At 46.2% G+C, this 288,358-nt stretch overlaps 2 protein-coding genes and 1 long non-coding RNA gene across 11 annotated transcripts in view; 2 read left to right on the top strand and 1 right to left on the bottom strand.

The window, feature by feature from the left end:
* The window catches only part of KIAA0930 (KIAA0930 ortholog), a 66,314-nt gene extending 42,496 nt beyond the window's left edge, over positions 1-23,818 (top strand). For 2 of the 4 annotated variants that reach the window (XM_068273076.1, XM_068273074.1), the window contains exons 3-10: positions 3,470-3,574; positions 6,733-6,810; positions 8,044-8,145; positions 9,892-10,032; positions 11,844-12,038; positions 13,142-13,307; positions 15,945-16,100; positions 22,846-23,818. In XM_068273076.1, the coding sequence (XP_068129177.1) occupies positions 3,470-3,574; positions 6,733-6,810; positions 8,044-8,145; positions 9,892-10,032; positions 11,844-12,038; positions 13,142-13,307; positions 15,945-16,100; positions 22,846-22,886 (984 nt within the window). In that variant the 3' untranslated portion in view covers positions 22,887-23,818. Of the gene's footprint in view, positions 1-3,466; positions 3,575-6,732; positions 6,811-8,043; positions 8,146-9,891; positions 10,033-11,843; positions 12,039-13,141; positions 13,308-15,944; positions 16,101-22,845 lie in introns of all 4 variants that reach the window. The other 2 variants (XM_068273075.1, XM_068273073.1) reach the window with 1 other exon arrangement.
* Positions 23,819-47,663: 23,845 nt separating this feature from the next.
* Positions 47,664-112,688, bottom strand: NUP50 (nucleoporin 50). Of its 6 annotated transcripts, XM_068278196.1 has the most exons (9): positions 112,548-112,688; positions 85,800-85,867; positions 73,662-73,740; positions 71,222-71,305; positions 69,536-69,701; positions 62,414-63,052; positions 55,822-55,900; positions 51,625-51,743; positions 47,664-50,882 (listed from the first exon to the last, which is right to left on the bottom strand). In XM_068278196.1, exons 3-9 carry the CDS (start codon positions 73,728-73,730, stop codon positions 50,680-50,682), a joined length of 1,359 nt encoding a protein of 452 aa, XP_068134297.1. In that variant the 5' UTR covers positions 73,731-73,740; positions 85,800-85,867; positions 112,548-112,688; the 3' UTR covers positions 47,664-50,679. The 6 variants fall into 6 exon arrangements, with proteins under 6 accessions (XP_068134297.1, XP_068134303.1, XP_068134299.1 ...); XM_068278202.1 differs by lacking the exon at positions 85,800-85,867 and having other exon boundaries at positions 112,548-112,567; XM_068278198.1 differs by lacking the exons at positions 85,800-85,867; positions 112,548-112,688 and adding an exon at positions 79,656-79,761.
* On the top strand, positions 81,088-241,322 carry LOC137564390 (uncharacterized). The gene is made up of 3 exons (XR_011030589.1): positions 81,088-81,582; positions 84,522-84,629; positions 241,247-241,322. It is a non-coding gene; the product is annotated as an uncharacterized lncRNA (long non-coding RNA).
* Positions 241,323-288,358: the final 47,036 nt, after the last annotated feature.

Here is a 288,358-nt window from a genome sequence, read left to right as displayed (position 1 = left end):
AGTCACGTCTCACGAATAGGTTACGGCCAGAACCCGATGTCTGAACTTTTCAGGTTGTGGCCGGGCAAAACTAGGAGTGGCCGCCTTACTACGGCCAATGTAAGAAATGAAAAAAAGATTTCAGTAATCCCCGGCGGACGCCTTATACTCGCTATGACAAATGAAGCCGCCTTCCTGGCTCTGGCTCCTCCCCCCATCCTCCTATTTAGCTCTGGCAGCCGTGGACACGCGCTTCCCACCCAGAGTCATACGTCGTGGCAGGGAAGCAGAGCGTGAATGCTGCAGACATTGCTTCTGCCGGCACCCGCTCTGCAGGAGGGGGACAGGGGGAGGAGCCAGAGCCGAGAAGCCGGCTTTATTTGTCACATTGAAACAGTAATTGGGCAGCTGCCGGGAATCTCTGAAATCTTAATTTCCTACATTGGTCACAGTGAGAAGGCCACTTCTAGTTTTGCCTGGCCAGCACTTGAAGTGGCCAGCCTTCGGGTTCTGGCTGTAATTCTAATAGGGTTGGGTCTGCGGAAGGAGCGAGTCTGCAAAAAGGGTCTGTTTATGTCTTAATGGTGACTCTACCTTTTTAAAGAACACCTGAAATGAGACACCTGAAGAGAGAGGGCTATATAGTCTGTCTAATTTCCCCTCATCTGTAACTAATCACCATTGTAATTTGATATCTCAGCTATTCCAGATCAGGAATCTCCTCTGCCATGGCAAAGCAGCTAATTTGTAAACACAGGATGTTAACCCTATGTCTGCTTCCATGAAAGCAGGAAGTAGACACACTGCAGATTTATTGCAGGATTTCTATCAGTTTGTAACAAAAATGTTTTTCTTTAAAGGTTATTATGCTGTTGCGGATCTTTTAGAGCAGAAAGGAAGTAAAGAATAAACATGGCAGCTTCCATATCCCTCTCACTGGTGGGATATTTCACAGAGAGACCAGAATGCCCACTCTGATTGGCTGACATCAGCCTTATTATTAGCCTGCGTTGTCTCGCCTGGTCTCTGAGCTCCTCTCCTGTGTAATGTGCACAGAGCTGGCTTAGGAAGGATGGGATTGTTAAACTGATCTGACAGATTTAGGTGACGGGATTTTCCGTGCTGTGGCTATTGTGGAGTTTAGTGGAGTGTTTTCTACCCCTGAAAAAGCTGAAAACCTCACATCGCCTGTCTCGTCTGACTGGATCTGTTAGAATGAGATGTATGTGTGCCAATAGCAAACTCAGAATTCTGCTGCATGACTTCACCTATCTCTGTGCTGCTAGTTTACTATCAGTACAGGCACAGAGTAACAGCTTATACCAGCCTTTCTCAACCTTTCTACCCTGGAGGAACCCTGCAAATAACTTTGGGATATCAGGGAACCCCTGCAAACAATTTTTTTATCTCGATGAACCCCTACATTTATTTTGCAGGAGGCATGGTTTTTAAAAGTATGGGTAGCTGTTTATTTCACTACCCCTATTACACTGCCACTCATTATACTGTCTCCTGTGCCCCCAATTTAGTGCTTCTAGTTACAGTACCACCTATTATAGTGTGCTCTATTATACTTCCCCCACGATGGGGGAAAATGCCAAGGAACCCCTGCAGAGTATTCAAGGAACCCTGGTTGAGAAAGCCTGGCTTATACTGTACATACTGGAGGTAGCAGCGATCAGCACACACTGCAGCTAGTTTACTATCAGTACAGGCACAGAGTAACAGCTTATACTGTATATACTGGAGGCAACAGCGATCAGCACACACTGCAGCTAGCTTACTATCAGTACAGGCACAGAGTAACAGCTTATACTGTATATACTGGAGGCAACAGCGATCAGCACACACTGCAGCTAGTTTACTATCAGTACAGGCACAGAGTAACAGCTTATACTGTATATACTGGAGGCAACAGCGATAAGCACACACTGCAGCTAGTTTACGATCAGTACAGGCACAGAGTAACAGCTTATACTGTATATACTGGAGGCAACAGCGATCAGCACACACTGCAGCTAGTTTACGATCAGTACAGGCACAGAGTAACAGCTTATACTGTATATACTGGAGGCAACAGCGATAAGCACACACTGCAGCTAGTTTACGATCAGTACAGGCACAGAGTAACAGCTTATACTGTATATACTGGAGGCAACAGCGATCAGCACACACTGCAGCTAGTTTACGATCAGTACAGGCACAGAGTAACAGCTTATACTGTATATACTGGAGGCAACAGCGATCAGCACACACTGCAGCTAGTTTACTATCAGTACAGGCACAGAGTAACAGCTTATACTGTATATACTGGAGGCAACAGCGATCAGCACACACTGCAGCTAGTTTACTATCAGTACAGGCACAGAGTAACAGCTTATACTGTATATACTGGAGGCAACAGCGATCAGCACACACTGCAGCTAGTTTACTATCAGTACAGGCACAGAGTAACAGCTTATACTGTACATACTGGAGGTAGCAGAGATCAGCACACACTGCAGCTAGTTTACTATCAGTACAGGCACAGAGTAACAGCTTATAGTGTACATACTGGAGGCAACAGCGATCAGCACACACTGCAGCTAGTTTACTATCAGTACAGGCACAGAGTAACAGCTTATACTGTACATACTGGAGGTAGCAGAGATCAGCACACACTGCAGCTAGTTTACTATCAGTACAGGCACAGAGTAACAGCTTATAGTGTACATACTGGAGGCAACAGCGATCAGCACACACTGCAGCTAGTTTACTATCAGTACAGGCACAGAGTAACAGCTTATACTGTACATACTGGAGGTAGCAGAGATCATCACACACTGCAGCTAGTTTACTATCAGTACAGGCACAGAGTAACAGCTTATAGTGTACATACTGGAGGCAACAGCGATCAGCACACACTGCAGCTAGTTTACTATCAGTACAGGCACAAAGTAACAGCTTATACTGTACACACTGGAGGCAACAGCGATCAGCACACACTGCAGCTAGTTTACTATCAGTACAGGCAGAGAGTAACTGCTTATACTGCACATACTGGGGGTAGCAGAGATCAGCACACACTGCAGCTAGTTTACTATCATTACAGGCACAGAGTAACAGCTTATACTGTACATACTGGAGGCAGCAGAGATAAGCACACACTGCAGCTAGCTTACTATCAGTACAGGCATAGAGTGACAGCTTATACTGTACATACAGGAGGCAGCAGTGATCAGCACACGCTACAGCTAGTTTACCTCTATTTACAAACAGGCAATGAGCCAGGAATCAGAGGTCACGTGTGGAGAGGTGCATTGCTGCATAACAAGTTTCTCCATTTAATTTTAGTACCAAATGCAATACATATAATTTTTACAAACTTTCATAGCTGGGAATTAGCAGGGTTAGTGTTGGGTGTGTTTGTTTCCCTGAGCTGTTATTTCCAGCTTTGCTGGCCTTTTTCTTGCCCTCTCCCCTCATCTGCTATTCCGGTGGTCTCCAGCAGGTGGAGGTGGAGGTCTATCGAAAGGACTCTAAGAAGCTGCCGGGACTAGGGGACCCCGACATCGATTGGGAGGAGAGCGTCTATCTGAACCTCATTCTGCAGAAGGTCAGTGGTGTCTGTGTCTGGAAGGGGGGCCGGGAAAAAAATAAATGGAGAAAATCTGCCACCTCAGAGTTCAGATACACATCAAGCAAGCCGTGCTACTGTATGATGTAACCCAGGTAGGGGTCGCAAGCTCCTCCCATCTAATAACGATCATTACACTTCACATGGAGAAACATGCTGTAATATTACACGCCGTCTCACGTGCTAATATTACTAATATAAATGTTCCGTCATTGCCTGCTTGTCGTGAATGTGTAAGCTGAAGTAGCAATTTTATCAGTTCACATAATCATTACATATTGGTGCACTCTCTCTAACGTACATCCTGCCCAGTTACATCTGGTAAAGTCTGGTACACACTTCCAATTATGATTGGTCAATCATTGACCGATTTTACACCTTCATGTAGTATGAGGGTCCAGAGATATTGAATACTATGAGCAGCCTTTGTAGGTAAACACTTGTACTACATGGTAACTTTGGGCAGTGATTGGTCAATCATAATTGAAAGTCTGCACCAGGCTTTATCCTAGGTACACACGATACAATTTTCTTACAGATTTATTTGCCAGATCGATTTTTTTTCCTAACATTTTTGATCTGAATTTTGATCGATGTTCCGATCGATTTCCATAGAAGTGAGTGGAAAATCGATCGAAATTCAGATCGGACATGTTGGAAAAAATGGAACTGGCAGGTAAATCTGCCAGAAGATTGTATGGTGTGTGTACCTGGCATTACTCTCCCCTGCGTGAGTAATCTGCAGTCACCAGGCTGACGCACCCGATAGGCCCTGTGCTGCGATCTGTGACACGGCTGTAGTACGGTAAGAAATGGGAAATGTTTACACAGTTCCTGGTGGTGCAGAAATCAGACTGGAGTAAATGGCTTTTTATTGTTATATTCAGTTTAAAGAGAACCAGAGACAAAGCACCCTCATGTATCTCTTTATATAATTTCCCTGTTTCTCTGCGTCCGTCATGTCCCTGTGTCAGTGCTTTTTTTTTACTGTGCATGTGCAGGGAGGGACGCAGAGACACCGAGGAGAGCTGAGGGAGGACGGCGCCAGAGGTGGTGGGCGTGTGCGGGCGCGCATGGCGGTTGCGTGCGCGCGGAGGGTGCAAGCGTGCATGCACAGTTAAAGACCTTGCCTGTTTCGGGCTAAGTTCACTAGTTTTACCATCTATATCAGTGAGAACATTACAGAAAATACCTACTCTGCTCTCTTTTTTTATTATTCACTGCTCAGCTTGCTTCTTATCAGCCCTGATAAAATCCCCGACTGAGCATTCAGTCTAGCTTTGCTCAGGAATCATTATAGCAGAGCCAGAAGGGGACAGGCTTGGGCTTGAAAATACATCAGAGAAGACAGACAAAGCTATAATGATTCCTGAGCAAAGCCAGACTGAATGCTCAGTCATGGATTTTATCAGGGCTGATAACAAGCAGGCTGAGCAGTGAAGGATGTAACAGAGAGCAGGGTAGGTGTTTTCTCTAATGTTCCCACTGATATATATGGTAAAATATGGGGGTCCTTCGTCTCTGGTTCACTTTAAATTTGTAGTATGGTGTTTTTTTATCACCTGTGTCCTTCTTCTGCATTGGTGACTCTGCCCATGTGGCTGCTGTGGGGACCGTTTCTATAGGAGGAGTTTCAGTTCCCGTTTTGCTGGCAGATGTTTCTCGTATTACAGAAGTGAGACTGAAACTCGCTCTAATTATATCTTCCTTACATTGTCCAGCGCGAGAGTGAAGGAATTGACTAGCGGATCGTTTTGTCAAATTTTAAATGTCAGAACAATAACTACGACTAGATGTCAGATTCCTCTTTAGCTGCAGAAATCCCCCGTGTTTGTTCAGTTGTTCAGCTCAGGACATTTTGGGGATTTTGGTAAATAACCTTTTGCTGCCTTTTGGGTATTTGTTGCAAATGCCATGTGGGTGTGTCAGCCTGCTGCCACCACTAGGGGGTGTGGAAGTACAGGAAGGGTTGGTTCACAAAGGGGCACATTTCAGCAGCGTTTCTGTTCTTTGCCAATTGCTGGCAATCAGGAAAGAATTGGCAAAGTGTTGTAACAATGAGGCTCCACCTCCTGTCAGATTCCTTGGTCAACATGTAAAGGTGTCCACATAAGATACAATAAAATGATCCAATTTTACAGCAATTAGATGAAAACGATAGTTTCTATGTAAAACTCGTAGCTTTTTTTTGTTGTTCGAAAATAATTCTGATTGGATTTCCCATTTTTTTTTTTTTCTTGATTGGGAGTGGCGGACATTTTTGATCAATTTTTTGCAAGATTGTTAGGTGTGTGGTAGATTGATAATTTCGTAATGTAACGACACAAGCAAGATTTAAAGTGGATCCGAGATAAACTTTACTCATTGCATAATTGTGTTCCTTTCATATAGTTAATAGGGCATGCCTCAAGCCAAATACTTTTTTTTGTTTTGTTTTAATACTTTAATACTCTATAAACTAAACAAGACTCGCCCACAGCTTTTCACAGTGCCTTTGGCATTTTCAGGCAGTAGCAAGGGCTTATGGGAGCTCAGTCTGGGCAGGAGGAGGAAGGGGAGGTATTACTAGCCATTGATTTCAGAGGCAGAGGGGAGGAGGGAGAAGGAGAGGGGACTGAATTTTACACACAGGCAAGCTGATAGCATCTCCAGCCCTTCAGCCTGTGACAATGTGACAAACAGAATATGGCTGCCCTCATTGTATCACAGGAATAAATAATCATAAACTGCTGAAGCTGTTTGCAGACAGATATGGAATGTTATTTCAGAATGTTATTATTGTATAAAAATGTTATTATTTTATATGCTGTGTAAACTAAACTTTAGATAACATATATAGACAAGTTACTTGTTGTAGTTAGTTTTTCATCTCTAGTCCGCTTTAAGAGTTTGCAATCCATTTTTTTTTTCATAATTGGGGAAAAATTGAACATACCTGTTACATTGGTCAGATTTCTCAAATGTTACAATCCATCAGAAAAATTGATCCTAAATCTTGAATTGAAGAGATGCAAAAAAATGTATAGTGTTTGCTCACTTTCAGATAGAATTTGATTGGATGTAAAGATGGCTCAGCTTTTTTTTAAGCTGATTATTGTGTATAATGTGAATTTAATGGTATTGCTGTGTGGTTGTAGCTGGACTACATGGTGACGTGCGCGGTGTGCACACGATCGGACGCGGGGGACATCCACATTCATAAGAAGAAATCCCAGGTGAGTCATCCTCGCTTCCGTTAATTTTTGTATATCCTTCCTCCTGAATTTGTGCTCCTATAACCTGTAACCTATAACCCTATAACCTGCGCCGTGCAGCCTTCACAGGAGCGAGCCGTGATTTTATTTATGTTGTTGGGTTTAGAAATTTGTTATTTTGTTTTTCCTCCTGAGATTAAAGTGGATCCGAGATAAACTTTTACTCATTGCATAATTGTGTTCCTTTCATATAGTTTATAGGGCATTCCTCAAGCCAAATACTTTTTTTTGTTTTAATACTTTAATTCCCTATAAACTAAACAAGCCTCACCCACAGCTTCTACAGAGTGCCTTGGCACTGTAGCAGGGGCTTATGGGAGCTCAGTCTGGGCAGGAGGAGGTGTTAATAGCCAGAGGTTTCAGAGGCAGAGCGGGAGGAGAGGGGAGTGGAAGATTTCACAGGCTGAGGGCTGGAGATACAAGGCAGCTTGCCTGTGTGTAATGTGACAAATAGAACATGGCCACTCTCATTGTATCAAAGGAATAAATAATCATAAACTGTTGAAGCTGTCTGTAGCTAGATTTGCTGTGTAAACTAAATCTAAACTTTAGATAAGATATATAGACAAGTTACTTGTTATAGTTAGTTTTTCATCTCGGATCCGCTTTAACCTGTTAACAGTCACAAACGAGTTTCCTCATTTTAAGATAATACACTGCTTTTTTTTTTTTTTCAGCCAGCTGTAAATTATTTGCTTGCTTTGATCTCTCTCTCCAAGCAGAAAACATAGAAACTGATAGCAGAAGTCTGTTATTGTCTCACACTGCCCCCTAGTGACAAGTGGCCATGAATACACATTCAAGCAGTACTAAGTAGAAGCTAGGAAATCTAACAGAGAAGAAATTTTAAAAAAAGTGCTAAAATAAATTGGCCTGGAGCACTTGCAAGCCTCTAAATAAATTGACTGCGGGTTAAGTTATATTTATATATATATATATATTTATATATATATTTATATATATATATATATATATATATATATATATATATATATATATATATATATATATATATATATATATATATATATATATATATATATATATATATATATATATATATATATATATATATATATATATATATATATATATATATAATATAAAACGCTGATGTGAACCGGGCCGAAAAGAATGAGAATGTCTGTTGCACGTCTGGAATGAGTCTGATCTGATCTCTTTATTGCTTTCCAGCAAGTCTTCGCCTCTCCGAGTAAACATCCGATGGACAGTAAAGGGGAGGAGTCGAAGATCAGCTACCCCAATATCTTCTTCATGATTGACAACTTCGAAGAGGTAATCTCTGCATTCCTTGCTTCATGGCGTCCGCGAATCAGCGGAGGGCCGCCTCCTGATCGAAGTGCATTCTCCTCAATGGCTCAGAGGGGGTCACCTGTGATTGTTACTATATGGATATTATTTGTGCATCTACCCCTACAAATGATAAATAGTGTATATTCACCAAAATTAACCCAACGTACAAGTCATGAGACCAATAGTCACGCGTTTCTGAATCAGTTATACAAGCAGAGTGCAGCGTCCCCATCCTCCTTCAGACATCTGTTGTGTGGTTTAATTCCCTCCCCCGTGACTATAGTTAGGGAGTCTTCACCCTATTGGGTGTATTTACTGAACTGCAGTAAGTAGTATAATATGCATGACGTCTTACCGCACAAAGAGAAGAGCTTAATGCATTGCATCTGTTGTATTGCGTTTCCCTCATGTTCTGCTTAAAGTGGATCCGAGGTGAACTTTTACTCATTGCATAATTGTGTTCCTTTCCTATTATTTATAGAGCATTCCTCAAGCCAAATACTGTTTGTTTTAATACTCTAATTCCCTATAAACTATAAACCACGCCCACAGGTTTTCAGAGAGCCTTTGCAGTAGCAAGGGCTCATGGGAGCTCAGTCTGGGCAGGAGGAGGAGGTATTACTAGCCATTGATTTCAGATGCAGAGGGGAGGAGGGAGGAGGGGCGATTAGGTTTTTTTTCACAGGTTGAGTGCTGAAGATGCATATAAGCCTGTCTCTGTGTAATGTTTACAAACAACATGGCTGCTGTCGTAAGAAATAATCATTTTCTTTTAAAGCTGTTTGCAGCTAGATTTGATGTGTAAACTATCTAAACTGTAGATAAGATATGTAGACAAATTTCTTGTTATAGTTAGTTTTTCATCTCGGATCCGCTTTAAAGCAGTTTAGTGTATTTACCCCTATGTGTGTTATGTTATAACATAACTAATGAACTCATGGCATTGCATTGTCTATGGGCCACTCTCACACTACATTGAATAAAAGGAAACTGAAGTGAGAGGAACACAGAGGCTGCCATCTTCATTCCCTTATAAACTATGCCAGTTCCCTGGCTGTCATGACAGAAATGTGCCTTCTTAAAGCAGAAGGTATTTGTGATTATTCAGGTTGGAGTGAGTATATGAGATGTCTCCCACAATGCACCACTGCTGAAATGCAAATCGTGCCTTTGATGTCCCTGTAAGCTAGCCACACCTCCAGATCCGCTGGAATGGCAATGATGTGTCAGCTTGTTAACTGTACAGAGCCACGCTAAGCCAACATGCATACAGACTGTTTCAGACTGGTTGGTCCTCATCAGTACATGGCATGTGGATCAGTGCGGCGATTCGTCGGTAAGCGTCGTTTTGGGGTCCTTAAGGGGCCAGAGACTGCTGGTACGAAAGTAGTTAAAACAAAACGTATTTGCGAGTATTCAGGTTGGAGTGAGCATTTCAGGTGTACCACAGTGCTTAACTGCTGAATATGCAAATTATCAGCAGTGATGCATCGTATGCTCACTCCAACCTGAATTATCGCAACTACCTTCTGTTTCAGGAAGACAAACTTCTTTTGCATAATGTTTTAGCTTTTTAGTCCTTTGTAGCCCCCTTACACACTCATTCTTCTGGTTCACCATGAGCTTGCTGGGTAGTCTGTAACTCTGGGTGTCAGTCTATGCCTCTGGGCGTGCCCCGCTGACATGTGTCTGAGGATGAGCCCATCAATGTGTGACTCTGTCCCGCAGGTGTTCAGCGATATGTCGGTCGGAGAAGGCGAGATGGTTTGTGTCGAATTAGTGGCCAGCGATAAAACCAACACATTTCAAGGCGTGATATTCCAGGGATCCATCCGCTACGAGGCGCTGAAGAAGGTCTACGATAACCGGGTAGGTGTGGCTTCCTCTTAAAGGGGAAACTCTGCAAAGTGTCATCGGATTGGGCAATTAGCAGAATAATATTTGTAATTGATGCAAATTGAAAATGTTGTGCTATCCACCAATAGCTGAACACGCTCCTGATCTCTGGCTTTTTCCAGCTGGCCTATAGAAATGATTTAGGAGATGAGCAGATAAAAAGGTTATTTGCGTTGCATCTTCAAGGACAATAGTGGTGTCTTTAAATACAGTAAACTGTTTTGTTGTGTGTGTGTGTTTTTTTTTTTTTTTTTTTAATGCGATTGTTTCTTTTGATTGAATCTTCTTGAGATTGAAATGTCTGTGGCCAGCTTGGAGGCATCAGCGCTGTTGATTATTTAAAGTGTACCTGAGATGTTATTAATGTGTATGTTTATACTTACCTGGGGCTTCCTCCAGTGAAGCGGGTGGTTTTGGCGCACGGCACTCAGCACCGAGTGTTGGGAACTGGGTGCCCCATAGCAGTCATGTTATGCTGTGCGAGGTGCATAAGGATAATTTGGGGCTCTGCCGTTCGCCGGACCCTCATTCGCTCTGAGTTGAGATGACTTGGAGGGGGAATAGTAGCACAGCAGCACACATCTATGTGCGCTCCTCCATCCCCATGAGGTGCATGGGTTCCCTCAATGCCTCTCCGACCGGCCCATTCTTGTGCTATGGCCCTCCTCCCCGGTAATCTGGCCAGTCACGTGCTCTGCGCGTGCAAGTGGTGCACCCCAGTGCCCGGGAGCATGCTACGCCTGGGCAGTACTACTGCACGAGCGCAGAATGCTCCCAGCTACGCGAGAGCAACGGGGAGGGCCCGAGCCACGCATGTGCAAAAGAGAGCGACCAAGCAAAAGGTGAGGGAGCCCACGTACCTCAAAGGAACGGGAAGCCGAAGGTAAGTATAAATACACACATAATAATAAAGTCTCAGGTTTCCTAAATTGCCCAATGCGTCCAACGTGCAAATCTGATCGCACCCCTCAGAGCTGCAGGCAAATTAGGTATCGTATATTGTGTGCAGTGCTTTATCAATCAATAACCATACAGGCAGTCTGCTACTTACAAACCGGTTCCATCCCAGGAGATTGTAAATTGAGTCCTCTGTTATACAGGGTGAAACATGGATAAATGATTTACATTTGGACACACAATATAGACTATATATTTTTTGGGGGTTGTTTCCAATGTTCTAGTAAAGGGTTTTAAACTACTTAAAACAGTTTATACAATATTGTAGCATGTAGTAACCAGGGCTGGTGTAAGCCACTAGTTGGCTCCTGCTCCACTAGACCTCCCAGGTGGTCTCCCACTGACTGCTCCCGTGGCCTCTGTAGCTGAGCCCGGGCTGCCTTTTAACAACTCACCTGTCCCGGCAGCTGCTCCGTCCCGATCTCCATCTTCAGCTACGCTGCCTGTGTTACGTGCAAATAACATGCGCCGGGCATATAGAAGAGGCAGGCAGTGTGGCTTAAGATGGGAAAGGAGCTTGGAAAGGAGCTGCCGCTGGGACAGGTGAGTTGTTACAGGGGCCACGGGAGCTGTCTGGGGAGACCACCTGGGAGTACAGTGGCGGGGGCCCCTGGTGTGGTCAGGGCCCTGTGCCAATTTCCCCCTTCGCCTTAATGGAAGCACCGTCCTTGGTAATAACTAAAATATGTAATAAAAAAAAAAAGTATTGTATATTTTGTGTCAACTTTTTTGGATCGCTGTAACAATGTAACTCAAGTCGTTTGTAAGTAGGACACTGTGTAATAAAAAAAAATCCTGCTGACTGATATCCTTTCCTCGTCTCACAGGTCAGTGTGGCGGCCAAGATGGCGCAGAAGATGTCCTTCGGATTCTACAAGTATAACAATATGGAGTTTGTGCGGATGAAGGGACCGCAGGGGAAAGGCCACGCGGAGATGGCCGTGAGCCGGGTGTCCACGGGAGACACATCGCCATACGGGACGGAGGAGGACTCCAACCCCAACTCACCTCTGCATGAAAGAGTGAGTGTACCGGGCGGGGGAGGGGAATGAGGGGCGTGTCCACAAGAGACACACCGCCATTAAGGGACAGAGGAGGACCCCAACTCACCTCTGCATGAAAGAGTGAGTGTATCGGGCGGGGGAGGGGAATGAGGGGCGTGTCCACTGGAGACACACAGCCTGGCTATCCTGCTGATCTATTTGGCTGCAGTCGTGTCTGAATCACACCAGAAACCAGCATGCAGCTAATCCAGTCACACTTCAGTCACAGCACCTGATCTGCATGCTTGTTCAGGGTCTATGGCTAAAAGCATTAGAGGCAGAGGATCAGCAGGACAGCCAGGCAATGTGCATTGTTTAACTTTCATTGTTCTTCTGCTCTGATTATCCATTTATCCATTCTAGTGTGTGTGTGTGTGTGTGTGTGTGTGTGTGTGTGTGTGTGTGTGTGTGTGTGTGTGTGTGTGTGTGTGTGTGTGTGTGTGTGTGTGTGTGTGTGTGTGTGTGTGTGTGTGTGTGTGTGTGTGTGTGTTACAATTCTGATAGAACGGGTATATTAGGGGCTGCTGAAAGGAACACCGAGATGAAACAAGTACCAGGATATATACTTGCCCGGGGCTTCCTCAAGGTCCTTGCAGGCCACAAGCTTCTTTGCTGTCCTCCCACGGCCTACAGGGGGCAGAAGGAAGCCCCAGGTAAATATAAATGCTGGTACATGTTTCATCTTGGGTACATTTGAAGCGTTGGAGCGAGTGGCCTCTGCTGCCACCTGCTGTCTGATCTGCTAACTGCACTTGCATTGTAAAGCATAGAGATGGTCCGTGAGATGCTAATGATGTCACCTTGCATGCAAATTAAATCCAAATGTATATACAGCTTGGGATTACAAATACACCTCCTGTCATGTCCTCCAATGACCCACCTGCTGTCTGAATCCAGTGAGGAGAGGACACTGTACTGCAGTGGAGGCATATTTTACCCATGAAGCAGATATTCTGTCTAGTACTTCTATGCACCGTTCATGTTCTCTTATTAATCTGTCGCTATTAACCTTTACCTTTTAATCTAAAAATGAAGGCAGTTTTCCATCACGTGACCTCTGACCTCCCTCTCCCTCCTATCAGGTGACGTCGTTCAGCACTCCGCCCACACCTGAGCGCAACAATCGTCCGTCCTTCTTCTCTCCGTCCCTGAAGAGGAAAGTGCCCAGGAACAGGATAGCGGAGATGAAGAAGTCGCACTCCGCCAACGACAGCGAGGAGTTCTTCCGGGACAGCGACGATGGGGAAGGTGGGACTTCTGTGTTCATAACCCGTATTTAAAGGACAACGGAAGTGAGAGGGATATGGAAGCTGCCATATATATTTCCTTTTTAAAGAGGAACTCCAGTGAAAATAGTTCATTTTTACAATAATTATGTATAAATTGATTTAGTCAGTGTTTGCCCATTGTAAAATCTTTCCTCTCCCTGATTTACATTCTGACATTTACCACATGGTGATATTTTTACTGTTGGCAGGTGATGTCAGTGGAAGGAGATGCTGCTTGCTTTTTTGGCAGTTGGAAACTGCTGTAAACAGCTATTTCCCACAATGCAACAAAGCTCCCACAGTGTAATGTCAGAACCATGGTCCTGACATCACACTGTGGGAGGGATTTCACCACAATATCAGCCATACAGACCCCCCTGATGATCAGTTTGTGAAAAGGAAAAGACTTCTCATGGCAAAGGGGAAATCAGCTACTGAGCGGGATCAGCCAGGCAGCGGCAAGGGGTGGATCGGGACTCCCTTAGACGTCACGACGTCCATGACGTCGGTGACGTCATCCCGCCCCGTCGCCATGGCGATGGGGGAAGCCTTCCCTGATCGCCTATCGCCGGAGGCTAGGCTCGCTACATGATTTAAAAAAAATAAATAAAAAAAACGGCTGCGCTGCCCCCTGGCGGTTTTTAATATACCGCCAGGAGGGTTAAGCAATACCAGTTTCCTGGCTGTCCTGCTGTTCCTCTACCTCTAAAACCTTTAGCCATAGCTCCTGAACAAGCATGCAGCAGATCAGGTGCTCTGACTGAAGTGTGACTGGATTAGCTGCATGCTTGTTTCTGGTGTGATTCAGACACTGCTGCAGCCAACAGGCAACTGGTATTAGTTTAACAGGAAATGAATATGGCAGCCTTCATATCCCTGTCATTTAAAGGGAACAACCTGGGGAGAGGAATGAGGAGGCTGCCATTTTTATTATAAGATAAAGGAAAAATGCCTGCCTTCCGTCTGAATTTCTTCTCGGGTGTTTGACAATGGGGGAGAAGTAATGATCATTAAGATGCTAATTCTGGTGTGATGCAGATTTTATCAGAATTGAATGCAAATCTATGCAGCTTGGAAACGGCCCAGCAATGCTGAATTTGATTAGTCCAATTCCAAACTGCGTAAAATAAAATTAGCATTTTTGACCATTTTTGATTCAGTTCATAATTGCGGAGCTAAATCAGTTAATAATCTAGGCTCCCCTTCCTATCTTCATTCTGCTTTCTTGTCCAGAGCTTTGTTCCCTGGCCCTCTTCTCTGATACTGTATCTAAGCCCCTCCTCCAAAACACTCCCCCACCCCTCTCCGAAATACTCCCCACTCACTCCCAAGTACTCCTTGCCACTCTTCCCAAATACTCCCCTGCCCCTCCTCCTCCAAAATGTTTTCCTGCCCCCTTCTAAATACTCCTTAGCCCCTCCTCCCAAATTCTTGTGCAGCTAAATTTATAGCCTAGGCAGGCCGCCTCCGATCTTCATTCTGCTGCAGAAGCTCTTGTCGGTTCAGAGCTTTGTTCCCAGGCCCTCTTCTCTTCTGACAATGCTGTATCTCAGCCTCTCCTCCCAAGTATAATACCCAGCCCCTCCTCCCAGATACTCCCTGCACCTTCCCATATACCCCTCATACTCCCCGCCCCACCTCCCAAATACTTCCCTGCCCCTCCTCCTAAATACTCCCTGCACAATCCCATATACCCCTCATACTCTCCGCCCCACCTCCCAAATACTTCCCAGCCCCTCCACCCAAATACTCCCTGCACCTTCCCATATACCCCTCATACTCCCCGCCCCACCTCCCAAATACTTCCTTGCCCCTCCTCCCAAATACTCCCTGCATCTTCCCATATACCCCTCATACTCCCCGCCCCACCTCCCAAATACTTCCCAGCCCCTCCTCCCAAATACTCCCTGCATCTTCCCATATACCCCTCATACTCCCTGCCTCATCTCCCAAATACTTCCCAGCTCCTCCTCCCAAATACTTCATGCACCTTCACATATACCCCTCTTACTCCCTGCCCCACCTCCCAAATACTTCCCAGCCCCTCCTCCCAAATACTCCCTGCATCTTCCCATATACCCCTCTTACTCCCTGCCCCACCTCCCAAATACTTCCCAGCCCCTCCACCCAAATACTCCCTGCATCTTCCCATATACCCCTCATACTCCCTGCCCAACCTCCCAAATACTTCACAGCCTCTCCTCCCAAATACTCCCTGCATCTTCCCATTTACCCCTCATACTCCCTGCCCAACCTCCCAAATACTTCCCAGCCTCTCCTCCCAAATACTCCCTGCATCTTCCCATATACCCCTCATACTCCCTGCCTCATCTCCCAAATACTTCCCAGCTCCTCCTCCCAAATACTTCATGCACCTTCACATATACCCCTCTTACTCCCTGCCCCACCTCCCAAATACTTCCCAGCTCCTCCTCCCAAATACTCCCTGCATCTTCCCATATACCCCTCATACTCCCTGCCCAACCTCCCAAATACTTCCCAGCCCCTCCTCCTAAATACGCCCCCACCCCCTCCTCCCGAATCCTATTCACTTTGCAGTGTGCCACACAGGCTCTTCTCTGACAGTATAACCCCCAACGTGTTGTTCTCTCTGCAGACATTCACGGTGTGACGAACCTGAGGTCACGCTCCCTCTCAGGAACCGGAAGATCTCTGGTGGGATCCTGGCTAAAGCTGAACAGAACTGACGAGAATTTTCTACTCTATGCACACCTTACCTACGTCACTCTTCCACTGCAGCGCATCTTGTCAGGTGACCCTTCAGTGGCCATTGCCTTGTCTGTGCTGATAGTGGACCTATACATGAAAACCAGGAAAGGGGGAAGGACAACAAATATCGCCAACCTTTCCTTTTCCACGTTAGGAGTTTGGTCCTTGGCCTACACATAATCTTTATAGACGAATCAACTCATGCGACGCTGGCCACTGATGTACTAAAGGTTTATTAATTTACTCACTGAGAAATCACCAGCAAGACATAAAATTGTGTGACTAGGCACAGCCGATCCAACAACATCTTAAAGAGGAACTCCAGTTAAAATAATGTAATAAAAAAGTGCTTCATTCTTACAATAATTATGTATAAATGATTTAGTCAGTGTTTGCCCATTGTAAAATCTTTCCTCTCCCTGATTTACATTCTGACATTTATCACATGGTGGCATTTTTATTGCTGGCAGGTGATGTCAGTGGAAGGAGATGCTGCTTGCTTTTTTGGCAGTTGGAAACCGCTGTAAACAGCTGTGATTTCCCACAATGCAACAAAGCTCCCACAGTGTAATGTCAGAACCATGGTCCTGACATCACACTGTGGGAGGGGTTTCACCACTATATCAGCCATACAGACCCCCCTGATGATCAGTTTGTGAAAAGGAAAAGACTTCTCATGGCAAAGGGGGTATCAGCTACTGATTGGGATGAAGTTCAATTTTTGGTTACGGTTTCTCTTTAAAGGATACCCGAACTGACATGTGACATGATGAGATAGACATGGGTATGTACAGTGCCAAGCACACTAATAACTATGCTGTGTTCCTTTTTTTTCTTTCTCTGCCTGAAAGAGTTAAATATCAGGTATGTAAGTGGCTGACTCACAGGAAGTGACTACAGTGTGACCCTCACTGATAAGAAATTCCAAATATAAAACACTTTTCTAGCAGAAATTGGCTTCTGAGAGCAAGAAAGCGATAAAAGGGTCAATACTTCATAGATTTTAGCTGTGGCATACTTCAAGGAATGTGTCATCGAGCCAAAACAATAAAACAGTTAAAACTTAAAAAGTAGATAAACCTAAAACTGTGGAATATCTTAAAAAGTCATTTTTAGGAGAAGGAAGATCGATACAATCGTTTATTTCATTAGTTTATTTTCACTTCGGGTGTCCTTTAAGTACCCTTTGACCAATAGAGTTTTGCCAGGGGTACTTCACAATTGTTTGTTTATGCTTGGGATACACGGTACGTTTCAGTACCGTGTATCGGCCAGCTGATCCGGCCAGCTGATAATATTCAGCTGGCCTGATCAAGCCGCTCGACCCGCGCCCGCTCAATTCCCGCTGGCGGACAATGGCAGGGAATAGAGCGGCTGATAAGGACCGCCGGCGGGGACGAGCGAGAATCGATCCGCGCGGTTGAGCGGGGATCGATCCGGCGGCCGATTAACCCATGTATGCCCAGCATTATACTTTAAAGTGGATTCAAGGGGAACACCGTGTAAAAGAAAAAAAAAAACACATTTACCTAAGAAGAAGAAGAAGAAGAAGAAGCTTCTAGAACCTCCAAAACCATCCCCATCTCCCTCTAGTCCCCCAGCGCTGCCCGGTACCCTCCTGCACATCGGGGGCCAAGCTCCTCCCTTTCTGACAGGAGCACCGCCACACCTGCCTGTGGCAATTAATAAACTTTCAGCTATATGCTCTGCTATAAACTTTACTAAGTTTATCGCAGAATTTAATACCTAAACGTTTTTTTTTTATAAAGTTTATAGCGGACTTACCATATATAGCTGGACGTTTTAGAACATTTATCTGTGCAGAGCAAGCAATCATATTAGTGGCCTTATTTTTAATACACTAGTTTCACCTCCACTAGTACTATAGCTAAAGTTTACTATATCAGTAATTGTCATACTCGAGCACATAAAGCATACTATAGTACTGGATCTTATTTAAGTCAATAATTTGGAGTCATTTTTTTTCTTTTCAATGGTTCAGCAAGCGAGCACAGACAGTGTGTAAGCTAGATCAAAATGCACAGAGCTCAGTATGCAGGGATTTGCATGCAATAATCACACAACAGCTTGCACAGGAAGCATAGGTCTCACCAGTTAATGCAGGTACAGTACTGATAGTGTGCTTCCCTATCCACGTTTCTGTGCATCCTGGATGATGCTGTTGCATTGCAGCCATGCACAAGCAAGTCACAGATGACAGGTAATTCCCTCAATCAGGCAGCAGCTTGCACAGGAAGCATAGGTCTCACCAGTTAATGCAGGTACAGTACCGATAGTGTGCTCCTCTGTCCACATTTCTGTGCAGGCTGGATGATACTGTAGTGTTGCAGCCATGCACAAGCAAGTCCCAGATGACTTGCAATTCCCCCCCCCCCCCCTCCTTCCCAATGCTCTACCACGATGCACCCTGGGGCCTCTGCACATGTAGCTTCACAATAATATCTCACCCATCCAGGCGCTGCTCCATCTACACTCCGTCTCCTACCCCACTGTCTGTCTTTCTCCGTTCGGCGCCTGTTGTGTGTAAATATCCTGTGCCGGGTCATGGAGAAGAGGCAGGCAGCGGGGGTGAAGAGACAGCACATACAGAGCAGCGCCGGACTGGTGAGTGATTAAGATAAAGCTGCTTGTGCCGGTGCCCCAGGAAGCAGTGCATGGAGACCACTTGGAGCAAGTTGGCAGGGTCCGGCGGCGAGGGGCCCCTGAAGCGGTCGGAGGCCCTGGGGCAATTGCCCCCTTTGCCTGAATGGCAGCACCGGCCGTCATTATGGTAACAAGAATAATCGAGACTTAAGGTGGCCATACATCTAGCGATTTGGCTGTGCGATCAACCATTCGATTCAATCAATTTATAGAATAGAGAGAGAATCTAGTGTATTCCAGAATTCCCAATTGACGAAAAGTGGCTGATTTCATGTCAAATCGACCAGCATAGTCGATCGAGCAGGAATCTGCTACTGTTCACGTCATTTGATCAACTCTGAATCAATTTTTGCATTCAGCGCATTTAGGCACAACATTGGTCAGATTGTTTTGTGAAGGTGAATCACATAGGATATCGCCTGAAATGTGTGGGTCACTAGTCAATCGACTTTTGATCAACCATACTGAAGTTGATTCCTTAATAAAGTTCATCACTTTGTTGATTGAATCAGAATTGGTAGATGTATGGCTACCTTAAAGAGGAACTTCCTAAATAAACATACTGTCATTAAGTAACAATAGTTATGTTAATGAAAATGCTAGGTAATATAATCTCTTACCCACCCTGTTTTAAAAGAACAGGCAAATGTTTGTGATTTCATGGGGGCAGCCATCTTTTTCATGGGGGCAGCCATCTTTTTGGTTGAAAGGAGGTGACAGGGAGCATGAGACACAGTTCCAACTGTCCTGTGTCCTGATCACCCCTCCCAGCTGCTAGGCTCAGAAATCCCATCATGCTTTGCACAACATCAGGGGAAAAATGCCCGGGCAGATTTCTTTGATTGGGTGGAGCTTAGCTTCTGTGCAGCCAAAAATGAGGCTTGGGTATGAAAAACAAAGTTGTGATGCTGTGAAACTGTTAAAGGAACACCAAGCCTTTTCAGTGCTGTGGAGTAGATTTTTCATCTGGAGGTTCACTTTAAGGTTACCCAACTTTATTACAGCATTTATTACAGTATGTATGTCTGTATTAATGAGTAACCACGTGTCAGCTAGGGAGGGACACATCATCAGAGTACCCCAACTCTTATATATTCATAAAAGGGGTGCGCAATCATTGTCTCTATTCATGGTTCTCAGATGTTCCTGGGTGCCTTTAACCAGAAATGCTTATTTAGGGTTGTTTATATATGATTTATCATGGATTTTGAATCTCAAAATTTACTTTCATGTATTTGTCATAAGTTCAAATACCCCCTCAGCCCTTCTGAAATCCCCTGAAGTGAATCAAGTAAAAACAGAGCCGGAGATTTTGGCGCAGCCATAGGCCGTAATAGGAATTACTGCTATATACGGCTCTCGGACAGTAATTTGGGCGCCATCAGAAGACAGAACTCAAATTAATTTAACCACTTCGCCATATCTGGACGCATATATCCGTCCAGATAGGCAGTGGTGCTGCAGCCGTGTGGTGCGCGCGATCGGGCGCGCGCCCGCTGCCTCCCGCTGCCCCCCCGATCAGTGAATGGGAATATAATTCCCATTCACCGATCCAAGTCCCCGGCAGAAATACCGACGCTTTCTCATCAGAGAGCGTGGTATTTCTGCCCCCAGGAAACAACTTCTCTTCATTTTAGTTCCTAGATGCGACATCGTTCGCATCTAGGAATTTTTTGAATGTGGCCATCTTGTGGCCAAATAGTAAACTGCACCCACATACCTGTATTGAATAAAAAAATACATTATATTACATCTAAAATTGGCTATTTACCTCCCAAACTAAAATTACCCAAATACATTTTTGTATTAAAAAAATAATAAAAAAAATTACAATTAAAAAAAAAAAAAACTACATAAATAGTTACCTAAGGGTCTGAACTTTTTAAATATACATGTCAAGAGAGTATCTTATTACATTTTTTAAAATTATAAGCTTGTAAATAGTGATGGACGCAAATTGAAAAAATGCACCTTTATTTCTAAATAAAATATCGTCGCCATAAATTGTGATAGGGACGTAATTTAAATGGTGTAATAAGCGGGACAAATGGGCACATAAAATGCATGGGTTTTAATTACTGTAGCATGTATTAATTTTAAACTATAATGGCCAAAAACTGAGAAATAATGATTTTTTTCCATTTCTATCTTAATCTTCCTGTTAAAATGTATTTACAGTAAAGTGGCTCTTAGCAAAATGTACTACCTAAAGAAAGCCTAATTAGTGGCGGAAAAAACGAGATATAGATCAATTAATTTTGATAAGTAGCGATAAAGTTATTAGCGAATGAATGGGAGGTGAACATTGCTTGGATGCATAAGATTTTCGAAGCTGTAGGCTGAAGTGGTTAAATACAGCCTAATTTGGCCGCTAGCAATAGCTGGAAGCCGTGTTACGTCTTGCCCCACAGTCCATGGCGACCTGGAGGGGGAATTAACGCCTCCGGGACTTGTGCAGGAGCAGGGTAAGACGTATATTGGCTTTATCCTGCGTCAAAGTCTCCCAGCGGCTTAAAGGACACCTGAGGCGAAAATATACGAATTAACAATTGTATCTATTCTCCTTCTCCTAAAATTGACTTTTTAAGATATTCCAGTTTTATTTTATATTTAAATCTACTTTTTATGTTTTTACTGTCTTATTGTTTTTGCTCAATGACACATTCATTGAAGTATACCAGAGCTAAAATCCATTGATCCTTTTTATCTCTTTCCTGTTCTCAGAAGACCTTTTCTGCTAGGAAAGTGTTTTATACTTGTAATTTCTTATCAGTGAGGGTCATGTTGTAGTCTGACCCACTCCTGACTCAGACAGGAACTGCCACTTACATACCTGATGTTTAACTTTCAGGCAGAGAAGGAAAAAAAGGAACACAGCATAGTTATTTGTGTGCTTGGCACTGTATATACCCATGTCTATCTCATCATGTCACATGTCACCTCGGCTATCCTTTAATCATATGTATGCACCATGAGGTGCCCGTACCATGTGTTCACAAAGTTTATAATGTTTATAGTAGAATTATGTTGTAGAAAGCTTATAACATTGATAGCAGAATATAACTCTGATAGTTAATAGCATAAATGTCTAAACCTTCAGCTATTAAATTCTACTGTAAACTTACTGCTGTATAATTTGGCTATAAAACTTTTCAGCTATATAATTCTACTATAAACCACCTGCTGTATAATTCTGCAATAAACTTTATAAACTTTCCAGCTATATAATTCTACTATAAACCACCTGCTGTATAATTCTGCAATAAACTTTACAAAGTTCATAGCAGAATATACTGTATATACTCGCATATAAGCCGAGGTACACACCTTTCCCTCAGAATCCAGGAAATCCTGGATTCTGATCATTGCACTGATCCCGATCATTGCACCGCTGACACATTTCTTGCACACTCCGCTCCACAAGCCAGGGGACGCAGGTAGTCTTGAGCAGCACACTCTGCATGCCGTGTTGCAGGGGATGGAGGGCACAGACACAGCAGGGAGCCAGCTGGTAAGAGCAGCATCACTAGTGCATGATCCTTACACTCCTCTCCCAGTAACATAACCTGCTCCACCATCCGTTCTGCTCCACTGACTCGCATATAAGCCGAGGGAGTAACTTTAGCACATTTTTTTGTGCTGAATAATTAGGCTTATACATGAGTATATAAGGTATACCGTACTTTTTACCTTATAAGACGCACCAAAAAAACGCCCCTTTTTCTATGCATTTTTGCATTGCGATCGTGTAAACTCATACGCGGTTGTGAACGCGAAAACAAGTACGCGTATGCAAATGTTTTTGCAATCTATCCAAAAAACACTTTTGGGGGCAAAAAAGTGCGTCTTATAAGGCGAAAAATACGGTAGCTGAGAGTTTATAAAGTTTATAGCAGAATTATATGCCGGAAAAGTTTTTTTCTTTTATAGCAGAATTGTAAAGCAGAAAGTTTATAACGTTAATAGCAGAATTATATAGCTAAAAGTTTCTACCAGAATTGTATAACAAAGGTTATAGCAGAAATATATAGAAGAAAGTTTATAAAGTTAATAGAATTATGTAGCTGAACGTTTATAGTTCCTCTAATGATGAAGTCATTTCCTGTTTCTTATTGTCTTTTCAGATATCCTGGAGGTGAGACAGAAGCCAATTCTAATGTCATAGCAGGAATGGTCAGCACTGCCTTGGACAAACTGTAAACTTCACTGCCAAAGTGCCTCCCTGACCTGCAGTGATTTATTCCCGACAACACTACCACCTAGTGTCCACGAGCAGAACTGCACTGGACAGACTACAGAAGCAGACCCGTTTACTGCTGTGGCTGGCCAGCCAACCCTGATCCCTGCAGTAACCAGAGGGTTAAAAAAATATAAAATAACGATAGTACCAGCCATCTAAAGTGCCTCTAACCCTCCCTACGCTTACATCATACAGTGTTCTGGCAAAGAATTTCTTAAAGGGGCTGTGTTTAGACTTACATGCTTTACGAACAATTTGTGATATGGCCATTGACCGCAAGCGCAAAACGAACAAAAAAAAGAAATGAAGGACTTTGTAGGCGCTGAGATATCGTTGGCGCTTTATCAATCGATTATCGGTGAATGTCATGATGTGGTTACACAAGTGTGCTACAAAAAAACGACTTTGTATTCCAGTGTTTTGTTCACCTTTCTGAAAGTACGAAAGAAATACTTTATTTGTAAGTGAGAAATTTTATAGCTCGCCATCGGAAAATGGAGCGTAAAAGTCTACTTTTTTTTTTTTTGCCTTTTTTTAAGTGTATATGGTTAAGTGTTCACTACATGTATTTCTCCTTTTTTTTGTTTGTTTTAATTTTTTAACAGAGAGAAATTGTGCAATCCAAGGTCTGTTTGTCGTCTTTATTATAAATCACATTAGATAATCTGTGCGGTGGTTTGATGGAACGGCGTAGGCCTCGCCTCTTCTGTTCCGTTTGCTTCTTTTTGATAAAAGTTATTAAAGAAAACCTTTTTGGGGTATATAAGCAGGTCAAACGAACAGAGTGGGTAACAAATGCTTCTTTATAAAGTGGAACTTTAAATCTGTGATAAAATTAAAATGTATTTTGAATAATATATGCTCATTTTGCATTTCATTTTTATTTGAATTTGGGAAGTCAGGGGATCACTTGCTGTTTTTGTTATTTTTGAATGTGAAATGCCCTTCCTGCCTGATATAGGATTTCAGCTGTTGTGCGACTCAGAGTCTTCCTGGTCTTATTTTCCTTTGTATGAGGCATAAATGTTCTCAGTGGGTCACAGGTCTAGGCTGCAGGCTAGTTTAGTGCCTGGATGCTTTTATTACGGAACTGTACTGTTGTAATATGTGCAGTACTCGTTTTTTGTTGTTTGTTTTTTTTTTTTTAAATAAGCAAAGCCTTCTCTAAAAATGATGGTGCTTGGATGGCTGAATATGTTGGTCTAAAACTCATAAATATAATTTAACATTAATGGTACTTTTCCAGATGCGCAGCTACCCATTACATGTACAACATTGCACCCTTATAACATTGCAGTTTGGAGTATGCACTGATAACAATCTTGAGGGTCCTTCCTCTCTTTAGCTTGAAGATGTGGTGTTGATTTCCTCTCCAAAAAGAATTTCTAATTTTGATCTGCTTGATCACAGAACTGGTGGTTTTACTTCATTTAGGCTACTTACACACTAAGACGTTACGGTCGCATAACGTGCACCTAATGCAACGTATGGTGGTGCGGGAGAGGACGTTAGAGTGAGCTGCGTTAGGCGGCTCTATCCGCATAAGGTCTCCCAGAGTGGTGCTGATTGGCCGACGGGACCACGTGATGCGGAGCGAGACACTCCGCATCACGTGGTCCCGCCGGCCAATCAGCGGCCGCCAGTGCAGTGCATATTAAGTAGCCATGTGCGCGGCTACTGTAGCGGCATCTCCCCGCCTCCTGCCCGCCCACTGAGCATGTGCAAACAGTCTAACGCGGCTAAAGCCGCTAGAACGCACAGCATGCTGCACCTTCACTACAACGTGCAGCGTTACATGTAACACAACGTGGGCAGTGTGAACAGCCCGCTTGTGTTACATTGCTGTGCGTTGGGGGAGCGTTACAGGCTGCACTAACGTGCGCCTGTAACGTCCCACCGTGAAAGCAGCCTCAAGGCCCAGAGAAGGCAGTGGTGTTTGTGGTTCATATTTGGTTTCTTCTCTGGTAGAGTCGTAGCATGGGTTTTAGGAATGTAGCAATAAATTGCATTCTCAGAATTGTTCCGTAGCCCAGGCAGTGATTTCCACTACAGAGGAGTTTTTTTTTTTTTTTTTTTTTTTTTTTTTTTAAGTAAAGGTCCATTGGAGAACCCAAAGAACACGGCCATCCAATATTGGCTTCTAGCCATGTCCCTTGAGTACAGAGATTTCTCGGAATCTTTCAATCATTAAATACTGCGAATGATGGAAGTTCCCCTAATTCATTCCACACGCTTTTTTTTGGGACAAATTTAAAACCTGTTGGCATGAAATTCAAAATGAGCATACATTTTTCTTAAAATAGTCACATTTCCCAGTTACAACATCAAATAGGTTGTCTTTGTCTTTATTTTCTATTAAATGTAGGATTTCAATGAGTAACAAATCACATCATTCTGATTTTACAGTTTTTGCAGCAGGGTTGTATTACAAGTGGTTGTTTTATTCACATCCCGCAGTTCTTGTCTGAAAAGGCCTGTAGACGACTCCTCTGCTGTGTTCTCAGACACCAATCTAAGCTTGCAGATCTGCTAAAAGAACGGGTCAAACAACCACTCCCACTGGTCACTGGATTTCCCTGACACATCTTTGCTTTTCTTTATGTACGTTTCTTGAGAGGAAGGACCCTGAGTTTGGATGTACCTCCCCTCGCCTACCTTGCAGAGGTGAAATAGGTTGTAATATGCCACGTACTGGAGCCAGCCACAAGGCTGGGCGGAGTCGAGGAGAACACTTTGTTCTATTGTTCTTTTTACTAAGAAATCTCAGGGATGCCACAAATTAGGCTAAAACTAAGTAGATTTTTCTACATCCTCTGCTGTGCTAACAATGATTATGTCTTCATGGCAGAAGTCTAAAGTTCTCTGACCTTTATAGATGTGATCTTTGGAGCTGTTAGTCAAGCAGCCAGCTTTCTAGTTGTCTTAGTTTGACTCATTCAGGGAGCACGAATTGGAGCAGCTGTCAATGGAGAGGAAGTTTTGCAGATGTTGACTATAGAAGGACAAATCTTAAAAAAAAAATAGATGGTAGAAGTAGAAAAGTAGATGATAGGACAAATCTTAAAAAAATGTAATACATAAATATATTTATTAAAAATCTAAAGAATACCCCGATATGTCATGGTGACATACAAGAACCCCAAGGAGCTAAAAGGGACCGTCAATCCATTCAGCTGCCTGTCTGTGAACCTTGTTGCATTGTGGGAAGTAACCGCTGTTTCCAACTGCCAAGCAACTAGTATCTCCCTCTGTGCATATTATGAAAAAAATCCTTTTAGCCTATCACAATCTTAGGGGGTGTGATTGTAAATAATGGCAGTTGGTGCTGTCTAGTTTTTTCATGTCTGCCAGCAGTAAAGATGATGACCTGCAGGCTGATTGTGGATCAAACAATATGAACAAATTACATAGGGAATATCTATTATTTCTCGATCTCTCTATTTTTTTAACTTCTCACTTTGCAATGTATTGATTTATTTACCCTTCTCGGCAGCGAGGGGCGGATCAGGCCAAAGGGAGCTGAAGGAAGCCCCAGGTAGGTATGTAAAAAATTCTTCTGTTCCCCCATCTCAGGGTCCCTTTAAAGGATGAGAAGGATATGGATGGAGGCTGCCATATTTCCTTGTAAACCGTTCCAGTTGCATGGCAGCCCGGTTGATATTCTGTCTTAAAGTGGATCCGAGATGAACTTTTACTCATTGCATAATTGTGTTCCTTTCCTATTGTTTATAGGGCATTCCTCAAGCCAAATGCTTTTTTGTTTTTGTTTTAATACTCTAATTCCCTATAAACTAAACAAGCCTCGCCCACAGTTTTTCAGAGAGCCTTGGCATTTTCAGACAGTAGCAAGGGCTCATGGGAGCTCAGTCTGGGCAGGAGGAGGGGGAGGTATGACTAGCCAGAGATTTCAGAGGAGGAGGGGGGAATTAGGTTTTTTCACAGGCTGAGTGCTGAAGATGCAGATAGGCTAACCTGTGTGTAATGTTTACAAACAACATGGCTGCTGTCACTGTATCACAGGAAGAAATAATCATATTCTATTGGAGCTGTTTGCAGCTAGATTTTCTGTGTAAACTATCTAAACTTTAGACAAGATACATAGACAAGTTACTTGTTATAGTTAGTTTTTCATCTAGGATCCGCTTTAAGTAGTGTCTGAGTCAAAACTCTGGAACAAGCATATGGAAAATCCAGTAAAACCTGAGTCAGCTGAGCGAGAGTACCTGATCTGCTGCATGCTTGTTCAGGGTCCATGGCTAAATGTTTTTAGAGGTAGAGGATCATGACGAGGGGTGTTGTTTAAAATGAAATAAATATGGCAGCCTCCATATCCCTCTCACCTCGGGTTCCCTTTAAACCACAAATCCTTATCTTGAGGCTCCTCCGAGTTCCCCTTTAAGTCACCCACACAGACTTCCAGGATTAGCGGCAACGTTTTTCTGTACAGCGTGGCGCCCTGTAATTAAACGCGCCTCTTCTTTGTAATTTTTAATTACACGATTGCTGGAGACGCTGCTGTCGGCTATTTTTTCCAATTTCATATCTTTGTTTTGAAATGAATTTGCAGCATCAATAGGTTTGCATATAAAAGGAATTTATTACAGGCGGGCGTTTGTAATTAATCACGTTACATCAGTTCATTTAGTGTCGCCGCTGCAGCCTGCCCCGCCCACTTGTTTACAATCACATTTTAAATTACTTTTTCATCTTTAGTGAGCAACACTGAAAGGCAGGCAAGTGCGGCCAGCGGATGAAAGACGCTCACATTTTACAAAAGATTCATGTATGGGGTCTCGTGTACATTACCTCCGGATCTGCCCATATACCTGTCAGTCTGGCACCAGCTCGACCATCAGATCCCTTCTCTGATCGAATCTCGTCAGAGAGGGAACTATTACACTCTCTGCCTGAAAGAGTTAACTATCAGGTATGTAAGTGGCTGACTCCGTCCTGACTCAGACAGGAAGTGACTACAGTGTGACCCTCACTGATAAGAAATGACCCTTTTTTTTATCGCTTTCTTGCTATCAGGAGCCATTTTCTGCTAGGAAAGTGTTTTATAGTTGGAATTTGGCTTCTCAGAGGCAGAAAGAGATACAAAGGGGAAATTCTTATCAGTGAGGGTCACACTGTAGACACTTCCTGTCTGAGACAGGAAGTGACTACAGTCAGCCACTTACATACCTGATATTTAACTCTTTCAGGCAGAGAAAGGAAAAAAAGGAACACAGCACAGTTATTTGTGTGCTAGGCACTGTACATACACATGTCTATCTCATCATGTCACATGTCACTTTGGATAGCCTTTAAAGGGAACGTCCGGCAAAAAAAAAAGTGAGTTTCACTTACCTGGGGGCTTCTACCAGCCCCATGCAGCAATCCTGTGCCCTCAGTCACTCACTGCTGCTGCGGTCCCCCTCCGCCAGCTAGTTTTTGTTTTTGCCAACCTCGGGGGTCAGCGGGCCGCGTTGCGTACATTTTTACGCATTCCCGCTGGTGCAGGAACATTAACACATCTGTTTTTACGCGTTACTGGTTCAACACGTACATTTTTATGCGTTGAACCGCTAACGTGTAAAAAACGTATGTGTTAATGTTCCTGCACCACCGGGAATGTGTAAAATGTATGCAATGAGGCCCGCCGACCCCCAAGGTCGGCAAAAACAAAACTAGCTGGTGGAGGGGGACTGGAGCAGCAGTGAGTGACTACGAGGGCACAGGATGGCTGCATGGGGCTGGTAGAAGTAAGTGAAACCCACTTTTTTTTTTCCGGATGTTCCCTTTTAGGTTTGCAATAGCTATTGTGGTTCGGCTGACTTGAGTAATAACAGATGGTGTAGGAGGAAGCTTAGGTGGAAAGTGATGAAACAATATTGGCTCTCGGGTGCAGTCGCACTTCTTCTGCACTATGCAGACAATGTATATGCAACAATACAGTAACTGAAAAAGCTACTGTATGTACATACATTCAGTGGTGGATATAGGCCGCATCACAGTTAGGGAATGATTATTCTGTAAGCAGAGGCGTATATAGGAAAAACAGCGCCTATGGCAAAACGCTTAAATCCGCCCCCCAGGAAGGGGGTGCACCCTCCAAATATTTTGTCTGGGTTGAATTGGTTATGTCTGAGGAGAGGTAAAATATGGACTGTAAAAATGGAGTGTAGCAATAGGTAAGCCTACCCCCCAAATAACAAGCAGCTATTCCCCCCCAAAAGATGTAACCAGGCAGCAGACAATCGCCCAGATAAAAACTCAAATCTGTACGGAGCAAACCAGGGATGCTACAAAGAAGCACCCCCCCCCTAGTAAGTGGCGCCCATGGCACATGTCATACCTGCACCCCTGCAGATACGCCTCTGTCTGTAAGCTCTTCTCTGTGTATTTCTCTCTGAAACCCAGGAGGAATGTTTGCTTGTGTCCCAGTCATACACAAGTATGAATGTGTGCTACAATAACACAGTGCCGCCTACAGAATGTAACCTAGAGTCATGGGCTTTTGTGTTAATATTATTTGGAACCAAAAATAATCTGATATGATTATGGTCACTTAGCTAGGCCCCTTCATTTATTCTGAATCGGGGCCCACTGTTGGCTTTGTCCGCCACGGCGTCCATTACATTGACATCAGGCACAAATTACTGATCTCTCGCTTTTCCTCTTTCTGCTGTGGTGTGCGTTCTTTAGACTTCCTCTCCGGAAACCATCACTTTAAAACCTGCATTGCTGATAAATACTGAGGTCAGGCCTGAGAATTCCAGCAACTGTCCCTCTTTTGGAGGGACAGTCCCTCTTTGGGAACCCAATCCCCCTGTCCTTCTTTCCTCCTCATCTTTGCCGCTTTCTGGACTTATGCATAGTTCTATGTCAATGTATGTATTTTTCTACCGAAAATTGCTTAACTGACTCAAACATATGAATTGGGAAGTATGAAAATAATAAAGTTTATTTTCAAATCTTAATGTGAGGGAAAATGAACCAGGACAGAGGTCCAGTGTGGTTTGAATGACAAAACAATATATTTTTCTTATGAACTCTTTATGGTATGCGTGACTAGGTGTGTCAGGGGTGTGATTAGAGATGTGGCTTAAGGCCTGGAACCCACTACAAATCGCTAATTGCAATCGCTAGCGTTTTGTAAGCAATTTCATGAGCGATTTTGGTAGCGTTTTTAAAAAGTGTCAGCTTTTTGCCAACGATTGTGTAGCGATTAGCGCTTTAAATTCTGATGAGTCCTTTCAATTCATTTTAATTTTGTCAGTGTGCCATCATTTCAGAACGTTAGCAAAATCGCTCTGTGCATGTTTTGATGAGCGATTATGCCAGCGTTTATATACGTTACATTGCAGAAATGCTAACGATAATTGCTAAAAATGCTGCATGTCCTGCGTTTTGGTAATCGCAATCGCTCCAGTGGAATTTGGCCCATTCATTAAAGAGAACCAGAGATGAAGCACCCTCTTGTATTTTACCTTATAAATCAGTGGGAACATGACAGTAAACACCTAATCTGCCCTTTGTTTCATTGTTCTCTGTGTAATCTGACTGTTATCACGTCTGATAAGAATCCCCGACTGAGAAGTCAGTCTGCTCCGTCTAGCTTTGCTACAGAAAGATTATAGCTAAGTCTGTCTTCTGTGGTGTTATTTCAAGCCCAAGCCTGCCCCCTTGTGGCTTTGCTATAATGACTCAGCAATAATCATTCCCAGCAAAGCCAGATTTAATTGCTCAGTCTGGGATTCTTGTGACTGCTGACAACAGACACTTTTAGCAGTGAGGACGAAACAGACAGCATGGTAAGTGTTTTCTCTAATGTTCTTACTGATATACATGGTAAAATACACAAGGGTGCTTCGTCTCTGGTTCCCTTTAACATTAGCTGATCGTTTAGGGAAATCGCTGGCATTTTGAATCGCTCCCTAAACACTCACAAAATCGCTCTAGTGAGTTCCAGTGCTCAGTGTGTTTCCACCTACTTACAACAGTCTATACAATACTGTAACATAACCAGCACTGCACATTGCGTACAGTACATGTAGACAACTTTGTATATATGGAACTTTGAAATTCCAGTTAACTAAAGGTGGGAGACCAGCATATTTCTCCCTCTAGTGGTTACATCCTCTGACACACTTGGATGTACGGTAAATAATGTAAAGCAGTAACCTATTCATGACATGCAGAATTGCCACATTTTTCTCTTTATATAAAGAATCGACTGTCTAGGGTTCAGGGGCGTAACTAGAGGGGAGCAGACCCTGCGGGCGCAGGGAGGCCCAGAGGTTCTTGGGGGCCACAACTACTTCTTCACTCCGATATTCCACCAGATCAGGGGGTTTTGTGGCTACACTTGTTAGAGGTCTGAAGATCATGATGTCCACACTTGTTTTATGACCCTTGTGAGATGCCCCCAGGCGGGGAAGGGAGGCAAGGGAAGGGGTGTGATCACTGTGGGACCCATCACAATGTTGCTGCGAGGGAGGCATGATTTGCAGTTACATAAATCTAATCAAGAAAGGTAGCGCTGGAATTCTTCAGTAGTTTTAAAGCACTTTTTAATTGGTGTTTGTGAAATAAACATATAAAATATACATAAACTGTAAATTGTAAAATACATTTCTATTAAGCCTATTTATATACAGTATACTTGGTTTCAATACATTTTTAGTCAATATTCACATATGTGGTGCATTCATACGCTCATCCACACGTGGCCACCCGATGTGTCCTTAACTACTTAAAGACCGCCTAATGCCAATTGGCGTCAAGTCCTGGGGCTGCATTTTGCAGGAGATCGCATGCAGGCTGCGTGCGCATCTCCTGCAAATGCCTATGACAGCCGATCGCAGGATTGGCTGGCTGGGGGGGGGAGGGAGGGGTTTAAAAAAACAAAACACCAACATAAATATTTATAAAAAATAAATAAACACGGAGGGGGGAGGGCAATCAGACCCCACCAACAGATATCTCTGTTGGTGGGGGGGGGAGGGGAATCACTTGTGTGCTGTGTTGTGCGGCCCTGCAGCTTGACCTTAAAGGGGAACTGAAGAGAGAGGTATATGGAGGCTGCCATGTTTATTTCCTTTTAAGCAATACCAGTTGCCTGGCAGCCCTGCTGATCCTCTGCCTCTAATACTATTAGCCATAGCCCCTGAACAAGCATGCAGCAGATCAGGCGTTTCAGACTTTAAAGTTAGATCTGACAAGACTAGCTGCATGCTTGTTTCTGGTGTTATTCAGATACTACTGCAGTCTTGTCAGATCTAACTTTAAAGTCTGAAACGCCTGATCTGCTGCATGCTTGTTCAGGGGCTATGGCTAATAGTATTAGAGGCAGAGGATCAGCAGGGCTGCCAGGCAACTGGTATTGCTTAAAAGGAAATAAACATGGCTGCCTCCATATACCTCTCTCTTCAGTTCCCCTTTAAACAAGGAAAAATTAAAAAAGGGATAAAAATATAAGTAAAAATAAAAAACAAGGTTGAAAAAATGTGTATATAAAAAAATACTGCGAAGTAAATGTCCAAGGATTTGGTACAAAAAATGTGGGAGTAGACACTCCCAAACTTTGTATGTGGGTCTTCACCAGAATCTCTCCAGTAGTTTTATTATCTTATAGTTAGAGGCTATTCGTCTCAGTGCGATTCCACCTTTTAATGGTGTTAGTTATATGAAGTGTTAATATTTTCCACTCAAATTGTTACTCACACTTCTGATGTTCCTCAGTTGATGATTCTGGGGTAGGTATGCGGGTAGAGCTGCATCGTTATACTCCCCGGTGTACTCAGTCCAACCTTTACTTCCTGCTGATGTTAAGTCGGAGCTCCGGCCCTCCTGCTGCCTTCTTCTTTGTGACAACCGCATCTGCGGTCCCCTTCGGTGCTTGCGGCGGTTACTACCTGGTTACATTTCTGGTGGTGACATCACGTTCCCGCAGCGCTCTCTGGAATCTCGTGAGTTACTAGACTTCAACTCCGATTTGCACAGAAGACTTTAGGGTATCACTGGGCTGATATGTTTCGGCAGGCTTGGCTGCCTTTCTCAAAGCCAAATGATTTGCAGTTACGTCACTGCTAGGACACAGACGCTAGGTGGGCGTTTACCGCGGGCGTCCAGGACAACACTCCCATATTGTGCGTTTACGCGAACGTGGCGTTATGATCCCGATTTTCACCGTCGTTTCAGGTGACTCTGGACGCCTCATGCCTCCGAAGGGTGTCCCTTTTTCTTTTTTCACAAAAAGTTGGGAGGTATGATTCCAGTGAAATATGGAAATATGGAAACTGAATTAATTATAAAAGCTATTTACAAACTGTAGCTGGGGCTGTGCTGAAAAATGCTGACACCTAGTGGTGAAAAATAAATGGACAGTTTATCAGAAAATTATAGGAAGTGCATGAGCACTGAAAGATCAAAAAATAAAATCGATTGTTAGTGGATGTGATTGACAAGCAGCATAACACCTCCCCCCCCCCTCCCCCCCCCCTTATTACCTGTGCCCAGTGAGTATAGATTTGCTTACACACAAATGGACTGAAACAGGGCAAGGGCAGACCTTGAAAAATGTAAACACAGAGACACCGGGAGCCCGGATATTATTTGTTTTGGGGAGATACACAACAGATTGAAATTGAGGCTACATTCAGTGGGACGTTGCGGAGCTGCGTAATAAACTCTTTTATCTCTCCCTTCCCTCAGAAGTTGTATTCTGCCAGGAAAACCTTTATGGCTATATTTTGCTGATCAGTGATGCTTACTATATTCCCGACAAGCTACTGACAAGACAGAAGCTGTCACTTCCATGCCTAGAAATTAACTCTTTCAGGCAGCGAAATAATACAAGTAAAACAGCCTGGTTATTAATGTGTTTTGTACTGTACATTGTACACGTTTATCTCATCACTTCTCATGTTGCCTCAGGTACACTAAACAATACACATTACATGTCTGTTCTGGTGTAATCGCCTCAAAAATGCTGTAGGATCCACATTTGCATTTAGGAAAAAAATTACATCGCTCCGGTGTGATCCATCTTATACAAATACATTAGTTGGGTGCTTTTCAAAGCACTCAGGATAGCTCTTGGTGTGCACCAGCCCTTACACTGCCATGCACTGAGGAGTAGTGATGTGCAGGCATGCGCTCACAAGTTGATACAAGTGCCTAAAAAGCACTACTGTAATCTCTTACCCACCCTGTTTTAAAAGAACGGGCAAATGTTTGTGATTTCATGGGGACAGCCATCTTTTTGGTTGAAAGGAGGTGACAGGGAGCGTGAGACACAGTTCCAACTGTCCTGAGCACCTCTCCCAGCTACGCGCGCTAGGCTACAATTCTCATATTCAAAATTTAAAGAAAACCTGTAACTAAAAAAAAGTTCCCCTGGGGCATACGCCCCTCAGGTGGGGGAAGCCTCCGGATCCTATCAAGGCTTCCCCCGTCCTCCTGTGTCCCACAAAGGTCTCGCTGTACCCCTCCAAACATCGGTTATATAAATATTTACCTTCCCGGCTCCAGCGCCGGCGCAGTATCGGCTCTCCGCTCAGAGATAGGCAGAAATAGCAGATTGCTGTCAATCTGCTCTACTGCGCAGGCGTAAGTCTCCTGCACCTGCGTAGTAGAGCGGTCCCGATGGAAATTGGCTATATCCGCTTATCTCCGTGCTGAGAGCCGCAGCAGCGCCACCTGCTGAAGCCAGGGAAGGTAAATATATCAAGCCTTGTCAGGCTTTTCGAGCCAGGATTGTGGGACGCTTCGGGGGAGCCAGCGCTGGATTGCCTGCAGCTACAGGGGAGGGGGAAGCCTCATTGGGACCCTAAGGCTTCCACCTCCCAAGGTGAGTACCCCCAGGGAAACTTTTGTTACAGAGTCTCTTTAAAAAAAAATTGCACCAAAACAGAAGAACAACATCAGAAATCCCATCATGCCTTGCATAGCACTAGGGGAAAAATGCCTGGGCAGTTTTCTTCTGTGCAGCTAAAAATGAGGCTTGGGTAAGAAAAATAAAGTTCTGATGCTGTGAAACTGTTAAAGAAACACCAAGCCTTTTTAGTGCTGCTGAGTAGATTTTTAGTCTGGAGGTTCACTTTAACCACTTCCACACCATGTTATTTTATGCTGATCTGTGCAGCGTGGGCTCTCCAGCCCACAGCACAGATCAGCTAGCAGCCAGGGCGATCAGACTTCCCCCCTTTTTTCCCCACTAGGGGGATGTCCTGCTGGGGGGGTCTGATCGCCGCCAGCTGCTTGCGCTTGCGGGGGGGGGGGGGGCTCTTCAAAGCCCCCCTCCGCAGCGCTTCCTGGCCTCCTTCCCCTTCCCTCCCTCTCCCTCCCCCTGTGAGCGGCGCAGGACGGATTTCCGTCCTGCGCCTGATGGGATAGGCTTTAGCCTATCGGATGCCGGTGATCCCCGGCCAATCAGAGGCCGGGGATCGCCGATCTCCTCTACGGCGCTGCTGCGCAGCAGCGCCGTATACATGTAAACAGCGGGGAAGATCTTCCCCGTGTGTTTACATTTACCCTGCGAGCCGCCGATCAGCTCGCAGGGTGTTCACGGAGACACCCTCCGGGAACTGACATGGAACGGCCGCTCGTACGAGCGGCCGTTTCCATGGTATACACTTCTGGATTCAGGGGCGTGTATATACGCTCCGAGAATCCGGAAGTGGTTAATTACCTCAGGTACGCTGCTGGATCTGAATAGGTTATTTACCCATAGGTCCATAGTATACCGCGTGCTCCAAACAGCGTGCATTCGCCCTTTTGGACGCGTTGCAAGCCTCACTACACGTAGAGATGGCTCAAACCTCTGATTTTGGGTTTGTGAACCTCGAACGCAAACTTCTGCAAAAGTTTGCGTGAACCAGGTGAACCGCAATAGACTTCAATGGGCAGACGAACTTTAAAAACTACAAACACTGTTTCTGGCCACAAAAGTGATGGAAAATATGTTTCAAGGGGTCCAACACCTGGAGGGGGGTATGGCGGAGTGGGATACACGCCAAAATTCCCTGGGAAAATTACGGATTTGACGTACAGCAGGGTTATAATCCCTAAAGGGCAGAAATCACATTGCAATCCTAAATTGGAGGCATAAAGTGCTTGAAAACATCTTGCGTGTGTAGACATGGATCAGCAGGTAGTGTAAGTAATGTACTGTTTCACACTGACAGACCAAACACTGTGAAATGCACCGCAAACAGCTGTTTGTGTAGTGATGGCTGTGCTGGACTGGTGTGCACGATGGCGAGAGTGCAGGTGATGGCGGTATGCACTGGCTGCTGCTATAATACAATGAGCAGTCACACAGATGCAGTGAAAGCTATGCACTGACTGCTGTATAATGATGAAACGAATAAACTTGAAATCCTATAACGAGAATTTGTTATGGAGGGCAAGTCTGCCATCCATTCAAGTGAAAGGTATGCACTGACTGGTATAATACAATGTGCAGTCACACAGGTGCAGTGAAAGGTATACACTGAATGTGCTGGGCCTGGCACAGTATAGCAATTAGCAAGGGCCAGCTGCGACAGACTGGGCTGTATATGCAGTGTCAGTGGCACACACACAAAAAAACACATCACAAGAACATTGGCTCTCAACAGAGCTTTTTTGTGGTGCTTTTCAGCAACAAATATCAGCAAGGAACAAGCTAACAAGACCTAACTAACGCTTTCCCTATCTCTCCAGCAACCTCTCCCTTCTCTCACTATAGCAGGCAGCAGACAGAGTGAGAAAATGGCCAACACTGCTGCCTTGTATAAGGGGGACGGGGGCCAGGAGGGAGTGCAGCCTGATTGGCTGCCATGTGTCTGCTGACTGTGATGTAGAGGGTCAAAGTTTAGCCCAATGATGTAGTATAGGGGGCGGGTCAAACTCGCTATATGTTCGTGTTTGGACGCGAACAAGTTCACCTGTGAACCGTTCTGGCCATCTCTAACTAAACGCACATCCTCCTTCAAGCCGGAAGGAGCGCACACTATACGACAGACTTATGGGTAAATAACCCATCCAGATCCTGCAGCGCACCTGAGGCAATTAAGCCTCATTTAAATCACAAATTTGAGTGCTTAGGCACTCGTTACAACTTGTGAGCCCATGCCTGATGAGGAGGACCAACAGTGCGAAAAAGTTGGGTTGATGTGGCTCTGTAAAATTTAAAGCAATAGGCGTGCAGCACACTAGTGGTTCTGGATGTATGCCTGGCTTCAGAGGCATAAAGAGATAATTTGCATATTCAGTAGAGATCCATTGTGGGTAACCACAGCTACAGACTTATCTTAAATAGCTTCTCTTTAAAACCAGAGACGAAGCACCCTCATGTATTTTACCATATATATCAATGAAAATAGAGAAAACGCCTACCCTGCTCTCTGTTTCACCCTTCACTGCTCAGCCTGCTTGTTTTCAGCCCTGATAAAATCCCCGACTGAGCATTCAGTCTGGCTTTGCTCAGGAATCATTATAGCAGAGCCACAAGGGGGCAGGCTTGGGCTTGAACAGACATCAGAGAAGCCAGACTCAGCTATGATTCCTGAGCAAAGCCAGACTTAATGCTCAGTCAGGGATTTTATTAGGGCTGGTAACAAGCAGGCTGAGCAGTGAAGGATGAAACAGAGAGCAGGGTAGTGTTTTCTCTAATGTTCCCACTGATATATATGGTAAAATACATGAGGATGCTTTGTCTCTAGTTCACTTTAACCTCCTTGCCGGTTATCCCGAGCTCAGCTCGGGGTAACCTGCGCAGAAGGATTTCTCAGGCCCCGCTGGGCCGATTTGCATAATTTTTTTTTACCTACACGCAGCTAGCACTTTGCTAGCTGCGTGTAGTACGCGATCTCCGCCGCTCCCCGCCGAGCCCACCCCCCCCCCAGACCCCTGCGCAGCCTGGCCAATCAGTGCCAGGCAGCGTTGAGGGGCGGATCGGGATTCCCTGTGACGTCCCGACGTCCATGACGTCCCGACGTCATCCCGCCCCGTCGCCATGGCGACCAGGGAAGCCCTGCAGGAAATCCCGTTCTGAACGGGATTTCCTGCTTACTCTGATCGCCGAAGGCGATCGGAGTGGGTGGGGGGATGCCGCCGCTCAGCGGCTATCATGTAGCTACATGATTTAAAAAAAAAAAAGTGCTGCGCTGCTTCCTTGCCGGATTAATTAGACCGGCAAGGAGGTTAAGAAGGCAAACCACACTAAACAATAAAAAAAAGTAATTGTTAAAAAAAAAATAATAATAAATTATTAGATTGAAAGATCGATCGGTGCCCTTATTTCAGCGACTTCTGGAGCTGCTCCGCTGATAATGGTTATTTCTGCCTGGAGACAGACTTGGTGAATGTGCCCAGAAACGCGCTACATAAAAGTAGACAGAAACTGTGTCCCTGAGAGGAAAGCGCTCTCTCATTGATGTTACATCCTGTTTTCAGCTCAATTACGCCCGGAACCTGCCGATGTCATTATCTACATTACAGCGATTGCAAATTATCACTACAGGGACATCATTCCTGCAGCATTGTTCACAAAACGACTGTCAAGTGCACATGTGGTGATATAAAACCATTCCGGAAAGAACAACATAATTCAGGACAGAGAGATACCTAAGGAGGGGGGGCTTATGCTGAAGAAGGGGTGACTTGACTATATACTGAAATCTGCTAACCCAAATTCATCAGCCAATAAATGGTGTCCTACTAATGCCTGGTACACACCTTCAATTTTTATTGGCCAATCACTGACCAATGTTATCTCTTCTGTGTAGTATGAGAGCTCACCTACACAATCTGCTCATAGTATTCAAATTTGTTGAAGGTGATCCTAGATGTAGCGCTGTGTGGGCAGATTCGACCAAGAGACCAGGGATGAGCAGAAACTACGCCAGTGCAAATTTACACATCGTAGTTTGCATCTACGCATCGTAGTTCGTAGGTGAAGTTGCAGAACTATGCTTACGAATTTACGCGTAGCGAAGTACTGCTACGCGTAGCTACGCGTAGCTTATGCTTACTATGCGTAGTTAACATGTGTATTGCGTAGTGAACTACGAATGCGTTACTCACGTCTGTTTTTCCGCGTATGATTGTATGCTTGCAAATTTACGCATTGGAAAGGGGAATGTACGCATAGAATAGTTCCCGGTATCAGCATCTAAAGAGGAATTAATGCGTAAAATGCGTAAAATTATTTGCATACAGGCATAAGCATCCGCATACACTACACTTCGCACTACGCGTAATTGCATTTTTTTTAACGCGTATTCTACGAAATGCATACGAAGCGAATATTTGATTTCGAAGACGTAGTTTGGCGAAGCGTAATTGCGTAAAACTACGTGTAGTTCCAGCGTAGCGAAGTTGGCTGACTACGACCATCCCTGCAAGAGACAAATCTCTCTCTGATCGAATCTGAAAAGAGAGAGATCTGTCAGCTGTCCATACACCACAGGCCAATTCCCGATCAATTTCAGAATGAACTCTCACTGGAATCGGCCTTGTGCGCCGCATCCGCCGCTGTCCCCTAATGTCAATGTCCCCCAGTGCCCGTGTAAAGTGTATAAATTACCTGTCCGCGGCCTCCGCTTGTCCCCGCTGGCTCCCTCCTCTCCATACGTGCACGCTCCACGCGGTTTCCTAGTAAGGGCGCCTGTGTGTGACGTCACACTGCACATGCATGTATGGAGAGGAGGAAGCCAGTGGGGGACAAGCGGAGGCCGCAGACAGGTAATGTATACACTTTACACGGGCACTGGGGGACATTCACATTAGGGGAGACAGTCTAGAGTTTCATTGCGTTCGTCGATAAATTACACGCCGTTACTGCTGCACCTGATTGAGCAACAGCTTGCAGCATGCGTGATCGAGAATACGACCAATTTTCATTCCAAAATTGCCAGTTGTGCGTGCACTTGGCAGCACTGATTTTCATCCAATTCGATTATAATAATCAAATTGGATGGTTGATCAGCTGTCAAGTTGCTTGATGTATGGCCACCTTAACCTTCATACTACATGGAGGTGGTAAAATTGGTCTGTGATTGGCCAAGCATAATTGAAAGTGTGTACCAGGCTTAAAGGACAACTGTAGCGAGAGGGATATGGAGGCTGCCATATTTATTTCCCTTGAAAGAGAACCCGAGGTGGATTGTAAGAATGCTATCAGCACACAGAGGCTGGGTCTGCATATAATGCCCAGCCTCTGTTGCTATACTGCTCCGCCAGCGCTCTGCTGTACCCTCATAAATCAAACGCCCTGCTAGCGACACACAGCATGACACAGCCGGCTGTTTACCTTTGACAGTGTCAGTCTCGCCGCTCCCCCGCCTCCTCCATAGCGTCGCTCCCCGCCTGCGTCCCTTCCCTCCAATGAGCAGGGAGGGAAGGGACGCAGGCCGGGAGCGGCAACAGAGGAGGCGGGGGAGCGGCGAGACTGACACTGCCAAAGGTTATGAGGGTACAGCAGAGCGCTGGGGGGGGAGCAGTATAGCAACAGAGGCTGGGCATTATATGCAGACCCAGCCTCTGTGTGCTGATAGCATTCTTACAATCCACCTCAGGTTCTCTTTAAACAATACCAGTTGCCTGGCAGTCCTACTGATCTTCTGCCTCTAATACTTTTAGCCATAGACCCTGAACAAGCATGTAGCAGATCAGGTGTTTGACATTATTGTCAGATCTGACAAGACTAGCTGCATGCTTGTTTCTGGTGTGATTCAGACACTACTGCAGCCATATAGATCAGCAGGGCTGCCAGGCAACTGGAATTGTTTACAGGAAATAAATACGGCAGCCTCCATATACCTCTCACTACAGTTGTCCTTTAACAGAGATAGTTAATGAAATGCTGTAGATTTTGTTAAATTAGGCAGCCAGAATTGGAATAATTTAATGCAGGAGATGGAGGAATGTAATGTGTCATACAATTAGCATCAGCTCAGAATTAAAGGGAACCAAAGGTTAGTGGTGTATGGATGTTGCAGTATTTATTTCCTGTTAAAGAGAACCAGAGAGTACCCTCTTATATTTTACCTTATAAATCAGTGGGAACATGACAGTAAACACCTAATCTGCTCTTTGTTTCATTGCTCTCTGTTTAATCTGACTGTTATCACCTCTGATAAGAACTCAGTCTAGCTTTGCTATGGAAAGATTATAGCCGAGTCTGTCTTCTCTGGTGTCTTTTCAAGCCAAAGCCTGCCCCCTTGTGGCTTTGCTATAATGACTCAGCTATAATCATTCCCTGCAAAGCCAGACTGAATGCTGATACTGATATATATGGTAAAATACACAAGGGTGTTTAGTCTCTGGTTCCCTTTAAAGGGGAACTGAAGAGAGAGGTATATGGAGGCTGTCATGTTTATTTCCTTTTAATCAATACCAGTTGCCTGGCAGCCCTGCTGGTCTATTTCTCTGCAGTAGTATCTGATTAAAACCAGAAACAAGCATGCAGCTAGTCTTGTCAGGTCAGACTTATAAGTCTGAACCACTGAAACACCTGATCTGCTGCATGCTTGTTCAGGGGCTATGGCTAATAGTATTAGAGGCAGAGGATCAGCAGGGCTGCCAGGCAACTGGTATTGTCTAAAAGGAAATAAACATGACAGTCTCCATATACCTCTCTCTTCAGTTCCCCTTTAAAAGTGAACCAGAGACGAAGCATCCTCATGTATTTACCATATACATCAGTGGGAACATTAGAGAAATTAAAAGAAAACACCTACCCTGCTCTCTGTTTCATCCTTCACTGCTCAGCTTGCTTCTAATCAGCCCTGATAAAATCCCGACTGAGTATTCAGGCTGGCTTTGCTCAGGAATCATTATAGCAGAATCTCTAATCTCTAATGTCGGATGTCACTTTAAAACCTGATGGAATATGCAGAACTGGAGTCACAGGTTTGTGTCTTGGTTGGGGTACTGGCTGCATGGAGTTTGTATGTTCGCCGCATGTTTGCATGAGTTTCTTCCAGGCACTCCACTTTCCTCACAAGTTCCGTAAACCATTCTGTAGGTTAATAGGCTTCCTCACACTGGCCCTGGATCACAGTACAGACATGAGATTGTGAGGGACAATTAGTCACATGACTCCATGATCTAAGAAACATGTACAAGGGATTGAAAAAAACAAGACAGTAGATTTTTTTTTTTTTTACTATTTTACTTACACAATATCAGGGGTTAAAAAGGAACCTGAAGTGAGAGACATGGTGGCTGCTATATTTATTTCCTGTTTAACAATACCGGTTGCCTGGCAGTCCTGCTGATCTATTTGGCTGCAATAGTGTCTGAGTCACACACCCGAAACAAGCACGCAGATAATACAGTCTGACTTCAGTCAGAGCACCTGATCTGCATGCTTGTTCAGGGGCTGTGGCTGAAAGGATTAGAGGATCAGCAGGACAGTCAGGCAATGTGCAGTGTTTAAAAGTATATACATATAAGAGCCTCCATATACACCTCACTTCAGGTTCCCTTTAACCACTTGAGGACCCACCCTTTACCCCCCCCTTAAGGACCAGCGCAGTATTCTGTGATCTGTGCTGGGTGGGCTCTGCAGCCCCCAGCACAGATCAGGGTGCAGGCAGAGCGACCAGATCGCCCCCCTTTTTTCCCCCCTATGGGGATGATGTGCAGGGGGGGGTCTGATCGCTCCTGCCTGCAGGCATGTTGCGGGGGGGGGGGACCTCAAAGCCCCCCTCCGCAGCGACATTTCCCCCCCCCCCTCCCTCTCCTACCTGTCCCCCCAGTGATCCGGGCTGCACAGGACGCTATCCGTCCTGTGCAGCCAGTGACGGGACGTCCCGTCACATGGCGGCGATCCCCGGCAGCTGATTGGCCGGGGATCGCCGATCTGCCTTACGGCGCTGCTGCGCAGCAGCGCCGTACAATGTAAACAAAGCGGATTATTTCCGCTTGTGTTTACATTTAGCCTGCGAGCCGCCATCGGCGGCCCGCAGGCTATTCACGGAGCCCCCCGCCGTGAATTGACAGGAAGCAGCCGCTCGCGCGAGCGGCTGCTTCCTGATTAATCAGCCTGCAGCTGGCGACGCAGTACTGCGTCGCTGGTCCTGCAGCTGCCACTTTGCCGACGCACAGTATAAGCGTGCGGTCGGCAAGTGGTTAAACAAGTAAGTCATTTTCTTCAATCTTCCTCCATTTCAATCCACTGGGTTCAGCATTGCACAAGCTTTTGAATTTAAGGTGGTTTTTGGTTGGTCGAGGACCTTGTATGTAGTGGTCTAAATTATTATTAATATGTATTGGTTTTATATAACGCCAACATATTACGCTGTACAATAAATAAGGTTACAGACAACACAAAAATACAACCATGCCAGATCATACGTACACTGGAGTTGTGGCCCTGTTAGTTCATGTTATTGTGTGAGCAGGACGCACAATCAGGGGTGATACACAAGAAAGGAGGGCCCTGCCAAAGGCTAACAATCAAAGGGAGGAAGTGGTGACAATAGGAGGAGGGCTGCATCGAGGGGTTCTCGGCAGAGAGAGTTAGGGCACTGATTGGGTGGTATAAGCCTTCTTTAAGAGGTGAGATTTGAGGGCCTGTTTGAAGGAGGAGGCAAGCCTGATGGGCAGTGGGAGAGAGTTCCACAGGATGGGGGCAGCTCTAGTAAAGTCCTCTAGTCATGCATGGGAGTGGGAGATGCATGGGGTGGTTAGGAGGAAGTCACTGGAGGAGCGAAGTGGGTGGCCAGGTGTGTATCTTCTGATCAGGTCAGAGATGTAGGTCAGAGAGGACATGTGTATAGATTAATAGGCCAGACATAGGATCTTGAAGCTGATTCTGAAGCGGATCGGGAGCCAGTGAAGGAATTTGCATAGGGGAGTCTTGAAGACAGAATGGTGGGAGATTAATCTGGCTGCTGCACTCATGAGGGATTGTAGTGCAAGGATGCGATTCAGATGAAGGCTTGATAGGAGGGTGTTGCAGTAGTCCAGGTGAGAGATAATGAGGGCATGGACGAGGAATTTGGCAGTGTTTGGAGTCAGGAGGAAATGGATCTTGAAGGTGCTGAATAAATGTATATTGCAGGCCCTAGCAATGGTTTGGATGTGGGGGTGAAGGAAAGGCACACGTCCAGGGTGATGTCCAAGTAGTGGGCTTGTGTGGTTGATTGTACCATTGACAGTGACATAGAGGTCCATGGAGGGTGGGACAATTACAAGTTCCGTTTTATCCAGGATCAACTTCAGGAATCTGGCTAACATCCAAGATGAGAGGGTTGAGGGTTAGGTCAATGATATGAACGTAGATCTGGGTCTTCTGCATATAGATGGTAGTTGAAACCCATGGAGGACATGAGTTTGCCAATGGATGGTCAATTGTGTAAAATACCGATGATGATGGAGAATGTGGTTCAGAGGAAGGCCTGGCAGGAGAATGTTGCAATAGTCCAGGTGGGAGATAAGTGAAATGGACAAGGAATTTGGCAGCGTTTGGGGTCAGATCTTTGAGATGTTGCATAAACGGAAATTGCAGGCCCTAGCAATGGTTTGAATATGGGGAAAAAGGAGAGATCCAAGTCCAGGGTGATACGCAGGCAGCAGCTCAGATACCTCTATGCCCCTGATTGACAGCTCTACTCACATGACTTGCAGATCAGATCATTGTTCTGTGCAGTCCTTCCTGCTCTGTATAACAGCTCTGATATCTTTGCATCTGCATGACAGCTTTTCTCCCATGACAGTACTCATCTGTGCTGTCCTTCCTGTTCCTGTCTATACCGTGTGACAGCTTTACACTTGTGGATCAGGTTTGACCATTAACATCTGCTGTCTTTTAAACATTTTAAAGGCTCGTACACAAGCCTCATGTGTGTAGAGACCAGTAGCACCCAAGCCATCTGCCCAATAGATCAATTTGCCCCCCCACGACAGCTGTTCCCATTAGGTAACATCATTACCCACCCGCTGCATGACATCACACACATTCTATCATCTCTCTACCTCCCCTCATAGCAAAACACCCCTGCGCAGCCCAGTCCAGCAATGTCACCCAAGGTTGGGAAGCTTTACTTGAAGTGTGCTGCAGCTGGCTGAAGATGATGAAGTGCTACAGCTCTCTGCTCCCAGCAGTAGCGTAGCTCTGCTCCCTCCACCCGCATCGCTGTCTGCTATAAAGACACATGCAAAAATCACAAACACTGGTCCGCACAACAGCCAGAGACCCCAGGTCTCTCTCACTAGCTGGGGCCCCCAAACCACCATGTGATAACCAGAGGGAAGTGTGGGCAAGCCCTGGACTTCTCACCTGCAGAAAACTCACCCCCACCACCTCTAAACTAAATGCCAACTGCAACAAACAAAATTGCTAACTCCCAGCTAGAGCAATCTCCTGCCTTTATCTGGCCAGCAGGCGCCAGTCAGCCAATCAGGTGTATTGTTATCCACCCTTTGCCTGCTGTACCAAATCTAGCAGGAATTACATAAATTAACATTCAGGTTGGATGCAATAATGGATTGCAATGTTTACAGGGACGCCCCGTGTAGGCACATCTCCCACACAGCCCCCTCCCCAACCACTCACCTGTCAACCGCATCCTGGAAGCTGCAAAAAAAAAAAAAAATTAAAATCACAAACACTGGTCCGCACGACAGCCAGGGGCCTCAAGTTTTTTGTTTCAGCTTCCAGGATGCAGTTGACAGGTGAGTGGTTAGGGAGGGGACAGTGTGGGAGATGTGCCTACACGGGGCGTCCCTGTAAACAACGCAATCCACGATTGCATCCAACCAAAGCCTCCCACCTGAATGCTAATTTATGCAGTTCCTGCTAGATTTGGTACAGCAGGCAAAGGGTGTATGACAGTACTCCTACCAATGCTGAGAAACATGCGCAGTCACACAGGGCAGAGGTGCCCCTAGGAAGTGTCTGTAGCGCACCCACTTTGAGAACCACGGATATAGTCAATAAGCAATGGGGAGACTAGTTCTTATAGCAATACCTAAACTGAAATATAAAAACCTAAACATGCTTTGAATAGTTTACATAAGGGCTCCTTAACCCCCCCCCCCCCCCCCCCCCCCCACACACACACACACACACACATCTCCAAATACAGCCCCACATTGCTAGGCGACCAGTATGACTGCAAGGAAGGTGGACAGCACGAGACTGCGCAAATTGGCATAGGAAGATTTGGACACACCATATGCCATAATGTGAATTAAGGCTAAATAGCCACCCTGACAGTAATAAAGAAAATGGAGCACAAATTACATTTAAAACAGTGTAATTCGGCCACTAGCAATGGCAGCTGAATTACATCTCACCCCCCCCCCCCCCCCCCCCCAGTCCAAGGCAGCTTGGAGGGAGAATAGTAATTACTTTCGCTGGGACTTTTGCAGGAGAGGAGTGAGATGTTTTTCATCTTCGCCCTGCCCCCAAATTTCCCAGCACCGTATTTTTATATATGCAGCCAGGGTCAGTGCTGCTCGGATACCACTTTTCAAAATCCAAATTGAATTCGGATCCGGATACCCAGATATCCAGATCCGAACTTTTTGGTATCACAGTAGAATTGGATATCCGAACCCAACATACTGGATATCCGGTCGGATTCGGATATCCGGATAAAAAAAAAAAATGGAAGTGGCCTGTAAATGGCTTAAATTGCTTCCAAAACTCTCTCTCTCGGACTGAATGCCTCCAAAAAGGGAGTTTTGCTATTGAAGGGGTTTTTAGCTTCTGCTCGGATATCCTAACTAACTATCCACCCAGATTTCGGATTTTGACATGGAAATCTGAGTATACTCGGATAGTGCTATTCGGATTTACAAAGATATCCGAATTCAGATTCAAAGTTTGGATAATGGAAAAAGTTTGGATTATCTGGGTAGTTCGGATACCCGAATATTGGATGAGCTGCACTGGCCAGGGTGCCCCAACTCTGGAGGTGGGCCAGAGATGCTAAAAAGCATGGCCACAAAATAAAATCACTGCATCACTCGGGATTCCCTTACTTTCTGTTTGTTACTTCTACTGTCTTCTCATCCTAAACAGAGGTTCCACACTATGCAAACTATGTCTCCTGCAAATGCTTTGGGGGGTTAAGCAGATTTCACAGGTGCCAGTTGTGCAATATGACGATTGTACATGTCAATGGGCCCAAGGCCAATATTACACGGTCTTCACAGTTAAAGAGACACTGAACCGAAAAAAAAAATGAAGATAATGAATTGGTTGTGTAGTACGGATAATTACTAGAACATTATAACTGAAAATAAAAAAATATGAGAATATTTTCTTTGGTTCTATAGTGTTTTTTTTAATATAACATTGTATCACTAATATTTGCAGTTTACACACTACTCAGCATTCTAAAATGATTTTACAGAGCAGGCCAGTGAACTATTTATCCCTTCTCTGCAGAAGAAAAAAACAATACAATGACTGACAGTTGAGATAATAAGCTTCAGAAGACAGAGCTCTCTGCAAATTTAATAGTCATGGAGCTCAATGGCTCTTTTGCATAGATAACTGGAGTTTCTTAACTCTTCCTGTACCGGAAACAATATGAGACTTGTGTCTCTGCTCCAACCTTATTGTACTCCAAATGTGTATTAGCTGTACTACACATACAAATAATTATATTTAAAAAAAATTATATAAAAAAAATGTTTTTGCTTCAGTCTTTAAGCAGCTTTATATAAGATATTTCACATCTAATAAAACAGACTGGAAACTGGCACAAATATTTTTAGTAATTTATTATTGAAAATTATCTGTCCAATTGAAGTTGAAGTAAGCTATGAGCCACCAATAACTTACAGTGATATTAAACTGCACTCTACGCATCCATGACAAAAGCAGTGTACAGTACATCCATCCTTTACAGAAGTAAAAACCTACACAGGCCACAAAGCCCATGCTTATCTGCAAACCCTGGACCAAGGCTGTGTACACATCTAATTTTGATTGGCCAGTTATAACTTCCATATAGTAGGAGTGTTCACCTACTACACAATCTCAGTCCATGGTATTTAAAATCTGTTGGCCAATTTTACCACTTCATGTACTATGAGGGCCAAGTGTACACACCCTAAGTGATTTCAGCAGGCTGGGATACACCAATCTGACAATTTTTGCTTTTTTTTTTTTTTAAAAAGGAACACTCTAAAGTGGCTGTGTTTTACATGTACCAAAGACCAAGGTAAGACAACTAAAATACCACATGTCAGTTCTTGCAATGTATACAAAAAAAATTATTTGAATTGAAGGGTTTTTTTTGTCAGTGGAACATTAATGGAACCTTCCATACGGTTTGTGTTTCCAGGGAAATAGGACACAGCACTGCATTTTCTCTCACTCAAAAAGCACTGCCATGCATGGGAACCATCCATACTGTTGGTGTTTCTGGCAAGACCAGTCAGAGAGCAGCACTGCATTTCCTCTCACAGAGCTCAGTCATGCACGGGAACCTTCCACACTACTTGTGTTTCCGGGGAGACCAGTCATGACTTGGCACCTAGTTTCCTCTCACTCAGACATCTGCCATGCACAGGAACTCTCCATATTACTTTTGTTTCCAGGGAGGCCAGTTAGGACTCTGCACAGGATATACTCACTCAAAGCTCTGCCATGCACAGGAATCTTCCAATACTGTTCATGTTTCCAGGGAAACCAGTCAGGACTTGGCACTGCTTGTCACTCATCTGCCATGCACCGGAACCTTCCATAATAGCGTTTCAGGGAGACCAGTCAGGGCTCAGTGCTGCATGTTCTCACTCAGAGCTCTGCCATGCACAGGAACCTTCCAATACGGTTCATGCTTCCAGGGAGACCAGCCAGGATGCAGCACCCAGTTTCCTCTCACTCATGCACAATTACAGGGAAATACTACAGAGAAATCAGAGACATCGGCAGCATTTTTAAAAAATACATTAATCAGACATAAGACTAAAAGCACATGCAAACACGATAGAGGCGATCTCCAGGTGCAGACGTCCTCTCAGCCCTGTGTAGGCACTCTGCGGCAGATTCATATTTATCAGTGCAGAAGTTCCTTGGCATGAAATAACTATTTACATCACCTTATTGGGAGTCCCTTCACCATCCACTTCCTGTACCACAGACCTCCATCACTTCCAGATTACAATCTCGCATAACTGTCTATGCCCCACCCCCCTTGCAGTCGGAGTTAAGCAGCAGCCCCTCCCACACATAATTTGTTACAGTGACCCCATCTTTAAAGGGATGCGGTGGCTGCCAAGTGTGTTTCCTGTTAAGCAATATCAGTTACTTGGCTACCCTGTGGCTCTTCCTGACTTCAGCAAGGTCTGAATCACACCTGATGCAAGCATGCGGACAGACTTTACTGAGAGCGCCTGATCTGTATTCTTGTTCTTGGCAAGAGACGGCAGAGGATCAGTAGGACAGCCAGCCAGGAGAGATGGCAGCCTCAGTATCGCTCTCAACGTAGCAGTTAGGATGCTTCACGTCAAGGTACCACCCATTTATCAGGATTTTTAGCTGCTGGTTGGGATGAGAAAAAACGAGGGTGAAAAATTTGGAAACTTCATTTATTGAAGCCTACGTGAACTCAGAACTTCCTCACCATCTAAAAAAGATAAGCAACAGCATAACCACTTTTGAAGAAAAACATTTCTGTTACAGCTGATACAAATCCTGCAATAAATATGCAGTGTCTACTTCCTGCTTTCACAGAAGCAGAAATATTAACATCCTGTGTTTACAAATTAGCTCTCTGCCATGGCAGTCAGCTGAGGGATCAGCTTAGGCATAAATGAGGGGGAATTAGACAGGCTAAACTCTGAATACATACAGGGTGCATTTCTCTTTTCCTTCTGTCCTGTGCAAGAGTTCAGGTCCCACTTTAAGCTATCAAATGGTATATGAAGTGTTGTGTCAGTAGTCCCATCGGGCTTTATAGGACCGCTGTTATAACTTTCCACTGGGAAGTGTCACTTTTGGGGTCTGTTCCTCACCTATGAGCAGAACGAAAACGAGCGGGATCTCTGTCCCTGATGGACAAGCAGCCGCCGACATCAAAATGTAACGCAGAGTATATGGAGGAATTAGCAGAAATTCACAGTAATTGTGATAGTAGTCCCATGTGCCGTTCTCCAGTATTAAAAGCAAGCGCTAAAAAACCCTGGAGCGTCCCATCGCCAAGGGTAAACTCTCACTAGCCCAGCCCTCAATGTAATGGGCAGCTTCTCTAACCAATACACACTCTTCATAGGGGAGTGGCTTACCTGCATTGAAAGGCCAGAATTAGCATACTGATCCCCATTGGATAGCTGGCTCCCTTAGACAAAGCTATAGGTATCCATTTAACATTTGTGCTCACGGTGTGACGGTTGTGCAGACATGAATGGGGAAGACTGCAGACCGTTGTGATGGGGGGGGGGGGGGGGGGGTAAACAAATTGTATAAACATTGCACTGAAAATGAAAAGAATGCACTTTAAGGCCTGGATCCTTGTACTGTAAACACTGAAGGCTCTTGTGAGGAGCGGCTAAGGCTTTGTGACGGGTATCTGTATCCGCTGTTCTTCACGCTACACGCCAGGCATTCCTTAAAGCTTTTATTATTTCCATATTACTCCTTACTTAAAATCTTATGAAAACACTCTTCAGATGTATGGGGTGGGGGTCAACAGAAATCACAAATGGTGACCTTTGAGTTCATTATTGAGCAGCAGATTGGTGGGGGGATTGGGGTGTGGCCCCTGGCTGGGCGGGCCCGTCACGCGTCCTTTTTCTCTACGATGAGTTTGTGTAGCTCGTCAGCGTCCTCTGTGGTCTTCACTCGGATCAGCATGGTGAGGGGGACGGTGGGGTTCTTCTCATCGATGGCGGGGTTGGGGACGCACACAATCATCACGTTGTTTTTGCCGGTTCTTGAACACGGCATGGATGGCTGCACCAAAATGTTCAATAAGATATTGCCTGGAAGAGTGGAGAAATGTCAGTGCAAGGCTACAATCAATCTACTTACGGCAAGACAACATTCCTACACACAATACATCTGCTGTGTCAGCTTATTTCTGCCCAAAAATATCCTCGTTTTACACAGCAAATTTAAAAAGACGACCAGAGTTTGCTCCACACAGTGGTAGTCAACCATTTCTGTAGAGCCCACAAGTGGCATTCATACGCTAGAATACGGTCTTCACACGGACAGCGAATAAGAAGGTGCGAGGAGTGAACATAAGGACCTGCCTCACAAATAAGCTATCCCTGTTTTTAGCAGGTACCCAAAATTGCTGCGACTCCGACGCCACAGCCCTGATTTTTAGAATTAAAATGTGAAATTCGCAGGTAAACTGTAGCCCCTGGGTGCCCAATAGGTCGATCGTGACCGTCCTGTCAATCTGAAGCCGTGCAGCTGTCAGATTTTGTTGCCTTGGCAGCATCAGTGAAGAGGGGAGAGGAGCAAATGAGGAGACAGCATCTCCTCCCCTCCAGGCTGCCTGCGTCCGCAATGTCTCCTCCCCTCCAGGCTGCCAGGCAAGTGATAACATTGTGGGTTCAGGTAGATCACGTGGACTCTGCAGTTTGAAAAGTAGCTCGCGAGCCTAAAAGGTGGGGGCACCCCTGCTGTAGACTCAATGCGATTACATTTGGCACAGCCAGGGGAATGCACAGACTGGCATTTTTATCGCCATAAAGGTGACTCAAAATTACTTACCAAGGTTTGTATCCGCGCGCACCAACAGCTGAGTCTTCTGATCTCCAACCGGTTTTAAATGAAGAGTTCCAACTCCTTTCTCTTTAAATTCATTGTCTTTCTTATAGAAGAGTTTGCACCTGGAAGAGAGGGAAACAACATTTCAGGAACATATCCCAGTATCAGACTGCCTGCAGCCCAATGCTACACAGACTACAAGCAATGCTGCAGATATTAACCACTTAAGCCCAACTGGACAAACATTCTCGTCCAGTTGGGCTGAGCGCGCTCCCGTCCCCGGCCGTTAGCCCAACGATCAATGAAAGGGATTATAGATCCTTTCATTGATCGAAGCCCCACGCAGAAAAGCAGACAGCTTCTCAGACGCTGCGGTTAAAAAAAAAAAAAAAAAAAGTTTCCCCTCCATCTTGTGGCCAAACAGTAAAACTATGCATCCATTTTTTTAATATACATTTTTTTACATTTATAATTAGCCGTTTACCTACCACACCAAAAATTACCCATACAATTTTTATACAAAAAAAAAAACCACCCAGTTACCTAAGGGTCTGAACTTTTTAAATATGCATGTCAAAGGAGTATACTAATATAATTTTTTAAACTATGGGATTGTAAATAGTGATGGACACAAATTGAAAAAAAAATATGCACCTTTATTTCCAAATAAAATATTGGCGCAATACATTGTGATAGGGACATAATGTAAATGGTGTAATAAGCGGGACAAATGGGCAAATAAAATACATGGGTTTTAATTACGGTAGCATGTATGCATTTTAAACTATAATGACCAAAAACGAATTCTTAGCAAAATGTATCACCCAAAGAAAGCTTAATTAGTGGCGGGAAAAAAAAAGATATAGACCAATTCATTGCGATGAGTAGTGTAAGGTTATTGGAAAATGAATGGGAGGTAAAAGTTGCTCAGATGCAAACAACCCTTCGGGCAGTTAAAGGACAACTGAAGTGAGAGGGATAGAGGCGATGCCATATTTATTTCCTTTTAAGTAATACCGGTGGGCCTGGCTGTCCTGCTGATCTATTTGGAGTCAGTGTCTGAATCACACCGGAAACGAGACTGCAATGTGACAAGTTTAGCTAATCTTGTCACATCTGACAATGTCAGAATCACCTGATCTGCATGCTTGTTCAGGGTCTATGGTTATAAGTATCAGAGGCAGAGGATCAGCAGGACAGCCATATGAATTTCATTTCAGGTGTACTAAAAAAAAAAAAAAAAAAAAAAAAAAAAAAAAAAAAAAAGTTTGTTTTCCATTTAACCACTTCACCACTGAGGGGTTTTACCCCCTGACCACCAGAGCAATTTTCACCTTTCAGCGCTCCTTCCATTCATTCATCTATAACTTTATCATTACTTATCGCAATGAAATGAACTATATCTTGTTTTTTCCGCCACCAATTAGGCTTTCTTTAGGTGGGACATTATGCCAAGAATTATTTTTTTCTAAATGTGTTTTAATGGGAAAATAGGAAAAATGTGGGGAAAAAAAAATTATTTTTCAGTTTTCGGCCATTATAGTTTTTAAATAATGCATGCTACTGTAATTAAAACCCATGAAATTTATGTGCCCTTTTGTCCCGGTTATAAAACCGTTTAAATTATGTCCCTATCACAATGTTTGGCGCCAATATTTCATTTGGAAATAAAGGTGCATTTTTTTCAGTTTTGCGTCCATCCCTAATTACAAGCCCATAGTTTATAAAGTAACAGTGTTATACCCTCTTGACTTAAATATTTAAAAAGTTCAGTCCCTAAGGTAACTAATTATGTATTTTTTTTAATTGTAAATTTTTGATTTTTTTTTTAATTACAAAAAAAAAAAAAATGGGGAGTGTGGGAGGTAATGAGTTAATTTTGTGTGTAAAAGTCATTTATTTGTATGTGAAAAATGTGTAGGGTGTAGTTTACTATTTGGCCACAAGATGGCCACAGTAACTTTTTGCTTTATTGCGACCTCCAAGCCTCCTTCCGGAAGCTTGGAGGAAGAATAAGGAGGCTGGACACGTGAGTTTCTTCTCACAATGATCGCGCTGCCCATAGGAGAGCAGCGGGTCATTGTGGGGCTTAGATCAACGAACGGGAATGGATTTTCCCGTTCATTGATCTCCGGGCGAGCGGGCGGCGGCGGTTTTACTAGCGGCGGGCGGCGTGTTTACGAGCGGGAGCGCGGACAGCGTCGGGAACGCGGAAAGTACGTGTTTCTCCGTCCCTGGTTTTTAAAGGATGGAAAAAGGGGCGGAGAAATACGTACGCGCGGGGGTAAAGTGGTTAAATCACTTGACCCTATCTGGACGGATATATCCGTCCAGATAGACTGTGCTGCTCCTGCAGCGTGGTGCGCGCTCCCGCTGCCTGCCGCTAGCCCCCCGATCAGTGAATGGGAATATAATTCCCATTCACCGATCTAAGCCCCCCGGAGAAATACCGACGCTTTCTAAGCAGAGAGTGCGGTATTTCTGCCCGGAATTTTTTTTTTACAGCCTCCTAATAGTTCCTGGCAGCGTGATCCTACGCTCCAGGAAATTTTTTGACTGAGGCCATCTTGTGGCCAAATAGTAAACTGCACCCACATACATTTTTTAAATAAAGAATTACATTACATCTAAAAATAGCTGTTTACCTCCCAAACAAAAATCACCCACATACATCAAAAAAAAAAAAAAAAAAAAAAATTGAAAAAAAAAAACAACTACATAAATAGTTACCTAAGGGTCTAAACTTTTTAAATATACATGTTAAGAGCATCTTACTCTTTTTTTAAATTATAGGCTTGGAAATAGTGAACGCAAATTGAAAAAAAATGCACCTTTATTTCTAAATAAAATATTGGTGCCATAAATTGTGATAGGGACATTATTTAAAAGGCGTAATAAGCGGGACAAATACGCAAATAAAATACACAGGTTTTAATTACGGTAGCATGTATTAATTTTAAACTACAATGGCCAAAAACTGAGAAAGGATTTATTTCTATATCTTCCTGTTAAAATGGATTTAGAAAAAAATAATTCTTAGCAAAAATGTACTACCCAAAGAAAGCCTAAGGGCTGGTTCAGACGGACGCTTGCAGAGCGTTTACAGGCAGCGTTCAGGGCTTGGTGTTAAACGCTCCCATTCAAGTGAATGGGAGCGTTTGTACCAAGCTTTCAAGCGTGTTTACACAAACGCGGCGTTTGGGTCCCGATTTTCCCTGGCGTTCAAGGAGCCCCTGGAAGCTACATGTAGCTTCCAGGGGAGGTTAACCGCGACGGCTAATGTCCCCCTAGGGGAAGAAAAACGCGACCGCATCCAAACGCACACGAACGCTGCTGAACGCGACGCCAGCAAACGCAACGCCTCCAAACGTCCGTCTGAACCAGCCCTAAATGGTGGTGGAAAAAACATATAGATCAATTAATTTTGATTAGTAGCGATAAAGTTATTGGTGAATGAATGGGAGGTGAACGTTGCTCAGATGCATGAGATTTTCCACGCTGTAGGCTGAAGTGGTTAAACCCTGGAATAGTGGTCGCATAGCCCTTTTCCAACTTCAAGTATGCACAGGAGGGGATAAGCCACCCCGGATCATCATCATCATCATCATCATCATCATCATCATCATCAGATAATAAGCAGATATTAAAATGACGACATCACAGCTAATAGCATATTTCGGGGTAACAAGGGAAACTGCACATCGCTGCTCTTGAACTGGAATGGTTAATGAGATGCTAATATTGTCAAATTACACGTTTGGAACTGTGCTAATGATCGGCAGGAAGTTTGTTAGGCTGACCCAATTCCAAGCTGTGTACAGTTTGCATTACATTTGCATGCAAACTGGATTTATGTGCAGGTCATTGACCATTGCTATTGCTGAACCGAGTAGTGTTGTGCTCTAAGAGTACGTAGCTACTCCTAATCAAGATTCAACATCGCTGCACACGACGGGGGTTAACTTACCCATGCCACCGCCTTAGCTGAGGCACTTTGCAGCACTCTTATCCTTCCTCCATCTCAGAGGAAGAGAGCATGAGAGTGACGTGGAACGAGAGTGGAGCACATCAGCCAAGGCAGCAGCCTGGGTAAGTAACCCCCTCCCCCGGGCAGCACCGTCCAATTTAAATCTCAATTACGAGTCGCTTCTCGAAGTGCACAACACAAGAACTGACTAACTGAATATGGTAAATACTCACTTTTTGGAGTAGAAAGCATTGTCTTCCTTGACTTCTTGAATAACTACTTTGGGTGGTTCCTCCTCTTCCTCTCCTCCACCTGCAAGAAAAACAATAGCTGTATATAAAAAAAACAGATAAGATGGGGGGGGGGGGGGGGGGGGGATTTGAAGGAGAGGGAAGTCTCTGGATCCTAATAATGCTGGAGTGCCCCGATGAAAGTATTTCAATTGGGGACCCCAGTGCTTCAAGGCAAGAGTACTATCAACTACGCCACTGTACAATTCCTTGTCAGTAATCTTTGGAGGGTCCGCGCTCAGCGATTGGAGGATGCCGCGGAAAGCCTTATTAGGACCCAGAGGCGTTGGGTAAGTATTTGACTTTGTACCCGAGCATTGGCAATATTACACTACAAGCCCTCTTGCACAAAAAAAAAAAAAAAAAAAAAAAAAAAAAAAAAAAAAAAAAAAAAAAAAAATCGGCGGTTCTCAATTTGGAGAAAAATGCGCCAATGTCCTTTTCAGCACAGGGCAGGCCTGCATGCCAGAAACCAGCAGACCCCGGGGGACCTGGCAGGTAGTTAAAACTATTCACAAAAAAGTAAGCGCTGTACAATTGCAGCTGACGTGGTGGTGCAAAACACTGTCAAAAATGCTACAAAAAGCGCTTGGGCTAGCAAGCGTTGCATGCAATGGCCCCCTGGCCGTAGCGACATCAGGTAGATTTCATCCAAAATTAGTGGATGAATATCTGTTTTGACCAATGCTGCAATGAGGTCGGGTAGAATGACAGGATTCTCCCCAGGCTCTTTTAGCCAGGTGCTCCACCCAGCTAGTTTTGGTGAGCACCCGGCTGTCATCGGCTCACCTCCTCCTATTCTGTAAGAAGAGTTGCGCACACACACCACACACACACACACACACACCTCTCATCTTGCCCCACCCGGCTACTATATCATGCCACCCAGCTGGAAACAATTTTTGGTGAGAACACAATCACATAGAACCTGAGGGGGGGGGGGGGGGGAAATGCAATCGACAAGCATTTCCATCATGGGCAAAAGGCACAAGTTTGATTTCAGCCTATCGGTTCATGAATCGCACAGCCAAAAATTCACACTCGATTTCAATCAAATCTAAAAAGGTTGATCGAACACAAGTGACTACCCTTACCCTGCTACCCTTACTATATTCTGACTATGCCTTGATAGAGGTCCCTAAAAGTCTTAAAGTGGATCCGAGATAAAAACTTTTGCTCATCGCATAATTGTGTTCCTTTCATATAGTTTATAGGGTTTTCCTCAAGCCAAATACTTTTTTTGTTTTTGTTTTAATACTCTAATTCCCTATAAACTAAACAAGCCTCACCCACAGCTCAAAGTGCCTTGGCGCTCCATGTAGCAAGGGCTTATGGGAGCTTAGTCTGGGCAGGAGGAGGAGGAGGTTACTAGCCAGAGATTTCAGAGGCAGAGGGGAGGAGGAGAGGGAAGTGAGCTGAGGGCTGGAGATACAGTTGCAGCTTGCCTGTGTGTAGTGTGACATACAAAACATGGCTGCTGTCGTATCACAGGAAGAAACATGAGGGCTGGAACCCACTAGAGCGATTTTTTGAGCGTTTAGGGAGCGTGAGAAAAATCGCTAGGGATTTCCCTAAACGCTCTGCCAATGTAAATGGATGGTGCAAATTCCACAGAAGAGATTGCTATTCGCAAAATCGCAACCTCAAGACATGCAGCATTTTGTTAGCGTTTGCGCTTCAATGTGAAGTAATCGCTGGCGTAATCGCTCATCAAAACCTGCACGGAGCGATTTTGCTAGCGTTTTGAAGTTAATGTACACTAACAAAATTAATAGAAAGGACCAATCAGACCTTAAACGCTAATAGCTACACAACCGCTGGCAAATTGATACACTTTTTAAAATCGCTCAAGGAATCGCTTACAAACTGCTCATACGAAATGCTAGCGATTGCGTTTTGCAGTGGGTTCCAGGCCTCAAACTGTTCAAGCTGTTTGCAGCTAGATTTGCTGTGTAAACTATCTAAACTTTAGATAAGATATATAGACAAGTTACTTGTCAGTTTTTCATCTTGGATCCACTTTAAAGCGGATCCGAGATGAAAAACTAAATATAACAAGTGACTTGGCTATATATCTTATCTAGAGTTTAGATAGTTTACACAGCAAATCTATCTTCAAACAGCTTCAACAGTATATTAATATTTTTTCCTGTGATACAATGGGAGCAGACATGTTTTCTGCTTGTCACTATTACACAATTACACACACAGGCAAGCTTATCTGTATCTAGGCATGCTAATCTGCATATTCTGTGAAAACTCCACTCTTATCTCCTCCATTACACAGGCAACTGATCTGTATCTGCACTGCAGCTCTCAGATTGTGAAAACTCTGCCTCTGAAATCTATAGCTAGTAACACCTTTTTCACCTGCCCAGACTGAAATCCCACAATCCCTTGCAAGCGCCAAGGCACTATGGAGAAGCTGTGGGTGTGGCTTGTTTAGTTTATAGGAAATTAAAACAAAACAAAAACGTATTTGGCTTGAGGAATGCCCTATAAACAATAGGAACACAATTATGCAATGAGTAAAAGTTCATCTCGGATCCACTTTAAAGAGTGTCTGAAGCGAGAATAATTCTCGCTTCAGACCGATAGCAGGGGCAAGTGTGCCCTTGCTAAAACGCTGCTATCCCGCGGCTAAACGAGGGTCCCTGACCCCCCAAATCCCCTCCGTGCAGCGGGGGAGCGCTTCCGCATTGGGGCAGGGCTAACCGCCGCAGCCCTGCCTCCCGCGCGCCTATCAGACGCGTACCTCCGCCTCTCCCCCGCCCCTCTCAGTCTTCCTTCACCGAGAGGGGCGGGGGAGAGGCGGCGATGCGCGTCTGATAGACGCGCTGAGAGGCAGGGCTGCAGCCGTTAGCCCTGCCTCCAGGAAGAGCAAAATTTACGACCAAGTTGGTCGTTGATTTTGCAGGGGTGGGTTTGGGGGTGAAGGAACCCCCGTTTAGCCGCGGGATAGCGGCGGTTTAGCAGGGGCACACATGCCCCTGCTAACTATGAGCTCTGAAGCGAGATTTATTCTCGCTTCAGAGTCTCTTTAAGAGAGGTCTGTTTATGAGCAGTGATATCAATCATTCGAATGGGAGTGCTGACATGTTTGTGACAGCGGGGCAAATTTATCAGAAGCAGTGGAAGAAGTGAAGCATATCTGGTACAGGATGACCATTCGGAATCCTCAATTTGGACAACTGCTCCCCTTCGGCACCGACCTTGCACAGGTTGTGATAAATCTGCCGCCATGGTGTGGTCAGGATCGCTCTCTCTAGTATGACGGAGGGTACTGTATTAGGGTGTTACGAACAGCCCAATGGCTAAGCAACCAGCATCTTTAAGGGCTCGTTTCCACTATCGCGAATCCGCATGCGTCCAACGCATGCGGATTCGCACATGTAATGCAAGTGGATGGGCCTGTTTCCACTGTAGCGTTGTTGAGGTGCGTTTTTTTCAGCGGTGAAAAAAACGCACAACAGAGCCGCAGAATTCGCCTGCGAGTGGAATGCATGCGAATCGCCGCTAATGTATTTAATAGGAAATTTGCATGCTGGTTTGGTATGCGAATTTTCATGCGAATTCGCATGAAATCAATGGAAAACCACACCGGCATTGCCATGGTTAAATTCGCATACATCGTCATCCATGCGAATTTTCATGCGATTTCGCACGAAAATGCGCATGCACGCGCATGCGAAATTCACATCTGCATGCGCATTTTGACGCAGCGATTTCGCAACGCAATAGTGGAAACGAGCCCTAAAAAAAGAAACCGGCAATAATGCTTTTCATAATTCTAAGAAATCTGACAAGATTAGCTGCATACTTGTTTCAGGTGTGCGATTTAGACCCTACGGACTAGAAAGGTCAGCAGGACTGTCAGGCAACTTGTATTGTTTAAAAGGAAGTAAATATGGCAGCTTCCATAGGTCTCACACCTTGGGTTCTTTTTAACAATTTCACATCTTGAATCAGAAATGCATCCCTTTATAATAGTGACTGTTTAGTAAGTAGCCCTGCATGAGGGTATCCCTATTACAAGCCCCACACCATGCAGAGCTGAAGTAACACTGAATTCTGGAGACCGTTCCCCTGACCAGCTGTACATGAAAGAGAAACAGTAGTGAAAGTGATAGAATTGATTATTTTGCATAATATTTATATAACCTATTCACTGTAATGGAGGACCTTTATAGTTTACATTTATCAGGCTCTCTTACTACACTCTGCTCTCTGCTGCTCAGGCCTTACAGGTTACACAGCCCTATTCTCAGCTCTCTGCTGCTCAGGCCTTATAGGTCACATAGCCCTATTCTCGTATCTCTGCTGCTCAGGCCTTACAGGTTACACAGCCCTATTCTCAGCTCTCTGCTGCTCAGGCCTTACAGGTTACACAGCCCTATTCTCAGCTCTCTGCTGCTCAGGCCTTACAGGTTACACAGCCCTATTCTCAGCTCTCTGCTGCTCAGGCCTTACAGGTTACACAGCCCTATTCTCAGCTCTCTGCTGCTCAGGCCTTATAGGTCACATAGCCCTATTCTCGTATCTCTGCTGCTCAGGCCTTACAGGTTACACAGCCCTATTCTCAGCTCTCTGCTGCTAAGGCCTTACAGGTTACACAGCCCTATTCTCAGCTCTCTGCTGCTCAGGCCTTACAGGTCACACAGCCCTATTCTCAGCTCTCTGCTGCTCAGGCCTTACAGGTCACACAGCCCTATTCTCAGCTCTCTGCTGCCCAGGCCTTACAGGTTACACAGCCCTATTCTCAGCTCTCTGCTGCTCAGGCCTTACAGGTTACACAGCCCTATTCTCAGCTCTCTGCTGCTCAGGCCTTACAGGTTACACAGCCCTATTCTCAGCTCTCTGCTGCTCAGGCCTTACAGGTTACACAGCCCTATTCTCAGCTCTCTGCTGCTCAGGCCTTACAGGTTACACAGCCCTATTCTCAGCTCTCTGCTGCTCAGGCCTTACAGGTTACACAGCCCTATTCTCAGCTCTCTGCTGCTCAGGCCTTACAGGTCACACAGCCCTATTCTCAGCTCTCTGCTGCTCAGGCCTTACAGGTCACACAGCCCTATTCTCAGCTCTCTGCTGCTCAGGCCTTACAGGTTACATAGCCCTATTCTCAGCTCTCTGCTGCCCAGGCCTTACAGGTTACACAGCCCTATTCTCAGCTCTCTGCTGCTCAGGCCTTACAGGTTACACAGCCCTATTCTCAGCTCTCTGCTGCTCAGGCCTTACAGGTTACACAGCCCTATTCTCAGCTCTCTGCTGCTCAGGCCTTACAGGTCACACAGCCCTATTCTCGGCTCTCTGCTGCTCGGGCCTTATAGGTCACACAGCCCTATTCTCAGCTCTCTGCTGCTCAGGCCTTACAGGTCACACAGCCCTATTCTCGGCTCTCTGCTGCTCGGGCCTTATAGGTCACACAGCCCTATTCTCAGCTCTCTGCTGCTCAGGCCTTACAGGTCACACAGCCCTATTCTCGGCTCTCTGCTGCTCGGGCCTTATAGGTCACACAGCCCTATTCTCATATCTCTGCTGCTCAGGCCTTACAGGTTACACAGCCCTATTCTGTAAGTAGGGTACCTCCTGCAGTCAGCTAAGAACTGCTTACCTGCCAAAAACTTTCCTATGGCAAGTAATCTGCAATGCAGCATAGGCTGCAGAAAGAGGCCGTCATCAGAACTATTCAGTAGGAGTGGTCAATGAGATGCGAAGAAACTGGACTTTATGCAGGTTTACGCAGCTTAAAAATGGACCAATGAATCCAATGGTGAAAACAGATTGGTCCAGTTTCAGAAGCAGTGCAGATTTGCAGCTCACTGACTATTCCTACAATTCACAAAACAATAGGAAGATACTGGCAGCATAAGGTGAGAACTGATGAGACACTGCAAAGGGACAGGTTCATAACTTCTATTCCTAAAAATAAACAAAAAGCAAAAGGATTTAAGGGCCCATTTCCACTAGACTAGAAACTGGGCCAAATTTGCAGTTTCCCAGCAGGCAAATCGCACAGGGAAACTCTGCCATAGGAAATAATGGCCGCGCCGGGCGAATCGCTTGCCTTAGCAATTCAGCAGACACGGCCATCCCTTTTTTGTGCGGGCAGCAGCGAATCCCATAGCCGTGCATGGCACAGCTTCTGGGATTCGTCTGCGTACCCCTAGACCAGGAGCTGACGCCGCACGTTTCACAGCTGGGTTCGGGGGCTAGTGGAAACGTAGCCCAATACTTCCTCCATATCCCCTCCGTTCTTCCACTGTGACATCCACAATCCAGCTGGATTGCAGGCCACTGTGCATGCACTGTCCTGGGCTGCATGCCTCCTCCACTGCGCTCGAGGCTAGGAGTGTTCTGCACAAGCGCAATTACATTCTAAAACTGCGCATGCACAGAATGCTCCCGTCCACGTGGCTAGGACCGTGCATGTGCAGCAGTCCACGACTCAGCCGAGACACCAACTTTACGAAGCTTACAGAGGCACAAACTAAAAATGCAAAAACTAAAAATGCTGTTTGTAAAGTCCCAGCCTTACCTGAATCTTCACTCTTGGTGCTCGTCTCCTTCTGGAAGGAAAAGGAAGGCGTTCCGCTGCTGCTCTGGGCGACATCTTTATTAAACAGATTTGACGGTCCAGATTTGAAAGAAAAGGTAGCAGCTGTCCCCTTGCTAAATGTGAGATTTGCAGTGTCTGACTTTTGGCCGAAGGTAAACAGGGAGGCTGGTTCGGTTTTCTTCTCCCCCGTCGGCTGTGCAGCAGACTCCGACGTCTCCGGCTTGCTGGAGAAGGAGAAGGTCAGCTTCCCCTCAGTTTTTGAAGAGCCGAAGGTGGGAATGGTTGGGGTGGATTTGAAAGTGCTGTCGCTCTCTGAGCCGCTATCTGTGCTGCTAGCTCCGTACTTCTGCTCAATGCTCGCCAAATGTTTCTCGTAGTCCCTAAAGATTGGCGTCAGGTCGCACAGAGGATTGGCATTCACATGTTTGACTATCCAGTCCCGTACGGAGCAGTTCAGGGAGGTTAACTGTCTGCTGTATTCGCCGGTGTTGCAAGGCTTGCTCGGGGCAGAGGTAGGCGACGGCGTCTCGCCGTTGGTTTTTGCAGTACTGGCAGCTCCGTCCGTTTTCAGAGAAGATGCAGAGGACTTTGCTGGTGGCCCGTTCGTGATAAGAGAGCCTGAAGAATATGAACTGAGTTAGTATCTCTTATAGACAAGGCAGATCTGTATCAGAATCAATTTGGCCATGTTAGTTTGCACTTACAAGGAATTTGACTTGGCAGCTGCCTAAAGGTGCGTACACATGTACTACTAAATGCAACGACGGGTCCGCCGGAGCCTCCCGCTGGGCGGTCTTTAGCCGAAAGTATGCACGTGTTTACGCGCTGTCGGCGGACTGATAAGGCTGTTTCTGAACGAACCGCTCAGCAGATCGTTCAGAAACACCCTTATCAGTCCGCCAACAGCGCGTACAGACGCGCATACTGTCGGCTAAAGACCGCCCAGCGGGAGGGTCCAGCGGACCAGTCGTTGCATTTAGTAGTGCGTGTGTACGCACCTATACAGACAGAAACAAAACAAAGGACAGACAGCGTATATATTTATTTATTACAAGGACAGTAAAAGTTTTGTATGGATTAAAGCGGTATAAAACCCTGACATAATATTCAATAAACATGTTTTCCTACTTTTTATATGCCATACGGTTATCATATTTGCATTTGTGCTTAAGTATTATTCATTCCGAAATTATACGTTCCCAAAATACACTTTTTTGCTCTGAAAGCTGACTCTGCATTTTATTCATAACTGGTTTAGTCATCAGTACAAATGCTTTCTGATAGTCTCACTGTCGTCAGGAGACCCGGCAGTGTCAGAGAAGGATTTGTTTACAGTCCTCACTTGATACAATTAAAGTGGAATTAAACCCAGCATTTCTTCTTTGCTCTAAAAAATTTACAACATATAAGACAAGACAAGACAAATAACATTTATATCGCGCTTTTCTCCTGGCGGACTCAAAGCGCCAATATTATATACAACCAGCTTTTTTTTTTTTTTTACTAGAACAGCATTCAAAGGGTTACACACAGGACAAAGGAAAGTTCAGTGCAGAGAAATCTAGACACATCCAAAGTGAAGATAAATGTTATCTTGTGTTTACTTAATTGTATCAAGTGTGGAATGTGACACTGACTGCACCAGCTCCTGGTCACAGAGAGACACTGACTGCACCAGCTCTTGGTCACAGAGAGACACTGACTGCACCAGCTCCTGGTCACAGAGAGACACTGACTGCACCAGCTCCTGGTCACAGAGAGACACAAAGCATTTCTGCCTTCAATACAACATGAATAAAACCAGTTATAAATAAAATGCAAAGTCAGCACGCAAAGCAAAAAAAACAAAACAAAACAAAAAACTGTACTTTGGGAACTGGTCATTTGTAAATTAACCACCCTGGTGGTATTGACGAGCTCAGCTCGTCCAGGAAAAACTTGCTGAAAGCGGTATTGACGAGCTGAGCTCGTCAATACTGCCAGGGAGATTTATTGTTTCTCTGCCCCGCCGGCTGCACTTTTCCCTCATCAGAGGGATTCCCCAGGATGGCTGGATGCCTGTCAGCACGCTGTGGGTAGCGATCTGTGCTACCCACAGCGTGCAGAACTAGCATCCAGCCACCCTGGGGAATCCCTGTGCAGCCATCGGAGCAGAGAATGTGCTCAGCAGCATGCGGGATTCCCCTTCTGTGCTGCGGGTGGCTGGTGCGGGGATCCCCTCTGTGCGGGGGGAGGGTGTCCCCTTCTGTGCTGGCTGGTAGTGGCCGGTACCGGCGGGGATCCTCTCTGAGGGGAGGGGGCATCCCCGTAATGTGCGTGCGGGTGACCCTGTAGTGTGTGTGTGTGGGGGGGCGGGTATCCCCCTATGGGGCTGGTCTTGGCCGGTCGGGGACACCCCCTTCTGTGGGGGGGGGGGGGGGGGGGGGAGGTGGGTGTCCCCTTCTATGAGAGCTGTGGGTGGCCTTTCCCTCCTCCCTCTCTGTCCCCCGTGCCCCCCTCACCCCCGATCCTGTGTCCCCCCCCATCCCGTGTCTCCCCCCATCCCGTGTCTCCCCCGTCAGTCAGAAGCCCTGCTTTACTCACCTGAGGGCTTTCTTCTGCGCTGGCCGAGATGCACACCCTCCATCTCCATCGCCGAAGTCCCGGTCTCTGTAATTACAGTACGCGGCTTGGTGACGTCACCAAGCCCCGTACAGTAATTACAGAGAACACGAGACTTCGCGATGGAGGAGGAAGTGCGCCGCTTCCGCCGCAGGAGCAAGCCCTCAGGTGAGTAGATCAGGGCTTCTGACGGGGGAGACACGGGATTGGGGGGGGGGGCACGGGGGATCGGAAGGGATGGGGGGGGGGGGGGGGGGGAAGAGGAGGGAGAGGCCACCCACAGCCCTCATAGATGGGGACACCCACCTCCCCCCCACAACAGAAGGGGGTGTCCCCGACAGACCATGACTAGCCCCCATAGAAGAGGATATCCCCCACACACACACAGAAGGGCCACCCAGCCACCTGCACGCACAGTATAGGGATCCCCCCCCCCACAGAGGGGATCCCCACCGGCCACTACCAGTCAGCACAGAAGGGGAGCCCCCCCACAGAAGGGACACCCGGCCAGAGTCAGGGGGCATCGGGGCAATGGGGGGGGGGGGGGGGCAGAGGCACCCGCAAACCTGGCTCCCTATACATATGACTCCCTACACCTGGCTGCACATCTGTCTTCTATACACCTGGCAAACATCTTGCTCCCTATATACCTGGCAAAACATCTGGCTAAACTATTCCTGGCTAATACATCTGGCTAACTACACCTGGCTGCACATCTGGCTAACTATACATCTGGCTAACTATACCTGGCTATACATCTGGCTAACTACACATCTGGCTAACTATACCTGGCTATACATCTGGCTAACTATACCTGGCTATACATCTGGCTAACTATACCTGGCTATACATCTGGGTCTTATACTCACCATTGGCATGCTGATCCCTCGTCGCGTACCTCTGATAGCTTCCCCGATGCCTTCTTCCATGTCCCTTGGCGGATTTTGCTTCTCCCTTGGAGATCACATGTCCCCCGTCGATTGGCGTTGATGGAACCAGTGTCACACAGCATCATCAAAATCTCGCAGCAAACACTTTTTTTTTAAAAGTTAATTCAATACAATAACCTGTATTGAATTCAATACAAAAAAAAAAAAAAAAAAAAAAAAAAAGATTGCAAAAAAAAAAAAAATTGGTTGAAAATTATGGGAAATTAATTGAACCACTTTTTGCACGGAAATCCTGGGGAAATAGAACGCCAGGGTGGTTAATAATACTTCTGCACAAATGCAAATATGATAATCATATGGCATATAAAAAGTAGGAATTTTTTATTTTATTTATTTCAGTGTTTTATACTGCTTTAAAACACAAGATAACATTATCTGTAGTTCAGATTTGACCAGCTTTCCCTGCAGGGGAGCTTCTAAGGCCTGTGTTTAACCCTTGGAATGCTGTTCTAGTAAAAAAAAAAAAAAAAAAAAAATGCTGGTTGTATATAATATGCTGTAAAATGTAAATAATCTATTAAAGCAAAGAAGTAATGCTGGGTTTCATTCCGCTTTTATATATGGATGTTGCCATATTTATTTCTCTTTAACCACCTGAGCGGTCTGGACGAGCTCAGCTCGTCCAACACCGCCGGAGGTCGCCGCTCAGGCCCTGCTGGGCCGATTTTTATCAAATAAAAAGCAGCACACGCAGCCGGCACTTTGCCAGCCGCGTGTGCTGCCTGATCGCCGCCGCTCTGCGGCGATTCGCCGCGAGCAGCGGCGAAAGAGGGCCCCCCTAGCCGCCTGAGCCCTGCGCAGCCGGAACAAAAAGTTCCGGCCAGCGCTAAGGGCTGGATCGGAGGCGGCTGACGTCAGGACGTCGGCTGACGTCGATGACGTCACTCCGCTCGTCGCTATGGCGACGATATAAGCAAAACAAGGAAGGCCGCTCATTGCGGCCTTCCTTGTTTATTATGGGCGCCGGAGGCGATCGGAAGATCGCCTCCGGAGCGCCCTCTAGTGGGCTTTCATGCAGCCAACTTTCAGTTGGCTGCATGAAATAGTTTTTTTTTTATTTAAAAAAAACCCTCCCGCAGCCACCCTGGCGATTTAATCAGAACGCCAGGGTGGTTAAGCAATACCAGTTGCCTGGCAGTCCAGCTGATCGGTTTGTCATACTTTAGTCAGAGCACCTGATCTGCATGCTTGTTCAGGGACAATGGCTAAAAATAAAAAGATCAGGACAGCCAGGCAAACGTGTATGGTTTAAAATGAAACCTTCACATTCCTCTCACTTTAAAGTGTCCTTTAAAATGCCAATATGGATTATAATGAAATCATAAAAACAAAACAGATATAACACAAAAGTGATGGTGATTGTTGCAATGAAGCTGAAAGCAAAAAGATTATGGCCTCAATTCACTAAGCTTATCTCCTGTCTTTAATAACTCTTCTAGAGTATTACCATGGTGATAAGGCATGTGGTATTCAGGAAACATTTTACCTCAGGCAAACCTAAAGTTAACTCTTCTGTCTTTAAGTTAACTCTTCAATCCTTAAAATAACTCCAGAGTTAAAGACAGGCTGTTTATTAACTGCATGTGAAAATAACTACAGAGGAGGTAAATTACCGTATATTCCGGCGTACAAGACGGCTGGGCATATAAGACGACTCCCCAACTTCTCCAGATAAAGTATAGAGTTTGGGATATACTCGCCATATAAGACTAGCCCTCTTCCAACGCACACCAAATTAAAAATCATATACTGCCGGGCGGATCGCTCAGAAACAGCCGTATCAGTCTGACGACAGAGCGTACACACGCCGGACTGTCGCTGGCACGCCCACCCAGCGGGAGGCAACGACGGACCCGTCGTTGCCTAAAGTCCGGCGTGTGTACGCTGCTTTATACGCAGGAATATACATTAACTACAGAGGAGGTACATTAACTACAGAGGAGGTACATTAACTACAGAGGAGGTACATTAAGGAATGAAGAGATAAGATAACTCTTATGTGAAGGTAAGTTTTCTCTTGCCTTATTATCTCCAGCATGATCTTAGTGAATTGAGGCCATTGTCTGATTTAGCAGGACCTTGTGTTTCACTCTCGGGACACATAGCGGGACTGCAAAATGTAACTGTATTGTGTAACATTTCCAACAGAAATCTCTCGCTTTGCATGTAATGTGTATTTCATATATATTAGTTTCACCTTTTAAGTTGATTGAAAATAAATGGACGTTTTCTAATTTTTTTGAGTTTTACCTGTAATATGCTTCAGTTAGCTAGACGTAACTGAATTAAAGGACAACTGAGGCGAGAGGGATATGGGGGCTTCCATATTTATTTCCTTTTAAGCAATACCAGTTGCCTGGCTGTCCTGCTGATCCTCTATCATCTAATGCTTTTAGCCATATACCCTGAACAAGCATGCAGCAGATCAGGCGAGTCTGACATTGTCTAATCTGACAATATAAGGGCTGGTTCAGACGGGCGTTTTTGTGGCGTTTAACGCAGCGTTTCAGACGCAGCGTTTTTTAGGATCTACTGCCATCCCATGCAAGTGAATGGGAGCGTTTAGAGCTGGCTTTTGCAGGCTTTCATGAAAGCCTGGCAGTAGATCCCAGCGTTGCGTCTAGTCTCAAAAGCAACATGCTGCTTTCAGAGGCAGTAAACGCGAGGAAACAATAGCAGAGACCAGAACTGCTAGCCTTGAACGCTTTTCAAAAGCCTTCAAAAGCTAGCTTTTAAACGCTGGCGTTTGAACGCAATGCCAAGCAAAAGCTCAGCAGACGCCCGTGTTAACCAGCCATTAGCTGCAAGCTTGTTTCTAGTGTGACTCAGACACTACTGCAGCCAGATAGACCAGCAGGGCTGCCAGGCATATCCTCCCTGACTCTTGTCCCCCCCTTCCTTCTCTTGCTCATTGTGTATTCATTAGCTGCGCTCCTCCCAGAGTCTTCAGACAATCCCACTGAGGTGTATACTAGGAACTGCACTGGTTTTTGTTTTTTTTTCTCCTCCAATCGCTAAGTCACCTCAGCCTTACTTGTAAAACACAATCGAGCAAAGGCTCATGTTTCAGATAGGCAGCTAGGCAGGGAAAGAAATGGAAGAGGAGGAATATATTATAGATAAAAATAACCCCCAGCATTCAACTGGCACTGACTACTAAAAAGGCCAGTGCTCCTAAAGTATGTGATAACTCCAAATCATAACAGCAGAAGAAAAAAAGTTTTGAATGCAGGATTAGCATCTTTATCACTTAATACACTCCAGTTGCTGTTTAAATTTGATTTATATGGTGACAATACCGCTTTAAAAGGAAATAAATAAGCAGCCTCCATACCCTTCTCATTTCAGTTGTCCTTCAAGTCATTCTACCCCCCCTTCTTGTACTGCCAGAGGAGTAAACATCTTCCAGGACACACAATTAGTAATGTAACTCAGCTTAGCTAATGTGGAACACCTGAATACACCCAACTGCCAGACAGGGTCAGCAGGAGTTCATTGGCTTAGGTGTTACGCAGCTTCTGTACTTTCTCCTTCTTTGCAAGAAACTCACCGAACATAAGTTTGCTCTCTGCTGCGGGCTTTGGGCTGCTCAGCAGGGAGTTGCTGCCATTTCCATTGGTCAGACTTTGCAGCGATTTTGCCGCCCCAAATCCGGTAAATGACGTTCCAGATGATACCAAACCTTGGAAGCCTTTAAAAGCTCCTCCCTTTTCACCCTAGGAGGTAAAGCACATGCAAATCAGTTCATGCAGACATGTCCTGACCCTCCCAGTCCATTATCTAGTCACATCTCCAGTGCGGGCCATACCAGGTGGCATGTCAAAAAAGACAATCAGGGTTAATTCATAAGTTAAATATCTGGCTCACGTCTGATTTTTTTTAATGCATCTATTAATTAATAAAAAAAAGACCAAGCCTGTCATACTAACCTATCAATGATATAGGATTAGGGCATCTCAGGGTTTAATACTTACCTGATCTGTCATAATTCATTCAGGCAGGTGATCGCTCCGCTGGGCCCACCTCCCCCAGCTCGGCAGCTGCAACCTAATTGGTGGCCGCTGAGCTGGAGGCAGGCCACATCAATGCAGGCATAAGATTACAAACAGCTTTGGCAACATAGCCACAACTGTGTTCTCAAGGAGGAAGGCAGAGCATCATCCATGTCCCAGTTACATCAGATCAGGTAAGTATTTAGCCAGAGACTCTACGTTCCTGCAGAATTAAGACAGCTTGGCATGACTGGCTGTGTCTTACCGGCGGCACCCTTTATAAATGCAAAACAAGTGCAAAAAGACTTAAAGCGGACCCAAACCAAACATTTTTAATTCAAAATATTTAGTGTTTAGTTAAACACTCCTTCAAGCCTATGAGAATTTCAGTGCATGCTTTTCACCCTTCTCTTTTCATAACTAGGGTTATACAGGTGGCAGCCATTACTTCTGAGCTTAGTAGGAGGTTTTAGCTCATGGGTGTGTTTGTCATCAGCTACCCTCCCTCACAGGGGCGTCATCTAAGTGAAATCTCACACAAGCTGAGATCATCATTCTCAGCACACTCCCCTGTGACATCATCATTAGCAGCCTGTGTTCTGTTTTTTTTTTTATCTCCTCCACCAGTTTGACGGATTCTGTCCCTGCAATATGAAAGAAAGGGAGGGGTTGCTCCAATAAATGTAAAATATTTTATATTTGTCATCATGCAGCTGAAAAAAAGGCTATTTATTATTATAATTTAGAATATAGATTTTATTTCTGAAATCTTGTATTTTTAATTTGGGCCCACTTTAAAGTGAAACCCCCCTACAGATTACAGGTGGCCAAGTACTCAAGTCTAATGTATGCGACTCATACAGTCCACTAACGCCTGCTTATACCACAGCTATGACCATGTGCATCATCCAGTAATGCACTGAACCATGCATGTTATTCCGTAAGAAATCGCTTCACTCCACATGCACAGAGGGAGCGCCAATGAAATATAATTGCATTGCAGTTATATTGTCCATTTCGGCACAGCAGACAGTGTCATAGGACATGAACCTCGTGACAGAGAGACAGGCCCGCCTGTAAAAACACTTTCCCAGTTACTCACACTGTAACATCTTCCTGCAGACACAGCCTCCCTGATGAAACCCCTCCCTGCCACAGATCTGCCCGATCCACACCCAATCCTGTGTCAGGGGGGACAAATCCTCTCATCGCTGGCAGACAGGGAGAGAGCGGGGAGAACTTACCTCACTTCCAAAGTTTCTTCTCTTCGCCTTCTTTATTTCTCTGTTCTTCAGAATGTCATGGCTCGCCACTGAGAACGTTCCAGCCTAGATAATCGAGTCAGGGAGAAAACCTATTAAGCAAAATGTCTACCGGTCATGAAACGCAGCAAACACAAAAGTTTTTTATGCAGCACTGCAGAAAACATGTAGAAAGACAAAGATGGTCCGCACTTGTCCACTTAATCTCGTGACTTTTTAAGGACGAATCCAGCAACACCAAGCCAACATGTTTCGGACCAAAGGGTCCTTACTCATGGCTAAAAGGTACAACACGCGTGTGTGTGTGTGTGTGTGTGTGTGTGTGTGTGTGTGTGTGTGTGTGTGTGTGTGTGTGTGTGTGTGTGTGTGTGTGTGTGTGTGTGTGTGTGTGTGTGTGTGTGTGTGTGTGTGTGTGTGTGTGTGTGTGTGTGTGTGTGTGTCTCAAAAGGATGGGTGCGGTGAGGAGGATCCCTCTGCACTCCGCCCACAGTAGACAGAAATCCTTCAGATACAATTCATGTACAGTCATCTAAAATCAAAATAGAGACAACATAGCAGTACATGTCTGAAAACAGACAATAAGTGTGTAACCACTTCGCCGCCCGGGTACAGTATATCTACGCTCCTTTGGACTTCAGTTCCCCGCCCGGAGTGTAGATCCACGCACCCCCGCCGCCGTCCACGCTCCCGCTCGCACTCCCGCGATCGTGCACGCCGCCGCCCGCTCGGAGATCAATGAACGGGAAAATCGATTCCCGTTCGTTGATCTCTGCCCCCGCAATAATCGGCATGCTTCTATCAGAAGCAGCGCGACCATTGTGAAAAACTCAGTTTCCCAGCCTCCCTTCCTGCAAGCGTCCTTCCGACGCTTGCAGGACGCCTAAAAAAAAAAAAAAAAAAAAAAAAAAAAAAAAAAAAAAAAAAGTGGCCATATTGTGGCCAAAAAGTAATACTACACCCAAAAACATTTTTCACATACACTTACATTATTATCACTATTTTAACTCATTAACTCCCACACTCCCCAATTGTTACCAATATTTTTTTGTTTTGTAATATTAAATTAAAAAAAAAAAAAAAAAAAAAAAAAAAAAAACTTAGTTACCTTAGGGACTGAAATCTTTAAATATTTATATCAAGAGGGTATAACACTGTTACTTTATAAATTATGGGCTTGTAATTAGGGATAGACGCAAAACTGAAAAAAATGCACCTTTATTTGCAAATAAAATATTGGCGCCAAACATTGTGGTAGGGACATAATTTAAACGGTGTAATAACTGGGACAAATGGGCATATAAGTTACATGGATTTTAATTATAGTAGCATGCATTATTTAAAAACTATAATGGCGGAAAACTGAAAAAATGTTTTTTCCAAAATGTTTTCCTATTTTCCCATTAAAACACATTTAGAATAAAATAATTCTTGGCATAGTATCCCACCTAAAGAAAGCCTAATTGGTGGTGAAACAAACAAGACAGTTCATTTTATTGTGATAAGGAATGATAAAGTTATAGGCGAATGAATGTAAGGAGCGCTGAAAGGAGAAAATTGCTCGGATGCTAAAGGGGTTAAACCCCTCCATTGTGAAGTGGTTAAAACCTAAAAGAAAAAGGCACACCTCATAAGGGACAATATATATACACAATTATCGCCATATTTTCCCTAGCATATAACAGAGAGAGCAGTAAATATAAAGAGGAGGAAAGAAATGAGAAATATAGACAAAGGAGGGCAGAGTAACCCTTTAATGGGTAACAAGGGCCAAATCCCATCGTGAGTTCAAACCCAGTGGGGCCCTGGTACCCAGCTTGAAAATCCAGAGGGCTTCCAAAGCTAGCAAGCACCTATACTGCAGAAAATATACTCCAGAATGATTCTATCCACTTTTCAGCAACCCCCAAACTCCAATGTATACCCAGGAGAAGGCTGACAATTATTGCTGCCAAATAGAAACATTTTTGAAAGTCTAGTGCAGTTTTCTTGGATTGCTTTTCCGATCTGAGAGAACTTCACTAAACCCACCCTCACAGCCTCTCCTACCAGACAGAAAGGCACTAATGAAGACAACAGAAAGACTGGCCTGGAGTGACTTACATCCGCTGTGGTTCCCAGGCAGTGAGAGAGCCTGGGACCCCGCGGTCCCCCCGGTTGTATAAAAAGGGGACATTGGGAAGCCTCCCCGTGGCGCTCCTGGATAGTGCTAATGTAGCATGAACTACCGTAATGCCCGCAGGGCGACCGCTTTGCGGTATTGGTTTTTTGACCCTACATAGTTTGGCATGCGAAAGCAAATGCATATTTGCATGAGCATTGCCTCATGAATAGCCAATTAGGCCAGATTTGCAAAACCAGACTTGCTAGGGTTAAACTTGGTGTTTGAGCACGCATACATTTTCTCATGGAAAGCATGACTTACATCCTCCAACTCGTCCTCCTGATCCCAGTTTCGGTCAGTCAGCTCTCGGTCAGCTACTCGCTTCGCCATATTCCTTCCACTAAATGAAAACAAAATGTGTCAAATCAGGAACTGAATAGAAATAAATTAACTTAGCAAAAGTGGGAAAAAATGACAATGGCTTGAAGCATGGAAATAGTGGGCTACAATTTTATAAGTCGTAATGCAAACGTGAAGTGATGTTAAAGGGATTCCGAGCACCTCTCATGGGCATGCCTTTAAGCCAGACAACTTCCAACAAAGTCGTGCTATGACCCCTCTGGAGGAGCCTCTTGCAATGGCCATGCGTGTCACTTCCTCTTCCTGCTTCATTCAGTGATGCACTTATCTAACAGAGAACACAGGGGTGAACCGAAGTTATAACAAAGCCAAGATGACAGCCGCGAATTGAAATCGAACGAAAACTATTTGGAGTAGAACGACGATGCAGGCATCAAATGAAAGAAGAGAGCACAAGCTACAGAAAGGTATGCATCTTTAAGTACTTTGCAGTACTGGTCGGAGTATTAAAGGCATGCCCATGAGAGGTGCTCGGAGTCCCTTTAAAAATGTTAACCTGAGACTAGCCCAAAGTAGTAGTAGTAGTAGGGTGACTGTATGATCTATTCATCAGTTCTCAGTAGTATAGTGGAGTCTCTGCCCACCTCAACTGTCAGAGCACTTACCCAGAAGTGTGTTAGTGGAGTTGAGAAATGGTAGGCAGAGACTGATTTCACATTATGGGTGGAGAGAGGTGGAGCTTGGTACTGCATCTCAGTCCTGCCCCTCTGACACTTGGGTTTTCGCAGAGCTTGGGCGAGAGGATCATTTCCAGGGCTGTATACAAAAATCATCCGATTCCGACAGTTTATGAAACCGCTGACTCCAGGTACCCAAAAATGCTCCGACTTCTAAGTCTAATTTTTACAAAGGCTATGGATTTGGTTTGAAAAATAATCCGACGTTTATGGTGCCCAAAATTGCTCCACCTCTGACTCCTCGACTCAGACTCCACAGCCCTGATTGTTTCACAATACTATAGGGCACTGGGAAAAAAACACAAAGACAACAGGAGCCCAAATTGTGCAGTATCTCACAGGTAGATGGATAAATAAAGTGTTTGAAAAGGGAATACTCACAAAAGGTGGGTTGCACACGGGGCAACCGACCACTTCAAGCAGGTGGAGTGTCTTATACCTGACTCCACTCCGGTAAGCCAGTGATCCTGGAGGCGGTCGCTCTCTTGGTAAAGAACCTCATGCACTCTAAAACCATGAGGTGGTGTGGATTCCACCTCAAGTATGGTGCATGGGTCTCCCCTCACTGGAACGTGGAGGGGAGCATGTCACAGAAGGGAGTAAAAAGGCACCCAATTGAGTATAAGAGTTAAAAACACTAAAAACTAAAAGGTTGACGTGGCTTACCTTAGAAATGTTTATTATTAAGCACAGGCAACGCGTTTTGCGGGATCCAGCCCACCTCAGGCCAAATAGTGCCACTGCAGTCTAATACCCGCATTCGGGGCACCCCGAATGCGGCTATTAGACTGCAGTGGCACTCTATTTGGCCTGAGGAGGTGGGCTGGATCCCGCAAAATGCGTTGCCTGTGCTTAATAATAAACATTTCTACACAAAGTGAGTTGTCTATTAGGTAAGCCACCTCAACCTTTTAGTTTTTAGTGTTTTTAACGCTTATACTCAATTGGGCACCTCTTTATTTCACAATACTAGTAAGGACTGACGGATCTCACACAATGAGGGAACATGCTGCACGAGGCCATCCTCAGGTTAACATTATCACCAAAAATGAAAAAGTAAAAATGCTACCTAAAATGTGATAGGAGGTAAATGCAGTACAAAAGTTTGCTAAACATACAGTCAGGACTTCTGGCAATAAAACGCTAAGGGCCCTTTTACGCTTAATCAGTTGGTATGCATTAGTGTGCGTTAGCACACGTTTTTTCCATAGCAGTGCATTGGGAAGAAGATTTCAGTTAAAGCGCGTTAAGTGTGAAAGGTGCCATAGGATAACATGGGACTTACTTTGAAAATCAGTTTTCTTTCCGATTTAACTGAGAGCAACTGATTAAGTGTAATAGGACCCTTACAAAAGGAAGGACATGAAAAATTTGAGTGCTGGTTCACACTCAGGCGATTCTAACGCGCTTTGCTGATCGCCAGCGATCAGCAAAGCGCTTCTACAATGTATCCCTATGGATACATTCACACTACAGCGTTTGCGATTAATCGCAAACACGCTGCATGCAGCGTTTTGGGGGCTATTGCTCTGTGATTCTCGTTCTATTGAACGGGAATCACAAGCGCAAATCACGGCAGAATCGCGGCACTCCAAGCGCCGAGTGTGAACTAGTCCTACCTGTTGGATATAAATATCAGAGCTGATAGTACAAGTATAAAAGACAACTCAATGTAGATCACAATTTTATGTTTCTGATCCAGTTCTGTATAATGCCTGAAGAAGAAACTTACGTTTCGAAAGTTTGCAATAAACTATGTACAGTTAGTCATGAAAAGGTATCAGCGGAATCAACGTTTGTTGGTTTGAGGTCTGCATTGTACAACTGAAACCAATCGGAGCAGTGCCTGGACACTAAGATGAGTACTGTATATTGTTGGGTGTCAAAACAGAAAATGTCAATTGAGTGAATATATCTCAAAAAAGGTATGGGGCAGATTCACAAAAAAAAAAAAAAATTTTTTTAGAATCCATCTGGGTACAGGCTCCACTTTTGCACCAGGTCTCCTTGCTATGGTCACAGATGGTCAATAAACTACGTAATATTTGAGTAGATGCAAATTTTAGCCAGCTTGGAATGTAGGCAAAATGCAGCAGTTTCTTTTGGGTGGTCCATTTCCAAATGGCAAAAAAAATGACCATATCTATTCAAAAATATTAGCACCTCATTGACTATCCTAAAGCCTGGCGCACACTTTCAATTTTGATTGGCCAATTTTCCCACCTCCATGTAGTACAATTTGTTCATAATGTTACGATAATGTAAATATATTAAATTCAGGGTTATTATTGAGGCAGCAGTTTGGGGCGGATTCGAGAGATCCGAGTTATAAGTACACAATTTAGAGTATTGCAGAGGAAAGCACAGGATCAGTTTTGAGAATAGCAGGGAAGCTTTATTGCATTTTTTTTCAGCTTCATTTTATAATCAGTTCGACAGTAACGTTTCTGGCAGCCCCCATGAACCAGCCAAAGTCCATCTGTCAAGATACTCAACTGGTATCAACTTCTGTCCCAGCAGCACATTTTCTGCACACAAGACAGAGAGAAACACCTGCAGCTCCTGTTCTATCACCAGACGCTATAAAAGTTTTATAAAAAGACAAAACATGGACAAAGTTCAGCAGGATTTTACCCTCACCCAGTTTGCTAAACCTTCTATAAGACAGTTCCTGAAGGACAGTTCTAAAGGCATATACAGATCTTTCGTGGTAAAATTGTGTTTTGAGGTCTGTACATGCACCAGACAAGCATTCACCCAGGCATTTTCACATGATCACTGTCCTAGTTACTGGGAGCAAACGAAGGGAAGTCTTGCGCTTCCGATCACTGGAAAGCAAAGGAGCGCTCCATAGTTTAAAACCAAAATGCGCATAAACAGATTGCACTTACTAGACAGTAGGCGAGTACAAGCATACCATGGCCTCTGGTGGTCCTGGTCCAGATGGATATGGACGGGGGTGGTGGACCCTTGGGGTATGAGCGTGCTGACAGCGTCACAACACGTTTCGGCGAATCCTCACCTTCATCAGGTATGATGGCCACGGTGGTCACAGAAGGAGGTTGTCCCCAGGGTTACAGGATAGAGCTTTGCCCATGTGGATATGCTTGTACTCACCTACTGTCTAGTAAGTGCAATCTGTTTATGTGCATTTTAGCAAAATACATTTTGGTTTTACACTATGGAGCACGGTCTCCTGTCAGTTTTGTCACTAGCTGCAAGTTTAAGGCAAAATGTCAGCCAAAACAATCAGAGGCCACATCTGTATGTGGCATTTATCTCCTAAAAATGTATACTAAATGAGTCCCCCCCCCCCCCCCCCCCCCCACTACATTGTTTCACCAATTTCATATGCAAGTGTTTAACAGTTTCCCATCGGTTTCTCACCACATCTTGATCTCCTAGGGGGATTTAGAACTGCAAGTGTAGCCGATGCTGTGAGCATGCAACATCTCAGAAAATTTGATCAAGTTCACCGCTGCTAAAAGCAAAGTGCCCGACAAGTACCTAAATAGACCACTAATTTGCCGCCTGAAACACATCATTAGATAAACTTTATCCACTCCACCAACTTAAAAAGAACCCGAGGTGGGTTCTAAGAAACCAATTAGCATAGAGAGGCTGGGTCTGCATAGAATACCCAGCCTCTGTTGCTATACTGTTTCCCCCCAGCCGCTGATTGGAGGGAAGGGAAGCAGGCGGGGACCAGCGCTATGGAGCGGCACAGACTGACACTTCACATGTAAACAGCCGGCCGCGACACGCTGCGTGTCGCCAGCACGACGATTCATTTATGGGAGCAGAGCGCAGCGGCGGGAAGACAGTATAGCAACAGAGGCTGGGTATTATATGCAGACCCAGCCTCTGTATGCTAATTTGATTCTTAGAACCCACCTCAGGTTCTCTCTAATAGGTTTAGTAAAAGTGCACAAGCGGAGGAGTTAGCTGAAGCAAGTGCTGTGGCCAAAGGCGAGGGTCCTGGTGTGCAATTCTAGAATTCTCCAGTAACTATCGTATTTTTCAGACTATAAGACGCTCCTGATTATAAGACGCAGGGGAGATTGTCCAAGCACCATAGGTGTGTGTGTGTGTGGTTGGCCTCCAGTAAGTGGGGTGTGGTTGGCCTCCAGTAAGTGGGGTGGGTGAGGTCAGGAGAGTTAGAAGAGGGGGGGTGAAGGGGTATAGGGGCAGGGAGATTGCCCAGGTACCAGAGGTAGGTGTGTGTGGCTGGCCTCCAGTCAGTAGTGGTAGTCAGGGGAAGGTAGGTCAGGCCAGGAGGAGGTGGGATGAAGGGCTATAGAGGCAGGGGAGAAGGTAGATTGCCCAGGCACCAGAGGGCATACATTTGAAAACGGCGCTGGTAGACTTGGGCGCAGGATACAGCTGGTATATGGCTGATCCTGCTTCTGCACAAGTCCAGGCCATGTTAATTACTATTCCCCCTCCAGGCCGCCATGTATAGTAGGGGAATTATATAATTTGGCTTCCAGCTATTGCTGGAGGCCGAATTATGGTGTTTTTTAAGCAACTTCGGCTGTCTTCTGATGGCGCCGACGTTACTCACTGAGCGCTGTGTGATGTGATTCCTATATAAGTCTATGGTCTGCGCCCAAAACTAGCAGCGCTGAAAAGCACTGCTCCAACCGTGTGTCCAGGCAGTGGGGTGAGGGGCAGGGAGGAGGTAGATTGCCCAGACACCAGAGGTGTGTCCAGTCGGTGGAGGGGGGGTCAGGCCAGGAGGAGAGAATAAGGGGGTTATAGGGGCAGGGAGAGGAGCAACTCCCCAGGCAGAGGTGTGTGTGGCTGGCCTCCAGTCAGTGAGGCGGGGATATATAGGACAGGGAGATGGGAGACTCCACGGGCTCCATAGGTGTGTGCGTGTCTGGCCTCCAGTCAGTGGGGTGGGGGTATAGAGGGGAGATTCCCCAGGCACCAGAGGTGTGTCTGGTCTCCAGTCAGTGGGGGAAGGAGGTATAGAGGCCAGGGAGATCGGAGACTCCCCAGGCACCATAGGTGTGTGTGTGTGTGTGTCTGGTCTCCAGTCAGTGTGGTGGGGGTATATAGAGGCAGGCACAGGCTGGGGGAAGTTTGGGGGTTCTATTCAGCACATTTCACAGCACTGCCTCCCCCCGCTCACCTCTGTCCTCCCCAGCAGGCCGCCACACCCGCCTACCTGTCACAGCTTCCACATTACACGCTAAGCCGGCTCCACACTCACCCAGAGCGGGAAGAGACTTCAAGCGGCCATTTTGTAAGAGCGCCGACAGGCAGCTGCAACCGCGCATGCGTGAACCCTAACGGCCGGGAAGGGGCGGTAGCTGTTGCTAGGAGAGACCATCCATTCATGGGGCGGAAGCCGCTGGTGCGCGTGTGCTTATTCTTAGAGACCAATAGCAGCGCAGCGACGTCATCCAGCCGCACTCATTGAGAAAGCCGGGCGGCCCGCGCATGCGCAGTAATACACACACGCTGCATTCCAATCCTTAAAACCGCGCTGAGCTGTGCTGTAGGACTGTATGCCGAGCACTGTGATTGGCTGAAAGCTGGTATAATGCTGGTAGGCAGTATTATATCAGCCTTTAGCCAATCACAGTGCCCGGCATACAGTCCTATTAGTGTACACTAACCTATCAGGTGGCCAGACTTGCCCAGCCCCAGCCCACTGTTACATTACTAGGAAGTCCAATGACTCTCTACAGAATGTATCAGGTAGCAACATGTGCCTCCTAGGTAGTCACATGTGTTCCCCAGCATTCCTAGCCAGAGTGGCCCCTAGTTTTTGGTAGCTATAGGGGCCCCTAGTATTAGATAACCTCCAATATAGGCAGCCAGAGAAAACTCCCATTATAGACAGCCATAAGCAGCTTGAAAATGGACCAATCGTGTATCACCAAGGTTTAAATTGATTGGTCCATTTTTAAGCCACATATATTTGCATTCAGAATTTACATAGCCCTGCATGAACTCTGAAATATTTGCATCTCATCCCTATTTGCCATAGAATAGGAGAATTGGCAGCAGGTTCACCACTGGCACCCTGTGCTTTACAGATGAGGCAGGTTCATCCTGAGCAGATGTGACAGATGTGAGATAATCTGGAGAAGCGGGCAATGGCACCTTGACTACCATTAGGTATTGGTGTGAAATTATTTTTATTTATATAGTGCCAACATCTTCCGCAACGCTTTACAGAGTATATGTAGTCTTGTCATTAATTGTCCCTTAGAGGAGCTCAAAATCTAATCCCTACCTACCATAATCATATGTGTATTGTAGTCAACCGTCAATTTAAGGGGAAGCTAATTCACTTATCTGCATGTTTTTGGGGTGTTGGAGGCAACCAGAGTGCATGAAGGAAACCCACACAGACACAGGGAGAACATACAAACTTCTTGCAGATGTTGCCCTGGCTGGGATTCGAACCGGGAACCATTCTCGGCAAGGGGAGAGTGTGATAATATATTGTGGTGATGATGATATGTACGGTAATATGCAGAACATAGCAGCCATATTTGTCATTTTGGGTCATATGTGTAGGGCTGAAGGAAGCTGCTACATTGAGCTTCTGTATTCAGTTCCTCTGGAAGTTGGAAGCTGCTAATTGGATCTCCTGTAGGCCAGAATAGTACATTTGCATCTGAAGGTGAACAGTAGAGCAGGAACTGCTAATGTGATTGCCTGTATGTCAATGACACTACATTTGCATTCAGTTCCTCTGAATACAGGCCATTAGGTAACGACCCTCTATTCTGTCCTGGATCTTGCATTGCTTTGAACCTTGTGTATATGTAAACAAGCCAAAATACAATCCGGATTAAAGGAGTCTGGACAGTTGGAAGCTAACACAGGAACGTTTGAAGTATGACAGCCTGCTGGAAGTGTGTGAAGTGTTTTGAAATCTCTGAAAGATCAAAAGTGGGACAGGAAAAACCTTGGAAGTTTGCATATCACAGGATATGACAAGCATTCTGTGCAAACCTTCGGAGGCAGGTTGGACTTGTATCCCCAGACTCCAAATGGGCCTATAAGAACCCGCACAGGTCCTTCACAACTCGTAGCTCCTCGGAGATAGCAAAGACGCTAGAGCTGCCCCGACTACTGGTTGGAAGCTGTATTCTCCTGCAAACAACGCTCTGTATACGCTGGTAACGTTTATTTCCCTTTTATTTCTGCAACCTGTCTTGTGTGTACCTTTGTAACTTTTATTTTGTAATTTTTACTTTGTTTTTGTAAATCTTTTGTATATATTATTTTCTGCATGGTTCCACTTTTTTTCTGGCATATTAAATCGTTATTTAATAAGTTTGGCTTCTGCTGTACTAAGCTACAGTGTAACTTGCATTACAAAGGCAGTGCCTTGTACTGTGTGTGTGTGCGTGGCGTTCCCGTATTCGGCCTAAAGCGCAAAGCTGACCCGAATACGAAAACACGGATTGCGTGCAGATCACTCGACAGCAGAGTGGAAGTGTCTAGCGGCAGCTAGTGGTGGCAGTGAGAAGTGTTTGAGGGGTCACAGCCTTGTGTTAGCTCGACTAAGGCTGCTTCCCCTCTCGATCTGGTCAAACCCGCAGTCGGGAACCGTATCTGCAGGCTTGCCGCGGGGCCGGTTCCTGACAGAGAGTGCTATTTACTACGCCACCATGCTGCCCACATCCTGGAACTGTAGCCAGATGCTAAGATGGTGCAGTGGTTCCTCCTGGTGCAGAACAATGCCCAGCTTCATGTGGCGAAATTATGCAGGCAGTTCCTGGAGGATGAAGGAATTGATACCACGTTCGCCTGGGAGCTAGTAAAAAAAGGCACACAGGGATAGTGGACAAAAAGGGTGCCGCCATAGACTGCAATGCAAAATATCGGCTATTCGGCGCCCGACAGGAAAAAAGGGCGCCCGAGAAATAGCGGTTACAGGGATCGTGGTAACTAAAGTTTTCGTTTACAGGCTAAGGTTTATAACTAGGGATGGGACTTCGAATCCACGAATCCATCGAATCTTAGGAAAGATTCGAGATTCTTGGATTCAAATCCCTAGGCCATTTGCGCGCATTCGAATCCGACGAATCCGCGCAACCCGCCGCAACATTTCGTCGCATGCGTATACATTACCTGCGCCACTTGTGACGTCATCGCGACCACCTCCGACCTAGCGTCCATCCGCGCGTCGCTTCCGCGTGATGACGTTGACGTTGCCCTGCCTCTAGACGTCGCTTTCGCGGAGAAGACCCGGCGTGGACGGACGGACTAGATCGGAAGGCGTGGACGGACAGAACAGCGACAGGTACAGTATGTCTGGGGGCACCCGTGAGGGACGTTGCTGGTGGGGGTCGGCTGGTGGTCGGCTGGAGGTCGGGTGCGGGCCTACGTGAGGTCGGGCGGGCGGCCTACTAGGGGACCTATGCCTGGCTATCTATACTGGGGGGACCTATGCCTGGCTACCTATACTGGGGAGGACCTATCTACCTGGCTATCTATACTGGGGGGACCTATGCCTGGCTACCTATACTGGGGGGACCTATGCCTGGCTACCTATACTGGGGGGACCTATGCCTGGCTATCTATACTGGGGGGACCTATGCCTGGCTATCTATACTGGGGGGACCTATGCCTGGCTACCTATACTGGGGGGACCTATGCCTGGCTACCTATACTGGGGGGACCTATGCCTGGCTATCTATACTGGGGGGACCTATGCCTGGCTACCTACACTGGGGGGACCTATGCCTGGCTATCTATACTCGGGGGACCTATCTACCTGGCTATCTATACTGGGGGGACCTATCTACCTGGCTATCTATACTGGGGGGACCTATGCCTGGCTATCTATACTGGGGGGACCTATGCCTGGCTATCTATACTGGGGGGACCTATGCCTGGCTATCTATACTGGGGGGGACCTATCTACCTGTCTATCTATACTGGGGGGACCTATGCCTGGCTATCTATACTGGGGGGACCTATGCCTGGCTATCTATACTGGGGGGACCTACGCCTGGCTACCTACACTGGGGGGGGACCTATCTACCTGTCTATCTATACTAGGGGGACCTATGCCTGGCTATCTATACTGGGGGGACCTATGCCTGGCTATCTATACTGGGGGGACCTATGCCTGGCTATCTATACTGGGGGGACCTATGCCTGGCTATCTATACTGGGGGGACCTATGCCTGGCTAGCTATACTGGGGGGACCTATGCCTGGCTATCTATACTGAGGGGACCTATGCCTGGCTACCTACACTAGGGGGGGGACCTATCTACCTGTCTATCTATACTGGGGGGACCTATGCCTGGCTATCTATACTGGGGGGACCTATGCCTGGCTATCTATACTTGGGGGGACCTATGCCTGGCTATCTATACTGGGGGGACCTATGCCTGGCTATCTATACTGGGGGGACCTATGCCTGGCTACCTACACTGGGGGGACCTATCTACCTGTCTATCTATACTGGGGTGACCTATGCCTGGCTGTCTATACTGGGGGGACCAATGCCTGGCTATCTATACTGGGGGGACCTATGCCTGGCTATCTATACTGGCGGGACCTATGCCTGGCTGTCTATACTGGGGGGACCTATGCCTGGCTACCTACACTGGGGGGACCTATGCCTGGCTATCTATACTGGGGGGACCTATGCCTGGCTATCTATACTGGGGGGACCTATGCCTGGCTACCTATACTGGGGGGACCTATGCCTGGCTACCTATACTGGGGGGACCTATCTACCTGGCTATCTATACTAGGGGGGACCTATCTACCTGTCTATCTATACTGGGGGGACCTATTCCTGGCTACCTACACTGGGGGGGGGCTATCTACCTGTCTATCTATACTGGGGGGACCTATGCCTGGCTACCTATACTGGGGGGACCTATGCCTGGCTACCTACACTGGGGGGGGGGACCTATCTACCTGTCTATCTATACTGGGGGGACCTATGCCTGGCTATCTATACTGGGGGCACCTTTACCAGAAGCTACCTATACTGTCATTTTGATTATCATGTGCTTGTTCTTTGAGAAAAAGGTTTAGTGGTTGAACTTAATGAGCCTTTCCTACCCTTCTCCCTTTATGAATTCCTGCAGTCCAAGTCCCACACAAGCCAGATACTCGCTGACGGCTGCTGTTGCCTGAGCCTCACACAAGCTGCCTCCAAAGTAGGAAAGAGACACCACCACAGACATCTTGCTACAGTAAGAAAAGTAGTAATATACTCGCATTCTGTTTGTCTTTTTGAGGGGCACAATGTACTGTACCTTACTATGTTTCTTCCATATATCACACAATTATTTTGTACAAGATTCGTGAGATTCGGGATTTGAAAGGTTCGAGATATTCGAGAACCTTTTCAGATTCGGATTCGAAAAAATTGTGGATTCGTCCCATCCCTATTTATAACAATTATCGTTTACAAGTTCGTTTTGACTTTGTGTTATACTTATTTTTCGTTTTTAAATTTCGCTTACATGAGTTTTACGTATTTTTTCCGTTTTAAAATTTCGCTTACAAAACTATAACAACTAAATTTTCGTTTACACTTCTTTTATCATTTAAAATTCGTTTTCATATGTATAATGCTTAAATACCGTTTCTCAGCCTGATTGTATTAGAAATACATCGCTTTTGGTATTAACTTTGTTTTTACACTTATAATGCGTTGATTATAGTTATTAGATCCAATGGTAAAAAGAGTGGCACTCTTTCAAAAAGGGGAAGTGGGTGCCCAAGCCTCAATTGATCCTCACACCTCCAGATCACAGTTGCAGCAGACACAATGGAGGCTGGCACTTCCAAAAGTATAAAGCTCTTTATTGTGACATCAATAAAAATGGCTATGCGGCGACAGCCCGCTGTTTCAGGTGTTAGCCCTTTCTCAAGCCGTTACAACCATACAAACATTAACACAAGTGACCCTTTAAATAGTACACATATAGTCCCCCGACCAATGAATTTAAAATACCTACAGCCAATCAGCTCACCAGCATCACATATCGGACCAGAGTGGAAACTGACAACCTAATATGTTAATCCGTCTTCTACGCAAGAAGACCCAAATGGCGTTGTGTTACACACCAGCATAATCACCTATCATTGGCCAAAGAGCGTCAGGTGGTCATGTAAACAGATGACGTCACCGTGGAGCGCTGTACCAGCCTATGTAAGGCAGCCCCATAATGCCTAGCGGGCCATGCCGCTACTCATGCGGCCAAACGTAAACAATGACGCATGCAGCCCCGCCCTCCAAGGCGGAGGCCAGCATACGTCATATGTAAACAAACCACCGTTATACCCTAAAGGCGAACGATCACGCTGTATAAGCGCTACCACAGTAAGCCACCTGCATAAAAACAACACACTCTTACCATACGCTCTGAAGCCAGGGCAGGATAATATACCACTCATTCTCTCCGATGCTGGAAAGCTGAAAGTTCTGTAAAAGAGCAAATAACAGTAAGAAAATGCATCTAGTGCCTATAGAAGGAACATATCTATATACAAAAACCCAGCTCATATTCCCTGTTCAAACCCCACTCTCCTAGCAAACCCAGTCTTCTTATCCACCCCTTCTGAGTAAGGGGTCCACAATAATCCGCATGGAAATATAGACTATGAATGTATTTTGTAGGTACTGATCTTTTGCAGGAACGGATCTTTTGCAGATAATGATCTTTTGAATGTGTACAGCAACTTTGTGTGCAGCATCTTGCAAATATTTCTATCTGATGGGGAGTTCAGCTCAATAGAATAGACTGTGTAGGTGTGGCTCTCATACTACATGGAAGGGGGTAAAATTGGTCTGTGATCTTTCATTTTTCCAAAGACTTTTATCTGATGTGTGTACCGACCTTTATTCTTCTTGCTTCAAGGTTGAGGCACGTACTCTATTAGATAGATAGAAGATGCGGCGTATGCTACGACGCGGGACGGCTAGTAGTCTATATTTCCATGCGGATTATTGTGGACATTTTTCCGCATAAGGGCATAAGCATCCGCATACAATGAATTTTCGATGCTGGTCGAAAACACAAATATTTCTGAAGATTTTCGTGAAAATTCGCCAAAAAACGAAAACAGGATTTTCGATGCGAAAATGACTTAGGCGAAAATTCGCAAGGAACACTGCTACATGCTACATTAGCACTATCCAGGAGCGCCACAGGGAGGATTCCCAATGCCCCCTTTTTATACAACCGGAGGGACCGCGGGAACCACAGCGGCACCCCGGAGGGGGAGGCTAGGTGCCGCAGCCGACCCCCCCCCCCCAAGCGTGGCCAGCGCCAGGGAGAGCCGTCTGCACCCACCTCCCAATATTAAAAACAGGCACTTACCGTAACGTCCATTGCGTTCTGCTACATGCGCATTAATTTTCTCATGGAAAGCATTTTTTGCAGTTTGTATCCTTTGAAAGCAGGTGGTGGATGGCTTGCTCCGGTGGTGTGAGCCCTGGAGTGAGTTGTCTGCACCTGTCCTCCCCCCCCCCCCCCCTCTGGAGTGCTGTATGGCCTAGTGCACACCAGAGCGTTTCCGCTGCGGTTTGCGATCCTCCTGCGGGTGCGGATCCGCTAGGGTAATGTATTTCAATGGGCTGGTGCACACCAGAGCGGGAGGCGTTTTGCAGAAACGCATACTCCCGGGCTGCAGCAGATTTTGGATTGCGGATGCGTTTCTGCCTCAATGTTAAGTATAGGAAAAACGCAAACCGCTCTGAAAAACGGCACTTCAGAGCGGTTTGCCAGGCGTTTTTTGTTACAGTAGCTGTTCAGTAACAGCTTTACTGTAACAATACAGGAAATCTACTACACCAAAACCGCTACACAAAACCGCAAAACGCTAGCTGAAACGCTACAGAAAAAGAAGAAAAAGCGTTTCAAAATCTGCTAGCATTTTGCGGATCTGCTAGCGGTTTTTGGTGTGCACCAGGCCTATGTGAGCCAGCCCTGAGCTCTAAAGCTCGGGGTGACCCATGCTTCACTCCTTTCTCATGTGGTGCCCCCAAGTTAATGCGCATGTAGCAGAACGCAATGGACGTTAAGGTAAGTGCCTGTTTTTAATATTGGGAGGTGGGTGTGGACGGCTCTCCCTGACGCTGGCCACGCTTGGGGGGGGTGTCCTGCGCCTCCCCCTCCGGGGTGTCGCTGTGGTTCCCAGGCAGTGAGAGAGCCTGGGACCCTGTGGTCCCCCCGGTTGTATAAAAGGGGGGCATTGGGAATCCTCCCCGTGGCGCTCCTGGATAGTGCTAATGTAGCATGTAGCAGTGTTGCTTGCGAATTTTCACCTCGAAAATCCCGTTTTCGTTTTTGGCGAATTTTCACGAAAATCTTCAGAAATATTTGCGTTTTCGACCAGCATCGAAAATTCATTGTATGCGGATGCTTATGCCCTTATGCGGAAAAATGTCCACAATAATCCGCATGGAAATTCAAGCTATGCGGACGTTTATACGGAAAATTGCCCGCAATAATGCGCAAGAAACTTCTCTGAATGCGGGCGCTAATGCCCTTATGTGGAAAATGTCCGCAATTATACGCAAGTAATGCGAAAATGACTGGCCTTAGGCGAAAATTAACGTGAAAAAATTAGATGGAAAATTTGCCTGTCAAAACGAAATTAGGCGAAAATTCGGTAAAAATTTATCGAAACAAATTTTTGCATTTTCGCTCATCACTGGCATGTAGCAGGGCGACCGCTTTGCAGTATTGGTTTTTTGACCCTGCATAGTTTGGCATGCAAAAGCAAATGCATATTTGCATGAGCATTGCCTCATGAATAGCCAATTAGGCCAGATTTGCAAAGCCAGACTTGCTAGGGTAGGCCTCTTTTCCACGGACAGTTGATAGGCAGTAACATGCCTCTCAAACTCTTACAACTGCTCACTACTGCCTGGTAACAGCTTGCTGCTGCCTGGAAACTGCTTGTTGCTGCCTGGTATCTGCTCACTGCTGCCTGGTAACTGCTTGCTGCTGCCTGGTAACTGCTTGCTGCTGCCTGGTAACTGCTTGCTGCTGCCTGGTAACTGCTTGCTGCTGCCTGGTAACTGCTCGCTGCTGCCTGGTAACTGCTCGCTGCTGCCTGGTAACTGCTCGCTGCTGCCTGGTAACTGCTCGCTGCTGCCTGGTAAGTGGTAACTGCTCGCTGCTGCCTGGTAACTGCTTGCTGAGCACACAGCTCAACAGTCCGTGGAAAAGAAGCCTAAAACTTGGTGATTGAGCACGCATACATTTTCTCATGCAAAGTACTTCTTCTTCTTGCTCGAATGTTGAGGCACTTACTCTATTATATATATATAGAAGATTTATTACATTATGTGTATTTACACAAAGGTTCTAGGTGTTAGGGATAGGGATAAGGAGAGATATCTGTGACCCTAAAGTTAGGTATAATTGCAGTAAAATACCTGTAAAATCTACCATTCTATTACTATGCTTAATACATGTGTAAATATCGTTTTTGTTATAGACGCTATTTGACGTTTCATTTCAGAATTCGTTTACTGTTATAGACGGTATTTTGCCATTTCATTTCCGTTTATTTAATCTATTTAGCACTACATTATCGTTTATAACCTCTTAAACGAAAAAATATGGTTTTGCATTCAAACTTACAATTTCGGCTACACCCCGCGCCCTTTTTTCCAGGCGCCCTTTTTTGATACACGCGTTCGCCTGACCTAGATCCAATACAACAGATCTCGGACATTATGCCTCAGGCTATCTGACGCCGTCAGGTTGCCCCCCACACTGTCCATGAGCTGAGTGTTGCCCTGGTGCATATCTGGGAAGATAGCCCTCCTGGACATCATGGTCCATATGCAATTACATTTTTCTGCTGAGTTATCTCCTTGGAGATCATTTTCATATTCTTTTTAAAATAACTTTTGAATTATTTCTTTGAGCTCTGGGGTGTTTGTTTTTTCCCAGTTTCTGGTAATGGCGATTTTTGTGGCCAGCATTAACTTTGCAATAATGTGTCTGTATGGCTTGGAAATCCTCTCAATATCTAGATTGAATAGCGCCAGACCTGGATTTGGGGTTATTCTATAGGCAGTAAATCTATATAAATAAGTAAAGCACTGATTCCACACTTTGCACTTGATGTAGGGGCATTCCCACCATATGTGAAAGATTGAACATATCTTTGCCAATATACATAGTGATACTAAAAATGTACTGAAAAATGGGAACTTTGGCTAAACTCCCACCCCCTTATAGACTAATCACACTGCAATACAATATAATATAAGTCTGAGATGACTATGTTACGCAGTGGCGTAGCTAAGGAGCTGCGGGCCCCGATGCAAGTTTTACATTGGGCCCCCCAAGCACTCTATACACAAAAATTGATATGGCGCACCAAAACCTGCCAATGGTAACTACAGTGTCAGAGGTGCAAGAAGGGGATGGGGAACAGTTTGTTAATGATCACCAATATTCAAAGTATCTATAGAAGTGATTATTATGAGCACAGGACCAATAGAGAGCTAATACCGCAGTTGAGGGAGGGCCCTTCGGGGCCCCTCTGGCACAAGGGCCCCGATGCGGTCGCAACCTCTGCACCCCCCTATTGCTACGCCCCTGATGTTACGGTTTGAAACAAATTTACAAAGTTCTCCATCTGGATGACAAATTCAGCTACAATACTACAGAGACATATTCTTCTTCAGTTTTGTTTAACTGTCTTGTTTATTAGTTTAGAATATAGTCCATTACTTGGACTAAATTATTGTTTAGTTATACAAAAACGTGGTATCAACTGCCTGCAATTTAGCATACCGTTTTATACTGTCAACGACTTGTTAAACTGTTGAAATGTTTTGACATGATTATTACCACAATAAAATATTTTGAAAACAAAATAACTCTTAAGCATTGTACAATTGAAAAAGTACCCAAAAGTTGGTGAAAATGTAGTATCAAAATTGAATTGAGTATTTTCTATTTTATTACAAGGGTCCATATGCAATTCACGTTTTCTCCTGAGTTTTCACCCAGGTTATATTTTCACAACTTGTAAATAAAATGCCTTTTACACCACCAGAAAGAAAACAAATACTCAAAATAATTTTGACAGTACTTTCTCAACTACTTTTTGGTACTTTTTCCATTGCAAAGTGCTGGAAAGTTATTTTAAATTGATGATGAAAAATTATCTCCTAGGAGAAAAGGAGAAAAGTGAGGTCCATACTAGGGGCTTGATTCACTAAACCGTGATAACTGATATCACGATCACGCTAGCTTGTTGCACGTAATGTTTTTTGCGCGCAAACACGAATTTTTGCGCGCAAACGCGGCCATTTTTGCACGAAAATTTGAGTAAAAAGGATAGCGCAGCAGTGAGATCAGTGATCGCAGTTTAGTGAATCAAGCCCCAGGTACGTTAACGTATCCGTGGCTGTTTTTCAGGCCGGATTAAAACCGGAGTCACGGATACCAGTGTTTTAGATAGCAGCTGTCTTCACCCATAAAAAAAACCCAGATCCGTCTGCGTTTGAGGGGACTTGTTTTCAAAACCTGAACGGAAGGTCCAGATCTGCTGCATTTTCATGCAATGGATCTGGATCCTGATACACGCAGTGGTAGTGGCAGGCAATAGAAAAATGGACCCCCCTCTACACAGGCAGATTTGGACACAGAAACTGATCCGTTTCTGTCTCACAGCCTGTGGGGGGAGAGGGGGTCGCCATGCTGGAGGGGTATAGCAGGCAGGACGGGGGTGTCAGCTATCAGCGGGGAGGGGTGACGTGTCTCCCCCTCCCTCACCTGGGTCCTTCGTCCCCGCTACCCCCTCCAGCTACATGCCGCAAAACTTGTTCAAATGTATAGCAGCGGGGAGTGGGGAGCTTACCTTCTCCTCCTACTTCCTCCGTTCGCCGCGTCACTGCCTGCAATGCTGCCCTCTGAAGAATAGAGGGCGGTATTGCAGGCAGTGACGCGGCGAGAGGAGGAAGTGGAGAGAAGGCAAGCTCGCCGCCACTATACAGTGTAACAAGTTTTGCGGCATGTAGCTGAAGGGGTAGCGGGGACGGGGGACCATTGCTGACCGCTGCTACCCCCGTCCTGCCTGCTATACCCCTCCAGCATGATGGCTGCCTCTCCCCCACGGCTGGGCATACTGTACGTTTCCACGGATTGGAAATGTATGCTACAAAAATGCATTTCTGGGAAAACGGGGGGAGAAAAAACAAGTTTTGAAAAAGCGGATCATCCCATTAGGAGAATCCCTAATTCTGCAGCGCTGGGTCCCTCTCGCCTTGCAGCGCTGGGTCCCTGGTTCGAATCCCAGCCAGGGAACTATCTGCAAAGAGTTTGTATGTTCTCTCCGTGTCTGCGTGGGTTTCCCCCGGGCACTACGGTTTCCTCCCACATTCCAAAAACATACGGATAAGTTAATTGGCTCCCCCTAAAATTGGCCCTAGACTACAGTACTTACACTTCATAATATAGACATATGGCAATGGTAGGGATTAGATTGTGAGCTCCTATGAGGGACAGTTAACAACAAGACTATATATATATATATATATATATATATATATATATATATATATATATATATATATATATATATATATATATATATATATATATATATATATATACACTGTACAGCGCTGCGTAATATGTCGGCGCTATATAAATGCTAAATAATAATAATAATAATAATCCCCCGATGTTGTCAGGCATGCATACAAGCATGTGGGGGCCACACAACAGATGAGTTTGGTTTTGATTTAGTACAGTGAAATTTTGACAAAATGGACCAGCCTGACACCCTAATTTTTGGATAGTCTTTGAACTCATCCCTCTGTAGGTTGATTATTTTCATTTCCATGAAAAGATGCGGCGCCCATTCTTTCCTAGCACATCACCCCATCCACATCAGTATTAAATAGATATCCAGCATGATTCTTTCACATTCAGATCTTATGTGTTCTCTAAGTGTTCCTTTAATTTTTTGAGCTGTGTATAAATATGCTAAATCGACTACTTAATGCCCCGCCCCTTAATTATAATTGGCAAAATAATCCATTATCAGTTGTATTCCCCTGCATGGTTCTGAAACCCCCCCCCCCCCCCCACACACACACCTCCAACCCTCTCACCAGAGCAGGATTATCCACCTGGCAACCTAGGCAGGTGCCTGGGGCCTAGTGGGTGTCAAGGGGCTCACCTTTCACCTTCTCTGGCCTCTATTTATTTCAGATTACCAAAAGGACCACAAGGGGGCGCCAAATCATCTACCTTGCCTAGGGCCCTATTACATCTTACTTCATCTTTGCCTATTGCTATTGTTTAGTCCAGAGATCTGCAAACTTGGCTCTCCAGCTGTTAAGGAACTACAAGTCCCACAATGCATTGCAGGAGTCTGACAGCCACAGTCATGATTCATAAAGGCAAATGCATTGTGGGACTTGTAGTTCTTTAACAGCTGGAGAGACAAGTTTGCAGATCACTGGTTTAGTCTGTGAACTGAGGTGCAACCACAGCATGATTGCGGTGAAGAGAACTGATTTTATTGATGTCAATGTCCCTGTGCGTGAGTTTTTACCCAAATAAGCGTGAAGTAAAAGATGTGCATCTTTATCATACCAGACGGTTAATGGTGGGGGGTGGTATGGTGGGAAAAGTGCGGAGTGTCTGAGGGAAATTGTATAGGCTACTGTGGGGAATTTTGGCGGAGGCGCTATACAATTGCAGGTGCTGGGGACAACCACCTTGAATCCTGCGGCTAAAATTGTGGCTTCAAGTGCTTTAAATTTCCCTCAGTAGCCGAGATTAGTAACTCCTGCGGCTCCCGATATTTTGCAATTTTTTTAATGGTTATGGGGAGGGGCAGATAAATAGGTGTCGTGAAGGGATTTGGTTAGGCATCAACGGGGAAGGGAGGGGGGGGGGTGTTGGGGTCTTGTAAGGTTAGGCATCCAAAGGGGAAGGAGTTAGGCATTGGACAAGGGTCGTTAGGGTTAGGCATTGGAGGGGTGGTGATTAGGATTAGGCATTGGAGGGGTGGTGATTAGGATTAGGCATTGGAGGGGGGTGGTAAGGGATAGACATTGGAGGAAAGGGGGGGGGGTTAGAGTTAGGCATTGGAGGGGGGTGGTTAGGGTTAGGTATTGGAGGGTGGTGATTGGGCATCGGAGGGGAAGGGGTGGTTAGGGTTTGGCATCAAGGGGGGAGGGGTGGTTATAGTTAGGCATTGGAGGGGAGGTGGTTAGGGTTAGGCATCGGTGGGGTGTGGCTAGGGTTAGGCATAGAGGGAGGTGGTTAGGATTAGTGGGGTGGGGGTGGTTAGAGTTAGGCATTGGAAGGGGGGTGGTTAGAGTTAGGCATTGGAGGGGGGTTAGTTAGAATTAGGCATTGGAGGGGGGATTGGTTAGAGTTAGGCATTGGAGAGGGGTAGTTAGAGTTAGGCATTGGAGGGGGGGTTGGTTAGAGTTAGGCATTGGAGGGGGGGTTGGTTAGAGTTAGGCATTGGAGGGGTGGTTGGTTCGAGTTAGGCACTGGAGGGGGGATTGGTTAGAGTTAGGCATTGGAAGGGGTGGTGGTTAGAGTTAGGCACTGGAGGGGGGGGAGGGGTTGGTTAGAGTTAGGCATTTGAGGGGGGGTTGATTAGAGTTAGACATTGGAGGGGGGGTTGGTTAGAGTTAGGCATTGGAGGGGTGGTTGGTTAGAGTTAGGCACTGGAGGGGGGATTGGTTAGAGTTAGGCATTGGAAGGGGGGTGGTTAGAGTTAGGCATTGGCGGGAGAGGGTTTTATGTGAGCGTAAGGTTAGATTTAGCTGCAGTACAATATCAGTATAATTTACCAGTATTTTACTCTCGGAATTAGCACTGCATTGTAGTAGAATGCTGGTCTTTTGGAATGCTTAGAAAGCCTGTTAGAAGTCACAGAGATGTGTCGGTATTGAACACAGTCAGGGCCCTTTTCCACTACAGCGTTTGCGATTGCTTAATCGCAAAACCGCAAACCGCTAGTGATTTGTCAAATCGCTACAGTTTGCTTTTAGCATAGGAATCGCGGTAGGTCATTTCCACTACCGCGATTCGTTTTTGACCGGATCGCGATCGCGCGGCGGAGCGATTATTGCCGCGATTTTGCTATGCAGTGCATAGCATAGCAAAATCGCGGCCGCGAACGTCGGGGAATCGCCGGTAATTGCGATTCAGCAATCGCTAGCGTTCAGCGTGAACGCTAGCGATTGCTAGTGGAAAAGGGCCCTCAGGGTGTCACTTATATTCACCATTATTCCTCCTCAAACTGTTTCTTCCAGGACAGCATGTCACACCAGGACAGGAGATTATATTCCTCGTAGTGCCTAATGAGAGAGAGATTCCCACACGTGCGGAGGCCTCAGAAACGGAGCATTGTCCGCAGGGTCACACATGGATGCCCGCGCATTCACCGCCTGATAGCAGCCAATGTGCGGGAAATCAACTCTGTAATGAAAATGAAAATTGAATGTGAAATAAAAGCAGCCTGTGTATAACCGGGACCATGTCTGGGGGGGGGGAGACACCTCCTCTCGCCATAAACAGGAAATCAAGCAGAAAATTATGACTGCAGGGAGGATCTCCACTGCCGGCTCAGATAACTTTATTTGTTTAGACAGACAAGACAAATAACATTTATATTGCGCTTTTCTCCTGGAGGCCTCGAAGTGCCAGAGCTGCAGCCACTAGGGGTGCGCTGTATAGGCAGTAGCAGTGCTATGCTTGGTACACACAATGCAATTTTCTGGCAGATTCAGCCAGATCGATTTTTTTCCAACATGTCCGATCTGAATTTCTATACCTTTTCCGATTAATTTAAAGTGAACCAGAGACGAAGCACCCTCACCTTCCTTTTAATTTACCATATATATCAGTGGGAACATTACAGAAAACACCTACTCTGCTCTCTGTTTCATCCTTCACTGCTCAGCTTGTCTGTTATCAGCGCTGATAAAATCCCTGACTGAGCATTCAGTCTGGCTTTGCTCAGGAATCATTATAGCTGAGTTGTTATAGCAGAGCCAGAAGGGGGCAGGCTTGGGCTTGAAAGGACTTCAGAGAAGACAGACTCCGCTATAGCGATTCCTGAGCAAAGCCAGACTGAATGCTCAGTCAGGGATTTTATCAGGGCTGATAACAAGCAGGCTGAGCAGTGAAGAATGAAACAGAGAGCAGGGTAGGTGTTTTCTCTAGTATTCCCACTGATATATATGGTAAATTCATGAGGGTGCATCATCTCTGGTTCACTTTAAAGAGACTCTGAAGTCTCCCTAAAATGAGGTTTTTATTTTAAAAACCTCATTACCATTATAGTTCGACCTAAAACACCGCAGAACCGTGGTTAAAAACCCCCTCGATCACCCCAAACTCACGGGGGTACAGGGCAGGAGAAATCCACGACTTTCTTGGTCGTGGACTTTGCTTGCGCCTCTATGCGCGTCAATCAGCGCGTATCTCCGCCTCTCCCTCGCCCCTCTCAGTGAAGGTAGACTGAGAGGGGCGGGGGAGAGGCGGCGATCGGCGCTGATTGACGCGCATAGAGGCAGAGCTGTGCTGCCTCTATGCGGAAGTTGCCTCCGTGTACCCCCGTGTGTTTGGGGTGATCGAGGGGGTTTTCAGCCGCGGTTCTGCGGTGTTTTAGGTCGGACTATAATGGTAATGAGGTTTTTAAACTAAAAACCTCATTATAGGGAGACTTCAGAGTCTCTTTAAGTAACACTTTAAAGGGAAGATCCGAGGGGAAAAAAAAGTTCTACTTACCCGGGGCTTCCTCCAGCCTCTGATATGTCCCTCGCCACAGCTCCGGTGTGCCAGGGTCCCCTCCTCGTCAGGTCGGTAACTTCTGCACCTTCTTTAGCACACAGCCGCTTGCGATCGCGCTTGTGTGGCTTGGAGCATTCTGCACATGTACAGTATTTCTGTGCCTGCGCAGAACGCTCTAGGCCACTTGATCACAGGCGGCGCGACCACACGCTCGCGCAGATGCAAAAAGATGCCGACCTGACGAGGTCAGCATCTGCAATGGAGGAGACCCCGGCACACCGGAGCTGCGGCAAAGGAACATATCAGCTGCAAGGGGCTGGAGGAAGCCCCGGGTAAGTAGAACTTTTTTTTTTCCCTCGGATTTTCCCTTTAAAGAACACCTGTGATGAAAAAAGAGCCCCTGCTCATAATGATGCTTCCTCCATCCTTTGCTGCAGCCTCAGTCCAGCGCTGGCAACCCCTGAACAGCAGTGCAGACTCCAGCATCATAACAACCCTGTGAGAGCATTGTGCAGGTGCACTTGCTGCTTTTGTTCAGGTTTAGGTAGAAATAGGCGAGCCCGATTGGACCTGCTCTACTGCGCAGGCATAGACACCTCGTACCTGCGCAGTAGAGCGGATCCGATTGGTCTCGGATTTTTGGGGGCCGCCAGGGATGGATCAGGGCTGCAGGAGAGGACGGTGGAAGCCTCATTAGGATCCAGAGGCGTCCCCCTCCCGAGGTAAGTACACACCACTGGGGATCCTTTTTTTTGTTAGAGGTTTACTTTAACATTTAAAGGAATACTGGGGGGGGTTCGGGGAAAATTAGTTGAACTTACCCGGGGCTTCTAATGGTCCCCCGCAGAGATCCTGTGCCCGTGCAGCCACTCACCGATGCTCCGGCCCCGCCTCCGGTTCACTTCTGGAATTTCAGACTTTAAAGTCTGAATACCACTGCGCCTGCTTTGCATGTCCTCGCTCCTGCTGATGTCACCAGGAGCGTACTGCGCAGGCTCAGTATGGTCTGTGTCTGCGCAGCACACTCCTGGTGACATCTAGAGATGGCCCGAACCGGGTTCGCGAACCTCCCACGAAAGTCCGGTTTACGCGAACTTTCGCGAACCGCAATAGACTTCAATGGGGAACTTTGAAAACTAGAAAAATGTATGCTGGCCACAAAAGTGATGGAAAAGATATTTCAAGGGGTCTAACACCTGGAGGGGGGCATGGCGGAGTGGGATACACGCCAAAAGTCCCCGGGAAAAATCCAGATTGGATGCAAAGCAGCTTTTTAAGAGCAGAAATCACATTGAATGCTAAATTGCAGGCCTAAAGTGCTTTAAAACATCTTGCATGTGTATACATCAATCAGGGAGTGTAATTAGAGTACTGCTTCACACTGACACACCAAACTCACTGTGTAACGCACCGCAAACAGCTGTTTGTGCAGTGACGGCCATGCTGGACTGGTGCGCACCATGGCCAGAGTGCAGGCCATGGCGGTTTTCAAGCCCATATGGTGGCTGGGCTGTGGTAGCTCAATGATAGAACAACAGTGACTGTCCAGCTGATCAAATTTGGTCTGTCCACAATGAAGCAACAACCTTATTATCTTGGGTGTGCCACCCCTGAGACACTCATATAGCCGGCGGTCATTGCTTCATTGTGATACGCAAGCCCCTTCACCACGGCAAGGTAATGATCACGAAGGGGAATTGACACATGTACATGCCTTTTGTTTTGTTGTTGCAGCTGCACTGCAGCCATAAAAATTAGGCAGGCATGTATACGCACCAGAAAATGTTTTATAGCTGCATATCAGGAATCCGCCTGGAGTTCTGGACCCTGTTGGTGGTGGCGGAGAAGGCAGTCAAGTGGCCTGCGGGCAGATATGCTGTGTGGGGAGTGACTTGGGGCAGGCAGTCACGGCGTGCAGCACTGTCCCAGGGAAGTGTGAGCGGTTTTCTGGTGACTTCTATTCTGTGCAGGCAGAGATGCTGTGTGTGGGGACTGACTTAGTCTTCGGGCAGGCCTGAGCATGCTTTGCAGACCAGGCATCCGTGATCAGATGGACCCTTGACCCAACGCTGTGTGCCAGAGATGTCACCACTTGCCTTTCAACATCACGGTACAGTTTAGGTATCGCCTTTTTTGAGAAAAAATTGCGGCCTGGTATCTTCCACTGCGGTGTGTGGCTTTGCTTTTGTGTTCTGCTTTTCATCCCATTGCAGTTTTTGCTTTGTAATCATGTGCCTTCGTAAGGTAGTTGTCCTTACACGGGTCTTGGTCTTTCCACGGCTCAATTTTCGGTGGCAGAGAGTACAGATGGCATTGCTCTCATCTGAGGCAGACACACAAAAAAAAATATCCACACCGCTGACGCTGAGCCCTGGGGTGATGGCACTTTGGCGGTGGAGGCCGACTGAGTGTTAAGTGGGGTGCCAGAATCAGAGCAGGAGGAGGAAGATATGTCACGCTTACATGGGGAAGCTGAGAAAGATGAGGTGTTCTGCGTTAAATAGTCAACTACGTCCTGACAATATTAGGGGTTGATGGCACGTGCCTTCTTCTGAACACTGTACTTTGGTCGCATGCCGCCCAACACCACGACAGCGCAACCTGGAACAGACCTGCCAGGTGGCCTGCCTCTGCCTTTTGTTTTGTTCATATTGGAGGGGGGGGGGATGAAGTGAAAGGTATGCACTGACTTGACTAATACAATGTGCAGTCACACAGGTGCAGTTAACAGGTATGCACGGAGTGGTATATCACACTGCGTGCACTCACATAGGTAGGTGGGGGCACTGAACACAACAGGTAGGTATATACAGTAATGGGTATTACAATGTGCACCTGTCATACACAGACAGGTAGCGGACAGGCACAGTGACACTGCGTGCACTCAGCTCATGTAGGTAGGTGGGTGCACTGTGAACAACAGGTAGGTAGGTATATGCAGTATTGGGTACTACAATGTGCACCTGTCGCACACAGACAGGTAGCGGACAGGCACAGTGACACTGCGTGCGCTCAGCTCATGTAGGTAGGTGGGTGCACTGTGAACAACAGGTAGGTAGGTATATGCAGTACTGGGTATTACAATGTGCACCTGTCACACACACAGGTAGTCACTGAATGTGCTGGGCCTGGCACATTCAGAGGGAATATACACAGTATGAATTATCAAGGCTGTCTATGCAACACAAGTGTCAGTGGGACACACAGAAAAAAAAATAGATCACAAGAACAAGATTAGCTCTCGAAAGAGCTGTTGTGGGGTGCTATTTTAGCAATAGGAATCGGCAAGGAGCAAGCTAACAAGCCTACAAGTGCCTAACTAATCTTTCCCTATGAGAGTCTGCAGCAGCAGCAGCAGCTGTCTCTTCTCTATTTACTGCAGGCACACGAGTGAGTAAAATGTCTGACGCTGCCTGCCTTTTATAAGGGGGGAGTGGCTCCAGGAGGGAATGTAGCCTGATTGGCTACAATGTGCCTGCTGACTGTGATGTAGAGGGTCAAAGTTGACCCTAATGGTGCATTATGGGGGCGAACCGAACTTCCGCAAAAGTTTGCGGTTCTCCGCGATCGCGAACCCCCGGAAGTTCGACGGGAACCGCTCGATTGCGCACTGTTCGGGCCATCTCTAGTGAAATCAGCGGGAGCAAGGACACGGCAATGCAGGCGCAGTGGTTTTCAGACTTTTGGAAATTGGAAATTTGGAAGTTGGAAATTCCAGAAGTGAACCAGAGGCGGGGCCGGAGCATCGGTGAGTGGCTGTGCGGGCACAGGATGTCTGCGGGGGACCATTAGAAGCCCCGGGTAAGCTTATTTTCCCCCGACGCCCTACAGTATTCGTTTAAATACCTTGCTTTTTTGATGTTTGGTAAGTTTCTTCTGTAATGTGAGGGTTTTAAAATTCAGTGTAGAAGTTACCCCCAAGGTCTTTTTTGCTTGTGTATGTGGCACGTGACTAATAACATTTTGCTATAAGTAAAAAAATGATCCCTTTTGTTGAGAAAAACAAAAGTTTGCTTTCCTAAAACAGAAAGAATTTGCGATAATTCAGGTTGGAGTGAGCTTGAGATGTCTCCCAGTGCTTCACTGCTGAATATATGCAAATTAACCACTGATACCCTTAGAAGCTAAACACACCTCCAGAACCGCTGGAATGCAATGATGTGTCATTTTGTTAATTTGTACAGAGCCATAATAATCCAACATGCATACAGACTGTTTCGGATTGTTTGATCCTCATCAGTGCATGGCATGGATTAATTTGGCTCTATGGAGTAGGGCTTGTGAATCCGAGAGGGACAGACTAACCAGCAAGCTCATGGTGACCCAGAACTCATTGGAGTGTGTAAGGGACTACAATGGTCCTAAAAGCCCCCTTACTAAGATGTTAAGAAAAACAAAAGTTTGCTTTCCTAAAACAGAAAGAATTTGCAATAATTCAGGTTGGAGTGAGCTTGAGATGTCTCCCAGAGCAACACTGCTGAATATATGCAAATTAACCATTGTACCCTTAGAAGCTAAACGCACCTCCAGAACCGCTGGAATGCAATGATGTGTCAGCTTGTTAATTTGTACAGAGCCATAATAATCCAACATGCATACAGGCTGTTTCGGATTGTTTGATTATGTTGAGTAACCGTACTTCTTTTTTTTTTCTTTGGGCTGCCGTGGCACTAGGAGGCGCTAGCTCACACGTCCGGATGACAGAAGTCCTGGTTAGATTATTATGCTGACAGCAATGTAAATGTGTCACTTGAGAAATAACAGAAATTGAAGAACGCTATCTCTCCCTCCCATTAATGAAAAACCATAAATTTAAGTAGGGACATTAGTGCGGCGGCGGCGGGAGCAGACGCCAAGCTGTCCATCACATGATGGGAATGTTAAGTTGTAATGAAGGATAGACACTGATATCGCCGCGCATCTATAATAGAATCTGCTTGAACAGAGAACGTGACCCGGGAAAATATTCAGCTGCTGCTCGCCAATGATAATAGATATTTACTGTATCGGAACGCGACACGGCGGCGACTCCTCCAGGCAGCTGCAAAATGTGAGCAGCGCTTTTAAAGGGAACCTAAACTGAGAGTGATATGGATGTTTCCTTTTAAACAATACCAGTTGCCTGGCAGTCCTGCTGATCTCTTTGGCTGCAGTAGTGGCTGAATCACACACCTGAAATTATCAATTGAGCCATGAGCGGCTCGATTGATTAGAAACAACTCACCATGTATGCCCAGCATAAAATAAACTGATTCTGATTCTGAAACAAGCATGCAGCAAATCCAGCCTGACTTCAGTCAGAGCACCTGATCTGCATGCTTGTTGAGGGGCTGTGGCTAAAAGTATTAGTGACACAGGATCAGCAGGAGAGTCCGGCAACCGGTATTATTTTAAAAGGAAAAATCCATATCCTTCTCAGTTTAGGTTCCATTTAAGGGTCTGACGGAACTCTGGATTTAGCAACTTAATGCCTATAGGTGTCCATACACTCGTTAGATTAGCAGCAGATAGATCATCAGATAGATCTCTGATCTATCTGATGTGTTTAGGAATATTTTTTACTAGGAACAGATTTCCAATAGATTTCAGTATGAAATCTATTGAAAATCGATCTGATGGCATTTTTTTGCCTTCAGATTTCCATTAGGTCCAATGCAAAATGATAAGCAATCTCAACAGATCTTCCTAAATGTTCCAACATGTCAGATCAATCGAAAGCGGCCGCAAATCGATTGATTGGTCAATCGATCGCAAATCGATTTTGATCGATCGTTAATTGAGTGTATGGGCCCCTTATTACACACCATACAATTTTCTGTAAGATTTTTCTGTTTAGGTGGCCATACATGTATTGATTTGCAGAAGATTCGACCATCAGATAGATTTCTGTCAGATGCCTGTCAAGTCGAATCTGAGAGGAATCTATCTGATGTGTGCTACACAGTAGCAACAGATTTCTATTGGAAATCGATCTGAATGCATTATTGCACCATTAGATCCAATGCAACTCTATGGGCCATCCATCTGCTGCCAGCAGCGGATTGACCTAGATCTTCCATCCTGTCAGATAGATCAAATCCATGGAAATTGATTGAAAATCGGACACAAATCGATTTGATAGATTTGAAAGAATCGCTTTCTGATTGATCGATTGATTCTATAGAATCGATCGATGGCTGATATCGACCAGTGTATGGGCCCCTTTAGATTTTCTGTAAGATTTTCTGTATTTAGATTATTTTCTGTAATGCTGGGCATACACGGCTCGTTTGTGCACCGGTATCGAGCCGCTGGCTCGATACCAGCACGTCCCTGCGGGTGCACAGATCGATTCGTGCTTGTCCCTGCGGGCGCTTCCTTATCTGACGCTCGTTTCTTCCATTGTCCGCCCGCGGGGATCAAACACGGTATCGATCCGGCGCGGTGATCAGACACGTCGGAAATGATCAATTGAGCCATGAGCGGCTCGATTGATTAGGAACAACTCACCCTGTATGCCCAGCATAAAGTACTGGTAGAGACTGGTCATTATCTCTGGTGCATTGTCTTCTGGTTACCTCCTGCTGAGTAGAACAATGCCTAATTGCACGGCAGACAGATGGTAAGATAGATAATTTCCCACATGTTGGAAATTATCTATCTGGCAGGTAAATCTAATATAAAAAAAAAAGTTCTATTAGTGGCACGAAAAGGAGGTAAAATTAATTTGGGTGATAAGTTGTATGAGCGAGCAATAACTCGTTAAAGTGCTGAATTGTAAAAAATCGCCTGGTCACCCTCGGGGGGGGGGGGGGGGGGGGGGCTGCTTTCGGCGGAGGGAGTTGTAAACCTTTGGTCCTCCAGAGGATATAGATATGGGAAGTGTTTCTGCTGAACCCAGGAAAATTATTATAAAAGTGGGTATCCTGAATCATTTATTGCATTCTATTATAAGTCACTACAGGGCCTCTTCTATAAATCATAAAAGGGTACGTTACTCACTAATGAGTGTAAGATTTGCTCTGACTCGTAGCCATACACGGGAGTAAATGGCTTCAGAATAATGTGTGTAGCACGGCAAGCAGTTATATACGTTCCTTTATTATCCCATGTGTGCCGCTTTGTCTCCGGCCGGCAACCATAACTTTATGCAGATTTCTTCATTGGAAATGGATGGTTATACGGATTTCTTATGCATTCTACAGACTTATGTGACAGTGACAATGATTCAGCTCATCTCTCTTATGGACAGAAAACCGATAGAACGAGCAACTCATTGCAAGAGAGAAGGTGAAGCGAGTGATTCAGCCGCCCTGGTGTCAAAACCCATGTAAAAAAGCATAATGACCAGGAAAAGGTCTGCCGATGTTAGAGGATCTGCCGATGTTAGAGGGTCTGCCGATGTTAGGAAGATCTGCCGATGCTAGGGATCTGCCAGTGTTAGAGGTCTGCCCAGGGCCGGATTTCTACTCTTTACCGCCCAAGCCCACTGTCACCAGCCTCCCCCCTTCAGTATAGGTAGCGAGATGACCCCTCCCCCCTTCCCTCCAGTATAAGTAGCCAGATGTCCCCTCCCCCTTTCCCTCCAGTATAGGTAGCCAGATGACTCCCTTAATTCCTCCTTTTCCTACACACCCCTTTCAGTATAGGTAGCCAGCTCGCCTTCACACCACAACAGCCATCAGTGTCACTTGTTTCTTCGCTCGTCTCCAGGGCAGAAGCTTCCTCTTCCTTTCCATCTTCAATGCTATCCAAGTCCATAGCCGCCGGCAACATACAAATGTGCACACAGAGCAAGGTGGCTGCTGCACGGGTGGCTAGCAGCAGAGTACCGCGGTCAGGCGCTCGCCTGATCTCCCTGCATTGCAGCATTTGAAAGCTTGCAAATGCTGCAACAGTTTAGCCTGCTGCTTTGGTGCCCTTTCTCCTGTGGTGCCCTAGACCATGGCCTAGGCGGCCTTTGCCTAAATCCGGCCCTGGGTCTGCCAATGTTAGAGGGTCTGCCGATGTTAGAGGATCTGCCAGTGTTAGGGATCTGCCAATGTTAGAGGGTCTGTCGATGTTAGGCGATCTGCCAGTGTTTGGGTGATCTGCCAAAGTTAGAGGGTCTGCCAAATGTTAGGGGTCTGCTAATGTTAGGGGATCTGTCAGTGTGCCAGTGTTAGGGGGTCTGCCAATGTTAGAGGGTCTGCCAAATGTTAGGGGTCTGCTAATGTTAGGGGTTCTGTCAGTGTGCCAGTGTTAGGGGGTCTGCCAATGTTAGGGGGTCTGCTGCCAGTGTTAGGGGGTTTGCCTGTGTTAGAGGGTCTGTCAATATTAAGGGGTCTTCCAGTGTGCCGATGTTAGGGGGTCTACCAATGATAGGAGTTCTGCCAGTGTGCCAGTGATAGGGGATCTGTCAATGTGCTCATGTTAGGGGGTCTGCCAATGTTAGGGGGTCTGCTGCCAGTGTACCAGTGTTAGGGGGTCTGCCAGGCCGCTGTTGGAAATTGAAGAGTGGATCAGTGTCTGTGAATTGGTGCAGTAGATATTTTCCATTTGCCATTGTTGTCCTTCTTCCCTTCTGGCAACGTCCAGGTCAACAAGAACATGCTCCATCAAGCCCGCCCCCCATTTACTGATGCGTACGTATATATACACCGAATGACGGCTCACCCTGCTGCCGCTCAAATCCCCGGCGGTGCAAAATACTATTCCCCTCTCCGAGTCATAGCAACTCAGAGGGAGATGTAATTTGGGATCCGGCAACAGCCGGATCCCTGAATGAACCTTGCGCTGGGCGCGTAGCATAGCAATAGTACTATGGCGGCACCTATTTTCAGCGCACAACGCCGAAACCACCTGCTTCACTACTGATACCCCTATCTATTAGCATGCCAAAAGTCTGTTCACAGCCCCTGTGCAGCCACATCTGCTTCAGTTCCCCATTTTGCCCGGATTTGTACTCTTTACTGCCCACCCCCTTCAGTATAGATAGCCAGATAACCCTCCCCCCTCCAGTATAGGTACCCTGAAGACCCACCCCCTTCCTTCCAGTATTCGTAATCCTGATGATGCCTCCCCCCTCCCTCTAGTATAAGAAGTCAGATGACCACCCCCTTTCCGCATAGATAGACTGATGACCGCCATCCCTCCAGTATAGGTAGCTAGGTGACCCTTCTCCCTAAAATAGCCTGCTGCCCACCCGCCCTTGATCCTGTGGTGCCCTAGGCCTTGGCCTATGTGGCCTTGGCTTGAATCCGGCCCTGGCACCGGGCATATAAAGGAAGGAGTTAAAAAGTACATGTAGGTTTAAAAAAATGCCCCCAAAAAGTACTTAATTGATTAGAGGGAAGCTTCTGGATAATTTACAGGCTTCCCCCGTCCTCCTCCAGCTCTGTTTTTCAGCGCTGCATCCCCCGAAAGACCATCGACAAACCCTTGTCAATGGCTTGTGCAGTAGCATGGACCCGCTCAGGATCTGGCGGAACCGGTACACTTTCTACCGAAGCCTGAGTGGTCCATGCTACCGTGCCCATTACAGCCACGTGCCTGCGATATTAGGGGCTCTCGGCCACGGAACGGGTTGGCAGAGGAGGAAGGGGGAACCCTCTGGAGTATTCTGGAGGCCTCCCTCTCTCGAGGTAAGTCTAAGATGTTAGGTTGCAAACCCTAGGGTTTTTATTTATATGTGTTAATTATATTTTTGTCCACTAGAAGTGTATAGAAAGCTGAATCACAGCTTTCTATACTATAATGAAAGTGAAAGTTGTGTGCTTTTTTTTTTTAAACAGCTTTTCAATGAATAATCTCTGATGTTCGTTACAACAGAGATTATTCATAAATCCGGCACTTAGACTGGTGAATGGGAACATGTGCCCATTCACCAATCTGTCCTGTAACTGCCGATTATGAGTGCGAGCACAGGTGCGCGTGCACAAGCACTCACCACCCATAGGAAAGCAGAGACGCATATCTACGTCCCTGGGGTGGGAACAGTACTCCCGCGGGGAGTAGATATACTGCCGTAATCGAGGGTAGTGGTTAAAGGATACCCGAGATGAGGTGAAGGAGGGTAAAGAAAGGAGGGTGGAGCACTGCAGAGGGTTACCGCTCCTCTGCTGCACTCCATGATGACCCCCGTTTCTTTGGGGACTCAGCCGACTTGGGCATGCGCAGGAGGTCCTTTCCCCTTGTGGCTGCTCCCCAAGCTCCTGTCCAGACCTCAGCACAAGGGGGTGGGTCAGATGTACTGTATGTACTGCTGTGTGGACTGGAATTTGGAGACCTACTGCACATGCCCCAGTCAGCTGAGTCACCAAAGTAGCTGAGTCACGGAGCCTTGTGCAGCGTAACGGTGGCACACAGAAGGTCAACGGAGGAGCGGTAAGCGTCTGCAGTGCTCTACACACCCCTCTATTGCCTCCATTGCTTCAGCTCGGGTAGCCTTTAGAGAGGAATGCCAGTGAAAATAATGTAATAAAAAAATGCTTATTTTTACAATAATTATGTATAAATGATTTAGTCAATGTTTGCCCATTGATTTACATTCTGACATTTATCACATGGTGACATTTTTACTGCAGGCAGGTGATGTCAGTGGAAGGAGATGCTGCTTGCTTTTTTAGCAGTTGGAAACAGCTGTTATTTCCCACAATGCAACAAGGCTCCCACAGTGTGATGTCAGAACCATGGTCCTGATATCACACTGTGGGAGGGGTTTCACCACAATATCAGCCATGCAGAGCCCCCTGATGATCCGTTTGACTTTGAGACAAGGAAAAGATTTCTCATGGGAAAGGGGGTATCAAATACTGATTGGGATGAAGTTCAATTCTTTGTTACGGTCAGGGGCGTAGGGGCCACGGTCACAGCAGTCGTCTGTGCTACCGGGCCCCCGCTCATCCTCCCCACCTGCTGCTGCTGAGGGAGTCAGATACTCACTTCGCCAAAATCCAAGCGCTACAGCTACAAACTTCTTCCTGTTCTTGTGTTCCATCTCACAGTAAGAGCGCCCTCTAGGGGGTGCTCTTACTTTGAGATGGAACACAAGCAGGGCCGGCCTTAGCTTTCACAGTGCCCTGAGCGTAACCAGATTTTTGTGCCCCCCCCATTCATTCTCTTCGTGCCCGCTGCGCGCTTATGTGCAAGATCCCCTTTAGTGTATATAGGCAGATCCCCTCTTTAGTGTATATAGGCAGGTATATATACATATCACGTGCACCCCTGGAAGTCGATGCCCTGAGCCTTCGCTCCGGTCGCTCAGGTCTAGGCCGGCCATGAACACAAGAACAGGAAGAAGATTGTAGCTGCAATACGTGGATCGTGGCAAGTGAGTATCTGATGACTGTTGAGCCGCTGCTGGTCCTGCTGCTGCGTCCCCCCCCCCCTCCGCCTGGCTACCCTGGCTACCTATACTGAGGTACCTATTCTTGACTATCAATACTGAGGTACCTATTCCTGACTATCTATACTCAGTCATCTAATCCTGGCTATCTATACTGAAGAATCTATCCCTGGCTGTCTATACTGAGGTACCTATTCCTGACTATCTATACTGAGGTACCTATTCCCGACTATCTATACTGAGGCATCTATCCCTGACTATCTATGCTGAGGTATCTATTCTTGACTTTACTGAGGCATCTAATCCTGGCTATCTATACTCAGGTACCTATTGCTGACTATCTATACTGGAGGCACCTACTCCTGGCTATTTAATGTGTGTGTGTGTGGGGGGGGGGGGTCGGGTCCAATTTCCGCCTCAGGGCCCCGAGGTTTGTAGCTACGCCACTGGTTACGGTTTCTCTTTAAGCTACTTCTACAAATGTTTGCTGAAATCTTTGCAATTTATGGCGCTGTCCTTGTGGGAGTTTTTATTTATTTTTCCCACAAAAGTTGAGTTACACTGTAGATGAATCTCGTTGAGCCCCCCGGTAATGTTCCTTTATTCACCTCTCTCCCCGTGTTCATTACGCTGGTATCGCACTTATAAAACTTTTCAGCGTTTTACGTTTCTTGGCAGCGAAGATTTGCTGAGAGGAGATTCACCTTCTCGCTGGGTACGAGGAGTCAATAAATATCATTTTATAGATGGCCGACATAAAATGAGAGGTGCTATCTCCTCCCGGGACCCGGGCCGCCGCCATAAACCATCACAAGGAAAGGAGATGTTCTAAATGTCAGCAGACTGATAGAGACGTTTCCTCTTTATCGCCGCCTTTCATATCGCTCACATTATGTACTGAAACTTCCCGGAGAGAGAGAGATAAGACAAACCCAGATATGCAGAAATGATGTCTGCCCAGACAACGGGGATAACATAGCAATGCAAAGTCCTCAAAGTATCTCCTATCAGATTTATCCTTCAACTCCAAACATTGCCAAAGACTGGGAAGATAGATTGAAGCAGGAGAGCAGCTTTGTTTCAAAAGAAAAAATTGCTTTGACATCCGGTATTCGGATACTGAGGAGGTGGTGGGAGGAAGAGCAGATTTACTTACCTGGGGCCATGGCCGTAACTAGAAATCACTGGGCCACCCTACCCTATGTGGATTAATACAGACAGCTTTGAAGCACTGCACACAATTTCTATATCAATTACATTTGCTTCTGTGATAAAACATGCGGATGTGATAAATCCATACATGTAAGGAAGAAGGCACACAGGGGGACATAGGGAGGCACAGGGGGGAAGAAGGAGGCATGAGGGTCAGAAGAAGTCAAAGGAGGACAGAAGGATGCACAAGGGGACAGAATGAGGCACAATGGGGTGTAGAATGAGACACAAAAGAGGAGAGAAGGAGGGACATGGGGACAGGAGGCACAAAGTGGGCCAGGAGGGGGCACAATGGGGACAGATTGATGCACAAAGGGGGACAAAAAAGAGGCACAGCAGGACTGAAGGAGGGCCCACACAGGGGACAGAAGGAGGCACACAGGAGACAGAAGAAGGCACAATGGAGGACAGAAAAAAGCACAAAGGGGGCAGGAGGCACCGGGAGACAGTAGGAGGCAAAAAGGAGGACAGAAGTATGCACAAAGGGAGACAGAAGAAGGGACAAAAGGGGGACAGAAGATGGCAGAGGGGGACAGAAAGAGCCACAGGGAGGCAGAAGAAGGCACAAAGGGGCACAGAAGGAGGCACAGGGGGACAGAAGGAGGTAGAGGGGGACAGACAGAGCCACAGGGAGACATAAGAAGACACAAAGGGGCACAGAAGGAGGCACAGGGGGACAGAAGAAGGCACAGGGGATAGAGGTGGCACATGGGAACTGAAGAGGCACATGGAGACAGAAGGAGGCACAAAGGTAGATAGAAGGAGGCACAAGAGGACAGAAGGAGGCAGAGTGGGACTGAAGGAGGAACAGGGGGGCAGAAGGAGGCACAAAGGGGAACGGAAAGAGGCAGAGGTGACACAGGGGGACAGAAGGAGGCACAAAGGGAGACAGAAGGACAAACAGGGGGTCAGACATGGCACAAGGGACTGAAAGAGGCACGAGGAGACAAAAAGAGGCACAAAAGGGACAGAAGGAGGCACAAAGGGAGGAAGAAGGATGCACAAGGCACAGAGGTGGCGGCTGCCTGCAACTTACGCTAAGTAGATGCAGCAAAAGCAGGTAATAAAACAACCATGGAGCGGGGCTTAGTCCTGGGGGTGGGAATTGGTCCTGGGGGCGAGGATTAATCCAGCAACATGGCGCCCCCTAGGACCAATGGCACTCCAGGCAATGGCCTGTGCTGCCTATGCTTAGAGGCTCCCCTGTTTGCAGAAAACACATACAGAAAACTGACAGCCTCAGCTTATTACACTCACTCTGTCCATCTCTGATGGAGAAGAACTGGCTCTGCAGACTTCTCCAGCATCACTAGAGTACAGAGCACTCGGGGAGGGGAGGGAGAGGCTGGGGGCGGGGCATTTTTACAGAAGAGCCTGCTGCATACTGAATAAGAACTGTCCACAAATCAGTCTGCAAAACTTTGTATGATTCCTTATCAGTGGCTGAGTGGATACAGTCATTAGAACAATCGTGTCCTCAGGTGTCTGTCTCTCAGGACGGGACCTCCTGTGGCTTCTGTCCCCCCCCCCCCCCCCCTTCCCAGCTGCATCCCTTGCAGAGTCTATTGTGACCCAGTCCCCAGCAGTTTCTCAGGTCCCTTGTGTGACATTTATTTGTCCTAAATAAGTAGTTAGAGCCTATAAAATATTCCCTGTCGCCACTATTAAAGGGAACCAGAGAGGAACGGGGGGTGAAAAAAGGAAAAGATTTCATACATACCTGGGGCTTCTTCCAGCCCCATAAGCCTGAATCGCTCCCACGCCGCCGTCCTCAGCTTCCTGGATCCGCCGGTACCGGGCCCGTCACTTCCAGCAGACGCGGCCAATTGTCCGCATCACAGGGGCTCCCTCCATACACGTACGCATGCGGCTGCGCAGTAGGCAGCCACATGCGTATCTGTATGGAGAGAGCACCCTGTGATGCGGAGAATTGGCCGCGTCCGCCGGCCGACTCGCCGACTCGTGGCAATGACGGGACCTGGTGGCGGCGGATCCAGGCAGCGGAGGACGGCGGCGTGGGCGCGATCCGTGCGTATGGGGCTGGAGGAAGCCCCAGGTATGTATGTGTCATTCTCTCTGGTTCCCTTTAAAAAGTGACAGCAGATAGGGAAAGGCTTGGTTTACAAAAAGATCAGGGAAGCCAGAGGTTAACAGTTCCTCTCCCTGGTCAAATGTAGCAAACCCTGGCTCTCTGGTAGCTTCTAATTACATAGCTTCTCAGGGTGGAATTTGTCACCTAGCCTTGCTGGGTAGTTATATAGCTCATCCATCAGAGGAAGGTGAGATATCAGCCTGACAAACCCAATTTAGGCATCCACTGGTAGACGGCTAGCCACCGACCCAGCAGGAGTCCGACACGTAGCTGCCTTGTGGCCTGAGTTGAAAGGAGACAGGAATGATCCTTATCACGCCATCTGGGGACACCCAAAGATTCAACAAACCTTAGAAGCTATATTTAATAAATAGGCACAGTTTTGTAATATTTCTGGTGTTCCCAAGATCGCAGTTCCCTCAAATTCACAGAGTTTATTAGATTCCACATGACACTGGTCCTGAGATATTTTCAGCCCTCTGGATCTTTCGGAACCAGTGCCAGTAAGGTGAAAGGGGGGGATGGTGCTATTAGCGATCCAGACTCCTCGTGTTTGGTATTAGCAGATTCACACACTTACGCTGATTATGAATATTCATTCGGGTTCTTGATATTACCTACGGGCATGCCGAGAGCGAGCAAAATATGAATTGGCCCAAAACCTCTCCCTGCCTAAGGGGGCATTGCCTTATTCAAATTGCACAAGGCTGGACTTGTACGTATCATAACTCTCCCCACCTACAGTGAGGAACAAAACTCACATGACCCAAAGGTCCAGGTCCTTCACCTTTCATTTGACGTCGAAGTAACATCAAATCGACCAGCCCGCAGGACACGGGCCCAAAACCGCCATCTTGGACTTTACGCCAAAGACTTGCGATTGCCGCATGGACTACCAATAACGGTATTTGAACTGTATATTAAGAATTTCTGTTTCTTTTCATCTCTACTCTCTATCAAACCAAACTGTTCTAAAGTAAGCTGTGTGTATGTAGTTTAGAAATAAACTAACGATTTTTATCGTTCAGTCTTGTGCCTGTTCTGGTCATCTGATTGCTGCTATAACGAATCTGCCCTCTGAAGAGTCAGTCATACTACCGCATTGTTTTATCATTTTCTTATAAATTGTTGCTTTGCTAGCTAGGTTGTAAATAACCATTTCTTCCTTCTAGGATTAGCTAGTATCCGATTTCCTGTGCGGAATCAATAACTTTAGTTTTCTCGATTGGAGACAATCGAGATTGCATCATATATGGACCCAGTAACCTTTCTTTAACGTCGCATTGCTCACAGTTTTTAAGCCTTCGGAAGTGACTATTCCCCGAACGGTGACTGGAGCATGTTGAACGTGATTGGGCTGGCTACCGTATCATGATAGCGTTGGGGTCTCTTCGCCCTATCAAATCGAAGAGTGGTGGCAGTGTATTTACCCGATTTCCAGCGCGAAATCAATATTTTTAGTTTACCGATTGTATATACAATCAGGATTGTACATGTATGGACACCTCCAACCAATCTTAATCGTTTACTACGAACACAGTGAATTTGCCTCCAGCAGTCTCTAGTGCATGAGACCTGCATGGCAACAGTGGCCTAGTAATACGCGATTGGTGGATGTTTGTCCCATTACATATTGTCGGCAGCTGCGCAACCAATCTTTATTGTCAGTCTGTTCACGGTACTTCCTGCGTATGCTAACAGGAGCAGATTAGACAGGATTGGCATGCTCTGTCGCCCTTTTCTTTCTTACCTCTGACGATCCAGCAACCGGTCTTCGTTGTCCGTCTGCACCCGTACTTCCTGCGTACGCTAACGGGAGCAGATCTCGACAGGATCGCGGGGCTGGATTGTCACACCTTGCTTTTAATAGGAACTCCAGTGAACATTTTACTGTTGGCAGGTGATGTAGTTGCTGCATGGTTTTTGGCAGTTGGAAACATCTGTAACAGCTATTTCCCACAATGCAACAAGGTTTACAGACAGGAAACTGCCAAAAGTTCGAACTTTTCTTGTGGGAGGGGTTTCTTGTGGGAAGAGTTTCACCACAATATCAGTCATACAGCGCCCTCTGATGGTCTGTTTGTGAAAAGGAATAGATTTCTCATGTAAAAGGGGGTATCAGCTACTGAGTAAGATAAAGTTCAATTTTTACTCAGAGTTTCTCTTTAACTCAGATCCCCTCCAGTCTGCTGTTAGCCACTCCAAAAGATCCAAGTGTCAGGCCCAGTGCACACCAACAACCTCTAGCAGATCTGCAAAACGCTAGAGGTTTTTGGAGCAGATTTCAGAGCGATTCTAGGCATGTTTTCTAAACATGCCTAGCATTTTGGAGCATTTTTGTGTAGCAGATTACAAATATTGTTACAGTAAAGCTGTTACTGAACAGCTACTGTAACAAAAACACCTGGAAAACCGCTCTGATCTAGCATTTTTCAGAGCGGTTTTCCACTTTCCTATACTTTAACATTGAGGCAGAAACAACCCGCTCTGGTGTGCACCATCCCATTCACTTTTATTAGCCAAGCGGTTTACCCCCTGCAAGCGTTTTAAAAAACGCTTCAGAACCGCTCTGGTGTGCACCAGCCCTCAGAATCGGAAGCTACTGCGCATGCACAGCCCGGTCGCACGCCTCCGCTCTTGTTCTTGTGGCCGGGAGCATTCTACTCTTCTGCAGTTCCCAAAGACTTAAAGATAACCTTAAGGGCCCTTTTCCACCAGCGCGTTTGCGCTGGCTGAATCGCAAAGTCGCAAACCACTAGCGATTTTACAATCGCTACGGTTTGCTTTTTAACATAGGAATCGCGGTAGGTCATTTCCACTACCGCGATTCGTTTTTTACCCGAACGCGAACGCGCGGCGGAGCGATATTTGCCGCGATTTTGCTATGCAGTGCATAGCATAGCAAAATCGCGCCCGCAAAACGTCGGGGAATCGCCGGTTTTGCGATTCAGCAATCGCTAGCGTTCAGCGTGAACGCTAGCGACTGCAGGTGGAAAAGGGCCCTCAGTCATAAAAAAAAAATGAGATGAACTCACCTGGGGCTTCCCTCAGCCCCCTGCAGCCGATCGGTGCCCTCGCAGCTCCGCTCCGATGCCTCTGGACCCGCCGGCGACGACTTCCGGTTTCGCCGTCACCGGCCGACAGGCATGGGAACGCGAGTGATTGTTCGCGTTCCCCGCCTGTATATCGCCCCCTATGCTGCTAAGGAGCCGCAATAGCAGCATAGGGGGCTATATACAGGCTGGGAACGCGAACAATCACTCGCGTTCCCATGCCTGTCGGCCGGTGACGGCGAAACCAGAAGTCGTCGCCGGCGGGTCCAGAGGCATTGGAGCGGAGCTGCGAGGGCACCGATCGGCTGCAGGGGGCTGAGGGAAGCCCCAGGTGAGTTCATCTCATTTTTTTTTTTATGGCTTTAGGTTCACTTTAAAGTGAACCCGAGGTGAAAATAAACCGATGAGATAAACAATTATATTTATCCCCTTACTCCTAAAAATGACTTTTTAAGTATCCCACTATTATTTTAAGTATATTTAAACATTTACAAAGTAAAGGTGGCCATACACCCGTTAGATTAGCAGCAGATAGATCATCAGTAGATTTTTTGATCTATCTAAAGTGTTTAGGAACATTTTTTACTAGGAACAGATTTCCAATAGATTTCAGTATGAAATCTATTGAAAATCGATCTGATGGCATTTTGTTGCCATCAGATTTCCATTAGGCCCAATGCAAATTAATATGTTTTGTACTGTACATTGTATACGTTTATCTCATGTCGCAGGTACACTTTAAAGTGCACTTTGGCAATCTCTTTGGCAAGTAATGCCCCCCAGTGTACTGCCTAGCAGGCCTATGCCCAAGTATGGCTCTGGAGCCAGTATAAATACAGTGGCTTGCAAAAGTATTCGGCCCCCTTGACGTTTTCCACATTTTGTCACATTACTGCCACAAACATGAATCAATTTTATTGGAATTCCACCTGAAAGACCAATACAAAGTGGTGTACACGTGAGAAGGAGAACGAAAATCATACATGATTCTAAACATTTTTAAAAAATAAATAACTGCAAAGTGGGGTGTGCGTAATTATTCAGCCCTCTTTGGTCTGAGTGCAGTCAGTTGCCCATAGACATTGCCTGATGAGTGCTAATGACTAAATAGAATGCATCTGTGTGTAATCTAATGTCAGTACAAATACAGCTGCTCTGTGACAGCCTCAGAGGTTGTCTAAGAGAATATTGGGAGCAACAACACCATGAAGTCCAAAGAACACACCAGACAGGTCAGGGATAAAGTTATTGAGAAATTTAAAGCAGGCTTAGGCTACAAACAGATTTCCAAAGCCTTGAACATCCCACAAAGCACTGTTCAAGCGATCATTCAGAAATGGAAGGAGTATGGCACAACTGTAAACCTACCAAGACAAGGCCATCCACCTAAACTCACAGGCCGAACAAGGAGAGCGCTGATCAGAAATGCAGTCAAGAGGCCCATGGTGACTTTGGACGAGCTGCAGAGATCTACAGCTCAGGTGGGAGACTCTGTCCATAGGATAACTATTAGTCGTGCACTGCACAAAGTTGGCCTTTATGGAAGAGTGGCAAGAAGAAAGCTATTGTTAACAGAAAGCATAAGAAGTCCCGTTTGCAGTTTGCTACAAGCCATGTGGGGGACACAGCAACCATGTGGAAGAAGGTGCTCTGGTCAGATGAGACCAAAATGGAACTTTTTGGCCAAAATGCAAAACGCTATGTGTGGCGGAAAACTAACACTGCACATCACTCTGAACACACCATCCCCACTGTCAAATATGGTGGTGGCAGCATTATGCTCGGGGGGTGCATCTCTTCAGCAGGGACAGGGAAGCTGGTCAGAGTTGATGGGAAGATGGATGGAGCCAAATACAGGGCAATCTTGGAAGAAAACCTCTTGGAGTCTGCAAAAGACTTGAGATTGGGGTGGAGGTTCACCTTCCAGCAGGACAACGACCCTAAACATAAAGCCAGGGCAACAATGGAATGATTCAAAACAAAACATATCCATGTGTTAGAATGGCCCAGTCAAAGTCCAGATCTAAATGCAATCGAGAATCTGTGGCAAGATCTGAAAACTGCTGTTCACAAACGCTGTCCATCTAATCTGACTGAGCTGGAAGAATGGGCAAGGATTTCAGTCTCTAGATGTGCAAAGCTGGTAGAGACATACCCTAAAAGACTGGCAGCTGTAATTGCAGCAAAAGGTGGTTCTACAAAGTATTGACTCAGGGGGCTGAATAATTATGCACACCTCACTTTGCAGTTATTTAATTTTAAAAAAGGTTTGGAATCATGTATGATTTTCGTTCCACTTCTCACATGTACACCACTTTGTATTGGTCTGTCACGTGGAATTCCAATAAAATTGATTCATGTTTGTGGCAGTAATGTGACAAAATGTGGAAAACTTCAAGGGGGCCGAATACTTTTGCAAGCCACAAAACGCATCATAATCACACAGACATTAGTTTGCATTTTTTTTAAATCGAAACGCAGCAGTGGAAAAGGCCACCCAAGATTCTTACTTTAAACAGGCTACACTTAAAGGATACCCAAACTGAAATGTGACATAATGAGATAGACATGGGTATGTACAGTGCCTAGCACACAAATAACTATGCTGTGTTCCTTTTTTTATTTCTCTGCCTGAAAGAGTTAAATGTAAGGTATGCAAGTGGCTGACTCAGTCCTGACTCAGACAGGAAGTGACTACAGTGTGACCCTCTCTGATAAGAAATTCCCCTTTTTTACCTCTTTCTTGCTCTCAGAAGCCATTTTCTTCTAGGAAAGTGTTTTATAGTTGGAATTTCTTATCAGTGAGGGTCACACTGTAGTCACTTCCTGTCTGAGTCAGGACTGAGTCAGCCACTTGCATACCTTATACTTAAGGGCTGGTTCAGACGGGCGTTTTTGTGCAGTTTAACGCAGCGTTTCAGACGCAGCGTTTTTTGGGATCTACTGCCATCCCATGCAAGTGAATGGGAGCGTTTAGAGCTGGCTTTTGCAGGCTTTCATGAAAGCCTGGCAGTAGATCCCAGCGTTGCGTCTAGTCTCAAAAGCAACATGCTGCTTTCAGAGGCAGTAAACGCGAGGAAACAATAGCAGAGACCAGAACTGCTAGCCTTGAACGCTTTTCAAAAGCTTTCAAAAGCTAGCTTTTAAACGCTGGCGTTTAAACGCTGGCGTTTGAACGCAATGCCAAGCAAAAGCTCAGCAGACGCCTGTGTGTGACTCTTTCAGGCAGAGAAATAAAAAAAGGAACACCGCCTAGTTTTTTTTGTGCTAGACACTGTACATACCCATGTCTATCTCATTATGTCACATTTCAGTTCGGGTATCCTTTAAGAATCAGCAAACGTATGCGTTTTGCGTTTTTGGCAAAAACCTACCTAGTGGAAAAGGGCCCTAGCACTACTTCAACCAAATCGACCAGCAGAGCTGCCAGGCAACTGGTATTGTTTAAAATGAAATAAATATGGCAGCCTCCTTATTCATTTCACTGGAGGTGTCCTTTAATTATGGTGCATGAGCAGAATGATGACACATTTTACTGATGCTTATCTCCACTGCCCACTCAGCAGGCTAGGGGAGGGGCTTTGCCCAAGCCCATGTGCAAAATACCATATTACTTTTGGTGAGGGCACAGAGCTGCTGATCTGAATAATGGGACTGGCTGGACAGAATGACACATTTTTGCATATTGTACTTCCCGGATGTATCCGGTCCTCTCCGTTTGGACTGGTCTTTATCTCCCGTGCCGCAGAGAATATGATTTCACTGCTGACTCGGCTGCATTGTGTACACAGCACAATCCCCGCCGCCTCATTGAGAAAACTCGCAAAGCTCTGATACAGCGCCGCACGCAACAAAAGCCATTTGTACATCCTGCTGGTAACTGGCAAGCTGACTTCCATCTGGCCGGGAACAGAAGCGCCTAACTGTGGGGTGCCGGGCTCCTGCCGCCGCGGTACACAGCAATTATTCCGAGTGCCTCTTCGGGGTGTGTGACAAATGAAACAAATTAGATGCGAGTTCCCTCCTGTAATTAACATCCAAGGCTTTAACGCTGGCGCGCTCGCCACATCGTCCCAGCGGTGGATAATCAGCCCCCCATCCTGCAGAGATAAGCCTGACCCCAGTGGTCGTGTATGACAAGGAGCTTGCGCTTGTACAGGAAACATGGACATGCTGGTCTCCCAGGAGTCGTGCTGGGGCCGCGAGAGGCGCGATCTGCCGTGGAACAAAACATCCAGACGATCTTTATCAACGAGCCAAATAATTGCGCTTCAAATTGCTAGTCACAAAAAGCTTTAAAAGTCGGTCCGATCAATAATGCATTGATCTCCCTTCTCTGAGAAGACAGGAGAGGATGGCAGAGCAAAGAAGTAACTGCAAAACATGGGGACCAATGGCTAAACTTTAGTGGGAGCCCCAACCCTAAGATCAATAGCCCCCTAAGCCCTAAGAGTGGCCTCAATTCACTAACAGTTTATCAAACATTTGTTAATTTTCCTTATGGGTAAAATATAATTTTGAATTCACTAAGGTGTTATATATTTATTGAATGTTTTATCGATAAAACATTCAATAAATCTAGGTAAATTATCAAAGATTTGATTTGAAGTGTTTGATAAAGCTTAGTGAATTGAGACCAATGGCTACAGCAACATATTACCCCTTATTCAACTACATCGGAGCTGCGGCGAGGGACATAATGGGCTCGATTCACAAAGCGGCGATAACCCAGTTAAAGACTTTAGGCGTGATAACCATTTTTATCATGCCTAAACTCAGTTTAGGCATGATAAGTTTAGGCATGATAAGTTTAGATCGCGCGCAAAGTCCCACACGCAAAGCAGCGCCATTAAACTCTATGCAAAGTGCACCAGACTTTGCTAGCGCAAAACTTTTGATCAGCTGTGCACTGCGGTGCTAACCCAGTTGGTGCTTAAACTTATCACACCTAAACTTATCACACCTAAACTTATCATGCCTAAACTTATCACACCTAAACTTATCACACCTAAACTTATCATGCCTAAACTTATCACACCTAAACTTATCATGCCTAAACTTATCACACCTAAACTTATCATGCCTAAACTTATCACACCTAAACTTATCATGCCTAAACAGAGTTTAGGCGTGATAAAGGGCTTTTCACTAGCGTGCTGACTGTTAGCACCGCTTTGTGAATCAGGCCCATTGGCTGCCAGGGGCATCGCAGCACACCTATAACGATGGATAGAAGTGTGAAACCGGCCTGAAGGTTGAGTGTTTATTTTAACTAACGTGGTAAACTTTTGACACCCCTTCTCTGTTCTCCGAGGCTGAAAATACTCGTTTTAACCACTTAAGTAACAGCGGTCTCTGCCCCCTTAATGACCAGAGACTGCTGGTACAAGAAATGGCGGAAGAACGACGAATACCAACGAATCGCCGCAAATACCTGCTGCAATCGCCGTCCATACCACACGCCTGGGACGCCTCTCTATGACAACAGAGTTCCTGTGAGCAGGTCAGGAACGCTTTTATTGGCTTCTGACCCCGCCTATCAATGTAAGCCAATGAGAGATGCTTACTTTGATAGACAGGGTCAGGAGCCAATAAAATCGGCTCCTGACCCACCCACAGGGCTCTGCCGTTATAGAGACGGCAGAGCGAATTAGCTGCGGCGGGAAGACAGCGGCGAGATTGTCAGGAGCGGCGACAGCGTCGGTGTATTGAAATGTACGCCCTGGCAGCCAATTAGCGCGGTCCTAAAGTACAGGGTGAGCCATTTATATGGATACACATTATCTATGGATACATGCCATATACCACACCATGCCATCAATTTTCTTGTTCCTACAGACTTGGAGGGATCTTTCCAATGTGGGTTAGTGTCAGACCAATAGCAGTGGTTTTGTTTGTTAACTTCACCATTCACATAAAATGGTGTATCCATATAAATGGCAATATTAGATGTATCCATATAAATGGCAGTAGGGTATTGTACCGTGTTAGCCATCAGTAAAAGCAAGAAGTTTTATCTTGTCATATCGGCAACCACACAATCTAAAACAGATGATTGTCAGGAGCTCTTTGAATAGGCCTCAACAAAACGGAAGATCACCCTGCCGACAAAAAATATGTGGGACTTGCAGACACATTTACTCCACTGACAGGTTAACGATACCAGGTTCACAACAGGAGTACAGAGTACAAGGTACATTTTCCTGTGGTTCCACCAATCTGGTATATCTGATCATGTGTGCTAAATGCCCCAATGTTATGTACGTGGGAGAAACTGGACAAACTCTGTGCAAACGTATGAATGGACACAGGCAGACTATTAACAATACCAAATCTGAACTCCCAGTTGCTACACACTTTCGGTCCAACGGACACAGCATGGATGATCTTCGTGTCACTGCCCTGAAGGGTGGCTTCAAAACGTCAAATGATCGATTAATAGCAGAAACAAAATTTATAAATTGGTTCAAAGCTGTGCAGAACGGTTTGAATAAGGACAACAACTATTATATTGGTATGAGGCTGATGATATTTGAACTTTCTCAGCCATTCTAGCTGAACTTGTGAACTAAGAATTTACAATACCTCTGGGTCAATCCTAATCCCAGGTCTGTGAGCATGGAGCAAACAAGGATCCTTATCTCAGCTAACAATCTCTAACCCCATTTAGATGTTCTGTTTGAATTAAGGCATCTTAATGACATGTATTTATGCTTGAAAAAATATCTGTTTTCCCATTTGATGTTGCATGTATATAGCTTTCTGTACCACCAGCCTGCAAGCAAACAGGATTGAAGCCCGACGAAGGCTGCAAGGCCGAAAGCTTGCTTATTTTTATTCATTTTTAGTTAGCCAATAAATAGTATCATTCTGATTTAAAACTTCTTCCATATAAATGGCCCACCCTGTATTTAAAGGGACTCCGAGCAGTGCAAAAACTATGGAAAGATGCATATCATTTTAAAGCCCTCTTTCTCCTCTTTCCAATGATATATAAACCGCCACCCTACGCCTTTTAGTTTTCGCTATTTTCGCGGTTGAAATTGCCGCGGCCGCGATTTTGATCGCGAAAATAGAGAAAACTAAAAGGCGTAGGGCGACGATTTAGGGGTCGTCAGAAAGAGGAGAAAGAGAGCTTTAAAATGATACCCATCTTTCCATAGTTACATTGTATTACACAGGGCGACTTTTTCTGCTGAATGCAGCTGCTGACTTTGAGAAAAAGTCGCCCTGTGTAATACAATGTAACTATGGAAAGATGGGTATCATTTTAAAGGTCTCTTTCTCCTCTTTCTGACGACACCTAAACCGCCACCCTACGCCTTTTAGTTTTCTCTATTTTCGCGGTCGAAATTGCGGCCGCGGCAATTTCAATCGCGAAAATAGCGAAAACTAAAAGGCGTAGGGTGGCGGTTTATATATCATTGGAAAGAGGAGAAAGAGAGCTTTAAAATGATATGCATCTTTCCATAGTTTTTGCACTGCTCGGTGTCCCTTTAAACAAAGGATTAATTGGGAAAGCCACGTGTTTCTCGCATCTCTGACCAACCGATCACCGATGAGGTAGTCCGCAGATCCTCGTGTATTTCAGGCCTTAGCGTCTTCATCTACAGAAACGTGTCTCTAAAGTGACAAAGTGCAGCTATTTACATAAGAACGGAGAGGGGAAATCCTGCTCTGAATGTCAACAACAAGAAGATGTCGGGGAACAGCTTGGTGAGCAGATGAGCAGAATGATTTATCTGTACAATGCACGATCAAACCTTCCTTCCAGCGACTTTGTTTATTTCATGAGAAACAACAAAGTAACTCTGCAGCAAGTATTATAGAGAAATATTCCTGGCTTATTCAGCAGCCAGGAGTGAAGACGGAGGTGAACCAAAACACAGACATCAGCCCAGCATGCAGGAAAATCACTGTAGTATCCATTATATTAAAAGTGGATCTGAGATGAACTTTTACTCATTGCATAATTGTGTTCCTTTCCTATTGTTTACAGGGCATTCCTCAAGCCAAATACTTCTTTGTTTTTGTTTTAACCCCCTTGCCGGTCCAATTCCCGCCGGCAAGGGGGCAGCACAGCACTTTTCTTTTGATTTTTTTTTTTTAAATCATGTAGCGAGCCTACCAGCCTACTCCCTCACATATCCCTGTTGATCCAAAGGAAGGCAAAAAACCCTTACAAGGCATGGTCCAATTAGCCCCAAAAGGGAAACATTTCTTCCCGACTCCAGATGGCAATCAGATAAAAATCCCTGGATCAACATCATTAGGCACTACCTAGTAATTGTAGCCATGGATGTCTTTCAACGCAAGGAAAGCATCTAAGCCCCCTTTAAATGCAGGTATAGAATTTGCCATAACTACTTCCTGTGGCAATGCATTCCACATCTTAATCACTCTTACTGTAAAGAACCCTTTCCTAAATAAATGGCTAAAACGTTTTTCCTCCATGCGCAGATCATGTCCTCTAGTCCTTTGTGAAATCCTAGGGCCGAAAAGCTCATCCGCCAGGCTTTTATATTGCCCTCTGATGTATTTATACATGTTAAGTAGATCCCCTCTAACTTCTCTAAGGCGTCTTTTCTCTAGACTAAATAAACCCAGTTTATCTAACCTTTCTTGGTAAGTGAGACCTTCCATCCCACGTATCAATTTTGTTGCTCGTCTCTGCACCTGCTCTAAAACTGCAATATCTTTCAGTTACCTTTTAAAGCCAGAAGTGAAAAAAAAACCAAAAATAAAACATATAGGGCTCGATTCACAAAGGTGTGCTAACCTAGTTAGCACGCCTAACAGCTTTGGACGTGCAATTTAGGGTGCTGAGTAGTTTGCACGTCTAAAGCTGTTACAGATCGCGTACAAAGTTTAGCACTGCGCGGTGTCGCACCGGTGCACGCGAAATGTTGCACCATCCGCGTGCTAAGTACGCTTAGCACGAGGGCGGTGTGACGTTTCGCGCACACGCTAAACTTTGCGCACGCAACGTTTTGGGCACGTAGTAGCGCATGCAAAGTGCCTTTGCACGTGCTAAGGGGCTTTTCACTGGCGGACGGGAAGCAGTGCTGTGGAGTTGGTACAAAAATCATCCGACTCCGAGTCCTCAGTTTAGGAAACCACCGACTCCAGGCAGGGCCGGGCCGAGGCGGGAGAGGCTCCAGACTCAGGGCGCAGTGTAGGAGGGGGTGCACAACTCACTCAGCTATCATTCCCCTATTGTGTTTGAAGCAGAGAGAAATAACAAAAGGGGATACATGGCAGTGACTGCAAGCCAGATAACTAGAGATTAAAGTGTTGGGAGGGGGGGGGGTTGGGGGCCCTGGGGCGTCTCATAGTCTAATAGCAATCAGTGTGTGATGGCTGGGGTGGGAGGGATGGAGGGGCGGGCTTTGGTGTCTCAGCCTTGGGTGCTGGAGGTGCTGGAGGACCTTGTCCTGGCTCTGACTCCAGGCACCCAAAATTGCCCCCAACTTCTCGTCTTCAACTCCACAACCCTGGTGGGAAGACGGTGGAAGATCTTCAGCCTGAAGGTCGTCTCCGGTTTCCATTGGGGCCCTTTCACACCGTGGCGGTGCGGTGTGGCAAATTGCTGCACTGCTACCGCAGCCTAATAAAAGTCTATGGGGAAGTTCATACCTCCCACGCTCCGGTACGCTGCGCCGGAAGTGCCCAATTTAACACTAGCGCATACCTACGTTACCGCGGGGCTCCTGCAGAGATCTGCTTTGGCCCAGAAGTCATGTTAGTCTATGGCGACGCAGGGTTCTTTTAACACATTGGCAGTGCGCATGCGCGGAAGCGTATTTTTACTATACGCTTCTATGCACTACTGCATATCTAAAACAGGAAGTGACCGCAAGCACGTGTCACTTCCTGTTTGGACGGATGCCAGACAGGGAACACCGTGTACTAACGCGGTGTTCCCTGAAGGCTTGTTTTTGGCGCCGCACTGCAACGCTAACGCCAATTTGTAGTGTGAAGCCAGCCTTAAGGGCATAATGCAACACACACTCTGGAAGTTAAAGTGGTCACATAATTTTTTATGCCATGAACAGTTGCTGTGTAATGTGCTTGTTATCGCACACGTAATCTAAAAGCACTCTGTGCGCACGGCCGTACAATTGTATGTGCAGCGCTGTCACATGTAGTGTGAAGCAGCACATGTAGTGTAAAAAGTCATGATTTATCTGCTATACAATGAGCCATGCAGTCTATAGTTCCATCTCTGTACATCCGCCAGGCCTCAGTGTTCTCTGTTAGAGAAGTCGCTGGACGTCAGACCTCAGAAGTGACGTATTGTCATGCAGCGACTGTCTGTGACCTCCGACCGGCAATGCACAGTATGATCTATCCAATATAGTGATTATCTGACAAATATAAAGCATCTCAGGGGGAGGGTTTGGTAGGGGTGGATCATGGCAGCAACTCTGACATCAACACCTTCACTATAAACTCATCAATTTCCTCTCCATCACCATCATTTACTGTGACTGGCCGGATGTTGAAAACACTCTGTTATCGGTTTATTTTATACAGCACCATCATCTCTCTCTCTGCATGGCACTGTACGCAACACTGTTACCCTTAAAGAGAACCCGAGGTGTGTTTAAAGAATGTTATCTGAATACAGAGGCTGGATCTGCCTATACAGCCCAGCCTCTGTTGCTATCCCAAACCCCACTAAGGTCCCCCTGCACTCTGCAATCCCTCATAAATCACAGCCGTGCTGTGAGGCTGTGTTTACATCTGTAGTGTCAGTCTCAGCTGTTCCCCCGCCTCCTGCATAGCTCCGGTCCATGCCCCAGTCCCTTCCCTCCAATCAGCAGGGAGGGAAGGGATTCAGGCGGGGACTGGAGTTCTGCAGGAGGTGGGGAGAGCAGCAGACTGACACTATAGAGATAAACACAGCCAGCTCTGACAAGCTGTTTGTCAGCAGCGTGGCTGTGATTTATGAGGGATTGCAGAGTGCAGGGGGACCTTAGTGGGGTTTGGGATAGCAACAGAGGCTGGGCTGTATAGGCAGATCCAGCCTCTGTATGCAGATAATATTCTTCAAACCCACCTCGGGTTCTCTTAATGTTTTATTTCTTAGCTGTACTACACATACAAATCATAATATCATAATTTTTTTTTTCGCTTCAGTGTCTCTGTAAGGCCTTGTTGCAGGGCTGCACAACTCAGCACACCAGTGACCCCCCCCTCCTTTTCTCCAAACAAACAGAGCTTTCTGTTGGTGGGGTCTGATCGCTTCCCCAATGTTTATTTTTTTTGCAAATATTTATTTATTTTAATAAAAATGTGTATTATTTTGTTATTTTTGTGTTCCCCGCCAGCCAATAAACGTGATCGGTTGTCATAGGCTTCAGCCTATGACAGCGGATCACTTTTTTCTTCCCAGGGGGACAGCCATGACACACAGCTGTCCCCAGTACAGCGCTGCTGTAGATCGCAGTGCTGTACACTGTAATTAGATGGCGGGTTCGCCATCTAACAGTCTCCTAGAGGCGATCGCCACTGGGAGACTGATGACGGAGCGGGGATGCATGCGCATCAGCACGTGCGATCCCCTGCAAACTCCGCCCCCAGGACTGCTCGCCGATCAGCGTGACGTGGTCGGCAACTGGTTAAAATACTTTAACTACTGTATGTATATAAACTCAATTGCTCATCTAACCACCCGGTGCAGATAGATTTTCATTACACCATTTCCCAACCCCTGGTACGCATATTTACGTCCCTGGAAACTTCACTTGCGCACCAGGGGTGTAAATATGCATACTTGTTTATTTACCTAGCTGTTCCTGAACACTGCTGCGGTTCGTTTCTGTCGCAATCCTTCCATTCTGTGATCGGTGAATGGGAACAGCTTGTTCCCAAACCCGATCACAGTGCCTGTGATGAGTGAGAGCCGGCATCAGCGAGACTCAGGCTTTCATCCACAAAAATAAAGTAAACAGTACTTCCATGTACTGTCTACACTCAGTACATGGAAATTAAGTGTAGTGCAATCTTGAGGCCAAAAAGTAAAAATGCACCCATATACACAAAGTCATACACATACATGTTTTATTAATTTGTAACCCCTTTCGCTCCTACCCTTTAGTTATCAAATAAAAACAATGACATTTAAAAAAAAAATAGTTACCTTGATCAATTTTTTTTTTCTTTTGTTTTTTTTTTTTGTAAATAAAGGCTTGTAATTATTGATATAGTATAAAAAACACTTAATGAATAAAAATACAGCTTTATTTCCAAATAAAATATTATCGCCATACATTTTACTATGGACACAATTCAAACATTGTAATAATTGGGACAAATGGGCAAATAAAACGTGTTCTTTTTTTTTTTTTCGTAGCACATTTCATTTTAAATCTATAATGGCAGAAAACTGAGAAATAATTATTTATTTTTTCATTTTTTTTAATATTATTCCCTTTATTATTCCCTGACGACACTGTATGTTGCTATGCGGGGAGGAGGGACAACAAGAGCCTGTGACGGAGCGGCAAGAGCAATGTGATCATGTGTCGGGCATCATTAGCGATGGTCGTTATTGTCTGCCACAGTCGATTTCAAACCTACCTGGGTATGGGGCTTTATATTGGGAGAGATGGGTGTGTCAGCAAATTAGGTTTGCAACGTCTAAAGCAGAATGACCTCTGCTGGCAGGAGGAGGAAGTCCCAGAGAGTGTCCAGAAGTCTGATGCCATCTGCAGGTGAGATCGTGGATTGCAAGTCAATCTTAAAGTAGTGTGGAACCCCCTGCTGGTAGATAGGTAAAAGCACATCAGTCCTGCCACCAGCAGGCAGAGCAAGTATTGTCTGAGTTCATAACAGATTGGCAGAGAGGAGCAGCAGATGAGGGCTGCTAAAGTAAACCAGAAGTGAAAATAAACTGATAAATAATTCTATCTCTAATCCGAATCAGCACTTTCCCATAAAGCCATAGTCTTGCCTTAGTTTCAGAAGTTAAAAATCTGGGATTGAAGTTTTGACTGTCCAGGGACTGACAGCAGGCTTTTTTTTTTTCTCCTTTAAATACTTATGTACGTCCCACACAGAGAAATCTCAAACTACTGAACTTTTTGTCTATTCAAAAGGCTTTCAAAAGTGTTTTTTTCGTAGGCAGACAAGAGTTTTATGAGCTCTAATTAGTTATCGGTGAGAATTGCCCTATGGTCAGACATTTCCCCGGTTGAAGAAACAGTGTAATTTGCATAGCTGGATTCTTAACCCTTACAGCGTGAAACAAGCACCACAGTCAAATTTAAAGGGAACCAGAGATGAACGTTTCACACAAAATAAACATATCAGTCGATAGCTTGTAAAGAATAAATGCTCTACCTGATAATTTCGCCGCTCTGGTGTGCCTTTTTTAGTGTTTTTTATCCATTATTGCTCCAGGAAAAATCAAATATGGCCGCCGGCTCATATCCCTTCTGTTTCCGGGTTATGAGTTGTTCTGGATGTGCTGTCTAGGCTATATGAGAAAGGCTGCTGCAGCCTTTCATCTGTGTGCTTTCATTTTGGTATGATGTGCAGCTGCCTGCAGGAAGTGTCTCTCATAGGAATGAAACTGCAGTCATCATCATCATCTATGCAGACAGAGTGCACACAGAGCACACAGATCATATTGCAGCCACACTTGTCTGTTTCAGAAATTCTCTCTCAGCAGCAGCAGCCCCTCCTATGTCATCACAGCTCTCAGTATGCAAAGCAGGAAATCTGAGCCAGGAGGTGGCAGACTTGGGCTTGAAAAGACTCCACAGAAGAGTGACTCAGCTATAATGATTCCAGGTCAAACCTAGACTGAGGGGATTCTTATCACAGCTGCTAATAGACTAATTAAGCAGATAAGAATGAGACTAAAAGCAGGGTAGGTGTTTACTGTCATGTTCCCACTGATAAATGTAATAAAATACATGAGGCTGCTTCGTCTCTGGTTCTCTTTAAAGTGATTTGCCTGCCGTACAAATATATTCACCATACCTCCTCTTCATACATCTCGACAACCCGCTCTCTCTGCTCCTTTAACACTCTACAGATGTCTCCCCCCCACATCACTTCACTCACGATGCTCCAGTACTTCTCCAGAGTAGCCCCTACTCTATGGAATTCCCTCCCCCATCAGGTTTACCTCCACCTCAGTCAAGCAGGCCTTAAAGACCTATCTGTTCTCTATTGCTTACCTGTCATCTTTATAGCTCCAATCCCCTTCCTTGGACTTACACCCCACCCCCTTTATGCGTCTCTCTCCCCCACCCCTTAGATTGTAAGCCTATTTTGCAAGGCCCTCCACTCCATGTGCTCTTCTCCCCCACCATATGGGCTTAGCGACTCGTCTGCTATATTTATTCCTACATTGCTATATCGCTATTTTGTGCATCATTTTTGAATGCTGTAACGTTTCCGTAAAACATTGTTGGATGCTGTAATGTTTCCCCTATCTATTGTACAGCGCTGCGTACGATGTTAGCACTTTATAAATTAAGTTTAATAATAATAACAGGTTAGTTCTGTGCAGGTTTGGGACTATACATACACTCACATATCTCATTATGTCACATGTTACTTCACAGTCACTCATGTTTATATCCACAAGTTTTGTTGCAGTTGCCATTGTGCGTGTGTTTTTTCTTCTTTTTTATGATTGATATTTTTCCGCTTTAGCGCTTCTTGCTCTCCATGTTTTGTCTTGCATTGTGCATCTGAGGACAGATTGTAATTTGTAGCTATTTTACATTGACTGTCAGGGATGCGTCTTTACCTATATTTCTTTGCAATTCACCCAGCAAGTGGCCGGCAGCAACACGGCAATTTCTTCCCAGTGGGGGCTAATTGTGGCGCCTGTGTTGTGAGATGTCGCTCTCAGCATGCGGCGCGGTCACCGAGGCTTGCGATCGAACGAGGGAATAGCGCAGCTCCTGCCAGACTTGCAACTGAGAGACCTGAGTTAAAGCAAAAGTTTCTGCAGAAAAAAGATGGATTTCAAGTTAACCAGGTGGTGAGAGGGATATAGAGGCTGCCATATTTATTTCCTTTTAAGCAATACCAGTTCCCTGGCTATCCTGCTGATCCTCTGCCGCTAATACAGGGGTCTCAAACTCGCGGCCCGCGGGCCATTTGTGGCCCTCGATACAATATTTTGTGGCCCTCGCTGGCAAAAGCTTCCTTATAGTTCGCTTCAGTGCTCCCAAGTAATCCGCTGCATCCCCGCCGCTAAACGAGGGCTGCAGAGCCCCCAAATACCTCGGGCTGCAATCCGCCGGGATTTCCTGGAAGGGGCAGAGCTTTCAGCTTCAGCTCTGCCCCTCCTGACGTCAATCGCCGCACGGATCGCCACCTCTCCCCGCCCCTCTCTGTGAAGGAAGAGTGAGAGGGGCGGGCAGAGGCAGCGATGCGCCGCGATTGTGAAATTCCTTATGCGGCCCAGCCTCATCCTGACTTTGTCTCCTGCGGCCCCCAGGTAAATTGAGTTTGAGACCCCTGCTCTAATACTTTTAGGCATAGACCTCGAACAAGCATGCAGCAGATCAGGTGATTCTGACATTATGGTGGTCAGATCTGACAAGATTAGCTGTATGCTTGTTCCTGGTGTTATTCAGACACTACTGCAGCCAAATAGACCAGCAGGGCTGCCAGGCAACTAGTATAGTTTAAAAAGAAATAAATATGGCAGCCTCCATATCACTCTCACCTCGGGTTCACTTTAAGTTATGTTGTATGAGAAACGACAGGCTGAGAACTATCCAAACCCTCCGTGCAGGGCCAGTTTAAGCAACAATGGGGCCCCAGGGCACAATAAACCTGCCCCCCCCCCAACATATACCCCGGAACAAAAATCGGCATTAGGGGACGTTTTTTGCAGCTGGTATAGTCAGGGTGTGAAGTCCCAATCGGTCGGAGCTCCACATTCTGGCTATCCCAGCCTGCATGGGGGACAAGGGGTTAAAAAGTTTCAGGAGGGAGGACCCCACATCATTTTTTTTTTTTAATTCCCACACTTCAACAAAAATTGAGAAAATAGGAAAAAATGCCAGGGATCTTCATACAGCCATATGGCCAAAGCGCTGCGGCTGCGTATAGACCCACTGGAAATCCCGTCAGGAAATTTATTGCGCTTTTGTTTGATGCATGTAAAATTACACTACCGTTAGGTTTGCTACTAAAAGTGACATTTACCGCATTTAAAAGTATACTTTTTTCCTTCGAAACTTTAAATCGATTTTCTCAAAAACTATAAGGTCTTTTTGAAAAATTGTTTTTTCCTCTTATTCCTAATGATCTCCTTAACATATCCTGCAAGTTTAGGGTTTCTAGCATTTAAGGTGGATTTGCTATTAACCATTAAAGTCGGCAGGTTTTTAAATGTGTATTTTTTTTCCTTTGAAACATTAAAATCGATTTTCTCAAAAACTATAGGGGCCCGTTTCCACTATCGCGAATCTGCATGCGTTTCCTGCATGCAGATTCGCACAGCCAATGCAAGTGGATGGGCCTGTTTCCACTTGTCAGTTTTGCTGTGCGTTTTTCTGTGCAGGATTTTTCTGCACGGCAGAGCCCTCAGAATTCGCCTGCGTGTGGAATGCAGGCTAATCGCACACAATGTATTTAATAGGGAAATCGCATGCGTTTTTCCCATGCGTTTTTTGCCACGAATTCGCATGTGAATTCGCATAGGTACCAATATAAATTCACACAGGCAGTGACATGGTTAAAATCGCATATACACTCACCTATGCGAATTCGCATGCGAATTCGCGACAAAAAACGCATGCGGAATCGCATCCGCATGCGATTTCGTCAGCGGTGGATTCCGCACCGCAATAGTGGAAACGAGCCCTAAGGCCGATTTGAAATTTTTTTTTCCTCTTGTAGCCACTGTTGGCCCCTACAAGCTCTGGGGCCCTGGGGCAGCTGCCTCCTTTGCCTCTATGGTAGCACCGGCCCTGCCTCCGTGTGTAGTGTAGCTTACTAAAATATTAAACAAAATGAAAAAAAAGTTAAAAAAATAAAAACCTCAAGCTGCAAGAAATCCCTGGCAGGTAAAAGTCGCTATGGTAACACCAGTGTACAGAAATTCCCTGAATTGTCATCTCTAGGAGGGATCACACCTGTGTCTGCGGGAGCCACAGATGATTCCCCGCGAGCGTTCTGCCGCACGATATCTGTGTTTTGTCTGCTCCTCCCCCGTGTACCGCGCTCAGAGAACTGCCCATAAGCAGCGCCGCTCTCCATGGCATTCTCTGGTGGTCGCCGCTGTGAAGATGGAAAACGCAGCTGACTTTTACAGAGTCAGAAAAAGGTCTACTTGCCTCTTTACAAATGTGGCGCTCAGCAGCACAAACTGACGGGAAAAATGCTATAAAAAGGCAAAGTTTAAAGGATACCCGAAGTGACATGTGACATGATGAGATAGACATGGGTATGTACAGTGCCCAGCACACAAATAACTATGCTGTGTTCCTTTTTTTTCTTTCTCTGCCTGAAAGAGTTAAATATCAGGTATGTAAGTGGCTGACTCAGTCCTGACTCAGACAGGAAGTGACTACAGTGTGACCACCACTGATAAGAAATTCCAATTATAAAACACTTTCCTAGCAGAAAATGGCTTCTGAGTGATACTGCAGTCACTTCCTGTCTGAGTCAGGACTGAGTCAGCCACTTGCATACCTGATATGTAACTCTTTCAGGCAGAGAAAGAAAAAAAGGAACACAGCCTAGTTATGTATGTGCTAGGCACTGTACATACACATGTCTATTTCATCATGTCACATGTCACCTCGGGTATCCTTTAACAATAATCGGGATAATAAGTGAAACTTCCTTTGAAGTCCCTGTAGTCACCAATCAGGGAACGGGGAGGGAGAACAATGGTAACACGTGTTACTTTACTTTGGAAATGCCCAGTACCATAGCAACGCTTGCGTTACCCAATATCCTGTGGCGTGCACTAATTGTGCAGCCCCCAGTACTCTCCTAGCCTTACTGCCGGTAATATTACCATAAATGGTGTGCACAGGACAACTTTTGTACATCGAGGACCTGATTTGTTTATCTCATGAGTTAGCTCTCCTTGGGGTTGAGGCACTAACTAGTGTTAATATTGCTATTCACAAACCACACACGGCAATATTATCGTTACTACCGGCAGCAGTGTACCGCCAATTACGCTATTACAGCGACCTGCTGTACTCGAGTACAGCAAATGTTGCTATGGTAATGAGTGCTACTATTGGTAACGCTCATTAGTAATGCGCGTTACTGTAGCAACACTGGCACTACTCGAATACTGCTAATAGTGTAACTCGCGGCACATGCTGCTTGTATAACGGTAATATTGCCATGTGCTGTCTGTGCTCTGCAATATTACCACTAGTTAGCAGGATGCTCATCACGACCTCGGAATCATGGGAAACCGTTATCACGGACCGATTTGAGCAATCACGGGCTCGAATTCGGAATCAGTCATCAGCCGTGATCACGGATTCTGATTTCGATTGCATCCATAATTTCATCCACATTCAACCCATAATGGGCCGTAATCAAGAGTCGGAAATCCATGATTACTTTAACGGTTAATAGCAAAGCCCGCTTACGTGCTAGAAACACCAAATTTGCAGGGTATGTTAACCACTCGAGCCTATCTGGATGAATATGTTTGTCCAGATAGGCTGTGCTGCTGCGGCTGCCTGAGGCGCGCCATCGTGCGTGCTCCCACGCGCGCTCCCGCCACCTGCCGTTAGCCCACAGATCAATGAATGGGAATATAATTCCCATTCATCAATCTAAGTCCCCCTCAGAAAAACCGACGGCCTCTTACCAGAGGCTGCGGTCTTTCTGCATAAAGAAAAGTTTCCCTACTTCATTCTAGTTCCTGGAAGCGAGATCGATCGCTTCCAGTACTTTTTGAGTGTGGTCATCTTGTGGCCAAACTACACCCACATCCATTTTTAATTAACCATTTCTGGACCAAGGTGATAGAGATCTACGCCCTGTTTTGATGGGCTCCTGGTTGGCAGGGCGTAGATCTCTATCACCGGCGCCGCCGCTCCCCGCCGCGATCGTGCGCACCGAACCGGCCGCACTTAGCTGTCTTATGACAGCTAAGGCTTCCGGGTATCGGCAGGAGCCGTCACTGATTGGCTCCCTGCCGTGTGATCGCTGTGAGCCAATCACAGCGATCACCCTACGAAAGGCAACGTAGTTGCCGTTCCGCCTCCCTCTCCTCCTCCCTCTCCGCCTCCCTCTCCCTGTCACTGTGGATCTTTTGTAACAGGGAGAGACGCACAGCCTGCAGCCGTGACAGGCTGTGCGATTGTAGTGTAAAAATTTTTCTTTTTATCCCGATCTCCCCCCATTCATCCCTTGATCCCCTCCCAATCACCCATATATAGTGTGTATATATATATATATATATATATATATATATATATATATATATATATATTACTGGATTGTGATTTTAACCACTTGCCCACCCGTGACATCAACCCGCCGGCCAATTAGCAGCGCCAGCGGGTTGTTAACCCCCGATCTGCCGCATGTAAAGCGTATAATACGCTTTGTAATGTATACAAAGCGTATTATACAGGCTGCCTCCTGCCCTGGTGGTCCCAGTGATCGAGGGACCACCAGGGCAGGTTGCAGACCTCCTAGTAAGCACCCAAGCACACTGATCCTGCCCCCCCTGCCCCCTGATCGCCCACAGCACCCATCAGACCCCCCCCCCTGCCCACCCCTCAGACCCCTGTTTGCACCCAATCACCCCCCCTAATCACCCATCAATCACTCCCCGTCACTATCTGTCAACGCTATTTTTTAGATGAGGTCCTAAACTGCCCCCTGGGGGCTCCTGATCACCCCCCCCCACACACACACACACCCTCAGATCCTCCCCAGACCCTCCCCCCCCCCGTGTACTGTATAAATCTATTCTCCCCTGTAATCACCCACTGATCACCTGTCAATCACCTCCTGTCACTGCCACCCATCAGATCAGACCCTAATCTGCCGATTGTGGGCACCTGATCACCCACCCACACCCTCAGATTGCCCGCAGATCCACCCTCAGATCACCTCCGAAAGTGCATTGTTTACATCTGTTCTCCCCTCCAATCACCCACTGATCACCCATCAATCACCCCGTCACCACCTGTCACTGCTACCCATCAGATCAGACCCTAATCTGCCCCTTGCGGGCACCCAATCACCCGCCCACACCCTCAGATAGCCCCCCAGACCCCCTCTGATCAACTCGCCAGTGCATTGCTTGCATTTTGAGGCATCTGGTTTCTAAACTACTCCTCACGGTTTAGGGCCCGTAAAATGCCAGGGCAGTATATGAACCCCACAAGTGACCCCATTTTAGAAAGCAGACACCCCAAGGCATTCCATTAGGTGTATGGGGAATTCATAGAACATTTTATCGTATTGTCACAAGTTAGTGGAAAATGACACTTTGTGAAAAAAACAACAAAAATCAATTTCCGCTAACTTGTGACAAAAAAATAAAATCTTCTATGAACTCCCCATACTACTAACGGAATACCTTGGGGTGTCTTCTTTCTAAAATGGGGTCACTTGTGGGGTTCCTATACTGCCCTGGCATTTTAGGGGCCCTAAACCGTGAGGAGTAGTCTAGAAACCAAATGCCTCAAAATGACCTGTGAAATCCTAAAGGTACTCATAGGATGTTGGGCCCCTTAGCGCACCTAGGCTGCAAAAAAGTGTCACACATGTGGTATCGCCGTACTCAGGAAAAGTAGTATAATGTGTTTTGGGGTGTATTTTTACACATACCCATGCTGGGTGGGAGAAATATCTCTGTAAATGGACAATTGTGTGTAAAAAAATCAAAAAAATCTCATTTACAGAGATATTTCTCCCACCCAGCATGGGTATGTGTAAAAATACACCCCAAAACACATTATACTACTACTCCTGAGTACGGCAATACCACATGTATGGCACTTTTTTGCAGCCTAGGTGCGCTAAGGGGCCCAAAGTCCTATGAGCACCTTTAGGCTTAACAGGGGTGCTTACAATTTAGCACCCCCCAGAATGCCAGGACAGTAAACACACCCCACAAATGACCCCATCTTGGAAAGTAGATACTTCAAGGTATTCAGAGAGGGGCATGGTGAGTCCGTGGCAGATTTCATTTTTTTTGTCACAAGTTAGCAGAAATGGAAACTTTTTTTAATTTATTTTTTTTTGTCACAAAGTGTCATTTTCCGCCAACTTGTGACAAAAAATAAAATCTTCTATGAACTCACCATGCCTCTTAGTGAATACTTTGGGGTGTCTTCTTTCCAAAATGGGGGCATTTGGGGGGTATTTATACTATCCTGGAATTCTAGCACCTCATGAAACCTGACAGGTGCTCAGAAATGAGAGAGATGCTTCAAAATGGGAAAATTCACTTTTTGCACCATAGATTGTAAATGCTATAACTTTTACCCCAACCAATAAATATAAACCGAATGGTTTTTTATTTATCAAAGACATGTAGCACAATAGATGTGGACAAAAATGTATACAGAAATTTTACTTTATTTGACAAATGTTATCACAGAAAGTTAAAGAAATCATTTTTTTGACAAAATTCATGTATTTTTTGATGAATATAATACAAACTAAAGATCTCAGCAGCAATCAAATAGCACCAAAAGAAAGCTGTATTAGTGACAAGAAAAGGAGGTAAAATTCATTTAGATGGTAGGTTGTATGACCGAGCAATAACCGTTAAAGCTGCAGTGGTCTGAATAGAAAAAAAGTCTCTGGTCCTTAAGGGGTGAAAAGACTGCGGTCCTTAAGTGGTTAAATAAATACATTATTTTACATTTAAAATTAGCTGTTTACCTCTCACACCAAAAATTACCGATATACATTTATCTAAAAAAAAAAAATACAATTAAAAAAACAAACAAACAAACAACATAAATAGTTACCTAAGGGTCTGAACTTTTTAAATATGCATGTCAAATGAGTATATTCATATAATTGTTTTAATTATAGGCTTGTAAATAGTGATGGATGCAAATTTAAAAAATGCACCTTTATTTCTGAATAAAATATCGGCGCCATACATTGTGATAATTTAAATAATGTAATAAGCGGGATAAATGGGTAAAAAATGTTTGGGTTTTAATTACGGTAGCATGTATTGATTTCAAACTATAATGGCCAAAAACTGAGAAATAATGATTTTTTTCCATTTCTGCGCCTGCACAGTTCCGTCCTGATGACGTCAGCGAGACCATGTGACCCGCGCGGTGGAATGCACAAGAAGCCGACCTGGAAGCCAACCTGGCCAGATCGGCTTTGCCAGCGGAGGAGAGCGGGAGCAACCGGAGCTGCAGCGAAGGCACAGGACGGCTACCAGGGGTTGGAGGAAGCCCCAGATAAGTGGATCTTTATTTTATTTTTAGCCTGGCCCTGGATGTGTCCTTTAACATACCCTGCAAATGTGGTGTTTCTAGCACGTAAGAGGGCTTTGCTATTAACCGTTAAAGTAATCACGGATTCCGACTCGTGATTACGGGTGTAATGCGAAATTCTAACTCCAAACCACGTTTGAATTCGGAATTCCGATTTTATCCGAAATCACGATCACGTCCCATCCGGAAGTGGGTGGAGCTGAAATCACTCGTTTCCAGAATTGGGGATATCCCAACAACACTAATAGTGCATCAACCGCATAGGTCAAATTACCTTTTCTCCTGAGTATTCGCTTCAGGGGATAATTTTCCACCTTATCTACAAAATACTGTAATTATGCAGCACCTAATAGTGGAAAAAGTACAAAAAAGTAGGTAAAAAGGCAAAATAAAACTTATGTAGAGTATTTTCTTGCTTGCTGTAGGCTTAACTCCCTCTACTTCTTCTAAGATGGATGGGTGGATGGAGATCCCATCATCAGAATGCTGAGAGCAGGTGAGTAAAGCAGTGCTGCACATCTAGGGAGGGGGAGACGGGCAGGGCCGGATAGGCCACATAGGCCATGGCCTAGGGCACCACAGGATCAAGCTGCCGGCTGGGCAGCAGGCTAAACTAAGTGGAAGGATCACCTGGCTACCTATACTGGAGGGAGGAGAGTTATCAGGCTTCTTTTATTAGCAGGGAGGAAAGAGGGGTCATCAGGATACCCATACTGGAGGGAAGGGGGGTCATTAGGGCTATCTACAGTGGAATAAGGGGGGTGGGGGGTGGGGTAGAGTCATCTGGCTACCTATACTGGAGGGAAGGGTCAACGGACAACCAATACTGGAGGGGGGCGAACTGGCTAGCTATACTGAAGGGGAGCGGCTGCTGACAGTGGCCTTGGGCGGTAAAGAGTAGAAATCCAGCCCTGGAGATGGGGAGTGCAAGGAGGGGGACATTTGGGGAGGGGAGCAGCCTTTTGCCACTCTCTAATCAGGCCCGGATTTACATCACAGGAGCCTATAGGCACAGATGTCCTGGCACCTTAGATTTCACCCTCAAGGAACCTACAAACACCAGCTGAATCGCATCGCAACTTCGCAAGTGGGCTGGTTGTCCCAGCAGTCACTTCTCCCTTACTTCCCTTTCCCGTCATAGGTACCTACAGGTGTCCCTTAGCATTAGGTAACCAGAAGTACCCTCAGTATTAAGTAGCTAGAGGTGCCCCCAAGTATTAGGTAGCTAGAGGAAACTCAGTATTAGGTAGCTAGAGAGGTGCCCCTCTATCTCGTCAGTGGAATGCCACGAGCCAGGTGAGTAACCTCTGATCTCACTCTACTCGGGACTCTGCATAGGGATGGAGGGAGGGAGGTACTTAGGGAGTGGAGTGAGCCGCCTTTCTATCATCAGGCGTCTGTAGGCACACGCCTATGTTGCCTTATGGTAAATTCAGCCCTGCCTCTAATTGTTGCCACCCTGAAGCATGTGATTTTTGTTGCTTCACAGAAGAACCGGCCTTGATGTAATGTATTGCATTCTGCTCTACTCATCGTGTGGTAAGACTTAACTGATTAGGGGCCTTTGGCCTCGATTCATCAAGACTTATCGAATCAATTACAGACAGCTCGGTAAAATACCGAATTCGATAAGTTGATTTCAGGATTCATCAAAGTTATCTACAGCTGTTAGCGAGCATTCGGTAGTAATTCGGTGATCATTCGTTAGTGATGCGGTAAAACGCAAGAAAGTGCAATTCATGAAATTGAAAGTGGGCGTGGTTTAGCGTTAAAGAGAACCAGAGATGAAGCACCCTCTTGTATTTTACCTTATAAATCAGTGGGAACATGACAGTAAACACCTAATCTGCTCTTTGTTTCATTGTTCTCTGTTTAATCTGACTGTTATCACCTCTGATAAGAATCCCCGACTGAGCATTCAGTCTGGCTTTGCTATGGAAAGATTATAGCTGAGTCTGTCTTCTGTGGTGTCTTTTCAAGCCCAAGCCTGCCCTGTGGCTCTGCTATAATGACTCAGCAATAATCATTCCCTGCAAAGTCAGGCTGAATGCTCAGTCCGGGATTCCTAGCTGATAACAGACACTTTTAGCAGTGAGGATGAAACAGAGAGCATGGTAAGTGTTTTCTCTAATGTTCTTACTGATATATATGGTAAAATACACAAGAGTGCTTCGTCTCTGGTTTCCTTTAAATTTAGGATTAGTTATCTCCTTCACTGCTATGTCGTTATTCCTGTCAGATCACTGCTGACAGAGAAGATGGAGCCATTTGAAGTGGTTATGTATCAGCTGAGAGTGATAAGGTGCAGAAGGGCAAGAATAAGGTCTAGAACCATATCAATCTGCAAGAGAATAGATTTATTTGCTATAACAGGACATCAGCATTTCTCTTGAATCATCTTGTAAGAGAACACAGGCAGTGCCAGGGTTAACTAAATTGCTAGCTGCACTACATTTTTTCAGAAAAGGCTCCTATCAAGCCGTAGCTGGCGAAATTGTAAGATTGTCCGAAGCCACCTCCAGAATCCTGGTCCTGGTGTCAAGCCCTATTCAGAATGTTGCTAGTAGTGTTCAAAGGACTGCCTTTTACCCACAATTCCATGGGAATCTTATGGCCTTGTGTTAAATTACCGCTGTAAAATGGAAATATCGACACGTGACGTTACCAAATGGTTACCGAATTGTTATCGATATTTTATCGAATTCATACCGAATGCGGAAAAACCTTGATGAATACAACTAGAAATCGATAAACTTCGAATTCAGTAATTTAACAAACTGGAAAAAGTTATCGCAAAGGCAATGATGAATCGAGGCCTTTGTCTGTTTATCGCATGAATGATCTGCATTTGTGCTTGTGTAGACAGTATAGGAGTGCTGAGAAATCGCATAGCAATTGTGGTACTACCAATTTGTGATTTTTCTTGTGATCCAACTATTTACATTTTTTTTACCGCACTCCCTCCCCCCCCCCCAGTTGGACTTTACAAATACAATCACGTCAAGAAATCCATCTGCACAATCAACACATCACAATGCATGCAGTCTGTATAGATAAAGTCACAATCGCATTGTAGCACATTTGCGATTTGTGGGGTGAAACAGCCCTAATACTCTAAGTTTAAAGCACACCTTTTAAACAATGCACATTACCTGGCTGTCCTGCAAGGAGGTCCATTTCCAAGTGCTTCAAGTTGTTTAAACAGGAAGTAGCGTCAGACACTTAGAGATCAGAACCTCCGGGGTGTGGATGGAAGTAACTTCCTGCCACTGATGATTGATGATTGATGCTGAGCCCGAGGGGGGGGGGGTGGGGGACTGTCCCTTCTCCCCGCCGATGTGTGGCCATTCTCATGTTGTGACCCCTCCAGCCCCCCAAAACAACCCTGAGCGCCCCCCGTGGGTGCATCCCCTATTGTTATGCCACTGGTTGTGTCAGCTGACTGCCACGGCAGAGAGGTAACTGGTAAACACAGGATGTTAACAGAATGTCTGCTTCCATGAAAGCAGGAAGTAATCACACTGCAGATTTATTGCAGGATTTGTATCAGCTGTAACAAAGAAATGTTTTTCTTTAAAGATTAATATGCCGTTGCTTATCTTATCTCAAGTTCTGAGTTCAGGTCCACTTTAAACTAAACAGAAGACCTTGCTATATGTGGATTGGACACTAGGTGGCACAATAGGGGAGGAGATTCCAGTAAATGAGCATTTATAAAGCTGAACAAGCCAGAAGGCTACTTACTGCTTCACTCGTAACATCTCCGCAATATCAATCTTATTGGTGCAGAAAGGAAAGCGACGTCGATCCCACTTTCCGCTGATGAGTTTCTTTTGATTAGTGCGGAGCGGTTTCCTCATTTGTGGAAAAAAAAAAAATATATATATATATATATTCTGCTTAATTTCCTCCATCTGAAAAAGCAGTCCACGCGGAGGTTACCATGGCAACCAGTGTCATTTCCATGTTTGTAGAGAGGCAGAGTTAATGTCCCTGCGAGGTAAATATTGGATTTTTGACGAGCAGAGTGTTCTTTAAAATGTGGGATTTCAGTAATTAGTTGTGGAAGCTGCTTTTTCCTCTCTCTTTTCAGATACTTCGGCGTTTCTCCGGCCACCGTCACGCATCGTTCATTTAAATGGGAATTCCGCTGTTGTGATAAAAATTTGCATACAGTAGATCGGCGCCGTGCAAACCTTTCAGCAGTTTAATGTTATTAATCAAGCATACAATGTACCAAAAGTCTGAAACAGGCTGTCTACATGTGGGCTTGATATGGCTGTGTAAAATTCAAAGCTATAGGCTTTCTATACACCAGCGGTTCTGGATGCTTGCTTGGCTTACTAAGGGTGAAAAGGGATAATTTGCATATTCAGCAGTAGTGCATTGTGGGTAACCACAAGTGTTCACTTATCGCTGAATTATTGCAGATTTCCTTCTGTTTTAAGAAGGCAAATACACCAAGCTTTGCTTTTTTTTAGTAGGAGGGCTTTTTGGTCCCCTTTATCCCCCTATACATTCCTAGTAGTTTGGGTCACCCTGAGCTGCTTGGTTACTCTAATGTATAAAGTACACTTACATATTCCCTTGTTACAGGGACCCAATAGATGGGCTCTAATAAAATTGCAGCCACGCCCAAACAGTTTTACTTACAATAAGCTTCCTCAGGAGCCCCCTATCATAAATGAAACCGGTTGGGTGAGGCCCATATGTAAATGTATTTTATATGCTTGGTTTTAGCAATAAATCGCTAAAGGAGGAAATTTTTATTTTGATTGGCTGCCCGGAACCATTCCACTTTGGACATGTGTACTGGAGGGGGTGACTGGCAGAGGGAGCCGCTGGTCTATTTGCCCCTATTTTATTACTACTTAGTATTTATATAGCGCTGACATCTTCCGCAGCGCTGTACAGAGTATATATTGTCTTGTCACTTAACTGTCCCTCAGAGGGGTTCACTATCTAATCCCTACCACAGTCATATGTCCATGTATAGTGTATGTCTCGTAGTCTAGGGCCAATTTAGGGGGAAGCCAATTAACTTATCTGTATGTTTTTGTGATGGGGAGGAAACCAGATTGCCTGGAGGAAACCCACACAGACACGGGGAGAACATACAAACTCAGCGAGATAGTGCCATGACTGGGATTTGAACCAAGGACCCAGCGCTGCAAGATGAGAGAGCTAACCACTATGTCACCGTGCTGCCCTGTAATCCAGATCTAACTGCCCCTGGCAAATGTTTTCATAGCTTCTGGTGTAGCGGTGGAGCACTAAGGGCCCGTTTCCACTCATAAAGTGATGCAAACGCGGCTACCTAGCCTCATCTCATCACTTCCACTGCTGGCCGCATCACTTCCGCCTCTCCCAAAGTGGAAGTGAATAGAGGAGATGGGATGCGGGTGCGGGAGGATGCGGCTGTGCAAGAATCTGCAGCATGCTGCAGATTCTCGGATCGCTCCGCACAACATGCACACAAAGGAGACTATTCCATTGCCATGTATGTGTTTCAGGACACCCACGGTGCAATGCGGCTACACAGCTCTCATGGAAGTGGGCCCTGCAGGGGCGTAACTAGAAATCAGTGGGGCCCCCTGCAAGACTTTGGATGGGGCCCCCCTACCCCCTGCCATACTGAATAGGGACTGTTTACAAATCTTTGTCTGCAAAACTTTGTATGATTCGTTATCATTAGCTGAGCAGATGCAGTCATTAGAACAAATTGTGCAGAGAGCAGAAAGCTTTTTTCTCTCCATGTTCTTAGCTTTCAGTCTCTCAGGACAGGGAAACGAAGCTACTCCCCCCACGAGGCCCCCTGCGGCTTCTGGGCGCATCCCTTGCAGGGTCCATTGCTACCGCTCTGGGGCCCTGAGTCTTTGCTGAAGTAAAAGATCATTATATTTCAGAAGTGTGCTGAAAACTGGTCTTCTAGCTGTGGCAGTGCATTATTATTGATACATTATTTAGCGCTGATACAATTTTTGATTGTTAATTAGAAAAATTACATTTTTTTGTTTTAGTTTGCAGCCAGGTAAGCCTTTAAAAAACTGGCAGTGGTAGCAAAGTCCACTGCTCTGCAACCATGGTAACACTAGAGTGACAGAATTTAGGGGTACAGACTGCCTAGAAATGATGTCCTTGTTGTACATGTAATCTGTTGTGTAATCTGCTGTATGGGACAGCAAAAATATGGGACTTATTGATCAATACAGGTGCAGGGAAAACTGAAGCAAAAGCAATCAGGCTTCACCTAAAACAAGTTCGGATTGGCTGCTTCAGGCCATGGCTGGCTCCAGTGGCGTAGCAATAGGGGGTGCAGAGGTAGCGACCACATCAGGGCCCTTGGGCCTGAGGGGCCCCACCTCAACCACAGTACTAGCCCTCTATTGGTCCTGTGCTGGTAAAATAATAAATTCTATAAGTGCTTGTATTAGTAGTAAGCATTAACAAACTGTTAACCATCCCCTCCTTGCACTTCTGACACTGTGGTTGTCCTTGGCAGGTTTCGGTGTGCCGTATCAATGGCTATGTGTAGAGTGCTTGGGGGGACCCAATGTAAACCTTGCACCTGGGCCCATAGCTCCCATAGCTCCTTAGCTACGACACTGGCTGGCTCTTGCCCCAGTTTTCAGTGTCCCTCATTATACATTGATCCTGTGAAAACCTCAAAACACAGGGGTAGACTAAAAGTGCCCATTAATGGTACAATCTCCTGAATGGTCAGTCGGATCAGGTGGTGCCGATCGACGGCGAATAATCGTTCCCCGACCATTCTGTCAATCTGAATTTTGGAATGATTCCTTTAGTCTGATCTGATTGCTTATCATTTTTTTCCTCCAATGGTGGGCCCAAGCTATCATTTCTGATCCGTCGCAAAGATAGTATGGAACGGACAATCATTTAGGAAATTGAATGATTAATGGACACTTTAAGCCCCATCTACACGATACGATTCTTTGTGCGATTCGATTACGATTCTATTTACGATCCGATTAAATCTGACATGTCCGATCAGGATTCCATTTGATTCAATTCAATTTGCCATTGTTTTGCAAAGGAGGAAGGGGTATATAGGGGGGGGGGGGGGGCGGAGTCCTTTTCCCGGGCAGGATCCTTCGGGAAACAAGCTCCCTCCCCCCTCCCTTATTGGTGTAAGTTGTTGCTGTTTAGTTTGGTTGTTGTGTCTTTTTCTTGTCATTGCAGCCGGAGGTGAAGGGTATCCGGAGGAGGTCAGAGAATATTGGATAGAGGTATTCACCTCGGTGTAAATATATCCTTGAAGGTCTACGTCTTCAATGAGCACCTACTGTTTGGCAGGCAGCTGTCCCTGAGTCCCACGTATTTGCCTATTAATGTGGACTGCGTCGGGGATTTTGCACGTTTGTCACTCGTCCCGATATCACTTGTCGTTACCGCTGTGCACACGATCGAGCAAGTCAGCCCTACACCTTACAGCATGTCTAACCGATTAATACGACCAATTTCGGGTCGAACTTGGCGGCACCGATTTTCATCCAATTTCAATTATAATAATCAAATTGAATGGTTGATCAGCCGCCAAGTCACCTGATGTATGGCCACCTTAGGTCTGCTGAGTAATTTCAAAACAATTTAAAATCTGCCATTGCGCGGTCTAGAAAATAGTCTACAAGTAGAGGACTTTCAAAACAACTGCCAACATGCCCAGGTCTAAGCAAGTTCACCCCGAGATCAGAGCGCAAGATGCAAGAATAAGTCTCAAAAGACTCTAAAAGGACATCTCAGGATCTCCGGCAGACTCTTGCTACTGTTTTTAGGGATGGTCGTAGTCAGCCAACTTCGCTACGCTGGAACTACGTGTAGTTCTACGCAATTACGATTCGCAAACTACGGCTACGAAATCAGAAACTTTGCTACGTTTGCATTTCGTAGACTACGCGTTAAAATACGGAAGCTTCGCGTAGTGCGAAGCGTAGTTTATGCGGAGGCTTATGCCCTTATGCGGAAAAATTTCCGCAATAATCCGCTAACTATGCGCATGGGTGAACTAATATATGTGTACATTTCACCTTCCAATGCGGAATTGTATACGTCTAGAAGAGCAATAATATTTCTGCGCAATGATCCGTATAGACGCAGTTACCGCACGCGTAGTTGACTTCGCAATACAAGTAGCGGTACTACGACTATGCGGAAATAGGTACGCAAAGTTTTTAAACTTCGTTAATGAACTACGATGCGTAGTTACGGACTACGACGCGTAGATTCGCACTGGCGTACTTTACGAGCAACCCTGCTGTTGATGCAAAAGTACAATCAGAAAGAGAATGCACAGCTTGCATGGGAGGTGTGCAAGGAGGAAATCAAGGCCAGACTGAAGTTTGCCAAAGAGAACAAGACAAAGTCCAGAACTTCTGGAATAATGCTGAACAGATCACTCTAAAATGGAACAACAGAACAAAGTACTATTACCTCATACCAACTTTAACGCATGGTGGTGTCATGGTTTGGGAATGCTTTGCTGCAGCAGCTTACCATCATAGAATCCCCCTTGAATTTTTCCAGAGGGTGTCTAAGGAACACGTTAGGCCATCTGTAAGAAACTTGTAGCTGAAGCGAAACTGGACCCTGCAAAACGACAATGAGCCAAAAACATACCAGTAAATCCACCAAGGACTGGATAAGAAACGGAAAGTCCTGTAGTGACTGAGCCAGAGCCCAAATCGTAATTCTAATGAGGTGCTGTGGGGTGACTTGATGTGGGCTGTACATACAAGAAACTCCTCAGACATCTTACATCTGACAGAATTCTGCATTGAGGAGTGGGGCAAATTTTCCTCAGATCAATGTTAGAGACTGGTGGATGAAAGAATAAGAAACTTCTGACTGCAGTTATTTCAGCTAAAGGGAGTAACACTAGCCATTAGGGAGTAACACTAGCCATTAGGGGGTAACACTAGCCATTCAAGATAACACTAGCCATTAGGAGGTAACACTAGCCATTAGGAGGTAACACTAGCCATTAGGGGTAACACTAGCCATTAGGAGGTAACACTAGCCATTTGGGGGTAACACTAGCCATTTGGGGGTAACACTAGCCATTTGGGGGTAACACTAGCCATTCAAGATAACACTAGCCATTGGGGGCAACACAAGCCATTAAAGGTAACACAAGCAAAAACAACAACAAATAACATTTGTAAAGCGCTTTTCTCCCGTGGGACTCAAAGCGCATAAGCATGGCTCAGACCATCGTGGTACAGAGGAAGACATTTTATAAATCTGGAAATGCCAGGCTAAACAGGTGGCTTTTCAGTCTGGATTTGAATAGCTCCAGGGATGGTGCTGTCTTTACTGGGTGTGGTAGGGAGTTCCAGAGAGTAGGGGCAGCATGGCAGAAGGCTCTATCTCCAGATTTTTTGAGGTGCACTCTGGGAGTGACCAAGTTTACAGAACTTGCTGATCTGAGGTTGTGAGAGGTGTGGTGCAGCTTCAGCAAGTCCTTCATGTATCCAGGGCCTAGACTGTGCAGGGATTTGAATGTCAGCAGTCCAATCTTGAAGAGTATTCTCCATTCTACTGGTAGCCAGTGCAGTGAGCGAAGGATCGGTGTAATGTGACAGTGGCGAGGCTGGTTTATTAGCAATCTGGCAGCAGCATTCTGCACTAATTGCAGGCGACGCAGGTCCTTTTTGGGGAGGCCAACATAAAGGGCATTGCAGTAGTCCAGACGTGATGCGATGAAGGCGTGGACTAGGGTTGGAAGATCCTCTGGGGGAATCAGATGTTTAATCTTTGCAATGTTCTTCAGATGAAAGAAGGAGGATTTAACTACAGATGAAATTTGGTTTCTGAAACTCAATACCCCACAAGCCATGCCATTAAAGGTAACACTAGCCATTAGGGGTAACACTAGCTATTGGGGGTAACACTAGCCATTAGGGGTAACACTAGCTATCGGGGGTAACACTAGCCATTAGGGGGAAACACTAGATACTATCAGGGGGTAAAACTAGCCATTAGGGGAGAACACTAGCCATTGGGGGTAATACTAACCATTAGGGGTAACACTAGCTATCAGGGGGTAACACTAGCTATTAGGGGTAACACTAGTCATTAGGGGTAACACTAGCCATTAGGGGTAACACTAGCCATTAGGGGTAACACTAGCCATTGGGGGTAACACTAGCCATTAGCCATTAGGGGGTAACACTAGCCATTAGGGGGAAACACTAGCCATTAGGGGGTAGCACTAGATATTAGGGGTAATACTAGATATTAGGGGTAACTCTAGCCATTAGGGGGTAACACTAGCTATTAGGAAGTGACACTAGCCATTAGGGGGTAACAAAAGCTATTGGGGGTAACACTAGCTATTAGGGGGTAACACCGGCCATTAGGGGGTAACACTAGCCATTAGGGGTAACACTAGCCATTAGCCATTAGGGGTAACACTAGCCATTGAGGGTAACACTAGCCATTAGGGGGTAACTCTAGCTATTAAGGGTAACACTAGCCATTGGGGGTAACACTAGCCATTAGGGGGTAACACTAGCCATTAGGGGTAACACTAGCCATTAGGGGGTAACACTAGCTATTAGGGGGTAACACTAGCGATTAGGGGTTAATACTAGCTATGAGGGGTAACACTAGCCATTAGGGGTAACACTAGCCATGGGGGGTAACACTGGCTATTAGGGGTAACATTAGCCATTAGGGGTAACACTAGCGATGGGTGGTAACACTAGCCATTAGGGGTAACACTAGCGATGGGGGGTAACATTAGCCATTAGGGGTAACACTAGCTATTAGGGGGTAACACTAGCGATTAGGGGGTAACACTAGCTATTAGGGGTAACACTATCCATTAGGGGTAACACTAGCCATGGGGGGTAACACTAGCCATTAGGGGTAACACTAGCGATGGGGGGTAACACTAGCCATTAGGGGTAACACTAGCCATTAGGGGTAACACTAGCCATTAGCGGGTAACACTAGCCATTATTGGTAACACTAGCCATTAGGGGGTAACACTAGCTATTAGGGGGTAACTCTAGCTATTAGGGGTTAACACCAGCCATTAGTGGGAAGCACTAGATATTAGGGGTAACACTAGCCATTGGGGGTAACACTAGTCATTAGGGGGAAACACCAGCCATTAGGGGCTAACACCAGCCATTAGGGGCTAACACTAGCCATTAGGGGGTAACACTAGCTATTAGGGGTAACACTAGCTATTAGGGGTAACACTAGCTATTGGGGGTAACACTAGCCATTGGGGGTAACACTAGCTATTAGGGGTAACACTAGCCATTGGCGGTAACACTAGCCATTAGGGGTAACACTAGCCATTGGGGGTAACACTAGCCATTAGGGGGTAACACTAGCCATTAGCCATTAGGGGTAACACTAGCCATTGGGGGTAACACTAGCCATTAGGGGCTAACACTAGCCATTAGGGGTAACACTAGCCATTGGGGGTGACACTAGCCATTAAGGGGTAACACTAGCCATTAGCCATTAGGGGTAACACTAGCCATTGGGGGTAACACTAGCCATTAGGGGCTAACACTAGCTATTGGGGGTAACACTAGCCATTAGGGGTAACACTAGCCATTGGGGGTAACACTTGCCATTAGGGGCTAACACTAGTTATTGGGGAAGGGTGTCCTAGCTCTTTCCTCAGTTAGAATACACATTTTTGTTGATATATTTTGCTTAATCAGTAAATCAAGGTCAATGTTTGTTGTTTACCTGCAATTAAATCACTTTCTATTCCAGAGATAAATAGAAACATTAGACATCAGTATGTGATCAGAGCTGAATATATAATGTGGTGTCCTCATTTTGTCACATGACTGTAATGATCAGAAGTGTTTCTGACGCTGAAACCTGGATAATTAAAGTAAAAAAGAGTAGCCTGAATATTTTATTATGTTTTACTATATGGCATTATGGTTGCTTTCTGTAAAACTGATAAATGAGATGCTATTTATTTCAGATTGCATGCAGATTTAATACAAATTCTATGCAGCATGGATCGGCCAATTATTTTGAAGATTAGCGATTTTTCTCTCTGTCCCCTTCAAACACACAGCCATGTGCACAGAGGTCCCCATCTTAGTAAATTCCATTGCCGCAAACTGTATTTTGATGTTAAAAGGAACCTGAAGCGAGAGTGATATGGAGGATGCCATATTTATATCCTTTTAAACAATACCAGTTGTCTGGCTGTCCTGCTGATCACTTTGGCTGCAGTAGAGTCTGAATCACACACCTGAAACAAGCATGCAGCTAATCCAATCACACTTCAGTCAAAACCCATCTGATCTTGGATACAGTCCCTAATCCAACACAAAGATCCCCTGTACAACACTACCCCATACGAAAACATTTGCCTTCATCGCCCTGACTCCAAGGGGCTCATCTCTACAATCTATACCTTCTTCACCCACCCCACCTGTTCCATTATTCACGCCTATACCACTAAGTGGGAAGCAGACCTCCCAGGCACAAAGGAGTGGGAAAATTGGCTGAACATTTGGAGTAGGGTACCCAGATGTTCTTCCAACTTACATGCAGTCGAAGCGGCCCACAAGGTCATGACACGTTGGTACTTAGTCCACGCCAGAGTAGCTAAAGTGTTTCCTTCTGCCAACCCCTTCTGCTTCCATGGTTGCAGGGCTGTGGGTGATGTGTTACATATATGGTGGACCTGCCCGCAGCTCACTAGATTCTGGTGCCAAGTTTATCGGTTACTCTCGTCTATGTTTCACAAAACCATCCCTAAGGACCCTTGGCATGCTCTTCTACATGAGAAAGTGGAATCATTGACCAAGTCCCAAAATAAATTAGCTTCTTTTGTCTTCTTGGCAGCCACTATGTCCATTGCTGCCAACTGGAAGAAGCCATCGGTTACTATTAGCGAAGTACGATCTAGACTCAACTTCTTCATGATTAATGAAAAATTAACTAGCATCCTAAAAGACTCCCTTAAAAAATTTGAGTGCACATGGGATCCCTGGATTCAACTTGAACACTCAGCCATGGATAGTTCTCTATTAACTTCGTGGCGGTAAGCCCGTGCTGAGCTCGGGCTATGCAGCGCAGGGGGATTTCTCAGGCCCTGCTGGGCCGATTTTGATAATTTCTTTTTGCAGCACTTTGCTAGCACTTTGCTAGCCGCATGTGCCCTCTGATCGCCACCGCTCTGTGCCGATTGCTCGCCGCTTGCCGCGCCGTGACGCCCCCCCCAGACCCCGTGCGCTGCCTGGCCAATCAGTGCCAGGCAGCGCTAAGGGGTAAATCGGGTCTCCCAATGACGTCACGACGTCGATGACGTCAGTGACTTCATGCCGCCCGTCGCCATGGCGACAGGGGAAGCCCTCCAGGAAATCCCGTTCTTTGAACGGGATTTCCTGATCGGAGATCGCCAGAGGCGATCGAAGAGGGCGGGGGGATGCCGCTGCACAGCGGCTATCATGTAGCGAGCCCTGGACTCGCTACATGATTTAAAAAAAAAAAAAAAAACAGCTCTGCTGCCCCATGGCGGTTTTTAATAGACCGTCAGACTTATCTGCAGTGGCAGTGCTATCATTTGCGACCTCTTCCTCTTCCAGGTGGCTCGTCTATCGCTGGACGACGAGCCCCAAGGGGTCTCAATGTGTTCTGGTTTCACACCAGGTCTCCTTACTCTCATAATGTATGACATACCCCAGATAGCTGGGCATTGCCCTCTGGGGTACACATTATATTATCTTAAGCATTTCCTGTTTTATTGGTTTACATTGTGTTATTGTTTGCCATGACATTATGTCACCATGTTCTGTCTATTGCAGGTTTATGAGATGTACCATTGTCTCTTTTTCCCCTTGTTAAAAATTTTAAAAAATGTCAACAAAAAACTTTTAAACAAAAAAAAACATCTGATCTGCATGCTTGTTTAGGGTCTATGGCTTATTAGAGGCAGAAGATCAGCAGGACAGCCAGGAACTGTAAGCTATTAAAATAAATAAATAAATAAATAAAAGAGTGTAAGCGAAGAGGTGCGCGGCCAGGGCCACGCAGGCGCAGTGGCCCACTACGTTGGAAGTTAGTTGTGGCAGGGGACCGGAGTATCGTTTTGTTGTTGCGTGGGCACAGGGCGGCTGCAGGGGGCTTGTAGAAGCCCCGGGTAAGATAAACTTTTCTTCTGTGTGTGTGTGTGGGGGGGGGGGGGGGGGGGGATTACAATAAAAACGGACACTTACTTGGGGCTTCTACTGGCCCCCTGCAGCTTTAATGTCCCACGCCGTCCTCCCACGATCCCCGCCACTGGTCCCGGTCTATTTCGGCATCTGAATCAACTGCGGCTGCACGGCCATGTCCGCGCATGCTCGCTCCCACACACGCCACTGGGAGCTCACTGCGCAGGCGCAGTACAAGAAAACTTTGTACAAGAAAGCTCCCGATGAGGCGCACGAGAGCGAGCACTACTCATCTTGACGAATATCAGACCGGGACCGGCAGCAGGGAACGGAGGATCGTAGGAGGACCATGCAGTTTTTATTTTCAAACACCACCCCGCCCCCCCGCAGAACCCCTTTAAAAAGAAATAAATATGACAGCCTCCATATCCCTCTCACTACAGGAGTGCTTTAAACCAAAGCTGTAGTGGGAAGGAGGATAAGGTTAGATTATTATTATTTATTGTATTTATAAAGCGACAACACATTAAGCAGTGCTGGACAATAAATACATACATACAATGGTACAAAAGATGATAGAGGTTACAAAGTTATACAACATAGGACAAAGCTGGACAAGGCAGACAGGGTACAAGATACAGGATCGTGCGATATTGGGCTGGTTAGGTAGGCCCAGTCAGGGCCGGCCTTAGGTTTCACAGCGCCCTGAGCGAAACCTGATTTTTGTGCCCTTCCCACGTGCATATACACACACAGGCCCATATGCAATTCCCCTTTTCTCCTGAGATATCTCCTAGGACAGTGGTTCCCAACTTTTTTGACGTTGTGACACATCATGCCAAATGCTCAGATCTCCGTGTCACGTATGTATAATAGAAAAAATACTATTAATAACCACGAATGGATGGAAAAAGTGCATTATCCTGAATACACTTAAAAATGAAGGCTAAAACCTTTCAGGAATATTAATAAAAACAATCAGTGGGACAGTTAGCCGCCTCCCCCCCCCATTTAGAATGATAGCACAGCACTGACAATTTGCACCACGCGTTATAGCCGCAGTGCGCCCCCCCCCCCCAAAACGCCCTCAGACTCAGTATAGGTAGGTAGCCAGGAATAGGTGCCCCCAGTATAGGATCTCATGTGTAGGTACCCTCAATATAGGTTGCCAAGCATAGGTGCCCCCAGTATAGGAAGTCAGTTGAAGGTCTCCATCCCCCCATAGGTAGCCAGGCATAGGTGCCTCCAGTATAGGTAGCCAGGTGTTGGAGCCCTCAGTAAAGGTAGCCAGCTATAGGTGCCCTCAGTATAGGAAATCAGGTGTAGATGCCCTCAGTATAGGCAACCAGCTATAGGCGCCCCCTTAGAAGCTGGCGCCCTGAGCGACCGCTCCGGTCGCTCATATCAAAGGCCGGCTATGGGCCCAGTAATACAAGTAGCCACTTACAGCTCTGTATGTCTGGATAGGCCATAAAAGACCAGGCCTCGGGAGGTGGCTACACATGGAAAGGGTTTGCTGAATATGCAAAATATGCAAAATAAGCAAATGGAAAAGGAAGGCTGCAAAAGGGGGAGCAAAATACGGAAGGAGGGAGAAGCTGCTCAAAGGACTCACACATGAAAGAGAGGAACTGCTGTACATGGCTGTAGCACACAGAAGAGGGGGCTGCACCTGGAATGGGAGAGAGCTGCTGTATACAGAAGTTACACATGGAAAAGGGGGCTGCACCTGGAATGGGAGAGAGCTGCTGTATACAGATGTTACACATGGAAGAGGGGGCTGCACCTGGAATGGGAGGGGCTGCTGTACATGGCTGTAGCACACAGAAGAGGGGGCTGCACGTGGAATAGGAGGGGCTGCTGTACATGGCTGTAGCACACAGAAGAGGGAGCTGCATCTGGAATGGGAGAGAGCTGCTGTATACAAATGTTACACATGGAAGAGGAGGCTGCACCTGGAATGAGAGGGGCTGCTGTACATGGCTGTAGCACACAGAAGAGGGGGCTGCACCTGGAATGGGAGAGAGCTGCTGTATACAGATGTTACACATGGAAGAGGGGGCTGCACCTGGAATGGGAGAGAGCTGCTGTATACAGATGTTATACATGGAAGAGAGGGCTGCACCTGGAATGGGAGAGAGCTGCTGTATACAGATGTTACACATGGAAGAGGGGGCTGCACCTGGAATGGGAGAGAGCTGCTGCCTGTATACAGATGTTACACATGGAAGAGAGGGCTGCACCTGGAATGGGAGGAGGGGCTTGTTAAAACTTCCTGTCTGTAAAATACAAGCTCTCGTTTATTGGCTAAATGAAAAGAAAAATAGTAATCTTTTAGATTGTAAGCCTTCTTTAGACTTTTTTGCTGTTGATTGACAATATTAGAACATACAATCAGAAAGAGGTAGAGACTTTTCTGAAAATATAAGTGTCATCCAGATATATTAAATGCAAGGAGTCTTACAAGGATTGTGAGGTATTTATGGCAAATGGATAAGACCCTTGTTTTACTAAATACCTGCATAGACTCAGGCTGACATGGAGAGTTTTTTTCAGGCCCTATCCTGTTCACTGTACGCTGCTGGAGCCCAGGGGCACTTCTAGCCATTTTGTCACTCCAGGCGAGAAAACCTGTGGCGCCCCCTGCCACCATGAAAATAATTGTAATGTGGCAGTGTTTCACCAGAATATAATTGAAATGCGGCAGCGTTTCACCAGAAAATAATCGTAATGCGGCAGCGTTTTACCAGAAAATAGTCATAATGCGGTAGAATTTCACCAGAAAATAATCGTAATTCGGCAGGGTTTCACCAGAAACTACACTTATTGTGGCAGCGTATCACCAGAAAATATGCTATGCGGCAGCATTTCACCAGCAAATACACGTAATTTAGGCAGAGAAGGTACAGAGAGACACAGCGGCAGCTGCCTGCAACTTACACTGAGCAGATGCAGCAGAAGCAAGTAATAGAACGATAGGAATGGGTTGGGGCTTAAATTGAGGGTGGGGCTTAATGCTGCAACATGGCGCCCCAAGGACCAATGACACTCCAGGCAATGGCCTGTACTGCCTATGCTTAAAAGCGCCCCTGCTGGAGCCTGGAAACAGTTAGCTGTATGGTACTGGAGGAAGGTGGTGGTGGGGGCACAGTGATTCCCGGGGCGGGGGGTGGGAGTGCACCAATGTACGGCTGCCCATGCAGGCGATAATGTAGAGCAAAATAAATACATTCTGAAATGGTTTATGTGTAATATATTTTACATCTCCAAATGAGACAGTTATTTTAGAATTCGTATGCTTTTCTCTACACTAATTACATAGTAATAAAAATAATCCCAAAACATTTCCTTAAATAACAATTTCTATTTCTGGTAGCGGTCCTGTTGGGGAGACGCAGATGGCGCTCCTGGGCCGGGGATTCTCTTTATAGCGCAGCGCCAGTGGGGTGTGAAACGCGTCAGCCGAATCCGCCGCTAACAGCTCAGGCTGCCTTGTTGAATTTTTTTTAATATGTATCTATAAAGTTTTTATAACCTGACTGGATGGAGTGCCTTTGTTATGTTATTTTATAGCCGTGTGTCAGCGCTGCAGTTATCCTATTTATTAGCGCTGCGAGGAGGAAACGTCCTTGTTTTCTGCAGTGCAGCACGAGCGAAACGACTCCGCGACTCAGCCAAATTATAACGCGGGTTTCCACCTTCATCCTCCGGATACCCTCAGGAGGACGTCAATAAGGAATATCTCCATAAACACAGCCAATATCGCCACTCGTTATTACAGATCTGTTTCACCTTACTTACAATCTGTACGGGGTTTGAATTCCTCCGAAATTAAATGAACTTTCTGAAGTTGTTTTACGCCTCCTGTTTTACGCTGCTTTGTTAATGATAATAAGCAGCTTTTCCAAGGCAGATGCCAGCTATTCTGCTGTCATTAAAGTAATTGTGGACTTGAGCAAATATGGGAACTGGCAGGGAAAACCTCTGATCACAGAAATAGGATATTATAGACTTAAAGAGGGAACCTAAACTGAGAAGGATGTGGATTTTCCTTTTAAAATAATAACAGTTGCCTGACTCTCCTGCTGATCCAGTGTCTCTAATACTTTTAGCCACAGCCCCTGAACAAGCATGCAGATCAGGTGCTGACTGGATTAGCTGCATGCATGTTTCAGGTGTGTCATTCAGCCAAAGAGATCAGCAGGACTGCCAAGCATATGGTATTGTTTAAAAGGAAAGACCAATATCCCTCTCAGTTAAGGTTGCCTTTAAATAAACAAATAAATTCATACTTTTCTCATCCGTCCGTATGTCAGTTCAGCAGCACCTCTTTGTAGTAACACACACACACCCGTATCCTGGAAATGTTTTTACTTGAGTTGCTGTAGGAGTGTCCGCTCTGCTCCGGCCTGATGCCAGATGCTGCCGGCTGCCTTCACTCCTTTAGAAACTATCAGGTCAGAGAGAGGCACTGCTGGCTTTACCTCTGTAGTGTGATCATTTGTTTAAACTGTTCCTGAATTTATAATTTTTGTGCCCCTAGGCAAAGTATGCTGTGACTTCCTTTTATGTGCAGCTGCCCCCCCCCCCCCCCCCATTCCATGTGCAGCCCCCTCTTCCATGTGTTTTGTCCATGTGCAGCATCCCCTTTCTGTCGTGTACAGCTACCTTTAGCATCAACTCCCATTTTCATGTGTTGCTCCTCATTTTCAGCCTCCTCTTTCATAGGTTGTAATCCCTCTTTAATGTCCAGGATCCCCTTGGTCATTAGCCGCTCAAGGCCCTTCCAGAAATCCAGCCCTGACCTCCCCCCACCTACTCCTAACAATAACGCTTCCACTTGCTCCTAACAATAACCACCACCCGCCTACTAATAACACTAACCTCCCCCCACCTACACCTAACACTAACCTCTCCCCACCTACACCTAACACTAACCTCCCCCCACCTACATCTAACACTAACCTTCCCCCAACTACACCTAACACTAACCCCCCACTTACTCCCAGCGGCAGCTCCAGGAAATGTTTTTAAGGGGTGCTATGCAGGTGCGGTATCTTTTCTAGGGGTAGCTGTGAACTCAAAATCAGGGGGCGTGGCCAAAAACAGTGGCGTGATCAAAAAGGGGCATGTCTATGCACTGGAAAGTGGGTGTGTATAGGTAATAAAGTTGCCCCAGTATAGGTAGAATACTTCCCCAGTATAAGTGGTATAGCTGCCCCAGCATAGGTAGTATAGCTGCCCCAGCATAGGTAGTATAGCTGCCCCAGCATAGGTAGTATAGCTGCCCCCGCCAGTAGGTAGTATTCTGCCCCAGCCAGTAGGTAGTATTCTGCCCCAGCCAGTAGGTAGTACAGCTGCCCCAGTGTAGGTAGTCCCAGTGTAGGTAGTACAGCTGCCCCAGTGTAGGTAGTCCCAGTGTAGGTAGTACAGCTGCCCCAGTGTAGGTAGTCCCAGTGTAGGTAGTACAGCTGTCCCAGTGTAGGTAGTCCCAGTGTAGGTAGTACAGCTGCCCCAGCGTATTTAGTCCCAGTGTAGGTAGTACAGCTGCCCCAGTGTAGGTAGTCCCAGTGAAGGTAGTATAGCTGCCCCAGTGTAGGTAGTCCCAATGTAGGTAGTACAGTTGCCCCAGTGTAGGTAGTCCCAGTGTAGGTAGTACAGTTGCCTCAGTGTAGGTAGTCCCAGTGTAGGTAGTAGAGCTGCCCCAGCGTAGGTAGTAGAGCTGCCCCAGCGTAGGTAGTAGAGCTGCCCCAGTGTAGGTAGTACAGTGTAAAATCTGCGGCTGCGGGCACGCAAGGTGTCTCCGCAGCCGCCTCAGTTCCCTGCTCGGAGGATTTTTCCGTTCCGCCGGCGTCTAGCACGCCGGGGACGGAATTGTCATTAGCACATAGGGTTGCTGTATCGCGCGGCCGCGCGCGTAGACAGGACCTTTATGCTGGGAGGAGGCGTGTCAGCTGACCCGCTGGTCGGCTGAAGTCAGAGGGGACTCACGCCGCTCAGGATTGGCTAATTGTAGTGGGCGCGGCTATGAGGTCACCTCTGCTTCTTAAGCCTGCACGATTTACTCGCAACCTGTTGCGAATACATACGTGTTAGCGCTCAGACCTTAGACTAGTATCCGGTGTGCTTTGATCTGGGAGGAAACCAGGGATTTCACACAAGACTAGGACTATTGCTTATTGTATTATTATTGATATTCTGTGTATGACTCTGTCTTATTTCTGACTCCACTATTGCTTAACGTTTCTGTACCTCTGCCCATTTGATCTAGTTGCTGAACCTCTGCCTGAATACCCACTACTCTTTTGCCTACTGATTCTGTACTGTATCTGCCTCTCAGTTGCCGAACCTAGCCTGTCTGACCCCTCTACTCACCAGTGGGCCCTTGCCACTGGTGAGGTGCTTTTCTGATAGTACCCACCAGCTCCTCTGGTGAGGTCTCATTAAACTAATCAGTTACTGTTGCACCAAGCACATCTCACTCTGTGTTCCTGTTAGCTATACTTGCATTATTGGTGATTCTGCAGATCACCACATAATCAGGTATAGCGTCTGTATTATTGGTGATTCTGCAGATCACCACATAATCAGACGTCTGTGTTGCTACACCAAAACATTATTACAATCGTTACATACAGCTGCCCCAGTGTAGGTAGTCCCAGTGTAGGTAGTACAGCTGCCCCAGCGTAGGTAGTAGAGATGCCCCAGCATAAGTAATATAGCTGCCCAGCCAGTAGGTAGTCTTCTGCCCCAGCCAATAGGTAGTACAGCTGCCCCAGTGTAGGTAGTCCCAGTGTAGGTAGTACAGCTGCCCCAGTGTAGGTAGTCCCAGTATAGGTAGTACAGCTGCCCCAGTGTAGGTAGTCCCAGTGTAGGTAGTACAGCTGCCCCAGTGTAGGTAGTCCCAGTGTAGGTAGTACAGCTGCCCCAGTGTAGGTAGACCCAGCAGGGCCAGGCCGAGGCATAGGCTGGAGAGGCTCCAGCCTCGGCGCAGTGTAGGAGGGGGCGCACAATTAATTCAGCTGTCATTCCTAATTGTGTATGCAGCAGAAAGAAATAAGAAAAAGGGATACATAGCAGTGACTGCAAGCCAGATAACTAGATATTAAGGTGTTGGGGAGGTTGTGGGCCCTGTGGCCCTCTTAGTCTAATAGCAATCCGTGTGTGACAGCTAAGGTGGGAGGGATGGAGGGGCGCACTTTGGTGTCTCAGCCTTGGGTGCTGGAGGACCTTGTCCCTGCTCTGAGTCCCAGTATAGGTAGTACAGCTGCCCCAGTGTAGGTAGTCCCAGTGTAGGTAGTACAGCTGCCCCAGTGTAGGTAGTCCCAGTGTAGGTAGTACAGCTGCCCCAGCGTAGGTAGTATAGCTGCCCCAGGATAGGTACTATTCTGCCCCAGCCAGTAGGTAGTATGCTGCCCCAACCAGTAGGTAGTATGCTGCCCCAGCCTGCTCCCCCCTCTGCTCCCGCGGCCGCCGCTCGTGCACCCTTCTGAGCTGGCGGCCGCTACCTCTATGGCTGTTCCCGCCGCCTCCTCTCCTGCGTCAGGCGTCACTCTTCCCGCTCCTCTCCATCTGTAGTGCTACAAGAAAATGGCCACCGATGTCCGCATTTGTGGCGAGCCGCTGCGGGTGCTTGGACAATTTTAGGGGGAACATAAGCACCCCAAAGCACCCCCCTGGCGCCACCCAAGCTTACTCCTAACACTAACCTTCCCCCACCTACACCTAACACTGACTTCCCCGTTGTCAGGAACCGTGCACAACCTTGTCCTGCCTGCTGGCGGCAGCATTTGCATGGACTGCCGGGACTTTCATTGTGCCACCAGCAGAGGGCTCTATGGACTGTGAGCAGCCCTCATTTTCTACAACTCATCACATGCATCCTGTTATCACATGAACTATTTAAGGACTGCCTCTTCCTACAGCTAATTGCCAAAACTTTGAGCTCTCAGGCCTGAGCTTCTGGACACTCTGGTCCCTGTTCCTTGCCCATATTTCTGTGTATGCCTTCCTGTTGCTGAACCCCCATTTATTCTGTCTGAGACCTTACCTTTTGCCTTATCCCTGGTACCGTGTTTTTCTGATAACCTGTTGTGGACCTTGCTCTCCTGCTGACTCTGATAGCTGACTCTGCTGACTCTGATAGTACCCTTTGTACTGCGATTGTGTATATATTATGCTGTATATATTTGCTGTATATATTTAGCTAGTCAGATAGTCAGGGTGTTATATGTATTTACCACTGCTTTCCTGGGTTGTTGTATATATCTGCTGTATATATTTAGCTAGTCTAACTTAACCCTTAGCTGTATGTAGGGATCTGTGCCAGATTTGTCTATCTGTGCAGTGTTAAAATATATTTACAGTCATGCACTGACTCGCACGTGGTGGCAAGCATTTGAATTGCATGTGTGTGGTGAATCCTTTGGAGTCAGGACACTCCTCTCGGCTACTCTGTTCATAGATTGTGAATCCACATATGGGCATCTATGCGCAAAGCGACAGCGAGACCAAGTTTCTGACTCTGAGCGATTGACCCAATCAAGGATCGGCCCTTGCTGTTCTTGACACTACATGCAAGTGGTAAGATTGAACAACCAAGATTGTATGGTTTGTGTTGAGCCTTACAGGTCTGCTTTAAACAACTTGATCTGCCAATAAGTCCTTCGAGCTTACAGAAAACAGTGCTGGGAACAGGGGAGAGGGAAGAGTGCGCTCCCTCAGAGATATTTTCAGTCACATGATCTTGGGGTGATACAGAAGACTGTAGATTTAATCCAAATGATACTCCCCAATATGTCTCATGTAACTGGAGGAAGGGGGGGGGGGGGGGGGGGGGTCTGGAAACTCTCCATACGCTTTAAATATAGTTTATTGTATTCCCTGAAAATGATCCGCGTCTGTTGGCTGGCCGCGGTTCTGACAATCTGAGAAATTGAATGGCAGCGCAGCGCTGAGTGAGAGATAATTTCGTGAAAGGCTCTGCGGCTCTTTCAGATGTAACAACCCGTGAAATTCGATTAGGATACGAGTGTGGCTTCCTGTCTCACATCTAACACTTCGGAAATGGGACATCACTATCGTCGCCGAGGCTGCGCTGACCTTCCTGCCAGCAAAGCAGTAACTAATTCTCAGCCAATGTCGCTAAGGAGGGGCCGCCGGAGCTTTTAGCTAATTTCAGGCTCTTCACAGAAGAAGATGGGAAGCAATAATAACAGCATCAGAGACTCAAGTCCTGAACAAACTGACACAACAGCAGCAAACCTATAACATTACTCCAACATAACAGCCGAGACGGAAACTGCCGAAACACTCAGCCGGGAATTGCTGTACCTCCAAATGGACTTTATAGTTTGTCACTCACACACCTCTTGCCACTGCAGAACTGTCCCGGTGTGATCTGTCAGTTAGTGTGACGTCGTGGCTGGTGAAAGTGATCCTGATAAGTGTGACATCATGGCTGGTGACAGTGTCCCTGATAAGTGTGACATCATGGCTGGTGACAGTGTCCCTGATAAGTGTGACATTGTGGCTGGTGACAGTGATCCTGATTAGTGTGACATCATGGCTGGTGACCGTGATCCTGATTAGTGTGACATCGTGGCTGGTGGCAGTGACCCTGATAAGTGTGACATTGTGGCTGGTGACCGTGATCCTGATTAGTGTGACATCATGGCTTGTGACAGTGACCCTGATTAGTGTGACATCATGGCTGGTGACAGTGATCCTGATTAGTGTGACATCATGACTGGTGACAGTGACCCTGATTAGTGTGACATCATGACTGGTGACAGTGATCCTGATTAGTGTGACATCATGACTGGTGACCGTGATCCTGATTAGTGTGACATCATGGCTTGTGACAGTGACCCCGATTAGTGTAACATCATGGCTGGTGACAGTGATCCTGATTAGTGTGACATCATGGCTGGTGACCGTGATCCTGATTAGTGTGACATCATGGCTGGTGGCAGTGACCCTGATTAGTGTGACATCATGGCTGGTGACAGTGATCCTGATTAGTGTGACATCATGACTGGTGACAGTGACCCTGATTAGTGTGACATCATGGCTGGTGACAGTGACCCTGATTAGTGTGACATCATGACTGGTGACAGTGATCCTGATTAGTGTGACATCATGACTGGTGACAGTGACCCTGATTAGTGTGACATCATGGCTGGTGACAGTGACCCTGATTAGTGTGACATCATGACTGGTGACAGTGATCCTGATTAGTGTGACATCATGGCTGGTGACAGTGACCCTGATTAGTGTGACATCATGGCTGGTGACAGTGACCCTGATTAGTGTGACATCATGGCTGGTGACAGTGACCCTGATTAGTGTGACATCATGGCTGGTGACAGTGAACCCTGATTAGTGTGACATCATGGCTGGCGACAGTGACACTGATTAGAGTGACATCATGGTGACAGTGATCCTGATTAATGTGACATCATGGCTGGTGACCGTGACCCTGATTAGTGTGACATCATGGCTGGTGACAATGACACTGATTAGTGTGACATCATGGCTGGTGACAGTGAACCCTGATAAGTGTGACATCATGGCTGGTGACAGTGAACCCTGATTAGTGTGACATCATGGCTGGTGACAGTGAACCCTGATTAGTGTGACATCATAGCTGGTGACAGTGACCCTGATTAGTGTGACATCATGGCTGGTGACAGTGAACCCTGATTAGTGTGTCTCTTCACCACTGACCTGAGGTCTGAAGTATGCCATAGGGCAGCACAGTGAGGAGCGAGCGTGGGGGAGCTAAACTTTGTGGAGGCAAGATGGGACATCATGGCTGGTGACAGTGAACCCTGATTAGTACTTTTGTACAGAAATCACGGCTTGTCAGACAAGGAAGGTCTCACACTGGTGAGAAGCCCTATTGGTGTCCGGAGTGTGGGAAACAGGGATGGGCTTTCGAATTATTACTCGTGATTCAAATGAGGTTTAATTGACATAGGTGTGCAGTGGGGATGCAAGGGGTTATTTACCCATAATTCCGCTGTCCACCCTGCGTCCCAAACAGCTTGCACACTTCCGATTGGTCGCGGTGCAAGCCTCACACCGGCGCACTTCCTCCTTCAAACCAGAAGGAGGAAGTGTGCCATGTGAGGCTTGCAACGCGAACAATAGGACACTGTCATTGTACGGAGGCTTTGCTATTAACTGCTAAGCCTGAACAGTCACTACACTATCACAGATCCCAGAACCACGCTGGAAGTTGCTCAGCACAGTTGTCCACCGTTTAAAGGATACCCGAGGTGACATGTGACATGATGAGATAGACATGTGTATGTACAGTGCCTAGCACACAAATAACTAGGCTGTGTTCCTTTTTTTCTTTCTCTGCCTGAAAGAGTTAAATATCAGGTATGTAAGTGGCGGACTCAGTCCTGACTCAGACAGGAAGTGATTACAGTGTGACCCTCACTGATAAGAAATTCCCCTTTTTATCTCTTTTTTGCTCTCAGAAGCCATTTTCTGCTAGGAAAGTGTTTTGTAGTTGGAATTTCTCATCAGTGAGGGTCACACTGTAGTAACTCCCTGTCTGAGTCAGGACTGAGTCAGCCACCTACATACCTGATTTTTAACTCTTTCAGACAGAGAAAGAAAAAAAGGAACACAGCATAGTTATTTGTGTGCTAGGCACTGTACATACACATGTCTATCTCATCATGTCACATGTCACTTTGGGTATCCTTTAAGCAGCAATCGTATGCAGTGATGCACAGTGTATTATGTTATTAGTGCTGTTTGCCTGCCAAATTATGTTATAAAACTGTTTAATTGCACCACCAAATTTGTCATCTAAATGATTACGTGCCCATTTGGGGTTAAATATGTCGGGGGAAATGAAACGGCCTTTAAAATCACATATCCAGAAGCATGTCAGCAATATCTGGAATGCAGTGGAGGGCAGCCCCCTTGGTGAACATTTTGAAGTGTATTGTGATAGTGATCCACATGGGCTCTGCTCCGGGGAATCTATAGGATGAGAATCCCTTCTAGAGGTAGTGACATCGGGCCTTGCGGGAGATGGAGGCAAGGTGAAATTTTGGGCTCCACTTTCCGGTTCCCAAGAATTTGACTACTGACGTGTCCTTAGTCCCATTTCCCCTCCATTAATTGCAGGGTGACATGTGGTTTTGATCTTTGTAGGGCGCCAATGTGCGGAGTTCTCACTTACTGAACCTCTGCTTCACCTGGTCCCCAAATTGCCCCTGATATAGGGTTCTCACCTGTCGATCCCCCCCCCTCCCTTGCCTGGTCCCCCAATTGGCCACATCAGCTGAAGTGGTTTTCTGATACATAGCTGTGTGTCACTTCTTTTTAAGGGGAGATAAAGGGATTTTTGTATGGTTATGTAGTTTTCTATAACAAAGTTTTGCATTTGTTGTAGCAGACACCTGTGATTTTTGCTTTTTTACTATACATGTGTTTACCCACGAGGTGGTTCCCTGCAACCTAGGGGTAACAAACTCTCATGGATCCCGCGTTCCTCAGACTTTCTTGGGAGGTGAGATCAAGACAGATTGATAGTTGATGAAGCTGAGATGGAGACACATAGATAGTTGATGGTGGTGGGATGGAGACAAATAGTTGATGGTGGTGGGTGGGATGGAGGCAGATAGATAGTTGATGGAGGTAGGATGGAATAGATGGCCATGGGATGGAGACAGATAGATGATGGATAGAGATGACCCGAACAGTTCGCCGGCGAACGGTTCCCGGCGAACTTCTGTGGTTTGCGATCGCAAAGAACCGCAAACTTTTCCGGAAGTTCGATTCACCCCCATAGTGCATCATTAGGGTCAACTTTGACCCTCTACATCACAGTCAGCAGGCACATTGTAGCCAATCAGGCTACAATCCCTCCTGGAGCCCCACCCCCCTTATAAAAGGCAGGCAGCGTCAGGCATTGGACTCACTCGTGTGCCTGCAGTAATTAGAGAAGGGAGAGCTGCTGTGCAGAGACTTATAGGGAAAGCTGAGTTAGGCTCTTGTAGGCTTCTTAGCTTGCTCCTTGTTGATTCTTATTGCTAAAAAAAAGCACCCCACAACAGCTCTTTTGAGAGCTAATCTTGTTCTTGTGATCTATATTTTGTTTTTTGTGTCCCACAAACACTTGTGTTGCATAGACAGCCTTGGTAATTTCTACTATGTGTGCCACTGCCAGGCCCAGCACATTCAGTGACTACCTGTGTGTGTGACAGGTGCACATTATAATACCCATCACTGCATATACCTACCTGTTGTTCACTTCAGTGCACCTACCTACGTGAGCGCACGCAGTGTGATATTCAATACCACCAGTCACTGTACCTGTTCACGGTACGTGTGTGTGACAGGTGCACATTTGTAATACCCATCACTGCATATACCTACCTGTTGTGTTCAGTGCACCCACCTACCTACATGAGTGCACACAGTGTGATATACCACTTTGTGCATACCTGTTAACTGCACTTGTGTGACTGCACATTGTATTAGTCAGGTCAGTGCATGCCAGGCCACCTGGCAGGTCTGTTCGAGGTTGCGCTGTCGTGATTTTGTGCGGCCCTTGACCAAAGTACAGTGTTCAGAAGAAGGCATGTACCATCAACCCCCAATATTGTCAGGACATAGTTGACTATTTAACACAGAACCTCATCTTTCTCAGCTTCCGCACGGAAGCGTGACATATCTTCCTCCTCCTGCTCTGATTCTGGCACCCCACTTAACACTCAGTCTGCCACCACCACCAAAGTGCCATCACCCCAGGGCTCAGCGATCTGGAAATGTTTGTGTGTGTCTGCCTCAGATAAGAGCAATGCCATCTGTACTCTCTGCCACCAAAAATTGAGCCGTGGAAAGACCAAGACCAACGTAGGGACAACTACCTTACGAAGGTACATGATTACAAAGCACAAACTGCAATGGGATTACCACCTGAGGAAAAGCAACACACAAAATCAAAGCAACACACCACAGTGGAAGATACCAGGCCGCATTTTTTTCTCAAAAAAGGCGATGCCTTTCAACATCACGGTACAGTTTAGGTAAGTGGTGACATCTCTGGCATACAGCGTTGGGTCCATCTGACCACAGATGCCTGGTCTGCAAAGCAGTCAGTCCCCACACACAGCATCTCTGCCTGCACGCCGTGTGATTGCCTGCCCCAAGACTAAGTCCCTCCCGAGTCCCCAAACAACATCTCTGCCCACAGGCCGGTTGACTGCCTTCTCCGCCACCACCAACAGGGTCCAGGACTCCAGGTGGATTCCTGAATTTTTAAGGCTAGCAGCGGCAGCTATAATTACTTTTCTGGTGTGTGTACATGCCTGCCTAATTTTTCTGCCTGCACTGCAGCTGCAACAACAAAACAAAAGGCATGTACATGTGCCAATTCCATTTCGTGATCGTTACCTTGCTGCGGCGAAGGGGCTTGCGTATCACAATGAAGCAATGACCGGCGGCTATATGAGTGTGTCGGGGGGGAGGGGGCACACCCACAATAATAAGGTCGTTGTTTCATTGTGGACAGACCAAATTTGATCAGCAGGACAGTCACTGTTCTGTCATTCAGCTACCACAGCCCGGCGACCATATGGGCTGGAAAGCCGCCATCACCTGCACTCTTGTCATGGTGCGCACCAGTCCAGCACGACCGTCACTACACAAACAGCTGTTTGCGGTGCAATACACAGTGAGTTTGGTGTGTCAGTGTAAAGCAGTATTCTAATTACACTCCCTGATTGATGTATACACATGCAAGATGTTTTAAAGCACTTTAGGCCTCCAATTTAGCATTCAATGTGATTTCTGCCCTTAAAACGCTGCTTTGCGTCAAATCTAGATTGTTCCCCGGGACTTTTGGCGTCCATCTCACTCATCCATGTCCCCTTCCAGATGTTAGACCCCTTGAAACATTTTTTCCATCACTTTTATGGCCAGCATAAATGTTTCTAGTTTTCAAAGTTCACCTCCCTATTGAAGTCTATTGCGGTTCGCGAGAGATTGCGTGAACCAAACTTTTGCAGAAGTTCACGTTAGCAGTTTGCGAACCGAAAATCGGAGGTTCGGGCCATCTCTAATGATGGAGGTGAGATGGAGGTGAGATGGAGGCAAATAGATAGTTGATGGAGCAAAATGGGCACAATTCAAATAAGCGTGCTTCCTGCTTTAACGTCTGCAGTCTTTTCTTCCATGTCCTAGTCCCCACCGGGGGCAAAAGCATCTCTAGGCTGCTGCCTTGGTGGCCTTTGCAGAAATACAGCCCTGATCACACTTATTTAAAAAGATCTAACTAAAAATATATCTGACCACCCGAGATCTACAAACTTCAAAAAATAATCAGCTTAGTTTTGTGGCATGTTTGGCATGAGGGCAGCCATATTGGTTTTGCCTCCCAGTCTTAGGATAGCATCTTCTATCTTATGACTCGCCCCCTGGAGTGTGTCTTGGTTCCTGACTGTGCAGGCACGGTTTGCATGTATAGCTGACATCACCTTCCCACAACACACCTGGGTGCAACCTTGAGATTTGTGCCTAGCAAAGATCTGTGTTGGAAGCTGTTTTTTTTTCTAATAAAACACAATATTTCTTAGGTAAAGAATACAGATAGTGCAGATGACAACATTAAAACAATCTATATGCGTAAACTTGGAATTTTCTTGAAGGTCTGCTTTAGTGAAGAACAAAAATGACAATGGTTTCCATGTACATACCGCTGTGTGTATACCTTCATACATGAGCTTATCCTGTGCTGAATAATGTAGCGCTAACATGCCGAGCTCCACACAGGAATGTGCGTTTTGCTAGATGAAAAGGCATAAGTCCTCCGCACAGCTCAGTGAGATACGGAGGATGCTCAATGTACAATGACTTACCTTACAATGTCCAAGGACAATGCTGAGGGACAACATGATATTGTAGTGAAGAGGGTGAACACATCTCCTAACATGCAATAGAATTCACTCCAGGCAATCACACCATGGATGATGGTTACTTAAAGAGAAGCCATAACCAAGAATTAAACTGTATCCCAATCAGTAGCTGATACCCCCTTTCCCATGAGAAATCTATTCCTTTTCTCAAACGGATCATCAGGTGGCTCTATGGCTGATTTTGTGGTGGAAACCCCTCCCACAGTGTAATGTCAGCGCCTCACAGCACTGAGGTACTGACATCACACTGTGGGAGCCTTGTTGCATTGTGGGAAATAACAGCCCATTTCCAACTGCCAAACATGCAAGCAGCATCTCCTTCCAGTCACATCACCTGCCAGCAGTTAAAATGTCACCATGTGATAAATGTCAGAATGTATATCAGGTAGAGGAAAGATTTTACAATGAGCAAACACTGACTAAATCATTTATACATAATGTAATAAAAAGTGCTTAATTTTTACAATAATTATTTTCACTGGAGTTCCTCTTTAACCACTTAAAGACTGCAGCCTTAAAACCCCTTAAGGACCAGACACTTTTTTTCCTTTCAGGCCACTGCAGCTTTAACGGTTTATTGCTCGGTCATACAACCCACTATCTAAATGAATTTTACCTCCTTTTCTTGTCACTATGGCCTAGTGCACACCGGAGCGTTTCCGCTGCGGTTTGCGATCTGCTTGCGGGTGCGGATCTGCTAGGGTAATGCATTTCAATGGGGTGGTGCACACCAGAGCGGGTGGCGTTTTGCAGAAACGCATACTCCCGGGCTGCAGCAGATTTTGGATTGCGGATGCGTTTCTGCCTCAATGTTAAGTATAGGAAAAACGCAAACCGCTCTGAAAAACGGCACTTCAGAGCGGTTTGCCAGGCGTTTTTTGTTACAGTAGCTGTTCAGTAACAGCTTTACTGTAACAATACATGAAATCTACTACACCAAAACCGCTACACAAAACCGCAAAACGCTAGCTGAAACGCTGCAGAAAAATAAGAAAAAGCGTTTCAAAATCTGCTAGCATTTTGCGGATCTGCTAGCGGTTTTTGGTGTGCACCAGGCCTATTACAGCTTTATTTTGGTGCTATTTGATTGCTGCAGTGATTTTTTAGTTTTTATTACTGTATATTCATCAAAAAAGACATGAATTTTGTCAACAAAAATTTACTTTCTGTGCTGACATTTTTCAAATAAAGTAAAATTTCTATATACATTTTTGTCTAAATGTATTGTGCTACATGTCTTTGATCAATAGACACTTATTGTATTTTTTTTGTTTGGGCAAAAGTTATAGCGCTTACAAACTATGGTGCTGCATAGACAGCCTTTGTAATTCCTACTGTGTGTGCCACTGCCAGGCCCAGCACATTCAGTGACTACCTGTGTGTGTGACAGGTGCACATTACCCATCACTGCATATACCTACCTGTTGTTCACTGTGCACCCACCTACCCGCCTGAGCGCACGTAGTGTCACTGTGCCTGTCCGGTACCTGTCTGTGTGTGACAGGTGCACAATGTAATACCCATCACTGCATATACCTACTACCTGTTGTTCACTGTGCACCCACCTACCTATCTGAGAGAATGCAGTGTCACTGTGCCTGCTTGGTACCTGTGTGTGTGACAGGTGCACATTTGTAATACCCATCACTGCATATACCTACCTATGGTGTTCCGTGCACCCACCTACCAACGTGAGTGCATGCAGTGTGATATACCACTCCGTGCATACCTGTTAACTGCACCTGTGTGACTGCACATTGTATTACTCAAGTCAGTGCATACCTTTCACTTCATCCCCCCCCAATATGGTCACCACAGGTAGAGGCAGACCCAGAGGAAGGCCACCTGGCAGGTCTGTGCGAGGTCGTGGTGATGTGATTTTGTGTGGCCCAGGACCAAAGAACAGTGCTCAGAAGAAGGCACGTCCCATCAACTCCCAAGATTGTCAGGACGTGGTTGACTATTAAACACAGAACACCATCTTCCGCAGCCACCAGCGCTACTCAAAGTACAACATCCACTACATTTGACAGTTCGCAGGAGTTATTTGGTGGGGAAATCACTGATACACAGCCATTATTGTTACAACCAGATGAAAGTGCTAAGCAAGTTAAACCACCTCATATGTCTGAGTTAGGTGACACTATGGGCGTAACGTGTGCGGAGGAGGAGGATGAAGTACCTGCTGTTGGTGCAGTTTTGGAGGTGTCTGAGGCAAGCTGGGCAGGAGGATTATGATGATGATGATTATATGGATCCCACGTATGTTCCCAATAGAGGAGATGAACAGGTGGACAGTTCAGAGGGGGAGTCAGAGAGGAGTAGGAAGAGACGAGTTCCTGAAAGAAGCAGGGGGAGCTCGTCATCAGAAACAGCTGGTGGCAGTGTCCGGCGCCATGTATCGCCACCTATGTACAGCCAGCCAACATGCCCATCAACGTCAGCTGCTGATGCCACCATAGTGCCATCACCTCAGGGGGGCTCAGGGGTTTGGAAATGTTTTAATGTGTCTGCCTCAGATCAGTGCAATGCCATCTATTCTCTCTGCCTCCAAAAATTGAGCCGTGGAAAGGCCAACACCCACGTAGGGACAAGTGAATTACGAAGGCACATGGAGAAAAGGCACAAACTGCAATGGGAAGAGCACCTGAGCAAAAGCAGCACACAAAAGAAAAGCCACCCTCCTTCTACTCTTCCTCCTTCAGGTGCATCATCTTCAGCCGCTTTCTCCCTTGCACCTTCACAGCCACTCTCCTCCACTCTGCCTCTGACCTTGAGCGGTTCTTGCTCCTCCGCCCACAGCAGCCAGGTGTCTGAAGGAAATCTTTGAGCGGAAGAAGCCAATTTGTGCCAGTCACCCCCTTGCCTGGTGTCTGACAGCTGGCTTGGCGGAACTGTTAGCTTTCCAGCTGTTACCATACCAGCTGGTGGACTCTGAGGCCTTCCATAAATTTGTGGCCATTGGGACACCGCAGTGGAAGATGCCAGGCCGCAACTATTTCTCTAAAAAGGCGATGCCCAAACTGTACCGTGAAGTTGAGAGGCAAGTAGTGTCATCTCTGGCACACAGCGTTGGGTCAAGGGTCCACCTGACCACGGATGCCTGGTCTGCCAAGCACGGTCAGGGCAGGTACATTACTTACACAGCCCATTGGGTCAACCTGGTGACCGACGGCAAGCAGGGAGTACGTGGCTGTGCAGTTGACCAACTTGTGACACCTCCACGGCTTGCAGGCAGGCCTCCTGCCACCTCCTCTTTTCCTGCTACATCCTCTTTGCTGTCTTCATCATCCTCCTCCTTGGCTGAGTGGCAGTTCATTTCTACTGGTGCTGCGATCTCCTCTCCAGCTACACAGCCCCAGCTCCCCAGGGCCTACGCTGCATGCCAGGTACGACGGTGTTACGCCATCTTAGACAAGTCTTGCCTCAAAGTGGAGAGTCACACTGGAGCAGCTCTCCTGGCTGCTCTTAACAAACAAGTGGATCAGTGGCTGACCCCGCACCAGCTGGAGATCGGCAAAGTTGTGTGTGACAACGGCAGCAATCTCATTTCCGCTTTGAATTTGGGAAAGCTGACACATGTACCCCGCATGGCACATGTGCTGAATTTAGTCATTCAAAGATTTGTGTGCAAGTACCCAGGCTTAGAGGACGTCCTGAAGCAGGCCAGGAAGTTGTGTGGGCATTTCAGGCGGTCTTACATGGCCATGGCACACTTTGCCGAGATTCAGCGGAGAAACAAGTTGCCGGTGAGACACCTCATTTGTGATAGCCCGACTCGCTGGAATTTGACCCTCCTTATGTTCTCTCACCTGCTAGAACAGGAGAAAGCCGTCACCCAGTACCTCTACAATTTCAGTAGAAAGACACAATGTGGGGAGATGGGGATGTTCTGGCTCAACAACTGGACACTCATGCGAAATGCATGCAGGCTCATGTGGCCGTTTGAGGAGGTGACCAAACTGGTGAGTCGCAGTGAAGGCACCATTAGCGACTTAATCCCGTACGCCTACTTCCTGGAGCGTGCCATGCGTAGAGTGGTGGATCAAGCTGTGGAGGAGCGGGAAGAGGAACAGTTACGGGAGGAAGCATTGTGGGATAAATTCGCATCAGAACCAGATGTTTCCTCAACATCTGCGGCAGCACAGAGGGGGGGAGGAGGAAGAGTCGTGTGGGGAAGAGGAGTCAGACTCGGATGAGGGGAATGCTCCATCCTAATCCAGTTGGATCTCTCAGCGGCTTTTGATACAGTTGACCATGAAATCCTGCTTAACAGACTGCAGGAGTACTGTGGCATCAGTGGATCAGTCCTCCAGTGGTTCAGATCATTCCTGACTGACAGAACACAGAGAGTATCCCTAGGTCCTATAATGTCCAAACCTGCACCTCTACAATTCGGAGTGCCACAAGGATCAATCCTATCCCCTCTGCTGTTTGCAATCTACATGTTGCCACTCGGTACACTTATCCAACGACATGGCCTGACGTACCACTGCTACGCCGATGACACACAGCTATACCTGTCCTTCAAACCTGGTGGAACAGACCCTATTTCAAAAAATAAACTCTTGCTTAGCTGAGCTACAGGCATGGATGAATGATAACTGGTTGAAACTGAATGCTGACAAAACTGAGGTCCTCTTTGTCCAAAGCCAGTGCTCGCCAATCAAAACAGCTCTATCCTAAAGCAACACCAATCAGGATTGGGAATTCGGACATAAACAGCTCCAACCTTGTGCGCAGCCTTGGCGTACTAATCGATGGGGATTTAAGTTTCAGAAACCAAATTTCATCTGTAGTTAAATCTTCCTACTTTCATCTGAAGAACATTGCAAAGATTAAACATCTGATTCCCCCAGAGGATCTTCCAACCCTAGTTCACGCCTTCATCACATCACGGCTGGATTACTGCAATGCCCTTTATGCTGGCCTCCCCAAAAAGGACCTGCGTCGCCTGCAATTAGTGCAGAATGCTGCTGCCAGATTGCTAACAAACCAGCCTCGCCACTGTCACATTACACCGATCCTTCGCTCACTGCAATGGCTACCAGTAGAATGGAGAATACTCTTCAAGATTGGACTGCTGACATTCAAATCCCTGCACAATCTGGGCCCTGGATACATGAAGGACTTGCTGAAGCTGCACCACACCTCTCACAACCTTAGATCAGCTAGTTCTATAAACTTGGTCACTCCCAGAGTGCACCTCAAAAAAATCTGGAGATAGAGCCTTCTGTCATGCTGTCCCTACTCTTTGGAACTCCCTGCCACACCCAGTAAAGACAGCACCATCCCTGTAGCTATTCAAATCCAGACTGAAAAGCCACCTGTTTAGCCTGGCATTTCCGGACTTATAAAATTCTTCCTCTGTACCACAATGGTCTGAGCCATGCTTATGCGCTTTGAGTCCTATGGGAGAAAAGCGCTCTACAAATGTTATTTGTTGTTGTTGTTGTTGTTGGATGATGAGGAAGGTGTTTCTTTGGAGGAGGAGGAGGCAGCAGCAAAAGAACAACCACAGCAGGCGTCGCAGGGGGCTTGTGCTGCTCAACGTTCCCGTGGTATTGTTAGTGGCTGGGGTGAGGAGGAGGACTTACCTGACGTCACTGGGGAAGAGCAAGAGGAGATGGATAATAGTACGTCTGGATCCAACTTTGTGCAGATGGCGTCTTTCATGCTGTCCAGCCTGTTGAGAGAACCCCATATAAAAAAAAAACTCAAGGGGAATGAGCTGTACTGGGTGGCCACGCTACTAGACCCTCGGTATAGGCACAAAGTGGCGGACATGTTACCAACTCACCTGAAGGCAGAAAGGATGCAGCACTTGCAGTGCAAGCTGGCAACCATGCTTTACAATGGGTTTAAGGGTGATGTCACAGCACAACGCAATGAAGGTACCACTGCAAGTAATCCTTCTCCCATGTCCACGCAGGCAAGGACAGGACGCTCCAGCGATCTCATGGTGATGTCAGACATGCGGACATTCTTTAGTCCAACGCCTCGCCTTAGCGCTTCCGGATCCACCCTCCACCAACGCCTGGACCGGCAGGCAGCCGACTACCTGGCCTTAAGTGTGGATGTAGACACTGTGAGCAGCGATGAACCCTTGGACTACTGGGTGCGCAGGCTTGACCTGTGGCCAGAGCTGTCCCAATTTGCCATCCAACTTCTGTCTTGCCTTGCCTCAAGCGTCAGAAAGGACCTTCAGCGCAGCTGGAGGCATTGTCACTGAGAAGAGAAGTCGCCTAAGTCACAAAAGTGTTCAGTACCTGACCTTTATCAAAATGAATGAGGCATGGATCCCGGAGGGCTACTGCCCGCCCGAAGACTAAGTCAGTCCCCACACACAGCATCTCTGCCTGCACGCTGTGTGACTGCCTGCCCCAAGACTAAGTCGCTCCCCACACAGCACCTCTGCCCACAGGCCGGTTGACTGCCTTCTCCACCACCACCAACAGGGTCCAGGACTCCAGGCGGATTCCTGAATTTTTAAGGCCGCTGCTAGCAGCGGCCACTATAATAATTTTGCAATACGTTTTCAGCTTTTTTTCCTCTGGAAGCAGGTGGTGGATGACCCTCTTTACATGGGCTGTCTGCACCCTGTTTCCTCATTGGGGTGTGGAGCTGTAGAGTCACCCCTGAGCTTTACTAGGCTTGGGGTAACCTATGCTTCACTCCCCCCCTGTCGTAGTGCTCCCAAGTTGCGCACATTTGGCCTGGCATAATAATGCACTTGGACGCAATACGAAATAAGGTAGGTCCTATCCTTTGGGAGGTGGGTGCGGGCGGCCCTCCCTGGCGGTGGCAGTGCTTGGGGGGGTGCCCCGCACTTCTTGACCTCCCCCCTTTTCCTGGGATCCTGGGGGGGCCTCCACGTGGCGATCCTGGATAAGTGCTAAATGCTGCGCAAATGAATCCCCTGCAGGGCAAAAATTTTGCGGTGAGTTAGTTGGCAAAACCCTGCATATCCTGGCATGCGAAAGCGACTGCAGATTTGCTTGAGGAGTGCCTCATGAATAAGATAATTAGGCCTTATCTGCAAAGCCAGGTATATAAGGGTTCACTTGGTGTTTGATGCACACACCCTTTTTGCAATACGCTATAATCATTTTTCTGGTGCGTGTACATGCCTGCCTAATGTTTCTTGCTGCACTGCAGCTGCAACAACAAAACAAAAGGCATGTACATGTGCCAATTCCCCTTTGTGATCATTACCTTGCCGCGGTGAAGGGGCTTGCGTATCACAATGAAGCAATGACCGCCAGCTATATGAGTGTCTCAGGGGGGGGGGGGGGAGTGTAATTAGAGTACTGCTTCACACTGACACACCAAACTCACTGTGTAACGTACTGCAAACAGCTGTTTGTGTAGTGACGGCCATGCTGGACTTGTGCGCACCATGGCCAGAGTGCAGGCTGTGGCGGTTTTCAAGCCCAGTGCTTTACCACAGAGGGTGATATTGCTTGCTTGGAAGCACAGAGGGTGATATTGTTTGCTTTACAGACATGACTTGTGTCCTACAGGGAGGGGAGGAAGAAGAATGAATGAATGGGAACAGAGTAAAAAGAGAGTGGCCACTGTGATGTGGAAGGGAATCCCAGAGAAGGGAGAGGCAGGGCCGGGCCGAGGCATAGGCTGGAGAGGCTCCAGCCTCAGGGCGCAGTGTAGGAGGGGGGCGCACAATTCATTCAGCTGTCATTCCTAATTGTGTTTGAAGCAGAAAGAAATAAGAAACGGGGATACATAGCAGTGACTGCAAGCCAGATAACTAGATATTAAGGTGTTGGGGAGGTTGTGGGCCCTCTATCCTTCTTAGTCTAATAGCAATCAGTGTGTGACAGCTGGGGTGGGAGGGATGGAGGGGCGCACTTTGGTGTCTCAGCCTTGGGTGCTGGAGGACCTTGTCCCAGCTCTGGGGAGAGGCATGTGAGAAGTCCTGTATATGGTGAGATGGCGAGTTTAGCAGAGGATAAGAAAAGGTTTCAAGTGGGTGGAGCTTGGAGGTGGGATGGTTTATGGCAGGGGTGCCCACACCTTTTCGGCTCGGAAGCTACTTTAAAAATTCGTCGAGGCCAAGAGATCTACCAACATTTTAAATGCTAAGCTTAGCCCCCCCCCCCGAGCCCTCGTATAGGTAGTTAGGTATAGGTGCCTTCAGTATAGGTTAGCTAGGTATATGTACCTTCAGTATAGGTTAGCCAGGTATATGTGCCTTCAGTATAGGTTAGCCAGGTATATGTGCCTTCAGTATAGGTTAGCCAGGTATATGTGCCTTCAGTATAGGTTAGCCAGGTATATGTGCTTTCAGTATACGTTAGCCAGGTATTAGTGCCTTCAGTATAGGTTAGCCAGGTATATGTGCTTTCAGTATAGGTTAGCCAGGTATATGTACCTTCAGTATAGGTTAGCCAGGTATATGTGCCTTCAGTATAGATTAGCCAGGTATATGTGCTTTCAGTATAGGTTAGCCAGGTATATGTGCTTTCAGTATACGTTAGCCAGGTATTAGTGCCTTCAGTATAGGTTAGCCAGGTATATGTGCTTTCAGTATAGGTTAGCCAGGTATATGTACCTTCAGTATAGGTTAGCCAGGTATATGTGCCTTCAGTATAGATTAGCCAGGTATATGTGCTTTCAGTATAGGTTAGCCAGGTATATGTGCCTTCAGTATAGGTTAGCCAGGTATATGTGCTTTCAGTATAGGTTAGCCAGGTATATGTACCTTCAGTATAGGTAGTTAGGTATATGTGCCTTCAGTATAGGTTAGCCAGGTATATGTGCCTTCAGTATAGGTTAGCCAGGTATATGTGCCTTCAGTATAGGTTAGCCAGGTATATGTGCTTTCAGTATAGGTTAGCCAGGTATATGTACCTTCAGTATAGGTTAGCTAGGTATATGTGCCTTCAGTATACATTAGCCAGGTATATGTGCCTTCAGTATAGGTTAGCCAGGTATATGTGCCTTCAGTATAGGTTAGCCAGGTATATGTGCCTTCAGTATAGGTTAGCAAGGTATATGTGCCTTCAGTATAGGTTAGCCAGGTATTAATGCCTTCAGTATAGGTTAGCTAGGTACATCTGCCTTCAGTCTATAGGTAATAGATCGCTACCTCAATCCGGCGACTGAGGGTCCAGGAGCGCTCTGGCGGGCAAAGGGGCGGCGGGCGTAGTTGTAACATGCCTGGCGCTGCCCCCAGTCATGACATCGCGGCTGCCCCGCCTCTCTCCTCCCCAGCTTCCCTATTGGCCAGCGGCCAGCAGCAAAACTTGATGAGACGCGATCGACCTATTGGGCAGCCCTGGTTTATGGTAATAAGTACAGAGATGTATGGCACGGACTGTGGAGTGTTTTGCAGGTTTGAGATGTTTGAATTAGAGTTTCCAGGTAATTAATTACCCCTTGTTACCCCGTACAGTGAGGCATCACTTTCCATAGCAAATCTATAATTAGATTACACCAATCTGGGTGAGCATCACCGTATTTGGCACTGTGCCCTGTGAAACGCGTGAGATTAATCCGCACAGCATTGACACTTCCCCATCATATTAGATCCCCTTTATGATTGGGTCATAAATTAAGCCTTAAGATGCTTATAGCTGTTGATAATCACTATTTACTCCCACGGAGCCCGGTGCCTCGCTGCCGAATGATCGCCGACATAAATATCAGCCTATTCTGCCAAGCGGGAGATGGGTTTATTTGCTCCGAGATAAAGACTTGGCACATCGTGACAATCTGAGTAATGGCCTGGCATTTATGGCGTAACAAATTACGCAGTGATATTGGTGATAAAATATCTTGTAATGGGTGACAAACTTCTTCCTTGCTAATAGATTTGTCCATAAAGACCGGGATGTGGCGATCAAGGCCTGTTTATGGGCGCGGAGTTAGGTTCATCAGATGTGATGGACTCCTCGGACTGGGTAACAATTCCTTACAGGTTCTTTACCAACCGGCTTGTATAAAAGGAATTACTGTATAGCAGAGGCGTAGCTATGGGAGGGGGGGGGGGGGTAGGGGGAAAGGGGGTACATATGTCCCTGGGCGCAGTACTGTGAGGGAACGCAGCACGGCTGCTGCAACCTCACATGCATGGCTGGATTTGAGGCAAGGCCACAAAGGTCATGGCCTATGGCACCAGGAAGCAAGGGGTGGGCAGTAGATGGCCCAAACGGTTTGCCGGCAAGCAGTATTCTGTGAACATTGGCTGTTTGCATTCGCGGCAAACAGCCAACATTTGGCGTGTTCGATTCGTCCCCTATACATTATCATTAGGCTGAACTTTGACCCCTTACCTTACAGTCAGCAGACACATGGCGGCCAATCAGCTAGTACCCCCTCCTGGACCCCCCACCCCCCTATCAAAAAGCAGTTGCGGTGGCCACATTGCATCAAATAGCCCTTTTTAGGACTAACACATCGGTCTCCTGTGTTTTTTTTGTGTGCGACACCAAACAGATCACAGACACCCAGAGCTGTGTGCACACTACTGCTGTTGCCTCATTAAGTTGCAGACAGTACCACTCCAGTGCATTATTATTTCACTGTATAGTGATAGTACTATTGCATTTCTCTGTGTGAGACACTCCACAGCCCACTGACACCCAGCGGCCACCATGCACAGTATAGCGCGCAGCTGGAAGACGTGCACTGTCACTATCTCACCTGCTCCCAGGAGTCCAGTGATGTTAGACTTCCTGTCACCACTAAGCTGTTCCCCTAGTGCTGGCATCGCTTCCTACACTGGCATAATCCCGGCAGGCAGTAGGGGAGAGCTGAGGGGTGACAGGAAGTCGGATATCAGTGGACTCTATGCTGGGGGCAACTATACCAGGCAGGCTACCTACTGGGGGGCACCTACAGGGGAGGACTGGGACCTTTTGGCCTGGAGGGAGAACACAAACTAGAGGCCCATTTTCACAGCAACCCGGGCCCAAATTACATCACACACGTGCCCCACGTGCTATATGCCAAAAGTCACATGGTAAATACAGCAAGGACACATGAGGGACAGCGTGACAGGTAAAGTATAATGCACTGGCAATGGGGGGGGAAGGAACGACACATAAAACATTTTGAGTTACAACGGCCAGGTTTTCCGTCGCATTCATTGTTTGTGATTATCGCACTGGATCGACCACATCAGCCCGAGATTTCACAGCATCTCAGATCGATACTTTCAACCAATTTCCACCCGAAATCAGACAGATATTTTCCCATCGACCCTGCAGGCAAGCCTCTGCTCTGCATCATGCTGTTTATATTTACCAACTTGCCCACCCTCTAATTACTCTGTAATTAGGCATTGATTTCCCTCGGCCAGCTTAGTGGCCTTATACAAAAACATGTACCAGGCACTGTACCAGCCCTAAATCATTAAATGAGAGGCAGCCTGGGGGGAAATTGCCCCCCTTCCCCCCTGGCCAGTCCTCCCCTGGGCACCTATACCTGGCATTATCTGCCATTTCTTAGCATACCACACTCACGCCTTTCCTTTTGTTTTTTGGGGGGAGGGGGGGGCATGTGATTTAAAGGAGTGCTGCAAAAGATTCCCATTCCCATTTCAGTTTTTGCTTTCAAAAGGAAAATGCATTTACACATTCTATGGCCAGGGTTGTAAAACTCCCCTCACAGGGGAAAGCTATAAAACCATTACTTCTTGGCAGGCCTGGTCTCCCTTTGTAATGACTCCTCAGCAGTGTCGTAGCTAAGGAGTTTTGGGCCCTGATGCAAGTTTTACAATGGGGCCCCCCAAGGACTCTATATATATATATATATATATATATATATATATATATATATATATATATATATATATATATATATATATAGCAATTGATACTGCGCACCAAAACCTGCCAATGGCAACTACAGTGTCAGAGGTGCAAGAAGGGGATGGGGAACAGTTTGTTAATGATTACCACTATTCAGAGTACCTATAGAAGTGATTATTATGAGCACAGGACCAATAGAGAGCTAATACTGTAGTTGAGGGTGGGCCCTTCGGGGCCCCTCTGGCCCAAGGGCCCCAATTCAGTGGCTACCTCTGCAACCACTATTGCTACTTCCTTGCTCCTCAGACATCCTCTGATCCAAAATACTGATAAGGAGAGTCAGGGAACCAGAAACCGGATCCTTGCCACATTCCTCCCCATATCCTGTCAGGGGGCAGGGCCGGGCCGAGGAAGAGGCGAGAGAGGCTCCAGCCTCAGGGTGCAGTGTAGGAGGGGGCACACAACTCACTCTGCTTCAAACACAACAGGGGAATGATAGCTGAGAGAAATAAGAAATGTGGATACATGGCAGTGACTGCAAGCCAGATAACTAGAGATTAAGGTGTTGGGGGCTTTGGGGCACCTCTTAGTCTAATAGCAATCAGTGTGTGACGACTGGGGTGGGAGGGATGGAGGGGCGCACTTCCTTGGGTGCGGGAGGACCTTGTCCTGGCTCTGTTAGAGGGAGACGGAATCAAATGTTCTCTAACCTAGAGATAAATAATTTTTACTATTTTTCCATCCTTTCTATACATGTCAGTCATATCAAAATTAGCTAGATGGCTGCTGGACACAACCTGAACCTGTCCAAGCAAGAAGCGTTCATCTACAACCTTCTCTCACAAAGATATACAGTAGTTTTCTCTGCAATGAAAGATAATAATGAATGCATATTTGATATCGTTGAACAGCAGAGAACACAAGGAACCCACAGGTCTCATACACTGTGTGATTTGATGAACTAATGCAGATATATGATAATACCTTCAGATACTGTAGTTCGTATATTTCTCCCTCGAAAGCAGGGGTAGGGAACCTATGACTCGGGAGCCAGATGTGGCTTTTTTGATGGTTACATCTGGCTCACATACAAATCAGTAGGGGTTGATTCACTAAGCTACACTGCTCAAGCAACGCAGCTTAGTGTGGCAGCGCAAGTAACATTTTCAAAGTAGTGCACGCTACTGCTGTAGCACGCACTACTAACTTACTCACACTCCCCTCAAAACTAACAGCTGCTCCAATTGTCCCATTCTGGACCCTGTCAGGTCCAGTGACTTTGTAGGACGAGATCCCCACACTTAGATTGGCCCAATAGGCCGCCTGTCACTTGACAGGCAGCCTACTGGGCCAAAGTGCAGGGATCTCGTCCTACAAAGTGAATTAACCCCCAAGTCAGCTAGCTAATTGTACAAGCTGTTAGTCGGTATTTCTCCTGCCTGGCTATCAGGGAAATTGCTGATGTCGCTGAAACCCAACAGAAGCTGAAGACGTGTCTGACACTTCCGCTACCCGGCAGATCAACTGTCTACACATCACCATAGCAACATGGGCATGAGCCTTACTGTCCCAGTTTGAAACACATTGTATGGCTCTCACAGAATTGCATTTTAAAATATGTGGCGTTTATAGCGCTCTCAGCCAAAAAGTGTCCTGACCCCTGCTCTAATGAGATGGGTGGAACTGGATCATGTGCCTATCTCTGATTACCATCTCCACCCCCCAGCGGAGAAGGGGTTAAATTGCTGGACACACACTGTCCAGGGTCCTTTTTGCCAATCCATAGTTACCATCAAGCCTTTGCGAGCCCATTAGGACCTGGGCTTTTACCTCTGGACTATTACCCACAGAACTTTCTATCTTCTGTTTGGACTTAGAATTTCCAAAGGACTCGGTAATCTATAGACTGCTCAGACTGTAACCAGTTATTTTCACTTTTTATCCCTATTATTTTACTATAGCAATCTGTTCATTGTTAGACATTTTCCTGTGCTCATTTTTATGCATTTATTTTATTATAAAATAAACGATTAAAAGTCAGTCAAACGATTAAAAAAATAAGTGCTTGTTCTGAATAACCTCTGAAAAGAATCCTGACGTTTTGGAGAGAACGCTACCAGAATTGTTTTATTGATAAATATTGTTATCCCTGGAGAGGTTGTTGAAATAACCCTTTTTCTTACAGGACTAGCTAGGGTTAGAATTGCGTAGTTGCACGCTAATGTGAATTGGTGGCCGCTTACCCAATCTCTATATGAGGTTGCACATACAATCAAAATTGTATTGTGTGTGTGGGTGGGCTCACCAACTATTCCAAAGGGTTACTTTGCCTGCAGTGCTGATTGCCTTCAAAATTCTCTCAGGGTCTGAGGGCTGAATGGTAAACTGCGGCAAAGGGAACAGGAATTAGAGGGTGACGTCACATTGGAGGGCAGTGGTCAGAATAGAACCCACATTGCAGCCACATTGGTGGGCAGCTTAGCTGGGATAAGAGCCCCAAAGTGCTGTTACAGTGTTGCTAGTTGTTTGGAGGTCAAGCTCATACTCAGAACAATAGGACATTATTATTTAAAGGAACACTATCAGACCAAGGCCTCGATTCATCAAGACTTATCGAATTGGTTAACGACAGTTCGGTAAAATACCGAATTCGTTACGTTGATTTCAGGATTCATCAAAGTTATCTACAGCTGTTAGCGAGCATTCGGTAATCATTCGTTAGTGATGCATTAAAACGGAAGAAAGTGCAATTCATGGAAAAGAAAGTGGGCGTGGTTTAGCGTTACATTTAGGATTAGTTATCTCCTTCACTGCTCTGTCGTTATTCCTGTCAGATCATTGCTGACAGAGAAGATGGAGCCATTTGAAGTGGTTATGGCCTCGATTCATCATTCTCTTTGAGATAACTTTTCCAGTTTGTTAAATTACCGAATTCGAAGTTTAGCGATTTCTAGTTGTATTCATCAAGGTTTTTCCTCATTCGGTGTGAATTCAATAACAATTCGGTAAACTATTCGGTAACGTGTCGATATTCCCATTTTACAGCGGTAATTTAACACAAGGCCATAAGATTCCCATGGAATTGTGGGTAAAAGGCAGTCCTTTGAACAATACGTAGCAACATTCTGAATAGGGCTTAACACCTGGACCAGGATTCTGGAAGTGGTTGGGACAATCCCACAATTTGATAGGAGCCTTTTCTAAAAAAATGTAGTGCAGCTAGCAAATTAGTTAACCCTGGCACTGCCTGTGTTATCTTACAAGATGATTCAAGAGAAATGCAGATGTCCTGTTATAGCAAATAAATCTATTCTCTTGCAAATTGATATGGTTCTAGACCTTATTCTTGCCCTTCTGCGCCTTTGAATCACTCTCAGCTGATACATAACCACTTCAAATGGCTGCATCTTCTCTGTCAGTAATGATCTGACAGGGATAACGACAGAGCAGTGAAGGAGATAACTAATCCTAAATGTAACGCTAAACCACGCCCACTTTAATTTTCATGAATTGCACTATCTTCCGTTTTAACGCATCACTAACGAATTCTTACCGAATGATTACCGAATGCTCGCTAACAGCTGTAGATAAATTTGATGAATCCTGAAATCAACTTAACGAATTCGGTATTATACCAAACTGTCGTTAACCAATTCGATAAGTCTTGATGAATCGAGGCCTATGTATCAGCTGAGAGTGATAAGGTGCAGAAGGGCAAGAATAAGGTCTAGAATCATATCAATTTGCAAGAGAATATATTTTTTGCTACAACAGGACATCTGCATTTCTCTTGAATCATCCTGTAAGAGAACACAGGCAGTGCCAGGGTTAACTAAATTGCTAGCTGCACTATATTTTTTTTAGAAAAGGCTGCTATTAAGCCGCAGCTGGCGAAATTGTGGGATTGTCCCAAGCCACTTCCAGAATCCTGGTCCGGGTGTTAAACCCTATTCAGAATATTGCTACGTAGTGTTCAAAGGACTGCCTTTTACCCACAATTCCATGGGAATCTTATGGCCTAGTGTTAAATTACCGCTGTAAAATGGAAATATCGACACGTTACCAAATGGTTACCGAATTGTTATCGATTTCACACCGAATGTGGAAAAACCTTGATGAATACAACTAGAAATCAATAAACTTCGAATTCGGTAATTTAACAAACAGGAAAAAGTTATCTCAAAGACAATAATGAATCGAGGCCCAAGTGTTCTAAAATGACAATTTACAAATAATGTCTAAGTAGCTGTGTAAACATTTTCCTACTTTTTATGTTAAATATCAGAAGCAAAAGCTTTAATTCATTGTGTGCAGGATTTAGCTCTATTGGGACAAGTCATTCGCAAAGGGGTGTCTGCTTCAATGCACAGCCAGTGTTGGTTTTTTTGCATATCAATTAGACTACAGAGTATTTTTCTCTGAAAGCAAAAAAAAAAAAAAGTATGAAAAGCTGTGTTGTCACAGACAATTACAAATGTTTATAACAAGTTACATTTCCTCTGCTCTCTTCAGACACACAGGACACAATAGCTACTGCTGCTGAGATTTTCTCTCAAACACAGGGTTAACAGATGCACTGTGAGGGAATTCCCCCTCCCCTCATGGTTCACTCTGCCGTCAGATTAGAGAAGACTTGCTGTCAGTTAAGAGTGAAAGGAATTTGATACAGTAAATAAAAGAGATAAGCAAGTGAAATGTATATATCATTATTTACCAGCACTTCAGGAACTCTCTCAATCCCAGGTAAAAAAAAATGTTAATCGATAGTGTTCCTTTAAAGCGGAATATAACCTTGCATTTCAACTTTGCTCTAAAACATTATTTACAGCATATTATATGCAACCAGCATTTTTTTTTACTAGACCAGCATTGGAAGGGTTACACACAGCTTTACAGTTCCTGGAGATTTCTGCAGACGCATCTGAAGCTGACATAGATACATTTTGTTTACATAAATGTATCTAAGGCCCAGTGCACACCGAGCGGTTTTTGGAGCGATCCGCCGGCCGCATCCGCCTCTAAAAACGCTTGTCTAATGTATTGCAATGGGATGGTGCACACCGGCGGTTTGCGGTTTTTGCCAAGCCGCAAACGCGCCTCCTGCTGCGCGTTTGCGGTTTTCGGAAGCGTTTCGTCCTTAATGTAAAGTATAGGAAAAACGCAAACCGCTCTGAAAAACGCTACTTCAGAGCGGTTTGCCAGGCATTTTTGTTACAGTAGCTGTTAAGTAACAGCTTTTACTGTAACAATATGTGTAATCTGCTACACAAAAACGCACGCAAAACCGCTAGGTATGTTTAGAAAACCTCTCTAAACATACCTAGAATCGCTCTGAAATCAGCTCCCAAAACCGCTAGCGTATTGCGTATCTGCTAGCGGTTTTGGTGTGCACCAGCCCTAAGTGTTGAATGTGACTCATCTCTCTGACTGAGAAGGAGTTGGAGGACAGCCAAAGAGTGTGTAACATTTATCAATAGATACATTTAACTAAATAGAATGTATCTATCTGAACTTCTGCATATCTCTCCACGGAACTTTAAACCTCTGTGTTTAACCCTTCCAATGCTGGTCTAATATAATATGCTGTAAATAATGTTTTAGAGCAAAGTTGAAATGCAGGGTTATATTCCGCTTTAACTCTATTCTGCAGAACTGAAGTTCTGAGCGCATAGAAGGTGCATTTTGATATAGAACTGAACAAGATTGATATAGTTCCCTTTCTACCTTTTGTTTTTCTATCTATATTTTATTTTTTTATGTCTGAGCAAGTCAGTTACCAAAACCTGTCCTTGGCCGACCTGCAAAACTATTGTGAGGCATGGGGCATCGATATTCGGGGAAAAAACCCAAGCTGCGCTGAGGAAGAATTGAAGGGTGACGTCACACTGTGCAGAAGCGTTGTGAGTTTATCTTACTCAATGCTGACTGCAGCCAGGAGTTTCTGAAAACAGTGAGCGAAGCAATCTTCTGTGTTTTTACTTTATCCGAGGGGGATTTCATTTGGAATAAAGGTTTAAAAAAAAGAGAGGTGAAGGTTGCCTGCTATTGGTGGAGGGTGGTTTCCATGGCAACAAGGCCTCCCCTCTCTTTATAATCAGTTCATGAGACAAAAATAAATGGAATTGAGACAAAAGCAGACAGAAGGCCATTGTCACCGGCTAGTGGGGGACAGCCGGGAGTGAAACTGACCACGCCGGGCGCTGGAGGGTAACCGCACATCTACGGAAGCGGGAGGAGGGATCGGCTGCCTCTGTCGGGAGGGAAACTTGAGATGTGAGAACTTTTCCATCGAGGTGTGTGGCGAGAAAACCTGCAGCCAGGAAGAAGCTGTGAATTTGTCACCTCATGGTCATTCACAAAATCTCCAAGCCCAGGTTGTCACTGGTCGATTCAGACGATCACCAGCGGTGGGCAAAAACTTGCCTTGGGCCCCATATCATCCTAATACGTTTCTGTTCCTCGTAGTTTCCCACCAGGATCTAGTGTGTCCCCCATTGAGGTTAATGGAAGAGTTCATTTCAATTCGTTTACCATCGTTTGCGCAAGAGCCGGGGTCGATCATGTTATCCTACATGTTGCATGTAGCTTCCAGAGTTGCTGGCTTTCACGGACATGGAACACCCTGGGGCAGGGGTCAGTAACCTTTTTGACTGAGAGAGCCATAAACGCTACATATTTTAAAATGAAATTCTGCCATACAATATGTTTCAAACTGGGACAGTAGGGCTCACATCCCTGTTGCCATGGTGATGTGATACAGTTGATCCGCCGGGGAGCGGAAGTGTCAGACACGTCTTCAACTTTTCTTGGGTTTCGGCAACATCAGCAATTTCCCCGAGAGCCAGACAGGAGAAATACTGACTAACAGCTTGTACAATTAGCTAGCTGACTTTGGGGTTGATTCACTTTGTAGGACGAGATCCCCGCACTTTGGCCCAATAGGCTGCCTGGTGACAGGCAGCCTATTGGCCCAATCAAAGTGCAGGGATCTCATCCTACAAAGTCACTGGGAACAATTGGAGCAGCCGTTAGTTTTGGAATAGCGCGAGTACGTTAGTAGTGCATGCTACAGCAGTAGCGTGCCTACATTGAAAATTTTATTTGAGCCGCTTGAGCAGTGTAGCTTAGTGAATAAATCCCTACTGATTTGTCTGTGTGCCAGATGTAGTCATCAAAAGAGCCACATCTGGCTCTCGAGCCATAGGTTCCCTACCCCTGCCCTGGGGGCTCAAAATGTGATGACGAAACAACTGGAAAACTATGGCAAACATTTTCCTACTCCGTAACAGAAAAGTGTTAGAGCGCGCCGAACTGCCAGCAGCTGGACTTGTAAAGCGGCCGTTACCCTCACACTTTTTATTTCTGCATTTCCCTCAGACACAAGTGGGATGTCTCCACAGATATCAAAAGGTTTTCTTTTGTTTTTGTTGTTTTTTTTTGTTTTTTTATATAAATAATGGATTATTTTCATATATAAATCATAAACTTTAAAGTCAATGAGAATCTATAAAAACAATAAGCCAGATACTCACCTAAGGAGTGGGAAGGCTCTGAGTCCTATAAAGCCTTTCTGCTCCTCTCATAGTCCCCTCCATTGAAGTGGACCCAAATTAAAAATACAAGATTTCAGAAATAAAATCTATTTTCTAAATTATAATAATAAATAGCAGTCTTTTTTCAGCTGCATGATGACAAATATAAAATATTTCACATTTATTGGAGGAACCCCTACCTTCCTTTCATATTGCCGGGACAGAATCCGGCAGACTGGTGGAGTAGGAGGTGTCCAGCAGAGGAGGAATTGCTAATGGCTGCCACCTGTATAACCCTAGTTATGGAAAGAGGAAGGTGAAAAGCATGCACTGAAATGCTCATAGGCTTGAAGGAGTGTTTATTTATCTTTGCATGTGTCAGAGCGGTGCAACTAAATATTTTGAATTAAAAATAATGTTTGGTTTTGGTCCGCTGTAAGGGCTGGCTCCCCCATTTGCAGGTATGCAGGGATGGGTATTACAAATGTGCAGCTGTCACACACACAGGTAGTCACTGAATGTGCTGGGCCTGGCAGGGGCACAGTAGGAACTACCAAGGGGCCAATGTCCAGCAGCTGTGACTGACTGACAGGGCTGTATATGCAACACAAGTGTCTGTGGGACACACACAAAAAAAAAATATATCACAAGAACAACATTAGCTCTCAAAAGAGCTGTTGAGGAGTGCTTTTTAGCAATAAGTATCAGCAAGGAGCAAGCTAACAAGCCTAACACAAGAGCCTAACTAAGCTTTCCTTATGTCTACAGCAGGTTCTCTCCCTTCTCTAATTACTGCAGCCACACGATTGAGTGAAAAAGCTGACGCTGCCTGCCTTTTAGAAGGGGGGAGGGGAGAGCTCCAGGAGGGAGTTTAACCTGATTGGCCACCCTGTGTCTGCTGACTGTGATGTAGAGGGTCAAAGTTGACCCTAATGATGTAGTATAGGGGGCGGCTCAAACTTGCATATAGTTTGCGGTTCACCGCAAATGCGAACCACCGAAGTTTGCGCAAATAAATTCGCTTGCAAACCGTTCAGGCCATCTCTAGTTAAAAGGAGGTGACAGGGAGCATGAGACAGTTCCAACTGTCCTGTATCCTGATCACCCCTCCCAGCTGCGCACGCTAGACTTCAAATCTCAAATTCAAAATGTAAAAAAAAAAAATTGCACCAAAACAGCAGAAGGAGAACTGCATCAGAAATCCCATCATGCTTTGCACAGCATCAGGGGATAAATGCCCGGGCAGTTTTCTGTGCAGCTAAAAATGAGGCTTGGGTAAGAAAAACAAAGTTCTGATGCTGTGAAACTGTTAAAGAAACACCAAGCCTTTTCAGTGCTACTGCTGCTGCGTAGATTTTTGGTCTGGAGGTTCACTTTAAAGAACTACAAGTCCCACAATGCATTTGCCTTTATGAATCATGACTATGGCTGTCTGACTCCTGCAATGCATTGTGGGACTTGCAAGGCAACCCATCAGGAGGGGACAACTGACACTGCAGTGAGGGGCCCAGGGCTTATGGGGGCCCTGGGTCCCCCCAAAGTGCTGGAAGGGCCGCATGTGCTAGCTGCGGGCCTGTGGCTCACTAACCAGCACACAGCGTTCCAGCACTGAGAGAAGTGTGACATCAGCGCTCGAACGTGGGGAGCAGATGAGTGAGCTAGCTATAGTGGGCTTTCTGTACTGGGGCACCACCTATATCTGGCTACAGGCTTCCTATACTGGGCCACCACCTATACCTGGCTACCTATATTATGTCTGGATACCTATACTGGGGGCACCTATAGCTGGCTAGGGCAGGGGGATGAGCTGAGACAGAAGGGGCCAAGAGATAAAACAGGGGGATAAAAGAGGCACAGGGGGAACAGAGGCGGACAAAAGAGGCACAGGAAGAAAAGAGGGGAACAAAAGAGAATGGATAAAGGATAAGAACGGACCTACAAGTCCCTATCATTTGTTAACCGAGGACTACCTGTATTTTGCTAGTATTTGGCTCCACCCACAACATCCCATGACCACGCCCACTTTTTGCCACATCACGCTGTGCATGCCACTTTCTTCAGTGTCGGAGCCATGCACATGTTTCACCGCAGCGCACTTCGCGCACAGACACAGGGGTGGGGTGGCTAGTGGGCAGGCACAGCAACCAGGGGGTGGGCCCAGGGAGGGGGGCCCAGGCCTGATGATGTGTGAGGGGCCCCAAAATTTCTGATGGCTGCCCTGGGGACTTTTAGTTCCTTTACAGCTGGAGAGCCAAGTTTGCAGATCACTGGACTAGTCAATGAAATCCAGAGCAAATTCTGCCGATGGTCAAATTCAAATGGATCATCAGTGCTGATCACATGAGTACTGCCTAAACAGGGGAAAAACCCATTGATGCCAGAATCATATAGGCCAATCTCACTGATAAATCAGGAAATGAAACTACTTACCAAAATCATGGCAGACAAGCTAGCAACCTTGTTACCTACATTGATAGGCCCACACCAGTCTGGCTTTGTCAAGGGCAGATCAGCAGTATCAAACATATGGAAAATATTGACAGTCTTAGACTATGCCAAACTTTATCCTAAAACGAGCAGAGATCATGCAATCCTATTACTAGATGCCGAGAAAGCCTTCGACAATGTAAGCTGGCGGTGGTTACAGACGGTCCTTGTTCAAATGTAATTCTTTGGCCTCTTCATGTCGCTGATAAAAACCTTAAATATCTCAGCAACAGCACAGGTTTACACACCACACCCTCGTATAACATTGCAAAAGGGAGCACATCAGGGATGCCCACTTTCTCCCCTTCTTTTCAACTTAGCTCTAGAACCCATGGCAAAATCCCAGAACATAAAATTCAAGGGATAACCATAGGCTCGACAACACTGAAGCAAACAATGTTTGCAGATGACATCTTACTGTTGATGTCCAAGCCCTTATCCTAAATCCCAATAGTCTTCAAAATCATCCAGGAAATAGGAGAAAGCACTGGATTCAAAGCAAACAAGTCCAAAAGTGAACTTCTGTTATCAGCCGGAACAGACATCATTCCATCTATTCAGAGATCCCAGCTTGGTGTATACGCTCAACTATCCTCCCCCCTAATAAATAAAATCAAACAACAGCTCCAATATTGGGAAAAATTGCCCGTAAATTTGATGGGAAGAGTGACCTTCGGCTCAGTTCACATTAGCTTTTGCCAACTGAACCGTGCAGCCGGTTCCATTGTCCGTTCCGCTGAATGGACGAAAAAAATGCAGCAGGACCCAATTTTCTGGACTGTTTCACTCAGCGGAACGGAAACGGAAGGTTTTGCAGCTACATAGGAACAAATAGAAAACCGACAGTGTTCAGCACACTGACTGTAAAAACTGACAGTTTTTGCCTGACCCTGATGGCCGGAGCAGTATGGCCGGTTCTGTGAAAAAACGCAAATGTGAACCGGGCTTTAGTAAAATCAATAACGTTTGGCCGATTACTTTTCCCACTCCAAACTATTCGTGTATTATTAAAGCATCAGGACATACGGGAAGTAGAGAGAGCAATAGCATGGTTTTTATGGGCAGGAAAGAAACATAGAATAGCTTTATATAAATTGCAGCTGCCTAAAATGTGGGCAGGACTTGGGGCGCCACACATCCGAAACTACAATTTAGCTTGTCTCAACACGTAAAGGATTGGATATGTGGTACCCAGGTATTTGTCAATATAGAATTGGAGAAATCCTTCTTGGAGCCATGGTCATTAGCTGCACTCTAATGCTGGGTACACACGATGAGATTTCCCGTTCGATTCGATTAAATCAAACATGTTCGATTGGATTTCGTTCGTTTTTTCCGTCGATTTTGCAAATCCAATCGAACATGTTTGATTTAATCGAATCGATCCGGGAATCGAACGGGAAATCTCATCGTGTGTACCCAGCATAAGGCCTCTTTTCCACGAACTGTTGAGCTGTGTGCTCAGCAAGCAGTTACTCGGCAGCAGTTACCAGACAGCAAGAAGCAGTTACCAAGCAGCAGCAAGCAGTTGTGAGAGTTTGAGAGGCATTTCACTACGCTCTCAAGTGTCTAAGTACATGCCTCCATGAGGACATCCAGGCTTTCCTGCAAGTTTGTCACATACAGATTTTGGGGTGTGGGAAGACAAAGGGGTAACAAAACTGGGGCATCTCTTTCACTTAACCTCCTTGGCGGAAATCCCGAGCTGAGCTCGAGCTATGCCGCCGCGGAGGATTGCTCAGGCCCTGGTGGGCCGATTTAGATAATTTTTTTTTCAAACACGCAGCTAACACTTTGCTAGCTGCGTGTTTGTTCCGCTCGCCGCCAATCTGCCGCGAAAGAGGGCCCCCCCTGCAGACCCCTTGCACAGCCTGGCCAATCACCGCCAGGCTGTGCTATGGAGAGGTTTGGCACTCCCCCTGATGTCACGACGTCAATGCGATCGTCGCCATGGCGACAGGGGAAGCCCATTCAGAACGGGATTTCGTGTTGGGATTATGCGGCGACGGCGATCGGCAGGGCTGGGCGGATGCCGCAGGGAGGGGGAATCATGTAGCTAGCGCTAGGCTAGCTACATGTTACATGCAAGCTAGCGCTAGGCTAGCTACATGTTAAAAAAAAAAAATTAGGCAAAAAAACCCTCCCGCGGCCGTGCGCCGCAAATAATCATAACACCAGGGAGGTTAAATGTAGGTAAATGGAAATCATGAACTTAGATCAGAACTCAACATTCCTAGACAGCATTTTCTGTATTATGCACAGATCAAGTCTTACGTCTCCAGTTTATTAAAAGATCTATCCCAGGAGCAAGCTTTTAATTACTTTGACGTCTTTCTAGCACGAGGACGAACTAAGCTCTCTCTGGCCACCATACAACAAAACTTGTCAAAACTACATTTGGAAACTCATGCTACAAAAAATCTCAAAACACGGACAAAAGACATAAATTACCAAGATATAATGATGAAAATAATAGAAGGAAATGTTCTTTATTGCCAACTACTCAAGAATGAAGTCTGGAGGGAATCACATTTAAAACTCATCCATACAGCAAAGTACGCATTTAACGTAAAATAAATACAAAAATCCACCGACATGGGCGTCCGCACATATGGCAAAATCGGGCATCTGCCCGACCCTGGCCGCCCGCTGCCCCCCCCCCCCTGGCCGCGTGCTCGTGCAGCCAGCAGGAGGGGAGCAGCGCAGAGAAGAGGGAGAGCTATGGGCACAGTGGGGAAGGGCGGACGTCTCCCCCCCCTTCCCTCACCTTAGGGTGCTCTCCCTCCCTCGCTCGCTCTCCCCTCCGGAGTCCGGAATGAAGTGTGCAGCGGCTGGGCATACTCTACTTGGAATGCCACAATGGATCTCCTAGATCAGTTGGGGCCATTAAAGCTAATTTGAATTCAGCTGTATTCAGTGGATAGAAGGAACAGCGGAAAGGGTTAGGGAGGAGGGAGGACAGAGAGGGGTGAAGAGAATTTTTGGGTAGAATAAGGGGGGAGTGCTTGGGATTTTTGGGTTTTCTTTTCTTTTCTGTTTGTTTAAATGTATTTTTGCCACATCTCTATCTCCACAGTATGTTTATATAATAGACTTTGGGCTTTATTCACAAAACGGTGCTAACTGTTAGCACGCTGTGAAAAGTGCTTAGTGCGAAATTTCGCGTGATAACGGTTATCGCGCACAAAAATTTGCGTTCGTGCGTTCACAAATTTTTCACGCATTAACGGTCGCGTTTGCGTGATAAATTCGCGTTATCACGCAAATGTTAATGCGCAAAAAAATCGTGTTAACGCACGGATGCAAATTTTTCCCCGGGTTTTCACACGAAAACAGCCGTGCTAACAGCCGTTTTGTGAACAAAAGAAGAAAAAGAAGAAGAAGAATCCAGCTATGGTCTATCTGCTGTGTTTACAGTGTACCAAACTCCACCCATATGTTAAGGGATGGATATCTGAAACGGCCACAAAGGCCTGGGCCTTGGGCAGCAGCAGCCCAAGAGGGCATCTGAACATGAAAGAGGAGTTGCTACATATGAAAGAGGAGGCTGCAAATGGAGAGCAACACATGAAAAAGGAAAACTGATGTCCAAGGGAGCTGTTTATGAAGAGAGGGGCTTCAGTAAATGCATGATATACATGGATACAGGGGCTGCACATGGAATGGGAGGGGGGCTGATGTACATAGATGATACACATGGAAGAGGGGACTGCACATGGAATGGGAGGGGGCTGCTGTACATGGATGTTACATATGGAAGAGGGGTTTGCACATGGAATGGGAGGGGCTGCTGTACATGGATGATACACATGGAAGAGGGGGCTGCACATGGAATAGGAGGGGCTGCTGTACATGTATGTTACACATGGAAGAGGGGGCTGCACATGGAATGGGGGGGGCTGCTCTATATGGATGTTACAAATGGAAGAGAGTGCTGCACATGGAATGGGAGGGGCTGCTGTACATGGATGATACACATGGAAGAGGGGGCTGCACATGGAATGGGAGGGGCAGGCCCGGCCCTAGACATTTTGCCGCCTGAGACAATCTTTAAAGAAATCGCCGCCCCCCTCCCCCCCAAGCCGTGGGTGTGGGGGGCTGCCCGAGCTGGAGGGGATAGCGGGCAGGAAGGGGGTATTGGGCCTCGCCTGGGTCCCCCGTCCTCCGCTCCCCTCCAGCTTTAAAAAGTTACGTCGCTGGCTGCATCTATTGTAAGAGGCAACGGGCGGGGATCACTCACCTCTTCCTCGTTAAGCGTGCGCCCCACTCACGTCACTTCCTGCGGCGTAGCAGGAAGTGACGTCAGTGGAGCGCACGCTGGAACGAGAAGTGCTGCCTGAGGCAAAAGTTTCACCCCGCCCCATGGGCGGGCCGGCCCTGGGGAGGGGGCTGCAGTACATGGATGTTACACATGGAAGAGGGGGCTGCACATGGAATGGGAGGGGCTGATGTACATGGATGTTACACATGGAAGAGGGCGCTGCACATAGAATGGGAGGGGGCTGCTGTACATGGAGGATACACATGGAGGAGGGGGCTGCACATGGAATGGGAGGGGCTGCTGTACATGGATGTTACATATGGAAGAGGGGGCTGCACGTGGAATGGGAAAGGGCTGCTGTATATGGAGGATACACATGAAAGAGGGGCTGCACATGGAAGAGAGGGGCTGCTGTACATGGATGATACACATGGAAGAGGAGGCAGCTCATGGCATGGGAGGGGCTGCTGTACATGGATGATACACATGGAAGAGGAGGGGGCTACACATGGAATGGGAGGGGGCTGCTGTACATGGATGTTACACATGGAAGAGGGGCTGCACATGGAATGGGAGGGGCTGATGTACATAGGTGATACATATGGAAGAGGGGGCTACACATGGAATGGGAGAGGGGCTGCTGTATATGGAGGATGCATATGGAAGAGGGGGCTGCTGTACATGGAATGGGAGGGGCTGCTGTACAGGGCAGTTTCTAGGCTAAAATGCACCCAGGGCGACGGTGTAAAAATTGCGCCCCCCCCCCCCCACGCGGAGCCAGGTATACGTGCCCGCAGTAAAGATTAGCCAGGTCTAGTTGCACTCAGTATAGGTAGCCAGCTATAGGTCCCCCAGTATAGGTAGCCAGGCATAGGTGCCCAGCTATTGGTCCCCCCAGTATATGTAGCCAGGCATAGGTGCCCCAGTATAGTTGCCCCCAGTATAGGTTAGCCAGGTAGGTGCCTCCAGTATAGGTAGCTGGTATAGTTGCCCCCAGTATAGGTTTGATAGGCAGGTGCCCCCGGTATAGGTTAGATAGGCAGGTGCCCCGGTACAGGTTAGCTAGGTGGGTGCCTCTAATATAGGGAGTCAGAATAGTTGCCCCCAGCATAGGTTAGATAGGAAGGTGCCCCCAGTATAGGTTAGTTAGGTAAGTGCCTCCAATATAGGTAGCCAGTATAGTTGCCACCAGTATAGGCTAGCTAGGTAGGTAGGTGCCCTAATACAGGTTACATAAGTAGGTGCCCCCAGTATAGGTTAGATAGGTAGGTGCCCCCAGTATAGATTAGATAGGTAGCTGCCCCCTAGTATAGGTTAGATTGGTAGCTGCCCCCCAGTATAGGTTAGATAGGTAGCTGCCCCCAGTATAGGTTAGATTAGGTTGCTGTCCCCCAGTATAGGTTAGATTAGGTAGGTGCCCCCCTGTATAGGTTAGATTAGATAGCTGCCCCCAGTATAGGTTAGATTAGGTAGGTGCCCCCAGTATAGGTTAGATTAGGTAGGTGCCCCCCAGTATAGGTTAGATTAGGTAGGTGCCCCCAGTATAGGTTAGATAGGTAGCTGCACCCCAGTATAGGTTAGATTAGGTAGGTGCCCCCAGTATAGGTTAGATTAGGTAGGTGCCCCCAGTATAGGTTAGATAGGTAGCTGCCCCCCAGTATAGGTTAGATTAGGTAGGTGCCCCCAGTATAGGTTAGATTAGGTAGGTGCCCCCAGTATAGGTTAGATAGGTAGCTGCACCCCAGTATAGGTTAGATTAGGTAGGTGCCCCCAGTATAGGTTAGATTAGGTAGGTGCCCCCCAGTATAGTTAGATACCCCCCCCCCCATAATAGAGGGGGGAGTCCGCCGCGGGGAGGGCAGCCCGACCTCTCTCTCCCTTCCTCTCCGTGGGCCGCCCTCCTGTGCTCCCACCTCAGAGTCTGACTGCAAAGTGTGCGAAGGGAAGAGCTGTATACTGACAGCAACTCACCTGGCTGCGTTCCAATCGCCGTTCACTCGCCGCTGGTCTCCTCCTCTGCCTAGCCGCTGATACACACGCTACTTCCAGGAAGCAGTGTATCAGAGGCTAGGCAGAGGAGGAGACCACCAGACCGAGTAAGCGGCGATTGGAACGCAGGCAGGTGAGTTGCTGTCTGTATACAGCGCTTTCCTGCGCTCACTCTGCAGTCAGACTTGGAGGGGGGAGCACAGAGGGCGGCCCGCGGAGAGGAAGGGAGGGAGAGGTCGGGCTGCCCTCCCCGCGGCTGACTCCCCCCTCTATTACAGTGCCCCCACTCCTTCAGCGCTCAGGGCGGCCGCACGGCCCTAGAAACGGGCCTGCTGCTGTACATGGATGTCACACTCACACATGGAAGAAGGACTGCACGTGGAATGGAAGGGGGCTGCTGTACATGGATGTTACACATGGAAGAGGGGGCTGTATATGGAATAGGAGGGGCTGCTGTACTGTACATTAACCTCCCCGGCGTTCTATTGAGATCGCCAGGGAGGCTGCGGGAGGGTTTTTTTTTTAATTAAAAAAAAACTATTTCATGCAGCCAACTGAAAGTTGGCTGCATGAAAGCCCACTAGAGGGCGCTCCGGAGGCGTTCTTCCGATCGCCTCCGGCGCCCAGAATAAACAAGGAAGGCCGCAATGAGCAGCCTTCCTTGTTTGGCTTTCCTCGTCGCCATGGCGACGAGCGGAGTGAAGTCATGGACGTCAGCCGACGTCCTGACGTCAGCCGCCTCCGATCCAGCCCTTAGCGCTGGCCGGAACTGATTGGTCCGGCTGCGCAGGGCTCGGGCGGCTGGGGGGACCCTCTTTCGTCGCTGCTCGCGGCGGATCGCCGCAGAGCGGCGGCGATCAGGCAGCACACGCGGCTGGCAAAGTGCCGGCTGCGTGTGCTGCTTTTTATTTGAAGAAAATCGGCCCAGCAGGGCCTGAGCGGCAGCCTCCGGCGGTGATGGTCGAGCTGAGCTCGTCCATACCGCTCAGGAGGTTAATGATATACATGGAGGAGGGGGCTGCACATGGAATAGGAGGGAGCTGCTGTACATGAAATGGGAGCCACAACATACAGTACAGTACATGGCCTAGAGGCACATAAAGTATAAATCCGGCCATGCGCATGTTCTGTGTGTATGTGCCACCCCCCCCCCCCCCCCCCCCCGAACCACAGGGAGTACTGGCATTTCCTGCCGGACCACTCTCTTTCCTTTTAAAGGGACTTTTTGGGGGCCTTACCATTTGCATATGCTAGTTAGTACTATAGCAATCAAGCTATCTTTTGTGTGTGATTTTTCTGCACATATCTATCCAAATCTTTTGTTTTCCAATTTTTCTATGCATACCAATGAAACAGATTTACATGGAAATGTATTGATTACATAAAATCATGCACAATTCTCACGCAATTTTGTATGTGATTTTTCTGCACTGGCGTTGACTTGCATAAAATCATGAATCGCACATGACACATGATAAAAAGTTGGCGTGCTGTGCCAATTTTAAAGTGGACCTGAACTCTTGTCCATGACAGGAAAACATAAAGAAATGCACCCTAGTTTAGCCCATCTAATTCCCCCCTATCTGTGACTAATCACAACTATGATTTGATCTCTTAGCTGCATCAGCTCAGGAATCTCGGCAGTCCTCGGCAGAGCTGCTAATATGTAAACACAGGATGTTAACCCTATGTCTGCTTCCATGAAAGCAGAAATGAGACACACTGCAGAATTCCTGCATGATCTGTATCAGCTGTAACAAAGAAATGTTTTTATTTAATGCTGTTGCTTAAATTTTAGAGCGGAGAGGAAGTTCTGAGTTCAGGTCCACTTTAAAACGCAGCAAAACACCTACAAAACGCTAAACAAAAAGCCATTGAAGTACATTAAAGGACACCCGAGGCGAAAATAAACAAATGAAATAAACAATTGTATCTATCTTCCTTCTCCTAAAAATGACTTTTTAAAATACTCTACAGTTTTATTTTATGTTCAAATCTACTTTTTAAGTTTTGACTGTTTTATTGTTTTTGTTCAATGACACATTCTTTGAAGTATGCTAGAGCTAAAATGTATGAACTATTGACACTTTTTATCTCTTTCCTGCTCTCAGAAGCCATTTTCTGCTTGGAAAGTGTTTTATAGTTGGAATTTCTTATCAGTGAGGGTTACACTGTAGTCACTTCCTGTCTGAGTCAGGACTGAGTCAGCCACTTACATACCTGATATTTAACTCTTTCAGGCAGAGAAAGAAAAAAAGGAACACAGCCTAGTTATTTGTGTGCTAGGCACTGTACATGCACATGTCTACCTCATCATGTCACCTCGGGTATCCTTTAAATGTGTGGCAAACACTTTTAGCAAAACGCAAGCGCATTCAGATAACATTGACCCTTGGAGTCACGGCATGATCTGGTTCAGCAAAAAAAAAACCTGCATATTTCTTTCTTTTAGTCAATAAAATGCCATGAGCCTCACATAATACTCTGCGGCCTTGGCTGCCTATTTTTCATATGAAGAATGCACATTCGTTTTTCTCTGTTGGTCAGGGACGTCGCTTTGATCCACGGCCACAGAATGCATGAAATAACACTTTCCCGCAAAGTGTTCCATCAGGAGCCGAAATTCATTTGTAAGTAAATTTTTCTCGCTTTTAATCAGCCTTCAGAGATGCCTAAATAAAGCGCGGCGTCGCTCAGTACTGCGGCATGAACTATGCTGGAAGGATGAGCGTACTTCTTACTATTATTATTTTTATTTATATAACGCCAATATCTTCCGTGGCGCTGTACAGAGAACAGAGCAAATATTGGGGAGCGTAGATAAATGAGATGTTCAAATCGTTGCACAATCAGGACATCCAGCAATACAAATACTGTATGTACTCGAGTATACGTCTGGAAATTTAGGTCTGATTCACTTCATAAATGTATAGGGGTCGACTTATACACGAGTCACGGGCAACACTGAGCACACTGAGTAATGTGTGTACTAATAGTGACATTCCCATTTGCAGCAATTTACCCAGTGGTACGTGATACTTTGAGGAAAAAAAATGCCAAGAAAAAACACAGGTCTGAAAGTCCTGGCCACAACAATTACCAAGGAAAGGGGCAGGGGGGGGGGAATACTGGGCTCCATAAAAGGGAGTGAATAATTGCAGCACTTGGGGGACTGGAGGAGTTATTGGCTGCCCTTAAAGGACAGGAGGGGTTAATGGCTGCAATACTGTATGCAGTGCAGTCATTAATCCCTCCTGGTCCCCAAAGTGCAGTAATTAACTTTGCTGGGTAGACTTATACTTGAGTCAATAAAAAATTCCAGCTTAAGAGGGTTGAATATTGGAGTCGACTTATAAATTAGGTCAACTTGTATTCGAGTATATGCAGTACATACATAGCTGTTGTGTGGTTTACAGACATCACCAGTACTGGTGCATGCTCATATGATAACTTACAGCAGAATAAGAAAAACTTGGAGGAGGTCCCTACCCTTGCACGCTGACAATCTAAAGGGTAGTGGGTTGGAGACAGGGATCAGTTTTCTCATGGGCGTCCGCAGAAACATTTCCGGGTTCAAAAACCAGGAAACCTTACTTGTGGGGGACCTATACTAGGCTACCTATACTTGTGGCACCTATTCCTGGCTACCTATGCAGGGCAGGGGCGTAGCAATCAATATAGCAACCATAGCGGTTGCTATGGGGCCCACGGCAGCCCTACGTCACAGGGGTCCCGGAGTCGGAGGACTTTTTTTTACTAATATAATAATGCTGGCCTGCGTCCCCCCCCCCCCCGAAAGAGCGGGGGCCCCCTCATCTCTTACAAATGCTGGTGAGCTGTAAGGAGGGGGACAGGGGACTACTTCAGGCCGGCGCGCATTGATACTTGGAGCCGAAGGCCTGCCTGCCTGCCTGGATTGTGCATCAGCCAACCCGCAACCGACCTGTCACCCAACCCGACCCCACGCCAATGTAAGTATAATGTATGTGTGTACCTGTCCTGTATGGCTAACCTATATGGGGGCAGGGGGGACTGCAGTGGCACGTATATGGCTGGCTAGCCTATATGGGGGCAGGCTACAGTGGCACCTATATGGCTGGCTAACCTATATGGGAGGGGCTCTAGTGGGGAAATCTGCTGCCAATAAGATTGCATTTTGTGGGGAAATCTTCTGCCAATAAGATTGCATTTTGTGGGGAAATCTGCTGCCACTAAGATTGCATTTCGTGGTCGGCCGGCCCTCCACCATGTGGTCTGGAAAAAAAAATGGCCCTCCATGCCCACGTAGTTGGACAGCACACTGCTAAGGTCTTGTATATTTGGCCCCACCCATGACCACGCCCACATGCTGTTGTGATCGTCCTCTTTTTTGGAAATCAAAATATGGTCACCCTAGGCTAACCTATATGCTGAGGGGCAGTGGCACCCATGTCTGGCTAAAGTATATGCTGGGGGGGCAGTGGCACCCATGTCTGGCTAACCTATATGCTGGGGGGCAGTGGCACCCATGTCTGGCTAACCTATATGCTGGGGGGCAGTGGCACCCATGTCTGGCTAACCTATATGCTTTGTGGGGTTGGAAGGTCGTAAGGGGGGGGGGGGGGGCGGGGGGCATAAATTTTTTTTGCTATGGGGCACAGTCATTTCTAGCTACGCCCGTTTATTTGGATAAAATTTCTTTAAAAAGCAGTAGATATAAAAACAATAACTCACATACGGGGCCCATAAACTGGGAACCCCGGAAGATTAGAGCGCATTTAATGGTCAATTGTAGATCAATAGACAATGGTGTGAGTTCTTGTTTTTATATCTACTGCCTTTTAAAGAAATTTTATCTAAATAAACAGGTTATACTTGTTATAATTTAAGTAGGCCTCAGTGAGTTAGTCAAAAATGCTTGGGGTGCAGACTTGCCCTTTAAAGAGATTTTCTCTTTAAGGGCTGGTTCAGACAGACGCTTGCAGAGCGTTTACAGCCAGCGTTCAGGGCTTGGTGTTAAACGCTCCCATTCAAGTGAATGGGAGCGTTTGTACCAAGCTTTCAAGCGCGTTTACACAAACGCAGCGTTTGGGTCCCGATTTTCCCTGGCGTTCAAGGAGCCCCTGGAAGCTACATGTAGCTTCCAGGGGAGGTTAACCGCGACGGCTAATGTCCCCCTAGGGGAAGAAAAAACGCGACCGCATCCAAACGCACACGAACGCTGCTGAACGCGACGCCAGCAAACGCAACGCCTCCAAACGTCCGTCTGAACCAGCCCTAAAACCCACCGCCGGCGTCAGGAGAGGCACTTTTCTGCTTCCTGTCCCTGCTGGCTATAATAATCTTTATTTATGTTATGACATTTTGTATGCGCTATCTGTATCTGTATATACTTAGTTTAGATGTAACTTAGTATAGAAAGAAGACTACCTTCCTACTGAAGGGTAATCAGGTTATGAAGAAGCTGTTACGCAACGGACTTGCTACAGAAGAATCTGCTTTGCTAAGATGTAACGAACTGTATCTGTATATCTGTTTACTTAATAAACACTTTGGAACTTGGAAGCCGCCTCAAGAAGTTCTATCTCCTATGCTGTTTGCTGTGATGAGAGTCGTGTTTGCAGCTCTTGCTAATGAGTTGCTGGTGCCGTAATAAAGGTGTGTTGTTGACGAAGAAGATATATATATATAGTTTCTTACAATGCTTAGATATTGCCGTTTTTGTTTTCCTATGTAAATTCCTGAAACTTTACCTCCATACGGATGTCTACTGGATCTTCACGACGTCCAGTGCCAGCGATACCATAAAGGCAAAGGAGGCAGCTGCCCCAGGGCCCCAGAGCTTGTAGGGGCCCCCAGTGGCTACAGGAGGAAAAAAAATTCAAATCGACCTTATAGTTCTTGAGAAAATCTATTTTAAAGTTTCAAAGGAAAAAAAATACACATTTAAAAAACCAGCCGACTTTAATGGTTAATAGCAAATCCACTTTAAATTCTAGAAACCCTAAATTTGCAGGATATGTTAAGGAGATCATTGGGAATAAGGAAAAAACAATTTTTCAAAAAGACCTAATAGTTGAGAAAATCCATTTTAAAGTTTCGAAGGAAAAAAGTATACTTTTAAATGCGGTAAATGTCACTTTTAGTAGCAAACCTAACGGTAGTATCAAAAGAGAGAGCAATAAATTTCCTGACGGGGTTTCCAGGGGGTCCATACGCAGCCGCAGCGCTTTGGCCAGGGATCGCTATACAGCCGCAATATGGCTGTATGAAGAGATCCCTGGCATTTTTTCCTATTTTCCCAATTTTTTTTTTTATGTTTAGAGTGTGGGAATTTTTTTAAAAAAAAATTATGTGGGGTCCCCCCTCCTGAAACTTTTTAACCCCTTGTCCCCCATGCAGGCTGGGGTAGCCAGAATGTTGAGCTCCGACCGATTGGGGCTTTAAACCCTGACTATACCAGCTGCAAAAAAGGTCCCTTAACCTCCTTGCCGGTTATCCCGAGCTCAGCTCGGGGTAACCTGCGCAGGAGGATATCTCAGGCCCCGCTGGGCCGATTTGCATAATTTTTTTTTTGTTACAAGCAGCTAGCACTTTGCTAGCTGCTTGTAACTTTCGATCGCCGCCGCTCGCCGCCGATCCGCCGCAATCCGCCGCGCCGAGTCGCTCCCCCCCCGCCCCAGAGCCCTGCGCTGCCTGGCCAATCAGTGCCAGGCAGCGTTGAGGGGCGGATCGGGATTCCCTATGACGTCCATGACGTCGGTGACGTCATCCCGCCCCGTCGCCATGGCGACCGGGGAAGCCCTGCAGGAAATCCCGTTCTCAACGGGATTCCCTGCATACTCTGATCGCCGAAGGCGATCGGAGTGGGTGGGGGGATGCCGCTGCTTAGCGGCTATCATGTAGCGAGCCCTTGGCTCGCTACATGATTTAAAAAAAAAAAAAATTAAAAAAATGTGCGGCGCTGCCTCCTTGCCGGATTTTTTAGACCGGCAAGGAGGTTAATGCCAATTTTTGCTCCGGGGTATCTGTTGGGGGGGGGGGGGGGCAGCTTTATTTTGCCTTGGGGCCCCATTGTTGCTTAAACCGGCCCTGACGACGTCTGATGTTCCCTGGACGTTATCTGTGACCTGAGCCATTTTACAACCTTATAATGTGGGTTGTTGGGAGCTGGTAAGCCTTTTCTTGTTTTGATGTACAGCGGATACCTACCTCTGACCAAGAATTTATCATTTCCTACATACAATGACTTTTTAAACCTGCGCTGATTTTTGATGTATGGCTGCCTTTACTGCAAACAGATTGTGAATCGATTTCAGCATGAAACCGATCACAATCTGTGGAGCTGCTGCCGCCGCCTGCATGCATTACCTGATCCGGCCGGTGCGAGTCCCCTGGTCTCCACTGTCTTCTTCTCCGTGCTCGGCTCCAGCTTTACTGAACTTCCTGGCGCTCTACTGTTTAAACTTCCTGCCGGGACAGGAAGAAGTGAAGCCTGCCGGACTCAGAGCCCAGCGGAGAAGGAGCAGCGGTGACGCGCCGGCGGAACAGGTAATGTATTGCCGCTGTATTGCGTCGGTCGCTGGGCACTCGAACTAGGCTATCAACGCGCTCCCGACCCGATCGAACACGGGCAGGAACGAGGGGAATGATCGATTTAATCGATCGGTCAACGATTGCGCAACGATTTCACAGCAGATTCGATCACAGTGATCGAATCTGCTGTATATCGGTGGGAAAATCGTTAGGTGTATGGGCCCCTAAAAGCCAAACTCTTGCCACACCCCTAATCACGCCCCTGCCACACACCTAGCTACGCGTAACAGAGATTTCATACAAAACATATGTTGTTTTATAATTCAAATCACACTGGTCCTTTCTATCCTGATTCACTTTCCTTTGCATTAACATTTTAAAATAAGAAATATATCAATTTGAAGGATGGAAATAAAGTTTAGAGTCAATTAACCAATTCAGCTCGTGGCTTGTTTTCACCTTATGGACGAGAGGAATTTTCACATTTCAGCGCTTCTCCCATTCATACCCAAATAACTTTATCACTAAATATCACAATGAAATGATCTATACCTTGTTTTTTTCGCCACCAATTAGGCTCTCTTTGGGTGGTACATTATGCTAAGTATTATTTTATTCTCAATGCATTTTAATGGGAATAATAAGAAAAAAAATGGAAAAAAATCATTATTCCTCAGTTTTCAACCATTATAGTTTTAAAATAAAACGAAAAACTGTTGATAAAAGCCACACATTTTATTTGCCCATTTATCCCGGTAATTGCAACGTTTAAATTACAGGGGTTGGACAAAATAATGGAAACACCTTGAAAATCAACAAAATATAGTTTAACCACTTAAGCCCAACTGGACGAGATTTCTCGTCCAGTTGGGCTGCGCGCACTCCCGCGGGTATTGCGCGCGCCCGCGGGCCCTCCGTGCGCGCCCCCGCTGCTGGCCGCTAGCCCACCAATCAGTGAAAGGGATTATAAATCCCTTTCGCTGATCGGACCCCCCCGGAGAAAAGCCGACAGCGTCTCTTCAGACGCTGCGGCTTTTCTGAGCTCTGGTCTCCTTTCTTCTGCCTGGGAGCGAGATCGATCGCTCCCAGGACTTTTTGATTCTGGCCATCTTGTGGCCAAATAGCAAATTACACCTTAAAAAAAAAAGTTTTAAGAATAAACCTATAAATATATTAAAAAAAACCCTGTTTACCTCCCACACCAAAAAATACCCACATACAAGTTTAAATTAAAAAAAAAAAAAAAATTACAATATTAAAAAAAAAAAAAACATAAATAGTTACCTAAGGGTCTGAACTTTTTAAATATTCATGTCAAAGGAGTATATCAATATGATTTAATAAATTATGGGCTTCTAAACAGTGATGGACGCAAAACGGAAAAAATGCACCTTTATTTCCAAATAAAATATTGTCGCCATACATTGTGATAGGGACATAATTTTAATGGTGAAATACCCGGGGCATATGGGCAAATACAATACGTGAGTTTTAATTATGGAGGCATGTATTATTTTAAAACTATAATGGCTGAAAACTGAGAAATAATGAATTTTTTCCATTTTTTTCTTATTCTTCCTGTTAAAATGCATTTACAGTAAAGTGGCTCTTAGCAAAATATACCACCCACAGAAAGCCTAATTGGTGGCGGAAAAAACAAGATATAGATCAATTAATTGTGATGAGTAGTGATAAAGTTATTGGCAAATGAATGGGGGGTGAAAGTTGCTCGGATGTAAAAAAATTTCAACCCTTCGGGCTTAAGTGGTTAATTTGTTGTAGGTCCACCTTTTGCGGCAATTACAGCCTCAATTCCCTGAGGTATTGATTCATACAGCAATTTTAGCCCATTCTTTAAGTAAAACACCCTCTAGTTCTTTTAGAGACGATGGCGGCGGAAATTGACTTCTTACTTGCATCTCTAATAACGACCAAAAATGCTCAATAATGTTGAGGTCTGGGGATTGTGATGGCCAGATGAGATGCTCAACTTCATTAGTATGTTCCTCACGCCATTCTTTAACAATTCTAGCTGTATGGATTGGGGCATCATCATCTTGAAAGATGGCATTCCCCTCCGGAAACAGTTCTTGAACCATAGGATGAACTTGGTTGCCCAAAATTCCTAAATATTCTCGGCTGTTAATTCTTCCATGAAGGGAAATCATTGGCCCGGTGGATTTCCAAGAAATAGCACCCCAGATCATCACAGAACCCCTGCCATGTTTTACGGTTGGGAGAAGGTAGCCTGGATAAAATGCTTCTTTCGGCTGTCTCCAAACGTACACTCTGCCGGAGGTCGGAAATAAGGTAAACGATGATTCGCCAGAGAAAATCAAATTTTTCCACAGCTCGAGGGACCAATTCTGGTGATTTCTACACCACTCTTAGGCCCGGTTCACATTAGCGTTCGCTGTCCGGAATCCACTGATCGGATCCGGACCTGATACTGTACAAACGGAACGTACGTTCCGCATAGCAATGCAAAGGCTATGCGGACGTTCACACGCGTCCGTTCAGTACAGTACGGAGCCGGACCTGATCCGGACTCCGGACAGTTTTCCAACATGCGCTATTTTTCGGGTCCGGATCTCCGGCCCACGCACCCGGACCGGAGCCTGACTGCAGCATCCGGAAATAGAAACCAATGGGAAACGGAAGGCACAGAACACACGGGCTACAAACACCTGACGTTCTACCCCACTTCCTATGCGTATTCAAGCGGCCATTTCGGATGGGGACACATGGGCCAAGCATGTCTGGAGTGGAGCAGCAGTGACAGATGTGCTGGAGCTGTTTGGCAGAATGTTGGAGGTGGAGGTGAGGCCTACAGCGGAGGAACCTGATTCTACAGGTGCACCAGGTGCACCTTCTGCTGACCCCAACAATTTTTTTTAGAAATTTCACTATTGTTAACCCACGGATCCGGATGGAGGCCTGATGCATGCCTGATGCAAATGGACCGGATCCGGATCGGATCCGAATCGGAACCGTACGGTTCCGATCCGGATCAGGTCCTGATCCGATCAGGATCCGGTCCACTTGCATGGCAAAAGGCAAGTGTGAACGGGGCCTAAACGCTTTGAAACATTTGTCTTTGAGAGCAGAGGTTTTCTTATTGCAGTTCTTCCATGGAATCCAGATTTGTGCAGCTCCCGATGAACAGTTTTTGTGGAAACTGGGTTCTGTAGGTGTTCTTTCAGCTCTGCAGTGATTTTAGGAGCCGTGGTCTTGCAAGCTTTTCTAACAATTTGATTTAGAGTCAGACGGTCTCTCTAAGACAACTTTGACTGTCGGCCACAACTGTGCTTTGCTGAGGACGTTCTTCCTTCTCTTTCAAAGGCAGTCATTACTTTTGAGACAGTACCACTTGAAATGCCAAGCATTCGGGCAGTTTCTGTTACAGTAGCGCCTGCCATATGAGCACCAACAATTTGGCCTCTTTGAAAGTCTGAGAGATCTGCCATTTTTATAAATTATAACCAACTTTGGTTTAAATATCTGTAAAAAAACTAATTAAACATATTATCAAATAACAAAAATAATAAACAAAACAATTAACATATGTCAAGTTTTGATTGCTTAAAACATGTTCAAAGATTATGATGCCAAAATATATCCCTACTACAATGTATGGTGACAATGTTTTATTTGGAAATACAGGTGCATTTTTTCAGTTTTACATCCATCACTAATCACAAGCCCATAATTTAATAATATGCCCTCTTGACATACATATAAAAAAAAATATCCCCTAATGTATGTAGGTGTAGTTTTACTATTTGGCCTCAAGATGTCCTTGTGCATTATTTCCTATTAGCACACTATAAGTACGTTAAATAGTAAGTAATGCGTAGCTGTTACTCGGAAGTGACGCAGGCATCTCATTGCCAATCATGGTGGCCTAGAACAGACATGAATGGGAACAAAGTTTGCATTTATTGAACTAAGGATCAGTGGCGTGAGCGGCGGGAACGAGTGAGCAGGAGGGAGCGCGGTGGCACCATTTGAGAATGATCACTGTTTTTGAACAAAAACAGTGATCATTCTCTCCGGACATGCACGGATTGGCTCAGGGGACTTTTGTCCCCTGCCACCAATCCCCCCTGTCACCGGGACCATTGCAATCATGGGCTTCCGCCCGCACGATCGCGTGCGCAGCCCCCAAAACAGCACAGACGCGAGCCTCACGTCCTTGCGGCTAAAGTAGTTAAGCACATTTTTCAATAGATAAAACACATATGTGTGCACAGGTCTGTACATAAGTCCCGAAAGAGAGACAAGTGAGGGGGAAAAAGGGACAGTGAAAAAGGGTTCCCAAAGAGGGACTGTCCCTCCAACAGACGGACAGTTGTGAGTTATGCAGTCCTACAAAACCCAGGAAACTTATGTGGGACATTTCTCCAGTCATTTGTTCTGGAGCAACATAACGCCCCAATTCAATCTCTCGCGGGGGCCACAGGAAGATTCATTATAAACCTATAAAATCCCGGTTATAAATAGGCGCCTTCGTACATCTCGCTAATAGTTCTGTATATAAATAAACACATTTCCGCTTTTTATTATGCAGCACCGGCAGATAATTACCTGTTTGCCACATTCTGATAATTCAAACAAATTGGAGGCCACATCCGTTGGCTGCTCTTAAGAGTCATTATATACCTGTTTACATGCAGGCTATTAATCTGGAATCAGGCGACAATGCGCGTCTAGCAATGCGTGAGAGTCTCTCGCTCGCCACTCAGTCAAAAGGTTTTCAATTAAGTGCTTGATTCGCCTCTCCAAGATCAATTCGCAGCGTAAACACAAGCTGTTGTGTCACACACAACAAGTACCGGCGTGCCGCCACTAGATGGCAGCATCCCTGAGTCTAACAAAGCAGCGCGGGGAAGGCTACATATGAATGAAGTGCAGCTTTACACTGAGATACGTTATTAAAAGGAACCTAAAGTGACATGTATGTGGAGGCTGCCATATTTATTTCCTTTTACACAATACCTGTTGCCTGGCAGTCCTGCTGATCTATTTGGCTGCAGTAGTGTCTGAATTGCACCAGAAACAAGCATGCAGCTAATTTTGTTAGATCTGACAATAGCGTCAGAATCATCTGATCTGCTGCATGCTTGTTCAGGGGCTATGGCTAAAGGTATTAGGAAGAGGATCAGCAGGACTGCCAGGCAACTGGTATTGCTTAAAAAGAAATTAATATGGCAGCCTCCATATACCTCTCTCTTCAGGTTCCCATTGAAGGGGAACTGAAGCAAGAGGGATATGGGGCTGCCATACTTATTTCCTTTTAAACAACACCGGTTGCCTGGCAGTCCTGCTGATCTATTTCACTGCAGAACTGTGTGAATAACACCAGAAAAAAAGCAAGCAGCTAATTTTGTCAGATCTGACAATAATGCTTGTCCAGGGTCTGTGGCTAAAAGTATGAGAGGCAGAGGATCAGCAGGACAGCCAGGCAACTGGTATTGTTTAAAAGGAAATAAATATGGCAGCCTCTAGATCCCTCTCACTTCAGTTGTCCTTTAAAGTGGACCTGAACTCTTGCACAGGACAGAAGAAAAACACCCTGTATCTATTTATCTATTTAGAGAGTTTAGCTTGTCTAATTTCCCCTCATCTGTGACTAATCACAAGCTGTAATTTGATCTCTCAGCTGTGTCAGCTCAGGAATCTTGTCTGCCACGGCAGAGCAGCTAATTGGTAAACACAGGATGTTAACAATATGTCTGCTCCCATGAAAGCAGGAAGTAGCCACACTGCATATTTATTGCAGGATTTGTATCAGCACAACGAAGAAATGTTGTTCTTTAAAGGTTATTATGCTGTTGCTTATCTTTTATAGCAGAGAGGAAGTTTTGAGTTCAGGTCCGCTTTCACCTTGCGGCTCAGTGACTACAAGGCGGGTCTGCTTTCTGAGTGTTCCGGAGGAGTTGAGAGGGAGGAGCCAGAATGAGGGAGGAGGGAAGGAATGGTATATCGGTTAGTATCGGAAGGAATTGCATTTCATGCAAGTCGGAATCAGCATAATGTTATGGACCATCTGTACTCAGCACAGGCAGATTTAAAGTGTACAAGAACTGACAATCAAAAGCACATAAAAATGTTTAAAGCACACTTGAAGTGAGAGGAGTACGGAGGCTGCCATATTTATTTTCTTTTAAACAATGCACATTGCCCGACTATCCTGCTGATCCTCTGCCTCTAAGGCCACATACACACATCAGACCATAGTCTTTTGAAAATGAAAGATCACAGACCAATCTTACCACCCTTCATGTAGTATGAGAGCCATACTCTACACAGTCTTTTCTATGGAGCTGAACTCCATATCAGAAAAAAATCTTTGCAAGACGCTGCACACACAGATGCTGTACAGACACAAAAGATCAGTATCTGCAAAAGATCTGTTCCTGCCAAAATCCATTCCTGCAAATTGCAATGATAGTCTATGAGATCATCATACACACATGATTTAACTGACATTCATCTGCAGATCAGATCCACCAGGATGGATTTTCAGATCTGCAGATGATTGCTTGATCTGCAGATGAATGTCAGTTAAATCATGTGTGTATGATGATCTGCAGATCTCATAGACTATCATTGCAATTTGCAGGAATGGATTTTTGGCAGGAACAGATCTTTTGCAGATACTGATCTTTTGTGTCTGTACAGCATCTGTGTGTGCAGCATCTTGCAAAGATTTTTTCTGATGGGGAGTTCAGCTCCATAGAATAGACTGTGTAGAGTATGGCTCTCATACTACATGAAGGGTGGTAACATTGGTCTGTGATCTTTCATTTTCCAAAGACTATAGTCTGATGTGTGTATGAGCCTTAAGGCCACATACACACATCAGACCATAGTCTTTTGAAAATGAAAAATCACAAACCAATCTTACCACCATTCATATAGTATGAGAGCCATACCTTCACAGTCTTTTCTATGGAGCTGAACTCCCCATGAGAAAAAAAATCTTTGCAAGATGCTGCACACACGGATCTGTACAGACACAAAAGATCAGTATCTGCAAAAGATCTGTTCCTGCCAAAAATCCATTCCTGCAAATTGCAATGATAGTCTATGAGATCTGCAGATCATCATACACACATGATTTAACTGACATTCATCTGCAGATCAGATCCACCAGGATGGATTTTCAGATCTGCAGATGAATGTCAGTTAAATCATGTGTGTATGATGATCTGCAGATCTCATAGACTATCATTGCAATTTGCAGGAATGGATTTTTGGCAGGAACAGATCTTTTGCAGATACTGATCTTTTGTGTCTGTACAGCATCTGTGTGTGCAGCATCTTGCAAAGATTTTTTTCTGATGTGGGGTTCAGCTCCATAGAAAAGACTGTGTAGAGTATGGCTCTCATACTACATGAAGGGTGGTAAAATTGGTCTGTGATCTTTCATTTTTTCAAAGACCATAGTCTGATGTGTGTATGAGCCTTTAGACGTTTAGCCATAATCCCTGAACAAGCATGCAGATCAGGAAATGTGAAACTAAAGAAATGAAAGCATTTATACTTACCTCTTGTCCTCAGGCCGGCTGTACTGCACACGTGTCGATCACACAGACGCAGTGCGATAGGGGGTGTGCATGGCTAGGCTGCGCAAGCACAGAACAGCGCGACTGAGGGTGACAGGGGTATTTACCGGAATAGCCAGCGGAGAATTGCAGCGGCTCAGGAGGACGGCGAGGAAGCCTATGGCCTGAACGGGGATGGAGGAAGCCCCAGGTACTTATAAAAGCTTTCTTTTTTATTTTATTTGTTTTAGCCTTAGGTACACAAGGTTAAATTCAAGGTGAGAGGGATATGGAGTCTGACTGCCATATTTGTTTCTACTGTATTCTATTTTAAACAATGCACATTGCCTGGTTGTCCCCTGATACTGTCATAGTTCTTTTTCAGAGGGACAGTCCCTCTTTGGGAACCAAATCCCCACCCCTCCCACCCGTACCTCTTTCTTCCTCATTTGTCCCTCCATCAGGACTGATGTACAAATCGATGTAAATAAATGTTGTTGTTTTTTTTACTGAAAATTAGTTTAGCTGACTGTATGAATCTTTTTATGAATCTTTGTGATATACATGATGAAAGGGGAGGGGGGAAGGCGTGGTTAGAGGTGTGGCAGGGGGGCATGTCTTAAAGGGACACTGTAGGGGAGTCGGGGGAAAATGAGTTGAACATACCCGGGGCTTCTAATGGCCCCCCGCAGACGTCTTGTGCCCGCGCAGCCATTCACCGATGCTCTGGCCCCGCCTCCGGTTCACTTCTGGAATTTCAGACTTTAAAGTCTGAAAACCACTGCGCCTGCGTTGCCGTGTCCTCGATCCTGCTGATGTCACCAGGAGCGTACTGCGCAGGCCCAGTATAGTCTGTGTCTGCGCAGTACGCTCCTGGTGATATCAGCGAGATTGAGGACATGGCATGACCACTACAGTATCCCTTTAAAGCATCTCTTTCTTATTTCAAAAAGTTGGGAGGTATGTACTGTCTCTAAGGCTAGGTTCACAGTGGGACATTATGGTCGCACATTACTTATAAAGTCTTATAACGCAGCTTACCACACTGCAATGGCAAGGCGATGCGACAGTCACAGTGTGACGTTAACGTTGCGTTATGGTAAATCGCTGATGCAGTGTGTTACCTCTTAACGCACACATTAAACAGATATAGGGAAGCATACTTTTCATTGTATGCTGTATGCGCACGTATCCCTGATCCCTAGTAAGTATTGGAGTAGCAGCCCCTGCAAGTGCAGAGGGGCCCAGAGCTGTGGGAGGCCCCCAACCACTCCCCTTAAGCCACTGAATGCTACAAGCCTTCTCAATAAAGTTTTCCTGTTGAGAGAATAGATATGATTGTCACTTCTATTCTATCATGCTGGTCTCTGTGAAATGACAACAGGGAAGGGATGCTATGGCTGGCATTGTATGGAATATATAATTGAGATCTCTCCAGCTCTCCTGTGAACACGTCGCACCATCCTCTTCCATCAGAGCTAAACAAAGACCTCCCCGAACAAGAGAGGGGTCAGCGGAGGGGTGAGCAAGTTTTTGTGTCTGCTCTGCCCTGGAATTATGGGCTGGGGCTGTATAAGGCGGCAGCTGGTGATCTGGGCATTCTTCTCCTGCTGCACCTGCCTAAGGAGCCATATTGTCCAGAGAGATAAAACTCACAGCCGAGCGGGAGATGTGAACAGACGGAGGGGCCAAGAGAACCTGTCCTGCACATTATTCAACAGAAAGACAACTAGACTCCACTTCATCCAACTCCCTGACAAGCTGACTAGTGTAAACTCTGTACACACACTAGACAAAACTCGACCAATCTGATCGTCCAGTGCGGCCTTGTCCAAGATGCTAGTGAGTGTACTGCAGTCTCATACAATTGTTTAGGGATAGACAAGGATGAGTAAGTGCATTGCCTACTCCCCCTTCCGCTGGACACTGCTTGATTATGCCTACGGCCTCGTTCACATCAGGGCCGGTTCTGGGTGTTTTTCCCAGCGCACTGTCCTGTGCGTTCTGCAAGGTATTGATTTTCCCATGTAATTGAATGTACTTGGTTCACATCCATGCACTGAGCTGCGTTACAAAAACGTAGTGTTGCATGCATTTCTGTGTGCTGAGCTGTACAGCACACATCAATGCAAGTGAATTAGTGCGTTTTTTTAGAGCATAGACGCGCATGCGTTTTTTTACCCCTAACTGAAAAAAAAAATTCAAATGAAAACAAATCTTCATTGACAACTTCTACAGCTACAATGAGTAAAACATGCTGAACATGCTAAACAGTGTTTAAACTCATGCAAACGCATGGATCTGCTTAAAAAAAGCGCACCGCAACGCACTAAAATGGGCACCAACGCATTATCACTAGAGATGTCGCGAACGGTTCCCGAACCGTTTGCCGGCGAAAATCTCAGCATTTCTGGGCCCTGTACTACTTCCGGGTCGCTATGACCCGGAGTAGTACGCCTGCGCTGGCCCGGCGGTGCATGTCCTAGATCACGCTCCTGTTGCCGGGCACTTTCTGCGCATGTGCGTGACGTCACGCTCATGCGCAGAGAGTGCCCGGCTACAGAAGCGCGATATAGGACGCGCACCGCCGGGCCAGTGCATGCGTACTACTCCGGGTCATAGCGACCCGGAAGTAGTACAGGGCCCAGAGAGATTCGCCCGGCGAACGGTTCGGGCCATCTCTAATTATCACACGCTTTTACACGTTTCTGAACACACTAGATGTGAACAAGGCCTTACTGTTTGAATACACATCCAAATTTGATTGGCCAATCACTGACTGATTTTACTTCCTCCGTGTTGTATGACAACTCACCTACACAATCTGCGCATTTATTTATTGTATTTATAAAGCACCAGCATATTACGCAGCGCATTATATTCACGACCAGTTGACCCTATTACTACATGGAAGAGGTACAATTGGACAATCAAAATTGAAGGTGTGTACCAGGCCAAATACGATTGGTCAATCGTCGAATAATTGAACCACCTCCATGTAGTAATTGAGGGTCGACAAATCTTGAATAGGATGAGTAGATGCGCAGATATGTATGTCATCTCTCGTACTACATAGAAGGGGTAAAATTGTCCAGTGATTGGCCAATCAAAATTGGATGTGTGTACACACCCTTCCCACTCCATAGAGAAGTACACACACCTTGTCTATATCCATTTAGCGTATCTGTAGCATGCCTTTTATGCACTGTCAAAGCTTTACATAGTTCTGTAATTGTTTTTAATATATGTTAAAATGTTAACATTTGATGCAGGCTGTAGCCATTTTACCTCAGGTTGCAAAGCTTCATGGGTTTTGAAAGAAAGGAAAAATCAAATTTCCCCAATTTTTGCTTATTTCATCTAATGGCCATAGTGGACAATTCTTTAATAGTGTATGGTGGATTGTTTTGATTTGTCAAAATATACTATTAACCACTTCAGGATCACAGGTTTTATTCCCTTAAAAACCAAAACAAATTTTCACATTTCAGCGCTCCTCCCACTCATTCAGCGATAACTTTATTGTTACTTATCACACTGAAATGATCTATATGTTGTTTTTTTGCCACAAATTTGGCTTTCTTTGGGTGGTAGTTTTTGCTATGAATTAATTTTATATACATTGTAAAGGGAATAATAAGAAAAAAATGATTTCTTAGTTTTCAGCCATTATAGTTTTAAAATAAAAACATAGCACCCACACGTTTTATTTACACATTTGTCCCGGTTATTACAACGTTTTAATTGTGTCCCTAGTACAATGTATGATGATAATATTTTATCTGGAAATAAATTAGCATTTTTTCCGTTTAGGGATTGTTGATACTATTTCACTTATTACAAGACTTTTTTTTTTTGCAAAATATAAACAGTAATATAGTCTCATGACATCCATATTAGAAAAGCCCCTAAGGTAACTATTTATGTAAAAAAAAAAATTAAATGATGTAATTTTTTTCATTTTTTTAAACAAGTGTTTTATTTATGCAACTGTGGGCAAGGGCTGGAAGGGGTTAAAAGTAATAAAATAAAATAATATGTAAAACAGTATACTGGTATAATTAGGTGTATTTCTACTTTTTGGCCTCAAGATGGTGCTACTGAGACCGTGTTTTTTATTAATAGAACACGGCCAAACATGGAAGTGTGGGGTCTGAGAGCTTGTGTGACGTTTACAAGCTCTCGGAAGGCACGGGAACGGTGATTGGGATTGAGAATAAAAAGATTTTCACATCCTGATCACAGATGAAGGGGGCTGCGACGGTGGATCGACGGAAAACAGCGTGGGGATCGTGAACGCGACAGTAAGGTGACAGTACGCATATCTACCCCCCTGATCCGCACGTAAACTTTAAAGGGGCGTAGATATGCGTACCAGAAATCCTAAAGTGGTTAATCACCAAAACTGAGTAAATGTAAAAGATCTAAAGAAAAAAAAAAATATTGTATGGAGTATGGCCAGAAAGTCAAATTCACCCCCTTCAGCTGCTCTTGGAAAAGAGGCCTTATTCCCTGGGCAGGCTGGTGTTCCAAAGGGTATTCAAAGCCGTGAGCGTGGGGTTCCGCTTCCCTGAGTAATACCAAGCCATATGACCTGTAACACTGGGGGGTACTTTACAGAGGGAAGCAGAAACTCCTCCTCCCCCCTTTACACAGTACCCCTGTCCATGGGCGTCCGCAGAAAATTTTCCAGGGGGGGGCAAAAAGTGGGGAGTTAAAAATTTGGGCTGGTGTTGTGTGGCGCGCGTAGCGCGCCAAAAAATGGAGCTACGTCATGCGGCGCGCGTAGCGCGCCGCGCCGAAAAATGGGTGTGGTCATGAACCAGAATGTGGGTGTGGTCGTGGGTGGAGACAAGTTTACATGAACTAAGCAATGGTGGGACATTAGATTAGGACAATGGTGGCGAACCTTTTGGAGGTCGAGTGTCCAAACTGCAAAGTCACTTTACTATCACAAAGTGCCAACAGCAATTTAAACTAAATACAAACGTTTTAACTCATACATGAACATTATGGAAAATTAAGTTGAAAATAAACTGTGAAGATAAACAATTTCATCCATCGTACTCCTGAAAAAAATTATTCATTTTTTTTAGAACCTCCCAGTTTCATTTTCTGTTTTAAAAAGCAGAAAAAGTAGGTTTAATGCTATTGTCTCATATGATGATGATTCAGCTTTTTCCATAGTCTCGCAGTTAGCAATCATGTGACCCCCAACAAGACAAATTCAGCAATCATGAGGCCCCCCCCATCAAGACAAATTCAGCAATCATGAGGCCCCCAACATGACCAACTCAGCAATCATGAGGCCCCCAACAAGACAAATTCAGCAATCATGAGGCCCCCAACAAGACAAATTCAGCAATCATGAGGCCCCCAACAAGACAAATTCAGCAATCTTGAGGCCCCCAACAAATCATGAGGCCCCCAACAAGACAAAGTCAGTAACCATGAGGCCCGCAACAAGACAAATTCAGCAGTCATGAGGCACATAAATAGACAGCTTTTCACATAAATAGGCAGAATGCCCCCTTAATATGTAGACACCTCTCACCTGGCAGCAGTTCCCCAAAATACACTCAATCTGACAGCAGTGGTTCCCCAAAAATAGGTAGCCCCAGGTCTATAGGTGTCCCCAGAATAGGTGGCCAGCGGTATAGATGTCCCCAGAACTGGTAGCCAGGGGTAGAGATGTCCCCAGAACAGGTAGCCAGGGGTATATGTGCCCAGTATATGTAGGCACGGGTATATGTCCCAGTATATGTAGGCAGGGGGTATATGTCCCAGTATATGTAGGCAGGGGTATATGTCCCAGACAGTATATGTAGGCAGGGGTATATGTAGGCAGGGGTATATGTCCCAGACAGTATATGTAGGCAGGGGTATATGTCCCAGACAGTATATGTAGGCAGGGGTATATGTCCCAGACAGTATATGTAGGCAGGGGTATATGTCCCAGACAGTATATGTAGGCAGGGGTATATGTCCCAGACAGTATATGTAGGCAGGGGTATATGTCCCAGTATATGTAGGCAGGGGTATATGTCCCAGACAGTATATGTAGGCAGGGGTATATGTCCCAGACAGTATATGTAGGCAGGGGTATATGTAGGCAGGGGTATATGTCCCAGTATATGTAGGCAGGGGTATATGTCCCAGACAGTATATGTAGGCAGGGGTATATGTCCCAGACAGTATATGTAGGCAGGGGTATATGTCCCAGACAGTATATGTAGGCAGGGGTATATGTCCCAGTATATGTAGGCAGGGGTATATGTCCCGGTATATGTAGCCAGGGGGATATGTCCCCAGAAAAAGTGGCCATGTGTGCAGGAGGAGGGGAGCAGCGGAGAGAAGAGGGAGAGCTATGGGCACTCACCTTAGGGGGCTCTCCCTCCCTCTCTCGCTCTCCCCTCCGGAGTCCGGAATGAAGTGTGCAGCGGCTGGCAGCGGTGGGCGGAACTTACCTCCTCTCGTCGCACGCGCCGGATGGATTAGCCGCTACTCTGGCCTGATCCAGACCAGAGTGCGGCACCAGAACTTCCGGCGCAGGAGCGAGAGGAGGTAAGTTCCGCCCACCGCTGCCAGCCGCTGCACACTTCATTCCGGAGGGGACAGCGAGGGAGAGAGAGACCCCTAAGGTGAGGGAAGGGGGGGGAGACGTCCGCCCTTCCCCACTGTGCCCATAGCGCTCTCTCTCTTCTCTGCGTGTTCCCCTCCTGCTGGCTGCACGGGCACGCGGCCAGGGGCAGCGGGCGGCCAGGCTCGGGCAGATGCCCGGTTTTGCCATATGTGCGGACGCCCATGCCCCTGTCCCATTCTAGAACACGGAGCTCACCACCACCTCAGAGGTCATGCAATGCGGACATATCAAAAAACAAACGTGTAACCATGCAAGTTAGTTACGTTGCATGAACAATTACTACATAGCGGGCTCGGTTTCACACTGTAGACTGTGCGTTAGGCTAATGTGATCTGATAAAACGCAGAGGTGTGAACATGTGGGTAGAACCGTATTGAGGGCGCGTACACTTGCAGTAGTGCGATGAAATGCGCACAGTGTGAACTCACTGAAAGACTTGTGCTGCGCCAGTCTCTGTCTGGCAGGTTTTTTTGAGAGAAGAGGAATTTGAGTTTAATTAGTTTTATTAATTAGTTGCACCCTCCATTATCCCTCTGCCTGAGAGGTCATTACAGGCAAATCCTCGCAGTCTGCAGGTCAGGCGGGGCGGGCCGAGCAGGAGGGGGAAACCCTGAGTACAATGAGGGACAATGATGCTGATTATCATTACAGAGGGGAGTCGCTCAGCCTTGCATTCCTGCGAGGTCAGCGGGTCTCAGCTAAGAGACCAGCGCCAGCTGCATTTACATACCACAGACCCCCAACTCAGCTGTCTCACCCACTCCCGGGACTGCCACTCCAAAATACATATACATCATGAAATCCATAACTAACGTTCTTAGAACAGAAGGCAATAGCAGATCTCCATAACTTCTTGCTCATGTGCAGAAAACAAGCGCAAGAAACGTGACTTCAGTCATTCCTGTCTGCTCTTGTAGGCTAAGGCGACTTTCACACTGACATGTTGTGGCAGACAATGTGATTGCATTGCTAACACAGCATGGTGGTATAGTGGTTAGCGCTCTTGCCTTGCAGCGCTGGGTCCCTGGTTCTTATCCCAGCCAGAGCACTATCTGCACAGTGATTGTATGTTCTCTGCGTGGGATTTCCACCAGGCACTGTTTTTTCCTCCTACACCCCGAAAACATACAGATAAGTTATTTGGCTTTCCCTTAAAAATTGATCCTAGACTACGATGGACATACAGTGGTGTGAAAAACTATTTGCCCCCTTCCTGATTTCTTATTCTTTTGCATGTTTGTCACACTTAAATGTTTCTGCTCATCAAAAACCGTTAACTATTAGTCAAAGATAACATAATTGAACACAAAATGCAGTTGTAAATGATGGTTATTATTATTTAGTGAGAAAAATAACTCAAAACCTACATGGCCCTGTGTGAAAAAGAAATTGCCCACTGAACCTAATAACTGGTTGGGCCACCCTTAGCAGCAATAACTGCAATCAAGCGTTTGCGATAACTTGCAACAAGTATTTTACAGCGCTCGGGAGGAATTTTGGCCCACTCATCTTTGCAGAATTGTTGTAATTTAGCTTTATTTGAGGGTTTTCTAGCATGAACCGCCTTTTTAAGGTCATGCCACAACATCTCAATAGGATTCAGGTCAGGACTTTGACTAGGCCACTCCAAAGTCTTCATTTTGTTTTTCTTCAGCCATTCAGAGGTGGATTTGCTGGTGTGTTTTGGGTCATTGTCCTGCTGCAGCACCCAAGATCGCTTCAGCTTGAGTTGACAAACAGATGGCCGGACATTTTCCTTCAGGATTTTTTGGTAGACAGTAGAATTCATGGTTTCATCTATCACAGCAATCCTTCCAGGTCCTGAAGCAGCAAAACAACCCCAGACCATCACACTACCACCACCATATTTTACTGTTGGTATGATGTTCTTTTGCTGAAATGCTGTGTTACTTCTACGCCAGATGTAACGGGACACACACCTTCCAAAAAAGTTCAACTTTTGTCTCGTCGGTCCACAAGGTATTTTCCCAAAAGTCTTGGCAATCATTGAGATTTTTTTTTAGCAAAATTGAGACAAGCCTTAATGTTCTTTTTGCTTAAAAGTGGTTTGCGCCTTGGATATCTGCCATGCATGCCATTTTTGCCTAGTCTCTTTCTTATGGTGGAGTCGTGAACACTGACCTTAATTGAGGCAAGTGAGGCCTGCAGTTCTTTAGATGTTGTCCTGGGGTCTTTTGTGGCCTCTCGGATGAGTTTTCTCTGCGCTCTTGGGGTAATTTTGGTCGGCCGGCCACTCCTGGGAAGGTTCATCACTGTTCCATGTTTTGCCATTTGTGGATAATGGCTCTCACTGTGGTTCGCTGGAGTCCCAAAGCTTTAGAAATGGCTTTATAACCTTTACCAGACTGACAGATCTCAATTACAGTACTTTGTTCTCATTTGTTCCTGAATTTCTTTGGATCTTGGCATGATGTCTAGCTTTTGAGATGCTTTTGGTCTACTTCTATGTGTCAGATAGCTCCTATTTAAGTGATTTCTTGATTGAAACTGGTGTGGCAGTAATCAGGCCTGGGGGTGACTACAGAAATTGAACTCAGGTGTGATAAACCACAGTTAAGTTATTTTTTAACAAGGGGGGCAATCTTTTTCACACAGGGCCATGTAGATTTGAAGTTTTTTTTCTCACTAAATAATAAAAATCATCATTTAAAACTTTATTTTGAGTTAAATTATGTTATATTTGACTAATAGTTAACGGTTTTTGATGAGCAGAAACATTTAAGTGTGAAAAACATGCAAAACAATAAGAAATCAGGAAGGGGGCACATAGTTTTTCACACCACTGTATGCTATGGTAGTGATTAGATTGTGAGCTGGTTGTAGACTTTTTGCTGCCTGAGGCAAACTTGTGAGGATGCGCCCCCCCCCCCCTTTCTTTTGGAATGATCGCACAGAGAACCTGACAATTTGCACTGCATGTTATAGCCGTGGTGCGCCCCCCCCCAAAAAAAAAAAAACACCCTCAGTATATGTAGATAGGTAGCCAGACATAGGTGCCCCCAATACAGGTTACTCAGGTATAGGTGGCCGCTGTATTTGTAGCTAGGTATAGGTGCCCCTAGTATGGGTTAGCCAGGTAGGTGGCCCCCCCTCCTTCCCTGGCCACCGCTCTTTCACCTCCTGGACTGGAGTCGGCGGCCCCTCCCTCCACCACAGCCCTTCCCCTTGAAGACTTTCCTGAATGTCCGGCGACGCGGCATGCAGCACAAACATCAGCGGTTGATCCGCAGACAGGAGAGCGGTTCCTCTTATATACAGGAAGTAAGTACTCAGATTTCTCAAACAAAAGGAAATGAAAAATGGCTTACGATTTTTCTGTACAATCGATTGTTTTTATCAACTTTCCATAAATTGGATCATTTTTATTGTATGGTGTTGGGCCACCTTATTAATCCACTTCACCACCAAACACTTGACATAGGGCAATCTTTAGTCCTTCTTAAATGGACCAAAGATTGCTCTGGTAACTAGAGATGGCTCGAACCTCCGATTTTTGGTTTGCGAACATCGAACTTTCGCGAAAGTTTGGGTTCGCACAAACTTTCGCGAACCGCAGTAGACTTCAATGGAGAGGCGAACTTGAAAATTTTGAAAAAAATTATGATGGAAAAGAGGTTTCAAGATTCTAACACCTGGAGGGGGGCATGGCGGAGTGGGATACATGCCAAAAGTCCCGGGGAAAAATATGGATTTGACGCAAAGCAACGTTTTAAAGGGGAACTGAAGAGAGGTATATGGAGGCTGTCATGTTTATTTCCTTTTAATCAATACCAGTTGCCTGGCAGCCCTGCTGGTCTATTTCTCTGCAGTAGTATCTGATTAAAACCAGAAACAAGCATGCAGCTAGTCTTGTCAGATCAGACTTATAAGTCTGAACCACTGAAACACCTGATCTGCTGCATGCTTGTTCAGGGGCTATGGCTAATAGTATTAGAGGCAGAGGATCAGCAGGGCTGCCAGGCAACTGGTATTGTCTAAAAGGAAATAAACATGACAGCCTCCATATACCTCTCTCTTCAGTTCCCCTTTAAGGGCAGAAATAACATTGAATGCTAAATTGCAGGCCTAAAGTGCTTTAAAACATCTTGCATGTGTATACATCAATTAGGTAGTGTAATTCGTGTACTGCTGGACTGGTGCGCACCATGGCCAGAGTGCAGGCAATAGCGGTTTTCAAGCCCATATGAGGTTGCTCAATGACAGAACAACAGTGACTGTCCAGCTGATGGAATTTGGTCTGTTCACAATGAAGCAACGACCTTATTATCTTGGGTCACTCATATAGCCGGTGGTCATTGCTTCATTGTGATACGCAAGCCCCTTCACCGCGGCAAAGTAATGATCACGAAGGGGAATGGGCACATGTACATGCCTTTTGTTTTGTTGTTGCAGCTGCAGTGCAGCCAGAAAAATTAGGCAGGCATGTACACGCACCAGAAAAATTATTCTGGCAGCGGCCTTAAAAATTCTAGAATCCGCCTGGAGTCCTGGACCCTGTTGGTGGTGGCGGAGAAGGCAGTCAAGTGGCCTGCGGGCAGAGGTGTTGTGTGGGGAGCGACTTAGTCTTGGGGCAGGCAGTCACACGGCCTGCAGGCAGAGATGCTGAGTGTGGGGACTGACTTAGTCTTCGGGCGGGCAGTAGCCCTCCGGGATCCATGCCTCATTCATTTTGATAAAGGTGAGGTACTGAACACTTTTGTGACCTAGGCGACTTCTCTTCTCAGTGACAATGTCTCCAGCTGCGCTGAAGGTCCTTTCTGACAGGACGCTGGAGGCAGGGCAAGACAGAAGTTGTCGGCTACCTGCCGGTCGAGGCGTTGGTGGAAGGTGGATCCGGAAGGGCTAAAGCGAGATGTTGGACTAAAGAATGTCCGCATGTCCGACATCACCATGAGATCACTGGAGCGTCCTGTTCTTGCCTGTGTGAACATGGGAGAAGGATTACTGGCAGTGGTACCTTTATTCCGTTGTGCTGTGACATCACCCTTAAACACACTGTAAAGCATAGTTGCCAGCTTGTTCTGCAAGTGCTGCATCCTTTCTGCCTTCTGGTGAGTTGGTAACATTTCCGCCACTTTGTGCCTATACCGAGGGTCTAGTAGTGAGGCCACCCAGTACAGGTCATTCCCCTTGAGTTTTTTTATACGGGGGTCCCTCAACAGGCTGGACAGCATGAAAGGTGCCATCTGCACAAATTTGGATGCAGAGGTACTATCCATCTCCTCTTGCTCTTCCTCAGTGATGATTGTCAGGTAAGTTCTTCTCCTCCCCCAGCCACAAACAATACCACGGGAAAGTTGAGCAGCACGCCCCCTGCGACGCCTGCTGCGGTTGTTCTTCCGCCTCCTCCTCCAAAAAAAACACCTTCCTCATCATCTGACTCTTCCCCACACAACTCTTCCTTCTCCTCCTCCTCCCCCCTCTGTGCTGCCGCAGGTGTTGAGGAAACATCTGGTTCTGAGAATTGACCCCACAACTCTTCCTCCTGTTCCTGTTCACGCTCCTCCACAGCTTTATCCACCACTCTACGCACGGCCACTCTACAGGAAGAAAGCATATGGGATCAAGTCACTGATGGCGCCTTCACTGCAATTCACCATGTTTGTCAAAACGGCCGCATTAGCCTGCAGGCATTACGCATCAGTGTCCAGTACTTCGCAAGAACATCCCCATCTCCCCAAAGTGTGTCCTTCTACTGTAGTAGTAGAGATACTGGTTGACGGCCTTCTCCTGTTGTAGCAGGAGGTTAAACATAAGGAGGGTTTGAATTCCAGCGAGTCGGGCTATCGCAAATCAAGCGTCTCACCGGCAAGTTGTTTCTCCGCTGAATATCGGCCAAGCATGCCATGGCCGTGTAAGACCGCCTGAAATGCCCACACAACTTCCTGGCCTGCTTCTGGACATCCTGTAAGCCTGGGTACTTACACACAAATCTCTGCTCTGACATGATAAACATATATATATATATATATATATATATATATATATATATATATATATATATATATATATATATATATATATATACATACACACGTGTGTGCGCAGCATATGTTTCATAAGTTTCTGTGGGATATCTACGTGCGATTATGCAAATTTAGCTGTGAACAGCAGAAAGTGTGAAGACAGGAGATGATGACTGACAGCGGAGGCTCTTCTCTCCCCCCACTATCCCATAATCATCCCACTAAATAAACAGAGTGTTTACAAGTTTGCTGAAACCAGCAGTTTGTCTCGGGGCTTCTTATTATTCAGTAGCAGCAAAAACAGAAATATTCAGAAAAAATGAAAAAGTTTCCTTTTAAAGGGAACCTGATACTTTAAAAAATAGAATTTCACTTACTTGGGGCTTCTGCCAGCCCCCAGCAGCCGACCTGTGGCCACGCCGTCACTCAACGATCCTCTGGTCCCCCGCCACGGCTAACTTTGGTTGCCAACGACTGGCCAGTCGACAAGCCACTGCGCCATCCTGGGCATGCGCAGGAAGAGAAATCTCTTCCCGCGCAGGATGGTAACAGCGACGTGCGTAAGAGTGAGGACCTGCGCGGCCAGGCCATGCAAGCGCAGTGGCCGTTGACTTGCAATTCAGCGGAAATGAAACTAAGCCACGGCGGGGGAACGGAGGATCGCTCCAGGGCGGCTGCAGGGGGCTGGCAGAAGCCCCAGGTAAGTGAAACTTTTTTTTAATGTATGTTCAGGTTCCCTTTAACGTCCATGACTATCACTGATCAAATTAATCACAGCGGATATGCTTTCTTGTGCCTATGATGTCATCAGTGATGTCAGACAGTGATCTGTTGTGCTCTATGGAGCAGCAGCTGAGACCAGGGGCCATATCCTATTACATTTTTCTTCTAAGAGATAATTTCTCATTTTTGTTTTAAAAGATTTATTTGCAGCACTTTACAATAGAAAAAGTACTAAAAAGTATCGGGGGCGTAACTAGACTTTATAGGGCACCCCTGCAAAGATGATAGCAAGGGGCCCCCTTGGTCCCCGAACCCCATGCGGGTCACGTGATCGGGAGGTGGCGAATAGCAGCAGAGAGTGTTCTGCAGGGAAGCATCATCTGGAAGCAGGAAAGAATTACACACACTCCTGTACATGTTTTTTGTGAGCGAACACTGAGGTATTTTTGCTAATTGGCTGCAATTGTGGTTGGGGAGAGGGAGGAGGAGGGGCCCCCAAAGCCTCTGGGCCCTGCTGCGATGGCAGGGGACGCAGCGGTGATTGCTATGCCCATGGTCTTGATTTAAAGAGAAACTCCGACCAAAAATTGAACTTTATCCCAATCAGTAGATGATACCCCCTTTTACCTAAGAAATCTATTCCTTTTCACAAACAGACCATCAGGGGGCGTTGTATGACTGATATTGTGGTGAAACCCCTCCCACAAGTAACCCCTCCCACAAGAAAAGTTCAAACTTTTGTGGAAAATAGCTGTTACAGCTGTTTCCAACTGCCAAAAACCATGCAGCAGCTACATCACCTGCCAACAGTAAAATGTTCACTGGAGTTCCTCTTTAAATACTGATATGTTGTAAATGTGCCCCAATGAAATGATTCAAAGGGTTACTAAAGCCTAAATAAAAAATCAGTTTAACTTACCTGATGCTTCTTACAGTTCTCTGGAGTCATCCTGTGCCCGCTGCATCCTTCCGAGCTCCTCCCTCAAGCAGTGGCCACCCCCTCACAGCTGGCCAGTCACGGCTAATCCGAGGCTACTGCACATACGCAGCCCGAGCAGTACGAGAGTTTCTCGTACTGCGCATGTGCAGGATGCCCCCGGCAGCTAGAGTGCATGGTGAGGACTAAGAAGGCACGTAGCCAGCTTTGTGGGGGTCACCAGGGGCGTAGCAATAGGGGTTGCAGAGGTAGCGACCGCATCAGGGCCCTTTGGCCAGAGGGGCCCATGGGACCCTTCCTAAACTAAAGTATAAGCTGTTTATTGGTCCTCTGGTAGTAATAATCACTTCTATAGATGTTTTGAATGGTAGTAATCATTAAAACACTGTCCCTATCCCCTTCTTGCACCTCTAATACTGTAGATGACCTTGGCAGTTTTTGTTGCGCCGTATCAAGTGTTACGTAAAGAGTGCTTGGGGGGGCCAATGTAAATCTCGCCCCGGGGCCCCGAGCTCCATAGCTGCGCCACTGGGGGTCACCGCTGCTGGCTGGAGGGTCTCGGAAGGACAGTGCAGATGCAGGATGGCTCCAGGGGGGCTGCAAGAAGCCGCAGGTACGTTAAACAGTTTTATTACTTTTGGCTTTAGATTTCCTTTAACCTCCCTGGCGGTTAATTTTTTTTTCCAAATGGGCAAAAATCCTTTTTTTTTTTCTTTTTTTTTTGTTTCATGTAAAGCTACCAGAGTGGTAGCTACATGAAACACCACTAGATGGCGCATGTGTCCCTCTAGTGCGATCGTCGCCGGCACTAATAGCAAACAGGGGAGCGCGTATATAACGCGTTTCCCTGTTTGGCTTTTCCTGTCGCCATGGCGACGATCGGAATGACGTCATGGACGTCAGCCGACGTCCTGACGTCAGGCGCACCCGATCCAGCCCATAGCCCTGCCCGGAACTCATTGGTCCGGGCAGCGCAGGGCTCTGGCGGGGGGGGCCCTCTTTCGCCGCTGCGTGCGGGCGATCGCCGCAGAGCGGCGGCGATCAAGCTGTGCGCGCGGCTAGCAAAGTGCTTGCTGCGCGCACAGCACTTTGAATGGGGCGAATCGCCCCAATAGAGCCGGAGAAATCCTCCTGCGCGGCATAGCCTGAGCTCAGCTCGGGCTTACCGCCAGGGAGGTTAACCTCCTGGGCGATAATCCCGAGCTGAGCTCGGGCTAAGCCGCCGCGGAGGATTTCTCAGCCCCTGGTGGGCCGATTTCCACACTTTTTTTTTTGCTTTGTTACACGCAGCTAGTACTTTGCTAGCTGCGTGTACAAGCCGATCGCCACCGCTCTGCGCCGATTTGCCGCTACCTGCCGCGTTAGAGGCGCAGCCTGGCCAATCACCCGTGATTGCGCTAAGGGGTGGATTGGGACTCCCCCAGATGCCATTACATGGATGACGTCGATGACGTCATCCCGATCATCGCCATGGTGACGGGGGAAGCCAAACAGGAAATCCCATTCTGAACGGGATTTCCTGTTTGCTCTGATGACCGGAGGTGATCGGAAGGGGTGGGGGGAGGCCGCTGCACAGGCTAGCTACATGATTAAAAAAAAATAAAAATGCTGCGCCGCCTCCCTGCCGATTTTATTGTATCGCCAGGGAGGTTAAAAGCAAACAAAACCTCTTTCATATTGTCCTATCGCCATACTAAAAAACAAGGGAGCCTCATGAAACCCATCTGGCCTTCCAAGCTGAATCTCTGCCACGTATAAATAACTAATCGTGTACAATTACGACAATGCTTACCGCCACGGCCGGATTTACCATGAGGCACTGTAGGCCTGTGCCTACAGGCACCTGATAATGAAAAGGCGGCTCACTCCCCTCCCTGGAGGGCCTCCTTCCCTCCTTTCCTATGCAGAGTCCTGATGAGAGTGTAAATGAGAGGTTACTCACACCTACCTAATACTTGGGGGAACCTCTAGCTACTTAGCATTAGGTAGCCAGGTGTACCCTCAATATTAAAGGACAGCTGTAGCTACCTATGATGGGCAAGGGAGGTAAGAGAGAAGGACCAGCAAGCGCACTTTGGTGTGGTTTGGTGGAAGTTTGTAAGTTCATGAAGGGCAAAGTCTAAGGTGCCAGGACAACTGTGCCTATAGGCTCCAGAGAGGTAAATTCAGGCCTGCTTACCACTATGAAGTCCGCACAAACTCGCAATGCTTCACATTCGCTCGATGGGCAACAAGTGCACAACCGCTTGGCTGTAATAAGGGAACCCCGTCGCTCCCAAAAATACAACTTCTCTGGCTTGATCATGGCTAATTACAACCCGGAGGCTGTTTTGTTTCGTCTTTTTAAACTTTATAACGAGCTACGAGGCTGGATATCGCCCGCTTCTGAGTAGCGGCTTAGAGAACAACAGAAGCGGTTTGTAGGTTGAGGCTGCGCCGCAGAGATCCGCTCCAAAGCAAGCAGATGAAAGCCGGAGCCCTGAGGAATTGCGCTACCAATTATTTGCTTTAACCGGCATATGAATTGTGTTATAATGGGCCGCGCATGAGCACCTCGCCCGGTAATCTGCCTCCCCTGTCGACTGCAGGTTTTACATAAATACACAAAAAGTATGCAGGAAATATATGTGTTATCAAATGGCGTTCTTTTATGCGTGTCATGGCATTTTGTCGTGTCTGTGTCGGAACAAGATGCTACATGTGGGGGGAATGTTTAAAGAGGAACTGTAACCAAGGATTGAACTTCGAAGCGAACAGGCCACTGCCACAGGGCCGGATTTAGGGCAAGGCCGCCTAGGCCATGGCCTAGGGCACCACAGGAGCAAGGGCACCAAAGTAGCAGGCTAAACTGGGGCAAGCTTGCAAATGCTGCAATGCAGGGAGATCAGGTGAGCGCCTGACTGCGGTACTCTGCTATTAGCCGCCTGTGCAGCAGCCAGTGCCACCTTGCTCTCTGTGCACGTTTGCATTGTGGCCGGCGGCTATGGACTGGGGCAGCATTGGAGAGGGTAAGGAAGCGGAAGCTTCTGCACTGGAGACGAGCGCAGAAATAAGTGACACTAAAGGCTGCTGCGGTGTGAAGGCGAGCTGGCTACCTATACTGAAGGGGGGGTGGGGTAAGAAAAGGAGGGATTAAGGGAGTCATCTGGCTACCTATACTGTAAGGGAAAGGGGGGGGGGGGGGGGGTAATCTCGCTACCTATACCGAAGGGGGGTAGGTGGTAACAGTGGCCTTGGGCGGTAAAGAGTAAAAATCTGGCCTTGACAGGCCATGAGTAATGACCTCGTGGTAAATGCCGCATTCATCATATTACAGATTACTACGCAGACGCTTTCCCGGCGGCCGTGCGTCCTTGATTGCGCGCCTGCACATGACGTCACTCAGAGCACTCCCGGCTGCAGGCGCGCGATCAAGGATGCGCAGCCGCCAGGAAAGCATCCTCGCAGTAACATGACAAATGCTGAAATGACCCCAGGGTCATTCCCCATTGCCTGTTCGCTGTGAACAGTTCTGGTCATCTCTAGTCATGACCATGGTCCTGACAGTCTCCTGTCTGTGAACCTTGTTGCATTGTGGGAAATAACGTTTTCCAACTGCTAAGCAACAGGTATTTCCTTCTGTGCATATGTATATCTACAACAACAAAAATAACTTTTTAGTCTATCGCATTGTTAGGGGGTGTGGGCATAGATAATGGCAGTTGGTGCGGTTTTTTTCATGTGTGCCAGTAGCAGGGCCGGGCCGAGGCATAGGCTGGAGAGGCTCCAGCCTCAGGGCGCAGTGTAGGAGGGGCGCAGAATTCATTCAGCTGTCATTCCTAATTGTGTATGAAGCTGAAAGAAATAAGAAAAGGGGATACATGGCAGTGACTGCAAGCCAGATAACTAGATACTAAGGTGTTGGGGAGGTTGTGGGCCCTGTTTCCTTCTTAGTGTAATAGCAATTAGTGTGTGATGTCTGGGGTGGGAGGGATGGGGGGGCGCACTTTGGTGTCTCAGCCTTGGGTGCTGGAGGACCTTGTCCCTGCTCTGATAGGTGAATTTTGATTGGCTGTTGTAGGTTCCCCCAGGAGGACTATTTCCTGTGATATGTTACCTCAGTTTGCCCTCAGTACGTTAGGTACATACGGTATAGCAAAGATAAGTAAAAACCGTATTTACTGTAAAAGCCGCATTCTGACACTCCAGAATCACTAGTTCATGATCTTATCAGAACTCTGGCTTGGTAAGAACGCTTTCTAATTAGAAGTGACTATTTGAAAGAGCCTTGATTAAAGTGGACCTGAACTCTTGCACAGGACAGAAGGAAAACTTAAGGGGCCCATACACTGAGCCGATTTCTGGCCGATCGATCAATCAAAAATCGATTGGTCGATTGCAAATCGATCTGACATGCTGGAAAATTTAGGTCGATCCGTTTAGATCGCTTATCATTTTGCATTGGCCCTAATGGAAATCTGATGGCAAAAAAATGCCATCAGATCGATTTTCAATAGATTTCAAACTGAAATCTATTGGAAATCTGTTCCTAGTAAAACATGTGTTCCTAAACACATCAGATAGATCAGAAATTTATCTGATGATCTATCTGCTGCTAATCTAACGAGTGTATGGCCACCTATAGAGAAATGCACCCTGTATGTATTTAGAGAGTTTATGTGGCCATACACATAGATTTGCAGCAGATTCAACCATCAGATAGATTTCTGGCAGATACCTGTGAAGTTGAATCTGACAGGAATCTGATGTGAGCCACACACTAGGAACAGATTTCAAAATGAAATCTATTGGAAATCGATCTAAATGCATTATTGGACCATTAGATGCAATGCAACTCTGTGGGCCATCAACCTAGATTTTCCATCCAGTCAGATAGATCAGATCGATCGAAATTGGCTGCAAATCAATCGATTGGCTGATTCGATATAATTAATTTCCAATCGATCGATGGCTGAAATCGACCAGTGTATGGGCCCCTTTTAGTTTGTCTAACCCCCCTTATCTGTGACTAATGGCAACTGTAATTTGATCTCTCACCTGTGTCAGCTCAGGATTCTCCTCTGCCATGGCATGGCAGCTAATTTGTAAACACAGGATGATAACAATATGTCTGATTCCATGAAAGCAGGAAGTAGCCACACTGCAGATTTATTAACAAAGACATGTTTTTAAAATGTATTATGATGTGATCCAGCCACTCAGCCTTTAACCAGTACACTATCCAGCCACTCAGCCCTTAACCAGTACACTATCCAGCCACTCAGCCCTTAACCAGTACACTATCCAGCCACTCAGCCCTTAACCAGTACACTTTCCAGCCACTCAGCCCTTAACCAGTACACTATCCAGCCACTCATCCCTTAACAAGTACACTATCCAGCCACTCATCCCTTAACAAGTACACTATCCAGCCACTCATCCCTTAACAAGTACACTATCCAGCCACTCAGCCCTTAACCAGTACACTATCCAGCCACTCAGCCCTTAACCAGTACACTATCCAGCCACTCAGCCCTTAACCAGTACACTATCCAGCCACTCAGCCCTTAACCAGTACACTATCCAGCCACTCAGCCCTAACCAGTACACTATCCAGCCACTCAGCCCTTAACCAGTACACTATCCAGCCACTCAGCCCTTAACCAGTACACTATCCAGCCACTCAGCCCTTAACCAGTACACTATTCAGCCTCTCAGCCCTTAACCAGTACACTTTCCAGCCACTCAGCCCTAACCAGTACACTATCCAGCCACTCAGCCCTTAACAAGTACACTATCCAGCCACTCAGCCCTAACCAGTACACTATCCAGCCACTCAGCCCTAACCAGTACACTCTCCAGCCACTCAGCCCTTAACCAGTACACTATCCAGCCACTCAGCCCTTAACCAGTACACTATCCAGCCACTCAGCCTTAACCAGTACACTATCCAGCCACTCAGCCTTAACCAGTACACTATCCAGCCACTCATCCCTTAACAAGTACACTATCCAGCCACTCAGCCCTTAACCAGTACACTATCCAGCCACTCAGCCCTTAACCAGTACACTATCCAGCCACTCAGCCCTAACCAGTACACTATCCAGCCACTCAGCCCTTAACCAGTACACTATCCAGCCACTCAGCCCTTAACCAGTACACTATCCAGCCACTCAGCCCTTAACCAGTACACTTTTCAGCCTCTCAGCCCTTAACCAGTACACTATCCAGCCACTCAGCCCTAACCAGTACACTATCCAGCCACTCAGCCCTTAACAAGTACACTATCCAGCCACTCAGCCCTAACCAGTACACTATCCAGCCACTCAGCCTTAACCAGTACACTCTCCAGCCACTCAGTCCTTAACCAGTACACTATCCAGCCACTCAGCCTTAACCAGTACACTATCCAGCCACTCAGCCCTAACCAGTACACTATCCAGCCACTCAGCCCCTGCCTTAACCAGTACACTATCCAGCCACTCAGGCCCTGCCTTAACCAGTACACTATCCAGCCACTCAGCCCTTAACCAGTACACTATCCAGCCACTCAGCCCTAACAAGTACACTATCCAGCCACCTTAAAGGAGGAACTCAAAAACCTGGTTGGGTATATAGCAACCAACCACCTTCTGCGAATTGGTGGAAAGCCCATCCCACACTTGGGTGGTTGAAAAAGGTTCTCTGTAAATGGTTACTCTCTCTAAAAACAGGTTGGATTGAGTTAGAAATTGCATGTTCACCGGAATAATTTTTTTATTGGATGTTTAAAGGGTGAACCCCACCTCCAAAAGGGAGAGGCAAAATAAAGGAACCTAGCCAATTCTCAAATTATTTTAAGCCACCAGGTAGTGGATAGCACTCGATTCTTGCAGAGCTGGCTGGGTCCCCAGTTCAAGTCCCAGCCAGGGCACTATCTGTGCCAAACATGTTTGTATGTTCTCCATGTATCTGCATGGGTTTCCTCCGGATACTCTGGTTTCCTCCCACATCACAAAAACATACAGATTAGTTAATTGGTTTCCCAATAAATTGGCTCTAGACTATGATGGACATAAGACATTGGTAGGAATTAGATTGTAAGCTCCTCTGAGGGCAGCCATGACATGTAAAGTGCTGCAGAAGATGTCCGTGCTATATAAGTACATAATAATGTGGTAGGACATTAGCAGTGTTGCTTCCAAATTTTCACCAAAGTCATTTTCGCATAACATTTTTTTGGGTTGTTCACGAAAAAAGGTTGTATTTAAAACTATAACAAAAACTTCTTTTCAATGGCATTTTCGCTCAAAAATCAAATTTAACATTATTTTCGCAAAAAATGCTAAAAGAATATTGGCATTTTCACTCATCACTGGTCATAAGACTATGACTACGGCTGAGATTAGATTGTGAGCTCCTCTGAGGACAGCCAGTGACATGACTATGTACTGTGTAAAAGTGTTGCAGGAGAGGTCACTGCTATATAATAAATCTATATATATAAAATCGGATGTGTGTGTGCGTGCGCGTGCGTATGTATGTCCCGCGATCACGCGAAAAAGGCTTGACCGATTTGAACGAAACTTGGTATACAGATCCCTTACTACCTGGGATGATATGTTCTGGGGGTCTCGCGGCCCCCCTGCACACATGGGCGGAGCTACAAACAGCAAATCAGATTTCACCCATTCAAGTCAATGGAAAAAATGTAAAACGCTGCCATTCTCACAGTAATCAAGCCAGAGTCCCCACACTTGGCACAGTTGGTCACTTGGTGACCGAGGTTACAAATCCAGGAAAAGTGGGCGGAGCATAAAACAGCCAATCAAATTTCAGCCATTCATTTTAAATGGTAAAATGTAAACTGCAGCCATTCTTAGACTGTTAATCGCAGGGTACTCAAACTTGGCACACTTGGTCACTGGGTGAATGAGGTTGAGATTTAGGAAAGTGGGTGGAGCCTACAACAGCCAATCAAAATTCACCTATCAGAGCAGGGACAAGGTCCTCCAGCACCCAAGGCTGAGACACCAAAGTGCGCCCCTCCATCCATCCCACCTCAGCTGTCACACACGGATTGCTATTAGACTAAGAGTGCCACAGGGCCCACAACCTCCCCAACACCTTAATATCTAGTTATCTGGCTTGCAGCCAGAGCCAGGACAAGGTCCTCCAGCATCCAAGGCTGAGACCACAAAGTGTGCCCCTCCATCCCTGCCACCCCAGCCATCAAACACTGATTGCTGTTAGACTAAGAGGTGCCACAGGGCCCACAACCTCCCTAACACCTTAATATCTAGTTATCTGGCATGCTGTCACTGCCATGTATTCCTTTTCTTATTTCTTTCTGCTTCAAACACAATTAGGAATGACAGCTGAATGAATTCTGCACCCCTTCCTACACTGTGCCCTGAGGCTGGAGCCTCTCCAGCCTATGCCTCGGCCCGGCCCTGTCACCTACTGATTTTTAAGGGGAATATTTAAACTGTTGCCATTCTTACACTGTTAATGGCAGAGGCTTCAAACTTGCTACACTCGGTAATTGGGTGACTGGGGTCCAAATTCACTAAAGGGGCGGGGCCACAAACAGCCAATCAGATTTCCTTGGTGGATAAACTGCTTCCATTCACACATTTTTTATGCCAGGAACCTGAAAGCTCACAAACTTGGTCATTGAGTGACTGTGTGTCCAGGTTACAAAAAGTGGGCAGAGCCAAAAACTAATTTTACTGGGAAAATATAAACTGTAGCCATTCTTACACCTTTAATGGCAGGGTACTCAAACTTTGCACAGTTGGTCACTGGGTGAATGAGATTAAGATTTTGGAAGGTAGGTGGAGCCTACAACAGCCAATAAAAATTCACCTTTCGATTTTCAAAGGGAATAATTAAGCTGCTACCATTCTTATACACTTAATAGCAGATGCCTCAAACCTGGTACAGTTGGTCACTGGGTGACTGGGGTTCAAATTCAGAAAGGTAGCGGAGCCACAAACAGCTAATCAGATTTGTTTATTTTTTAATGGGAATATAAAAAGTATTGATACCAAGGACCCCAAAGCTGATAAACTTGATAATTGAGTGACTTTATTTTTTACATGGCAGGGTTCCCAAACTTGGCACAATTGGCCACTGGGTGACTGGGTTTCATATTAAGAAATGTGGGTGGAGCCTTAAACAGCCAATCCAAATTCACCTATTGATTTTCAAGGGGAATATTTACATTGCTACCATTCTTACACTGTCAATGGCAGAGGCCTCAAACCTGATACAGGCCCAGTGCACACCGAGCGGTTTTTGGAGCGATCCGCCGGCCGCATCCGCCTATAAAAACGCTTGTCTAATGTATTGCAATGGGATGGTGCACACCGGCGGTTTGTGGTTTTTGCCAAGCTGCAAACGCGCCTCCTGCTGCGCGTTTGCGGTTTTCGGAAGCGTTTCGTCCTCAATGTAAAGTATAGGAAAAACGCAAACTGCTCTGAAAAACGCTACTTCAGAGCGGTTTGCCAGGCATTTTTGTTACAGAAGCTGTTCAGTAACAGCTTTTACTGTAACAATATGTGTAATCTGCTACACAAAAACGCACCCAAAACCGCTAGGTATGTTTAGAAAACCTCTCTAAACATACCTAGAATCGCTCTGAAATCAGCTCCCAAAACCGCTAGCGTGTTGCGGATCTGCTAGCGGTTTTGGTGTGCACTGGGCCACAGTCAGTCATTGGGTGACTGGGGTCCAAATTCACTAAAGGGGTGGAGCCACAAACAGCCAATCAGATTGTTTAGATTATTTTCAGTCATTCTGTTATTGGCAGGGTTCTCAAACTTGACGCAGTTGGCCACTGGGTGACTGAGACTAATATTCAGGAAAGTGGGTGGAGCCTACAGCAGCCAATCAAAATTCACCTTTTGATTTTCAAGAGGAATATTTACATTGCTGCCATTCATACACTCTTAATGGCAGAGGCCTCAAATCTGGTACAGTCAGTCACTGGGAGACTGGGGTTTAAATTCTGAAAAGGGAGCAGGCCACAAACAGCCAATCAGATGTATTTAATTTCAATGGTAAAATGCAACTTATTGATGCCAAAGACCGCAATGCTCATAAACTTGGTCATTGAGTGACTATATGTCAAGATTAGAAATAGTGGGCAGAGCCAAAAACAACTAACTTTTTACATGGGAAAATATAAATTGCAGCTATTCTTACACTGTTAATGGCAGGGTTCTCAAACTTGACACAGTTGGTCACTGGGTGACTGGGATTAATATTCAGAAAAGTAGGTGGAGCCTACAAGAGCCAATCAAAATTCACCTATTGATTTTCAAGGGGAATATTGAAACTGCTGTCATTCTTACACTGTTAATGGTAGAGGCCTCAAACCTGCTACAGTCGGTCATGAAGTGACTGGGGTTCAAATTCACTAAAGGGGCGGAGCCACAAACAGCCCATCAGATTTGCTTTTCTGGATAAAATGCTTCCATTCACACAATTTTGATGCCAGGAACCCAAAAGCTCACAAACTTGGTCATTGAGTAGTGTTACAAAAAGTAGTTGGAGTCAAAAACAGATTTTTCTCAGAAATTGTAAACTGCAGCCCTTCTTCACTATTAATGGCAGGGTTTTCAAACTTTGCACAGCCGGTTACTGGGTGATTGGGATTAATATTCAGAAAAGTGGGTGGAGCCTAAAAAAGCCAATCAAAATCACCTGTTGATTTTCAAGGGGAATATTAAAATTGCTGCCATTCTTGCACTGTTAATGACACAAGCCTCAAACCTGGTACAGTTAGTCATTGGGGTTCAAGTTCAGAAAAGGGGACACAGCCACAAACAGTTTCATTTCTTGGGAAAATACAAATTATTAATGCCAAGGACCCCAAAACGCACAAACTTGGTCATTGAGTGACTTTGTGTCCAGGTTACAAAAAGTGTGCAGAGCCAAAAACAAATTTCACTGAGAAAATGTAGACTGCAGCCCTTCTTACACTGTTTATGGCAGGGTTCCCAAACTTTGCCCAGATGGTCACTGGGTGACTGAGATTAATATTCAGGGAAGTGGGTGGAGCCTATAATAGCCAATCAAAATTCACCTGTTGATTTTCAAGGGGAATATTTAAATTCCTGCCATTTTTACACTGGCAGATGCCTCAAACCTGCTACAGTTGGTAATTGAGTGACTGGGGTTCAAATGCTGGAGAGGGGCGCAGCCACAAACAACCAATCTGATTTGCTTAATTTCTATGGGAATATACAAATTATTGATGTTAAAGACCACAAACTTGGTCGTTGAGTGTTTGTGTGTTAGGGTTAGAAAAAGTGGGCAGAACCAACACCAGTCAAATACATACCCGGGCAACGCCGGATCATCAGTGGGTGGAGACAAATACAAATTTCACTGGGAAAATGTAAACTGCAGCCATTCTTACACTGTTAATGGCAGGGTTCTTAAACTTTGCGCAGTTGGTCAGTCAGTGAATGGGATTAATATTCAGAAAAGCGGGTGAAGCCTACAAAAGTGAATAAAGCTTCACCTATTGATTTTCAAGGGGAATATTTAAGTGCTGCCATTCTTGCACTGTTAATGGCACAGGCCTCAAACCTGGTACAGTTGGTCATTGGGTGACTGGGGTTCAAATACAGAAAATGGGGTGGAGCCACAAACATCCCATCAGATATTTTCATTTTAATGCAAATTATTGATCCCAAAGACCACAAAGCCTTAACTGTTTTAACGAAACTTGTTATATAGATCCCTTACTACCTGGGATGATATGTTCTGGGGGTCTCGCGTCCCCCCTGCACACCTGGGCGGAGCTACAAACAGCTAATCAGATTTTACCCATTCATGTCAATGGAGAAAATGTAAAAGGCTGCCATTCTCACAGTAATCAAGCCAGAGTCCCCACACTTGGCACAATTGTTCACTTGGTGACCGAGGCTACAAATCCAGGAAAAGTGGGCGGAGCATAAAACAGCCAATCACTTTTCAGCCATTGATTTTAAATGGGAAAATGTAAACTGCAGCCATTCTTAGACTGTTAATCGCATGGGTCTCAAATTTTGCACAGTTGGTCACTGGTTGACTGGGATTAATATTCAGGGAAGTGGGTGGAGCCTACAACAGCCAATCAAAATTCACCTATTGATTTTCAAAGGGAATATTTACATTGCTGCCATTCTTACACTGTTAATGGCAGAGGCATCAAACCTGGTTTGACCAGTCAGTCAGTCATTGGGTGACTGGGGTTCAAATTCTGGAAAGGAACGGAGCCACAATCATATTTGTTTAATTACTATGGGAATAGACATATTATTGATGCCAAGGACCCCAAAGCTCATAAACTTGGTCAGTGAGTGACTGTATGTCAAGGTCAGAAAAAGTGGACGAAGCCAATAACTCATTTTTTTACATGGCAAAATATAAACTGCAACCATTCTTACACTGTTAATGGCAGGGTTCTCAAACTTGATACAGTTGGTCACTGGGTGACTGGGATTAATATTCAGAAAAGTGGGTGGAGCCTACAAAAGCCAATCAAAACTCACCTATTGATTGTCAAGTAGAATATTTAACCAATTAACGGCAAACTGACTTATTAAAACGTCCTGTTTGAGCCTGTTAACGACAACAGGACGTTTTTGGTCCTTTACCCAATCACAATGCCTGGAATGAATGGACATGGCCGCGTCCATTCATAAAACAGGAAGCCGTCACAGTTTAGTAAAATGTAAAAAAAAAAAAAAAAAAGTGAACACTTCCTAAACAGGAGAGTGTTCACTAGCGCCATCTTGTGGCCAAAAAGTAAAATTACAGGGAATATTCCCCCTGAAAATACTATAACTTTACTACATAGGGGCTTGTAATTATGGACCGGACAAAAAACAAAACAGAAAAATAACACCCATATTTCCAAATAATATATTGTCGCCATACATTGTGATAGGGACATAATTTAAATGGTTTAATAATCAGGACAACTGAGCAAACAAAATATGTTGGTTTTAACCACAGAAGAACGTTTAATTTTAAACCTATAATGGCCAAAAACTTAGAAATAATAATTTTTTTTCCATTATTAAGAATGTCCAAAAAATTCTTAGCAAAATGTACTACCCACAGAAAGCCTGATTGGTGGTGAAATAAACGAGATATAGATCATTTTGCTATGATAAGTAGTAATAAAGTTATTAGGGAATAAAAGGGTGGAGCACTGACAGGTGAAAATTGCTCTGGTCCGTTAGGGTATAAACCACTTAGGGGTGAACTGGTTAAACTGCTCTCCTTCTTACACTGTTAGTGGCGGAAGCCTCAAACCTGCTACAGTCTCTCATTAAGTGACTGGGGTTCAAATTCACTAAAGGGACGGAGACACATGGCCAATTAGATCTCTTTGCGGGATAAACTGCTTCCATTCACACAATTTTGATGCCAAAAAGCTTACTAACTTAATTGAGTGACTGTGTGTCAAGGTCACAAAAAGTGGGAATATTTAAACTGCAGCCATTCTTACACTGTTATTGGCAGGGTTCTCAAACTGTGCACAGTTGGTCACTGGGTGAGTGAGATAAATATTCTGAAAAGTGGGTGGAGCCTAAAAAGCCAATCAAAATTCACCTATTTATTTTCAAGGGGAATATTTAATTGCTGCCATTCTTGCACGGTTAATGGCACTAGCCTCAAACCTGGTACAGTTGGTTATTGGGTGACTGGGGTTCAAATTCAGAAAGATGGGGGGCACAAACAGCCAATCATATTTGTTTCATTTCAATGGGAAAATAAAAATTATTGATGCAAAGGACCCAAAAGCTCACAAACTTGGTCAATGAGTGTTTGTGTGCAACACTAGGTCATCAGCTAGTACATAATAATAATATGGTAGGACATTAGGCTATGACTACTGTAGGGATGGGATTGTGAGCTCCTCTGAGGGCAGTCAGTGACATGACTGTGTACTCTGTAAAGTGCTGCAGAAGATGTCAGTGCTATATGAATGCATACATAATAATGATATGGTAGGACATCAGACTATGACCATGGAAGGATTAGATTGTAAGCTCCATTGAGGACAGTGATATGTACTCTGTAATGTACTGCAGGAGATGCCAGTGGTATATAAATAAATAATAATATGGTAGGAAATTAGACTATGGCAGGATTAGATTGTGAGCTCCACTGAGGACAGTCAGTGACATGACTATGTACTATGTAAAGTGATGCAGAAGAGGTCAGTGCTATATAAATAAATAATAATAATAATAATAATACTGATAACAATGCTCTACACGTTTTTTAATAATAGCCCAAAACTATTTACATGAGGATTTTAGAGTGGAGGTAACACTCAAGATTTATTGGAAATTCATGGAGTTTGCCTTCTAAGCTGATAATATCCTTAGCATTTATATTTAATTCCGATACACAATAATATAAATGTATTATTTTTTCCCATAGACTTTGCTTCCCAGGCTGCACAAAGAGCTCATTGACTACCAGATAAAGCCTGTTTATCAGTCAGGACTCAGGACTGGAGTACAAGGTTTAACTGGATAAATGATGAGACCTTCAGCCAGCCTTTCACATCTGTGGACAAGGAAGCAGGGTGAATGTCTTTTAAAAAAAAAATGAAAGGAAAAAGGAGTTGAAGAGTTGTACCAGCAGTCAGCCATGAAATGGGTTGTAGCAGCTGATATAGAGGGGAGCGAAAGCAGCAGCATCCCAGGAGCGGCTGCAGGGAGCCAAGGTTATCATGGGGGAGGGGGGGAAGCCTCAACTTATAGGGGATGGAGAAGCAACACCAGAGAAAAGTCAAACCTCACCCCCCTGCTTTCCCTCTTCATCTGAGCACTCTGCAAAATTTAATGTATTAATTGGCCAGTCTCTCTCTCCCCCATCCCCACATTTCTTCTGATTCTTTTTCTACAAGGGTTTATTTTTTCAATTTTTGTTCTTTGCTGCTGCGCGAGTCTAAAGCGTCTAATCTGACGATCTGACTGCTACCATCAGTCCCGAGAGAATCTCTACACTTTGCATTTTTATACCCCTGATTGCCCTGAGGTTTTAAAATTGAATGACTTCATGATTTTTATTCACTGAGTCAGGCCTTGGAAGGAAAAAAAAAAAAAAAAAAACAGTTTACACATTTTTTTTTCTACTGCTTTTATTTCATTTATAAAGTAACAGGCCCCCGAGAAGTTTGAATAATTTATCCATAGGATAGTATTTTTTTCCAATGTGATTCTTTGTAGGGGAGGAATAATCAGTGCATCACAGATATAATAATATTTATACTAATAATCATTTATTTACTTTTTTATTTACTTTCATTTTTTTTTTAAACTGATTTGACTTTATACAGCTTCTTAATCTCTCTGTGTAAACAGTAAGCTCGCGAGTCCGTCTGCGGTGGGCTTTTTTTCCACGTTTTTTTTAAACGTTTTCCGGTGTTTTTCTGCGCATTCGCTTGTTTTTGTGGGCGTTTTTGTAAACGCTTTTGCAGAGCGCCTCCGTCTTTTGAGCTGGAAAAAAATCTAGAAACAATAAATACAATGTATTTTTTTTTTTAAAAAAACGCTCACGCAATTGCTTGCCAAAGTGATTTTGTGAGCGTTTTGCGTTTTTCCTATACCTTCCATTGAGGCAAATCGCCTCAAAAATGGCCCAAGCAGCGATTCTCTGAGCGGATCGCAAACGAACCACTCAGATATGAACTCTCTCATAGAGAATCATTGCAGCTTTCAGGGCGATTTTGAAAATCGCCCGTGCTTAAAATTTTACAAAAACCCAAGTGTGCGGTTATTGGATAACTTATTGTGGTTTATTAGTGTTGTCATTAGCCTCCTGAATGATGAAAGCATATTATTATTATTAATTTATAAAGCACCAACATATTCCGTGGCGCTGTACAATGTAAGAAAACAAACAAGGGATGCATAATGATACAGACAATGATATACATCAAATATAAACACTGATACAAGATACAGCACTGCTGATTACAATTTGATTTAACATGATGACTAAAATGTATAAATGTCTAACAGTGTGCAAGCAATTAAATTAATAACAGTCCATGACACAAAAGGGTGAGAGCCCTGCCCTTGCGAGCTTACAATCTAAAGGAATGGGGTGGAAACAAGAGGTGGGGATGTATACAGTATATGTACAGCCAGTGCGTAATTAGGGTATTTAGTGGGTGCATGGCCTAAGCTAGAGAATATGCTTGTCGGAAAAGGTGGGTTTTGAGGGAGCGTTTAAAGATTTCGAAGGTGGGAGAGTGGCGGATGTGTTGTGGAAGGGCATTCCAGAGGAGGGGTGAGGCACGTGAGAAGTCTTGTACACGTGAATGTGAGGAGGTAATTGTAGAAGAGGATAGAAGAAGCTCGTGTGCAGATCTGAGATTGCGGTTGGGTTGGTATCTGGAGACTAGTGAGGAGATGTACAGGGGAGAGAAATTTTGGAGAGCTTTGTAGGTTAGGGTTAAGAGTTTGAACTGAATCCTCTCATTAATTGGTAGCCAGTGAAGAGCTTGACAGAGAGGGTCAGCAGAGGAAGAGTGAGAGGAGAGATGAATGAGTCGAGCAGCAGAGTTCAGTACAGAATTGAGCGGTGTTAGTTGGTTAGTTGGAAGTCCACCAAGCAATATATTGCAATAGTCCAATCGAGATATAATAAGAGCATGTACTAACATTTTGGTTGTGTCATGAGAGAGAAAAGGTCGGATACGTGCTATGCATATATACAATCCTGTTTTATATACCTACTCTGTCTTGTTGACAAGTTATATGAATATCTTTATAAGATGTTTTCATGTCTCAACTGTCATAATTGTTTTAAAATTTGAAAAACTTCAATAAAAATTGAGTTAAAAAAAAACGCTTATAATGTGAACAAGGCCGTACACATACTCTTTTAATTCTATTAAAAGTGGTTTATTAATACATTTACAATAAAACGTTCACCTTTTTATCATCATTCTATTAAAAAGAGGATTACTGATACATTTATAATAAACTGTTCACCCTTTCATTGTCATCATCATCAAATATTATTACTATTTATTGTCATAGCAAATCTCTGTCAGTGCTACCACCATGAAAAATGATAATCGTTTATATTTACAGGTATTATCATCATCATTAGTTATCAAAGTTCTTATTAGTGCCCATTTAATAATAATCATCATCCAGAGGCCCCCTGCACACTGCAAATCCGATTTGCGATTCCCATTTAGGATTCCGATTTTCCTGGATGCTATCAAAAAAAAAACGCTGAAAAAAACGCAGCATACAGTACCGATTAGAAATCGGAAATCGTAATTGCATGTGAAAATCGATTAAAAATCCCAAATCGAAATTGGAATCGCATGTAGCGATTATTTCATAGTTTAGCATGAAGCATTTCTGTTTCTCTACTGTTACTACTACAAATAAGTTGATGATGATTATTGAGCTATTTATATATATTCATTTATACACATACAGGACCCTCCGTTCCTCACAGGAGACCCTTTTGTCCTCCAGCCTAGTCACCTCCTCTCACTCTCGCATCCAAGACTTCTCACGGGCGGTCCCTCTCCTTTGGAACTCTCTCCCTCAGCCGGTTCGTCATGCCACGAGTCTGGAAACCTTCAAACGTACTCTGAAAACACACCTGTTCAGAAAAGCCTATAATTTGCTATAGGCAGCACTCAGAGGCGTAGCTAGGGTTTTCAGCGCCCGGGGACAAAGACTATTAATGCGCCCCCTAAGGTGAAGGGTCGTGACCAAATGTGGGCGTGGTTATGGGTGCTCCACATTTGGTCACGCCCCTTCAAATGTACATGGAGGTTAGCAGGCTCACGCTCACCCACCCTCCCTCAGTATGTACCTTCCAGCATGTTCCAAGACAAATTCAGCAATCATGAGCCCCCTCCATCAAGACAAATTCCGCAATCATGAGTAAACATGAGGCCCCCAACATGACCAACTCAGCAATCATGAGGCCCCCAACAAGACAAATTTAGCAATCCTGAGGCCCCCAACAAGACAAATTCAGCAATCATGAGGCCCCTAACAAGACAAATTCAGCAATCATGAGGCCCCTAACAAGACAAATTCAGCGATCTTGAGGCCCCCAACAAATCATGAGGCCCCCAACAAGACAAATTCAGTAACCATGAGGCCCCCAACAAGACAAATTCAGCAGTCATGAGGCACATAAATAGACAGCATTTCACATAAATAGGCAGAATGCCCCCTTAATATGGTAGACACCTCTCACCTGGCAGCAGTTCCCCAAAATACACTCAATCTGACAGCAGTGGTTCCCCAAAAATAGGTAGCCCCAGGTCTATAGGTGTCACCAGAATAGGTGGCCAGCAGTATAGATGTCCCCAGAACAGGTAGCCAGGGGTAGAGATGTCCACAGAACAGGTAGCCAGGGGTATATGTGCCCAGTATATGTAGGCAGGGGTATGTGTCCCCAGTATATGTAGCCAGAGGTATATGTGCCCAGTATATGTAGCCAGGGGTATATATGCCCAGTATATGTAGCCAGGGGTATATATGCCCAGTATATGTAGCCAGGGGTATATATGCCCAGTATATGTAGCCAGGGGTATATATGCCCAGTATATGTAGCCAGGGGTATATGTACCCAGTATATGTAGGCAGGAGTATATGTGCCCAGAGTAGGTAGCCAGGGGTATATGCCCAGTATATGTAGGCAGGGGTATATGTGCCCAGAGTAGGTAGCCAGAGGTATATGTGCCCAGAGTAGGTAGCCAGGGGTATATATGCCCAGAGTAGGTAGCCAGGGGTATATGTGCCCAGAGTAGGTAGCCAGGGGTATATGTGCCCAGAGTAGGTAGCCAGGAGTATATGCCCAGTATATGTAGGCAGGGGTATATGTGCCAAGAGTAGGTAGCCAGGGGTATATGTGCCCAGAGTAGGTAGCCAGGAGTATATGCCCAGTATATGTAGGCAGGGGTATATGTGCCAAGAGTAGGTAGCCAGGGGTATATGTGCCCAGAGTAGGTAGCCAGGGGTATATGTGCCCAGAGTAGGTAGCCAGGGGTATATGTGCCCAGAGTAGGTAGCCAGGGGTATATGCCCAGTATATGTAGGCAGGGGTATATGTGCCCAGAGTAGGTAGCCAGGGGTATATGTGCCCAGAGTAGGTAGCCAGGGGTATATATGCCCAGAGTAGGTAGCCAGGGGTATATGCCCAGTATATGTAGGCAGGGGTATATGTGCCAAGAGTAGGTAGCCAGGGGTATATGTGCCCAGAGTAGGTAGCCAGGGGTATATGTGCCCAGAGTAGGTAGCCGGGGGTATATGTGCCCAGAGTAGGTAGCCAGGGGTATATGCCCAGTATATGTAGGCAGGGGTATATGTGCCAAGAGTAGGTAGCCAGGGGTATATGTGCCCAGAGTAGGTAGCCAGGGGTATATGTGCCCAGAGTAGGTAGCCAGGGGTATATGTGCCCAGAGTAGGTAGCCAGGGGTATATGCCCAGTATATGTAGGCAGGGGTATATGTGCCCAGAGTAGGTAGCCAGGGGTATATGTGCCCAGAGTAGGTAGCCAGGGGTATATGTGCCCAGAGTAGGTAGCCAGGGGTATATGCCCAGTATATGTAGGCAGGGGTATATGTGCCAAGAGTAGGTAGCCAGGGGTATATGTGCCCAGAGTAGGTAGCCAGGGGTATATGTGCCCAGAGTAGGTAGCCAGGGGTATATGTGCCCAGAGTAGGTAGCCAGGGGTATATGCCCAGTATATGTAGGCAGGGGTATATGTGCCCAGAGTAGGTAGCCAGGGGTATATGTGCCCAGAGTAGGTTGCCAGGGGTATATGTGCCCAGAGTAGGTAGCCAGGGGTATATGTGCCCAGAGTAGGTAGCCAGGGGTATATATGCCCAGAGTAGGTAGCCAGGGGTATATGTGCCCAGAGTAGGTAGCCAGGGGTATATGTGCCCAGAGTAGGTAGCCAGGGGTATATGTGCCCAGAGTAGGTAGCCAGGGGTATATGTGCCCAGAGTAGGTAGCCAGGGGTATATGTGCCCGGAGTAGGTAGCCAGGGGTATATGTGCCCAGAGTAGGTAGCCAGGGCCCAGGGTATATGTGCCCAGAGTAGGTAGCCAGGGATATATGTCCAGTATATGTAGGCAGGGGTATATGTGCCCAGAGTAGGTAGCCAGGTCAGGTGTCCCCCTCCCCAGCAGGAGGGGAGCAGCGCAGAGAAGAGCTGCTCTCCCTTCCTCGCTGTCCCCTCCAATGTCCGGGTGGCTGGCAGCGGCGGGCGGAACTTACCTCCGTCTCGTCGCAGCGCCGGATGGATCTGCCACTACTCTGGTCTGGTCCAGACCAGAGCAGCGGCTGCGCACCCGAACTTCCGCCCGGCGCTGGAGCGAGACGGAGGTGAGTTCCGCCCGCTGCTGCCAGCCAAGAGCCAGCCACCCGGACATTGGAGGGGACAGCGAGGGAGGGAGAGAGCACCTAAGGTGAGGGAAGGAGGGGGGATATGGCCCCCCTTCCCCACCGTCCGCACAGCTCTCCCTCTTCTCTGCGCTGCTCCCCTCCGCCGCCAAAAAAAAAAAAAAAAAAAATGAAAAAAAACCCCGCAGCTCAGCCAGGCGGAGGGCGCCCTTGGGGACCAGGCGCCCCGGGGCACTTGTCCTACCCCGACCCCCCCTAGCTCCGCGCCTGGCAGCACTGAAGGCACACTGGCTCACCCACTAATCCTGGTGTTTCCTTCCCCTTTGTTTCCTCCCCACTACCCTCTAGATTGTAAGCTCGCAAGGGCAGGGACCTCCTCCTAGTGTTTCTCATACTGCTGTAATTTTAACATATGTATATGTACCAACTACATATCAACTATGTATGTATCTGTATTTATTCTATTCAATGTCATGACTGTACAGTGTCTTGTATTTCTTATGTATATTTGTTCCCCATTATTTGTTTGTACTATGTACTGCGCTACGGAAGATGTTGGCGCTATATAAATAAAAAATAATAATAATAATAATACAGTGGTGCTATTAATTTAATGATTAAGGCTGGTTTCACAGTGGGACATTACAGGCGCACGTTAGAGCAGCCTGTAACGCACCCCACCGCACAGCAATGAAAAATCAATGGGGCTGTTCACAGTGCGGACGTTGCGTTACATTGTAACGCTGCGTCACAAGACAACGTACTGCATGCAGTACTTTGGACGCGGCTGAGCCGCGTTAGACTGCTTGCACATGCTCAGTAATGTGGGGGAGGAGCGGAGAGCGGCCAGGCACATGGCTAATTGATATGCACTGCACATTGTGACGTGCAGTGTTTACTTCCTGGAGCAGCCGCTCTGTGCGGCGATTGGCCGGCGGGACCACGTGATGCTGCATGCGCACAAGAGTGCGCATCACGGCATCACTGACGCCAGAGTGAGCTGCACAACGTGGCTCACTCTGACGTCCAGATCCAGCACCACCAGGCGTTCCGTTAGGGGGACGTTATGCGACCTTAACGCCCCCTCTAACGCAACGTCCTGGTGTGAAATTAGCCTCAGTTATTTTTAGAATTCATGTACTGTTTATATAATAGCACCAACACATGTGTTTATATAAATGATACTATTAATAACATCAGCAACACGGAATAGGTTGTTGCTTTGTAAATCAATAACAATAACCAGAATAATCTTTACCTTACTAATCAGTGTTATTCACAATATTATAATTGTTGGTGTTATTCTCTTTATCATCACTTTTTATTGTACTATTCTACTGTATAATATCATTTAATAAAACTAACATAGAAAATTCAGCATGTAACAATCTATGCTATATTTAGATTCTTGTCCAACATTTTTGAATTTGTTAAAAATAAAAAAATTTAAATGTTGGATCACGATTTTTGTAACTGTAAGTCTTCAAAGATTAGAAGAAATAGTCAGAACTTTAGATTATACATCATCTTGCCAGCAATCGTTGAGTGATTAGTGATTTTTCCCAGCATCCTCTGGGAGTGATTTTCATTGCATTTGTGTACGTTGGGTAAGTTTGCCATTGGAATGCCTTACATATCAGAATAAAAGCCATTCTTAAGTGTCTCCCACGCACAGACCCAACAATGGATATTTTGCCAGTTCTTTGTTCAAGGACGCAAGCAGAGAGAAGAGGACTCCATTTCCCAGCATGCTCTTCTCTCTCTCTCTCTCTTGCAAAGTGCTCCCTGACCTCATAAAAGAGAGTCTGATTGCAATAGTACATGCTGAGTGACTGAGAGGATGTGAAGTCCTGTTTATGTTTACTGTGGTCACGTGACACTTCCATGAACCATTCACTGCAATAAGGAGAATAATGGAGGACTAAGGCCTTTCACAAACCACACAAAGCCCTCGCAATTGATTCCATTGACACGTTTCAACCAAAGCAAATATGTTACAGCACAACTAAATGGCAAATAACATCCGCAATAATATTAATCACACAGATAAATTACATCTGAACGCCAAGTAACGTTAAAACCACAGTATAATATAGCTATGCAATATAACTACTTGTATTCTTAACTACTTGCCGATCAGCTCAAGCCTATCACAGCCAATCTCTGTAAATGGCTGACTGGGGGAGGGAGGGTGAGGGGAAAAAAAATAAAGAAAAAATAGAAAAATTAAAAAAAAAAAAGAAATAAATATTTATAAAAAAACAAACAAACAACTGGGAAGCGATCAGACCCCACCAACCGGCGACACCAGGGCCGAGTGTCGGCCCAACACATCCTGAACGGTGACGCTCTGCATCATCGCACCGGCCGCTACACGTCATTACGTCGGCCGGCGTGACAGTCCTGCGCATGCGTGGTTCAAAGTTAGAAAACCGCGCATGCACAGGAATGTCACGCTGGCTGGCATGATGACGTGTAGCGGCCGGCGTGATGACACGAAGCGTCACCGTTCAGGAAGTGTTGGGCCAACACTCGCCCCGGGTGCTGCCAGTAATGAAGTCGCTAGCGGGAGAGGAGCCAGGACGACGCCCGGGGACCTCGCGGCCTACAATGGGCTGGAGGAAGTCTTAGGTAAGTACAGATTTCATTTTTATCTACTGCTCTCAGGAACCCTTTAACACTGGACCATACCAACAAACGTTGATTCTGGTAATACTAACACTGGACCATACCAATAAACATTGATTCAGGTAACAAACTCTGGACCATAGCAACAAACGATGATTCAGGCGATACTAACACTGGACCATACTTACTTGACGTAACTAGAGATGAGCACATGGATTTTGCAGAATTCCAAACTCTGAATTTTTTTTGATGCAATTTTTTTCCAAACTAAAAGTCAGAATTCCTGAAAAAAAAACATTTGTGTAATGCCCAAATGTTTTTCCTTTGAATAAATGTGAATAAGAAAATTCTATGCAAAAATGTGAAAATTAAAATCAAAATCCTAACTTATTGTGAACATATTTTCACAAATTCATGTATCACTTTATGGTTAATGCGAAAAATAATTAAAGTTTTGAAATACAAACTTTGGAATCCTTTCGGAATACCATATGAAAATGTAAGAATTTTGGGAATTTGGATTTTGGTCATTTTGGGCTAGCCATCAACTCACAGCAGCCAATTAGATTCCATTTTTATGAATTTGGAATGGTAGTGGTAATGGCAGGTGGTTGCTGGTGCTGGCTGGAAATCACTGCCCTGCATATGCTTGCTGCCTGTTGGAGACCCATGACTGTGGCTGAGGGGTACAGAAGCATTTATTGAGCAGATCTGTCTTCGGATGAGGCTCTTTCAGCTGAGGGTTGGCCATTTCTGTGGGTCGGTCACTGATTCTTTTCCCCCCTCTATCCAGATATCTCCCCCCCCCCCCACCCACACCCCCGTTGTGAACACATGCCTCCATACAAAAGCTGACAGCACCGTGCAATCATTCCTGATTGCATTAGAGGATTAAACTTTCCCTGTGCCGCTGTGCCTGAAGCGGTAATAAAATTCATTGTTTCATTGAAGTTATGCAGAATGGATTCTCGTCAAAGGAAGCCCAACACGGGGGAGAGGGGAGTCATGTTTAGAAACATTGTAGAATGACTTCCAGGGATGTGTTGCTGAGGTAACACACTGAGGTCACTCATCCATAGCATTGTCACAGATTGCCATCACTGAGCTTCCCAACAAGGGAACCAATGCTTTTCTATAACGATTGAGCCTTAAGGTAAACTGACCAAAACTTGAATAACCCACCAACCAAGTATACACAATAATATTGCTGGGATACAATTCAAGTACACTATAATGACAACATGGGCTTCTGCAATAAAATATAACTTATTACAATACAGTATGCTTAAAACACTAGTTATATTAAAATCCCTATAAGGGTTAATGGGCAATGTCCTCACAGTGCGCACTGTATATCCGGGTGGTGTAAAGTGTAAACCACTATAATGACCCTGGCTGCGGCCTACAGACATAATAAGGTCGTGGCAAAGAAATAGTTCCATACAAGAAACAAAGTTCCTTCTGCATATTGTCAAATTGTGATCACATTCCACATTTATGGATCCATATCTATAATGCAACTGATCAGCCATCACTTCTTCGTATTGCTGTTGTCATGTAGGGAGGGTACTGATCAATCAACAGATTCCTGCTGCGTCATGCCAAGACGATATTCATCCAGTTCGCCTAAGTGCAATTAGAACATAAAATGGTCTCACCATATTGCTTCCACTTCTCTGTATGTTGCCAAGATGATGTCTCATCGGCCAGAACAGGTGTTGTACCGCGCAACTGCGGGTGACGTCTCACTCGCGTGATGTATAGTCCACAGGGCCGGATTTAGGCCATGGTCTATACTGCGTAGAAGGACCTACGCAGTATAAAGGTGGCTGGCCACACACTATACAATAAAATTATCCGATTTTACGGCAGTTTGATAAATATGATTGGATTTGTGCATTTCCATTGACTTGCATTGGGGCGACACAACGGAAGTGACGTTGTCGCTGCTTCCCCAACGCAGGTCAAGAACTACGTTAACTCTGTAGTGCTGCGTCGAGTTGCAGCGATCTGCGTATGCCTGGAAGTCATGCTAGTCTATGGTGACGCCGACATTTGTAAAAATTAACCGACGCGACAATGCGGCGCGCATGCATGGAAGTGTATTTTAACAATACGCTTCCGTGCACTTCCGCATACCCAAAGCAGGAAGTGATGCCAAGTGCATGTGAGGCGTGTGTCACTTCCTGCTTGGCCAGTGGCCAGGCAGGGATCACCTCACAATAGAGCAGCGTCCCCTGAAGGCATGTTTTTGACGGTGTGTTGCGTCGGGCGTGACGCACCGCATTGCTAACGATGGTTTCTAGTGTGAAACTAGCCTTAAACAGACTGTAACAAAAAAAGTTCCACTGAGAGGTACTCACCTCAGGAGGGGGAAGCCTCAGGGTCCCAATGAGGCTTCCCCCTCCCCTGTAGCTGCAGGAAGTCCAGCGCTGGCTCCCCCGAGGTCTCCCGCAATCCTGGCTCCACAAGCCTGACAAGGCTTGCTATATTTACCTTCCCTGGCTTCAGCGGGTGGCACTGTTGCGGCTCTCAGCATGGAGATAGGCGGAAACAGCTGATCTCTGTCGGGTTCGCTCTACTACACAGGAGCATGAGACTTGCATCTGCGCAGCAAAGCGGACTGACAGCGATCAGCTATTTCCGCCTATCTCCGAGCGGAGAGACGATACTGCGCCTGCGCTGGAGCCGGGAAGGTAAATATTTACATCCCCGCTATTCGGAGGGGCACAGTGAGACCGCCGAGGGGAACAGGAGGACTGGGGAAGCCTCGATAGGACCCGGAAGCTTCCCCCTACCAAGGTGAGTACCCCCCGGGGAACTTTGTCGTTACAGGTTTTCTAAGTTATGAAGAGGTTAGAATTAGGGGTGGCCAGAAAGGCTGATTTTGCCGATCTGACAATGCCGATTACCGTGGATTTCCAATTTCTGGTTCCTATTCCGATTTCTGAGTAGTTTTTTTTTTTTTTTTTTTTAATCATTTTGTGCATTCTCTGATTGGTCCAAAGCTTCTGAGTTCTGTGATTGGGCTAAAATGACATATTAGCGGTAATGCGGTATTTCTGCCGGAATCCCGACCAGAAATGCTGATTTCTGAAATGCAGAAATGTATTTTCAGCGGAATGCGAATGAGCACCCTAGTTAGAATATCCGACCACTGCTGCTGCCGAGATGCAGGAAAATTGCTCAGGGCTGTGAAGGGGTTAAACAGGCGACATTCACCCGCTTCAAGGCACGTTTTGGAATTACGCACGATAAATCTGCATCTTGCTGGGGATTCACTTCTATAAATGGCGAAACTTTTGCAGAGCCCAAATAATCAGTGTGTGAATGATGCACCACATCGCTGTCCCTGCAGGAAAACCGCAGCCGCTAATCTGTGAGCGACGCTGGGAAAGGATTAGCTGTATTTTGTGCAGATGGCGATGAAATTCTATCTCTAATCATATTAAGGAAAACTGGATTGTAAGTTCACATGGATCGCACGAGCGCAAACATCAGGCCTCGCATATTGCTTTTCACTTGCAGGAATCAGTCCAGTATAGGAAGAAAAATACTTTAAAAGTGAAGGTTTAAAGTACAGTGACCAGATTTTTGTAGGCTCAACCTGGGACAGGGCGGCGGGGGGGAAGGGGGGGCGGCAAAAAGTGAGGGACCGTCGCACCAACAAACGTGTTCATGCGGCACGTGCAGCGCGGCGCGGCGAAAAATGGGCGTGGCCATGACATTCTATGGGCGGAGCTAACTCAATGATGTAACAGCGAGGCATAAGAAAGCAGTGTTTACGCCATGATGTGGTCAAACGAGGATTCGCATCATGGGTGTGCAGAAACTGTGTGATGCTATTTAATAGTATACCGTAACCCCAAAGCAGCAAACATAGCCAACTATGACCATTAATTAATAAATGCAGCAACAGTTACCCCATACACCACAAAATAAACACAATGGGCAACATGTCAGCACAGAATAAACGTATTGCGGGCAACATGTCAGCACAAAATAAACGCAATGGGGGCAAACATGTCAGTACAAAATAAACGCAATGGGGGCAAACATGTCAGTACAAAATAAACGCATTGTGGGCAACATTTAATTCAGCACAAAATAAACGCATTGCGGGCAACATATCAGCACTAGAGATGTGGCGAACGGTTCCCGAACCGTTCGCCGGCGAACATCTCCAAATCCCTGGGGCTCTTACTACTTCCGGGTCGCACTGACCCAGAGTAGTACGCCTGCGCTGCCCGGCGGAGCACGTCCTCGATCGCGCTCCTGTTGCCGGGCACTTTCTGCGCATGTGCGTGACGTCATGAACGACGTCACGCTCATGCGCAGAGAATGCCCGGCAACAGGAGCGCGATCGAGGACGCGCTCCGCCGGGCAGCGCAGGCGTACTACTCCGGGTCAGTGCGACCCGGAAGTAGTAAGAGCTCCAGAGATCTTCGCCGGGCGAACAGTTCGCCACATCTCTAATCAGCACAAAATAAACGCATTGCGGGCAACATATCAGCACAAAATAAACGCAATGGGGGCAAACATGTCAGTACAAAATAAACGCAATGGGGCAAACATGTCAGCACAAAATAAACGCATTGCGGGCAAACATGTCAGTACAAAATAAACGCATTGCGGGCAACATGTCAGCACAAAATAAACGCATTGCGGGCAAACATGTCAGTACAAAATAAACGCATTACGGGCAGCATTTAAGCACAAAATAAACGCATTGCGGGCAACATGTCAGCACAAAATAAACGCACTGCGGGCAAACATGTCAGCACAAAATAAACGCAATGGGGGCAAACAGGTCAGCACAAAAACGCAATGGGGAAACATGTCAGCAGAAAATAAATGCAATGGGGGCAAACATGTCAGCACAAAAATGCAATGAGGGCAAACATGTCAGCACAAAAACGCAATGGGGGCAAACATGTCAGCACAAAAACGCAATAGGGGCAAACATGTCAGCACAAAAACGCAATGAAGGCAAACATGTCAGCACAAAAACGCAATGGGGGCAAACACGTCAGCACAAAAACGCAATGGGGGCAAACATGTCAGCACAAAATAAACGCATTGCGGGCAAACATGTCAGTACAAAATAAACGCATTGTGGGCAACATGTCAGCACAAAATAAACGCATTGCGGGCAAACATGTCAGTACAAAATAAACGCATTATGGGCAGCATTTCAGCACAAAATAAACGCATTGCGGGCAGCATTTCAGCACAAAATAAACACATTGCGGGCAAACATGTCAGTACAAAATAAACGCATTACGGGCAGCATTTCAGCACAAAATAAACGCATTGCGGGCAACATGTCAGCACAAAATAAACGCACTGTGGGCAAACATGTCAGCACAAAATAAACGCAATGGGGGCAAACAGGTCAGCACAAAAACGCAATGGGGGCAAACATGTCAACACAACAGAAAATAAATGCAATGGGGGCAAACATGTCAGCACAAAAATGCAATGGGGCAAACATGTCAGCACAAAAACGCAATGGGGGCAAACACATCAGCACAAAAACGCAATGGGGGCAAACACGTCAGCACAAAAACGCAATGGGGCCCATTGCGTTTTTGTGCTGACATGTTTGCCCCCATTGCGTTTTTGTGCTGACGTGTTTGCCCCCATTGCGTTTTTGTGCTGACATGTTTGCCCCCATTGGGTTTTTGTGCTGACATGTTTGGGGGCACATTTCACCTGGAAAGAAAAAGCATGTACTCACCTGACAGAAATCCCCTCACGCAGCCAGGTGTTCTGTTGTGTGTGTGCAGGCTCACAGGCAGAGCAGGGCTACGGCAAGATGGCGTCCAGAGGCGGAGCCCTGTACTGGAGACAGTCTCCAGTACAGGGCTCCGCCTCCGGACGCCATCTTCCCGTAGCCCTGCTCTGCCTGCCGGAGGACAATGCAGGCTGTTGGAGCGGGGCTGCGGGGAATGAACTAGCACAGCGTCTATGAGACGCTGCGGCTAGTTCATGTACGGCGGCCAGAGTCCCGAGGCCGGGACGTCCCGCTGCTAAAAGCGGGACGTTTCCCGGGACCTCATGCAGCCTGGGACAGCGCCCCCCGAAGGCGGGACGCGTCCCGGGTAAAGCGGGACGTATGGTCACCGTATTTAAAGAGAATCTGTATTGTTAAAATCACACAAAAGTAAACATACCAGTGCGTTAAGGGACATCTCCTATTACCCTCTGTCACAATTTCGCCGCTCCCCGCCGCATTAAAAGTGGTTAAAAACAGTTTTAAAAAGTTTGTTTATAAACAAACAAAATGGCCACCAAAACAGGAAGTAGGTTGATGTACAGTATGTCCACACATAGAAAATACATCCATACACAAGCAGGCTGTATACAGCCTTCCTTTTGAATCTCAAGAGATCATTGTGTGTTTCTTTCCCCCTGCAGTTCTCATGCACTGAAGTTTCAGGCTGCTCTTTTCTTCCTGCAAACAGCTTTGCCCTTGTCTGTAATTCCTCACTATGTGAAAGCCCAGCCAGCTCAGAGGACAATTTATCCAGCTTGTAAAAGATACGAGAGCAGAGAGAAGCTGCTCTAATCTAAATAACACACAGGCAGTGTGCATAGAGGGGCCTGGAAGGGGGAGTTCATAGCAGAACCACAACACTGAAGAACTTGGCAGCCTTCCAGACACAGGCCTGACAAGTCTGACAAGAGAGAGATAAGTTGATTTATTACAGAGATGGTGATAGTAGAATGTGCTGCAGTAAGCCAGAACACATTAGAATAGCTTTTGGAACTTGTAGGATGATAAAAAAACAGGATGCAATTTTTGTTACGGAGTCTCTTTAAGAAAACCTGTAATGAAAAATACCCCCTCTGGGGGATACTCACCTCAGGAGGGGGAAGCCTCAGGATCCTAACAAGGCTTCCCCCGTCCTCCGGTGTCCCGTCAATCCAGCAAGGCATCCCCCCCCACACACACACCCTGAACAGCCGCAGTAGAGCGGATCCGATCGGGTTCGGCTATTTCCACCTTACTCCGAAGGAAGAGCCGCTAGTGCGCCTGCGCAGGATCGCTGTAGGTAAGTATTGCCCGCGCCTGCGCACCCTTGTCGAGAGACTTTCGGGAGAGCCAGTGCTGCTGTATTCCCCCAAGCTCCAGAGGCCAGGGGAGCCTCTTTGGGACACTGAGGGTCCCCCCCCCCCGAGGCAAGTATCCCCCAGAGGCATTTTTTGGGGGGTCACAGTGTCTTTTTAAAGAGGATCTGCACTGTCCTATTTGTACAAACAAAAAACATACCAATTGAGTCATCTCCTGGGTCATTTGCCGTTTCCGCCGCGCTCCTGGCTTTTAGTAGCCAGTTTTAGGCAGTGTTAGCATGGCCGCTAACCAGGAAGTGATGTATGTGTAAATATACACACATACACACACATATATATCATGTTACAGTATACTACAAGTTTCTGCACTCCAGTCTGGGATTAGTCACAGTTTCTCAGCATGTGACAGGCAGCTCCCTCCCCCCTCAGCCTCACAAGCTGCATCACAGACAAGCTGAAACTGAGAGCAGGGACGCTGTCTGTGAGGAATAAACAAAGCACACAGAGCCTGCAGGGGACGAGCATAACTTGTCCCTATTACAACAGAGGCAGCCCATTCCTCCCTGGGTCGACAAAGTTTGACAAAGAAAAGAAGATAAGATATATTACAGAGACCAGGGTCGGACTGGGCCACAGTAGTACAGTTTTTTTTCTCGGTGGGCCCAGCCTCCAGGTCTCTGGTGGGCCCCCCCTCCTTGTCTGACAGAGCTCCAATTGCTGCCTGCAGCACAAAAATTCTCTTCTCAGTGCTGTAATCACTCATGCTGAGAGCAGTGGTGTAGCTAAGGAACTGTAGGCCTCTATGCAAATTTTACAATGGGGCCCCCCAAGCACTCTATACATAACAATTGATATGACGCACCAAAACCTGCCAATGGCAACTACAGTGTCAGAGGTGCAAGAAGGGGATGGGAAATAGCTTGTTAATGATTACCACTATTCAAAGTATCTATAGAAGTGATTATTATGAGTACAGGACCAATAGAGAGGTAATACTGTAGTTGAGGGAGGGCCCTTTGCAACCTCTGCAAAGAAGGACATTACTTTATATTGAAGGAGGGGACTCTATGCAAAGTTTTGCTGGGCAGCAGTGTCTCTGAATTACAATGCTGCTAAGATCATGTACATTTGGCCCTGTCCATAATACATCATGACCACGCCCACCTTCCGGTGCATGGTCACGCCCTTTTTTCACCGCAATCATGGGATGGGTGGGCCCCAGGTTGAAATTTCTTTGGCGGGCCCCCAGTGTCCCAGTCCGACCCTGACAGAGACAGTGCAACTAGAAAAGGCTGCAGTAATGCAGACCACATTAGATCAGGTATAGGAACTTATCGAATAGAAGAAATAAGGCTGAACATTTTGTTACAGAGTCTCTTTAAGCAAAAAACAAAAAGAAAAAAAAAAACAGGTACTTACCCATGGGGAGGCTTTCCAGCTTCTCTCCTGGTCCCCTCGTTTCAGCGCTGTCATCCCAGTTAGCAATATCCGACCGTCAGGTGAGTACTGCTCTGTGCCGCCGGGGGAGGCTTCGGAAGTCTACGGAAGCCAAAGTCCTCCTGAAGACGGGCGGCTCCATACTGTGGGAACGCGTTCTCTCAAGCGCTCACGCATGTGCAGTACGGAGCTACAGTAGTGTCCATGCCGTGCATCATTACAACTGTGGACTAGTATACAGGATGTTTCTCAGAGATGGATTAAGATGTAATGGTGCGCTAGCCTGGGCAAGAAAGTAGATTTGGCGCCCCCTTGTGGACCTTTTGGTAAGCTGAAGTGGAGACTAGAGAGCAGGGGCATAACAATAGACCCTGCAAGGGATGCAGTCACAGGGGGGCCCAGAAGCCACAGGGGTCCCGTATGGAAAGACTGACAATTAAGGGCAAGGAGAGAAAAAAAAAAAAAAAAAAAAAACTTTCTGCTCTCTCCACAATTGTTCTAATGACTGCATCTGCTCAGCCACTGATTACAAATCATACAACGTTTTACAGAGAAAGGATTTGTAGACAATCCCTATTCAGTGTGCAGCAGGGTCTTCTGTACAGTGCCAGCCCCGCCCCCAGCCTCTTCACCCCCTTCCCAAGTGCTCTGTTCTGTAGTGATGCTGGAGAAGGTTGCAGAGCCAGTTCTGCTCCATCACAGATGGACAGAGTGAGTGTAATAAGCTGAGGCTGGGAGCACACTCATCCATCGGTTTTCTGTATGCGTGCAGGAGTAGAGGGGGGGGGGGGGGGGTTGGCAGTAGGGGGCCCCATCCAAAGTTTTGCAGGGGGGCCCAGTGATTTCTAGTTACGCCCCTGCTAGAGAGAGGTCAAAGAAGGTAGCAGGTGGGCCCGTTGACACTTCCTAGGCCCCAGGCACCTGCCTAGGTTGCCTGGTGGATGATCCTGCTCTGATGTTTCTACTGTAGAACTCCATAGCCTGGTACTGGAATAGCAGCTGGAGTCAGATTGTGAAGAACTACGATATCAATTTCACCTCCTATTAACCGCGATGACTGATGAGGAGAGGACTCTCTTATGAAACAATTTACAGCAGAGTAACTTTGTCACAGCTGCGGCTGCCCCCCTTATCGTCGTTTTTTAATAACGCATGCCGTTCCATCCATCTAATCAAAATGACATTTAACAATGAAATTACGCACAACTTCGCTCTGCTCCCAAGCCTTTATTAAGCGAATGCGGCGGATACTGGCTGGTTCCCTGACTTGCCAGGCAACAGAGGAATGGGCGACGCTGGGAAATGAACTGCCGCGGCTGTGTGATGAGAGAGGATAAAAAACGAGAAAGCTCAACGGGGATGATCTGTCCTGCAGATTTAAAGTGTAACTTCAGTGTGATGTGGAAGGAGGGTGTCAGAATCAGCATGAACAGGAGTAATAAAGAGAAACTCCAGTGAAAATAATGTAATAAAAAAGTGCTTTATTTTTACAATAATTATGTATAAATGATTGTCAGTGTTTTCCCATTGTAAAATCTTTCCTACCCCCGATTTACATTCTGACATTTATCACATGGTGACATTTTTACTGCTGGCAGGTGATGTCACTGAAAGAAGATGCTGCTTGCTTTTTTTTTTGGCAGTTGGACCCAGCTGTAAACAGCTGTTATTTACCACAATGCAATGAGGTTCACAGACAGGAAACTGTCAGGACCATGGTCCTGACATCACACTGTGGGAGGGGTTACACCACAATATCAGCCATACAGAGCCCCCTGATGATCAGTTTGTGAAAAGGAAAAGATTTCTCATGGGAAAGGAGGTATCAGCTACTGATTGGGATGAAGTTCAATTCTTTGTCACAGTTTCTCCTTAAGGGCCGGTTCACACTTGCGGTTCCCTGCCAAACGGACCGGATGACCTGACCGGATCCGGATCGGAACCGTACGGTTCTGATCCGGATCCGATCCGGTCAGGTTGCATCAGGTGTTATCAGGATGCGATCCGGATCCGTTTGGCAAAACATAGTAGAAACCGAATAAAAATGTTGGGGTCTGGGAGGTCAGCAGAAGGTGGACCTGTGGAATCAGGCCCTCCGCTGTTTAGCACTCACCTCCACCTCCGACATACTGCCAACATCTCCAGCACGTTTAAAGTCACTGCTGCTCCACTCCAAAATGCTTGCCCATGTGTCCCCATCCAAAATCGCCGCTACAATACGCATAGGAAGTGGGGTAGAACATCCGGATTTTTAGCCAGTGTGTTGTGCGCTCTCCGGTTCTCATTGGTTTGTATTGGCTGGATGGTGCAGTCCGGCTCCGCTCCGGAAACGGCTGCCGGAGGAGCCGGACCAAAAAATAGCGCATGTTGGGTCTTATGCCGGAGTCCGGATCCGGTCCGGACGAAACGGACGCAAGTGAACGGATGCATAGGCTTTCATTGCTATGCCGTGCGTCCGTTCCGTCCGTTCTGCATGCGGTCCGGCTCGGCGATTCCGGACGGCGACCGCTAATGTGAACTGGGCCTAAGGGTGCCTGCACACATCCAATTTTGATTGGTCTCTTCAACTACCATTTTTTTGGAAAACTTCAAGGTCATTTGGAACAATTGTCCCCCCCCCCCCTTTTTATTTGTTGCCACTGTTCTCCTACACATATCTGGCAAATTAGGTGGTTGTAACATATATAGGGGCTTTGCTATTGACGTTTAACCCTTAAGTCAGGCTCTGTCTTAGGCTCTGTTCACTGAAGCAGCCAGAACGTAATGCAACGGATCGGGAAAGCAGTGCCACATGTCATCGGCCACTTTGCGTCGTATATAGTGAAGCATACAGTCATTTACAAGTATGCTTCACTGCCAGCCCCAGGCCGCCCCTGAGGTGGGATGAGGCTGGGTAATTAGGCGGCAGGAGTGGGGGTCGGGACCTGCCTGGCCATGGGTGGGTGGGTGATGGCCGACGAGCTGGAGGGCATAGCAGGCAGGAAGGGAGGCAGGGGGCATTGTGGTGGGGAGGACCCGCCCTCCCTCACCTGGGTCCCCCCCATCTGCGCTCCCCCTCCAGCTATTACCGCAGTGCACAATCAGGCAGCGGACGGGAAAGCGATGATGACTCACCTCCTTCCGCGTTCCACCGCTCGCGTCACTCCCTGCAATGCCGCCCACTGTACAGTATCACAGGAAGTGACGAGTGGTGGAACGCAACGATGGAATGTCAAGGAGGTGAGTCATCGCTTCCCCGGCCCACCCACTGTCTTCTTATACACTGCGGTAATAGCTGGAGGGGGAGCGCAGACGGGGGGACCCAGGTGAGGGAGTGCCCTCCAGGCTACCTATACTGGGGCAATTACACTACCTGGGGGGGGGGGCGGCATCTTCACAAGTTTGCCTCAGGTGGCAAAATGTCTAGAACCGGCCCTGTTCACTGCAACCGTTAAAGGGACACTTAGGGCCTGTTCACACCTAGAATCGCAAAACTTGCGGGAGTGATTTTTCCATGATTAACGGGGAAAAAATCACTGGACACTGCAGCGATTTTGGAGCGATCGCGATTAGCGTGCTTTGCGTGCTCTGACGTTTCTTAGCGATTAGCGTGCTCTGACGTTTCCTTTAAGTGTAAGTGTTTTTATCTGCATGGGGAAAACACATTGGTCCTCAGTTTTCCTGTGCAGAAAGCGAGGGGGTTGGGTAGCCCCATCCAAAGTTTCGCAGGGGGGCCCAGTGATGTCTAGTTACGCACCTGTTCGTAAGGTAGTTGTCCCTACGCAGGTCTTGATCTTTCCACGGCTCAATTTTCAGTGGCAGAGAGTTCAGATGGCATTGCTCTCATCTGAGGCAGACACACAAAAAAATGTCCATACCGCTGAGCCCTGGGATGATGGCACTTTGGTGGTGGCGGCCGACTGAGTGTTAAGTGGGGTGCGAAAATCAGAGCAGGAGGAGGAAGATATGTCACGCTTCCGTGCGGAAGCTGAGAAAGATGAGGTGTTCTGTGTTAAATAGCCAACTACGTCCTGACAATATTGGGGGTTGATGGCACGTGCCTTCTTCTAAACACTGTACTTTGGTCGAGGGCCGCACGAAATCACGACAGCGCGACCTCGAACAGACCTGCCAGGTGTCCTGCATTTGCCTTTTGTTTTGTCCATATTGAGGGGGATGAAGTGAAAGGTATGCCTTGACTTGACTAATACAATGTGCAGTCACACAGGTGCAGTTAACAGGTATGCACAGAGTGGTATATCACACTGCGTGCACTTACGTAGGTAGGTGGGTGCACTGTGAACAACAGGTAGGTATATGCAGTGATGGGTATTATAATGTGCAGGTACATGGGAGAACTGGCAGGCACTCGGGTGATGCTGTGTTTAGCAGACAAGTGAAAAGACATCCGGTTTCAAACTTCCCCCAAGTCCTGGCTCGTGCGGCCCACAGCATTGGCAGTGTTGGAAATGCCTTCTGACAGGATTCGAACGCTTTCTGTCCTCTCTAGCCGGCTGCCATCTCTTGACTCTGCCGTCACATGACATACAGGAAGTATGCATACCTCCCAACTTTTTGAGATGAGACAGCGGGACACTTAAGCCACACCCCCAACACACCCCCAACCACACCCCCTGACACACCCCTAGTCAAACATTATATATATATATATATATACTAGCTGATTGCCCGGCGTTGCCCGGGTATGTATTTGGCTGGTGTTAGCTCCGCCTACTTTTTCTAACCCTAACACACAATTACTCACTGACCAAGTTTGTGAGCTTTGCGGTCTTTGGTATCAATAATCTGCTTTGAAATGAAACAAATCTGATTGGCTGTGTGTGGCTCCACCCCCTTTTCTGAATTTGAACCCCAGTCACCCAATAACCAACTGTACCAGGTTTGAGGCCTGTGCCATTAACAGTTCAAGAATGGTAGCAATTAAATATTCCCCTTGAAAAGCAACAGGTGAAGTTTGATTCACTTTTGTAGGCTCCACCCACTTTTCTGAATATTAATCCCAGTCACCCAGTGACCAACTGTGCAAAGTTTAAAAACCCTGCTATTAACAGAATGGCTGCAGTATACATTTTCCCAGTGAAATTTGTATTTGTCTCCACCCACTGATGACCCGGCGTTGCCCGGGTATGTATTTGACTGGTGTTGGCTCCGCCCACTTTCTAACCCTAACACTCAAACACTCAATGACAAAGTTTGTGAGCTTTGGGGTCCTTGGCATCAATAATTTGTATATTCCCATAGAAATTAAACAAATCAGATAGGCTGTTTGTGGCTCCACCCCTCTCCAGCATTTGAACCCCAGTCACCCAATGACCAACTGTAGCAGGTTTGAGGCATCTACTATTAGCAGTGTGAAAATGGCAGCAATTTAAATATTCCACTTGAAAATCAACAAGTGAATTTTGATTGGCTATTATAGGCTCCACCCACTTCCCTGAATATTAATCTCAGTCACTCAGTGACCATCTGGGCAAAGATTAGGAACCCTGAAATAAACAGTGTAAGAAGGGCTGCAGTTTACACTTTCCCAGTGTAATTTGTTTTGGCTCCGCCCACTTTTTGTAACCTGGACACAAAGTCACTACTCAATGCCCAAGTTTGAGAGTTTTGGGGGTCCTTGGCATCAATAATTTGTATTTTCCCATGAAATGAAACAAATCTGATGCACTGTTTGTGGCTCTGTCCCCTTTTCTGAATTTGAACCTCAGTGACCCAATGACCAACTGTACCAGGTTTGAGGCTTGTGCCATTAACAGTGCAAGAATGGCAGCAATTTTTATATTCTCCTCGAAAAGTGACATGTGATTTTTGATTGGCATTTTTAGGCTCCACCCACTTTTATGAATATTAATCCCAGTCACCCAGTAACAATTAACTGTGAAGAAGGGCTGCAGTTTACAATTTACCAGAAAAATCTGTTTTTAACTCCACCCACTTTTTGTAACCTTGACACACAGTCACTACTCAATGACCAAGTTTGTGAGCTTTTGGGTTCCTGGCATCAAAATTGTGCTAATGGAAGCAGTTTATCCAGCAAAGAAATCTGGCTGTTTTTGGCTCCGCCCATTTACTAAATTTGAACCCCGAACACTTAACAACTGACTGTAGCAGGTTTGAGGCCTCTGCTATTAACAGTGTGAGAATGGCTGCAGTTTCAATATTCCCCTTGAAAATCAATAGGTGAATTTTGATTGGCTGTTGTAGGCTCCACCTACTTTTCCGAATATTAATCCTAGTCACCCAGTGACCAACTGTGTGAAGTTTGAGAACCCTGTCATTAACAGTGTAAGAAAAACTGCAGTTTACATTTCCCCATGTAAAAAGTTAGTTGTTTTTGGCTCCACCCACTATTTCTAATCTTGACATACAGTCACTTAATGACCAAGTTTATGATGTTAGGCCTCTGCCATTAAGAGAGCATGAATGGCAGCAATGTAAATATTCCCCTTGAAAATCAAAAGGTGAATTTTGATTGGCTGCTGTAGGCTCCACCCACTTTTCTGAATATTATATCCCAGTCACCCAGTGGCCAACTGTGTCACGTTTGAGAACCCTGCCAATAACAGAATGGCTGAAATCAATCTAACAAATCTGATTGGCTGTTTGTGGTTCCACCCCTTTAGTGAATTTGGACCCCAGTCATCCAATGACTGACTGTATCAGGTTTGAGGCCTCTGCCACTAACAGTGTAAGAATGGTAGCAATGTGAATATTCCCCTTGAAAATCAATAGGTACATTTTGATTGGCTGTTGTAGGCTCCACCCAGATTTCTGAATATTCATCCAAGTCACCCAGTGGCCAATTGTGTAAAGTTTGGGAACCCTGCAATGTAAAAAATGAAGTCGTTGGCACCGCCCACTTTTTTTCTAACCTTGACATACAGTCACTCAATTATCAAGTTTATCAGCTTTGGGGTCCTTGGTATCAATACTTTGTATATTCCCATTGAAAAATAAACAAATCTGTCTGTTTGTGGCTCCGCCCCCTTCCTGAATTTGGACCCTAGTAACCCAGTGACCAACTGTACCAGGTTTGAGGCATCTGCTTTTACCAGTATAAGAGAATGGTAGCAGATGAAATATTCCCTTTGAAAATCAAAAGGTGAATTTTTATTGGCTGTTGTAGGCTCCACCCACCTTCCAAAATCTTAATCTGTCAACCAATGACCAACTGTGCAAAGTTTGAGAACCCTGCCATTAACGGTTTAAAAATGGTTGCAGTTTATATTTTCCCAGTAAAAGTTCTTTTGGCTCCGCCCACTTTTTGAAACCTTGACACACAGTCACTCAATGACCAAGTTTGTGAGCTGTCAGGTTCCTGGCATCAAAAATGTGTGAATGGAAGCAGTTTATCCACCAAGGAAATCTGATTGGCTGTATGTGGCCCCGCCCCTTTAGTGAATTTGGACCCCAGTCACCCAATGACCGACTGTAGCAAATTTGAAGCCTCTGCCATTAACAGTGTAAGAATAGCAGCAGTTCAAATATTCCCCTTGAAAATCAATAGGTGAATTTTGATTGGCTGTTATAGGCTCCACCCATTTTCTTGAATATTAATCGCATTCACCCAGTGACCAAGTGTGGCAAGTTTGAGAACCCTGTGATTAACAGTCTAAGAATGGCTGCCGTTTACATTTACCCATTTAAAATGAACGGCTGAAATTTGATTGGCTGTTTTATGCTCCACCCCCTTTTCCTGGATTTGCAACCTCGGTCACCAAGTGACCAACTGTGCCAAGTGTGGGGACTCTGGCTTGATTACTGTGAGAATGGCAGTCTTTTACATTTTTTCCATTGACTTGAATGGGTGGAATCTGATTTGCTGTTTTTAGCTCCGCCCACGTGTGCAGGGGGGCCGCGAGACCCCCAGAACATATCATCCCAGGCAGTAAGGGATCTGTGTACCAAGTTTCGTTCAAATCGGTCAAGCCGTTTTCGCGTGATCGCGGCACATACACACACACACACACACATACACACACACACACACACACACACATCCGATTTTATATATATAGATATATATATATATATTCTCCTTTATTAAAAAAATAAATGTGGGTGGGGAGAAGGGTGAGGGTGCCCATGGGTGTGGAGGTAAAAGAATGATCGAGGCGCCAGCTGGCGGATGCGGTGTGTGGGATGCGGGTCTAGGATAGTATTGTCCCTCCCTCCGAATGTGCCCCCCAGTGTCCCCCTGTATGCAGAGATAAGAGCTCAGCGGAGCGGGCAATCTTACCATTCCTTCTCGCGTACGGGCATCTGGTCTACTCCGCTTCCTGCTTCCTGTGACGTCACAGGGAGTAGATGGAAGACCAGATGCCCGTACACGAGAAGGAATGGTAAGACTGCCCGCTCCGCTGCGCTCTTATCTCTGCATACAGGGGGACACTGGGGGGCACATTCGGAGGGAGGGAGGGACAATACTATCCTAGACCCGCATCCCACACACCGCATCCGCCGGCTGGCGCCTCGATCCTTTTTTTTGCACATCTGACCCCCCAGCCGCCCGGGACACTGGGGGGTCATAACGGGATAGCGGGACAGCCCCCCCCCCCCAAATCGGGACTGTCCTGCCGAAAACGGGACGGTTGGGGGCTATAGAAGTATGCCATGCAGGGCCGGTTCTAGAAACAATGGGGCCCTGGGGCAAAAGTAACTTGGGGGCCCTGTCAACCCTCCCTTCCAGCTACTGTCATGGGTTACCATAGCTGGAGGGGCACCTTGGGGGCCCCCACAGGGTCTGGGGCCCTGGGGCAATTGCCCCTTCACCTCTATGGAAGCACCGGCCCTGATGCCATGCATTAGAGCATGCAGGAGGCAAAGTAGATAGACGAGCATTGCTGGAAGGTATGTCCAGTACTGCTGCAGCTTGGGGGACAGGGGACACAGAGACCCAGAGGGCGCACAAAGAGAGAGGGGGTCAGAGAGGCACAGATAGGGAACAAAGCTTGATTTGAAGGAAATTGTGAATCAAATCGAAATCGGGATTTCAGACAGAAATCGCCAAATTCAATTTTTTCCTAAAATCGTTCAAGTCTACTGTAAGCCACTTTAGAGAGTGGCCGTTACGCCACACCGCAATGTACCACTGTGAATGTGGCCTAAATGCCGCGGGTGAAGCAGCGGCTTTGCCTAACTTGAGGAAGTGATAACAAAAGCAGCTGAGGAGAAAAGAAACAAGATAATGTAAACACTGCTAGCAGTGTCTCAGCTGAATACAAGCCAAAAGTGTACACAGGAGAAGACACATTCCCACTGGACACATTGTGATATATAAATACAGCAGCTATGCAATAAATTACAATGGCAGCTTTCAGAGCAGAAAAACTGTACTTTAGGAACTTGTCATTTGTAAACAGACAATAATACTTGTGCACAAAAGCGTGAAGCTTCGGAAGTCTTCGTGAGCCCGAGTGCTGCCAAAGACAGGGGCACTTGGGCTCCCGAAGACTTCCAAAGCCTCCCGTGATGGGGGGCGGGGGGAGGGGTGTTGAACGGGGAAGCCAGCGATGGAATGAGCTGACTGTAAGAGGAACGGGCAGACCTGGATTTACATCACAGGAGCCTATAGGCAAGGATGTTCTGGCACCCTATACTGCAGACTCCATGAACCCACTAACACCACAGAAATGCACCGCAAGTGTGCTTGCTGTCCCAGCTGTCACTTCCCCCTTACTTTCCTTACACATCATAGGTAGCTACTAGAGATGTCGGCGAACGTTTCCTCTCACCCTGTACTACTTCCGGGTCGCTATGACCCGTAGTAGTACGGCTGCGCTAGGCCTGTGGTGCATGTCCTTGATCACACGCCTGTTGCCGGACCCTTTCTGCGCATGTGCGTGACGTCATGAGTGATGTCACGCTCGTGCGCAGAGAGCGCCCGGCAACAGGCGTGCGATCAAAGACACGCAGTGCCGGCCCAGCGCAGCCGTACTACTATGGATCATAGCGACCCGGAAGTAGTACTGGCCACATACTGGCCACATAGAAATTCGCGGGCGAACTGTTTGCTCACATCTCTAGTAGCTACAGGTGCCCCTTAGTATTAAGTAGCAAGAGCTATCCTCTGTATTACTGTGAGGGAGGAGGCGCCCCAAGATGTGATGTGTGAAATAGATAATGTAAACTGGATAAAACATACATAAATAGGCTTACCTCTGAAAGAAGGGGGTTGCGCTCCCTGCTTGCAAATGGCTAGAATTGAGACACTTTTGTATTTGATATCAGGAAGTGTACCGCAATCTGCGAAACGCGTCATCATTCAAGTGTCTGGTTTCTATAAAAAATATTACTTATTTTGGGGCTACCCCCTTCTTTTAGAGGTAAGCCTATTTATGTATGTTTTATCCAGCTTACATTATCAATTCCACACGTCACATCTTGGGGCGCCTCCTCCCTCCCAGTAATCCCACACCAACCCCCTCTGCTCGGGTGTTGGCCGTGTATGTTGGCTCCTTAGAACCCTTACATCCCTTGTTCCTTTCCTGGAGAGCGACCTACATGATGAAGACCAAAGAACCCGAGTGAGGACGGGCTTTCCTCACCAGCCGTTACACTGTGGTTGCCGGTCTTGCAAACAATTCTTGTAAGTATTCTGCACATACTGTTGTTGAGTGTCCCATACCCTCAACGTGCTACATTATCAGGGGCTCCTGGTGTCCCTGTCTCGTTTTTTGTCTCCTTTGGAAGGTCCTAGGACTCCATTGGTACCACACCCTCTATATCAGAGGTCCCCAAACTTTTTTTAGTCAAGGGCCGGGTCAACATGCTTTAGACTGCTGGGGGGGCCATAGTGTACATAAAATGATGTAGAAAAACATTACATTGAACCTAGGTAGTGTAAACAGTGCCTGAAACACCATTCCCCACACGCAAAGCAATCAGTGTTCAAATACATATTTTTAAAAGTCCCCCAAAACAACCCCCTTTCCCCAGTAACTGCAAGGACTGCAAATTATCCACCCCTACTACACACACTGCTTTAGTATTACCTCTAACCACCCCACCACCACCACCACAATGTTTTTGCGCACCAGACAGTGAAGCATACCCAGGTGACAACCTGCCATACTGTTTGACAGCAGTGCCACCTAATGTGGAATTGGATTGGAAGCCAGTGAATTACTTCTTGCTGGCTTCTATGTTCAAACTTGGTGCCAGCACTGCTGCCGCATCTATAAGTAATACATATTGTGTGTGGAGGGCCAGTAAAAAAGCCTCATGGGGCCACATTCGGCCCTTGGGCCTTAGTTTGAGGACCACTGCTCTATATCCTCCATATTAAGTACAGTAGCTAGAGGTGCCCCCGACTGAAGGGAGATCTGGTCAGTGAAATGCTGAGAGCTGGGTGAGTAATCTCTTTTACACTCCTCTTGAGACTCTGCATAGGGATTAGGGAAGGAGGGAGGGAGGCATTTGGGGAGAGGAGTGGGCCACCTTTCCATCATCAGACGCCTGTAGGCACGTGTCTACAATGCCTTATGGTAAATCCGGCCCTGGGAATGGGAAGGCTCTATAGGAAAGCCTTTCCTCTCCTTAGATGATAATCTGTTATTTGTTTTTTTCGTATTCACTTCAGACTCACTTTAAGAACTCTTTAAAGTCGGCCCACAGATTTCAATGGAATTTGCAAATGGGATTTGATGAAAATTTGCGGTGCCTCCCAGTATGTGATATTCTTCTGACATTCAGCTTCCCTGGAGAGTTTAGTTCTTTCTTCTGCATTATTGCAATAAGAGGGGTGAGACTCCGGTACGGGAATAGCTGCCGGTGCTGTAAATGGGAGTCTCCTGCTTTCCATCTTCAGTCTAAAAATACTAAACAGGCCATCTGTCCATTTATTGCTGTAAGCCGTTTCCTGTGAAGTAACAGACTCCCGGCTGACATTTTACATCTCGGAAAAGGGCGTTTTAATTCCCGCTTGCTGTAAACAAATCGTTTTCACATTTAGAATGCCATCGCCGCTCGCTGCCCTTTTCAAATATTAAACTTTTTTTCCCCCAGGCCAGCCGGACCGTCAGGAGTTACAGCTGATGTCACGTGTCGGCCATGTGATCTGATTAATAGGGGTGAATTCACAGCAGTCTTCAGGAGTGCGATAACTGTAGCATCTCCTGCAGCGCTAGTGACCTTCTGCTTTATCACATGACTGTGACCAGCCAATCACATGACTGTGACCGGCCAATCACATGACTGTGACCGGCCAATCACATGACTGTGACCGGCCAATCACATGACTGTGACCGGCCAATCACATGACTGTGACCGGCCAATCACATGACTTGGAACAGCCAATCGCATGACTGTGACCGGCCAATCAAAGCCTTAAAGTTAACCAGAGAGGATTAAAAGTAAAACAATTACGGGTGTAACCTCGGTCATACTCAGCAAATAAATTCAATTCTGATTCTGATTAGTGTTAGAGTAGTGTTAGAATAAAGTACTAATAGGGATTAAGAAGAGAGAATTCCCAAAAAAGTAAAAGAGATTGAGAGAGCGCACTGCGCATGCTCACACTGGCCGCGGCTGGCCAAAGTTACGGGACCCGGTACCGAAGAGGGAGAAGACTGAAGACGGTGGCGTGGGAGAGGTCCGTGCCGATGGGGCTGGAGGAAGCCCCAGGTATGTATAACACTTTTACTTTTAGGCCTCTTGCACACTGCATGCATTTCCGATTCCGATTCCACTTTTTAATCAGTTTTTACATCCGATTCAGATTCCGATTTGCAGTGTGCAGGGAGCAAACTGCAAATCGGATGTAAAAAACGATTAAAAAGCGGAATCGGAATCACTTGCAGCGTGCAAGAGGCCTAAATCCTCTCTTTTTAACAGTAAGCTGGCCACCCATCATTTGATGTTGGAGCAGATCAACTGTCAGATGGATCCCTCTCTGACTGAATCTGATAAAACTTGGGGGATCACTGGCCAGTGGTCCATCAGTCATCACGCTATTGAATGCCCTTACCACCACACACGCGATTGAACCCTTGCAACCAAGATTTTTCCTGCCATTCCCGGTCAGATCTGTTCAGATTTAATCGATTTAGGCAAGAAATTGATCAAAAGACAAAATCATCGAATCAGAAGGTAGATCGGGCCGCAATATAGACTAATGTATAGGTACTTTACACACCCACCACATGGTCACACTGATCACATGATGATCATAATTGATAGCTGAACAGATATTTGAAAAATTGTATGGTGTGTGCACGACACCTTTAGGAAATTTGTGTTGTCCCTAGATACCAGAATTAAGCAGCTGGGTTACCCAAATACCAGAGTATTTGGGCTTGCTAGTGTAAAAGGGTGTAAAAGGGTCCTGATCAAGCATGCAGATCAGGTGCTCTGACTGATGCGTGACTGGATTAGCTGCATCGTTGTTTCAGGTGTGCGATTCAGATACTACTGCAGCCAGAGATCAGCAGCACTGCCAGGCATTGTGCATTGTTTAAATGGAAATAAATATGGCAGCCTCCATGTACCTATCACTTCAGGTGTATTTTAAAGAGAACCTGAGGTAGGGGGGGGGGGAGGGGGGTGGCAGATGGAACATAGAGGCGTATTCTCTGCCTCATGACATGCCTCTGTGTCCTCCACACCGCCGTTCTCTGTCCCCCCCCCCCCCCCCATGTCGCCATTTCGGAGGATAATGGTAGGAAAGGGATTCTCTGCTCAAAACAATGACTGGGGGTGTTCTTGCAGGCTTTCCAGAGCTGCCAGCTCTCTCTCCCTGACTACGCCCCCTGCCGCTCCCCTGCCTCCATGCATGCTGGGAGAGATAGATCTCTCTTTCCACCGTCGTGACCCCAGAGGTCACAAAAGTTAAAAGGAGACAGCCCAGGCCAATGGAGCGTGGCGGGAATGGCGGCTACCTGATCCGCCCAGCCCCTGGGTCAGGTGGAATAGGTTTTTTGTATTATATGAGCCCACCTCGGGCTCTCTTTAAGCAGCATTAGTATTCAAGCATCCCATTACTTAAGTCAGGCTTGTCTGCACACACTTCACAATGCACAATGGCTGGTCTTGCAGACGGGAAGAGGATTTGCAAATTGCGCACGTCTCTCCTGCAAAGTCCGCTGATCGCCACACAGCTGTCAGCAAGGCATTCTGCATGAGCGGAGAGGATCGTCTCTGGCTGGATGTCTGGCACCGGCACTGCCTGCCAACTCACACATGCCAGAGGACACCTCGCCGAACGCCAATCTGTACGCACGGGACGCACGCAGCGCAGCACAAGCCACATGATTAGGCAGAAATGCTAAACCGTTCCGAGCAGCGAGCGCAAAGCCTGGCGCCGGCCGGAGACACAGAAACTTCTTCTGTACATTGAGGAGAAGGCGATCTAGAAAAAGGCGAATCATTTATATATTGACATGTGGGGCCAGATTTACTGAGGGAAATCGAGGGATCTTTAGGAATCTCGTACGGTATGATCACAAGCAATCTAACAGATCTGCAGAGGATTTTTCCAAATGATCCTCTAGTACAGTGATCTGCAAACTTGGCTCTCTACACGCGTAGATGCGGCTCCAATCCTCCTTATCAATCGAGCCGCTGATGCGGCTCGATTGATAAGATCCGACAGGACGGATCTTGCTTCCGCCGATTCCCTGCTCGCTCCCCGCGAGGGGACAATGGCAGGGAATCGAGCAGAAGATAAGCGGCGCCGGCGGGGACGAGCGGGGAATCGAATGCGACACACGCGCGGCGAGCGGGGACGCGGCGGGCACGCTCGGGGACGCGGAAGAGGCGAGCCGGCGGCTAATCGAGCCGCCGGATCGCCGCCTCATCTACACGTGAAGATGAGGCTTAAGAGGTATTCGGAGGCTGCCATATTTATTTCCTTTTAATCAATACCAATTGCCTGGCAGCCCTGCTGGTCTGTTTCTCTGCAGTAGTATCTGAATAATACCAAAAGCAAGCATGCAGCTAGTCTTGTCAGATCTGACTTAAAGAGAACCCGAGGTGGGTTTGAAGAATATTATCTGCATACAGAGGCTGGATCTGCCTATACAGCCCAGCCTCTGTTGCTATCCCAAACCCCCCTAAGGTCCCCCTGCACTCTGCAATCCCTCATAAATCACAGCCACGCTGCTGACAAACAGCTTGTCAGAGCTGGCTGTGTTTATCTCTATAGTGTGTGTCAGTCTGCTGCTCTCCCCGCCTCCTGCAGAACTCCAGTCCCCGCCTGAATCCCTTCCCTCCCTGCTGATTGGAGGGAAGGGATGGGGGCAGGGACTGGAGCTATGCAGGAGGCGGGGGAGCAGCTGAGACTGACACTACAGATGTAAACACAGCCTCACAGCACGGCTGTGATTTATGAGGGATTGCAGAGTGCAGGGGGACCTTAGTGGGGTTTGGGATAGCAACAGAGGCTGGGCTGTTTAGGCAGATACAGCCTCGGTATGCAGATAACATTCTTTAAACACACCTCGGGTTCTCTTTAAGGCTTCTTTCCCACCAGGATGTTGCGTTTTAGGGGTAGTTATAGGTCGCATAACGTGCCCCTAACGCAACGCCTGGTGGTGCTGGACGAGGACGCTACCTAGAGCTGCGTTATGCAGCTCTTGGTGCGCCTTTTTTGTGCAATGTGATGCGGAGACCACGTGATCCGCATCACGTGGTCCCGCCGGCCAATCGACGCGCAGAGCGGCCGCTCCAGGAAGTAAACACTGCACGTCACTGAGTGCAGTGGATATTAATTAGCCATGTGGCTGGCCGCGGAGGAGGAGGGGAGACCTCCTCCAACATTACTGAGCATGTGCAAACAGTCATGCACAGCATGCAGCACTTTTTTAAAACCTGCTGCGTTACAATTTAAAGCAACGTGGGCACTGTGAACAGCCCATTGACTTTTCATTGCTGTGCGGTGGGCTGCACTAACGTGCGCCTGTAACGTCTCACTGTGAAAGCAGCCTTAAAGTCTGAAACACCTGATCTGCTGCATGCTTGTTCAGGGGCTATGGCTAATAGTATTAGAGGCTGAGGATCAGCAGGACTGCCAGGCAACTGGTATTGCTTAAAAGGAAATAAACATGGCAGGCTCCATATACCTCTCCCTTCAGTTGTCCTTTGAGGAACTAAACTTGGCTCTCCAGCTGTTGAGGAACTACAAGTCCCACAATGCAATGCGGGAGTCTGACAGCCACAGTCATGATTCATAAAGGCAAAGGCATTGTGGGACTTGTAGTTCCTTAACAGCTGGAAAGCCAAGTTTCCAGATTGCTGAACTAGTACAAGACAAACCTATTATCGGGTCACACCAGATCATAGTGGGGCTTTGTCCACATCCAAAATCGAAATCGCTGACACCAGCGGTTTTTCATTTTTTTGCGCAATATTTTTCCCCCTCCCGTCGCTTACTTGCACGCTTCGATTTTGAGAGCGGTTCTGTTTGTTCACTACCTGACGTCAGTCAGGAAGTGAACTCTTTCACCCGGAAATGAATAAATACGATGTATTTATTCATGAAAGTGCTCAGGAAATCGCTATACAAAGCACTTTTTCAAGCGTTTTGCGATTTCCCTATAACTTCCATTGAGCCAAATTGCCCCAAAAATGGTGCAGGCAGTGCTTTGCTGAGCGGATCGGAATGGAACCGCTCAGATTGTGAACACTCTCATAGGGAATCATTGCACAAGCGCTTAAAAAAGGCGAAAACACCCCTAGTGTGAACAGGCCCTTCGGGTGCTTGTAGGTCAGTACATTGTCTGTCGTGTGATTGCAGTCTCTGTGCCACAGTGAGAATTATTATTATATTTTTCTTACTAAAGGGAGTCTGAAGTCATTGGAAAAATAAAAAATGGATACTCACCTAAGGAGAGGGAAGGCCTCAGGCCAGGCGCAGTGTAGGAGGGGGCGCACAACTCATGCAGCTATCATTCCCCTATTGTGTTTGTAGCAAAGAGAAATAAGAAAAGGGCATACATGGCAGTGACTGCAAGCCAGATAACTAGAGATTAAGGTGTTGGGGGGGGAGAGGGGGCCCTGGGGCGCCTCTTAGTGTAATAGCAATCAGTGTGTGACGGCTGGGGTGGGAGGGATGTAGGGGCGCACTTTGGTGTCTCAGCCTTGGGTGCTGGAGGACCTTGTCCCGGCTCTGCTCTTGGTCCTTTAGAGGCTTCCCGTTCCTCCTACCGTCTCTTCGTTCTAGCGCTCGCTTCCCTGTTCAAATCCCCCACTGGGGGAGGCTTCAAGAGACCGAGTGCTCCCGAAGACAGGCAGTTCCGTACTGCGCATGCGCAGGTGTGTGAGAATGGGTGCTTGCGCAATGCGCAGTACGGAGCCGCCTGTCTTTGGGAGCACCAGGGCACCCGAGTCCCTTAACACTGCTGAAGCCTCGGGCAGCGGCAAAGAGCAGTCTCCAACCCACCAGTCGGAAAATGTTAACAGAAGGTCCAAGAGTAGGTTCGCACACCAGCTTTTCCAGTAAGCCAAAAATTTGATTTATTACAACATAATGTGTCAACACTGGTGTGCGAACCTACTCTTGAACCTTTTGGAATATCATCTGATGTTGCTTTGCATCTAAAGGTTCAGCACCCTTATACAATACGGAAAGGTGTGCCGCTCCAGACCCTACTAGTGCACTGATAAGGAAACTGTTAACAGGGGAGGCAGAGGTGGAAGCGGGGACTGTAGGAGGAATGGAAAGGCTCTATAGGTCTCAGAGCCTTCCCTCTTAGGACTCAAACCCACTAGAAGCCTTTTCTAAGCGCTAGGGATTTGAAAAAGCTGCTAATAGAATGCTATGGGGGATTTTTATAAAATCTCATCCCTCAAGTCGGTTCACACCCAATAGCATTACATTAACAAGAGATTTTCAAATCACAACTGCTTAGTAACGTACAGCTAGTGGGTTCCAGGCCCAGTGGCGTAACTAGAGATCATAGGGCCCCATAGCAAAACTTTCACGGGCCCTCGGATGTAGGCACTCTTAAGCAATGCCACCTGCCCCTACCCTATGGATATGAGTTAAAGGAACACTATCAAACCAAGGGCTTGATTCACTAAGACAAATAGCACGCCTTATCAAAGTTAATACCTTATCAGAGTAGCATAGTGAGCGCTATAAACCCACAAGGGCTCAGGGCACGACGAGTGGAGCTCTTGTCATTGCCAATTAGCAGGCATACAGGGAGTGCAAAATTATTAGGCAAATGGTATTTTTGAGGAATAATTTTATTATTGAACAACCAATGAACCCAAAAAACTCATTAATATCAAAGCTGAATATTTTTGAAAGTAGTTTTTAGTTTGTTTTTAGTTTTAGCTATTTTAGGGGGATATCTGTGTGTGCAGGTGACTATTACTGTGCATAATTATTAGGCAACTTAACAAAAACAAATATATACCCATTTCAATTTATTTTTACCAGTGAAACCAATATAACATCTCAACATTCACAAATATACATTTCTGGCATTCAAAAACAAAACAAAAATAAATCAGTGACCAATGTAACCGCCTTTCTTTGCAAGGACACTCAAACGCCTGCCATCCATGGATTCTGTCAGTGTTTTGATCTGTTCACCATCAACATTGCGTGCAGCAGCAACCACAGCCTCCCAGACACTGTTCAGAGAGGTGTACTGTTTTTCCTCCTTTTAAATCTCACATTTTATGATTGACCACAGGTTCTCAATGGGGTTCAGATCAGGTGAACAAGGAGGCCATGTCATTAGTTTTTCTTCTTTTATACCCTTTCTTGCCAGCCACGTTGTGGAGTACTTGGACGCGTGTGATGGAGCATTGTCCTGCATGAATATCATGTTTTTCTTGAAGGATGCAGACTTCTTCCTGTACCACTGCTGGAAGAAGGTGTCTTCCAGAAACTGGCAGTAGGACTGGGCGTTGAGCTTGACTCCATCCTCAACCCGAAAAGGCCCCACAAACTCCTCTTTGATGATACCAGCCCAAACCAGTACTCCACCTCCACCTTGCTGGCGTCTGAGTCGGACTGGACCTCTCTGCCCTTTACCAATCCAGCCACGGGCCCATCCATCTGGCCCATCAAGACTCACTCTCATTTCATCAGTCCATAAAACCTTAGCAAAATCAGTCTTGAGATATTTCTTGGCCCAGTCTTGACGCTTCAGCTTGTGTGTCTTGTTCAGTGGTGGTCGTCTTTCAGCCTTTCTTACCTTGGCCATGTCTCTGAGTATTGCACACCTTGTGCTTTTGGGCACTCCAGTGATGCTGCAGCTCTGAAATATGGCCAAACTGGTGGCAAGTGGCATCTTGGCAGCTGCACGCTTGACTTTTCTCAGTTCATGGGCAGTTATTTTGCGCCTTGGTTTTTCCACACGCTTCTTGCGACCCTGTTTGTTGACTATTTTGAATGAAACGCTTGATTGTTCGATGATCACGCTTCAGAAGCTTTGCAATTGTAAGAGTGCTGCATCCCTTTGCAAGATATCTCACTATTTTTGACTTTTCTGAGCCTGTCAAGTCCTTCTTTTGACCCATTTTGCCAAAGGAAAGGAAGTTGCCTAATAATTATGCACACCTGATATAGGGTGTTGATGTCATTAGACCACACCCCTTCTCATTACAGAGATGCACATCACCTAATATGCTTAATTGGTAGTAGGCTTTCGAGCCTATACAGCTTGGAGTAAGACAACATGCATAAAGAGGATGATGTGGTCAAAATACTCATTTGTTTAATAATTCTGCACTCCCTGTAAGTTATGTCATGCTACTCTGATAAGGCATGTTAACTTTGATAAGGCATGCTATTTGTCTTAGTGAATCAAGCCCATAGTGTTCTAAAATGATAAAGTACAAATAATGTCTAAGTAGCTGTATAAACATTTTCCTACTTCTCATGTTAAATATCAAAGTCAAAAGCTTTAATTCATTGTGTGCAGGATGTAGTGCTATTGGAACAAATCCTTCTCAAAAGGGGAGTCTGCGTCAATGCACAGCAGTGTTGTTTTTTTGCATATCAGACAGAGTATTTTCTCTGAAAGAAAAAAAAAAAAGCTTGAAAAGCTGTGGTGTCACTGACATTTACAAATGTTTATAACAAGTTACATTTTTTCTGCTCTCTTCAGACACTTCAGTCAGACACAGTACACAGGCAGCTGCAGCTGCTGAGAGCTTTCTCTCACACACAGGATTAAAAGATGCACCGTGAGGGAATTCCCCCTCCCCTCATGGTTCACTCTGCCGTCAGATTAGAGCAAACTTGTCAGCTAAGAGTGAAAGGAATTTGATACAGTATAAAAAGAGATAAACATTAAAGGAATACTTAAGTCAGCTAAAAAAATGACTTTTACTCACCCGGGGCTCTCCTCAGCCCCCTGCAGCTGAACGGTGCCCTCGCTGTGTCCCTCCGATGCGCCTGGACTTGCCGGCAGCCACTTCCGGTGTGGCCGTCACCGGCCGACAGGCTGGGAACGCGGCTGATTAGCCGCGTTACCGGCCGCAATAGTGCCCTCTATAATGTTATTGCGGCCGGGAACGCGGCTAATCAGCCGCTTTCCCAGCCTGTCGGCCGGTGACGGCCGCACCGTAAGTGGCCGCCGGCGAGGGACACGGCGAGGGCACCGTTCAGCTGCAGGGGGCTGAGGAGAGCCACGGGGGCAGGAGGAACGCAAGTAAGGTATGTATCTGCTGCTGCCCGCCATCTGCATATGCACTATTCATTCCCAGGGAGGGGGGGGGGGGGGGGGAGCCCGCTCAGAATTTCTGCAGAGGGGCCGGGTGATTGCTAGTTACGCCCTTGCTTTCATATTTTTCTTATGAAATCTTTATGTTATGCTTGACTAGGGGTGTGCTGGGGGCGTGATCAGGGGTTTGCCTTAAATGTCCCTCCTTCTCATCTCAAAAAGACTCTGCTGTATGTCTAGCCCCATCAGCGATGAGCGAAAATGCAAATATTCTTTTTTCATAAATTTTCATGAAAATAAGGTTCAATTCGAATTTGTACATTTTCGTGGTAACATTTTTTTTTGCTATAAAAATATCATTTTTCCTTATACTTTTTTTGCAGTAAAATGTTGATTTTTCAAGTTTACGCGAAAGATGCAAATGCTGTCACTGCTGTGTAGCTGCTCTGCTACTCCTGGTGCACCAGCTAGAGACCTCCAAAAGTCCTTTTCAGGACTAGAGTCTTTATTCACACCAATTCGCACATACAGGAATGCCATTCCTGTATGTGCAAATTGGTGTAAATAAAGACCCTTGGACTATACCTGTGAGAGTGCGGACATTTTCCTCTGTTCCTGTTTTGCCTTCCAATATCCAGCACCTTGCTCCAGGTATCAAAGGTTGAGCGGACTTTCTCTACTATTCCTTTTCAGGACTGTTGTGACAAGATAGACAGTATATTGTGCTGCATAGTTGCTTCTTAGTTCTTAGGTTGCTGTGCACCAGTGAGAAAGACTCTATGGCCTGGAACCCACTGAATTCCGCAAACGCAAAACGCAACCGCTAGCGTTTTGTCTGAGCGGTTTGCAAGCGGATTCATGCGCGTTTTCGGTCGCGTTTTGCAACAGTGTATTTTTTTGCTCAGCGGTTGTGTAGCGTTTTGCGTTTCGCGATTTTATCCTGATTGGTCCTGTGAATTATTTTTAATTTTGTTACAGTGTGCTGAACCGCAAAACGCTAGCAAAACCGCTCAGTTTAGGTTTTGCTGAGCGTTTCTGCTAGCGTTTCAATACCTTATATTGAGGCGCTAACGCTCCCAAAATGCTGCAGGTCCTGCGTTTGCGTTTCTGTGAAACACAAACGCTCCCGTGGAAGTTGCCCCATCCATTAACATCAGCTGAGCGTTTTGGCAAAACGCTAGCGTATCGCAGCGCTGCCAAAATGCTCAAAAAAACGCTCTTGTGGGTTCCAGCCCTAATAGTCTTTTTGAGGACTTGTCCTGATCACATGAGTCATTTTTTTTAACTGGCATTATTTACCCTGCTGTGCTATTTTAGCCTTGTGGCGTGTGTGTGTGTTGTAGCAGCACAACACATGTTCGGGACATTTCTGCGCAATTCTATTAACGATCCCGGAACAATTTTCTATAAGCTCAGAGGAACCTGTAACTATCAACAGCGGCCGGCCAGCCGCTTCCCGCAGCCATTAGCAGCGTTTTCTAAAATGTAAAGTGCGCATTCGGTCGTCCAGAATAAACCGCGCTCTTGGAGCTATTCTCACTCTGACAAGCCATTAGAGGGAGTTTTCGTCATTTCAGTTGGGAAAAAAGTAACAACAAGAATGAAAAGGAGGATCGGAGGATATTGTGAAGTAATAACAGAGAAACTGGGGGAAATGGCGAGTAAGGCTGGGTCCACACTAGACAGTTGCAGGACGGACACTGCAGTCTGGATCCGGGGAATATTAGGGGAAGTACCCACCGTACTGCAAACTGATGAAAGTGCATCAGTTTTGCATCAGTTTCCGTTCAGTTTTTCCCTGACAGAAAACGTCTCCATTATTAGGAAGGAGTGGGAGGAGTTTTTTGGGCCAATCATAAAGCTCAGGCTATCCGTTTTCACATCAGTTTTTTGCCTGTGGAGCTGGAGTTGCGTTTTCTCATTGCTTTCACTACCCCTGCGTGTATCAGGGTCCTGATCCGTTGCGTGAAAATGCAGCAGATCCGGACCTTCCGTTCAGGTTTTGAAAACGGGTCCCCGCAAACGCAGATGGATCAGTTTTTTTCTTGGGTGAGGATGGCTGCCATTTTTAACATTAGTATCCGGGACTCCGTTGTTCATCAGGTTTGAAAAACGCAGCCACGGATACGTTTCCGGACCTAGTGTGGACCAAGCCTTAGATGGAATCCTTATACCGCCGAACTGTTACACGCTTTTCAGAGAATCTACTTATAGTAGACGGTTAGAGAGATTTCTTAACCAGTTCAGGACCGTAGGCTTACACCCCCCTAGTGACAAGGCTATTTTTTACAATTCAGGACACTGCAGCTTTAAGGGCTCACTGCAGAGCCGTACAAATCAGCACACAAGTGATTCCCCTCCCCCTTCCCCCCCATTCTGCCCACCCACAGAGCTATCTGTTGGTGGGCTCTTATCTCTGCTGGGATGTTTGTGTGTTTATTTTTATTAAATTGCACTTTTTTTCTCTTTTTTAACCCCTCCCTTCCACCCCCGCCAGCCAATCCTACCGATCCTCTCTTAGGGGCATCACCCTATGAGAGGGGATCGCTATGCGAGTCTCCCCAGGGGACAGCCGTGTCACTCGGCTGTCCCCAGTATATCGCAGTGCTGTACAGTGGTGTTGCCATTTAACAGTCTACTAGCGGCGATCGCCGCTGGGAGACTGATGACGGAGCGGAGCTCGGCGTGCACGATCTCCTGCAAAACCCCGCCCCAGGACTTCACGCCAATTGCCATGGAGCGGTTGTAAGCTAGTTAAAGAAAATGAAACTGAGCCGCGGCGGGGGACCTTTGGATCGTTTGATACCGGTGCAGGACAGGGCGGCTGCAGGGGGCCGGCAGAAGCTACAGGTAAGTGAAACTCTTTTATTACTAGGTACTTCAGGTCCACTTTAAAGAGAAACTAACAAATAAACACCCCCTGGGGGGTACTTACCTCGGGAGGGGGAGGCCTCATTAGGATCCATCCTCTTCAGCGTATGGATACGTACACCACTGGGGCGTTAAGCCCAGGGTGAGCCTACTGACGGCTCACGCTGCTGCCGCTCAGCCAGGAAGGTAAATATTGCAGGCACTACTTTTTTCAAAAAGACCTTGTAGTTTTTGAGAAAATTGATAATAAAAAGGCAAAGGAAAAACTGAGTTTAAAACCCATTTTTTCTTTGTATTTTTAAAATCGACTTTCTCAAAAACTTTCTGAAAATTTTTTTTTTTGACTTGTTCCCACTTTTTCTCGTAACATACGTAGCAATTTTACACAAAATCAATTGAATGTCCAAATCGTAATTACGTATCAGTGTAATTGCAAAAAGCTTTGTGTAATTTGCAGATTACGGTCATCACTACTTCAAGACAGATATGGAGGCTGCCATATTTATTTCCTTGTAAACAATACCAGTTGGCTAGCAGTCCACCTGATCCTCTGCCTCTAATACAGTTAGCCACAGCCCCTGAACAAGCATGCAGATCAGGCGCTCTGATTGAAGTATGACTGGATTAGCTGCATGCTTATTTTAGGTGTGTGATTCAGAAACTACTGCAGCCAAAAAGATTAGCAGGGCTGGCAGGCAACTGGTATTGTTTAACAGGAAATAACTATGGCAGCTATCATATTTCTTCTCAGTTCAGGGGTACTTTAAACCAATGTGGGATTTAGAGCCATACAGATGGAGAACCATCGCCTTCTGATGGACATATCATTCCATGAATGTACGTCAGTCACTTGTGAATATCAATGGACCCGTTTGGTTGCCTTCTGCTAATGATGGAAGCACAGGTACAACTGGCGTCATGACAACGGCTAATAGCTGCCCTCACATCTCCAGGTTGCTCAGAGAAACCCTCTGACCCTCATAATGAACTCAGAGGGATATAATAAAGGCAAATGTAGAAAAACAAAATCCACTCTGGTCATTAGAGAAGATGCTGTGTGATGAAATCACAAGAGACAATGGGATGGCAATATTATAATTAAAGGGACCATGAGCAGTGCCTCAAAAAAAAAAAAAAAAAAAGTAATTTGGACTTAACTGGGGCTTCCTCCAGCCCCGTAGCCCGGGAGGTCCCCCCGCATCCTCTTGGTCCCTTCCTTCCATGGTTCCACTGTTGGCTCCGGTAATCCGGCGACTTCGGGCTATCACGCGGGTCGTTTTAAGCATCCTGCGCATGCACGGTTCTCTATAGTCTGAACCACGCCTGCGCAGGACGCTTATGGCGACCGGTATGTTGACGCCCCGGAGGTGCGCATCTGTAAATTCAGCCAAAGTTGCCAGCGGGACCACGGAAGGGACCAAGAGGATGCCAGGGGACCTCGCATGCTACCGGGGGTGAGTTGTGGAGAAAGCCCTAGTAAAGTCCAGATTATAACTTTGTGCCACTGCTCAGGGCCCCTTTAGGGCCCATTCACACATACAAATCGACAAACACTAGCGACTAGCGTTTTGCGCGGGTAACTTTTCAGCAATTTAATGCGGAAAAAAATCACTGGACACTTCCGCGGTTTCAGAGCGATCGCGGTCAGTGCTTTAATAGTACTGTACCGCGATAGCTCAAGAATTGCCTCAAAACTGCTGCAGGTAACGTGTTTGCGATTGGCGTTTATCTGCAAAACGCCCGTGATCGGCCCCAATCGAGAACACTGCCATAGGGTAGAATAGCACTAGCATTTAGAAAAAAAAAATGGCCCCAGTGTGAATGTAGTAAGAGCGTAGGATTCCATAGGTGAGGTGTGTTTAGCAATGGAGATCAGCATACAGGAGGAACATTTTCCTGTTTGCGTAATCCCGAAAAAGACTATTGGCCTCACAGTCGGAGTTTCCTCAAGTAGAAAAGGTTTATGGTTTATGAATAGATTTGGTACGAGGGTTCATCTCATCGCCAATGTGGAGGTGGAGAGTTGGGAATTAAGTGAGGGAGTTAGGGGTTGGAACCTACAGGTGAAGGGGTGGGCATTAGGTGAGGGGGTTAGGGTTCGGAAACCTACAGGTGGAGGGTTGGGCATTAGGTGAGGGGGTTAGGGTTCGGAAACCTACAGGTGGAGGGTTGGGCATTAGGTGAGGGGGTTAGGGTTCGGAACCTACAGCTGGAGGGTTGGGCATTAGGTGAGAGGGCTAGGGTTCGGAAACCTACAGGTGGAGGGTTGGGCACTAGGTGAGGGGGTTAGGGTTCGGAAACCTACAGGTGGAGGGTTGGGCACTAGGTGAGGGGGTTAGGGTTCGGAAACCTACAGGTGGAGGGTTGGGCACTAGGTGAGGGGGTTAGGGTTCGGAACCTACAGGTGGAGGGTTGGGCATTAGGTGAGGGGGTTAGGGTTCGGAACCTACAGGTGGAGGGTTGGGCACTAGGTGAGGGGGTTAGGGTTCGGAACCTACAGGTGGAGGGTTGGGCACTAGGTGGGGGGGTTAGGGTTCGGAACCTACAGGTGGAGGGTTGGGCACTAGGTGGGGGGGTTAGGGTTCGGAACCTACAGGTGGAGGGTTGGGCACTAGGTGGGGGGGGGCTAGGGTTCGGAACCTACAGGTGGAGGGTTGGGCACTAGGTGGGGGGGTGTAAGGCTTGACAGGTTATGTCCTCTCTATGCCCTAATAACATGCAAAGCATACAGACTGAAGTAGAGAGGAATAACCTGTTAGAGCCCTAATGAGGCTAGTAACACAGTTCAGAAGTATCACACAGGGTATTACCTGGAGTCAGAGGAATGAAGCAAGCAGCGTCGCTTGTCAGTAGTGGCAGAAATATCAATTGCAGATTCTCCAGTATCAAGAGAGAGATCAAGCAATCCACAGGCGAAGTTCAGGTAATGAGTAAACCAGGTATGATACAGTTCAAACAAGTCTTCATGCAAAGTTATTCAATAATAATAATAATAATAATAATAATGGTAATGGATGATCCAGGTTATGAAAAAATAGTTCAAGAACGTCTGCATGCAGTGTTTTAGATGATGCAAGTTATGACACAGTTCCTATTAGTCAGCATGCAAAGTTATTCAGCAGGTAACAAATGTTTCAGGTAGTATGTGATATAGTTTATATGAGACTGCATGCAACTGCTCAGATGACTGACAAGGATAGTAGGATTATACTTATCGTTCAGTTCAGGTAGCATGCAAGAAGTATCCAGTAACCAGCAAAGGTCAGTCCAGGCGGCAGGCAAGGGGTATCCAGTAACTAGCAGAGGTCAGTCCAGGCGGCAGGCAAGGGGTATCCAGTAACTAGCAGAGGTCAGTCCAGGCGGCAGGCAAGGGGTATCCAATAACTAGCAGAGGTCAGTCCAGGCGGCAGGCAAGGGGTATCCAATAACTAGCAGAGGTCAGTCCAGGCGGCAGGCAAGGGGTATCCAATAACTAGCAGAGGTCGGTCCAGGCAGCAGGCAAAAGTGTCCAATAACAAGCAAGGTCAGTTCAGGCAGCAGACAAGGATTTCAAGGAATCAGGCAGAGGTTAATCACAACAGACAAAGGATAGTCAAATACAAGCCAAGGTCAATATCCAGCGATTCTTAAACAAGCCAGAGCGCACCCAGCAACTAGCCAAAGCTATGCTTATCACGGGCACCCACTGGGAGCACTCTGCAAGTTCAAATACAACTCATCATCCAATCAGTGGCCGGCCACAGCTGCACATCCAATCATACAGCCAAAACACCTACCTAGGTGTCAGCTGTAACATCAGCTGACAACATGCTGTCAGCTGACCGAAGTCAGCTGACTATTGTTTACATGTGTGGAAAACAGCGGCGAGACCCGAAAGTAATGGATTCCGGCCGAGTCTTAGCCGAACAGGATCATAAACAGGCAGGTTCCTTATAGGGGGTTAGGGATTAGGTGTGGGGGGTTAGGGTAAGGATAGCCCAAGGGCCCCATGCGGTCACTACCTCTGCACCCCCTATTGCTACACCACTGGTTATATATAATGCTCTCCCAAATGTTGCTTTTGGATTCGTTATGTGTCATTATAGTGAAATGCAATGCAATGCCCAAGTGTGAAACTAACATTGAGAACCTTATTTAAAAGAAAACTTAAAGCGGTCTGAAAGTCAGCATTTCTACTTAGCTCTAAGGGCCCATTCACACTTGCTAAATGCAAAACTTTAGCGCTTTTGCTAGCGTTTTGCTCAGGCGATTTTTTAGCGATCGCGTTTAGAGCTTCTATAGCACTGAAATGCGATCGCTGGGAAAACGCCTGCAAATGGTTCAGGCTACACGTTTGCATTTGGCGATTTGTATCAATCGCCAGCGATTAACGCAAATCGCCCAAGTAAGAACGGGCCCATAAGGTATTATTGCACTAGCGCTTTAAAAAGCAAAATCGCCGGCAAAATGCTCTAGTGTGAATGGGCTCTCAGGCCTAGTGCACACCGAGCGGTTTTTGGAGCGATCCGCCGGCCGCATCCGCCTGTAAAAACACTTGGCTAATGTATTGCAATGGGATGGTGCACACTGGCGGTTTGAGGTTTTTGACAAGCCACAAACGCGCCTCCTGCTGCACGTTTGCGGTTTTCGGATGCGTTTCGTCCTCAATGTAAAGTATAGGAAAAACGCAAACCGCTCTGAAAAACGCTACTTCAGAGCGGTTTGCCAGGCGTTTTTGTTACAGAAGCTGTTCAGTAACAGCTTTTACTGTAACAATATGTGTAATCTGCTACACAAAAACGCACCCAAAACCGCTAGGTATAGAAAACCTCTCTAAACATGCCTAGAATCGCTCTGAAATCAGCTCCCACTGTTTCTCAAAGATTTCTTACATCTTTAAAACTACTATCCCAGAAAAAAATTCTAGCAGAACATCACTGAAATAGTTAAACAAAGCACTTTGTCCTGCTATTCAGCTTCAAATCCGCATCCAAACTAGAGATAACAGTATCTTTTTTACTTGTTAAACACTGGACTCCTACTGTGCCCACAACGTCCTCCTGATCCTCTCTAGCCACGTGCACCCTGGTCAGAATGCACAGAATGCCCCCGGCCACGGGATCGCAATTAGAGTGCGCGTGGCTAGAGGCCGCAGGTGCGCAGTAGCTGCCAACTTCGCCGCTGCTGCCTGGAGGGGATCAGGAGGACGTTGTGGGCACAGTAAGAGTCCATGGGGCTGAAGGAGCCCCAAATAAGTTAAAAACTTTTTTTCTTTTTGACTTAAAGAGACTCCGTAACAAAAATTTCATCCGGTTTTCTTCCATCCTACAAGTTCCAAAATCTATTCTAATGTGCTCTGGCTTACTGCAGCACGTTCTACTATCACCATCTCTGTAATAAATCAACTTATCTCTCTCTTGTCAGACTTGTCAGCCTGTGTCTGGAAGGCTGCCAAGTTCTTCAGTGTTGTGGTTCTGTGATGCATCTCCCCCCTCCTGGCCCCTCTCTGCACACTGCCTGTGTGTTATTTAGATTAGTGCAGCTTCTCTCTGCTCTATTATCTTTTACAAGCTGGATAAATCTTCCTCTGAGCTGGCTGGGCTTTCACATACTGAGGAATTACATACAGGCAGAGCTGTCTGCACTCTGCAGGAAGAAACAGCCTGACACTTCAGTGGAAGATAGCTGCAGGGGGAAAGAAACACACAAATGATCTCTTGAGATTCAAAAGGAAGGGTGTATACAGCCTGCTTGTGTATGGATGTATTTTCTATGTGTATACATACTGTACATCAACCTACTTCCTGTTTTGGTGGCCATTTTGTTTGTTTACAAACAAACTTTTTAAAACTGTTTTTAACCACTTTTAATGCGGCGAGGAGCGGCGAAATTGTGTCAGAGGGTAATAGGAGATGTCCCCTAACACACTGGCATGTTAACTTTTGTACGATTTTAACAATACAGATTCTCTTTAAGTTTCCTTTTAAATAAGGTGCTCAATGTTAGTTTCACGCTTGGGCATTGCATCGTATTTCATTATAATAGCACATAATGCATCCAAAAGCAACATTTGGGAGAGCATAACAAAGGCACAGAAGTAACCGACTAATAATGAGCACCTTGTTTGCCAAACATTGTGCCCATCAACATGCAACAACGGAGTTATTTGTATACCATCCCAACTGATTAGGTGTGAATTGTTTATAGATTTAAATTGCATGCATCACATGACAGTGTGCAAAATAGTGTCCATGACAACACAATGACCCATATGCAATTCACTTTCTCTCCTAAAGGTGGCCACTAACTGTCCAATTTCTAGCGAAAAATCGTTTGAGCGATCAGAAATTCTGATCGGATTGGTTGTAAATAATCTCCATTGGTGGACACAATCGATTATGAACGAGTGAAAAAAAATGTGGTCCGAATGAATTTTCGTTGAATCAAAATTTGGATTTTCTTGTTGGTTGTGATAGATAGGAAGCAAAGATTGGTTCGTTGATGGTGTAGTGAACGATGTATTACAATATTTCACTTCCGATCAAAATTTCTGATCGCTCGAACAATTTTTCACTAGAAATTGGACCGTTAGTGGCCAGCTTTAGTTTTTTCCTGGGTGATATTTTCACACTTTGACCCATGTGCAATTCATTTTTTCTCAAGAGTTACCGTAAATAAAACCTGTAACAGAAACCAGTGCCCCTGGAGGGTACTTGCCTTGGGAGGGGGATGCCTCAGTATCCTATCGAGGCTTCCCCCGTCCTCCTCCGTCCCACAGTGGTCTCACTGAGCCCCTCTGAATGGCGGCCATGTAAATATTTACCTTCCACGGCTCCTGCGCAGGTGCAGTAGCGGCTCTCGGCTCGGGATCAGGTCGGGTCCGCTCTACTGCGCAGACGCCTGTGCAGTAGAGCGGATCCAACTGGGATCGGCTATTTCCACCTGATCCCGAGCCTAAAGCCGCTACTGCGCCTGCGCTGGGGACGACAAATTGTATGCTTTGGTTTCGGGGGGCCTAGCGAGACCACAGTGGGACGGAGGAGGATGGGGGTAGCCTCGCTAGGATACTGAGGCTTCCCCCCTCCCAAGGTGAGTACTGTATCTCCCAGTCCCAGGGGCCCATTTTTTTATTACAGAGTCTCTAACTTTTCTCTTAACTTTTTTTTAATCTTAACTTTTAGGGCTCGTTTCCACTATAGCGAATCCGCATGCAGGCACCGCATGCGGATTCGCATAGTCAATACAAGTGGATGGGATAGTTTCCACTTGTGCGTTGTGCGGGTGCGTTTTAGCGTGCGGGGGAAATCTGCATGGCAGAGCCGACAGATTTCGCGTGCGGCAGGAATGCGGGCGAATTGCTCGCAATGGTTTTAATAGGGAAATCGCATGCGGCTTTGTCATGCGGATTTCCCCGCGATTTCGCGTGCGAGTTTGCATGAAATGCAATGGAACTTTGCACAGGCAGTGACATGGTTAAATTCGCCTGGCTCCTTGCATGCGATTTCGTCCGCGGTGGAATCCAGGCGATTCCGCACCGCAACAGTGGAAACGAGCCCTTAAGCATTTTACAATTGAAAAAGTACCTACAAGTTGGTACAAAGGTATTATCAAAGTGAGTTTGAGTATTTTCTTGCTTGATGGTGGTTTGGAAGGCATTTTATGACAAGGGGCCCATATGCAATTCACTTTTTCCCCTGACTTTTCTCCTAGGTGATATTTTAAAATTGTCAATAAAATGCGTTTTAAGCCCCCAGAAGGCAAGAAATTACTCAAAATAATTTTAATATTACTTTTTCACCTACTTTTTGGTACTTTTTTAAATTAAAAAGTGCTGGAAAACTATTTTCAATTGAAGATGAAATATTATCTCCTAGGAGAAAACGCAGGTGAAAAAGTGAATTGCATATGTGCCCTTGTCACTAAAATGCTTTTTAACCTCCTTAGCGGTAACCCCGTGCTACACACGGGGTAGCCGCCGCGAAGGATCACGTGGCCCCAGAACTTTATTTTTTTTTAAAAAACTGGTGCAATACGCTTTAGCTAGCGGCTTGCTAGCTAAGCGTATGCACAAAGTTGCTCTGGTCCCCCGCGATCGCCCGCAATTACTTTCGGGATACGTACCCACCAGCGTTCCCACACCGGCGCAGCCGCCCAATCGGCTCCAGGCTTCGCGATGACGGCGATCGGAATTGCGCCATAGCAACGCCGGAAGACGATCGGGAAACTGCGATGTTCGTGGGATCGTGGCGAGGTACGTATAGCCGGCGGCGATCGGTGGGCATAGGGGGGGACCAGAGCAACCTTGTACATCCGCTTGGCTAGCGAAATGCTAGCTAAAGCGTTTTAAAAAAAAATTGGGGGGCAAAAAACCTCCTGGCGGACACAGCCTCAGAAACTGCGTACCGCCAAGGGGGTTAAACCACCAGCAAGCAAGAAAATACTCAAAATAATTTTTATATCACCTTTTCACTAACGTTCCGGTAATTTTTCAATTGTAAAATACTGAAAAGTTATTTTAACGAGAATATGAAAATTATCTCCTAGGAGAAAACTCAGGAGAAAAAGTTACTTACCTGTAGGCCCATGGCCATTATGTCATTCACTGGTAGCAGGAAAACAGGATGTCGGAGACTAGTGGACGAAAAGGGCGCTGCCATAGACTCTGATGCAATTATCATGAACACAGCAGCCAAAGTAGAAAAAAGGGCACCCGATAAATACTGTCAACATTACAACATTAAAGTTTTTGAAATATGATATAGTTTTAGAAACTTGCAATGTTATTGTTTTTGTCATACTACATAGTTTGTATGTACAGATTTTACATTATCAAATATGTTATTGTTTCTATCAGTGTAAGGGTGTTTGTGCAGGGGGTGGTGGTTAGGATTAGGCACCACCAGGGAGGTGGTTAGGGTTAGGCACCACCAGGGAGGTGGATAGGGTTAGGCACCACCAGGGAGGTGGTTAGGGTTAGGCACCACCAGGGAGGTGGTTAGGGTTAGGCACCACCGGGGGGGGTGGTTAGGGTTAGGCACCACCAGGGGGAGTAGATAGGGTTAGGCACCACCAGGAGTGGTTAGGGTTAGGCACCACCAGGAGGTGGTTAGGGTTAGGCACCACCAGGGGGGATTAGGGTTAGGCACCACCAGGGGGAGGTTGTTAGGGTTAGGCACCTCCAGGGGGAGTGGTTAGGGTTAGGCACCACCAGGGGGAGTGGTTAGGGTTATGCACCACCAGGGGGAGTGCTTAGGGTTAGGCACCACCAGGAGAGGGTTCTGATCTGTGTGAGAGTAGGGTTGTGTTAAGTTGTATTGCTGAATTATGTAATAATTTTTACAGTTAATATATTTTCATTTTCATCCCCCGTCGGTACAATCGGTATTTATTGTTAACCAATTTCGTTAACGATGTTTATCGTTATTTCGATTTCACATAATCATAATTTCGCATCGTAATTCACAATCACAATGCAAAATTTGGGGTAAAACCATAATTGAGTTCGTAAATGTAATCTGGAACAGTAATTTCGCAATTTTGCACATTTATTTAACGTAATTTTGTGCCG

This window comes from Hyperolius riggenbachi, chromosome 3 (genome assembly GCF_040937935.1).
Source record: "Hyperolius riggenbachi isolate aHypRig1 chromosome 3, aHypRig1.pri, whole genome shotgun sequence".
NCBI lineage: Eukaryota > Metazoa > Chordata > Amphibia > Anura > Hyperoliidae > Hyperolius > Hyperolius riggenbachi.
Note: the sequence above shows the minus strand (reverse complement) of the source record. Positions and strands in the feature narration are given on the sequence as shown.

Bases quoted from the DNA above. Each gene is read 5' to 3' on its own strand.
- NUP50 (XM_068278196.1), bottom strand. From the start codon at position 73,730: ATGGCGAAGCGAGTAGCTGACCGAGAGCTGACTGACCGAAACTGGGAT. The intron at 71,306-73,661 runs GTAAGTCATGCT...TCGATTATCTAG, and splicing joins AGGAGGACGAGTTGGAGGAT to GCTGGAACGTTCTCAGTGGC. The intron at 55,901-62,413 runs GTAAGGCTGGGA...TTTTTCTTGCAG, and splicing joins CACCAAGAGTGAAGATTCAG to GTGGAGGAGAGGAAGAGGAG.